Source organism: Alexandromys fortis, unplaced genomic scaffold (genome assembly GCF_014885135.2).
Source record: "Alexandromys fortis isolate MF-2015 unplaced genomic scaffold, M_Fortis_MF-2015_v1.1 scaffold_205, whole genome shotgun sequence".
NCBI lineage: Eukaryota > Metazoa > Chordata > Mammalia > Rodentia > Cricetidae > Alexandromys > Alexandromys fortis.
In genome coordinates this window covers 169,537-404,190 of record NW_026068107.1, presented here as the reverse complement: position 1 = coordinate 404,190, position 234,654 = coordinate 169,537, and the positions used below count along the sequence as shown (strand labels likewise).

Below are 234,654 nucleotides of genomic sequence, written 5' to 3'. Positions count from 1 at the left end.
GGGGGAGGAGGAGGGAAATGGGAGGCGGTGGCAGGGAGGAGGCAGAAATCTTTAATAAATAAGTAAATTAAAAATAAAAATATAAATAAATAAAAGAAATAATTGTTTTAAAAATAAAATAAAAATAAAAAATCAAACAAGCAAACAATGAAAAACATGAAACACACATATAATAATAAAATCCCACAAATATAAAAATCAAAATAGACAAGCATAAGACCAATAAGACAAAAAATGGCCAAACAAACCAAATAAAACAAAAAATACCATTGAGCTTGTTTTATGTTGCCAAACTACTTCTTGGCATGGGGGCCTGCCCTGAGTATAGTTAAAACCCCATGTGGCTTGAACTTGTGCAGGTCTTAAGCGTGCTACCAGTCTCCGTGAGTGCATATGTGCATCAGTCTGGCTGTGTCTGGAAAACATTTTTGTTCTTGGAGTTACCCAGCACCTCTAGCTCTTATAATCTTTGCCTCCTCTTCTGTGTAGATCCCTGAACCTTTTGTTTTCTCCTAGGTCTGTGACACATCTAGCCTCAGCCTCTTGGCCAGTTTAGCACTGGTGGGCATGAGTTCCGTCTCATGGAGCAGGTCTTAGATTCAGTCAGATAGTGGTTGATTACTCCCGTAACATCTGTGCCACTCTTGCTTCAGTATGTCTTTCAAGTAGGTCACTGCTATAGTAGATTTTGTGTCTTTTAAAAAAATGTGTTTTTCTACAAAATTACTCATGATTTCAACAGTATCTTTAGGAGAGTGTGAGTATTACAATTCTGAAGTTGCAAAGATATCCTGACTTGTCAGGAAGCCAGGCTCTACTTAGAGCTACAATAGGACAGCACTGGAGGGGTAGAACTGCATAGGACAGTTCAGCCCTGGAGGACAGGTGTCCTGACTTTTCAGGAAGCCAGGCTACCTAGAAGCTGGGATGCGGTGGGGGATGGTCTCCCTGCAGTGTAGATGGAGCTGCGGGCAGGCCTGCTTTTCATACTGCTCAGCTCCCACATGGCTAGCTTTACACCCGAAATAATAACACACAAATTGTTTTCGTTTAAACACTGCCTGGCCCATTAGTTTCAGCCTCTTCTTGGCTAACTCTCACATCTTCACTAACCCATTTCTAATAATCTGTGTAGCACCACGAAGTGGTGGCTTACCGGAAAAGATTCTAGTGTATGTCCATCTTGGGCTGGAACTTCATCGCGTCTGCCCTGGAGAGGAGCCGCAAGGCGTCTGAGCTCACTTCCCTTCTTCCCAGCATTCTGTTCTGTCTACTCCACCCACCTAAGGGCTGGCCTATCAAATGGGCCAAGGTAGTTTCTTTATTAACCAATTAAAGTATCTCCTCCATCACTGCAAGATATAGCAATCCTGCTCCTCTCTTGAAGAGCTGCTACAGCTGAGCTCTGCTCTGTTCCTATAAGGGAATGTTCTAGCAGAGCTATCTGCTTCTTCTCTGGCCCAAGATATTACTTCTTTTATTAACATTCTGCTAAAGGGTAAGCCCTTGCAGATATGTGGCAATCTCCATCTCCAGCAAAAAGTTGTTATTTTTTCTGATCAGCCTCGCTCATTCTCTTTTAGGGAACATCCCAGTTCTTATGTTTTGATCAGTTCTAATGTTCTGATCACCCTTGCTTAGCCCCATAAGGGGGCAGGCATCTCAGAAAGGTTTTTCAGCTCAGTTCCCTAAGGGATGTCCCAGTTAGGTATTTTCTTTTTAAAAAAATTATATATTATGTATATAATGTTCTGTCTGTGTGTATAATTGCAGGCCAGAAGAGGGCACCAGACCTCATTACAGATGGTTGTGAGCCACCATGTGGTTGCTGGGAATTGAACTCAGGACCTCTGAAAGAGCAGGCAATGCTCTTAACCTCTGACCCAAGTCTCTCCAGCCCCAAGTCAGGTATTTTCTATTTTGAGCCAGTGAATAAAGATCAAAACTCTTTTGAGAAAGATATTTATTTGGGAAGTAATGTGGGATTTCTCTTTCTATGCTGTGAATGCCATTGGTTAATAAAGAAGCTGCTTTAGGCCTATTGCAGTGCAGAATAGGGCAAGGCAGGAATTCCAAGCAGAGAGAGGAGGAGAGAGTAGGTGGAGTAAAAGAGAAGCAATGTAGCCACCGAGGAAAACAGATGCCCGACACTGGACACCCGTAGGCCACGACCACATGGCGATGGACAGATTAATAGAAATGGGTTAATTTAAGATATAAGAGTTAGCCGATATGAAGTGTGAGCTAATAGGCTAAGTAGTGTTGTAATTATACAGTTTCTGTGTGATTCTTTTGGGTCTGGGTGTCCAGGAACAAATGAGCAGTCTCCATCTACAAAGAAGGAGGAGTCCAGGAGAGTGTCTGCCTCTGTCAGAGGGGTAAAAGGAAGCCTCCTACTGAACAGGCAGAGAGGCTTACATAGGGCTTCTTAGTGGTGGAATTTTCCCAGGGAGAAGAGGAATTGGTCAGTTTTCCCTGCTAAGGGATTGGTTGGTTTAGTTGGTCAGGGGCAGAGATGGCTCTGTTCTCCGGGCCAAACTTTGTTTCTTTCACTGGTCCTTTTAGGCTTTCGACTCGAATCTTAGGGCCAGGGCATACTTCTTTCACTGGCTCTAATTCTAGGGACAAATTGTGTTTCTTTGGGACTGGTTGCAGAGTCAGGGCACGCTTCTTTGGTCCTGGGTTCAGGGCTAAAGGTGTTTCTTTCCCTGCCTCAGGTCTCAGATGCAGGGTGTGTTTCTTTCACTGGCTCTGGGTTCAGAGTCAGAGTGCTCAGAAATAGGTTGGTTTCCTGCTCCAGTTGGCCCTTTTACCCAACACTATCTAATCATGCTTTCCAAATTCAAAACATTGTGTTAAATTGGATTATTGCTTTGTAAAATACTCTTGTGATGTTTATGTTTCTGATGATTGTATAAAAATTTGAACTATATCGAAAACCTATAAGAAAAATGAGATTATAGCAACCACTCCTAAAAGTTGTATTTGACCCCCCACATGCCGTGGCACACATGTGCCTACATGCACACACACATATGCACTTATGTATGCATATACACATGTAATAATACATAAATAATAAATACACCAATAATAAATAAAAATTTATAAAAATAAAATAAAGCCACCTAAAAACCAGGTGCATATGAATAATGATTAAAAAGATTTATATATGCATAATCTATGGAAAGGAAGGTAAAAAGAACATCCTGGATATGTGAAAGTCTAACTATGTTGAGAAAGGATTGCATTGGTGTACAGATTGCTACCACCTGGCTTCTCCTGTTCCCACAACAGATACCATTGTGACAGATACAATAAAGTTCAACTGATATAAAGCAGCAAATGAACTAAAACTGTCAAGATACTATTTAGGTTAACAAGCTTGCAGGTTATATATAAAATTTAGGGAAATTTTTATAAGCAAAAACCTTATTTTAACTCCTTTACTATCAAGATAAACTGACTTTATTTTTTGATACAGATTTCACTCAGTAGGCCAGGCTTGATCTCAAACTCACAGAGATCCTCTTGCCTCTGCCTCCTGAGTGCTGAGATTAAATGCCTGTACCTCTATCACTAGAAAAATAAACTGAACTTTTGTAGGCTTTGAGAATAATACTTTAAGAAAAGTCTAGCAAGCTATGGATATTTTACATTACGTATCACATATTATAAAATATTAATCTTCATGCAAAATTTCATATAACCTACACATTTATCTAAACATTGTTTTACAGCATTTAGAACAATTATATGACAAGAAATCTAAAGTATTATTACAAGAAATAAAGTGAAATACTGTCTTACACATTAGGGAAAAATCCTATCTTTAAAAGAAAATTTGTTAGTATTTCAGTACACATGACTTCTTTTTTATAATAGATGTTTTTAATTAGCATACAAAATTGGTGTAGGAGGGCCTTTTGTTTGTGTGTTGCTTTCATTAGTTAATTAATAAAGAAACTGCCTTGGCCTGATAGGGCAGAACTTAGGAAGGTGAAGAAGACAGAACTGAATTCTGGGAGAAAGAAAGCAGAGTGAGAGAGCTGCCATGGAGCTGCCAGGTCAGACATGCTGAATCTTTCCCAGTAAGCCACGACCTCATGGTGACACACAAATTTAACAAAAATGGGTTAAATTAAGATGTAAGAATTAGCCAATATGAAGTTAGAGCTAAATGGGTCAGGCAGTGTTTAAATAAATACAGTTTCTGTGTGATTATTTTGGGTGTAAATTAGCCGGGTGGTTGAGAGGACAAGCAGCCCACTCCTCCTGATACAGAGTGGTGCCCACGTGATCAACTAAATCCACATAAAATCTGAGAGAGCGTCAAAAAGAGTACAGAGTTTAGCACAGCTTCTTGGTGTTTGCTGGCGGCTTGCCACAGCTAGGTGACTGTACAGGCAACGAGATGTCTCTGTCATTTCTAGAATTTTGGAAGTTGCTTACAATGCACTTCCTGTTTACTTAGGTAATATTATATCCTTCTGGAGTCTTTGATGGAGTTGAAAAATTGATATAGTTTTCCTTTGTTATGATAAAATATAAGAAAGATATAAATATTGTAACTGTAATTCTTGTTTGATAACTGTTTTGTTATATGTAATTTTATTATGTTAAAGCCTTCTTTTTTGTTTAAATAGAAAGGTGAAACTGTTTGGCCTAATAGGGCAGAACTTAGGTAGGTGGAGAATACAAAACTGAATTCTTGGAGAAATAAAGCAGAGTCAGACAGAGAGCTGCCATGGAGCCACCAGGTCAGACATGCTGAATCTCCCAGTCACAACCTCATGGTGATATACAGATTATTAAAAATGGGTTGGTGCCCAGGGGTGGGGGGAACTCCCAGGGATAAGATACACCTACAGGTCACTGCAATCCACTCTGAACGGGTGAATTATGCCATATGTGTAATCTACCTTAAAAAAGATGTTATTTGGTTAAAAAAAAATGGGTTAAATCAAGATGTGAAAATTAGCAAATAAGAGGTTAGAGCTAAATGGGCCAGGCAGTGTTTAAATAAATAAAGTTTCTGTGTGATTATTTCAGGTGTAAGCTAGCTGGGCCATCAAGAGGACAAGCAGCCCACTCCCCCTGTTACACAAAATGGTAATTTTCACTGTGGCATTTTTATAGATGCATATGTACTTTGTTAATACTTGTAGTCTCATTCCCTTGTATTGTTTCCCCTTTCAACTGTCCCAATTCTTCCACACAGTTATGTTAGCTTTCATGGTGTGTCTGTGTGAGGGTGAGGTGGGGAGGCTGTGTTTAAATCTAGGTTCACATGTAAAAGAAAACAAGTGAGCTTTACTTTTATTCTCCCTATTACACACTCTAGTTCCCTCTTTCCCATCTCTCTAGATTCCTAAACCGCTATGTAAATGCAAATTAAAGCTACCATGAGATTCCATCTCACACTGTTCTGTAGGGCTGCCATCCAGAAACAATAGAAAGTGCACCTAAGGATAGGGATGGGGACTTGGATCCTTGTACACTGCTAATAAGAATGTAAGTTAAGTGGCCTCTGTGGTAAACAGAATGGAGTTTCCATAAAATTCAAAACTTGAACTACTATATGTCCCAGTGATAGCACTCCTGTGAATACATCTGGAAGAATCTCAGTCAATAAGCCACAATGATGCTTACAATCCACATATATCATATATTATAAATCATTTATTATATACCATATACCATACATCACATATTTTATAGAAGAGGAATGTTCTGGTGAAGTGCAATGACTTCATGAACAGAGTTACTGAATACTGTCTGTGTTTTGAATATTTTCCCTTAAACTTCATACTTGCTGGAAGCAATCTATTTTTTAGAAGCTTCTTACCACCTTCCAAGGAAACCTTGTGCTCTCTTAAGAGAAAGTTCAACAAAACAAAATCTAACTGCAATCTCTAAGGTCAAAACTAGCACCAAAATGTCTGGGTGTTAAGAGGTTCCAGACTTCATTGTTTCATAAGAATAACTTTCTGGGGCCGCCCCGCGGAGCCGCTGAGCCACGCTGAGCGGAGCCCGCTAGCTAACCAGAGCCAGCAGCCCGGAGCCAGCCGGCGGGCGTCCGGGAGGCCGTGGCGCAGGGAGGGTCCCAAGCGCGCATGTGGGGGGCCGGCGAAGGCCCAGGGGGCGCAGATGATGATGGCCTGGTGAGACGGCAAGGGAAGGTCACCGTCAAGTACGACCGCAAGGAGCTACAGAAGCGCCTCAACCTGGAGGAGTGGATCTTAGAACTACGACTGCGAGGAGGAGGAGATCCCAGAGCTGGAGATAGATGTGGATGAACTCTTGGACATGGAAAGCGATGATACCCGGGCTGCTAGAGTGAAGGAGCTGTTAGTTGACTGTTACAAACCCACTGAGGCCTTCATCTCTGGCCTGCTGGACAAGATCCGGGGCATGCAGAAGCTGAGCACGCCCCAGAAGAAGTTAAGGGTCCTGACCCAGATGACCATGGCTCCCACAGGACAATCGTTGCCCCCAACCTCGTAGCAACAGCAATACCAGGGGACCCTGCGGCCAGGCCTGGTGCCATGAGCAGGGATCCCTGTGCCCCTGCCTAGGGGCCATTTCCCTTGCCCTCAGTTTTCCATTTTTGGGGTTTTTTATTGTTATTAAACTGATGGGACTTTTTGTGTTTTTATATTGATCCTGCGGCGCAGGCCCTTTAAAAATAAAGCTGGGATCAAATGGCCTTGGGGAAAAAAAAAGAATAACTTTCTGGTAAAGTACATGTTCTAAATGATAGCGTGGGCTTCTTGTGACGTCACTATTGAGAAGCTTAATATCCATGACTCTAGGAATTGTTAGAGGGGATTCTCAAAATAGCCAAGAGGAGACATGGAGTTCCTAGTTACTAAATGCATGTACATGGGTTATATTAGAATTATCCAGAGAACTTATTGAAAATATAGACCTCCGAGCACCACCACAGAGATCTCAAGGTCCCAGATTAGGAATTTGTAGTTTTGTTAAGTCTTCTCTGTAATTTGATATACAATTAGTTTAGGAATCACTAGATTGGATAACCTTTAACATGCATATCAAGAGTAGCAATTTATAAAATGAGTTCCAAAGAGATGGGGTAAAAATGGGTTTTCTACTTTAGTGGGACTTCAAAGGTTAGAGAACCTGTAATGAAGGGCAAGATATAGACACTGTAGTTCATTTCTCAGACTCCAAAATGTTTAAAGGAAATTGAAGTATATTAACCAATCTCACTATGTTTGTGCCTAATTTATCCTCTTAGAAAAATTACATTTTTATGAGAGTTGGATTCTTATATCCATCTTTTAGACATTAAAGTACTAGAGAATCAAAGTACTAGAGAAACAAATATACAAAGTGTTATAGAAGTGTATAATGGGTCAAAAGAAAGAAATATTCCTTTTTTTTAAAACATACAAAAGAGAAGACTATAGAGTAAGTTGGTGTGTCTGGCCATCATGCAGCTTAAACTCATGTCCAGTCTCTCATTCCACCTCCAAATTATTTTAAATAAGCATAAGATGTCAGTCATATCTCATAATCCATATGCACTTCAGCAAAGCCTTTAAAGGATGAATATTCTTTCTAAAGTATCACCACAATATCTTTATGATAAGTGAAAGAAAATTTACAGTTATTAATAACATAAAATACATAGTCCAGTGCTCAAATTTCCCTGGAAGTACCTCAAAGCTTTTAAGTTTATATTCAAATGAGTATGTTGATACTCTGGGAAAGGAAATAACTTTAGCATAGGTTGATATATCTTAGAACGCTATTATTGTTTTAATCATATTCAGAGATCATAAGAGTTGTTTAGTTTAAAGAAGTCTCTAGGATATTATTTAGGTGTATTTTGCTATTTTTTTTATTAAAGATTTTGCTAAAGATTCATTTTCCACATTTCTTATTCTCTTCCTAGTATTTTTAGGTCTAACTTTATTGAGCTATAAATCACATACCATAATGTTGACATTTTAATATAGCCTACGATTAAATGGTTTTTTTAATGCTTTCTGAATTGTGCAATTACCATAACAATGACTTTAACCATCTTCAAAAGAAATTTCATACACATTAGCATTAAACTTCAATATCCCAATCTATTCTTTAGTACTATGTAATTAATAATCTATTTCTGTTTCTGTACATTTCCTTATTGTGAGCACTTCATATGAATAATATAAGATTAAATTTTTATGACTGGCTTCTTTCACTTAATAGAATGTTTTCAAGTTCACTCATTTATAGCATTTAGCCCCAATTTATTCCTTTTTGTGACTTAATAATATTCCATTGTGGAGATAAGTTGCAGTTTTTAAAACATTCACTACCCTGGAACTGTAATTACAGTTGTAAGCTATTGTCTTGCTTCTGGGAACTGAACCCAGGTCCTCTGGAAGAGCATCAAATATTCTTTTCTACTAAGCCACCTCTTCATGGCCCTGACATGACATTTTAATTACAGCTGTCCTAAAAGGTGTGGTATGGTATCTTATCGTGAATTTAATTTGTTGTACAGCTTTTGGAAAAAAGTATACGCAGTTTATTTGCTTTTTTGTTTTATTTTCTCAAGTCAGAGTTTCTCTGTAGCTTTTGAGCCTGGAACCTGTTCTGAAACTAGCTCTTGTAGACCAGGCTGGCTTCAAACTCATGGAGATCCACCTGCTTCTGCCTCCCAAGTGCTGGGATTAAAGGTGTGTGTCATCACTGCCCAACTCACCGACTTGTTCTTATTTATTTATTTAGTTAAACCTCAGGTTCTTTTGTTTATTTATTTTGAGACATAGCCTCCCTATGTAACTCTGGCTTGCCTGAATTATGTACATGTGCCAGGCTGGCATCTGACTTATAGAGGTCCATCTGTTCCTGCCTCCCAAATGCTGGGATTAAAGACATGGGCTACCATGCTCAGCAAGTTCCATGAAGCGGAAATAGACAAGATCTCCTGACACAATTGGAACCATGGGAATGGAAAGAGAGGAGGAGGGGAGAAGGGAGGAGAACTTGAGGGAACAGGATAGTTGAGATGGAGGAAGGACAGAAATGGAGAACTAGGAAAGAGATATTTTGTTTGAGGCTAGCAAGAAATCTGTCACTAGAGAAATTTCCAGGAGTCTACAAGGATGATCCCAGCTAGACCCTAAGCAATAAAGGGGAGGGTGCCCGAAATGGCCTTGCCCTGTAGTCAGATTGATGATTATCTTAAATGTCACCATAGAACCTTCATTCAGCAACTGATGGAAACAGAGGCAGAGACCCACAGTGGAGCACTGGACTGAGCTCCCAAAGTGCAGTTGAAGAGTGGGAGGAGTGAGAATATGAGCAAAGAGGTCAAGAAAATGATGGGGACACTCACTGAAACAGTTTACCTGAGCTAACGAGAGCTCACTACTCCAGCCAAATAGAAAATGAACCAGCATAGGACCAAACTGGTCCCTCTAAATGTGGTGACAGTCGTATGACTGAAGCAGACTGCAGGGCCACTGGCAGTAGGACCAGGATTTATCCCTATTGCTTGTACTGTTTTTTTTTGGGGGGGGACCCATTCTCTTTGGATGGATACTTTGCTCAGCCTAGATATAGTGGGGAGGGCCTTGGACCTTCCCCAAAGCAATGTGCCTTACCCTCTCTGAGGATTGGATGGGGGTGGGGTAGGAGGAGGAGAGGGAGTGGGAACTGGGATTGGTATGTAAAATGAAAAAAAAAAAGATAGTTTATTTTCTTTTTAAAAATAAAAATAAGAGAAAGAAGTAAACTTTAAAAGATTTATTATTATTATTATTATTGTGTGTGTGTGTGCAGTTCTCTGTTAATGTGAGTGTGTGCACATATGTGTGTCAGGGCCAGAGGTTGAACTCAAGTATCTTTCTTGGTTGCTTTACACACTACTTTTTGAGACAGGGTCTCTCACTAAGCCTGGAGTTAACAGTTTGGCTGGGTGCACTAGTCAATGAAGTTCAGGGAGCTGCCTGTTTCTGACTTCCACTGCTGGGGTTACAGATGCACACTGCCATGGTCTATGCCCTGCATTTTACATGGGTTCTGGGAATCTGATTCTAGCCACTCGTGCTTTTGTGCCCTTTTGTGCCATCAACTTTATCACCCCAGCCCCTTGTCTTATTTTTTTCCAAAAGCATAGCAAATTTAATGTCCAAGACATATTTCCATGATGTTAATATTACTAACATTCCTTGATTCCTTGGACTCAAGTCCAAGATGCTTCTGCGTATGCGGGGAAGTCCATATGATTATCACAGTATTACTATTTCTCACATTTACAAATATGAAAATTGAAGCAGTGTTACATGATACAAAGTAGTCAGCAAGCCCAGGCCTTAAGCCTTTTGTTGGTGATGCTGTACAAATCAGTCTCTGTATTGTGGAGGTTGCTATCTCAGGGGGAGCTTTGATGAGCCTTTTGAAGCATAAAGGTTATTTTCAGTTTGAAGGAGTCACTATCTCTTATCATTGGTACCATAGCTAAGAATTCCTTGCATAGTTCAGGGTTAAGAAAATTTACTTCTTTGTTTCTTATAAGATCTATATAAATGTTTTTAAATATAGAATTTGTATTTAGGAGTCTCTGGATTAACATCAGGGCTTGCTCTCCCTTAGGCTTTCCACCGGTGTAATGTCTTTAGCAGTCATGAGATCCTGACTACAGAACTAGGTATCTAAGGCTAGAATTTTTTTTTAAAAAGCCTTTAACAATTATATGTAGGTTCAAAAGATTCTTAAAGACTGTTAGAAACTGTCAGAAAACAACATTACTGGGAAAAGAACAAAGGAGTCTAGATTATTATGCCTGAAGAAGAAACTCTACTAAGGACATATATTTAGAGCTCGTCACAAAACTATTTCATTATAGTTCAGAAAATAAACATTGTAACATCAAAATATTTACTTTTTCTTTCTTTAACAATTTCTGTGTTTGAGTGTTTTTAGTGTGTGTTTTATAATGTATATATAAAATAACACATAGTAAACACAAAGTATATATCTACAAATATTACACATATACAGATTAAATATATATGCACAAATATTTAGACCTTAATCCATTTTGTACCCCTATACCAAAATATCTGAGGCTGTGAAACTTGCGAAGATGCTTGTTTTGATCAACCATTATAGATAAATGGAATGCCACCTGTATCTTGATGAGAGGTCTCTGGATGAAGAAGCAAAAAATGACCTATCAGAGACAAGTCCGTGGTGTGCCCTTACTTTGTAGCATCTCACTACCATAATATTTAGCTCACTCCTGAGAAACCCAGTCCAGTTTGTGAGATCATCATTAATCCATTCCTGAGGGGTCCATTCTTGGAACCTAATGACATTCTACCAGGCTCTACCTCTTAAAGGTCCTACCACCCTAATACTGAGGACCAAATTTCAACACATGAACCACTGAAGGACGAACCATACTCAAACTGTAGAAGTATTTTTTTTCAGTAATTTTCTTTTTTGAAGATTAGAATCAGTAAAAATTACTTTAGAGGATGGTATGTACTTTTTTCCATCCCAAGAGTAGTGTGCTTTTGTGAGAAGTGAGATGGGTTTAAACCATGCAAGGTATTCTATTAGATCCATTTATTTTAAAATATCAGCATTTATTGATGATACATCATTCATTCATTCATATTTAATAAATAGTTTCTTAGTGTGTAATATGCATCTCACTTTAAGGGATATAGTTGTGAACTTAATCACAGTATCTGAACCCATTAGTGCAGTATAGTTTAGTGGAGGAGACAGTTGTAAGCCACGTAAGTCACATTATATGATTGTGATGTGAAATAAAAGTACAGCAAGCTACAGGAGGCTATAAGAGATGAATTGAGGCACTGTCTTCGTTATGGGCTTGTGGAGAAAGCCTTCGAAGAAAGGCTATTCTTCGAAGTGGCATTTAAGCAGAGTCTTGATGAGACTGGTTGTTGTGCCTTGTGAAGAGGTAGGGAGACAGTGGCATAGATGGATGCGTGTGAGGAGCATACGGTGGGATGGAGAGATGGTGCGTGTGGGGAACACACGGTGGGATGGAGAGATGGTGCGTGTGTGGAACACACGGTGGGATGGAGAGATGGTGCGTGTGGGGAACACACGGTGGGATGGAGAGATGGTGCGTGTGTGGAACACACGGTGGGAGACGGCAGTGCCATACCATTTCTGGACGAATGGGTGTTCAGAAGGCAGTGACGCTTAAGACATGAATATAACTGAAAAATAGATGGAAAGCAGGGTAAATTACTTGAATAGTTTTGCCTTCCTTTGGCTTTTGAGGCCGAAGAGAGGTGGGTTAATCACAAACTAGCCAAAGATATCAGAGGGCCACAGGAAATCAGGAGGGCCTATAGGGTGGCTGGGATTATTTAGAACATTGAATTCTACCCTAGTAATAGTTCCTGGAACCTCGAGTACTGCTGTCTGTGATTCTCTGGAACAGTAATTGATAACGAGGAGTAAAGGACTATGTGTTTTCTGTGGCCGAGTTACAGATGTCAGGCTTTTCTTTTGAAGCGTCATAGGAATTTCTTGAGCAATAGGTACCAACAGGGCCTACTAAAGTGTTGTTTTCGTGTGTTTTCCTGAACTATTTGAAGCAAGGTGTATGTACTAACCTCTGGGCACGAAAACAAAATAGAACACGCAGATACAAAAAGAACACCGTTTGTTAACGGTGTGTTCCTTTGGTAAGTGAGGGAAATGAGGCTATAGCTAGCTCTGCCTGAGACTTTAGGCCCTAGGCAGAAGAGATGCTAAGCCATGAGAGCAGTTATTTGATGGTCCATTGTCACCGTGGCTTCTAATCAGCTGGGAGGGGAAGAAAGATGAGGGAGATCCGGGTTGGATAACTGAGCATGAAGGAAGAGAAGGAAGAGAAGGAAGAGCAAGACAGCCAGGGAACACTCTCCACAAGAACCGACGGGAGGCGGCTACAGTGGGTCCCCAGCGTCAAGAAGGGGGCACGGGGAGGCGGCGCGGGCCCCGCCCCCTCCCCTGGCGGGCGCGGGCGCGGGCGCGAGAAGACGCTGCGCGGCGGCAGCGGCGGGAGCGAGCGGCAGCTGTCAGGCCACCGAGGTCCAAGCTGCACTTGCTGCCCCATTGAGGACGAGGCGACAGCGCGAGCTGTGACCCGGTCGCTGAGGAGCCAGGCTAGAGGCGCGCAGAACTGAACTGCCCGGCATCGGTAGCCCTGTCCTTTCTCCTTCCCATTGTGTTGGGTAAGGTGTCTGCACGGGGATAGGAAGAGGGGGCGAGGGCTGCTGGACCCGGGAGGCCAGGAGGTGGGGGGCCTGTGGGGAAGAGGGAGAAAGGGCAACTTAGGTCATCGCCGGGGCCACTGGCCCCTCAGTCAAGGGGCCTAGAAGCTGCTGAGGTTGTAGTCGGAGGTAGGGGACAGTGGAGGGGGGCGTTGCTGAGTAATCTGAAGTGGCTGCCAGAGCGGGGCAGAGAGGCGCAGGGCTCCGTGGGGAGCGGGTGTGGTTCACTGCGCATGCGCCACAGTCCACTGGCTCTAGGAGCTGGGGATGAGGTGAGAGGACCTGGGTCTGAGGTAGTTGGGACTATGCGTGACGTTTCACTTTCTAAGTTCCCAATACTGAAGCAGTGTTCCCCTTGTGGCTATGCCAGCATTCCTGGTCTCCTAAGGACGTTTTATTAGTGTCCTGAAAACCTTTACTTCCAGGCAGCCTATTAAGGAAGACGTGGCCTGGGGACAGTGCCAAGTTCCTATCAAGTATGTCTTTGGGCTTATTGGCCCAGAACTGTTATGAGGAATGAAAGATTAGACATGCATTTCCACACTGAACACTGGGCTGCATATATGATGTAAATGCCTGCATGAAGTTAGGAATAGCATTTCAGTGGTATGACAGCTATGGCATCTAGACTTTGTAGCATGGGTGTAGCTGATAACCGAACTCTGCAAAGTAAATTGAGTGCGTCACAGGGCTTCCCCACCGTAAAACAACCCCCTTTCCAGCATCAGGTTGTATGGGAAGCAATCAACCTACACCATTTAAATTAGAGGGTCTCAAAGATCAATCATTTCTTTCTTGTGTTGATTTTCACATACATTAAAAAAGCCACACCCATTTCTCTGGTGCAGTATTTCTGAATAATATTTCAGGATTCAACAGCCAACTGAATAGCCCCAATCAGCATGTCTCCACAAGATGGACTTTCCTCATAGCTCCAAGCATGTTCCCTCCCCCGTGAAGACCACTCTCAGCCATTGTCTGCCCCCCCTTCTTCCCCCACCAAGCCCTGCAGTACACACCCCTGTCAAGACTTGCTCCTAAACAGCCTGCGCTACTGATTGTGAGCATCTTTCTAACCCATGGAAAATGAGCTGGCGCTGCCGTCATCATAATAAAATGCGTTATTTTAAAAGATTCAACCTTTCCTTGTTTTATTCTCTCTGCTCCCAATCTCAAGCACCCCCAACTAAATACCGTAATCTTAAGAAGCCTGTGTGGGTGCAAACATAGCTGATTCAAAAGATCTCAACTGCACTGAAGAATAGGGAGCTAAGAATATTGGTTATATGAATTCCTGATTCATCTTGTTATCCAAGACAACATTTGAGTCAAAGCCAGCTATTTCTCTGAATGGAACCAAAATTAGAATAAATATTACGGTCCAAGGACTGGAGGTGTAGATTGGTGTTTAAGGCACAGTGCCCTAGGTTTGATTCCCAGGGATTAAAAAAAAAATAAAAAAGAAAGAAAAGAAAAATGAATATTCGGTTCAGATCTAGCATAATATGGGAACCACACTGAATTTCACCTTCACGTTAGATATATTTGTTGTTATCAGGAAGTCTTCTCTCTGCTTAATGCTTTCTCCTTTCTATGTTTGGCCAAATTTGGCTTTTCCTGGGGGAGGGGATTTGATTTAATTGATTTTTATACTGTCAAAGCTATTTTCAATTTGAATATGCACTAACATAAATCATCCTCACCTTCAAACATAATAACAGGGATGACAGCCTCCACTGAAAACAAAGTGGATATCATTATTCTCTTGTTTTTGGTAGGAATAGAGATATTGTAGAAAATATTTATTTTAAGATGTGAGTGTAGCAATGGGGAAATGGGAAGCTTCCATGAACTTTCAACAGGTGGAATTTGTTAAGTCCTGTCTAGAAAGGAATCCAGATAAATTCATAATTTGTATTTTTAAGTTACATTGTATGTGATAACTTTTGGATGTCCTACAGGATCGTGGATGGATTGTTATAAATTCCAAGGTATTAGTTCTGGGTACCTACCTAATATGTTAAATCATAAATACTTATTGCTTATTTCTATGATGTATTCTGGGACCACATACTGAAGAGGCTTCAAAAATACACACAAGCAGAGGACCTTTAAATCAGTTGTGAAGGAAAGATATTTTTTTAAGAAGTCCGTTAACAACATCAAGCAGTGTGATAATATCAACTGCAAATAATAACTTGTTTTATTGAGACATAAAAGGTGGACTATTTCGGGGGCATAATACAATCATTTTATACAAATATATAATATGTAATGATTGGAGGGTTATAATTGCTTCCATTTCCTTAAATATTAACCATTTCTGTGTGCTGGGGACGTACATATTCTGTTTTTTTTTTTTTACTATAAAGGACTAGTGGAAAATATTTTATTTTCCTTTTCAAAATTCCCAAATAATTTTTATTAAATTTGATCATTGACTATTTATACAGATATAGAATGCATTCTGATTTTTCTCACATCCAGCACACCCTTATCTCTTTTCTATACCTGTCAAGCATTCACTCCTCTCCGCAAGTCCTATTGTCCCTGAATGGACTTGAACTCTTGTAGCTGAGTATGAGCTTGAACTTCTGATCTTCCTGCATCCACTTCCTGAGTGCTATAGTTATACATATCTGTCACCATGCCTGGTTTTATATGGTGTGGAGGGTCAAACTCAGTGCATTCAAATATTCTACCAAATTGTCTAAGACCGCGATCCTGATGCCAGCCTGGGCAACAGAGCAGGATTCTAATTTTTAACATGGAAGTTAGAAGTAGAGGAGTCGGAATAGGCATTTGAAGCCAAGTCAGCAGGATATCGTGACTAAGGGCAAGAAGACCCGCCTAAACTGTGTATCTTTCTATCTTTAGCAAATAAATGGGCATTGGAAATGGGGCAGGATGTGGAGCTGTGGAGCGGCAGTTCTCAACCTGTGGGTTGTAACCCCTTTGGGGGTCAAATGATCCTTTCAAGGGGTCATATAGCATATATCAGGTATTTACATTACGATTCAAATAGTAGCAAAATTACAGTTATGAAGTAGCAACCAAACAATTGGGCATTGGAGGGGTCACCCCAACGTGAGGAACTATATTAAAAAGTTGTAGCATTAGGAAGGTTGATAATCACTGGTGTAGAATATCCCCTTGGTAATGGTACAGCACATGGTAAGTACTCAGTTCTTTCTCAAACATCAGCAGAAGGGTTATACCAGAAGATCCTGAAGACCCCTCCAACACAGAGACTCTATGCAACATGCAGATGTTCACCAGGCATTGTTACACGCTAAAGAACAAGGAGGAACTAATAGCTCCATAAAACAAAGGAATGGTATAGCAGCAAGGAGGACCTTATTTTGCCTCTTTTCCCCATACCATATAGTTTATGTACCTAGAACTATGTGTGCACATTACGAACTAGAGAATTCTCAGATTGTTGTTAATACTCATCATTATTCCTGGAGCTGGGCATTTAGTTTCCATATTCACTGTGGTTTTGGCCTATCTAAAGAATTTATCCACAGCTAGGAAAATGGGTTAGTGAGTTATAATGGCGTTAACATCTGTTTTCTAGATACTTAAGGACATTTATTTGGTATCTACCACTTATAACAGTCATATATAGTTTATGCAAATTTTTAATTCCTTATGTTGCTTTTAAAAATGAGAGTTGAAGCGTTTTGAACGGCGAAATTATATTGCAGGCCAGCATTGAAAATACAGTATGAAGTGTTACCATAGATCAGTGGTAGAAGACTTGCCTCGCCCGCTGAGGTCCTGTGGCCTTCTCCAGCTTATCAGAAGCAAAGCCAAACAAAAAGGAGAATAAAAAACTGTGCTAACAAATCTGGTTCACCATAATTTCAAGAAATATTTGTCACGTGAGCTATAGTTCCAAAGACAGAAATTTGAAAGCAGAAAAGTGTGGACAAAAATCAAGCAAACAGAAATGGTAGAAAATTTAAGATTCTATAGAGTAGATTTAGCCTAAGAAGGAGGATAAAGCTTAGCAACTTAGAAGGTGTGGCTTCCATTTTAGCTACTGATTTAGATAGTCAACAAATACCTGATTAGCTTTGCAAAACAACGTAAGATAATTAAACAACTGAGCTGTTTTTTTAAACAGCTTCTTTATTCCTCAAAAAACATACTTAACAAGCATAGGAACTATTTGTCTTTTTGGACCACTATTTTAGTTTTTGCTTCATTAATATATGCCAAATTAACTATTAATATTAAGCGAATGTGTTTGTAGTAAGGACAGCTAAATATTAAAACCTGTGTTCAAGTAAGGCATGATTGTATGATTGTGAATACCTGTAACCTCATCACTCAGGAGTATTGAGGCAGAAGAATCAGGCCATCTCAAGCTACATAGTGAGCTCCAGACCACCTTGGGCTACATAGAGAGAACTTGTCTCCAAACCAACCAACCAAAACCTTGGTTTCAAGACCGATACTATCAACTAATGAATAAAATAATTAGCTAAGAAAGTATACTATAAGTCCATAAGCATATTAATGGTTTCTTCTCTGATTATGAGAATCAATTGCAGGCTGCCTCAAGGCAGACGGGTGGGTGCACTGGTGGTTTTTGAAGTGGGACTATTGGTAGGTATAAAGGGAAGGAAAGTTGCCTCTGATTTATCTTAAACTTCTCTGCTTTCACGCTACCAAATTTTACTTCTTGGAATATCACCTATTTGCTTTTATTTACTTTTACATTGAATAGAGCATTCAGCCGAAAGACAACACAAAACAGTTTTTTTTTTTTTAAAAAAAAATAACCACACAGAGTCCAATCAGATTAGGGTAAATTGAAGTTACACATTTAGATAATGATCACATTAAACACCTGTAACAGTTTGAGCTTTTAAGTGTGTTTGTGAGGATTGCCCACAGGTTACTTGAGATTGCTATGGGATTTCTCCCTGAATTGAATATTTTTCTTCTATAGACTCATTTCCATTTCATTATATATTATTAAAAATTTACTCCCCATTCTGATTTTAGAACCCTAATAAAAGAATAAATCAACAAGAGGGACAAGGGAGAAGGCTGAAATTGTGAAAAACCCAGCTGGGTAAGTATTTCATGAGATCATGCTATGAATTTTGATACTTTACATTTTCTTCTGTTAAAGTGACTATACTTTTAAAAATAATTCCAAAATAATGTTAAGGACTATTAAGGTTTTGAATGACCTTTTAAGTGTATTGCTGTTAGAATCTCTTTTGCATGCACTTCTTTGATCAGTATTTAGGTTTCCTTCTTTTGAGGCTCTTGCATAATAAATATTACTTTACCCAATTAATATCAGCATTGTTGAGTTTCCAGCATAGACCCAATGTGACAGCACCTAACAGAATATTTTATTTTAACATGTATTCTAAGTTGCCCATGTATAAATATTTTATGTAGGTAAAAGAAAAATGCTACATGATGATTATTGACGCTTTAGATTTTATCATAATTTTTCATATATTGTTTTGTGATAATAAAAACTAAATTCAAGAATACCATAAGGTGCTCTTTGGTTAATACCTGTTACATTGATACTAGTCAACTGTCATCAACTTAAGTGTCATTGTACCATGAAGAAAAAAATATGAAATATTAGAATATCCATCTCAATGCAAGTATAATGGGAGGAAATACTTAGAGAAAGTTGATTTTTTTCTCTTTTTCATATTCTTGGGTCCAGTCTAATTGCTACCCAGGTCTTGACTGAGAGAATCAAGAATACAGCTTGTCTACCTTCCAATAACAGAAGCAAACATTAAAACCTCAAATAAGTTTTGCATTTGTATCTCGTTTAGAAGCTAACATGCTCACACATTTGAGTGGCACACCTGTCCCAGGTTCTCTCCCCTAGAACAGTGTCACACCTGAACAAATTATGGAACCATCCATGAGTTGGCTTACTCATGGCTTTCAGCCATCCCTTGCCCAGGTAAGAATCCTCAAAAAACTAGGCCAGGTTTCCCTATTTTATCAACAGAGGTTTCTTCCTTTCCCCTTTTTAAATTTAGTAGTGATCATGTAAGATCATTATCAGGGGCCTTATAAATCAGGGGAATTTTCTGTGAGCTTGATTTGTCTCAGGTTTAACTATTTTCCTTCCTACCCTTTCATGTATTTTCAGGTTCTTTTGTTTGCAGACTTCTCCCTGTTTGGTGCTGCAGCAATGAGTGGGAAATCCCTTCTCCTAAAGGTCATCCTCTTGGGTGATGGTGGAGTTGGGAAAAGCTCACTTATGAACCGTTATGTGACCAACAAGTTCGACTCCCAGGCTTTTCACACCATTGGGGTAGAGTTCTTAAATCGAGATCTGGAGGTAGATGGACGCTTTGTGACACTTCAGATCTGGGACACTGCAGGGCAGGAGCGTTTCAAGAGCCTTAGAACACCATTCTACCGGGGAGCAGATTGCTGCCTGCTGACGTTCAGTGTGGATGACCGGCAGAGTTTCGAGAACCTTGGTAACTGGCAAAAAGAATTCATTTACTATGCGGATGTAAAGGATCCGGAGCATTTCCCCTTTGTGGTTCTGGGTAACAAGGTAGACAAAGAGAATAGGCAAGTGACGACTGAGGAGGCAAAAGCCTGGTGCATGGAGAATGGAAATTATCCTTATCTAGAAACAAGTGCCAAAGATGATACCAATGTGACAGTGGCCTTTGAAGAAGCTGTTAAGCAGGTTTTAGCTGTAGAGGAACAACTGGAACATTGCATGTTAGGCCACACCGTTGATTTGAACAGTAGCTCCAAAGCAAGTTCTTCATGCTGTTAGATGTAGGGACTCTGTTCAAAAGTGTGCAGTAAGTTGGTTAGTCTGTAGCGTAAGAACTACTGTGCCCTCTGGTGGTATTCACACACACACACACACACACACACACACACGCATGTGCGTGCGTGTGAGGGTAAAAGATAAGGTTCTACTTTTGAAACAGAACCTTTCAAATTGAAATTGTAGAGCAGTTAAAAAACAAAAAAGCTTTATTGAGCCAAGTGTATTATGCGTGATTTCTGCTATTTTCCCCTTCTTGTGTGTCTCAGGACACTTCTGACTTTAGTCCTGAGAGATTTACGTGTTTTTAAATCACAGTTTAAACCTAGAACCCAGCCGCATGAAGGAGTGAAAGAGCTTAAAGTGTTCCATTAAGTAGCTAGCAGATGCCACCACCAGACTCTTGCCAAGCAATTTATGACATTTCTAACAAAGGGAAAAATAAGATTCTGAGCTGTATTACAGCAAAAATAACAATGGAAACGATGATTTCTAAGCATGAATTAGATAAAGGTGGTGATGATTAGAAATGTAGATGTATAAAAATACACACTGACATGTTCAAATCCTCATGTATGGTTTATTCTCATATGAACCTAAGCAAAATCATCCCAGTAAGCATTGCGCTAATGACACTGGTGTTTGGTTCTAATCCATGTGTTTGAGTCACAGGACACTAGCGAATGGATTACGCTTAACTATGCCAACCCCCTCTGCAAATACTTGGTTGGCCTGCTTTTCCCTCCTAAGTCTGCTGCTGCTGCATAGAGATGTTGCTTCCTTGACAGCTTATCAATTTAGTGATGCTGCTTAGTATGTGACTTTGGGTGCAGTGCTCTCTGCCTACAATTTAGACGATCTTATGATTCACCATGCTGGCTCAGGAAGGCTCCAGAAAAGATTGGAGAGTAATGGGCTTTTCTCCCAGCTTCCTTTGCTCAGTTGTGCGTTGTAGGGGAAGGATCTGATGTCTCACCTGACGGTTCAGCTGGCCAAAGTCGGACACTAAAACTGGCAACAGAGCAGAGGTTTGTAAACTTTGGGTTAGAATGAATTTCTCATTATTAGATTTCTTCAAAAGTGAAATAGACTGCCTTAATAGTGACCTCCCTCCCAGGAAAAGTAGTCCCTGGATGAGCACCTGTTAAAATACTGTAAAAAGAATTTCTGTACTGGCTACATGTTTAGTATAAGGTTCCTCCAGGTTTAAGTTCTGAACTTACAAACGATGTCAGTGCCATGTTCTGCTTGGATTTCTCTGAAAACAATAGTTAAGACTATAGAGAGGGCCATAAAAAATCCTCAAGCCATTCTGGGAGTAGCCTTTAACAACAACCACTAATAGAAATATTCCAAAGACACAATGGTCAAAGAATGGTTTGACAATTTTTGAATACCACGACTGCCAATTATATTATTATATAATTAATATATATTAATGTATTATGAGTGTGCCATTTGGTTTTTCTGGGTTGAGCTGCATAGATTTTAATCTATGCTTTAAAACATGTATGATAAAAATTGTGACCCACTGTAGAGAGGGACAGTTAGATAAGACCCCCCCCCCAAAAGAGATTCAGGCCCGGGATGAGGTGGGAGCATTCACAGGAAGACAGCCCAGAATTCTCCATTGTAGCCACACACGGAATCAGCCTTACATGTGGGACCTTATGTGCTTTAAGAACTCTGGTACTTTTTGGCCACATAGACAAGAGGAGGACAGTATTTCAACCCAGACTTACTCAGTATTTCCAATTATTGTATAGTCCTGACCCTATTGTCCAATTCATTTAGATGCCAGAAGTCAAAGCCAGAGCTGGGACCCCCACAACTCTTAAATATTGGTCCCTATCCTGCCTATGCCTATAGCCAGCCACACTGGTTTCAATGTTCTCCAGTCATTTTGCAACAATCATGTTAGGGTGAAACTCTGTATGTCAGAACTAACAAATGGTAATTGTTTTTAAGTGCATGAGACCCGGGGCCTTCTCTTTCTACTTGCACTCTGCTTACACTAGTTTCTATTTGTAGATCTCAGGCCTTCATGAAGATCTCCATCAGCTCACGAAAACTATTTGTCTCTGTAGAGTGGCATGTGGTCATTTGAGTAAAACTAAAAGTACACGGGGATTCAATTCATAGGCATCCTGTCCATTGAGGCAAGTGTTAATTTGATTGGGAAGTAAGCTGAAGCCCCTTTCTTCGTAGCCATACATACGCCTTTATTTTTTCGCTACCAAGTTACATCACAATGTCAAGCACTTAGCAGTAAGTGACAAAACAGTGGCATTTTGATGAGTAACACTCAGTGGGTACTGACATGTAGTTTGGGTAAGATTAAAAAACACCAAAACCTGACATCTGTGGTACCAGGAACTGTGCATATGTGTTTTGAAATTGACTGTGTATGTAGAATGTGCAGTGGAATATTTTCAATAGGTGTTTTTTTACTGAACACTAGACTTTGGGAATAATGTACTTGTAATTGGAAGCATACTGTTTTTCAATGGTCCATTAAAACTCCATACAAAATATTTAGTTTCTTGTCACATATTGGCTTTCAGGGGGCCTCAGGTTCCATGTCTTCAGTGGATTGGTGAATTTCAAGTGTCTTTGTACCTGCCTCAGCCATCTCTACTTTATCCTGAGGTGTTCCACAATCCTCTTGTTGCAGGTGCTGCTAAACATCTCAAAATGTGTATAAGATATTTTGTTCCAGTTGTTTAAAAAATCATCTGTGTCAAAGTGAATAAAAAGTGCATTTTGAATAACCAAAATACAATCCTTGCCGGGTTTTATTTCTCGCCTTTTCAGTATAGCAGGTATACTTGTCAGCCAAGCCCCTCTCTCAGATGCTACCTGATGTGGTCTCTGCATCATTTTTTATGTGATACTCCAAGTGGCACTCCCTATTTATCATGCCATAGTGATAGAGAAACAAACTCAAAAGACTGGAGGTTGGAGATTCCTTTTACTTTATTTTAGACCCTTCTGCCATGCATGGAGAGTTTGGGGACCAGAAGAACATGGATCTTAATCTACTTGATTTTTAACCATAATTTTAAATGTTAAACTATTATAAAATATAAACAGAATATTCACATTGTCTTTATTTTCTTGGCTGATAAGTTGCCTAGACATTAGAAGAATATGAAATTTTAGACAAAACAGGTCAGAACACAAAAGATAGTTTTTAATTCAAAAATGTTCTAGTCTCAGGACCATCACACTTTGGGCCATTAATGTTACACTAAGCATCAAATGGCTAGAACACATCTGAGTGATTTTTTTATTGCATTTATTTGTTTATATGCGTGCATGCATGCGCACACCATAGTAGGTGTGCAGAGATCAGAGGACAACTTTCTAACTCAGGTCATCAGGCTTGGTGGCAAGTGCCTTTACCAGCTGAGCCAGTGACATTGAAATGACAAATGCAAGTCTCTCTACCATACATGGTTCATCACGTTGCTTCTATCTGCTACAGATTTAGCAGTTTCATCCATTCTACAAACTTTTGGTTATTATACCTTTGCAGAGCCAAAAATATTCATTTTTTTCTTGCTCCAGAATTATTACATCATACTTAAAATTCTACAATGATATGACTTTGAGACTATGGAAAGACATAAATTTCTCAGCAGAGTTCTTGAAACATGCTTGAGGCCTTGGGCATGATCCCCATTACTGAACAAAAAGAGGGGAGGGGAATGGATCTTGTCTTCCAGAATTGATATTTTCAAAGCGGAAAACTACCTTTCTGTCTGACATTTTCCTGCCCTAATCATTGCTTATAGGGAAATCTCCTCTTGATGTCTTCAGCCATAATATGAAGTCTCATTTGGGGAACAATAGCTGAGATTTTTCCAGAAAGATGGAGGGTATACAAGATATGGTTTCTGTTCTATCCTAAAATTGAATATTAAAAACTCTTTGGGAAACTGAGGTATCTGTTTGAATAATTTTATGATGGAACTTGAGATTGGCATATTTGTTTAATATTAACTACTTAAGGGAATACTGCAACAATATTTTTTTCAGTGTCGCCGATCTAGATAGTCCTCTCATATGTTTCTTTCCTTGCTATGGAGAGACAGGATTTGACACAGAGTGATTTTTCCCATGCTTGATTTCAGGGAAGATAAACCGTGATGCACTGCCATAGTCCACACAACAAAATGCCATATGGCCAGCGGATTACACGCAACAGAATTATTATTATTATTATCATTATTCACAGTTCTGAAGGCTGGCGAGTCTAAGACCAAGATACTGGCAGATTCTGTGTCTGGCGATTTCTCATTTACAAATGGCATCCTCTCATTGTGTGGCGAGCAGAAGGGGTCTCGTTTTAATCAAAACACTGTCCTATTCATGGAGTTAATGTCCTCACAGCCGAATCACCTCGTCAAGTCCCTACTGCCTGATACTATCATCTGGCAAGTTAGGATTTCAACATGAATTAGGGGTGAGTGAGCATAAACATTAGGATCACAGCAGACATATTAATATCTGTATATTTTGGAGTAGTCACTAATGTTCCCTTCCTCCAAGCAAATATCTTTAATTACCCTAGCTTTTCACACCAATGGAGCCTTTACTGTTTAACCTATTCTTTTGGTGTGGGGTGGAGAGGTTTGAGACAGGGTTTCTCTGTGTATTTCTGGCTGTCCTGGAACTCACTCTGTTGACTGAGCTGGCCTCGAACTCACAGAAATCTGCCCGCCTCTGCATCCTGAGTGCTGGGAGTAAAGACGTGCGCCACCCTCACCTGGCTAGTCTGCTCTTTTTAAGAGAGTAAAAGGAGAATTGAAGAAGCTAGGCATGTTTTACAGACTAGAATAAACATTATTTTTAAGAGAAATATTAGGGACTGAAGAGATGACTCAGTAGTTAAAAGTGCATGCTCCTCTTGCAGAGGTTTCCAGCACCCAAGTCAGGAGGCTCACAAATCCCTTTAACTCCAGTTCCCTGGCTATTGAAAGTCTCTGGCTTCTATGGGCGTCTGCAGTCACACGCACACACCCACAAACAGAAATACATGTATACAAACAATTTTCAAAGTACATGAAACCTAGAAGCTAAAGGCTATTCAATAACATATACTGAGAAGTTTACATACACTGATCATAATGGCATATTTTAGTTAGCTGGAGTGGCAGTTGCAGTGATTTTGGGGCAAGGCTTTTTTCCTTACAGAGTGAGAGGTTCCTTAGTCTTTTCCCTGTGAGAATAAGCTTCTCCACATGTGGATATGAGAAGCTGTCATCTTTAGTCATACAGGAACGGAAGCAGTAAACTGCCCATCTTCACAAATTGTTTTGTCTGCTCGAAGGAAACACAGAGCATTTTGATTCAGCCACATAAAAATACTTTTTAAAAATAGTGTGCTTTGTGTGTGCAAATGCATATTTTTAGGTAATCTGTCAATTCCTTTCATGCCCTGTCAACCACTGAAAAATGTGTAATGAGTCTCACTCCAGCACTCCTGAATTTTAACCAGACAACCAAGCCATCTTGTTTATTTAGAATTGGTTGATAAAAAGTAATTGGAAAGCACTGGCTAACGAAAGAAATAACTTAATTGAACATTAGCTATATTGATTGAAATAAACATTTGGATCATGACTTCCTGTGTTGCACTGGTGGGGAAGTAAGAGACAGTCTCAGATCCTCTGTCGTCCATTACATTGTTCCTGGCTGCCTTAGAAACAGCACATTTGCCCTGTAATATATGGCTTAACAGCCTAGTGATACATGGACGTGTGTTGGTAGCTTTAAATCATCTCTTTCTTCGTTCCTGGGTTGAAAATGGTGCCACCAGTGTACATTTTGAACCTTGTCTTTATAAAGTGAGAAAACCAAGGAAATAGACAAGCAGGATAAATAACATTTATTTCTAATAATATTATTCTAAGATAAGCAAATTTATCTTTGTTATGTGGTCTTTTAATATATTTACATAAAGGGAAAACTAATTGTAATACACACACTGTGCAATCTTTTTCACTTAATACACGGTGAGTATTTCCGGGCATGTTTTCTTCTAGGGATTGTATTTAATGTTTTCATGCTTTCTTTTTGAAGAATGCACTGTAAGACTTGTAGTCAGAGTGTGCCCTTTTATAAGCTAAAGGGGACAAGTAGGTTATTAATAATAAGCTTTACATCTGTGCTTATTTCTTAGAGTTAACACTTCTAGATCAAAGAATATGAATATTTTATGGCTTTTAATATGTAATGACAAATTGTCCATTAGAAAGTTGTCCCAAATTACATCAACATTAGTAGAATAAGAGACTGATTTTTCTCAAACACCCACACAAATCATCTTCTCAAGCCATATTTCTGTCAATGAAAGTAAAAACTCATGTTTGCACTTGCATTTATTATCTGAGAGTAATAACTGCACAGATTAGACTGATCATTTTTATTTTTCTTAAGTAAATGAACCATTATATTTCTTAGCTTATTTGGGATGTGGGGCATCATTTTGTTTCTTTCTTATTGTGTCTTGTTTTTGCACTGGGGATGGAATCCATGTCATGCCTACTAAGCAAATGCTCTATCTCTGAGGTTCAGTTCTCATTTTTGTTTCTTATGGAATTTGAGGGAGTCATTTTTATATTGTGGGTTTAAACCCTTGATAGCATCCATATCCTTGCTTTTTTGTAATTCCTCTCCATATTTCTCACCTTTTAATTCTGTTGATGGTATATTTCAAGTGTGTTAAAATTATTGAGAAGCTTATGTTATGATAAAATAGGAAACTATGGTAGGTGGGAACTAGGGAAATTCCTATCTTATTTCTTCTTTGCTCCAGATCGTATTGAGCGTGTAAGCACTATTTTCTTTCAGAAAGGCTGTGGGTCTTAGTATTATCAACATAATAAAAAGCACAGGCAGAAGTCGAAATACTCTTGCATCTAGATACTTCACTGCAAAGTACCAAACAGCTGGTTTGAACTGGTTTAGTTTTTGCTGGAATAGACAGATTGCTCTTAACTCACACAAATACAGTCAGTGTAACTTCAGCTTTCACCCACAAGGGGACAATATAGACTTGCCAGTGTTCTGTCATGGAAATTAGAACCCAGACTGTTAGAACTAAAGAGGCACAAAGAAAGTGCCTAGCTAACCCACCCTTCCCTTAGTTCATACATAGGAAATGAAGCACCGGACTAGTCCGATAGAAAAACAAAATGCCTGTGTCCGAGACATTTCCCATTTACAGTACCATGGCTTGGTTCAAATGACTCAAACTGTAAACAGTCACAATTGGTTTTTTTTTTTTCTGATTTGTAAGAATTGTTTTATCCTTTTTGTTGAGGCGAAGCTCACAAGAAGCATTAAATACGTAAAATACACAGCTCATTTATATTTAGTATTTTCAGTGTTGTAGAGACACAGTCTCCCCAGCTCAAATCCAATCCTGACATTCAATGGGTCATTTAGCTTATGATAATTATATAACTGTTTTCAACTGAGAAAGCGCTGTCCTTCTTACCCAGTTGGTGCGAGGATTAATAAAAATGATAGGCATGAGAGACATCAATTTTCTTATCCTTGAAGATATTAATCTGAACCAGGTATGGTAATGCATGCTTGAAATCTTAGCACTTAGGAAGTTGAGGCGGACAGATAATGAATAGGACCAGGCTGATCTAAATAGTAAAACTTCTTTTAAAAAAAAATGAAAAATAATGTCTATCACCTGCTCCCCACTGATGTTAGTAAATGCATTTTCACATTCAGAATAAAAATTGAAGATACCAGATCACGGTTTTCCTCGTGGTTATTACTATGGTATATTGTATTTTAGTCTACTTAGAGGTAGAATGTTATTATAAAGAACTTCCTTCCATTTGGTCTTCTTAGCACAAGCTTGTAATCACGGATACTTGGGAGGCTGAGGCAGAAGGACTCCAAGTTCAAGGACTGCCTCTGGGTTTCAGGGGGAAGTTTTAGGCCAACTTGGTTAATTTAGTAACACTTCGTTTCAAAACAAACACTAACAAATGAACTGGTGACATAGCTCAGCGGTGGGACATACACCTAACATAGAGGAGACCCTAGATTCAGCCTCTAGGACTACAAAACAAACAAAAAAGCTCCATTAAACAGGTTCCTGTCAAAGTTGGCAAAAAAAAAATGTTTGCAGTATTTGGTGGTTCTAAAGTGCTCACTTTCAAACAAATATGTTACTTAGGGAGCTTTTGAAAAGAGATAAGTGATTTGGACCTTGAGATTTCTGTCCGGTGCTCCAATGTGGGTCTCTGTCTCTGTCTCCTTTCATCGCCTGATGAAGGTTAATATTCAGGAGGACGCCTATATGTTTTTCTTTGGGTTCTCCTTCTTATTTAGCTTCTCTTTTTTGATCCTACTGCACGTACTGGCTTTGTGGGAGCCTAGGCAGTTTGGATGCTCACCTTACTAGACCTGGATGGAGGTGGGTGGTCCTTGGACTTCCCACAGGGCAGGGAACCCTGATTGCTCTTCGGGCTGACGAGGGAGGGGGACTTGATTGGGGGAGGGGGAGGGAAATGGGAGGCGGTGGCGGGAAGAGGCAGAAATCTTTAATTAATTAATTAATTAAAAGAAAAGAGATAAGTGATCCCACGGAAAGCATGACCGTTTGTGTACCATTTTAGAGTAAAGGTTGGGACAGACTTTAAACAGGAAACTCCAGGATACTAAGAATGTATTTGGAAGGATGAAAACAGATCACTAAGGGGAGGAAGTAAAACAAGGGAGACAAAGAAAGGGAAGTTTTCAGTTCTAAGCAAAGTAGGGTTTAGGCTTCAGACAAAAATTTATTAAAGAAATCCCCGATGGGAATGACGACCAAGATCCTAGCCCACATTCCATCATACAACACTGTATGGAGAGATGGAATAAGAGAAGTGGTCATTGGCCACCAGCCATAACATTTCTGCACAAGTAGTGACTATGCAGCCATTCTTGGGTGCTGTGAACACCTAAAATTCATATTGGGCCTCATATCTGGAGGCTTGGAAGATCATTCTGGATTAAAAATGGTCATGAAGGAAGAGTCCTCATAATGGCATCGGGGCCTTGTAAATAGAGGAAGAGATACAGCGTTTCCTCTCTATCCCTACCTCGTATCTGCCGGCACAGGAAAAAGGCATTATACAGGAAGAGGCGGTTCTCGCTTGGCGTGGAGTGAGTCGGCCACTGCATTGATTGCTCTTACAACCCCCAGCCTCCAGGGGCGCTGCATGCTATGGATGAGACTGTTAGGGATCTTTGTCTTAGTAGGTATTTTACACCTTGAATGAAGTATGCAAGGTACTGTATCTACGCATGGTGCTCCTTTTTCTTGCCATACCTTTTAGTTATAGAGTGAGAACAGGCTTATTTGGTGGTCTACTTTGCTGGGATTTTTATATTTCATTATTATGAAGAGAATTAATGGTCATGGTGTTGGCCCCTGGATGTTGTAAGGGCCAAAATTGCTTTCTGAATTATTAAAGAAACAATAAGAAAGATTGTTTTTAGACCTATTCTGTAGTATGGAAAGTGAACATCCCATGTATGGTATATGTGGATAAAGTACGTATCGCAACAACCACATTTCTGTTTTCCTGAAAAGTAAAGTTTATTTTCTTTCATTTCCAATTCACATTGATTTCCTCTATATAATCTGTAGCATGAATAATTAAAAACTCAGAAGCAGATATTGGGGTTCAACCTAAAGACCAGAAAGGCAAAGCAACCAGTCACTGGCTCTTACGTCGACCTCAGTCCAAAAATGGCAATCCTGCCTCCAGGAATCTCAGAAGGAGACTGTGTCTGAGAGCTGTTTTCTCCCGTTTTATACTCCTGTCTAGGGCTGGGATTAAGGGTGTGCACCACTCCTGCCTGGTTTCTATGGCAAGATAGTGTGGCTTGCACCGCCCAGTTTCTATGGCAACTAGTGTGGCTACTGGGGTTAAAGATGTGTCTGTAAGGCTGATCAGTGGGGCTGTTTTACTCTCTGATCGTCAGACAGGTTTTATTTATTAAAATACAAACGAAATTCCACGACAATAATCTTATTGGGGTAAGACAGAAAGATGGAAAATTCAGGAAACATGTAGATAGATGGAAAGGACCCACTTGTGCTAGAATAAGATTGAAGCCTCTTGAGAGCTGAGTGTATGAAAAATTTTAAGTAAAACATAAATAAATAAACAAATATACAATATAAAAATGAAGTCAATAATCTCAGCCCAGCTAACAACATAGACGCAATGTTTCTTTTACAAAGAGATATTTCAAAAAGCGTGTTAAATAGTAAGGAAGATGGTTAAGGCATATAACGATCTTTCTCCTTTCTTAACTATAAACCTTTAATTTAAACTTTCCTTTTATCTTTTGCTTCACGTCTCATTGTGCAACCCAGACTGGTCTTGAACTCACTACCTAGTAAGAATGACCTTGAACTACTGATCCTCTTGACTCCATTTCATGAGTTCTGAGATTACATGCATGTACAACCATGTCCAATTTATGTCAAACTGGACTTTGAAACCAGAGCTGTATGTGTACAATCACTGTATCACCTGAGCCACGTTTCCAGTCCAAACTTAAAATTTTCTAGGAATCTCACAAGAAAACCCATGTACAGTAAAAAGATGTCTCTTGTGGCCCACTCTTTCATCTTATTACCCGTGGAGGCCAGAAGAGGGTGTTATATCCCCTAAAACGGGAGTGACAGGTGGTTATGAGCCATGTGGGTGCTGGGAATCAAACTCAGGTCCTCTGGAAGGGCAGGAAGTTCTCTTAATTGCTGTACTATCTCTCCAGTCCTTAATTCCATTTACAATAGCACCTAAAGAGGGAAATAGTTGAAAAGTTAACAAAAAAGAAAAAAGACTTATATGCTAAAAAGTACAAAACTTTGTTGACAGGAATTAAAGATGACCTAAACAAATGTAAAGGAAATGTATAAAGTGAAAAAGAATATTTAAAAACCAGTTTTCTGCTACAGTACTATATGTAAAATATAATTGGTGAGTCATGAGCTCAAGAAACTAAAGCAGCAAGCACAGGGCTGACACGGGTCTGCACCAAGACCTCTGCATATATGTTATAGCTATCAGCTTAGCGTTCGTATGGGACGCCTGAATGTGTGAAGGAGTGGGTCTCTGATTCTTGTGCTTTCTCTTGGGCTCTTTTCATCTGTTGGGTTGCCTTGTGCAGCCTTGAAGTGATGGTTTTTGTTTCATCTTATTTTATTTTATTTGGTTCTATTTGCTTGTTATCTCTTAGAAGCTAGTTCTTTTATAGTCAGAGACAGAAGTGGAGTGGATCCAGAGGGAAGAGGAGGTGAAGGAACTGGGAAGAGTAGAGGGAGGGAAAGCCATAATCAGTACAATTTATATGAGAAAAGAATCTGTTTCTTAACAAAAATGGAAAGTTTAAAAAATCATGGCAAAACAGATTGAAGACCCAGCTTAAAAATAAACAAACTAATGAATAAGTATGAGACATTTCTTAAAGATATACAAACGTACAATAAGCACATGGACACCTTCAAGTCCAACATTAGTCATCAGGAAAATGCAGTCAAAACCTTAAAGAGGTTACTTCACTAAAAAAATCAAATAGTAAGTGTTAATGGGAACATGGAGAAATTGGAATCTTCTTATAGAATGTGGAAGAAAAACAGCTTGATGGTTTCTCAAAACGTTAAGCATAAAATGAGCACATACCTATGCAGTTCTACTCTTGGGCATGTGTCTGTGATGGTTAGTTCTTACTGTCAACTCGCCACAGTCTAGAATCACCTGAGAAGACAGAAGAGGGTGGTTAGACCATGGGCATGTCTTGATTGATATGTTATGTAGAAAATCCCAGTCCCTGAAATGGTGCGGCCCACAATATCATGTCTGGGAGCCTAACTGTTTAAGAGTGAAGAAAGCACACCAGGCAGTGGTGGCACATGCTATCCTGGCACTCTAGTACAGGCAGGTGGATCTCTGAGTTTGAGGCCAGCCTGGTCTACAGAGCAAGTTCCAAGATAGCCAGGATATATCAAGCAAGAAAGGATGGATTATTGTCTCTCTGCTCTGAAATGTGGATGTAGCGTGACTAGCTGTTTGAGTTTCTGCCTTGACTTGCAGAAAGTGATGACATTTTCATCGTTTTGAAGTTTGGAATCACAAGTCAAACTTTTCCTCCCTGTCTTAGTTAGGGTGATGAAACATCATGACCAAAAAGTAAGTTGCGGAGGAAAAGGTTTGTTTGGTTTACACTTCCATATCATAGTCCATCATTGGAGGAAGTCAGGACAGGAGTTCAAACAGGGCAGGAACCTGGAGGCAGGAGCTGATGCAGAGGTCATAGAAAATGCCTACTCCCTGTGGCTTACTCAGCCTGCTTTCTTATAGAAGCCAGGCCCACCAGCCTGGGCCCTCATCCACAGATCACCAATTAAGAAAATGCCCTACAGGCTTGCTACAGTCAGATCTTACGGACAGATTTTTTTTCAGTTGAGGCTCCCTCCTCTGATGACTGTAGTTTGTGTGAAGTTGACATAAAGCTAGCCAGCAACCCCCCCCCCCAAGCTGGTTTGGTTAGGGTGTATTATCACAGCAAAGAAATAAAGCTAGGACAAAATCCAAGAGAACAGAAAGTACTTTCTCACAAAACCTTGTGCAGGAATGTTTATTGCATTCCTCACCACAGTGAGCAGCTGGGAAAATCACAAGTATACATCAAATGAAGAAACAAAATGGTGGCGTGTCCATACGGCAGAATATAAACTGTTTAGAAGATTCGGGGTGCATTCCTTGACAATAAACTACTGATATAAATGTGTGACATGGATAAACCTCAAAAATATGCCAAGGGAGAAGATAGTCACAAAAGATCACAATATGATGTCTTGTTATTTATATGAGCTGTTTAGAATAGACAGATCCATGGGGACAGAAGGTAGATTGGTGCTTGCCTTGGATTGAGAGGGTCGGGTGAGAAAATGAGCAGCGGCTGGTGATGGATATGGGGTTTCTTAGAGGGGGGCTGAAATGTTCTACAATTGACTGTGGGCAGTGCACATACTAATATCCGCTGAACTGGACATTTAAAAGGGGTCAATTTTGTGTGTGTGTGTGTTGTTCCCATAAACTCATTATAAACTAATCTGTCACACATTAATAGTTTGTCACATCTAACTGCAAAGAACAACTTAAGAAGTCAATTCCCAGTAAAGCAAAAGCTAAATCAGGTTTCGTTTCTGTGTAGAAACTTCTTGTATCTTAGTCCTTCTTGTCCCTGAGGAGTAACAGAAGCTCTACATTTCTGGTTAGCACAGTTGCAATTGGGAAGAGTCCTAAAGAGAAGAGTATGCCATTCCAGGGCGACTGTTTGTTAATTTTCTTTCACACACAAGGCAGTAACGTTTCTTCTTGTCTGCACAGTGGCATTTATGTTATGACATTCTTTTTTCACTGAGGACTGGGTAATCCAAGTACTAATTAGTACTTGCTGACCCTCAGCATCCCATTCTTAATTTTATTTTTTAATGATTTGTTTTTATTTTATGCATATGGGTGTTTTTTGCCTGCATGTGTCTATGCGCTATATGTGTGCAGCACCCACGGAGACCAGAACAGGGCACTGGGTCCCCTGGAACTGGACTTACATATGGCTGTTAGCCACCATGTGGGAGCTGGGAATCAAACACCTTCCTCGACAGGAGCAGCCAGTGCTCTTACCTGCTGTACCATCTCCCTAGCCCTTAGCATTCTATTCATACAAATCTCAGTTTGCCCTTGTTGGGCTTTTTCTCACTACAAACAGGAAATTTTTGTTATACTATTTATTTATTTAATTTATTCATTAGTGTGTATGTGTCTCTCAGTGTGTACGTGTTCATGTCTGCAGAGGCTCCCTTGGAGCAGGAATTACAGGTTTCTGCAGGACATCTGGCTTGTTATGTGGATGCTACAATCCAAACCCTAGTCTTCATGATTTCACAGCAAGCACTTTTAACTGCCAAGCCATCTCTGCAGACCCAGACTGTTTGTGAATGTGTCTCTCTGTGTGCACATATGCAGGTGTGCATGCACAGTTGCACACATGTACATGCAAGCCAGATGCCAACATCAGATGTCTTCCTCAGTCATTTCAACTTACTTTTTTTCAAACAAAGTCTCTTTATGAACCTGAAGTTTGCTGACTCGACTAAACTGGCTGGGAGGTGAGTTCCCGTAATTCCCCTGTCTCTGTTTTTCCAGTACTGAGATTACAGACCAGCTTGGCTCCTATCTTTCTTTTAGTGTGAGTTCTGAGGCTTGAACTTGTGTGGCAAGCATTTTACCAAAGAAGCAATCCTTCCAGCCCCATTTCATTTTAACGCCCTGTGCCCCATGGTGTTTCCTTATGTTGTGAAAAATCATTAAGAAGTTGTGTAGTAAAAAAATAATCTCTCTCTCTCTCTCTCTCTCTCTCTCTCTCTCTCTCTCTCTCTCTCTCTCTCTCTCTCTCTCTCTTGAGTTCCTATTTACCTAGTTTATGTTATAGTTGTGTTAATTTTTTCAATTTGAGGTAATATGCTTTGCTTATTTTTAAAATCAGAATGATGATGATAATAATAATACTCACCCCTGGCTTATCGTGAGGAAAATCTGCAAAGTCATAGGAATAATAGCAGTATATAGTAGAGGTCATAAAGCATTTGCTGTTATTTATGCTGGGTTGTCAGTCATATTCCAGGATTATCTGGCAAAACAGATTCAGTCACACCCAGTCATATGGATAGATGGCAGGAGCCAGGTCCAACCATAACCCAAATTTATAGACTTTCAGGCAGGTTAGCAGGGGTCATTAGGAAGCACTTAAGAGGAATAAGATATTTAGACAAGTGGTAAGACCAGTGGGTAAGGACTAGTCTGTGGTGTGGGAAGTCTTTCTGTCTATGTTTTGCTTTTACTGGTTAATGAATAAATCTGTTTCGGCAAGTGGCTTAGCAGAATAGAGCAAGGCAGAAGTTCCAAGCAGATAGAGGAGGAGAGAGTAGGCGGAGTCAGGGAGAAGGCATGCAGCCCCGCCAGAGATAGACACCAGATGGAACTTTACCCGATAAGCCACAGCCAGGTGACCATACACAGATTAATAGAGATGGGTTGATTTAGGATGTAAGAACTAGCTAGAAATACGCTTAAGCTATTGGCCAAACAGTGTTGCAAATAATATAATTTCTGAGTGATTATTTCAGGTCTAAGTGGCCGGGAAACAAGTCTGAACCATACAACACGGAGACTAGAGAAATATATATGAATGTTAGTTGGAATAAGGACAATCCTAGTACTAATTCAAGCTGGGAGAATAGGATCCCAAACATAATGGTGGAGGGGTCATGGCTATGAAAAATAATGGTAAAACTGAGTCTTGTGGACATTATACTCATGTGTAAGCTCAGAAAAGCAGAGGTAGAAAATCTGAGACAGAGCCTACAATGGATCCATACTTGTGGTAACTGCAATATGCAAATATTTAAAACTATAATATGTAAATATTTTAAAATTGAACATCATCACTTGTTTTATTTTATCTAAACTATATGACTTTGAAATAGAATTGTATTAAAATCTAATATGAATCATGTTTCCGGATATTTCCTAAAACAATTCAAATTGTCCGAGATGTTGAAAATAGCTTTGGGAATTAGCTTAACTTTTACTCTAAGCAGAATGGTATGAACAATACTAAAAGCCTTTGTCAGTCTCATAAGTAAAGATATGAGGTATCTAGTCTTTAAACTCCATTTTGCAAATTTTCAGACATGTTTCCCAGACAGAATTCCTTCCATGTTGATATAACAAAGTGAACAAAATTCCTGAAGTTCCTTATTATGGCTGGAATATCAATCACACTCATCTGGTTGACAGAAATTGATTCACCAAGCTTGAGTCCATTTATTAACTCACAGGCAACCGCATCTAAGCCCAATACTTTCAGGGGTCCTGAACTACAGAGCTTGAATCAAGGCTAAGGAAGAAGGGATCTGTAACTGTCTTCTTTTACTTCTGACCATCCTGAGCACCATCACAGAAAGGATAAGAGAAATAGAATGAAAAAGAACCTGACAAAATAGCTTGGTGAAAATTAGCCTGAACCATGCTCAGAAACAGATTGTTACTAAAGCAATGGATGTGCCCTCTCTCAATTTCCAAAGCACAACTCTGTCAGCAGGCGTGATGCGTGCATAGTGAACCCTACCATTCAAAGCACAGCCTTTTTGTTATGGAGACTGGAGAGTAGCATCCCCCGTGCTGCCCCTTGGTGAGTATGAGTGATCTGCGAAACCACAGTGCGCAAAGCCTCTGGAGTGTACGGTTACATCTGAAAATAACCCTTCCTGTAAGTCACTGATATCACGAAACAGAGAAATTGCGTAAGAGCCACTGTGGGCCCATTATAGTATGATGACACTTGTTAGTCTGGCTTAAACCAGGAAGGTATCTACGGCTCTAAGCTTTGCTCCCCAGTCCTTTGGAGGCTGGGGAAATAGAATGAAGATGAGTCTCTGGGTCCATTTGAAACTCTAAGACCATTAGTAGACTGAATAGGTAATGCATATCTGAGTGCACAGACAATATTAAAATACATATTCATTTTAAAGTGTTACTGAATGTTGATGGTTACTGAAGCTAAGTAAGGGTAACACTAGGCTTGTTGCATAATTCTCTTTTGTGAATGTTTAAAGTAAAAATTTTAAAGTGTGTTATTAAACTCAGTGAAGTTTTAAAATGTGGTCTCAACCAGTGGATTAGAATTATAAGCATTGCAGTAGTGGTGTTGGGAAGAGGTGGAATTCTTTTCTTCTGTTCGTTCGTTCCTTCGTTCGTTCCTTCGTTCGTTCCTTCGTTCGTTCCTTCGTTCGTTCCTTCGTTCCTTCCTTCCTTCCTTCCTTCCTTCCTTCCTTCCTTCCTTCCTTCCTTCCTTCCTAGTTTCTTTCCTTTCTTTCCTTAAGATAAGGTTTTGCTATGTATTCCAGGCTGGTCTGGAACTTGCTAAATAGACCAAGATTATCTTTAACTTGAGATACTCCTACTTCTGCTTTTAGAGTGCTGTAATTACATATGTGTGCTTCCATACTTGGCTAGAAAGGGATTTTTTATACTTGAAACGGTTCAAACGTTTTGATACATTGTGGTTCCTCGTGTGAAATGTGTGCACTCTACAGAAGTTGTAACAGTGATACATTATAAGTAGTATTTATATTAGTTTTAGATGATCAGAAAATTGTTTTATTTATATCAACTATAAAGACTGGTATTTTCACTCCAGTCATCAAGGTAAGATCGTTTTTAGTAAGTGAAAAGATAAATTCTTTTCAATAGACATATGTCATAAAGAGAGTATTTAAAAGCAGATATTAGGGCTGGAGAAATGTAGTTAAGAGCACTGTCTGCTCTTCCAGAGGACCCAGGTTCAATTCCCAATACCCACATGTTGCCTCAAAACTGTCTGTAACTCCAGTTCCAGAAAATCAGATGCCCTTGGTGGCCACCAGGCACACACAGCTGATGTGGGAGTCCCCTGTGTGTGCTGAGATTACCATTAATGAATAAAGAAACCGCCTTGGCCTGTTGGTGGGGCAGAACGTAGGTAGGCGGGGAGGACAGAACTAAATCCTGGGAGGAAGAAGGGAGGAGTCAGGAAGAAGCCATGTAGCCACAGGAGACAGATGCTGAGAATTTTACCCAGTAAGTCACAGTCACGTGACAATGTATAGATTAATAGAAATGGGTTAAATTAATAAAAGAGTTAGCCAATAAGAAGTTAGAGCTAATGGGCCAAGCAATGTTTTAATGAATACAATTTCTGTGTGGTTATTTTGGGGCTAAGCTAGCCGGGCGGCCAGGACAAACAAGCAGGCCCTCCTCCTACACACAGCACATATATACGTGCAGTGAAAACACTCATACACAGAAAAGAAAAATAAATAACTTTAAAGAAACAAGATACTTTGGGTCTAGAGAGATAGCTCAGCAGGTAGGAGTACTTACTGTTCTTATAAATGATTTAGGTATGGTTCCCAGCATCTGCATGGTGGCTTACATCTCTAACTCCAGTTCTGAGGAATCTGATGCCCTCTTCTGACCTCTGCTGGCACCAGGCATGCATATGGTATACAAACATACAAGCAAGCACTCACAAATACAAGTAAAAAAAAATTAATGTTTTAAACATAAAACAAAAAATGGCTATTTGAAAAGTTTTTCACTAACTTTAAGTGTGTTGCTGAAAACTGAGTTACCTATTTGCCCAACTTCTTAAAAGAGATTTTTTGTTTTTATTTTATGTGTTTATGTGTATGAATGTTTTGTCTTGCATGTATATCTGTACACTATCTGTGTGCCTGGTGCCAAGGAGGCCAGAAGAGAGAACCAGATCTCCTGGAACTGTAGTTAAGGTCTGTAGTAAGCTATCACGTGGGTGCTGGAAACTGAACCCAGGCTATCTTTAAGAATAATTGGTGCTTTCATCGCCCGATGAAAGTTAATCTCCAGGAGGATGACTATATGTCTTTCTTTGGGTTCACCTTCTTATTTAGCTTCTCTAGGATCACGAATTAAAGGCTCAATGTCCTTTATTTATGGCTAGAAACCAAATATGAGTGAGTACATCCCATGTTCCTCTTTTTGGGTCTGGCTTACCTCACTCAGGATAGTGTTTTCTATTTCCATCCATTTGCATGGAAAATTCAAGAAGTCATTGTTTTTTTACTGCTGAGTAGTACTCTAATATGTATATATTCCATCTTTCTTCATCCATTCTTCCATTGAAGGGCATCTAGGTTGTTTCCAGGTTCTCGCTATTACAAACAATGCTGCTATGAACATAGTTGAGCATATACTTTTGTTGTATGATAGGGCATCTCTTGGGTATATTCCCAAGAGTGGTATTGCTGGGTGAAAGCAGACAGAGACAGAGACCCAAATTGGAACACTGAACTGAAATCCCAAGGTCCAAATCAGGAGCAGAAGGAGAGAGAGCACGAGCAAGGAACTCAGGACCGCGAGGGGTGCACCCACATACTGAGACATTGGGGATGTTCTATTGGGAACTCAACAAGGCCAGCTGGACTGGGTCTGAAAAAGCATGGGATAAAACTGGACTCGCTGAACATAGCGGACAATGAGGACTACTGAGAACTCAAGAACAATAGCAATGGGTTTTGATCCTACTGCACGTACAGGCTTTGTAGGAGCCTAGGCAGTTTGGATGCTCACCTTACTAGACCTGGATGGAGGTGGGTGGTCCTTGGACTTTCCATAAGGCAGGGAACCCGGACTGCTCTTCGGGCTGATGAGGGAGGGGGACTTGGTTGGGGGAGGGGGGATATGGGAGGCGGTGGAGGGGAGGAGGCAGAAATCTTTAATAAATAAATAAAAATAAATAAAAAAGAATAATTGGTGCTTTTAACCACCGAGCCCTCTCTCTATCCCCTATTTGTCCTAACTTAAAAAAAAGTAATAGAGCATTTCTTTGCTAAGTGTGTGAATTTTATTTTTATTCATCTATTGATTTTTACATCCCAGCCACAGCCTTTCCCCTCCTCAACAGCTTTCACCCCATTCCTTCTCCCCGTTTCCTCTCTCCTTAATCCCCCCATTTCTGTCTCCATCCAAGAAAGAGCTGGTCTCCCCTGAGTATCAATAAAACATGGCATATCAAGTTGCAGTTAAGACTAAGCCTTCCCATTTATTAAGGCTAGACAAGGTGACCCAGTATGAGTAGTGTCCTCAAAACCTGTACAAGAGTCAGAGACAGCACTTGTTCTCACTGTTAGGATTCCCACAAGAAGACCAAGCTACACAATGGTAACAAATGTTCAAAGAGTTCCTAGCAGAGCCCCATGCAGGCTCCCTGGTTGTCAGTTCAGTTGCTGTGAGCCCCTATGAGCCCAGGTTAGTTGATTGTGTGGGCCTTCCCATGGTGTCCTTGACTCCTCTGGCTCCTACAATCCTTTCTCCTCCTCCTCTGCAGGATTCCCAAACTCTGACTAATGTTTGGCTGTGGTTTGCATGTTTCCATCAGTTGCTAGATGATGCCTCTCTGGTGACAATTTGGGCCTGGCACCAATCTAGTCTCAGGAGATAGGCAGTTCAGGCTACTTATTCGCTATTGCTAAGAGACTAAGCTGGGGTCCTCCTTGTAGACTCCTGGGAGATTCCCCTGCACCTGACCCTGAAATGTCCCCTCAGCAGTCTCCCTCATCATTCCCCCAGCAACCTGATCGCTCATGTTTCCATCCCCACCTACCCTAAGTCCACTCACAAAATGCCTTCTGTTTCCTTTCCAGAGAAATCTGCGTGTCCCCTCCCCCCCACCATGAACCCTCCTTGTCACCTAGTGTCTTTGGGTCTGTGGATGGTAGTATAGTTATCTTTTACTTTACAGTTAATATTCTCTTATGAGTGAGTGGATGCCATGTTTGTCCTACCTCACTCAGGATGACTTTTTCTAGTTCCATCCATTTGCCTTCAAATTTCCTGGTGTCCTTGTTTTGAGTAGTACTCCGTTGTGTAAATGTACCACATTGTCTTTATCCATTTCTCGGTTGAGGGGCATCTAGGTTTTTTTCAGGTTGTGGCTATTATGAATAAAGTATCTATGAGCATGGCTGAGCAGGTATCCTTGTGGTAGGAGTGAGCATCCTTTGGGTATATGCCCAAGGGTGGTATAGCTCTGGGTCTTGTGGTAGACTGATTCCCAGTTACGCGCCTAAAACTTAGCCATAACAATAGTTTAAACTTATTTGTATAAATATTTTCCTCTGGTGCTCACTTTGACAGCACATATACTAAAACTGGAATAATACAGAGAAGATTAAAATGGTCCCTGCCCAAGAATGACATGCAAATTCATAGTGTTTGACAGTTTTCTAAAAAGATTTTGCTTGAAAATGTCATAACGGTATCTAATACTTTGTATATTAATTTCTTTATTTTTTTTTTTTTTTTGGTTTTTCGAGACAGGGTTTCTCTGTGGTTTTGGAGCCTGTCCTGGAACTAGCTCTTGTAGACCAGGCTGGCCTCGAACTCACAGAGATCCGCCTGCCTCTGCCTCCCGAGTGCTGGGATTAAAGGCGTGCGCCACCACTGCCTGGCTATATTAATTTCAAAAGTTTTCTAGAAGCACAAGGAATATGGGAAGTAAACTATTACTTTTTTATTTTATGAGTCACTGATTAGATGTTAGGGAGAATGAATCACCATCGTCATCATCATCATCATCTTATTCTTATTCTTCTTATTATTATTGGTTTTTCGAGATAGGGTTTCTCAGTAGCTTTGGAGCCTGTCCTGGAACTAGTTCTCGTAGATCAGGCTGGCCTAGCTCACAGAGATCCACCTGCCTCTGCATCCTTAGTGCTGGGGTTAAAGGCGTGTACCACCATCGCCCGGTGAGAATGAAATTTAATAAATCAAAGTTCAGCAAAATATCTTTAAAATGTGCAGTAAGACTGAAAATTCAGTGACACAATTTTCTGAGAACATGCATCTATTTAGATACATGAATTTTTATAAGGTTTCATTTTCAGCTATAACACCATTCAAGATAAATGTCAGTTTAAAATGAACTCAGCCTTCTTGAATAATAAAGTATTGTTTCATAATTAATGAAGCATAATCAGTCATACTGACCTCACTAAAATACTAATAATAACATGTTTAAGAGTACATTCTATAACCACCAAAGAGAACATATTTAATAAACAATTTCACATTTATCTCACACTTTAAAATAGTATATATTAAATGTTAGTATAGCAGTATATGGATATGCTGTTACTATCGGAAAGATTAGTGAGATATTATTTCAATGCATCTTATAAGATTACACACAGAAAACCCAAAATTTTAATGTATATGTAAGTCATCCTGGTATATATATTCCTAAAATTTGGTTTCTGTTCAGCTGCTTATCCACACAGCACACTGTAAAGCAGCAAAGTCATGTTTAGTAGGGTTGCACAGTTAAAAGGATGTTTGAAGATTGCTGAGAAAAATGAGCCGACAGCAGTTCTTTGCTTCTCTCAGTAGTTTTGGAAGGAACTGAGCTACAGTCACTGCTTTTCTACTTTATAACTGCCGTGGTTTGGATGAGTAATGTCCCCCACAGGCTCCGGTACTTGCACATTTGGTTTCCAGCTGGCCGTACTGTTTGGGGAGCCGTGGGTGCCGCAGCCTTGCTTGAGAAGGTCACCAATAAGGAGCTTTGAGATTCTATGGCCTCGCTCTACTTCCAGACCACTCCTCTGCTCCATGCTTGTGGCCAAGGATCTGAGCTCTCAGCTTTCTGTTCCGCTTGCCACGCCGTCCCCATCATTACAAACTCTAAACCTCTGGAACCTGAGCCCCAAATAGCGCCCCCTTCTGGAAGTCGCCTTGGTCAGGGTGTTTTAACCCAGCCAGAGAAAAGTAACACACTGACAAATGCCTGATACAGCTGTTCTCTGTTCTACGGAGAAGTTATTAGTAGGTTGAGCTGGGATAAGAGCACCATCCCTGTATGGGAGTAGAAATAACTGAAACACACAGTCCAGCAAGAACTTGCTTCTGCCTTACTAAGGTGTGATACGCTGTGCGAGTACTTGGTCAAGGGCAGTTATTATACTTGGAACTGGTTGCCTATGGACTGGGTTATAATTATCTTTAGACAGTTACTTTGTGTTTTCTTTGACACGGAGACAAATAACCATCAAAATATTACTATGTCAGAGTATGACTAAAATTGTTTAGGCTGAGAAAAATATCAAGACTGTCAAAATCACTGCAGCTATTAAAACAAACACACATACATACACACAAATTCAGTAAACACCCGTCCTACAGCTTCCTTTGAGATTTATCATTACTCGTGTTTTCCCAGGTAAGCGAGCTGAAGAAAAAGACCATGAGGGACTTGCTCTACAGAATGATTTATGTTTTCACGCAAGAAATAGAGAACACTGAAATGACAAACTGATTTAAAAAATAATATGTAAGGTTCTCTTTCTATCAATAATTAGCAGAGCCACTTGTATCTGGCAATGTGGTCTTCCTATAAGTAGAAATTCTTTGGGTTTTTTGTTTTGTTTTGGTTTTTTCGAGACGGGGTTTCTCTGTAGCTTTGCAGCCTGTCCTGGAACTAGCTCTTGTAGACCAGGCTGACCTCGAACTCACAGAGATCCACCTGCCTTTGTTTCCTGAGTGCTGGGATTAAAGGCATGAGCCACCACCACCCGGCAATTCTTAGTTTTAAACTTTGCTATTATTGTGGTGTGTGTGTGTGTGTGTGTGTGCATGCGAGCGCACATGTGCATGCATGATGTATGTCAGAGTATGCACACTTATATGACATGGTGCACACTGGTAAGTCAGAGGGCAACTTCGTGGGGTCAGTTGTCTGTCCTCTTCCACCTAAATGTGGGAACCAGGGATCAAACTGGGATCATTTGGCTTGTACACTTAATGGTTTCACTTGCCAAGTTATTGTTCTGAACCCCTTTTAACTTTTTTGCTTTCTTTTCAATTTTTACATTACAATATTGCATTTTACATTAATAATTTATATTATTATAAAAATTAATAATTGTATTATTTCCATATTACATGTGAATATATAATTATTCACATGCTTATGTGAATAATGTGTGCATTTGGGTATATGCAGGTGGCACAGCATGCCTATGGAGGTTAGAGGACAACGTTTGTTCATTAGTTTTTTTTTATTTGTTTATTTATTATGTATACAATATTCTGTCTGTGTGTATGTCTGCAGGCCAGAAGAGGGCACCATACCTCATTTCAGATGGTTGTGAGCCACCATGTGGTTGCCGGGAATTGAACTCAGTACCTTTGGAAGAGCAGGCAATGCTCTTAACCACTAAGCCATCTCTCCAGCCCCGTCATTAGTTCTTGATAAAGGATGATACTTATGTGACATTCTCATTTTGTGTTAATGTGGACACAAGGTCATATTGCCCTTCATTTTAAAAAGTTGTTCTGCATGTGAGTTCATTCATGTATTAGGACTCAAACAAGCTGTGAATTTTCATGTATGGATTAGACTGTTTTCAATACTGCAGCCCTTAGACTACAACTTTGTGGTTTTCTTTTCTGGTGTTTTCAAGACAGTGCTTCCCATAATACATACACAGTCAATTAAGCTGAACACTTTTCATGTTGGTGAGCAAAAGAGTTCAAGGCTATTAAACAGCTTTCAATGCTCAGTATCATACCAAACCTTTTCTCTACACATGTACTGGCATTTCTACCTTATTTTATGTGACCCCTTTCTTCCTTGGCTTCTCATATTTAGCCTTGACTGAGAGAAAGAGGCAGGCTGAATAGCTCGTGTTCACATAAATACTGATCCGCACGCCCTCTGACTCCTCACACGACTAAGTGGGTGGGAGGAAGAACAGGCATTGTGCCAGTGTATGCATAAATGCTGTCACATGTAAGGCAAGAAGCAGGGTGACATAAAGCAAGTCACAAGTTGTCAAGGACTCTAAATTGAAGTTTTGTTTTTTATCAAGGTCCCAGAAAACCGAAGCCACATGAAGTCATGACCCTTAACCACTGCCCCTCCCACATCCTGAAGGCGGGAATCAGATACTCATCGCAGTCAACCAACCAGATTGATGTTTCATGCTCCCTTCCTCCGCTCTGGGAGACCCTTCTGCTATGCATGAAGGTGAGAGGGATCCTTGAGTGTAAGACCATGTCGGTATGATCCTTCTACCCACAAAGCCCCCAAACATGAACTTCCCAGGGTTTAGCAAAAAGTTGTTTTCTCAATGAATGTATAGCGAATGAAAGCATGTCTCTTTGAAAGAAAGGGGCGGCTTCCACACACAGTAAGAATGCACTCAATACTGACCCTGGTGTTGTAAGAAAATGTTTCTTGTTTTTACTGCTGTATTTTAATTTTTAGCTGATCTGAGTACAAAGAGAGCTCTTTCATTTCAGAGAATGAAGGTCTATGGTGTGTGGGAGAGCAGCTAAGAACAATGGGCTCAATTGATAAACTAGAGAGGCTCTCAGCTTCTGAGAGCCTGGAAACTCCATCTATAGCTCCATCCCAGAGGGCAGAACTAAATAAGGACAGATGGAAAACACAGCTTTCTTGGGAACTGGCTTTTGCTCCTCTGAGGCAAAAATACATTCACTCCGTAGCACCCTCAGTCGGTTCTCCCAAACGTGGTGCTGTGCCCTTGTTTCTAGTGTCTAAAAATAAATCACGTATTTTTCTATTCTTTGTCTTAAATTCATTCAACCAGACTTACTTGGAGAATATTGTGCCGAAGCAAAAATCAGGGGCTGCAATTGAACCACTTTTGAATAGAGCTCCTTAACGGACGACTCACATGTTGCCTACAGCCAAAGTCTCCTTTCTCATGCTCCTTATCGGCCACATGTACAAGACAAACCTACAGCGAATTTTCAGTTAGGTTTCTTCTGGCTGGTCATCAGAGTGCTGTCCATGTTATGGTAGGTGAGCTATAGCCTAAACTCCCCAGGGTAATGCGTACCATTAATTTGTTTGAATTCTCAACTGCCACAGCGCATTGAATTGATATTGTCCTCGTTTTATCTCCCCAGCTCTATAAACATTCAACTTCAAACCTTTCATTTAGCAGTTCCCAAGTGAAACTATGTATTACTCATGTGGGAAGCACCACAGTATCTCTATTGGAATAGCTAAACAATTTTGAGAAAAGATAAAAAATAATTTAACACTAAATACACCAGGTGCTGGGGCACCACAATGACACTGGGAAAGGAAATCTTACTGACTCCGCATAAGCAGAACACTCTGAAACCCAAGAGAAAAATAAAGCGTTAAACAAACAAGCAAAACAAAATGAACTGTTATAGAGACCTGAATTCAGTCCAGTAGGGTAGTACACGCCTTAATCCTAGCACTTAAGGCAGGCAGATCTCTATGAGTTCAAGGCCAGCCTGGTCTGCACAGAGAGTTCCAGGACAGGAACAGGTGGATCATAGTGAAACCCTGTCTCAAAGAACAATATTCAAGTTCAGACAAGCATTTATTGGGTTTCTTTGGGCAAACTGTTTGCATCCATTTCTTAGTGTCTTTAGGTGTAAAAAGAAGTAACTTACATTTTTCATAGAAGTAGTGCAAGAACAATCTACGTGGCCTGAAATATATACGAGCACCTTAGCTATAACTAAGGTCCTTGTTAGCGAGGTCAAACAGAACAATTCAAAGGACAACATGTTTGATTGAGAACATTCTTAATTTTATTTTCTTTAATTTTATAAAATACATTTTGTAAGATGAGTTTCTAAAAGTTTATTCTTTATGTTGTTAAAATCCAAATTCTCTATCAGAATTGAAGGAAACACTTGCAGTTGATTAACTCTCTTTGTACGTGTGTGTGTGTATGCATGTGAGGTTTGTAGGGAACAGCTGGTTACGTTATTAAATCAAAACAAAATAAAAGATAGAGATGATTCCACTTTCCTTGATCTTGATTGGTTTCTCACAGATCCTTTCCCCTCTCCTCACTCTTGTATACCCTAGTTATCTTACATACTGGCCCAAGAACAAGTCTTCACTGTCTTCTTATCAAGTCCTTCAACATGGCAGAAACCATTTTGGGGAATAAGGACGACAGAAGTCTGTAATGAAAGATCTATAATAACCTTTCCTTCAAGATCGGAGTTTTTTTTTTTAATTTTAATCCCAAAGTTAACAAATCCCAGATACTTGAAATCTGGTAGTTGAGGTTTCTAGTTCTTTCTGTCTGTCCTCTGCATGTCTCCAGATCTCCATGGAAGCTTACCAAATGAACGGCTGGCAGCTAGTACAATCTATTATGTGACCTATATATACCAAGAGACAATAACCTCTACGCTAAGCCTAATTCTCAAAATGCCAAGGTGACATTAGCAAGTAAAGTCATTTGTCATTTGTTAGAAAAGAAAATATTGGACAGCTTATTCAACTTGAGACTCAAATTTACCAAGCCGATTTCTACAAATGGCATGCTTGTGGAAAATCCAAATAAATTCATGGGACTAGACAGTTTGAAATATTTTTTGTGATGCTTACTGTCCAGGTTTCTTTTTTTCAAAAAGAACTGCAATCAAAACTCATTCTCCAGATCTTTCTGATCTAACTCCCAACAAGAGCTAAAGAATTGGAAAAGGTGAGACATGAATCCTTCTGACTAATCAAGATCTTCAAATCACCTGCTCTAGTGAATAGCTAAAACCCCAGGAAAAGAGCACCATGGTGAAGATATGCCAGAGGCCAGAGGACACAATTAACCGACAGAAAAATAAAAGATATTCTATCCAAAGAGTTAACTATCTTGCATCTAGCCGAGAGCCATCTTAAGCTACACCTTTAGCCTCCGCCAACTGCTGCTCTTTAGGTCACAGTCTTATTTCATGAAAGCTAGTTTCCTTCTGTTCTCAGCTCCTTGGAAACCACAGGGTTGTCATGGTAGCTATTATCAAGGAGAAGGGAGTGAGCAGAGCCTGACAGCACTGTTTCTCTTCCTAATGAGGTGTAAGGACAGACTTTGCCCCTTTGTCTACACTGTGCTTCCTGATGCCGTAAGGTTGGTTGAATTAGGGCTTACATAGTCCACTGCCATTGGGGTCAGAGCTCTCTTTCTAAGGGTGAAAGATCCTTGCTTTGACCCCTGTCTCCCAGTTGCAGGAGGCAGATTTGAGCAAGTGCTATTGCTTTGCTAGCATTCTTTCCTTTGCTTCTGTCTTCAATGGAAATAGGAAGATAAGGGTGAGTTCTTGGTTTGGGGCATCAAGGAGAATATAGCTGGCTCCTATTGATGGCAAGGAGACCAAGGACATTCCTCCTCTCTCCCTGAGAATCTTTCTTTCTGCTTTGTTTTTCTCAATGGAAATGCCCTTTGTGAAGAAGTACATCCTGGTCTTTAGGAGATGCTCCCAAACTGAACTAGAGCTTTCATTCCTCTGTGACTTGCAGCTGGAGAAGCGCCTTCTCAGGCGCTCTCCACTTCTAGCAGGAACCAGCTGTGGAGCAAAATGACTAAAAGAGGTACAGAAAAGGGAGAGTCCAGAGAGAGATTAATCACAGCAAGACTCTCCTTTCTTGTTATACTCATCAAGTAAGAAGAGGGCCAATCAGTGGCAAAGGCAGAGTTAAGACGGGAGACACAACACTGTAGGCTGTGTGGTTAGAGCCTCGCTATTAGACAAGGGAGTTTCTACAGGAGCTCAGAACTTGGTGCCTCGGCCCATGAGTTTAAGGACGGCGAAGTTGTAAGTGGCAGCAATCATGAAGGTGAGCTGTGGGGAACAGAAGAGAGAAGACGAATGAGAGCAGAAAGAGGAAGTCTCCCTACTCAAAACCTTTTGTGAACGAGGGAGAGAGTGGAAGTAAAATCACAACTAAATCAAAGGATATGGTCTGAAAAAAAAAAAGCCCCTAAAAACCATATCCTTGGCTTTTTCTACATATGTGAATAGAAGTCTTCTATTAGACACTTAATAGCCCATTCCCAGATAACCTAATCAATAAAGACATATTCCACAGCTCAGTTCTGCTAACAATTGACCTTTCCTTAAGGACCCTAGCTGGGCCTATGCTGTCACATCAGCATGTCTAGGGGACTTAGAGCATAGTGTTTGCTATCCACACACAGCTACTTTGTGCAGCAGAGCCGTCCTGTGTTTTATGCATCAACTGATTTTACAGACCAGAAGTGAAATCCTCCAGGTACTGAGGAGAATTCTGGGAGATCCTCCTTGTAGCTAACTGCTACCTCAGAGACTCGAGGTAAATCACCTTGCCCTTTAGTGCCTTAGCAATAAGCAGACTTCATTGTTACCGTAGTCGACACTACCTGCAGGATCCAGGGCACAGGACTGCAGCAAGTCATAACAATTCTAACGTGAGGATGTCCTTCCAGTTTCCCCAAGGAATTAAATCCACTAGCGACTACAGAAGATGTTTAGACTATACAGGATCCCGGGATACAGCGAATCCTTTTAGAGATGGTTCCATACTCTGCCAGTGTCTGGACAACCGGTGGTAGAAATATGGAGCCCCACACCTTGCTGTCCCTTCTCAGAGCCTCTCTCCAATTTCAAAGTTGGAAGGAGTATCTCTTCTAGCCTCAGCCTAATAGCTATCCCTGGAGCACTTATTTTCTAATATTATTTTAAAACAACTTACCAGGGAAACTAGTGTGGCTGCAGCACCCACAAATGCAGCAATAAACAGGTGGAAGGTCATTTGGAACTGCGGGAAAATGCGTGTGAGAGAATTATTTCTTATATCAGAAAATAAAAGCGTGATCCACTATAATAGTGAATGAAGTCTTCTGGACGGGTTGACATCTTGCCTGTATGTTAATTTGTGTCTCTAAGTTTTCACTTCCCTAAGTGCCAACCTCCCATTTACCTGTCTGTCAGCGCATCTCACACCTGCAGCATCCCAAAGACTCAGAAACGAGATTAATGATCCCACAGAAGTAACACATTTCCTACAGTTGTGCCCAGGATCCCACATCCGAAAGTCAGTACTTCCTTTTCAAAGATGTTGTTTTTCTGACTTCCTCCCCAGGATTTGCTCTCATTCCCTTGCCTCCGCGGCATATATCTGTTCTCGATGGAGCATTTTCTCTTCTTCAACTATACTGATTTCACCTCTCAATGGAGATTGAGGAGTTCCACACTGAACGTATTTTATAGAGCCCATGTATGTCTTTATGCATGACCCATTCTCTTAAGTTTTGAACCAAAATGAAGATTTTCATTTGGGAAATTTTACTAAAGTTATATATTTTTCTTTTAATGAGGGGAGTCTGAGAAAGTAAGATTTCTAATGCAGTTCTTGGGAAAATAGGTACTTTTACTTTTAATCAGTATGCTCACTGACTCAGGCATACTTAGCCTTTATTTTGTAGATGGGAAATCTGCTTATTCAAAGTTCAACAAGGAGATATTATAATCCTTGAAATTGATGGTCATGTGGAGAAACTTCTGTTATAGGCCAGAAATTCTGTGTTATTAGCCAATCTATTTCAAAATAACCTGAATCATTCACTTACCTCAGCTGTTTTGCAGATGGACAGAAGGTTGGAGCCACAAACCTTGCCAGGGAAAGCATTCCATGGGAGAACACCTAAGGTGCAAAGATGAACCAGAGTGAACTTCACAGGGCTAGAGGCTGTGAGGAGGCCTGCTTCTTCCCTATCCTAGCAGTAAGCCTGATATCGACAGTAAGTGTGGTCCTGTTCCCTAAAATTTCCATGAAGGCAAAGGTGGTATTGATAATGGTGAAATCTTATAGAATTGTAATGTGCTGCTTTGGGGGTTGGTAGCAGCAGTCAGAGAAAAGGAGTAAGGACACCCAAGAAACAAACGAACAAATGAACACTGCCAAAGCTTCCATATCCCCTTTCTGGGGTGGGGGAACCTCAGTTTCAGTGGAAAGAGATTAATAAACTAAGATGCATTTATTTATCATCTCAGGAGATTTCCAGAATCACCATCCTCCTCACCTGAGCACAAAACAAGTACATGCTGCTTCTATAGATGCCAGGGAATCTAAAGCTCCCCCATCCAACTCACCGTACATTCTGGCATCGGCGCAGAGAGTGCCTATACTGGCAGAAGTCTTGCTAGGGAAGGCAATAGACTGGCAGGTGGTCCAGGTGTTGAAGTAAATGTACACAGGCACAGCAGAGCAGGCAAACACCAGGAGCCACACAACAGTCAGGGCATAGGTGATGCCCACAAACTAAAACAATCGACATAGGGTAGTTACAAATCAGCACCAGCTTGCAGATCCTGAAACACAAACTGGGAGATCCTGGCGTGGCATGTGCCAACAAAGTCAGATTCCAGGAATCCCCCTCAAATGAAATTAGTGAGCAGGGCAGTTCTGCCAAGTGTCATTGGCAGTGTCTCTCAGAGAACTGGCCCAGAGTATAACGATGGGTAGGGGGAGTGGGTGGGAGTTGGAGTGAGGCGGATCCCTGGGTTAGAGGGGCTTCAAGGAATTTGGAGGGCAGAGAAGGTGTAAAGAAGTAAAAATAAAAAAGTCCTGAAAGAAAGTTGTGCCATTTTGTGCCTTAGGCTGAGCTTACAAGACATTCTTTGCCACAAGAGTTTTGTTCCCTAGTCACAGAACAATGCCAATGGGAGATTTAAATTTCAGAGCTAAAACCATTCTAAGCTAGCTGCTGGTCACAAAAGGTCATCAGCATACCACACACATATTCAGACCCCAAAAGATCTTTAACTCTTGAAAAAAAAAAAGGCATGTCTTTCTAAAACATGGCTAGCCCAAAAGTAAGTGTGAAATATCCTGATGGAGCCTAACCCTCTCTGGGACCCTCAACAGTATAGGATCCCAGAACACTGTGACTTGAAGTCAATTCTTTCATTTCTATGGTCCACCCTCCATTTCAGGTTACGTGTCTAAGTCTCAATTCCAAGTCTAGCATTTTAGATTCTTATATATCCGGTCCACTCTTGTAGTCCCTGCTAGGAACAAAATAAAGGGATACCAACAGATTGGTTAGAAATGGTCTTATTGTATAAAGCATCCTACAAAATTCATGCTTTTCAGTTTGAGATAAAATTTTCTAGGGAACCTTTGAAAGGTGAGGCTAAGCCGGCCAGGCACCACGTTCTTCCTGACCATATCGTTCGGCTGTTAGCCATCGCTTCCTCACTCAAAAGCCAGGCCTCTGGAGAGGACCAACCTTGGGTGGGGATGAGGCCACAGACTCACGCCCAATTGTCTCCCGCCCCTTGTTATTGCCACAAAATCCTGAGGATGATCACCTTGTCGGGATGTCCTAGCCATTTTCCCAAACAATGACACACCCGCTCCAAAGAATGAGCTTGATGTTGGCCTCTGGAACCCCTCCCCTTCTGGCCCCCTGTTACCGTTGCGCTCAGGCCCTTGCCGCAGATGGTGGTCTTGTAGTCGCCAAAGATCTGCCTGACTGCGCCGGTGGTGTAGAAGCCCTCAGCCAGCAGGAGGGCCCCATAAAGGAAGAAGAAAGAGGCAGTTCCATAGATGACATACTGGAAAGCATGAATCCTGCATTGGCAGACAGAAAAGCCAGACAATTGTATTCAGAGGGCACAGGTCTTCTTGTCCATTAGTAAGGTAGATGCCGAGGTAGCTGGACATTTTTGAGAGGAACCACTAGGTTTCACTTGTGTTCCTTCACCTTTCCTCGCTGAAGTAAATGAAGCCAGAGAGAAGGTAGGCAAAAGCACGCGCTTCCCTTCCCCTTTTCTATTCCTTGTTAGCCTGCATCCTAGAGAACCATGTTTGCCCCTCCTCGCCTGACCCTTCACAAGTGCTACTCCAAAGGAGAGATCAGCTAGACAATCCGGGAGATGCATGAAGAACTCTAGGAGTAGGGGCGACATCACTAAGCCTGAGTGCACGAAAACAGTGTCCGACCAAGACCTCTGCCCCATCACCGGACCTCCACCTGCCACTGTGGAGATGATTCCAGCAACACTAAAATACCGAGCAGAAATCGGACCCTGTGTGAGCAAACACAGGGGAGCGAGAGGAGGCAGACCTCTTTTCTGAACCTGACATTGTCCCCTCACTACAAGCTTCCAACATGGCGTGGAAGAATCTGTATGCAGAGGGATGGTCAGGAATTCCAGCTGGCTCTACATTGGTGCCCTCCTAGTTACTAAGATGCTGATGAGTTTGGTACCTCCAAGACAGGGTGAGGAGAAGAAAAGACATGGGTCTGGGAGTGGGAAAGTACTTACACATTAATGAGATACTCATAGTCCTGGTAGTTTTTGGAGAAATAGGTCTCAATTAGCTTCTCTGTACCAGTGAGAGCTTCATGTCCACATCCACAGAACAGTGCCACTCCAAAGAAACACAATCCAGTGGCCACCAGGGAAGCAAAGGGGGCCCCCACCAGACATCTTGCACAGCACTCTAACAAGCCTAGGGAAGAAGGAGAGGAGGAGTCAGGTATGCATAACAGGTAACTCATGCACTCACACCCACCCCTGGGCCGAGCAGCCCATGCTGCCAAGCACACAGAGTGGTTATCTGGGGAGTTCTAAAGGTGAACCTGTAGCTTTTAGCTTTTGGAATGTGAGACTGACCCAGAATCATTATTTTGTCTCATTCTTAAAAATGAACCCTTACCTTCAGAACACAGACCATATGGGCTTTTAAAGGAAATCAAATAATTCAAGTAACAATCCAGGGAGGTGAAAAGATCGACCCTTCTTTCCTTTCTTTTGGAGTCTGTTGACTTCGCTTCATCAGTCACCAACTATGGAATAAATGTGCACAGCGCTGTCCATGGGATATGAAAACAGAAAGGTACAAACTGCCAGATTGGAATCTCCACTTTACTGAAGAAAAATGAATGAAATAGGTGTAATATTTTCCACCAACAATTCCAGGAAACCAAGTAAATGGCTCCTGAGAGTAAATATATCTAGAATTTGAAAAGAAAGAGTGCCAACCATAGATGTCAGTATTTTCAGACACAATCTGAACCGCAAGAGCATTCCAGGTGGAAGGCAGAATGAAAAGCGCATGTTTCTGGATGTTCCCACACATGTGTATTTCTTAGTCTAGATAGAAGGGAGTAACCCAGAGAAGAAAGAAACTGGCACAGGACACGGAGGGGCTGGAAAGATGGCTCGATGGTTAAGAGTGCTTGGTGCTCTTCTACAGAATCCATGTCAGACAGCTCACAACTGCCTGTAACTTCAGTTTTGGAGTATTTAATGCCCTATTCTACAAAAATATATTTTAATAAAGGCTTGATTATTTTTCAATGCTTTGCCTGTTTGCTCCACCACAGCTTGTCCAGTTCCTGTACCCTCAAGATCACACTGAGATTCTCTTGGTAAGGCCACAAAGAGACTTTCTGTAATAGCCACAGAAGCTTTCTGGCATGGAACTTGGGCCACGGGAACACACAGGGCCTGGGAACACAGGTGTCTTAAGGTGGTAAGAATACCTGAGATCCCAGACCAGGTACCTCTCAGCCCTTGCCAGTGCTGCTGAGAAACAAGAAAGGGACATAAAGTAGTCACAGACTCTGGAAGTAGCTATGTTCCAAGTTCTGGTGTTATATGAAATAAAACTGACCAAGTGCCAAGCAGATGACTGACTAGACAGAGGGACGTGTGGTTCCCTCTGGCCTCTTGACCAGATCTGCAAGAAGTAGAAAATGAAAATTTAAGGTCTTTAATTGATAGTGTGTGCAGACATAGTATAAATTCAATATATGCATATGTGTATGATATATAAAATATACATACATACATATATTTAATAATGTGTGCATATACACATATATAGGTCAGTTGATTTTTATGCATCTATTCCTATATTAAGTGCACATACAATCAGAACATGTGTCTGAGAAAGTACTAGTCTGTGATAAGTATGTTGTAACTTCTTACCCCATTATAGAATGAAAATAATTTTCTAAAGTTTGAACTTTTATATTCATGTATTTCTCCACACCAAGTTCAATTATCTACAACAGGGTACCAGGGGAAATAAAAGTTCATTGCCTGATTCCCTTAATATGAGCTCAGTTTTTATTAAAAATACTTAAAAATGCTGTGATTTCCACAGCTAAGTTGAATAATGTCAACAGATGTTGAAAGATCAAATTATGTGTATCATGAAAAAGTTGGGAGGGAGGCATTTGTCTTTTTTATCAGAATCACAGAATAAGTGAGCCCTATTACCCACCATTCACTGAAAAGACAGCCTATCCTGGACTTCAAAGAGATAAGGCTCAGAAGCCCAAGCCAAAATATGTAGCTGAACTGGGTTCCTTTTGCTTTCTCCAATCTCAAGCCCTCTATGAGAGACAATCAATTTGTAGCTCTGCCGCTGTGAGGAGATGCTTAGTTTACTCAATGTGAACTTTGCAAGAGAGGATGTGCACTACTGGCTTATGATATGTGTGCACGTGCACACTTGCACAGGTGTGTACAATGCATGCGTGAGTATGCCAAAGAAAAGCAAAACAGCTGAAACCCACCACTGTCTTGGGGGAGACATTCCAGAAATTGAATCTTCTTTTTATCATTAGGTTAAGATACTACATGTATCCAGTAAGTTAAGAAAAGCACTTGGAAGTAAACAGCCCCAACATTTTCATTCTCTGCCCTCTGAACTCCTCTCCACCCTCAGACTCTTAGACTCTTCTAGTAAAGAAGGTCTCTAAAGCCTGAGGTGGGGGAGGGGAGGTCAGTGACCCTACTGTTCCCTCTCTCTCCAGCAAAGGGTCAAGCCTTGGACACAGCCCTCCATCACTTCCCTGAACAAAGAAGCCTTGTTTCCTCCTGAGATCTCAGGAGCCTCATTGGTATTCTGCAAGGCCCTGCATGTCTGGGGGTGGGAAGGGGGTCAGATCCAGTAAACAATGGCAGGACTGTTTATTTAGCCCAGGGTAAGGAGAGCTATCTACCCTGGCAAGTGGTCATCCTGTGCCCATTCACTCACCCCAGCTTTTTCACCAGGGCATGGCCTAATGGTGAGGCAGGTGTGATCAGGAACACAAGCTCTTGCCAGGCAAACAGAGAAATGTACTCAATGCTTTAGCCCATGCCCCTCTGTATCCTCTACTCTAGGATCGTTTCCCCTCTTATCATCAAGTGATGAAACAAAGAATGAGTTCTCATCCTAATCATTTGGTGGTCATCAAAATAACCAGAAAATGTCACATTCCATGTTTTTACTGGGTGAGAAAACTTTGGGAGCTACTCGAAATCACCACCTGATACTGTATCTTTTTACACCCATTTTCTCAGATAATAATGTAACACCCCCTTTCTGCTCTACTGATGTTCAAAGCAGGAAATAAGGACATAGACTTTAGCAAAGTCTCTCTCTAATGTAGAATCCAACACAAATGCCCTGAGATAGATGTACTGCTGTTAGGTTATAAAATAGTTCACAACATCAAAACAAGCATCAGATGTTAAAGTCCTCAAAATTCAGATGAAATATTTGTTCTAAGGGCATTCAAGTTCAGCGGAAGTGAAGAATCTCAGCTAATCTGCCCAAGCAAAAGTCAAAATTTGAATTCCAACAAGAAAAAACTCAGAACATATAAGAGACTGTCTTTTCATCAAAGCATTCTGAATAAAAGTCCACTGGGTTCATTTCGATTTTTCACAATCCAAGAAATGAATCTGGGAACATGTGAGCAACAGCCTAAAACCATAAGCTCTCTGTTTCAGAATACCTCAGGGTCAAGAGGGTTTTGAATGTTAAAAGGCATCCTGTCATTTCCCAGCTAAGTATAAATTGTGATGTAGTGGAGTCAGTATCAAAGAATTACATACTACAACTGCTACTCAATGAGATTTAAATGTCTCATTTTGATGACTGATCACAGAGAAAATTAATGATGCTTTCTTTTCCTTTGTGTTGGGGCGGCTTGAGGACACTAACATTAAATGCATTACTAGTAACACATATGCTTCAAGAAATAGGAAGAAACTAAGAGTCCAAGTTCCTTTTCTCAGAAAGCTTCCACTCTTGTTTGGGAGATCAAATTAATTTCTTAAATGAAAACCAAAGCTACCTATTATCTAGTGTTAAAATGAATGTAACCAAATCCTGTGGAGAAAATATAAGTAAAGACATTAGTTAATAATGGGTTATATTCATCTCCAAATCCCCCAAACAAGCAAGCATGAGCAATCTGTAATAGAACGAACGTCCCTTCTCATCAGTGTTCTTTGTCAGAGATCAACAGTACTATTGTGACTCTCAGATTAAGGCCCATCCCAGTGACTGTCCTGACTCTGATTCTTTAAGTAGGAGCCAAGTGCTCTAAAGCACTCCCTCCTTTCCCGTGCCCCGGGCACACCTCAAGGACCAGCTCCATGATGGAAATTCAGTGTGAATCTGGGAACTCATCAAAGGGAGGAGAGGAAGGGCTTTCATAGAAAGGAATGGGAGAAAGAGACCAATTGTAGCCCGCACAATTCCCAGCTTGTCTCTTGGATCCAGCTGACAAAGGGAGAGATAGAAGAACCCTGTACAATAGAGCTTAAACAACAGGCAAGCTCTTTGAGTGAGAAACTGGTCCCATCTCCCTAAGTCTCTACTCTGCACTGCAGTCTTCCCCTCCTCCCAGAATCCACCCCTTAACTTCAACCTACAAACAGAGGCTTCCTTGATCAGGGCCTATAGCCATTAACATGGCCAAGATGCTAGAACAGCTGTGACTGGTACTAGGAATAGATGGCGATCAGTGGGTAGGGTTCTAGAAGTAAAACAACAATTATTAGGAGGCGACAGAGACAAAAACTTTTGCTTTTGGTTCTAGAAGTAAAACAACAATTATTAGGAGGCGACAGAGACAAAGACTTCTGCTTCTGGTCTCATCTTGTTAGGACAAAGCCTTGCTTATGACTTTGTCTTTCCTGCATGATATTAGCATTTATACCACAGTCAAAAGCTCAATAGGCACTGGGACATGAGATTGCAAGCCTGCTTGAAAGTCAAGTCATACAGACAAACTTAAGTAAAAAAAAAAAAAAAAGAACTCCAACCTCCTTATCGGACAGGTATTATTATCACGGCTGCTTCTACTAGTGGTAACTACCACTACAACCATCAGGAACCGCATTTGGTCCACCTTACTTCGAATGTTCTTTTTCAGAAACAGACTAACACACACACACACACACACACACACACACACAGAGTCTCTACCTTGTCCAGTTGTGGGGAAATGAAGAACGATCTGTCACTAGAGACAAATGTAGCCATACTGTATGCTACTAGATCCCCCACTTTCCTTGGTTAAAGTATGAAGCTGACCTGCAGAACCTCACCCTCTTCTTTGGGATGCCATTGGCTCTTTTTCAAAGCTTTGCACAGCAAAGAGTTCTGAGGTCATTGACAGATTACTCTTAAGTATTTTGCAATGGCTAAGGAAAGACTTGCTTGCTGACCCTTTGATGTAACTTTGACATTGGGTAGGGTCTGTGAATGGGAAAAGATGAGAAAGCTCTGTTCAGTGACCATGGCGTAGGACCTTTCCTTATCAGCTTACAGCCCTGACATGAGCTTTTCTAAACCTACAGTTCCATGGGCAGAGATGGTATTTGTCTTTTTCTTTTAAGACTAAAGAACTATAACCAAGGGATGATTTTCAAAGCTATATAATCAATCTCAATCTCTCTCTCTCTCTCTCTCACACACACACACACAAACACACACACACACACATACACACAGACACACACACCAAAGGACAGGGAAAAATGCGTCACTGGTTTGGGTGGGACCTGAAGATGTTCCTACCCCCTCCCTAGGTTAAAGATGTTACTACTGAGAGCTCCGAGAGAACACTATTGTCAGGATGTGAACTAGATTTCTTGGTGTCCTGGCTGAGGACCAAGGTGAAGCCCCTCAAAGCAGGGCAATGGCTTAATCTCTGTAGCTTTTCAATAGCTCCTGGCTAGGCAGAGCCAGATAAGAAGTGGTGCGTGAAGGCTAGCTACCCTTTATCATTTCAGTCTCTAGGAGGAGTCAGTTAGCATGCCAGTCAAAATCTGTGGGCACTCTGTGGTGCCTTCATGGGATTCAGATAGTCTTCAAGTACCTAGCAGAACTCAGCCTCTCCTCTGCCTCCTCCACATTTTGTACTTCCAAGCCACTCTTGGAGGGAAGGAAGCATTGCAGTCTGGTTGCCAGGGTAACAAGCCACTGTTCTCGGATGACAGCAAGCTTGAGGAAGTGGATGTTTTGCTGCTCAGTGATAGCATTGTTATTGAGCAGAAAATATCCACTATGGCTCTTTCTCATTTCCATTGTTATTCCAAAGACTCATCTGAAGCATCTCCCTGATAAGTCTGAACAAGGTTTTAATAAGCCGCTACACTGTCTGTAAACCTTTTGCTCAGATGCCACTGAATTCAGTCCTCGTCATTTCCAATCCTAAGAAATTTTGTGGTTGAGGTAATAAGCTGCCTGTTTCTGGTGGTGATTAAGCAGAGACTTATATATGTTTAATTTATTGTCAAAGAAATAAATTCTGCATTGAGGGCTGGCTCACATAACTTTTTCTGAATGAGAGTTTCCCTATGATGTCTAGCTGGCCATTTCTAGTGATCCTCCTGCCTCCGCTTCCTAGGGTGTTATAGGTATGGCTTCACCTCAGATAAATTCCAATGTTCCTTTCAATTCCAGATTCTATGATTTGACTTGTCTACTGCAATAGTTAATTAAACAGCAGTGCACTCCACAGCCGAAGCAATAGCACGTCACTGTCTTGTCAGATATGGTTGAATAGTCAGTCACACTGCCTCAGATACTGTGTTATTGAGTGACTGTGGAGGCAATTGCTACCCCATCATGTATCCCTAGTACATGTATTGTTTACCTAAATATACATCCTTAGTGATACCTTGTGTGTGTGTGTGCGCGCGCACGCGTGCTGACCTTCCTCTGGAGGAAATCATCTGGCCCCCGTCATTTTCTTTCTTCTTGTCTTTTCTTCAAGGCTTTATCTCCCAAGGAAGTAAAATTCAACTTGCACTACCTCTCTATTTGGAGGGAACAACTTACTCAATCAGCTGCACTCACAACAGATAGGGTTGCCGGTCCAGAGCAGAAACTGACTTCTTCCCACAATTCTTCTCACCTTGCTGCATTCGGGGGGTGATCAAATGGTTCTTACGCAAACATACAGGGTGTGCACAAAGAAAGCCCAACAACCTTGGAAAGAGGAAGTACCAGCCTAGATATGCATTGTTACATAAGAGGTGGTGTCATGAGAATTTACAATGGATACAGAACTTGTCTACATCGACAGGACTGCCATAGCATTCTTACTCCATCTTCCACCCTGCAAGCAGACAAAACAGTTATTGTTGCCCCTGTCTTCCAGATGATGAGGTGGTGATTCATGGTGACATGCCCAATTTTGTGGAGTTCATTAGAGACTGAGCTATTTGGACTTCTAGTCTAGTATGCCACCCTCTTTAACTATTCTACCCACATATATGCTGCTAATAGCTCCCTCAGTGACTTGAGATGGGAAAAAACCAAGGTTAACAACAGTTCAGTCTAACTGAAAAACTACGTCTGTGGATCCTATCAATTTACTGGCTACTATGTTGCATGGTGACTACAGTGGGCAATTGAACCTCTTTTCATTCAGGATGTGTTCAAGATGCTACTTTTATCTTTCCCAAACATGAGCAAAATGTACATTATCTGCAGCATCTTGCCTAGGTAAAGACCCTTATGTTGCACACACCTTTCTCTGAATAGACACTGCTGGACACCAGAACTTCACAGCTTCCATACTTATGGAACATAGAAAAGCCCTCCGGGCTCAGCCAACAAGAGCCCTGAGACAGAAACCTTCTTGTTACAGCAGGGATTCAGGCTAAGTCCATGATACTTACTAGAAATGTTGAGCTGCATGGAAACACACACACACACACGCACATATACACATACAATCCATATCTATTCCTGATAGATATAGATTAGAAATAGACAACAGATAATCCATATCTATTCACAATGGTAAAACTATTGTGGACTGTATTTTCATTTTCTGAACCTGGAATGCCCACCATAGGCACTGCCATGCCTGAGTTCAATTTTCCCTATTCCTCCGTTCCATTGATGCCAAACAGGCTCTGAAGTTTGTATAGCAGAAGTGCGTATTTGATACATCTGAGGATTAGTCAATATTCAAGTTGCCTCCAGTGGAACCAGGGGTTCCAGATAACCCCACCATAACCAGGTCCTTAAGATCAGTGGAAAGGAGAAAGCAGAAGGGAATTGAAAGGGTAAGAAGCCACATGGTCGCATCCATCCTGCTGGGCATTCTCTCCAAGGATCTGTGGGACTTCATGTGTACTGATGGAATTTGTTGACAATAAAGCATCATGCTCAGTACAGCAGAGAAGGAATTAATACAAACAGAAAACAAGTGCCAAAACACAACTTATTTAAACCACTAGAAACCCAGAGCCCCAAAGTTGAAAATTCTCTTTTGAATTCCCGTGCCTGCATCTTCGCTACTAAAGTTTTTGAGACTCACCCATGTCTTTGGCACTCTGACTCCAATTGTAGCCTGCTGGCTAGTCTTCTCTGCGGCTGACTTTGTTCAGCTGGAAGGATTCTGGTCTCTCCAGTCTCCTTCTTCTGTCCTTTACTTTTTCTCTCTGAGTATCTTTGTCCTCTCCTCCTGCAATGAAAAGGGCTCTCTGATTGACAGCCAAGCCCCTTAAAGAGACAGGCTTGCTTTCCTCCTCCTCTCCTCCTCCCCTTCTCCTCCCCTTGTCCCCTCCTCCTTTGGGATACTCCCTTCTTTAAGGGCTCCATCTTCTCTTTCTGCCTTTTACTTCCAGTTGTTTCATATTTTTTTCTTTTTTTCTAAAGATTCTCTAGAATTTCATTTTGCTACAAAGACATCTGGAAATGTGAATTGGGGGTGGGAATTAAATGGAGGGGTCCTGCAATCCTCCAACTGATCCTTGGGTCTGTCTGATGTGCCAAACCTCAATCGAGCACACTGAAGCTGTGTGAAATAGTAGCACTGACGATGGGGTCTGGATAAAAGACCTACATGCTCCGAGACCAAATATGCCCCAAACAATCCTTACTCCTAGCTGCCCTTGACCCCAGAACCTTTCCCGTCCCTCTGTTTGTTAGCAGAAAGCATTCTTCCTCCTCCTAGAATTATAATGATTATATAGCTTGATAACAGAGACACAAAGGAGAGGGCAAGATCTGTACCAAGCAAGTTCTCAGAAAGAAAAAGGTCGGAGTGAAGTTGTAGGTGATTTCTAAGGAGAATTAACAAGACGCTATCGTAATCTGGAAATCTGCTAGTCAAAATTCTGCCCAGGAAATGTAGCGTTCTCGTGTGGAAGTGAAGACAAGGCACAGGGAGGCAAGGGGTGCAGCAATCGGGTGTGGGGGTGGAGAAAAAAAATACAGTCCTTGCCTCAGAAAAACGTCTATATAAAAAAGATCAAACAGTGAAAACAGGAGTAATATATGAAACGTCCACACTGGTAAGAGTGGTCTCTGAAGACTGTGAAGGGACCCGACTGCCAAATAGGTGATAGAAATAGAAAAACTGGGGAAAGTTTTCTCTAACTTTCTAGAAAAGGTGAGCCTTAAGTGCCGATGTGGGTTCTTTGTCAATTTTCTCTCTCAGTTCAAAAGCCTCAGACAGTCACAACCCTCTTGATCTAGAAGCAAGGGTCTTTTCCTGAGTGGCTCCAGGGCAAGTCGTGGGACTATAACAAGAGCAGAGACTATCCTCTCTATCCTCCTAAGAAATAAGGATGTCCTCCTGAACCTGGTCTTCTGTCTTGTCATAAGAGACAACAGAGGGGGAAAGCCATGCAGAACCTAAAATTTTCTGGGGAGGAAGAGATCAAATATTGTGTGTTATGAACGTCTTTTGTGGTTGTGATTTTCCGTGTTTCTGGCTGGTTACACTGGAGTCCAGAACCACACAGTATACAATACTGGCTCCAGAACAAATTTTTTGATCTTATACAAGCCCCGATGTGAAGGGATGCTTGTATATGCCTTGTATATTCCTCTTGCAGAACAGTAAAGTAGCGGCTTCCCAGGGCAGACCAGACTAAGGCCATGGCTGATTGTTGAGGGTCTCAAGGCCATGCCTTCCGAGGCATGCCGTCCAGACAAAGACTCTGCGTGCCACGGCAGTGCAGTTGTAGTAATGGCCCTGGAGGAGGGGATGATAGCACAAGTAACTGACCCTAAACTTGGGCATTCTGATGCAAGGCATAAGAAACAAAATTCTTTGTAGCCCAAATAGCCAAGGCAGATCTATGTACAGGGAAAATCGCTCAGTCTGAGTCCTCTTCTACACCTATCTATTCTCAACAGCATCTCTGGGACTGACTATATCCTCAGAAGAAAGTAATTCCCCAGTAAACTCCCAGACACCACCTTATCCACTATATTCTCCTGGGGCCTCTTTTCTTCTTTTACCATCTCTACTGTCTCACAGTTCAGTTCATCTCTTTCTCTTGTCACCCCCTCTCTACCTCCTTCCCAGGGGCAGATCTTCCTGTCTCTGCCTTGCTCTTATGCCAATAGCTAGGAAAGGCACTCAGCCAGGTGATTATGTCACACTCCTTCCCAGTGCCATAAGGTTCCCAGTTCCCTCAGATCTAGTGTGTTGTGGTGGCTCTGTCCATCTGACAGTCTGCCTGGACACTCCCTCTGCATCCTTGTTCTAAGTCCTCCATACAATCCTTAGAGGATTTCTTTCAAGTCTTAAAGAAGCTCCCAACCCCATAAACTCCATCTACCCCACCTATTCCTGCGGTTCTGCTTTTACTGGGTCTCCTAAGTAAGTGGAACAAAATGTTCTCCATTCCAGCTGGGCTTCTGCAGTGCACAAAAATTCCTCCAGAGGGCACCAGCAGCCTTCATGGTCATAGTCGGCGGCCAGCTTTGGGGACCTGTGAGGAAGAACAAAGCAGGATTGTATTAAACTAGTAAACACCGTGTTTCACACTGTTCTTGTCGTGCCCCTAGAGCCCTCCTTGATCATAGCTTGGTTTAGTTGTGTGACTGTCTTCAATTATCTATGAAATATAAAATATTTGGCTACTACCTCCATTCTCTCCTGTATTGTCACACAGTACCAGATCTTGAAGGTCAGAAAGAAGGCAACTTTTCTTTGCTCTGCTGAGCTAAGGCATTCTCCCTGAAAACTTTATAAGCACACAAGTGCCTAATCTGGTGGGACACTTCTCCGTGTCCACTGAGAATATGGAAAAGAAAACAGAGAAGGCACAGTACCAGAGAGTTCCTGGGCTCATCTGGTGCTATTGGAGAATCTAGAGCTGAGTCTTTTCTTGTCCTATCCAAGACCATGTCATTATAGGCCACATTTGGAAGGTGAGTGGCCGCTTTTAACCGTCCCCCCCCCCCCCAGTCCTGGCACAGAAAACTAGCAGAATGGCAGGCAATGTATCAAGTCCTGTGCATATGCAGATAGAACTTTCCACACCCAACTTTATGCCAATTGGCTTGGCTATACCTTTCTGGCCAAGAGAAGTGAGGGCTGAGGACCAGAGATGTCACATTCTTTGATCATGCAGAGTGTGGGGGACAGAGGGCGGGGGCAGGGGACAGGGGTAGAGGATGCTACTCTTTTTTTCTGGTAATTCAAAGAGCAATGCAAGGACAGACAGGAGTGACTGGTAAATTGTGTGGGTATTTACAAGGGAGAGATGCTAATAGCTTGGGATAGGGTAAAGAAAGCAGCTTAAAGGCCAAAATATTCAGACAAACTCAGGAAAAGAGCACCCGAAGAATGCCAAGAAGCCAGTAGCAGAGTGGAAAAAGCAGCTGTCCACATGACCCACTTAGAAGCCTGCAAACTTGGCCATCTTTACTGGAGCAGCCCCTATAAAGAAGATGCACAGAGTTATAACAGCAGCAGAATTAAAATTATTTCTGTAGTTATCAATGCTCACCGAACTCTAAGGAACATATTTTATTTTTTTCCAGTTGAGTAATGGGGGGACACAGAAGCAGCTTTCCCAGAGCCCCCTAATAGGCAAGAGACAAAACTACCTTTAGAAGATACCTCTATCCAGATTCATTGCTTGGAACTTGCTGGGACAATTGTTCTGCTCTGAAAGAATGTTTGAATACAGAGCCTCTTTCCTGAACAAGAATAGCAAGGGGGAGGATGGGCGGGCTTCTAGCTGCTATGGCCCAAGCTTCTAACCTTCATACTCCTCAAAGCAACGTACAAAGTGAATGTTCGAAATGCAGTGGTTTTTATATATCTTGTTGGATTTGAAGGAAGTGGGAGTCAGGAGGGGCCATATGACAGAAAAATTGTTGGGTGCTTGTTAGGTGTGGCTGTAACAGCAGGACTGAGTGTGTGTGTGTGTGTTGCTTCAGGGTTGATTCAGAGCCTCGGGATTCTAGGCAAACACTACCAAGTTGCATCCCCAGCTGTAGGGATGCTTTTTTGTTTGTTTGTTTGTTTGTTTTTTCGAGACAGGGTTTCTCTGTGGCTTTGGAGCCTGTCCTGGAACTAGTTCTTGTAGACCAGGCTGGCCTTGAACTCACAGAGATCTGCTGCCTCTGCCTCCCGAGTGCTGGGATTAAAGTGCAGGGATGCTTTTTAAAGAGTCTTTATTTTAGAAATCTTCATGGCCAAATGTCACAATCCCCGAGCTGTGCCCACTCCAGAAAAGTGTAGTAGCAACATTCGATGAAATAACATCAGCCCAAACTTGAAACTGTTACACCTGCATAAAAACATGCATGTTTATCTTATTATTTTTGCTACTCTGGGTATGACTAAAATATGAAGTCGGAAAAAGAAGAGTCATTACCGTTAAAATTCAGACTAAGCCAGAGACAAAAAGGAAACCATTCCCAATAGGGATGTCTATTTCTGGAAGGCTGTACCTAGCCTTGAGAAAGGGGTAGAAATCTGGAGCTGAAGAGAAGCCTTTTTATTCCATGTGCTTTATCATGGCTGTAGTTGATAATTGCGTACATTTCATGTGTACTTTATTGAAATTTTCATCTGCAAACTCCGTCAGACAACAGTCCATAGGCCATTCAGGTGTCTTCTGCTGCTTTCAGGTAGCCCTTAGCACAGTGGTACGGCTGGCCCGCCACTGTCCCACTTGACATTCACCCTGCCTACACCCTTCTGCCTGCTGGATTCTGATACACAGCTTACAAGGATGGCATGGTGAGTTGAGGTCTTCAGGAAACCCTCTTAGGGCAGGGGTTAGGAGTGGCTGCCTAGGTCTGCTTTCCGTGGGGGAAAACATGTACCCATGCTAACCAAGAAGTCCTTCACCCAGGAGGTAGCCTGCCAGAAGCACAAAGCCTTCTGCCTCCCTCCGGGTTTCACTAAAGGCTGCATCCGTCCCTCGAGGGATGGGATCTAGCAGCTGCCTAGACCTCTTCTAGCTACAACAGCCCTGGACAGTCTCTACAGAGATGAGTCAACCCCTTCCGGTACAACAAAAGCAATAAGAAAATGTTCTGGACCTTTCAGAGAGGAACGTGGTCAAAACCATCTGCAGTGCCAGCTGAAGGGTCTGAGCTGTGACGCTGCAGCTCCAAGTTGGGGTGCTACAGAGCAGACTGTCCAACCTTGAAGCTAATGAACCTTTCCCGGGAAATCAGGTCAATAGCCAGAATGAAGCAGAGGAAACCTCAGTCTTCCCTGCTGAGAACTAAATGCCTCAGGTAAGTGCATGCCATGCTGCTGGAGCTTAGGACAAGTGCCCCCCCCCCACCCGCCGCAAAGTCCTTGCTTTCCTAGCTCCCTCTATGCCCCAGCTAAGCCATGCCTGGACAGCTGCTCTGCCCAGACGCCTGGGCTGAAGTGACAGCCTAGGAGCTGGTACAGGGAAAGACAAGAACTCCTCTGTGTCTAGGTAGGATGGGGCGGGCTTTCGTTTGTGTTGCGCTCCCCCACTCTCAAACTACTGCTGCTCAGAGACGTCACTGATGCTGGGTTTCTTCTGTGAGACCAGGAGTAAGATGAGGGGCTCTGGTCCCTGGAGCTGAAGTCACCTCAGGGACACACGCCAGGTGGATGGCCAGCCCCTGAATCAGGAGGTGCTAATGCTAATACAACCTCTACCCTGGCTTAACTTTTGAGGTAGTGGGCACCCTGGCCCTCGCGGGAAAATGCTTTTGTTTCAAAAGTGTAACTGTCAAAAACTGTAGAGTCTAAGAAGCATTCCTCTTGAAGGACCCCCAAAAGGGTTCTTTAGGTGACCCTTCAACATCCTTCAGAATGTTGGAAGGATTGCAATTACTTCTACAGACTGAATCCAGTAAATTTTCAGAAGGACCTTTCAGAAAGAGTACAGTTCCAGTAGTTTCCTGCAGCCCCTCAGGCCTGCCTGAAGCTGAACCATTAGAAAGACATGAAAACCTTCACCACGATGTACTTTTACTGGGTCTACCATCTTGGCCTGTCCTAAGAAAGTCTATTTAACACACTGCTTTAGAGATCGATCCCTCTACAGTCATGAACTTACAAAGAGGCACCAGATCTAAGTTTAAAGAAACCCATCTTGGGGTTAGAAGCTGTTCAGTCTTAAATATTCATAAAAGGGACAACAGAGAGATGGCTGGGAGAGGCTTCAGGGGAGCGGCATCTTTCCCCAAAAACTGCACTTGGAGAAATTGACTTTTCTTGGTTCCCTAGTAGTCATCCCTCTGTCCACAATAACTGAGCAAAAAGAAAGGTCTTTGCATGGCAACATTCAGGATTGTAGCTAGCCATCAAGTGGCCTTTCACATGCTCAGGGATCTATACGAACAGACAGGATAGTGATTTAAAACATAGGTTAAGGGGTCGAAGGTGGAGTGCAGTGACCACTGTTAAGCATAGCAAAGATCCTGGTTCAGAACCTATCACTAGAAAAAACTCCAAACCCCAGCTTCCTTCCTTCGAAACAACCATCTATTGATGGTGAGTCAGACCTGCTAGGACCAGCTCATCAGCTCTGTGACACTAGGCAATGATTGAACTCTTAAGTCTTTGCTTTCTCATTCCTAAAAAAGATATAACAGTGGTGACCTGATATGCTTACTAACTTCAGATTTCACAGTGGATCGTCCTTCTATTGTTATTATTACAGGGTGCAGGGACCACCAGGATTCATACAAGCTAACGGACATGAAATTCTTAGTTCACTGCCTCTGCTATGGTACAAAATCAACAGTAGTAACAACCAGGTCAGAGGACTGACCCTGCAAATGCTTCCTAAACAGGCAGAGGCTGAATTTAGTGATCTCTGGCACCAACACCTTTCAGATCTAGGTCTTCTAAAGATCCCCAGAACTTGCCTTTCTTGAAAAGAGGCAATTAGCAACTGTGCTTGGTAGAAACAGTGAAATACCTCGGGACCCACTGGCCAGCTTCACCATTCACTGGTTGTTTTCTGAAGACTTCACCTCCTCTAAGCTGAACGCCATCACCAGCCACCAATTTTCCAGCAAGAAAACAGAACGCCATCACCAGCCGCCGATTTTCCAGCAAGAAAACCATTTTCCAAGATGCAGGTTTTTCACTGTGAAAACTGGGTGCACCTTGTGGGGAACCCAAGACAGGTTGGTTAGCTTCCACCAATGCCAGAGAACTACCCGAACTCTACACTTTAAGCAGCTATCTCAAGAGTTGCCAGCCAACATTATGTCCAGACAAAGCAAGGCTGCCAGATGAAATGCACAAGGCACAATTGGATTGGTATTCCAGATCAACTGAATTAGTGTTTAATATGTGTGTCCTAAATGTGGGATGGAACATGCTCACATTTTTAAAACCCATCGTTTATCCAAAAGTCCAATGTTAACTGGGTGTTCTTTGATTTGTTAATCTGGCAATTCTACATGTCAGGGCAGTCAGCTGGCAATGGCAAGCCAAGCTGGCTTCTGGGGAAAGTGCCAGAAATGCTGCTAAGGGAACCTCAAACAAAAAAAATCATTTCCTATAGACAGATGCTCTACTCTGAATTTCAGCCCCAGTTCCTTCATCTGATAGGCCTGTCTTTGGCCTCTCAGCCCTACTCTCATCTAGGAGAGCTCTTCCAGGGTAAGAGAAGTCGAGATGGGCCCAGACACAGGCCACACAATGCTTGGGACACTGGACTTTGTCATCAATCAAGCTGGGCTCCTAACCCACTCCAGCTTAGGCAATAGCACAGTAAGTGGCAATTATTGCTAATACTGATCTTCTGATGTGAGATTCCCCTCTGTATGCTGTGAATATGTTTTATTACCATTGGCTAATAAAGAAGCTGCTTTGGCCTATAGCAGGGCAGAAAACAGCCAGGCTGGAAGAGATACAGAAAGTAGGTGGAGTCAGAGAGACACCATGTAGCTGCTGAAGGAGAAGAACGCTGGAACCTCACTGGTAGACCACAGCCTCATAGTGATCCACAGATTAATAGAAATGGGTTAATTTAAGATGGAAGGGCTAGCTAGGAACATGCTTGAGCCATTGGCCAAATAGTGTTATAATTATTAATATAGTTTCTATGTGATTATTTAGGTCTGGGCAGCTGGGAAACCAATGAGCGGTCGCCATTTACAATCTTCTACCATTACTCTTTTCTCGCCCCTTCTTGGCGTGTACTTGTCATTTGCTCAGCCATTGAGTCAAGTGTAGAAAAATGGAATGGTCTACAAATGTAGGCTTTGTCAATAGAGGGCTTAGGGCCTCATCTGGAAACCCTATTAGAAACACTTAACCAGATACAGCTACCAGAGGAAAACGCCTGTGCTGGGCCCTGTGTTGGGTGAATACTGGAGCAGAAGTAAGCACAGCAGCAGCCTATCCTTTTGATTTCAAATAAAGTTGGGTTAAGTCTCCACCCTAACCTGTGTCAGGAAAGTTAAGTGTTTCCCTTAGATATTTCTCAGAAATCTTAAGGGCTCAGAATCCTATGTGGTTCAGTTTAGGACTTCTAATAAACTTCAGAATTCACAACTCATCTTCTATTCATTTTTTTTTTTTTTTTTTTTTTTTTGGTTTGGAAGATGACAGGAACCATCAGGAACATCATTCTTCCCTGATTCATGACTTTTAAAAACTCATTCATATGAAGGCCTTTGTAACTTACATAATGTATCAAGGTTTACACAAATGGAAGCATATGTTATACCAATAAGAACAATTAAAATTGATTACCAGATATTCCATTGTCACTTGAAATTTCTCTGTGAACTCCAATGTCTATGTCGAGATTTATTCCTGCTCCTCCCTCTTATCTCTCATTTCTTGGTTTTTCTCTGGCTCACCACTAATCCACGCTTGTTCTTAACGAATAGTATCTTAGCTTCATACCTACTATATTCCACACGTTTTCACCAGATTCCTCCTCCCATTGTTTTCAGACCAGGTATTTTGATTTTTCAGGGGTTGGCCTTGAACTTGAGATCTTTCTGTTTCAGTTCCCCAAGTGCTACAATCACAGACATGCACTATCATATCACAGGAAAGAAATTCCTTAAGCAAAGGCTTGATGTGAGCTGAGGAAATAATCATGTTTTTATTATATTTCCCTGGTATGAACAATCAGTATCGATCCATCAACATATAAGACAGGGTTGCTATACCTATTTCACACACGAGTAACCTGAAGCTAAGCTTCTGAAGTAACCCTGGGAGACCTAAATAAAATTCAACCCTGGTTCTTTTAAGTCTAGTGTTCTTTCCATTACCCAAAGATGTTGCTGGGGAGAAAATATTTCAGAAAGTACTAAATTATGTATTAAAGACAACTAGAGAAAAAAATATATATATACACACACATATATTTTACACACCAGAGATGGTAGGAGGAGAGCTGCTCCCTGGTAGAAGAACTCTTTGTGAGGGAAAGGAGTCTACCTGCTGTGGTCTACAGCCTCTTCCTCTGGCCAGTTCCCAGAGTTGGCACTGCAAAACTCTCTGTGAAGAGCAAAATCCCACCCCTACAAAGCTACTATGTCACAGCATTCCTGAGCTGTTTCATGGAGATGCCACTTTGTAGTTCTAGTGAGCCACTTTTGTATTGTTTGGAAACCAATTTTGTTTTGAGGTCTCCCAGCAGTCTAAAGTGGATGTTGTTCCTATATGTAATGAACAGAAGAAATCTGAGCACCAGAGATGCAATGTGATGTTTCCCATCTAGGGAGAGGCAGAAGTAAGAGGCTGGCTGGTTTCATATGCATGTGCTGTCAGTGAGCATCAGTCAAAGATGACGAAGAATACACCTGGAGTTGATAAAGCTAGGTTTGTCGTTCACTGCAGCAAAGGGACACATCCTATTCTCATCCACTGTCTGCATTTCCCCTCAAGTAGTGAGCAACAAACTAACTGTACCAAGCACAAATGTACTACTAGTGATCTTTGTCTGGAAACCATGGACAGAAATGGAGGCTGGGCAACATGCACCTGAACTATCTCTACCTTGGACCCACATCTTCCATTTCGTGACCAAAAGGTTTCATGTTGAAAGTTTAAGAAGGAAACTGAGGTAGACTGATCTTTTTATTAGAGATTTATTAGAAGCAATGGAAATGCTATAGACAGACAGAAACATGGCGTGACTCTGAGGAGAGATCAGCCCTGCACGGTGGAGTAGGAGTCTGGAAGTGGGGCATGGAGTCAACTGAAGTTTTCCTTTTCACTCTGAAATTGGCCACGGCTGGGATAATCAGTAAGTGCCCAGTTAAAGAACAACAGTAAATATCTTTCATAGCCATTATAACATAACTCTAGCTAATAATGATCACACTTGAAATTCCATATATATATATATGTGTGTGTGTGTGTGTGTGTCCAGTTAAAGAACAATAAGGGCACAGTAAATATCTTTCATAGCCATTATAACATAACTCTAGCTAATAATGATCACACTTGAAATTCCTTCTATCTGCCTCTTTGAGATGACAGTCTGCCACATGCCACATGTATTGCAAGACTGTCCACAGTGAATTGAACTGATGTCCCATTGAAGTTCTTCATGTGGCTAATATTTTCAATTAACATCATTAATATTCAAACATAGTTAAAACCTTAAGATTATAACCTATTTTGCTTACATATTTGTGTATGCATAAGTTTATACAAATAAAGATATAGTAAGTATTAATTTCCCATAAATTTTACAAGAATAAAGTATAGAAAGTAAAATTTCAACATGTGTCACTTTGACACAAAGTAATTGAATTATTTGACATCCAGATCAGTAAACTAAAAATTGATACAAAGGTAGCACTGTTTATTGCTGAATGGCTTTCCAATGTTGACTATAAATCTTTCTTATGGTATTTATGTCATGTATCTTGTCTCTTATAATAACGAGTCCTAATTTGACATCCCTCAAGTGCTTTGCGGGGACAGTGTCCCTGATAGGTCCCGTATTTGAACAGCTGGTCGGCTATTGGCGGCACTGCTGGAGAGAGGCTAGTGAACCTTGGGAAGTGGACCCTTCCTTGTTGGAGAAAGAACATCAGCAGAGGAAGATTTTGATGGTTTAGAGCCTCACCTCACTTACTGTTTGTTCTCACTGATTCCTGTATGTGGACAAAAACATTGGGTAGCTCCTGCTCCTGTCAGCATGCCATCTCTTCTCCTCCATTCTATGGATTCTAGCCTGCTTGAACCAGGAGCCAAAATCAACTCTTTCTTCTGTAAATTGCATTTGATCATGGTGTTTTATCACAGCAACAGAAAGTTGCTAATTCACCTTCCTGACTGAAGAATAATACGATCACTACAGCATTTTCCATGCCTTAGCTCTCTTTGGGTTTTCTAACGTGGCCATTGAGATGACTAAATGATTTAAAACTTTACCCTATAAAAGAAAGAGTAGAAAGATAATTAGGGTTATCTAAGCTTCTCTTTGAGTTAAGTACAACTATTAAAAGAATTCTGTCTGTCATATTTAGTTTCAAAATAATCTGACGAATTAGAAGAATTCATCAAGCAGTTATAAGTATGCAAATAGAAACAGATCTCAGCGACTGCACACCGTGCAAAACCTTACTGAGAATGTAAACACAAAGACTGTAAAATACCTGGGTGCCAAAATCTTTCTTGGGATTTTAGATCAAAACCTCTATTCCATTTCTATTTATACAGTTTCTGCATATGCGCTAAGAGTATTTATTTGATAAAAATGGTCAGAAGCCATTGCATATATCAGGCTTTCAACAGATACAGGAGAAAAGACACAGTTCCTTTTGTCTCAGAGCCATAAGAGTAACAGCAAACTGTGTAAAATCTTGAACTGGCTTAGGGCTAGCTTTCCACTCAACTACGGGTTCTCTACACTGTACAAATTCAGTGCTACTGACCCTCATCACTCCTCAGCTTGTTGCCACACTTATAAAACTCCTCAGTGCTCCGTCCACACTTTCTGCTGTGCTCTAAACATGAGTGCGTCCTCATCTTAGTCACTATGTTAGCTTGTGCAGATCCTCAGAGACACTTCAGCTTGCTTTACAGGAACAGCTTAACTTTACTAAGAATTTAAGTAACTGGGGGAGGCAGAGCACTTATGTTGCAAATACAAAGCTGTGGGTTCCATTCCTAGCACAGAAAGTACATTATTTTTGAGGGCTTACTCAATTTGTTATAGATGATGTTTTTTACTTTCAATACAGTCTATGTCTTTCCTTATGTATTCATCAGACATACTACATCCTACTTTATCCTGTAGGTTCTGAATACTTTTTAGAGACTATTAGATATTTTTAAAAACTCAGTCCTTCAGAGGACAGTGTCTTAAAAAACCTTTGCCTCTACTTGAGACAGGGTCTCACTATGAAGTCTCACAGTGAACTCTATGTAGAGCAGGTTACCTCAAGTACATGGAGGTATGCCTGTCTCTGCTTCCCAAGTGCTGGGATTAAAGACATATGTCACCACACCTGGATATCTATTTTTTTTAAAAAAAAATTACCCCAAATATCCAATTACTTGCAAAGTGAGGCACACATGGGATTCTTTTCAGAACTCCCACAAGGGAAGCCCGATTTTCTCTTCATGCCCACTATACAAGCTGTGAATCTCATGGTAGGAATAGTACAACCCACAGGAATGGTTACTTATGACCCCTAGTAAAAGTCATAAATAACATTCTACTCTGAAAGCACAGCAAACTACTCTAAATTCAGAATCTATGGTTTATATGAGCAGTCATACTGTCCTCACTTAACATCTTAACTAGTCAAGGGAATTATATGTCGTAACAAATAATTCTTGCCATTGCTAGATGCTAAGAGATAAACAAAACAGTTGAAAGTTTTGAAAACTTATGCAGGGATGAACTAACTTATTCTGTCCATTTTCAAATGCTGTTGTATACCCACTGTTTGATGAAGGGGCTCAACATCTCATCCTGCAACATAAGGAACAGAAGAGACTAAGGTCATTCTAACTACAGACTATGTTCTGGAAACAAGATCTCAGTGGTGCTGAAGCTTGTCTATCACTAATTCCAGTCCTGCAGACTGCCTATGTTTACCCTAGGCCATAAGTGAGGAACTAGGACAGAAAAGCAGCAGCCCGTAACACTAGAACTTCCCTAGCCATACCAGTTAGCCTTCGCTGTCCCCTGCTAAACAAAGTCACAGAATGTCAACATCAAATAAGGCCATTCAGTGTGTATAAAAGATCAAGACTATGGTGTAACTAGTTCTGAACACAGACAAATATGAGCAACATTTAAACCACAGACATGACTGAACTAACTGCTAACTTTGCTAATATGAACGAGTGCTCCTTTATCTTGGCTTTCATATTTCTCCTCATAGCAGAACATTACTAAGATGTCTTATTGTGGAAATGCTTGCTTCTTGAGTAGAGACGGGGGATTCCTTCAGCTCATCAGCCTTCCAGCCTAACTGAATCAATAAGCTCCAGGTTCATTGAGAAACCCTGTCTCAAAAACTAAAGTCTGGGGAGTTGGCTCAGTAGGTAAAGTGCTTCTGTGCAAACGCAAAGAACACTGTCTAGATCCTCAGCACCCAAGGAAAAGTCGGGTATGGTAAGACATGCATGCAGCCCCAGCACTAGGGAACAAATAGGTTTACTAAGCAGCCACCCTAGACAAAATGGTCAGCTGCAGGTTCAGTGAGAGAACCTGTCCCAAAGATTAAGGTGTGAAAGCAACTGAAGAAGATATCCTGACATCAGCTGCTGGCCTCCATACACACATGAGTGAGCACACCCATGCACATGCATATACCACATATATGCACATGCATGCATTGTGGAAACATAGACACACATACAGAGACATACACAAATGCACAGATAAAGTGGGTTGCAATCTGTATACCCATGCATACACATGTGCATCCATGCATACATAGACAAACATAAAGTGCACACATTCACAGGGGGATGGGAGAAGAAGGGAGGGAGGTGAAAGAGAATAGACATGCTTTGAGACTCTGCTTCCTGAAAGCACTCAACCTAGAGAAAAGTCCTGTTCCTGCCCAGAGGCCCTCCTCACCATTATATTAAGACAAACCCCAATCCTATATGACATCCTAATGCCATCTTACTAGGGTCTAACCTAATTCTCCCTTGCTGCAATGAGTAACACGTCTATTGCTTCACTTTTACTGCTTCTCAGTTTACAGATAATAAACACAAGACCCGAAATTTAAATCTCTTCAAATTATTAAGCAAATAAATAAAGAAACCCATGCAAAAACTCAGGATTTGCTCTTTGCACTAGGTTACATAGCCCTTAGAAGACTGCATAAATAGAAGTTCTATTATGTTCCTGGCAGCTCCTCAAAAGACAGTTTCACCTTCTGACAAGTTACATCACAAGCTTCTACTATACTTTCAATGAATGGCCTTGTCAGGGGCTGGAAAGATGTCTTTGTGATTAAGAGAGCATACTGCTCTTCCAGAGGACTCAAGTTCGATCCTCAGCACTTACATCAGATGGCTCCCAACTTCCTGTAACTCTACTGTAGAGAATCTGACACATTCTTCTGTCGTCTGTGGGTACCTGCTCTGTTCCCATATGCACCGCCACCTATTTTTTTTAATTAAATAAGAAAAAAAAATCTTTAAAAAAGATTGTCCTCAGCAATTTTAAAAGCTCAAATTAGCCTTGATCCTAGTAGTGGGTCATAGTAGAGAGATATATGTATATAGCCATATGCAGAAAATGTGGTACATAAACACAATGAAATTTTATTCAGCAGTGAATAAAAATGAAATTATGACATAGGAAGGAAAATGTAGGGAACTGGAGCACAGTATTTTTTTTTAAAAAGGCACCTCCTTCCAGCCCCTCCAAACGTGTGTTTAGGACATGGAAACTGAAAGGGAACTATGAGAGCGGAGAAAGAGAACTAAATGGAGGAAGAGGAAGACAAGAGGAGGCAATGGAATGAATGGAACATTAAAGCGCAAGGGGAGGAGGACCTTGTGAGAGGAAGGGACCAGCAAAGGGGTAGACAGGTAGGAAGGGCAAAGGGGGCAAGTAAGAAAAAACACAGGCCAGGCGGTGGTGGCGCAGGCCTTTAATCCCAGCACTGGGGGAGAGGGGTGCAGAGGCAGGTGGATCTCTGTGAGTTCGAGGCCAGCCTGGTCTACAGAGCTAGTTCCAGGACAGGCACCAAAGCCACAGATAAACCCTGTCTCAAAAAACCAAAAAGAAAAAAAAAAAAAAAAACCACAGTAACATTTATCAGGAAAATGTTACAATAAACCTGGTGGTTTTTGCTAATCAAAAAACTGGAAAGTGGCTTGTGTGTATACATATATGCATGTGTGTGTACATACACGCATTCATGTTCTGTGTGTTATGGTCTGTGATTCATACTGATGTGTTGCCTGATTTCTTTGGGAATTTCACCTGGCTAACAGAATTACTGTGAGCATGTCTGCACAGTACATAAACAGGAAAAGCTCTTTTCTTCAGGTCTCTTCGGGGCTGGTGCTGAGAGAGGTTAGGAGCTCTGCAGGCCGTGGTAAGGCTGCTGCTAGCTCAGCACAGGACTTTTCAGGGAGAAGGAAGGGAGGGGCCAGAGCTACCACTGCAGAAGGTCTATTTGGTGCTGATGGAGGAGAATTACAGCTAGGCTTGCAACAAGGACTGAGTGAATCCTCTGCTGTCAGGCTGCTGGTCACTTTGTGATAGACACGGGGACGGGGGGGGGGGGGGTTAGGAAGAAGTGTAAGACATGACTTCTGCTCTGTGCAGACTCCTGCCTGCCCCAGGGAAAAGACTTTCTCGTCTCTCCTCCCCCAACTGGGAAGAGTATTGAAATGCTGAAAGAAGCTCTCCTGGTAAGAGGGAGGGAAGGTGTACGGGCTGACTAGGCATGAAGCCCAGGCATGGGGTTCCTACTTAGGTGTCAGGATTCAGTGACCTAGGGTAACTGCCATGCACAAAAGTTTCCACAGTCAGGGAGGAATTCGGGGAGAGGAACAGAGTCTATTCAGCAAGCCTCAGGGACAGTAATCTGAGATGTGCGTTAGGAGAGGGAGGGCAGGCTGCCAAGAGGCTGCATTTATCTCCGTCTCCCTTATTTGGATTCTTTGGTTTGGTTTGGCTTGGTAAGCAGGTGGTCACTTACACTAGGGTAGAACTGATGCCCCCAGCCACCCATGCTTTCGGGTGTTACGAGGGAGCCATTGAGGACCGAATTAGTTCAGATACAGTCTTGAGACTCAGGTGGGAGAGTGGTTGTTGTGGACTCCCTAAGACCATACTCAGGACCTTCCCATAAAGGCACTGTGGTCGTAGGGCCAGGGGCTGGGCTAGGCCAATCGCATATGCAGAGGCTCTAATAGGAGATCCTCTCCTCTTAAGGTCATAGACTAGTACGTTCCTTGGCATGGCTCTTTTATTAAAGAATCGGAGAGCACCACAGATGATGAGAGGCATGGGATAGCTAGGATGTCCCATGTGTTCCAGAGATTTCACCCTCCGGACTTCAGTCACCAAGTTTGGAGTGGAGGGCTGACTTTGTCCATCTGGACTAGTAGTCTATTGTTTATCTCTGAGCCACCACATGCAGCTACCAATGTGGATTCTGCTCCTACCGGTGGAAAGCTCCAACCTCAACAAAGACACAATTCTTCATTGTCCTTCTCCAGTAGCCCAGCCTATGCAGTTTGCATTTATTTTTTCAATGTTTTATTTGATATTCACATATGCATATAATGTGTTTTGATCCATCCATCTCCAATTCCATTCCCTTTAATTCCTCTCCTATCCCTTCTACCACTTTTCCCTTCCAACCTCAGATGCTTTTTATTTTTTTAATAAAACTTAATACTCATTGAATTCATGTAGTGATGCCTATATGTATATGAGTCTGGGGTCATCTGCTGGAGAACAGTAACTTCAAGGTTCACATTGCCAAAGAAAGGTGACTCTCCCCTTCAGCAACCATTCATTTATCAATAGCTTCTCAGCTAGGCCTGGGGACTCATGAGACCCTCCCCCATCCATACTGGATTTGGCTGGCTTGCTCTTAAGCTAGTCTGCATATTAAAAGGAACCTAGGTAGGGCATATTGGGACAGGCCTTTAATCCCAATACTGGGGAGGCAAAGAAAGGTGGATCTCTGTAAGTTCAAGGCCAGCCTGGCCCAGTATGACCAGAGTTACACAATGAGACCCTGTTTTTAAAAAAATGAAAAAAAAAATGTCAATAAAAACCCAGTGAGAATATTCCCAAAGCATTGATAAATTTTATCAGAGCTCCTCACTGGAAGGAGAAGAATTCCCAAAGTCTGTTTCAGAGAACAGACATTTCCATAGAATGGGGAAAAGGTGAGACCCCCTTGTTAAGGAGATGGATGGCTTATCTTCAGAATCTGAGTAGAATTTTTTCCGTTCTGTCCAGCCCAAGGAAATAAAGAGTGTGTGCCTGTCTTGGTTACCTTTAACTGTTAACTTGATACAGCCTTGAGTCACACCCTAGAACATACTCTCAACTGATTTCCCAGATCATCTGACTTGTGGGCCTGGTGTGGGGGGCTGTCTTGATCGGTAATTGCTCTAGGAGGGCCCAGCCCACTGTGGGACAAAGGAGCAAGGGCTGTAAGAGAAAGCCAGCTAAGGTGGGTGTGTGAACGAGCCATCAAGTGGCAGTCCTCCAGGATTTGTGCTGTGCTTCCTTGACTCTGCATTCCCCATTAGAGGTAGGTAGTAATGTATGGAATAGCAAGAAGGCCTGCCTTCAGGTTAATGCTGGACTCCTGTTTTGATTTCCCCCAATGACAGACTGTGACTGAAAACCAAGCCAAAAAAAAAATCCTTTCCACTCCTAAGTTGCTTTTTAGTAGTGGTGTTTGTCACAGCCACAAAGTTGAAACTAGAACAGTATGGCTCCTCTGAATTCTTTCTCATCAGCTGTGAGAATTTAGAGTACACAGCAAAGAACCCCAAAGATATAAAACATAGCCAAGCAATACTATAAGAAGTCCTTGGTCGCAGAATTATGTGAAGATTAAGGCCTACCATGTTGCCCATCTCTTCCCTTTCTAGGCAGCACTGGATTGCGACTAGACTATGAAGTCACTACCAATATCTTATTCACCTATGACCAATACAATCAGGACACTATATTTTTTTCCTGTGGCTTCCCCTAGGAAAAAGCTTTTTGAAGTGTTTATCCTCCCTGAGGAATGGCAGTGTAGTACAATGAGTACCAAATATAAGTCAGACAGAATTGTATTCAAATCCCAATGCACCCAGCTGTGCAGGCAATGGACTGTGTTTGTGCTGTTCAATTTAAAAGTGAAGGTGTTAATGATCAGCCTCACTGAGCTGGTGGAAAGACTGAATGAGACTGTGTGCAGAAAGTGCCTGGCACACAGCAGCTGCTCATTGGAAGAGTAACGATGATCATTTCTAGGAAGCCTTGACATGCTAAGTGATGCCTAATAAAAATAATAGTTCTGTAGTTCCTTCCAAAATCCTGATAACAAAGTGATTAGACTTGGCATGCACTTGCCTCAATTACCGCCTTTCCAGATCCCTCCTGGGTAGTGTCTTTAAAGCAGCATCTTCCTTTACCTCATCCTTAGGAACTAGTTGATGCTCAATGTTCCATCCTCTTCTTGTTCCAGACCAATACAAAAAACCCAAGTGAAGCTACACTCTGCTGAGTACCTGCTTCCTTAGAAGGCTTGGCAGGGTTAATTGTGTCTCTTCTAGACACAGGCTGTTGGCTTCCCTGGCATGCTCTGAGCTGACTCCTATGGCTGGAATAGGCCAGGCTCTGTTGCTCCCCTTCCACTCTCAGTGTTCAGTCTCACGCTAGCATCACTGCTCCGGGGATCAGCTGTGGACGGAGTGTCAGCCAACACAATGCCACTGAGTGGAGCAGAAAGACACAACTTACATGACTACTGCAGTCAGAGAGCCCGAAGGAGACTGGTTACTGCAAAACAATTCTGGTAACAAGGGGAACACTGATCAAGGTGCGACATGACAGCTGTGTACAGTGGTTAAGAAAAAAAGCTAGAATTCATACTCATCTACCTTTTCCTAGAGAAAGCACAATGAATGTTTATTTTCTTGTCTTGTAAGAATTTTTAAAGTTTTATGTTTTAAAAGACAAGCTATTAAATTCATTCCTATCCCCCCATTCTCTCCCCCTCCAAATCCTCCTGATCCCCCTACCATTCTTCTCTCTCCTTTTAAAAACCCCACTCCGTTCACTTAGTGTTGCCAGTATGTGGATAACTGGACATCTATGGGAGCATGACATTTGTTGTGGTGACTGGGATCAACTCTAAGGTGCCTTACATATTAGGCAAATGCTGTACCACTGCACTACAGCTACAACCTGAAAAAGTTCTGTGATTGTCTAGCTTTAGTCCCCAATGCTTTCCCTTTCCTAATCTCTCTCTCTCTCTCTCTCTCTCTCTCTCTCTCTCTCTCTCTCTCTCTCTCTCTCTCTCTCACACACACACACACACACACACACACACACACAGAGCTCAGCTATTTTAAATTCTGTTTCTCGAAGTTGGCCTGGATCTCTCATCTTTTCCTCTTCCCTCTATACTGAAGTTAGCCTTGATTAGAGGCTCTGGCATTCCCTTAGGCCCCAGGCTGTGTAAACCTCCAGAGGTAACCACTTCATGTGAACTCCATTGGTAGGTGGTGTTGCAGAGCTTGCTCTTACTGGGGAAAGAGACAACCTCTCCTCAGCTCCTACAGCCACCTCCCCACCCTGCCCCCTGCTGCTACTGACTATAAGGCTTACAGACCCTTCCATAATTGAGACTATTCTGTGCTGTGTGTCCCTCAGACAATGACAGCAGTGGAACCGGCCCAGGAAGTACTTCTTAGAGATCCCCAGAGTTTCAATGCTGCTTACACTGGGTTGCAGCTAGCATCTGATCCTTAGACAGAAACCTTTAGAAGTTGTCATGGCTCTTCACCTAGGCAGGAATGTGTCTAATGAGAGCTCCTGGAGCTTGCAAGTTGGGAATATATTCTCCTGAATCTTGCCCCTAGAAGGCAGACCCAACCTATTTAAATCCACTGAAAGCTGTATAAGGAAGATATTGCTATTATCTCTCAGTTTAAAGGCAGAGATAATTGAGGCTGCATAAGGTTACACAGCCCGGAGGACATAAAACATTTTTCTTAAACACTCTACCTCTAAATCCTACATCCCTACTAGGGACATCACCGGACTAGAATGTCCTTTCCGTGCCCTGTCCCTCCTGAGTTAGTCTTAGTCTTCTTTATTCAGGATCTTTTCCCATTTCCTGGAAGCATCATCCATTTCAGAGAAAGTCCTAGAGTTTACCCTGGTAAGGTTCTGACAGTGTGCCCTTAGGGGTACAGGGAACCCCTATCAAGAACATGAGGAGGACCAGGAAATCAAAGAATGAAAAGGAGCAAAATCAAATATCTAGAGAAGGAAGCAGCTTGCGAGGTAACTGGAAAGTAGGAAGAAGCCTCACATCACCGCAGGCAGGCAGCTGCTGAGCCCACTTTGCCCACACACATCGCATGCACAAGCTGCTCTGCTGCACTCCTCCAGCACAAGAGCTACCAGAGAAGAGACTGTGTGTTAGCCAGGGAGCTTGGCACATGCGCCCTCCAGCCATGTTTCTGAAAGAGGCCAGGGTGTTGGGGGCTAGGTGACCTGCAGAACTCCTGAGGCTGAGAGGACACCTCCTGTGAGGAGATGCTGAGGAAACCATCAGGTGTTCAGCATGACTGGTTCCTTTAAGACACTGGGAGCAGAAGTTTGTAGGAAGCCTGGTGTACTCCTATTGTCCCCTAAGTCAGGCTCAATGGATAGTTCCAGAAGTCCCAGTCCTTCTTCACTCTGCTCATTCTGCTCACTCCCCATCAGTTCTCCAAGCTTTCATTCCTTGTGTGTGTGCTCACACACAGTGTGTGAGCGATCCCCCAGTTCCAGGAGAGTAAGATAACTGTCACCATGTTTCTCTTTCAGCAGAGCGCCATTTTGGGTCTGGAATCTGTGGATCATGTACTATTAAACCTCTTTGCAACTGACACTTTTTGAAGCTCCTCTCTTACTTTCATAGGCAAACGGTTTCACGTGGATTATACTTAAGGTTTGGTTTCCTCATCTGAGAAACGAAGATGACACTCTTCTATTTCCAAAAAGGTTTGGAGAAGGAGATGAGAAGGGATTCTGAAGGGCCTGGTCACAGGGTGCTACACTGTGCCAAGAGACTCACTTGTTTCACCCCCAGCTAGCAAGCTTCTCACCTGTCTGATGACTCCTTTCTTACTGCCAAATACTGAGTACTTCTTTGTACAGAGTACATCTGCCACAGAATCATGTTGCATGACATAAACATTTTACTGGGACTATACAGGACTGTTGAGTCTCTATTTTACAACCCAAGCCTTGGACTAGGTCTTTCCCATCTCCCTAAGATCACTATCGGATGACACAGAATGAAGACAATGGCACTCATTCTAATATAGGGAGTAGAGACAAATGGAATGGTACTAAATTATAAAATTGAGCGAAGGCACAGTTTTTCTCCCTGGTTAATAACAAGGAAGTGAGAGGATGAGTAATTCTTAGGATCAAGACTGATAGGCGAGGGTAATAAGAGGAACAATAGCAAATATAGGGCATGTTTAGTCTTTCCTGTTCATTCTAAACCATTTGAGGCTCGGTCATTACAAGCATACCAAAGAAAGAGGCTGATCAAAATAAGGGAAATGATCAGAAAGCCACAGAACTGGACGGTGCATTCAATGTCCCTTTCTTGACTTTATGCTGAGGCCCAGAAACCTGTGGTGACTCATCAAACAACACAGAAACAGTGAAGGGCAATGCCATCACTAAAATTCAGGCAGCTAGATCAGATCTAGGACCAGTGTTCACTTTCCTCCCTCATTCCCACCCTAAGGAATTACTATTATTCCATATTCACTAGCCAAAACTGACCCCAAGTTTGGGAAGGCAAAGGTTGTTTTTCCTACTTTATGCAGAAGAAACTGAGGCCCAGGAAGACTGTTCCATTACTAGCCATTGTGACATGGCCACAAGCATAAGTTAATGCTCCTAACGTGGCAACTCTGTGATTAAAAGCAATGTAGCTAAAGTCAGCTAGGTTTGAATGGCAGCTCCACATGAAACCCGGAGGAGGTAGCGTATTCTCTATGAGGCTTAGCTTTCTTTACTGAACCCGAGGAAAGATAATACCATTGGTGTCTTAGAGCCATGGTGAGCATCAAGCAAAACAGATATAAAGTTCCTATCATAGTTATAGAAACATTGTAGTTACTCTACACAATAGGCATTTTTTCTCTCTGCACTCTCCTATCCTTGGTGCCTCCCTCCAGGAGGAATCCAACGGGAGGAGGAGGATGAGAAGTTGATAACAAAAGCTGAGGAAGAGGAACTTTGCAACTAACAACTGGTAGGTTTCCCTTTATCATCTGGTGCTAGCCCCCTTCCCTCCTCCCTTAATGTGCCAAGGACACTGGGCAAGAGTATACAAAGTGGACAGGTACTCCCTGTGCCATTTGTGTTCCTGGGCAGGCAGCCTACAAAACATTTACAAATTTTTAAAAATCAGCAAATCCCAATTGTTTGACCTTGGAGGCAAAGAGAGACAGAAAGACAACAGATGTAGAGCCAGGAGGACTGAGGGCCCCCAGCTTGGGAGTGGGGGAGGAGCTGGAGAGAAAAGTGACGGCAAGGAGATAGGCGTACAAAAATATGAGGGCTTATCACATGATGGCGTCTGCTTTCCTGCAGAAAGACAGGTGACTGGCTTTGCGGGCAAGGACTCCCATTTCTCTTAGTACCACTAAAATCAAGGTCAATGTTCAGTCCTTGCATTGGTTCAGTGGGAATCTTAACCAGACAACTTGACTCAGAAGAAATGAAAAGAGAAGCAATTGCTCTTTCCAGAAGCTTTCCTTTTTATGTCGCTATGTACACTTACCTGCTCCTTTTCTGTCGACACTGTTTTCCTAGTTTGTACAAGACTGGCTTAGTTCTGTTGGACAGAAAGCACTATAGGCTAGGCTCCTTGACTCAAGTTCTCAGACTAAAAATGGAGACTGGAACCTGAAAAGCCAAAACTCACTTTCTAATGGGACACAGAGAGGATTTGGAGCATCCTGAAAGGTCTCTAGCTGAGGCATCTTCCTTATTTCACTTTAGGGGCCCTTCCACCAGGAAGACCAAATGGATCCAAGGACATGTCCATATACCCAGGTTCTTTAGCCCGACCGTGCCCTCCTCAAACACATGTGTTAGAAACTTAGGTGCCTAAGAAACAATGTTTGGAGGTAGTGTTCATGTGTGGATAAATACCACTATATATATATATATTGCTGGGGCAAATTCATCATTTCTTCTATATGAGGAAGGAAGTAAAAGTTATCTTTTATAGAGGAAGGAACAGCAAGGAGACATCTGGGGAGCTAAAGACTGAACCATCTGCACCACTGTAACTTGAATTTCCTAGTCTTGAAAACAGTGAGAAATTTCTGGGTTTTTGTTTTTACTTTTCCAGTCTGTGGTATCCTGTTAGAGCAGCAGAAAATATACTAAGCCACCAGGTGTTTGGTATCATGGCCCTTAGGGTTCCCTGTTCACTATCGCTTCCTGCTGTAAGAAGAAAGAAATGCAGGAGAAGAAAGGAAACACTTGTTGAGCAAATGCCTGGAGGCAGATACTGTTTTGAATACTTTTCTAGACTAAAGCTTATCTTTTCCTTCCTTCCTCCTTTCTCTCCTGCCTTTTTCCAGGACTGGGGCTGTTGCTCAGGGGCAAAGGGTTGCAATGTTACTGAAATTCTGGTAGAGTCACTATTACTATTAGCTCACTGATGGTCCATTTCATTGAATTTGATTTCTAGTTAGTTTTCAATTAAGTTTATTTCATTTATTTCTCTCTTTATCATCAGTCCTAGCCACATTGACTTTATGGTAAGTACTCTTATCTATCTGGATTACATACATAGTATTATTCTGTATATCTTTTGCTGTTCATTTCATGTAATACAATCACTGAACTAATTGTACTGTTTGCTATGGTTTGCACAGCATACCATGCTTTGTACATGTTTTATACATTTTACTCTCATCCATTCTCATGTGTGGATATTTAGGTGATGTGGGAGGTCCTTCTGTCTATGTATTGCTTTTATTGGTTAATGAGTAAAGAAACTGCTTTGGGTCTATAGCAGAGCTATAGGGGAACAGAGCTAGGTGGGGGAAAGTAAAATGAATGCTGGGAGAAGGAAGGCAGTCAGAGAGAAGCCATGTAGCCCTGCTGGAGACAGATGGAACTTTAGCCGGTAAGCCACAGCTGCATGGCAATACACAGATTAATAGAAATGGGTTAAATTAAGATGTAAGAGTTAGCCAATAAGAAGCTAGAGCTAATGGGACAAGCAGTGATTTCAATAATACAGTTTCCGTGTGATTATTTCAGGGCTAAGAGGCCGGGAACAAACAAGCAGCCTCCTCCTACATTTAGGTAGATTCCAAACTACCTCATTACAATACGTTAAGAAATATTTTCATGCAAATCACTTAGTGTAATCTGAGTGTAGTTCTTGGTGTGTACAGCTAGAAATAGATTTGGTTTGTCACAGGTTAGATAAAAACTCAAATCCTTCCTCCCAAGTTTCCAAGTTCCACTCCAAAATGGTTGTGCTTCTTTGCATAATCCTTAGGGGAATATGAGTATCCCGATCCCCCTATTTTGTTGCCAACCTTTACTACATTATTCTTTTTAACTATTTCACCAATCTGATGTGTACAAAATAACACCTTATAGCTATACTGATTTGTCTCTCCCTGATTGACTGACTGACTTTTTACCTGAACTTCCCTTTTCTGTTGTCTGTCTGTACATGTGTTGTTTTCTCTATCTGGTTTCCTTTATCTTGCCCATTTATTTCCTCGGTGGAACAAAGATCTTCACTTTTAATGGGCTACAGTCAAAACCCATCTACTTTTCCTTTATGGGTTGTGCTTTCTACACTTTAAGAAAACCTCTGAACTTTAACATAGTAAAGAAATCCCCTCCATTTTCTACTAATAATTGCACAATTCTGCCTTTCATGCGGAAGTCTTCAATATTTTGAGATGATTTTATATCGAGCAAGTAACAAGAATTTAATCTCATTTTATGTATGTAACCAATCAATTTTCCCAGTACCATACATTACATGTAGCACAAACCTTCCCTGTGACTCTCAGATCATAAGCAGAAAGTTAACATCCATTCCATGACCTCCTATGGCATGTACATCTCTCAAGAGCATTTCTGGTGGATTTTATGGTACAGGACCTGCCTCCAGGAAACAGGCCATCTATTGGGAATAATAATCACGGATGCGAGAAAAGGATTCGAGAATATATAGTTATCAATTCACAACTATGTGAGGATAAAAAAAAAGAGCTTGGAAACTGAGAATACATATTTGGAGAGACAAAAAGAAACACCATTATTCCTAGGCTGGGATGGTTAAAAGGGCTGGACTAAGGGTATGAGGATAATGCTTGAAACTTTTACTCTGCTACACGCATCCATTTCAGGTAGCATTATGCAATTAGCAGAAAGTGCAAGAGAGAGCAAACACTGAAACTCCTACATATGCCATGATCTGCCTTTGCTGGTGTGCTCAGGGTTTCCTTCCCTTCAGATTGCTCCTCCTTCAGCCCCAGGGTACCAATTAAATAGGAAGCGAGGTCAGTTTTCACTGCAGTCCAGTTCACAAAATCTTCCTGAGTCAGCTGTCTCCCTTTTTTCAGATGCATGGATGGAACTGAGGGGAATTATTTATAAAATAATAATAATAGGGATAACAATAATTATTACATAATATGCACATGGTCCTTGCAGAACCCACACCTTCTCTACAGATATGTTCTACCCAGGTCAGCAGTGGGAAAGAATATAACTAATTGGGGAAAATTGTGAGGACTGGATGCCTGAACCTGTCAAAACCAAACCAAACCCCAAATCCCTCGGGGTATGAAGACACGGGCCAAAAGTTCCAGGACTAAGCTGTCTCCCTTTCTCCATAGGTGTCCTTACCTATCTCAGGATGCTGCACCATGCCACAAAGGTATAACAACTTGTATTCCAAACCTGGCCCTCCCGGGAGTCTGCATTGTCAAACACACCCCAATTATCCGCAGCAGGGCAGCCTGTATTTAGTATAAGCTGCATTGGGACCTGCTTTTACTCCTAGTAAGCACCTACTGCTTTAGTGATTTGAGACTCTAGAGGAGTAGGCAGAAGGGTCAGCAGAAGAGAAGGAGATGTGGGTGGCGGGGAGACAAAGCAAGCAGAACTCATTAAAACCAACAAATAGGAAAGCTCAAGCTTCCAGCTTCTTAACACTCTTCACCATGGTAACCAGTATGTTGACTTCAACCCAGCCAATAGTGAAGAACAGAGGCTGACTGCTTTGCCTTGCCTGGGATGATTTCAATAGCTGGTAACTTAAGCCAGTTCTGAAAGGGGAAACCCCAGAGAACAAAGGGAAGAGCAGGGTTAGGAACTGCAGGTTTTTGCTAGACAGCACCCCTAAGGAATTCTCTTGGGAGGATGGTGAGGGTCTCCAATGCCAACTTGTGTAAAAATTCAGTACTCTTGGTAAAGGCCAACCCTGACCATTTTCTTCCCTAAGCCACCAAAAGTGATTCTACAGCCTAAGATAAAACAGAGCGTGTGGGGGGACCGGTGAGCACATGTCCAATTGCTCTTTCTTTCTCCAAGATCAAGCAGAGGAAACAGAGTAAAAGAAACTAAGAAATGAAGAAGCAGCACAGTCCTTAGGAAATTCATCTCTCTGACCCCCAACTCTCCTCACCAACTTTCCCAAAGGCACCATTGCCACAACCCTTAATGCTTCTGTCTGACCATTACAGGGCCCTGAGCCTCATGGATGGACAGGCATGTGCCATGGTAGGCAGTTTTTAAAGCAGTGATCTCAACTCTCCTAATGCTGTGTCCCTTCAATTCAGTTCCTCATGTTGTGTTGACCCCAACCATAAAATTATTTCATTTCTACTTCATAACTGTAATTTTGCTACTGTTATAAATTGTAATGGAAATACCTGACACACAGAATATCTGATATGTGATCTCCATGGTAGTCACGATCCACAGATTGAGAACCACTGCTTTAAGGAGATGTCATAGGCTGTATTATTCTCACTGCTTACCTATTTACCCCAAGAGATTGAGACTGAAGCTAGAAATGGGGTAAGAGGGAGAATCAGCGACCAACACTATGACCTAGGCTTTTACATACAAATCAGACATGAAGCTAACGCTTGGGTAGCCCCCATTAGTCCTATATTCAAGAGGTATGGTTGAATCCCTAACATTCCCAGACTCAATGATTTAACAAAGAAGGCTGGAAGTTGTGGAGGAAAAACTCAGGGATGGGGGGCTGGGATTTTTGTTCATCTGCACAGACAGTAAAAGCTTACTTACTCATTTTGTTTTCTTAATGGAACTGATGTCCTCATTTGTAAAGGACATAGCTTTCTCCTGAAAAATGCATCTCCCTTCTTCTGTGACCCACCCTGTGCGTGATAGAATCTGCATACTCTTCTCATATCCTGAGAGTACGGCGGAATCTCACAATCTGAAAAAAATAACTATCTTTTCAACCCCTGGTACCTAATATCTTACACATACTATTTTCTGAGTATGTGTGGGATTCTGCTTTTATCTCTCAAACTTGTTGAGAGTCATTAGACTCTGTGATGGCAAATGATTTTGTTCACCACCACTGTCTCCAGTACTTCTAGGCACACATTTAATATGCAGTGAATTTAAAAAATTTTTAAAGTTAAGCCTATTACACATATAAAGCCTGATCACATTAAATAGAAATAACATCTAGATACTGACTCTTTCATTTATTGAGCAATTACTATGTGTCAGGGCATATGTACACTCTAATTTAACACTCAGAAAAAAATAATGAGAGGTAGAAAGTGTTATTATTTCCATTCCATCGAGGAAAATGAGGGTCAAGGATTTTTTTTTTCAAACTCACATGACTAAAAATGGCAGAGTCTGGCACCAAACTCAGGTGCCTTAGACTCTAAAGCTTCCCTCTCCTGTTTCTCTGGTGATGAGGAAGTGCCACTAATAATAAAGTCATTAAGCTGGCACCTTGACATGTGTGTTAGCTTGGCACAGTTATTTAGCCACAACTTTTGCTCTGACCTCGAGCAAATCAGTCTGGCCAAAGGGTCTCAGGTGAGAACTTAGAGGTTTTGCACCTTTCTTCCTATAAATATCCCAAACACAAGGGCCAAATCTTAGTTTTATACACATACACACGCATGCATGCACACATGCACGCGCGCATGCGCGCGCGCACACACACACACACACACACCTTCTTTTATCAAATAGTCCAAGGGTGCGACATTGAAGTTTGGGAAGAGTACACTGATTTCCTAGGTCACTTGGTTAAGGAGTAATAGAGTCGGAGAGCTGGGGTCAAATCATTCTTTTCTGATTCTAGAAAACCAGAACCTATGTGACTAGCACCAGAAGCCCTGGAAAGCCTGCCTTTGACTCCCCACTAAGAGACTGCCGCTTTTTATCCAAACAGCTGAGGCTTCAGTGCGTTGTCCTAATGGCAAGACACTCTCCATGCCCCAACAGAATGACAATCACATCACCTTGTAGAAGAATCAGTTTATGTCTTACCCTCAACGGTGCTGTTTAAGAATGACCCCAACAGCTGCTGCACAACAGGGGAGGGGCCCATGCTCAGATACAATACGAGCAGCAATGCGCTTCTGTGCTGTTTGTTTTTCTGCCCTGCTACTTAAGCAAGAAATTGAACCTCAGGGGAGGGGCTGTCATATGAACCTTCATGGGACAGGGAGTGAAAAGACCAAAAGAGGCATTGCCATCAAGGAAGCGCTGCTTTCCAGACATGACAGAGCAGTTATACGAAGTCACAGGTATTGTGACAGCATGGACGAGACCCACACAAGCTACAGCCAGAAAGAACTGCAGCATACGAGGGGGGAGGGAGGCATGTGATCCCACCATTAGTTGAGGAGCTACTTGCATGTGATAGCTGCGGGGAGAGGGAGAGTCGGTTTTCTTTAACAAGGTGACCCCTGGTAGGTTGACACAGACCAAGACAGGCACCACTTTAAGAACAGCTGGGCAATGCAAACCAGACTCAATAGAGAAAGAAGGTAAAAACAAAGAAAAACAAAGGGAAGGCATGGGAAGGTGGTACCGGGAGGAGTTCAAAATACATTGTATAAAATTTTCCAGTCATCTTAATCAGTTGGAAAGTCCAACGAATTAAGAAAGGAGGTTAACTCCCACCCAGAGATGACAGCCCCGCTCTCTGGAGACAGACAATGGCCACTAAGAGACCACTCCTTGACAAAGCAAAAGCCACAGCTTAGTGACATTTTATACCAGCCTAAATCAGCTGAATTCCAAATCGACAGAGATTTTGACAAGGCTCTCCTAGATTTCCGCTAGTGATTCCTGCGTGCCCCTCCTCCTGCTCCTTCCCTCGGAGGCTGTCACCCCACCCCCATAAGATGCTGTGGTTCTCTGCTTCTCCCACTGTCAAGGGAATCCACTCGGAAACACTAACATTCCTGGACTTCCTTTGCTGAATTATTCATTTTTGCTACCAGATACCTCTCATTAAAAGCCCTTGGTGGGGGTGAGCAACTCCATCCGGCCCCCACAGCTAGACAGGGGGAGAGCCTAAGAGGAAGGCCGATAGCAAGGCCAGCAGCCGTCACCTTAGCACAAAAGGAAGGCTGAAAGGAACTTCTGGAAGATGCCATCCACAGAGTGACTCTGGGGTAGTCATGGTCGTGCTTGGGGCTGACATCCTTCTCCACTAATTTGGTCCGACCTGAAGGGCCCACTCTCACCATGGACTCATAGTTCTGGAGTCTTCTGAGTACTGAGCACTCACAGGTGATCTAGCACTGGGACTTACAAGACCTCAGTGCCCTGTCTAGATTGGCTATACCCTATGTGGCTGGAGACACAGGACAAGTTATCACTATTGTAGTTAGAGACACTGGGGTCCTGAGATAGAGAAGGGCTGAAGAGGGGAAGGGGACCTAACTGCGGATTCCAGCGCTAGCATTAACTGGCTGTCTGAATCCGGGACCCTGGCTGGCCTCCCCTAGCCCGAGTCCTCTCCTTACATAGCAGACAGCACACAGTCTTGGAAGGGGATTCTGATCATGAGCTCTATGGACAGGACACGAGGATCACAGTATAGTTCTGGCTCCTCTGAGTGCATGACGGTGACAACCTGTCTTCTCTGCCAAAATCCCAGTCTCCTCATCCGTAAGGAAGGACAACAGCAGCAGCCATCTCAAAGACTACTGAAGACATGAATACTGCAGTCAGTGCCGGGCCCTGGTGAATACTCGAAATGTGGGGTCCTCATCAGAGGCCGCAGCCCTTGATCCCTAGAGCTTCACCTTGCAAGGTGCTCTCAGCTGTCTCTGCAGAAGGAGCATGACATTCACTTGTGAGTTGCCTAAGGCGGCCCTTCAGAATTATATTCAGTTTTGGAAATACTGCATGGGGACCGGTGCTTCCATCTCTCACCAGACTGCAGGCAATAAATGCCGAGGGCTGTTTCGGGGGCCCATTATACTTCGCTGTTTATGTGTGTGATGCAGACTTGTCTGTGTATGTGTGTTGGGATGGGTGTGGAAGCGTGGAAGCCAGAGTGTCCTCAATTGCTCTCTGTCTTATTCTCTTGAGAAAAGGCCTCTCACTGAACCTGGAGATTTTATTTGCTATGCTGGTAGCTAGCAAGACCCAGGCATCCTCTTCTCTCTACCCCTACCTACTTGAATGTCGGGGGTTACAGAAATACACAGACAGGTTGAGGTAGATCTGAAGTCAGGTTCTCCTGCTTGTGAAGCAAGCACTCTAACTCACTGAGCTATCTGTCCAGACCTATTAATGACTTTAAGGACTGGATGTTCATAAAATTCAGATGCTGAAGCCCTTACCCCCACTCAGCATGACAATTATTTAAATCCGACGACTCTGGGGGTTAATGAGGTTCACTGAGATGATGAGTGTGGGGTTCTCCCAATGGGATTAGTGTCATGACTGGAGAAAGAGAACAGAGTTGGGAGTCTCATTCTTTCTCCTGTCTCCTTCTCCCATGTGAGGGCACAAATGGCTTGTAGCCATCCTCCCATCTGGACAAGGGAGTTTTGCTAGAGGCCTTGCAAAGAGACCCTTTAGGACTGGCCCCATGGAAACATGGCCTTTTAGCACTGTTCCACAGGCTAAGATGGGCCCCAGTGCCTCTTTGTCAACTAGGTCATGTGTGTATTGATTTAGCAATACTTAGTTGTCATGTTCACCATGCTAGATGCTGCAAATGCACAGGAGAGAAACAGGCCTGGTCTCGACCCTGTTGAGAACAAACACTCATGTATACAGTAATGTGTGGGATCACAAATTCCAACAAGGACAAAGTAGGGACCAGGAAAGAACTGAGGACATGATGTTTTAGTCTCCTTCCCACGAAAAACAAAGCAACATTCAGGCAAGTGTGAGGGAAGGTGAGTGCAGGTGGCAAGAGTAGTCGGGATCCACCCTGGGGCCAAGGTGTTTGCAGGGCTTCTGCACTGCAGGAATCAAGTTCTCTGAAGGCTGCGTTCCCCCATTTGAACCCCTATCAGATTTGGGGGAAATCATAAAAACTTGAGGAAGTACAGATGCCTGGGCTGCACTGTGACAGTGACTTTGATTAAGCAGATCACAATGGGGTCTTGAAGTTTCCATTTTTCCACATCTCAGTTGCTTTCAATATTTGATCTCAGAGAATCACTTTACACATGATGAGTAAGGCGAGGATGATCAGTTGATAGCAAAAACTAAACTAGTAGTAATTAACTAGTACTAAATCAGTACCCATGTTGCGTACCGCAGGCAAATGGTGAGTTTGTCTCATGAGCCTTCTTTAATCTTTCAGTGTCTATTTGAAACTTACGGTTTTTTTCCATAGGGGAGAGGGGGAAGTGGGGACAACCATCTTGCTTTGCCTAGTATCTGCTCAGTATTATAACAACATCGAAAATTCTGTTTCCATGGAAATCCCTTAGCCTTGAACAACCCAAGATGTTTATTGACCTAAGTTTTCCAGGGAGGTGCTTACTTTATCTTTAAATAGAGATGCTACTGCCCCTCACCAGCTGCAGCACAAGGGAGAGTGGACCCTGCATCTCACCTAGGCAGCACACTAGAGTGAGGGAACAGGTGAGCTGGCGATGAGGGTGTGAGAGCTGGCCCTGCCCACCTCCGTCTGCCATGTGTTGACATGGGTGAGGGAAAGATGCCCTCCCCCATCCACCCTTGCTACCTGTGGCAGAAGGGAGAGCTAGCTAGTCTCACGTGAGCTGCTCCTGCCCCTCACCTGGGCAAAACAGTAGAGCTGGCCCTGGTAGAGTGGGTATGGCTAAGCCTGCCCTAGGCATGAGAGGAGGAGAACTGACCCCGCTCCTTGCTACCTACTTCACTGGGTGAGCTGGCCAGGGAAGTGCTGGAAAACTTGCCCTGGTGGTGATGATAAGGGAAAGTAGGCAGGCTGATCAAGCCAGCTACCACCCAGGCCCAGAACCAGGGCTATGAAGTAGCCCACCCCAGCATCCACCTCATCTGTGATCTGCTGGAGCTTGTGAAGGGGACAGACCTCAGATCCAAAGCTACAGGATCTCCACGACACAGCACAACAACAGGATATCCAAGAGGAGCCCCAGTGAGAGCTCATTATCAGTGGTGTAGCAGAGACCAGAGGCCTCGAACCAGCCCCATGACTCATTGCAATGAACACCTGCAAGTAAAGATGAATGTGACTCACTGGGCCACACTCCAGCTTCCCTGCTGAGACTATTTGCTTGTTTGTTTGTTTCTTTTCTTTTAAAATTTCTTTTGTTTTATTTTGAGGGGAGGTTGTAAGGGTAGAAGGCAGATATGAAGGGATGGGAAGATGAAGGGGATCAGGATGCATGAGGTAAAATCCACCAAAAAAAAAAGCAGTAAAAAGTTTTTTTTTTTTTTTAAAAGGGAGACGTTACAAAATTTTCTCAGTCTCTCCTGACATGAAGTGCTCTTGGCCTGCTAAACGTACCTTTCCACTCATCTGAAAAGAGGTACCCACAGGCTTCTGTTACAAATTTTTCTCAGTCTCAACAGACATGAAGTGCTCTTGGCCTGCTAAACGTGCCTTTCCACTCATCTGAAAAGAGGTACCCACAGGCTTCTGCCTCCCATCTTTCTAGTATGCAGTTTCTCTATTGTCTTCCTACACTTGCAACTTAGCAAAAAGGAGCTAGACAACAGCCAGTACGTCTCACAGTGTAACAAAAGCACTGGAGATGGGAATACCAATGCTTCAATAAGGGCTACGCCCTGGTGTGAGAAACTAAAGCAGAAAGGAACCATCTGCTGACAGAACCACAAGGTAATACAAAAGAAGACATATAGCATCACCATGGTAACCAACCTCCAAAGGCCCCAGCACCTGCTCCTTTCTATATGAGATTTCCCTAAACAAGAATATTTCCTACTTCCTTCTTTTCCTCTTCAATAAAGATGTTAATTTTATTTTCCCTCATTTGTGCTTAATGTTCCAGGAGCAATTTAGTGTCTCTTTAGTTCTACCCCTTCACTATCTTTTGCAATCCTTTTCTCCCTGTCTCCCCATTTTTCCCTTCCCTACTATGTCTCCTTTGCCTTTTTCCCTCTGATCTCCCAATTTCCAGTCCTCTGTACCCTTAGCAATATTTCTATCTCTCTTCTTTCAGATTCATACCCTCATTCAGGATGTTTTGTCAGCCATAGCACCAATGGCCTACTAAGTATTGGCTGTTGCTCTAACTGAGCTCTAAATGGTATTTCTTGTAAGGATCACATTCTCTGTTCTGATATATTCCCACCACTGAGCTAGAAACACAGTATAGCAAAACCATCTCAGACCACAGAGCAAAAGAAAGGAAAGAAGGGCCCCAGGGTTGAAAGTCATAACCATCATTTATGGACTGCTGTGTATCTGACCATGCTCTAGTGCTCAATGTCTCTCAGTCCACCTAATATTCACAACAGCCCTGCTGGAGCTGATTTGCTCAGTTAACAAACGGGTAGAGAATGGGGTGTGGTGATGCGTACATGCAATCCCAGCACTTGGGAGGCCAGGCCATGAGGGTCAGGAGCCCAAGGCAGTCTGGGATACATAGAGTTCCAGGGCAGCATGGACTACATAGCAAGATCCTGTCTAAAAACAAAGCAAAACAAACAAGACAAAAACTAGGAATACAGAAACTTAGGAGAGTTAAAATTATTGTAAAAAGACACATAATAAAGAGCAAAAGAAAGATTTGAACCCAAATAGGCTACCCAAAGACTGCCACATTGTCTACTTTCTGAAGAGAACTAAGGAACATAGTGTTCTGACTTATTTAATGAGAGTAATGGGGGTCAAAGAAAATGCATTAATTGGCACTATTCGAAGTATGTGTTGGCCAATAAAAAGAGTATTGTAAAAAAAAAAAAAAGAATACCCCTCCCAAAAACCACAAATACTGCGGCCAATGCCACCACTACCACCAGCAGCAGCAGCAGCACAAAATAACAGGTCTTTTGCTGAAGTGCATAGAAGTAGAGTGGAAAAGGTGTGGAGGAACCCTAGCTGTGTGCCTCTTCTTTCTTCAGGCAGTGCCTGCAAACACTCATTCCCATTCACCCAACATACTTACAGTTATTGTGCCCTATAAGCCAGGTTTTGGTGGTCGTAGACTTCCACATATACTTGACAAGTTGGTAGGGGCAAAAGTCCTATCTAGAAGATCTAGATGGTCAGTGGCCATTTCTGAGCTTGTTTCTAGGAATAAGGATATTTAGGAGTCAAACAAAATGATTGCTGACTACAAAAGTACCATATAAAGTGTCTAGCACACAGCGGTCAACTTTGTATGGCCAGAATCCCTTCTATACAGAAAAGTTCCTGATGCTACATTCTGCCAGAGACAGAATGGATCTGCTGGTACCGGGCCATCTACCAACTGTTAGGATGGGTTTTGTTTGTTTTGCTTTGTGCATTTAGAGACAAGGTTTCATGTAGCCCAGGCTGGCCTCAAACTTGTTATATAGCTAAGCTGGCTTAGAACTCCTGATCCACCTGATTCTACCCCCCAAATGGTAGGATTACGGGCCTGTACCACCATGCCCAGTAAGGCTGGGCTTTCTTAAAGCGAGGAACTCAACAGTTCCCCACATCATATACCTACTTCTTGTCTCTTAGAGAAGGAAACACGTCACTACAGGTTGCTTACTTCTTAGGGATAAAGAAGAGCCTCTCTGCCCACTATGGGTGGAGTATGGCACCTCATTATGAAACTATGTTGAGAAGCTTTCCTTGGGTCACCCTGAGCCTTTCACCTCAGTGAGTCTACTGGTCCTACCTGTGGCCTTCACAAAGAAGGACTTGCATTTGAGCTTAAAGATCTGGCCCCATCTTACTTGATTTTTATATAAGATTTTAAAGAGTATAGGAAAGTCTAGCTTTTCTTCTTTTGCCACATGAAAAAAAATCCTCTTCTGTCAAATATTAGTTTTTCTCCCCATTCGTCACTAAAAAATGTTTCAACCATTAAATAGAAGTTAGAAGGCATGTCTCTATCACCTAAGAGGTCAGTCAATTTTACTGACATTTCTGATCACTGTTAGTATGAGGCAAGCTACTAGGCAGGACTGAAGGGGACTAGCACTGTGGGGAGGAGATGTCAAAAAGAAGAGAAATAAGCCCCTTTGAAAAACAAGTTATTCTCTTCATGGTTTATCTTGTGGAAGAAAGGATATCTTCACTGGGATTGAGACAACTTCATCACTAACCACAGCAAAGTTTGGTAAGGAAGCAAACACTGGTTCTGGCTATTGCTCCGTAATACTTTAAGCAAACGTTAAGAATCCAGTTTAGTCTCACTTGACCTTGAAGAGTTAGTGAAGCCTGGCTGTCTTTACCTCCTGAGGTCACGGCAACTTGTTTGATTTTTGGGAAAAAGGCCTATTCTACAACCACATTCCAGGAGGAACACAGGCTGGAAGGTGTAGTTCCTTTGTACAAAAGCCTCCAGGGTAGCTCTAGACTCCTTCAAAACTTGAATGCTGTTTCTTTTCCACTTCCTATCACCTCCTGAGACCACAGGAGATGTATGGTGGAATCAAACATTCTATATTTTCTACTACCTGATTTTCTTAATGAAAAGATTATCTTTAGCCCTCGCTGGGCATCAGAAGAATTCAGTCCATCTCTGAAAGAGCTTGCTGGTCCAGAGCAGTGGAGAGACAGAGCACAGAACTAAACATTAGATAGCTAAATATTTCCTGGTCACAAGCTACAGAATAGCTTTATATATTATCTTCTATTGTCTATCTTGATTTTTTTTGCCAATTTGTAAATATTATATAGCTATGTATGGGGAAATCAAAGTGGGGTATGTATTAGATAATTGTTCTGTACCCCACCAACTTGGCACAATGACTTCCTTACCTCTAACAATTTAAGCCCATTTGAATGCCTGAAACTTCTCATAATAACTTTGCTTCCTTTTTCGTCTCTACAGGATAAGGTAATCAATCCACTCAGGACAGTGTCACAGGGAGCATCTTTTGGAGTCATTAGAGGCTACAGTAGACTAAATTCTATAGCATGACTCATGAATGAAGAATCCCTAGACAGCAAACATTTCAGCATTGATTAAAAGCTTCTCTGGGAGACTGGATCCTGGCATTCTGGTGGTGGTGGAGTATTTTTTTGTTGTGGGGTTTGTTTTGTTTGTGCACATGTTTATTATCTGTTTTGCTTTGTTAACAGAGTCTTGCTCCCCTGCTGAAACTGGCCTCATCCTCTCTATGTATCCCAGGTTGACCTCAGCCATACTATCTTCCTGCTTTCTTGCTGCCGCTGTCTCCCAAGTGCTAAGAACGCAGGCATGCATGCCAATCCGAGGCTTAGCACTTCCGCTTTCTACTCTGACTGCTATTTCATCTTGAATGGATTCACAGCAAGCACTTTGTTGGCATCAGAGCCATTAAAACAGAAAATGAAAAAAAAAAAGAGCAAGGAAAATTCTCTCCTTCTAGCACACCCGCCTAGGCTGAACTCCCCTGCTCTCACTCCTGGTTTCCTAATGGGTGCTTCTCCGCAGGGCTAAAATGCTCATCCCTGCTCAGTGTGCTTTCGAAACAGTTGTCTTCTATTCCCTTTTACTATTTCATAGATAGACCTGGCAAAATACATGGAGAACACATGGTCCCCCAAGTCCCTTTGCTTACAGTGAAATGGCTGAGCAGATTTCCTGCCTCTGTGCTACTGCTTGCCTGAAAATCTTAAGACCTCAGCATCCTATTTGTCTCTCCTGAAACTGGACAATAATTGAAGGCAGTTGTACTGGGTGTGCAGTCGTGGAAGAGCACCTGCCTTTGACTCAGCAGTGGGCACACGGCTGTGGAAAGTGAGGGGATTAGAGAACACGTGGGATGTAATACATGGTAGAAAGGCAATGTGAAGGTTACAGAAGGAAACCGACAATGGGGAGAAAAGAGAAGTCAGAGTTTTCAAAGCAACACCCAGTGTCGAAGGATGCTGCTGCTGACACTGCAGGAGTAGGTGGCAGCAAACGCTGATGTGTGACCTGCTGAGGTTTGGAGCAGCCTGTTATCTGATTAGCATCTTTGGTAAGTACTTGATATTGATTAGAATTTTTTATTTGGGGCCATATGCAGTCAAACATCACAAAAATGAGTAATCATCCCTGGTACAAAAATAAGTGGTTCCATTTGCCCCTTACCTAGGGATTCCAATTATCCTGGCTAACAGGGCTTCATTAGCACAGTATATGTAGAAACCACAGCAGGAAATCAAAAAGTTTACTTATCAAAATCCAAATTCTTCAGCTATAGTCAGTCGCTCTTACATGATAATGGCTAGCAGCAGGAATATCACCTTCAGGCTATCTGCATGTACACATATGTGCATGCACAGATGTCAAGCCCTATGGGAGTTCAAGGTTAGGCTAATCCAATGTTCATTCAGTCAAATTTCTAACTCTTGGCATTCAACTTTGTAGATAGCTCTATATAGTCACCAAGCAAAGTTGTTGTTGCTTCAGTGTCTGGTGTCTTAACTAAAACAGTGGGCATTTAATTAAATCAAAATGAAAAGGGAAAGGAAGGTAGAAAAACTAAAATAAAGATGGAAAAGAACAGGAAAGGAAGGCAACCACAATCCTAAAGGATTAGAAACTACTTAGAGAGGTCCCACGGTGAACAGTGCTGCTAATCTCACCTAACTGTCCCAGTGAGGAGAATGTGTTTATGGCTGGATGACTAGGGGATAAGCACTTGGGCAGGGAGTCTGGGGAGTGATGAGGCACGTCATCACGAGCAGGTAGATCCTGCAATAGATGGAAATAAAGCTCACTACGGCCTGCTGAAAAGATGCTTGTTTTCTAGGCCCTGCAATATGGAATCTGCTCAGACGCTATGAGAGGCACTCAGGTCTGTACCTGATAATCCACGCAGGAGCCCTCTTGGAAAGGAATTATATTACTAACCCACTAAAATGCATGGTACAGAAGAGGACAGACATCACTATCATGTCTCTGGCATCTAGAACATCCGCCATATGATTATCCCTCAATACACCCTTGTGAAACACATGCCACATGCATGAGCTAGTAGAAACGAAATCCATTTGCTACAATAAATACTTTCCTTAATTCTGTTGCTTTTGCTATGTAAGGGCTTCTCACTTTCCACAGCCACAGATTATCAACAACGTCCAAACAAGTGAATAAGAGATATTCACGAGCATGGCCACAAACAAAAGAAGACTTAGCTTCGAGGGGAGTCATGACAGTCAACTCTGAACAAGAATGTGGAGGAGTTGTAAAAGCCAAGAGTTGAGGAGAATCAAAGCAAACTCTGTGGGAAACCTTAATGAAACTTGTGCACAGCCAGTCAATTGCCCTCAAGTGAATACTGGAGTGGATGATGATTCTGAGAATGTAGTGGGGGAGAGACAGTGCACACCTCTATGCACACCTCTGTGCACGTCAATACATATTCTCTAGCTAAAGCATGAGCACACTGTTCTAGTCTGGCCACTGAGTAAAGAAGCCAGCAACAAAGACAGGGTTGCCCAATGATGTTGTTCTGGTGCTGAGATCTGGCCTGTCCTTGAAGATGGAAAGGATCTCCATTAACCTCGGCCTCTCAGAAGCTTATAATCCCACATTAGTCCTGCAAAGGCCATGCCTGAAATGTTTCATGAAAAGCAGGTCAAATCTTTGAAGCATCAAACTTGAACCAATCACTCTCTAAAGCTTGGATGAACACATGCAACATGTACAATTTTGTTCTCCCTTGCCCCACCTGAATCTAGCACTGTGAGAATCCCAGCATCTTTGATGCTGTACTTTGCCATAGTCTTAGGGGGCTGGAGAGATGGCTCAGTGGTTAAAAGCATTGCCTGCTCTTCCAAGGTCCTGAGTTCAATTCCCAGCAACCACATGGTGGCTCAGAACCATCTGTAATGAGGTCTGGTGCCTGCAGTCATACACTCAGACAGAATATTATATACGTAATAAATAAATAAATATTTTAAAAAAAGTGTATACCACGTTGCCATAGTCTTCCAATATGTGGAGGGCTAAATGGCCTCCTGACTCTGCTGCCAAAGCTCCCAAGCACCAAGTGGAACTCCTCCTTTCACGTAAACTATCACATTCCGGAAAGTTAAAAATGATTCTGAAAAGAAAATTTCACATACAGAAAAATAATGTAGCCATGTTCCTTGGAGATCTAACAGAAACACTCCGATGGGCAGTATCAGGACCACAACATCCACAGTTATTGGGATAGGTCCAGGAAGTTATGCCAAACCATTCTCCATTTTTGCCTTCCCAAATGAAGCCCAGAAGGCACAGAATTTATAAATAATACCCATTCTAATAATGAAATGCTGCTGCTTGCATGAAGTTTCTGGAAGTCTGCTGGTCACCAGGGTACAGCTACAATTTTCACTGGATAGGACTGAAACTGGTGGTTCCCCTTTGTGGAACTAAACATTTGTGAAAATGTGTTTATTGCACTTTTAGCACTTATAAAACTACACTTCAAGAAGTGATTTTTTTCAAGACAAAATGTGAAAAACACATTGCTTATTGTAACTTCTATACCACCTCAGCAATGCACAAAAGCCAGTTTTCATGCGAAAGTAGCTTCCAGTCACCAAACTGGAAAAGATAGAGTGCTCTTTGGAATGTGGAGATTGGTATGCATCATAGTGTGGTAGTGAAAAGGCAAAACAGCTACAGGTCAAGGCTGGACACAACTTTATACCCTTCCCCCACCATCATTTCAGAGAAACCGCTTCCCTTTTAATACAGTAAATTTCAAAATTAACATCTCAGCTGACTCTTGCCAATGCCAAGCAGCAGCAGCTTCCTTCTTTATTCAGAGTCTGCCCCTGGGCACCCTCGGAAGGTTGGACCTCTTCATCAGACCAGCCAGACATTTGCTCATTGCTGCAGCCTCTCATGAGAAAGACCCTGTCCTCCCAGGAAGCTGACCCTGCCACGCTTTTAGCTTGCAGGGATCCCACGAGGCACAGAGGAGGTGAGACCTGCAACAATGGATCAGTCCCCAGGGGACTAAGCCTTCCATTAGCCAAGAATTCCAGATGACTGACTGTGAGGCCAGGGGCCCAAGGGGCAAGGGAATAAAACCTGCTTCCTCATTTCTCCTTCTCACCATTGCCTCACGCTGGTCCTTTCTCTGGATGTTGAACTTACCATTCTAACTTGACAGAGAATGATTCATAGGTGGTAAACTTGAGGATCTGGGTGCCAAGGGTGCATCTTTTAAAATGTGTTCCCTAATTGCCTCTCCTGTGCCGTGGACTTGGCAGATAATGCGTCTCTGCTCTCGGGGAGCTCTTGACAGAGTGGGGGAGAGAGAAGGAAATCAGCGAGTGTGGTATGCTGAGGAGATGGAGGGAGAGGGACCCTAGAGAATGCGCAAAGGGTCTCCTAACTCAAACCTAGGGGCAATGACGGTGGTTCCATATGTCTTGCTTGACAAAGCAACAAGAACACCTAAGTGCAGATGGGTAAGACTACAGGGAAGAATACTTGGTAGGCAACCAGTGAAAATATGCCCCCAACTGAGAAGACAGAACAGTGTTAGACAAATCAGTGAAGTGAAAACTATGACTAGATAATTTTATAGGGTCTTGTCTCGCAACCTGAGAGCAGTGGGGGTACTGTTGAGGCAAGGGAAGAGACAGGCTCAGGGTTGTCAGAGGCTGGGGAAGTTACACAAAGGAGGACCAGTGCAACCTTGTTCTCAGCTTCCCAGCCGGCTGCTCTGCCCTGAAAGGTTCCAGGTTTTGTTCCTGCCTAAAAGTGGGTTATGTGACGCTTAAGAGAAACAAGGAGGAAGGGTGAGCAGGTGAAAGGGTGGCTAAAGATGCTACCAGGGTGATTAGTATTTTGCTTTTACCTACCATATAAGCACTGAAGCATATAACATTCTCAGTCCCAATTCCAAAAGCTCGGCTCACTCATCAATATTTCAGCATTTATTCTTGAAAATTCTCTTCTTTGGCTTTCATCTGTAATTTGAAAAATCCTCCTCCTTAATAATAACACAGCAAAAAAAGGGAGCTGTTGCACGCTCTATACACGAATGCCTTGTTATTAATCCCCCTATATAGGAATAGGACCCTCTGGCAAGAGCATCCAATCTTCCCAAATCTCCTTCTGGAGAGGCTGGAAAGGCTACGGCCAGGCAGATGACAAATTGATCAGTATAAAGTAGCACTGATCTCTTCCCCAGCATGCACCTAAACTCTGCAGAGCTGGGAGGAGAGTTTCCACTAACGAAAAGCAAGTCTTTGGATTTTCACTGCTATAATGTAAGAAGAGAGTGTGAGAGACTTAAGATACAAGGGAGCTAGAGAAAGAAAACAACGAAAGAGAAGGGGAAGGAGGAGTAGACTGACATAGGAGGTGAGATACAGAGAAGGAAGAGAGGAAAACTAAGATGGAACAAAAGGTGGATGATGGAAAAGTTCAGGGAGAGGAAGAGAAGGGAGGGGAGCAGGGAGGGAACGGCACTAGAAGTCCCTGCTTTTCTTTAGACACTGCATGGGGAAAACCGGACAAACAGGCAGACAGGAGAAAATGGAGCTCCTTATGTATCTGGATGGCAAGGGCAAATGTGCAGAAAGCCAGGGAAGAAGCTAGGTCACACTCTCTCTTCCTCCACCCAGGGGTGTGGAGCTCCTAGACTTGTCGTTCCCACCTCAGATTTCTCTAAAGCTTACAAAGTCAATGCCCCAGCCAGGCTGTCCTTTACCTCCACCCAGGACAGTTGTCCTTCCCACAAGCAGGCCTAGAGATAGATACTGAGGAGGAAGGATTTTGAGAGCTCAAACAGGTGCCAGGCTCCACAAAGATTACCTGAGGGAGGGAAACCAAGCAGGAGAGAGAATACATAGGTACCAGGCTGAAGGGGAAGAAGAAAGAGAGAGAGGGGCAGGCTGTGGGCTGCCATGCTCTGTGCCTCCATCCAGAGGGTAGAGAGAAGCAGCCCCTGTAGTTAACCCCTCTACACCTGTTTGACCTGAAGCTGACATTTTTAGGATACCCTGGTGCTCCCCCGTGACCCCTGTGGGGTATTTTTCCCCTTAGAAAAAGCATTGAGACTTTACTCTAGTGCCCTGTCTTGGCTCCAGGCTGAAGAGAAAGCTGTTGGGCATAGGGGTAACAAGGCGCCTATGTGTGCATTCCTCCTGGAGAGTTGGAGGCTGGACCTGACACCTCAGACTCTCCCCAAGCGGCAGCTCAGCATCCCAAGCTCCTCCCCAGTATTCAGACAAGCTGGGAACCCCACTCCAGCTGCTGGCGACTGTGCCTTTAAATTGCTGCTTTCGGAGGGTGCATCTAGGGGGATGTGGGAGGGAGGGAAACATCTTTCTACTCGTCTCCTCCCTCCCTCCCTCCCCTCCAAGACTCTCCAGGGTTTGCAGGGTGATTGCTACCCAAAGAGAATCTTTTCTGGCTCCCTGACCGGCAGGCTGAGGCCCTCCTCAGTCCAAGACAAGTGCAAGCCGGAGCTGGAGCTGGTAGGGTTTTTCGTGTCAGGTTCAGTTCCAGGGGACTAGTTCTAGACCCTGACTGCTAAGGACAGGGTAGAAAAGAGGCAGGAAAGGAAAGAGGGCTCAACTCCTAACCCAGCCACACAGGCTCCTTATTCTAGCCCAAGCTGGAGAGGGGCTCTATACTGTTGCCTTTCCCACAGGAATACTTGCTCTCACCTTGGCAGCCAGGCTGAGAAAGGACTCCAAGGTCCCTGCAGAATGGCAACTCTTGTTCCTGCAACCCTCTTCCTTCTTCTCTGGACCCTGCCAGGGAAGGTCCTCCTCAGGTGAGCTCAGTGGGGGTGAGAAGGAGGTGCATGCAAACACTAACTGGGGGCTGGTGCTAACAGACGGGGTAGCTGGCACACTTTCTTCTAAGTTTGAAAAAAAAAAGTCAGGAGGGCATGAGGGGAGGACACCCCCTCCTTAGTCAGGACCCAGGAGCTGTCCAGTACAGATGTAGGGCCCCAGTGCGGGTGGAGCGTCTTCTGTGTGAATGAATGAATTGCATGAGCATGGGTAGGGGCTAGGTAGCTGAGTCCTAAACTCTAAAATGGAGGTCGCTTGTCCTGTATCTGAACCCTATCATCTCCCTGCCAGCTGGATCCCTAAAATGACAGGAACATTTGTCAGATGCCTGCCAATGAGGCTGCAGGTGGCACAGGTTTGCGACAGGATCCCTGCAGGCTGGAGCTGGGCTACCTGAACCTTAGCTTTCTGAGCTCTCCCTGCCCTTGTATACATGGCTGCTCACTGTCCTTTTAGAGGAACCAGGTAGCAGTCATTCCCTGGGTTTGCAAGCAAGGAATTCTTGGGGCTCCTTGTAAACGTCCCCTGAGCATTTGCCCCTGCCCATTATCACAAGAGCTAGTCGAGGCTGACAGGGTACACTGGGTAGAAATGATGCCTATGGCTTGGCTGAACTGCTCTTCAAAGGAATAGCTCACAAAGTGGAAAGAGTGTCCGAGCAGTGTCTTCTGCCCCTTCACCCAAGGGGTGGCCTGGGGCATTTCGCTTTCTGCACCATTGCTTGTGGACACAGTCAATGGCAGGCAGGAAGGGGTGTAAAGGGAGCCAGTATGTGTGGAAGTGAAAGCAGCTCAGAGTGGAATGGCAGCTCCGAGGAGCTGAAAGGATACAGACATGACAGACAGAAAAGGGGTCATGGAGTTGACCCTAGTCGAGGGCAGGTTGCCTCAAGATCCACGAACAAGCGGTAGAAGCAGCATGTGTACTCAGAAACTGGAGGTCATTGGAGGAAGAGGGGCTCTAAAGAGTCCTAAGTTCAAGCCATTTACTGTATGGATGGAAGCTGATAGAGAAGGGCAGTGACCTGCTCAAGGTTGCTCAGCCACGCAGGAGCTGAGTCAAAGTTCTCTCCTTACACCAACCAAGGGCCTTGTATGAGTTCTTGACCTGTCTATCTCCTGCCAGTGTTTGCGAACTTTCAGGAGTGAAAAAGTGGATAGAGTGGTTTCACAAAGTAACTCTTGGTCTTGTTTCCTTAAATAAGGTGATCTCAGGAGATGGGGGACCAAAACAGGTTTGGAACGAAAGACAGAAGATTCATAGCCTATCCTAGAGTTCTAGGACAGGGCCTAGTGGAAGTGACCTGAGTGAGGATGAGGACAGTAGAGAGGTCTGGCTGCTCTATAGGCAGGGCCATATGCCCTCCCAGCAGGCAGGTGGCAGATGGCCAACAGAAGCAACAACAGCAGCAGCAGCAGAGCGCACCTGGCTAGTGTGGACATCCTGTGGTGAAGGCGCCGACTTCTGCCTGCCCAGCATTACTACCGACCTCCTTGGATTTCCCCAGCCTGCTTAAGCCACCTGCTCTGGCTGCTCCTGCCAGGGGCCAGGGTGGCCTCTGTCTCCAGGGCAAGGGATTCTTGCCTGCTTTGGGGATTCAAGGCAGAAGTCTAGGAAGTCATGGTAGGACGGGTCTTGACTGTTCCTCACTCTGGTTCTTTGATAGATCATTCTGGGCTACTTGCCTTGTAATAGTTCTATGACCGACACATTGAGGCTTGAAGTTACTGGCTCTGGCTCTGAATTTTGGCTTTACAATTCACTAGCTGTAGGCTCCTGGAGAAGTCACTTCACCTTCCCCTTATTGGTCCCCTATCTCCCGATCTATGTACAGTCAGACTTTCATATCCATCAGTTCCAAATCTTAAGATTCAAGTATCACAGATACAAAATATATAATAGTACCTCTGCTGGTCTGATTTGGATTTTCCTTGTCTGTATTCTCTAAACAACTATGTGTATAACATTCACGGTGCATCAGGTGTAAGAACCCAGAAATGATTTACTAGTATACAGGAAGATATTCACAGGTTATATCCAAAGACTATACCGTTTTAACATCTGAAAATTTGATTACCTACAAAGGGGTTCTAGAACCAATGTCCCTTAGATATAGAGAGCCAGTTGTAAGAGATAATCAGGGAGGACTGGTATGAATTAACCTAGATAAGGCTTATGAGGCATTTAATATGGTGCCTTGGACCCTTTAATGAGTCTATCAATCACTGACTAGAACACAGACTTATTGGGGAAAGGGAGCCACTGGCTTAAATGAGACTAGGACACAGAAAGGCAGCTGTCACCCTGATGCTCAGTCCCACAGTGCAGCACCCGTGGCAGCTGTGGGGATGGCAGTAAGATGCATCAATAAAGTACCTGCTCTAGCCAGGAGTCTGGCCTGAGTTCAGTCATGACATCTACCCCTGCTCGGCTTTTGCTGAGTCCCTGGTCCTTAGTCTATGTGTTGGCTAGTACACAAGTAAACGGTTATATGGAAGGGCTTTTCTGCTCCTAGAAGAAAACTTGTGTTTATGTGTGTATAAGTGTTTGCACATGTGTGGGCACAAATATGTGTGGGTATACATGCATGTGTGCATACATGTGTAGAGGCCTGAGGCTGACGTCATATGTTTTCTTCGATCATTCTTTATCTTATATATTGAGGCAGGGTCATTTGCTGAACCCATATCTAGCCAGTTTCAGCTTGTCTACCTATCCAGCTTGCCACAGGAGAGCTAGACTCCCCAGGGAAAGGATTCCAAGGGTGCTTCCATGCCCACCAGATCGTTTCCTGGGTGTTGGGGGTCTCTGTGCTGTTCCCTGTGCCTGTGCAACAAGCACTGTATCCATCGATCTAGCTCCTTGGCTCTCTTAGGAGGAAAACTGACCAAAGAAAGAGGCTAGATTCTATCATAGTGACATTTTCCCCCAAAGCAAGCTGTGAGGTAGAGAAAGATGGGAATTTACCTCAATATGATCACTCTGTTTGGAAACTCTCCCATGGTGACAGATTACTGTTTATTTATCATATTCACCTGCCTGTAGTAGCCACGACCCTATACTTAAACATAGCTTCTTGCTAGGCAAAAAAGAAGAAAATGGCACAAACCAAGCCTCCCCCAACCCCCAACAGAAGCTGGGTCCCAAGTCCTGCAAATCTCACAGCAAGCCCAAGCAACTGACACCAGCTCTCAGGGAAGCTGTTTGTCCTAAAGCCCCTCCAATCCTTGGCTAGGCTACATTAGCAACACATCGGTGAGATGCTATTCTTTGACTGCGTTCAAAGCTCCTTCAGGAAAAGATCACTAATAGGTTCTTAGTCCAGTGTTTGAGTCCTAACTACGTCACTCAGAAGTTCTGAGACTTTGGGCAAGTAACTACCTTTCAAGCCTGTTTTCTCACCTGTAAATTGGAAATAACAGGCCTAATGCCATGTTATTGAGAATTAAGTGCGAAAACATACCATCTGTGGGAAAGCATTTCCCAGGACTATTGCTGGGCAGCCACGTTAGCTCATAACTGGTTGTCTACTCATTCAGTACACCAGAGACCCATTCTCTTCTGTTCCTGACTGAGGGGCAGATTCACCAAAGGGGGGTGGAGATGGGAAAGCAAATTCTGTGATAAATGTAGGAAACAACTATCCTCAAACTTCTTTTCTTCTCCTGTTCCCCAGTGTGGCTTTGGCAAAAGAGGATGTCAAATCTGGGCCCAAAGGGTCCCAGCTCATGTCCCCTTCTGATTTCTTGGATAAGCTGATGGGACGAACATCTGGATATGATGCCAGGATTAGGCCCAATTTCAAAGGTAAGAAACATCCATCTACTAAAATCTCCTCCATGCTTACTACTTCGGGTGGCACACTGCTTAGCTAGTACTTGGTGGTCAGCCTTAAGGAAGAAGACTGGAAGTCTGAGGCTAGATCTCAGAGCTCAGAAAGAGCCTCTGCTCCCTATTGCCTCTGGGTCCAGGTAGCTGTCAGTCTTTTCCCAGCAGTGAGCTCATCTGCAGCTCGGAGTGGGAGTTTTGGAACCTGGGCTCAGCTTTCTGGAATGCCCTGCCAATGGGCTGTGCTTTGCTACCCTTAGGCCCACCTGTGAATGTGACCTGCAACATCTTCATCAACAGTTTTGGCTCCGTCACTGAAACCACCATGGTAAGGGGTCTTCCCATTCCCCAATTCCATTCCCATGTGAATGGGAGAAGCTCACCAGATAGCAGGCATTTCCTTTCTATTGCCCTCTTCCTGCTTTGTGATCACAGCTTAAGCCACAGGAGATTGGAATTGATGACTGAGAGGTTACTCTTAGTTGCCCCTAACTAAAGGCAAACTCGTCAAAGAACAGTTCATCAAATATGTGAAGTAACCCAATGCAGAGTGCAGGCTTTTGAATCAGGAAAACCTGAGTTCAAATTCTAATTCTGCCACCGACATGTTAAGCAAGTTGACTTCAATCTTTCCTGGTCTTTGTTATCCATATGCAAAGTGCAGATCATGAAACCATTCTCTATGCAAGAAAAATGAGAGGCTTAACTAAGACGATGCTTATAAGGAAAGCACTTAGAGCCGAGGAAGTGGCTGGGTGATACAGTATTTGCCTAGCATGCTCACAAACCTGGGTTCAATCTCCAGTCCTAAAAAAAAAAAAAAAAGCACTTAGCTGAGAGTCTGGTATATAATAGACATTTAAATGAATGGATTTTCCTTCCCATCTTTGCCATACTTGGCCAAAGTGGGCTTTTTCCACTGGAAAATATCTACTCGCCCCAAGCTGCATCTCCAGCATTTCCTCCTCATGACCCTTCTGCTCATGCTGGTCTTACTGGACCACCGCCTCTGATAGGCCCTCCTTGCCACCCTTCCAGGACTACCGGGTAAATGTCTTCTTACGGCAACAGTGGAATGACCCACGTCTGGCCTACCGAGAATATCCTGATGACTCTCTGGACTTAGACCCCTCCATGCTGGACTCTATCTGGAAGCCAGACCTCTTCTTTGCCAATGAGAAAGGGGCCAACTTCCATGAGGTGACCACAGACAACAAGTTACTACGCATCTTCAAGAATGGGAATGTGCTCTACAGCATCAGGTGCACCTAGTATATAGCAAGGGGACTTTGTAGTAAGCAGCAGCAGCCAGATGGAGATACAAGAGTAGGAAGATGGTTCGTGCTATACAATGTGCCAGCCCAGTAAACTGACATACTTTTTCTGTCCCACCAGACTGACCCTCATTTTGTCCTGCCCAATGGACCTCAAGAACTTCCCAATGGACATCCAGACCTGCACAATGCAGCTGGAAAGCTGTAAGTGTCTCTAGTGAACAGCAAGACAAGGCCTAGAGTAACAGCTAGTCAATATCCTCCAATGATATTTCAGACAGGAAGGGGCTTACTCAAGCACACGTCATCAATTCTTGTCATGAATGAGACTAGAAGCCAAGGTTCCTTGCCACCTAGCCCAGTGTGGTTTCTATGTTCCCACATTACTTTCTGGGCTGACTATTCCATAGAGCTGGGCAACATAATGTCTCCCAGCCTTCTGAAGAAACGTGCTTCAAATGGCCATGGGCACTCTCTGAAGGGTGCTTCCCCTGTTCCCATTTCCTCCTGCAGTCCCTGAAGTAGCTTTACCTTGACCCTCCCAGGATTAAGACACTGAAGATGCCCATATATGCCAGCTTGGGGCAAGATAGAGATACACTAGGAGCTCTGATTCTCCATGAACACAGAAAGTGATTACGAAGAATGAGGCGGCAGCTTCAGGCACACAGGACAGTGTGTAGAGTGGCCAAGTCAGCCACGGTCCTCTATGCAAAGGTGTCAACCTATATGGGCAGGCAAATGTGCAGAAAGCCAAAAGATGGCAAGGATAGGTCATCATTTACTTTCACTCTTCATCTGTCACCTGGGTGAGATAAACCTGAGATCAGGAGACATCGCTCAGAGAAGAAAACATGTTGCACTGTTTGTAGCACATGGGAATAGTGATGGAAAGAAAGTACCCCATGGTCCACCGTCTAGAATTCATACGCCATCTTTCCAGGCAGGTTCCCATCATCCCTCACAATTTTAAAACCTGGTGGAGGAGCCTTTATTAGCCTCATTTGGCAGAAGAGTAGATGTTGTGGGAATTTGGTCTGAGATGACCCATCTGAAGCCACAGAGCTACAGCACGCCTCTCTAGATATGGTAACCCTCAGTCGGCCCTTACATGTGAGAACACAGTCATGTCTGTGACAGGAGTCTTCATGTGCTGCCAGTAATCTGTGAGCAATTTGGCATGCTCAGCTATTAAGTCTCAGTTTTTTCCAATTCAAGTCCCTGGCTAGGAGTCTGTGACCACATTCTCCCATGCATGACTGGAGGGACAGAAATAGCTCTCTCTTCCCTGAGGTGAAGCGGCAGAAGCCCTGGCTCCGAGGCTCAGCTCAGGACATGTGCTTGGTACACATGCTTACTCCTCTGGGTTTAAGAAGTGCCAGGAGGTTCCCAGCTGGGGTCCCTGACATCTTTCCAAACTTCTTGGCCTATATCCTAAGTCTAACAGAGTAATTTCTCTCTAGGTATTTACCAAGCTTGAGACGTACATAGTAGGGTAATCTAGGATCTTTCTGACTTGCTCATTTAGTTCAAGCCCGTGAGACAATTGAGGAAATGCCCTCTTCAGAAACATTCCCTTTTCCAAGATTAGAGTGCCATTTCTAAACCCCAAACCTTGTTTCCCAACTATGCACCCTTGCTAACTAACTCCACCTCTGTCCTCACCTAAAACATGCACTCTGAAGTTCTTTGATACCTTTGCCACTTGCAGTTGGCTACACGATGAATGACCTCGTATTTGAGTGGCTAGAAGATGCTCCTGCTGTCCAAGTGGCTGACGGGTTGACTCTTCCCCAATTTATCTTGCGGGACGAGAAGGATCTAGGTTATTGTACCAAGCACTACAACACAGGTAAGACTCAGGCAGGTGTTTATTGTCTATAAGGCACTAGAAGGTCTCAAAATGAGAGACAAGGGAACAAGGCAACCAGGTCCCACTAGAGGCTCAATAGAATAGAAGAGATATGATGCTACACGCTTCTTATACCTTATTTCACTGCGGCAGAGGCCGTCAGCGTCACTTTCATAAAGAGAACACAGAAAGGCTAGAGAGATGGCTCAGCAGGTCAACTGACAACCTGAGTTTCATCCCCAGAACCCACATTGTGGAAAGAGAGAACTGACTCCTACAAGCTGTCCTCTGACCGCCACACACACACTGAGACATGCTCATACTTGCACATATGCATGTAGAAAAAATGAATAACTGTAAAATAAATTTTAAAAAGAAGGATATGAAGGGGGTAGAGTTTGAATCAGTTGTCACACAATTACAAGATGTCAAATTTAAAATTCAAATCCAGATCCAATCCCAAACCCCATGCTTGTATCTCTCTCATATGCTGCAGAGTGAAGAGGCTGTGACAATGAGCAGCCAAAGGGTCTCATTTTTCTTAGGGCCAATTTCCTGTGGAAGCTGGGAAGTCTACATTTAGGAGGTGTCAAGAGCTGTGCACAAATAGAGAGGAGCCAGGCCAGAGGGAGCAGGCAGCTGACCAGGCACACTTTCTGCAGTCACATCCACTGCCTGGCTCTCCTCAGCTAACTTCTTTTCCTGAATGTGGAACATGGGAAATGGAGAGGAACTGTTTTTGTTTTTGTTTTTGTTTTTTTTTCTGACTGGACAGCTCAATCCTTTGGTTTTCTTAAGAGTTGCTGGCTCTTCATATCCTTTAGCAACTTAGCTGTGTGGGAGCGGGGGAGGAACAGGTCCTTGAATTCAGAAACTACAGCTAGAAACTGGTAGAAACTTGGGTGGGAGAATGGCAGTTTGTATGTAGGGGAATTGTTTTCAAGCTTCTGTACTCAATATATTCGCCTGGGAGTCTTTTAAAAACACTGATTCTTATGCGCTAACTCTGAGATTCTGATCACATATACTAGAGGAAATGTCTAGAAATTTGCATGTTAACAAGTATCATGAGGCCTGTAATACAGATAGTTCAGGAAACACTATATTTTGAGAAATGTTAGTCTAAAGCTAATTTTTCCCTACTTATTTAATACAAGAATTCTACCCTTAGAATGTATTTTAGGAAAACATTACAAAATATCTCACTGGCTTTAGTCACTAAGGTTTCTCTGCCACTTTTAGTGCTAACAAAAACGTGGAATTACTCTAAATATCCACCCATAGGGTAGAAGTAAATTAAACAGTGTGCCTACTTGGTAAAACAGTATGCCGTCATGGTAAAACAGTATGCCGTCATGGTAGAATAGTATGCGTCATACTTTCACAGTTCTTAGATCTTCATGGGAAAGCACAAACTACAAAAGGGATACGATATAATGCTGCGTAAAAAACATGGCTATACTGTGATAAAAATAAAGCAAAAATATGTATTTAAAAACTCTGAAAGGAAATACTACTACTAAATATTTCTAAAGCAGATGTATAAAGCAAGAACTTTTCAGTAATATAAACCTGAGTTTAGAGTCTAGCTTCTTTAAATACTGTTGGGTACCCTTGAGAAATTGAGTTTAATCTCTTTATGCTTTAGTACCCTTATCTGTAATATGAGAGATAACCATTTTACCCACCCCCAAAAAGTGCTACAGGATTTAAAGTATTAAACTCCAGTCACTTAGTAGTGATTTGATAAATATGAGCTTAAGAATGTTATTCTGTCTCTTATTCTTTTATATTAAACAAATGTTAATCTTATAATTAAAACCCACACTATTATTACAATAGAAAATGAAGGAAAGCACAGGAAGAGAATATGAATATATAATAAAGGCATGTCACAGGAAGAAGCCCACGGTGAGCTCAGGAATGAGTAGGAGGTCATAGAATCATAGAGCATGCCAAAGCCCGAAGCAGTAGCAGTTCAAATCACTGGTCTTGAGTAATCAGATAGGAGTTAAGCCTTAGTCAGAATAACATCAAAGCACAGAGTTGGTTCTCCATGTTCACATGTTCTATGACTAAGGGTCCATCCAACCTCAGAACACAAGCATTAATAATAAATTTCATCTGTGCTGAACAGATATGGACTTTTCCTTATCATTAGTACCTAAAAATCCAGTATAACAATCACTGACATAGAACTTACATTGTGTTATATCGTAAGTAATTTAGAGCTGAAAAGACGGCTCAGAGGATGAGCTGAGTTCAGTTCCCACCAGTTCCACATGGTGGAAGGAGAGAACTGACTAATAAAGGTTGTCCTCCAACTTCAACATATATGATGCACACACACACACATACACACACACATGTTTAAAATGAATAATACAGATCTAATTTAGAATATATAGAAGGGTATGTATCATTTAAATACAAATGTGATGTCACTTGCTATAAGGGATTTGGGTAGCTACAGATTTTAGTATCTGTGGGGGGTGTCTTGAAAGCCATCTCCCAGTGAATATGGAGATGGCTGTACAAATCTGCTTTTCCTCTTGTGTTATCCCAAGTCTCTAGTTTTGAGAAAAGCTGCTAATGAATGTTTCTTAGCTTCAGAGTCGTGGGAAGCAGGCTAAATTAAAGAGGGCTGGCATGCAAAAAGGAAGAACACTGAGATATGTGCCTAGAACCAATGCATTTTTTATGGTGAAACAGCATAGTGCTTCCTTATCCTCTATGGGAACCTGCTTTCCAGTATCCAGAGCTGATCTCTGTTGCAAATCCTTTCCCACTGTATACTAGCTTGCTCTTCTCACTTGCTTAAGACACAGGGAGTGTTTATTCCAGCTGTTGCTAGAGATTCCGGGATATGAGCAAGTACAAGGAAGGATGGTGAGATATAAATGACGTCCAAACTAGTTCCTTCATAACGATGATTTAATGGTAGAAACAGCTTTTGTGCTCAGCACCTCGACTACAGTATTTCATTTAACTTTTCTAACAGCCCAATAATGGAGTTGATATTGCTAATTACTCTGCTTTCCAGGCAAGGAAACTAGCTCAAAAAGCTTGGGTGGAACTTGGCATGGTGGTACAGCAGAGAATTCCAAATTTGATGTTGCCCTGGGCTACATAAAAAGACCTTGTCTCAAAAACAAAAGGCGTAACAATCAAAAGGCTTGGGTGAATTATTCAAGATCACATAGCTATTAAGCAAAAACCCGAGATTCAACCCCAGAGAGTCTGAGTCTGGAGCCCTCTTATTCTTCATCCTCTTTCTGGAATTGTTACTTGAAAGATCTTATGCTCTATGCTAAAATTCCGGGAGCGAGAAGGCAATCTTTATGGCTGATTTGAGAGCCTTCATAGTACAGTATCTGGCATTACCTGGGGCCATTTTGAAAGTATCATTTATTGGCCAGCTGAGGATCCCAGAGGTTGGTTCAGCAGAGCTGCCCTATTCCTGACCCACACTCCCTCAGGCTAAGCTGCAGTCTGGGGACTCAGAGCCTAATACTTCATTTCTTTCTTATAGGAAAATTCACCTGCATAGAAGTGAAGTTTCACCTGGAGCGGCAGATGGGCTACTATCTGATTCAGATGTACATTCCCAGCCTACTCATTGTCATCCTGTCCTGGGTCTCCTTCTGGATCAACATGGATGCTGCCCCTGCCCGTGTAGGCCTCGGCATCACCACTGTCCTCACCATGACAACCCAGAGCTCTGGATCGAGGGCCTCTTTGCCCAAGGTGAAGAGATATGTAAGAGAGCCTGCTTGACACCAAGCCCCGATTTCCCATGCATCGCATGCTCCGCACTGAGCTACTCCCTTTCTACCCTGGATTTAAGGTTATAACTGGGGATAAGCAATAGCTGGCATCCAACATCTCTTCTTCTCCATGACGTACTATTAATAACAACGTTAACAGTGTGAATGTTGCTGGCTTGGGAATGAGCAGAGTCAGTGCCTTACTTAATTTTCTTTGGGAAATACTAGCATGCTCCATATCAAAAGACCCTTCTCACATAGAAAGTTCCATTCTCACAGAGTACAGGTGAGAATGAAGATCAGAGAGGTTATATGACTTCCTCAAGGTCAATTCTGACCAGAAACAACCAAAGAAATAGCTGCGTTTTGAACCAAATTCTGTCCTCTTTCTTTAATAAGTAAGGTACTATTACAAAGTGTTCTAAATATAGTGTTTATTTTGGGGGTAGGAGAATATTTTGAGGTTGCAAATATAATAGCAATTAAAGACAGTAGACTCTGATCATCTGGGGCCTGTTAATGTTTTGACTATGCAGAAAAATTTGTGCTGATAGGACTAAGAAGAGTTCTCCCTGCAATGTGTATTCATGTAGGGAAGTTAAAGGTCACCTCAAAGTCCTTATGGTCAGCAAGGCTCAGAGCAAATCAGGAAGTGAAGTCATTTGTTTCATTCAAAAAATAGTTGTTGAGCACATACTAAGGACCAGGTCATGGAAGAATAATAACTCTTGCCTTAAATATATTCCCTCTTATTCCGATTTGTTGGGAATCTGGCCCTGAGAAATGCTATCTCTCATTGGTTGCCCCAAATACAACTTCTTTATCAGAGACTTAAGCAATGTGTAATATGGATATTGATGGCATGTTTATGAAATTGCTGTAGGGCATTTAAATGGAGAAGAACAGAGTCAGGCAGATACATTTAGGTTTCAATCCCAGCCTCATTACTTACTAATAGTATGACCTTGGGTAAAGTATCTCTCAGTTGCCTTGCCTATAATATGAAAGTAAGAATTCTACCTCCTCCATGGGGTTATTATGAAAAATAAAGTATGTATTAACATACAAGGACAGTGTTTGGCACATAATAATTGCTTAACAAATGCTAATTGCTTTATTAATTATTAATTGTCAGTGTTAAAAAAGAATGAGTATTGGATCTAGGAATAAAGCAGATGATATTTCTTCTACTGATTTTCCATTTGCTAGTAAACCTTTGATTTACTCCAAAGCCCCCTACAGAGATAAACAGGGATCAAGTTCAGATTAGGACCAAGCACCTGAGAAGTTGTCAGAAATCCTTTCCTGTATGTGTTTCCTAAATGGACTGGGGTATTAATGAGGCTCTTAGAAGCAGCCTATCTGTATTTTAATAAATAAAGCTTGCCTGAAGATCAGAGAGTAAAACAGCCAGCCACTGGCTCTTACCTCTACCTCAGTCTGAAATGGCGATCCTGCCTCCAGAAATCTCAGAATGAGACTGTGTCTGTGAGCTGTCTCCTCCAGCCTTATATTCCTCTCTAGGGTTGGGATTAAAGACATGCACTACCCAGTTTCTATGGCAAACTAGTGTGGCCACTGAGATTAAAGGTGTGTGTTATCACTGCCTGGTCTGTAAAGTTGACCAGTGGGGCTGTTTTACTCTCTGATCTTCAGGCAAGTTTTATTTATTAAAACACAAATGAAAAAACACTATATTCATCTCTAGAGGAGAGCCATTGGGCCAGCCTGGGCTATGATACTTATTATAATAGCCTTATATGGGGATCACTGCATTAAGAGCCCTGCCCCAATTTTTTATCTCTGTCAAATAAGAAGATTCTTTGTAACCCAGGAAGATACCGCAATTTATGCCTTCTTTTGAAAATTTCCTTTCTGGTTCCCCCTTGCAAGTGAGCACTATCCATCCGTTCCAAGGTGGCAGAGCTTCCTCATGCAGAGAAATAATTTTGCTAAGAGGTTATTTGTTTACAACCGTGACTAGTACTTGTCATATTTTCGTGACTTCTGAATAGCCTCATTAGCCAGTAGGCAAAATATTCAGGCATGGACCCTAAACTGACTAGTCTTGCTAACCAGATCCATGGGCCCTAAAATGACTAGTCTTGCTCACCAGATCCATGGACCCTAAAATGACTAGTCTTGCTCACCAGATCCATGGACCCTAAAATGACTAGTCTTGCTCACCAGATCCATGGACCCTGAGTCTGTGCAACATTAGACAAAGGAGGTGCCAGAGGCATCTGATAGCAACAACACTCCCACCCAAAAACATAACTGTACTATCTAGGATGAGAGCAAAAGAGATTTCTTTGAAAGGAAACTCAGCTGGGGTAGTCTTTCTCCATAGTCTCCAGAAACCATCCCTTCATTGCTTTGTGCAACACCCTAAAGGCACTGATTTCCATCTCTTTGCCAGGCTTTGATTTCCACAGCAGCAAGAGGAAAAGCTAAATGAAATAAATGATATAAAATTGCACTAGGGAGCCTTTAGCTCATGAGACAAAGAAAGGAAAGAAGGAAAGAGGCAGCAAGCAGGAGCCGGCAAAGACAATCATATCGCTACATCTTCTATCCATTCATTCAAAAACTACTTCTTGTGTGCCAAGCACTCAGGTATTGGGGATAGAACACTGAACACTGTAAAAATAGTTCCTGACATGGAAAAGCTCAGGCTAGTGAAAGAAATGCTTAGGTATGTGATGGATGCTAAAGAGGTCTAGGTAAGCCAGTCCATATAGGAGGAAAATAAACACTAGGATAATCATGGAAGGCCTCGCAAAAATAGGGCATCTTATGTGGAAGCTAAAGAATAAGCCAAATTTCTGCCAAATCTCAGAGAGGAGAGGAGACTGGCTTCTTTAAAAACACTGAAATATTTCACTGTTGCAGGATCATAGGTTCTAAGGGGCACACTGAGGCTGAAGAGGTAGGCAGAGATCAAAGACAGTAAGTGTAACACATCTAGATCACAAGGGTTATAGAGAACCTCCAAAGGGTCTTGGGGGGTTATGATACGATCACAGGGATTTTTTAAAAATGTATTAATGACACAATTATTATTAATAAGCCATAAACACATAAGGTGTACCTTTTATTAACAGGCTAAAGCCCTTCATGACTGTCCCTTATAACTGCCTCATTACTGATCTTCATAGAAGGTCTTTAAAAACCCTGAGATCCCAGTGGGCCTGGGCGGATAGACAGTTAAATGAGATGCTGTCTTCACAGGTGGCAGAACGAAGACAGCACCAAGGAATTCTTAATCAGAGTTAGCCAGTAACACAATACTACTCGCTCTTTCTGTGGAACTGTCCAGAAATGAAAGCAGGGTTTACCAACTTTAACACCTCAGTTGGAGCAGATAGTTCTGGTGTGTGTATGCTTTAGAGGGAGGAATGGTATGCACTTCAGAATGCTTAACAGTACCCATGATGCACCAGTAGCTAGCATCACTCTAAAATCATGTTGCCAATTTTTTTGGTAAACATTGCTAAACGCTCTTGTGGGTGGAGCAGTTTTTCCAGTTAAGAATCACTAAGATGGGAGGTTAGGGATATAGCTTACTGGTAAAGCACTATGCATATATGAAGTCATGGGGTCAATCTCCACTATCACAGAAAGCTAACAAGTAGAAAACCTACCCAATGGAACCTTTCCTTCCACAGGATCTGCAGCACCCTCAGTGCCATGTAGTACAGAAGCTGATAGAAAGAAGTTACTCTTCAGGAATCCTGCTCCTGATAGGAAGCTATATGGAGAGAGCTCAAAATTACACAGGGAATGCCCTTGGTTAAGGAAGTGAAAGGATCTTAATATACTAAAGTTCTGTCCCTCCTCTTAGAACCACCTAGCTGTAACATGTTCCTGGAGAGGTTGGTGGTCAACTACTCTTAAAAGCTGCCTAGGGCAGGTACTAGAGGAGCACAGCTGGAACCAGATGGGTGGATGCCATTATTAAAGGTCATGACAAAGGCTAGGTGGCACTCCTTCAGGATTCTGCCATTCTGTCCAAGGTGAGAGATGGAGGCTTAGCAGGGAGGCCTGAAAAGGCAGCAGCAAACTTCACAGGGTCAACAGAGAATGGGAATGAAGGAGCTCCTATCTGCCAGTGAACCTGTACCTAGGTAACTGTCAAGGTCATTGATTTGAAAGCTCAGAATTGCCCAGTCCTAATACCGCCTTTCTAACTAAGTGATCTCTGCTAGAAGAGCATTTCTCTCTGAGTATTAAATGTCCACAAAGCTCACATGGGAATTGTGAACTCTCACTAATTATCAATGCGGCTATGAGAAACTCAGGGGACACCAGAGAGCCAACAAACATGATTTTTGATGATTGCTACTTACTGCAAGGGAAGAATCAGAAGGCAAAAGAGGGATGCAAGAAGAATAAATATAGGAAGAGTAGGGAGGAAAGGCTCATAGACACAAAGGGTGGAGGCTGCTGAGAAAGGATGAGCCCAGGCTCACTGACATGGCCTTCAGATAGGCATCCATATCATGACAGACTTATTTAAATCACAGAAGTTTCAGGATAAAACTGAACAATAACAAGCAATTGATATGGACTGGAAATCCACTGAATAGTCTATGGAAGGACTCCAGAAGGATAACTGCTCTATTGATGGATATTTCAGGTATCCTATGTGAAGGCAATTGACATCTGGATGGCTGTATGCCTACTCTTTGTATTCGCTGCTCTGCTTGAGTATGCTGCCGTCAATTTTGTCTCTCGTCAGCACAAGGAATTTATGAGACTTCGTAGAAGGCAGAGACGGCAACGCATGGTGAGTACCAACAGGGGGGGTTCTACTTCCTTTCTCCTTTGAACTCCTTCCTCCTTATTAACCCTCCCAAAAACCAAGTCCCAATCTAGAGCTCTAGTACTGGGCAACCAGGAATCCCAGATTCTAGTTCCAGGCTGGTGACAGTAAAATTAAATACTTGTTTGTTTTATCTATCCAAAGGGACATTAACCCCTATAAGGTAGTGGAGGGATTAAGAGTATGGCATATAGTAAGCACTTAAAATATGTTAGCCAAGGTTATGCATAATGGTGCATGCCCTTAATCCCAGCACTTGGGAGGCGGAGGCAAGAGGATCTCTGTGAGTTTGGGATCAGCCTGATCTACAGAGAGAGTTCCAGGGCAGCCAGGACTACATACAAATCCTGTCTCAAAAAATAAATAAACAAAAGCATATTTGCCAGTATTAGATCCTTATTGACTTAGCACAAATGCTACTGCTTTCAGAAGTAACTGTAGGGTAAAAAGGGCCAGCCAAAAAACACACCCTGACCCTGAAACCAGAGCCAGTGAAAGAAACACACCCTGGCCCTGAATCCAGAGCCAAAGGGTTAAAAAGGGTCAGAAAAACACACACACACACACTTTGGTCCTGAAATGGGAGCCAAAGAAACACACTCTGTCCCTGACCAACTCAGCACAAAAACCAACCAATCCCTGAACATGAAATCCAGCCAATATCTGAGATTGTCCAAACTCAGGGATTGAAATCTGACCAATTCCCACCCTGAAAATTTTCACCCTGGAAAAACTTCACCCCTATGAAGCCCTATATAAGCCCTGTGCCTGTTGAGTTTGCTGTTGCTCTTTTCCCACCCTGGCAGAGGCAGCCACCCTCCTGGATTCTTCCCTCCCAATAAATCTCTTGAATGAGGTTTGGGTGAGGTCTTCTTTCACCAGAATGGAGTGGCTGGAGCAGAGCAAAGTTGAGCAGAACTGTAACAACTTTGCTGGGGAAACCTTCCCTTGCCAGAGTAGAGTTGTTACATTGAGAAAACCTTTTCCTGGGGCAGGACTATAAGCTGCTACGCTTAAGGTGACTCTGTGGTACTCCTGGGCTCCCAAATGCCAGGATCCCTTTCCATCTGAGCTGCAATACTCAGTTTCTGGTTGTAACAATAATAGTTGTTTCTGGTTTTCCTTACATCAAGAAGGAAGGTACTCTAAGTTGTCCTACTGGCAAGAACTCAGAGTCAGACACTAGTACCTTTCAAGAGGAGTACTGTAAGATGGTCCCTATATTTGAATTGTAATTGAAACATCACTACTTGCCTCTTCTGACTGGTGGGATGTGTGCTGATCTTCAACAGGCACTTCGGAGTTGTTAGGCTTGAGTGGTGTCCTTCCTCACTCCTATTTGTTAGCCCCATTCCTTCCATAGCAGAGTGATCACCAAGAGGGGGAGATAGAAGAGGAAGTTGTCATGACAACAGAAGCAGTTTTCCCTCAATTGCCCAGACAATAGGCACTAGGTAAGTTGTCATGACAACAGAAATGTCTGAGCTACCCAGAGGAAAAAAAAGCAAGTTCCAATTACAGCAAAATGGAAAGCCTTGCTCCTGGTTGCTTAATCTTTAGAAGCACAATGTCTCAAGCTTTGACTCCTTGTTTTCTGCCTAATCCAGAGGCTTCAAAACCAAAAAGCCAAGCACATGAGTACTTTTGGAGGACAAAAACCAAATTAACCAAACCTACTGTTAAAAATCTTGACTCTAGGGGGCAGCAGATGTAGCTCAGGGGCAAAGTGCTTGCCTAGCATATACATAAATCATGAATTTGATCCACAGTGTCACACAGACACATACACACACAAATTCTGACTCTAGCCTATCTGAGACATACTAATACTTTGTTCTTCCTAATACCCAACTCCCACCTCGGTTGCTCCTAGAGCACCCCTCCCATATGACTTCTAATGATCACATAAACTGCATGATTTCACATTTCTTTCTGGGGAAAACGGCTCCTGTCTCATGTATATTTTTCTGAATACCAATTCTTTGCTCTTTAGTTTATTCACGGTTTCTAAATAGTGAGCCCTCTAGTGGATGGATCTACAACTGCATTTTTGAATACATTCGTCCAGAGACTGGCCCTTAAGACTTCTTGCCTCATTAACTCAGGTAGACTGCTTCAGTGGGTGACTCCATCATGGTCTTGATCTCTTTGCTCATATTCTCACTCCTTCCACTCTTCAACTGAACCTTGGGAGCTCAGTCCAGTGCTCTACTGTGGGTCTCTGCCTCTGTTTCCATCAGTTGCTGGATGAAGGTTCTATGGCGATATTTAAGATATTCATCAGTTTGAGCACAGGGCAAGGCCAGTTTGGGCACCATCTCCTCTACTGCTTAGGGTCTTAGCTGAGGTCATCCTTGTGGATCTCTGGGAATTTCTCTAGAGCCAGGATTTTTGCTAACCCCATAATGGTTCCCTCAACTCCTCCTTTCACCCCTCTTCTTCCTTTTTCCCCTCCCTTCTCCCCCCTTCTCCCTCCACTGTTATGTTCCCCATTTTGCCAGGTGATCTTGTCTATTTTGACTTTTCAGGTGGATCTATATATGTTTTTCTTTGGGTTTACCTTGTTACTTAGCTTCTCTAAGATCATGAACTATAGGCTCACTATCCTTTGTTTACAGCTAGTATCCACTTATGAGTACATACCATCTTTATCTTTTTGGGTCTGGGTTACCTCACTCAGGATGGTATTTTCTATTCCATCCATTTGCATGCAAAATTCAAGATGTCATTGTTTCTTACTGCCGAGTAATACTCTTATAACACCAGCTGGCCTAGGAAGGAACAAGCATGGGATGAAACCAGTCCCTCTGAATGTGGTTGACAGCTGCATGGCTGGGGCAGACTGAGGGACCACTGGAAGTGGCACCAGGATTTGCCTCTGCTGCTTGTGCTGGCTTTTTGGGAGCCTGTTCTCTTTGAATCGACACCTTTCTCAGCCTAGATATAGCAGGGAGGGCCTTAGACCTTCCCCAGGGTCACGGTGTGCCTTGTCCTCTCTGGGGAATGGATGGAAGGTGGGTGGGTTGGGGTGGAGCGAATGCGAAGAGGGGAGGGAGTGGGAATTTGGATTGGGTATTATGATGAAAAAAGTTTTGTTTTTTTTTTTAAAAAGACTTCTTGCCTCACAGTGGGGACAGGAAAACATGTACAGAGTTAGCAGAGGGAAAGAAAACAGATTATCCCTTTTCTAAAATAATATCTTTATTATTTTAGACTATCTTGACCTCTTCTTTGTGTGAAACTTGTCTGCAGGTACCAAAATCATTCATAGGAGTTTTTGATGCATTTTAACATTGCCTTCCTAGGAATGAACAGCAGGTCATCGAATAGTCTAGAGTCCCCTTTCTACCTAACATGCCTGTGTTGACGTCCCAGTAACAAAGATTGCTAGTTACCACAGAGCTACTCAGCTTGACTTCAGTCCCACCTCCTATCCTGTGCTCATTCAACCAGCTACTGCCCAGATTTTGTCTGCTCGTGTTTATATGCAGGTTGGCATGTGCTTATAATAGAGTGCGCCACTGTACAGTTATTACAAAGTTACTTAGTAGTTGCTTGATGCCTAAACAGGACACTGTGACTTGCCTAAAAGTGGGCTGTGGCTTATTATTAATGTGAATAAAGCCTGAAACCCAAATCTGTGCCATCAATAATACCCCTCTCTTGAGCTTCCTAAAGCTAATGTGACCCCAGTGTGCTAAACAGGAATCTTGGATGCCCTAAACTGGCTAAAGAAGTTGACAGAGAGCTCATGTTTGTCTAGACCTTCTTTTGGGGCCTTGATGTACCAGTAAAAAAAAAACTAGAAACCTTCAGCCTGGGAAAACCCAATGGAAGAGGAGAGAAATATTATAATTCTCAGGAGCCCAGAGTCAAGGTCACGATAGGGTTCTTCAGGAGCCAGTCAACTGTCCGTCTAGCTCTAGGGCTAGTCATTGTCTTTCTAACCTCTCCTCAACCACTTGTCTCCCCTACATAGTGGTCTTCTCCCGCACTGCTGCCAAAAATAGTGGGTGTTTTGCACATGTTTCTGCTTTGTCTTCCCAGATGGTCTAAATGATTCAGAGGAAAGGGTGGATTCTCACCATCCCTGCAGGGTTAGCCCCTGGCTCTGAACACAGCAGCCAAAGGCAAAGGCTGTCAAACTGCACAGACAAAACTTCTTGATGTTATTAACACAATAACTTGAGAACTAGAAAAATTACAAAATAGCAGCAAATCCTCTCGGGGACTTACTTTCGGAAGCTTGTTCACCTCTCCATCCGCTATTGAGTACACCACCCCATCTCCAATTTCTTGTCCTGCTTGTTCCCCTGACATTTATCACTCCTTCCCATCTTCATACCCCTTCTCCACTGGGCATTTATTTCCCAGGCTGGCTAGGGTCTAGCTTCCTTCTCTAGCCTCTCAGCACTCTGCTCCTAGATATGCAGAAAAATTCAATTCTATTTCAATAACCATGGAAATCGCAAAGTAATATTGAATGGCACACTGACACTCCCCAACACATACTTACCACTCAGAATCTGTCATAAATATCTAATATCCAAACCCAGGCCCCTTTATCCTTGGATTTTAGGCTATTCATCTTTCCTGGACCATAAAAGGTACATACTAAAATTAAAAAGAGCCAAGAGCAGCTTACTTTACTAGATATATTTTTCCCTTCTCTATGAAATTACATTTTTAAGCCTGGGAAATGTTTCCAAATAATTTCCCTCAGATTTACTGGATAAAAGGAGAAAAGTTGGATTTATAAAAACAGAACTAGCAGGTCGATCTAACTTTCTCCATTAGAGGTTTTTCTCTCAATACCTATATTCTATAGTTGTATCTTCTAGTTGGGTTAGTGAAGAGGGGGGTACAAGGTCCTGAACTCGATCACTAGGAAGATTCTTTTAAAAAAACTTTACTTACCGCTCTCACTTTTCAATTCCTTCTGAGATACTTACTCTGTTTGCCTCTGGTTCTTTATCTTTATAATGGACCCAGCAAAGCTCTCCTGTAGACAGAGTGTGAAAATTAATTGCAGAATGCATGTGAGATGAATCAAGATCTTTGATAGCAGAGGCTAAAATGGCAAGTGAGCAAAGCCTTCAGGCCGCCAAACTGTCACCATTCCAAGTTGAAGAGCAGGACAGTGAACTCACTCTGACATACATACATACAACATATATACACACATACAACTGTCCCTGAAGACCCTGATAAATCAAGAGTAGGACAGCAAAGTTCTCTGATGCGCAGCTTTAATTTTTTCCTATGTTCAAAGTGCTCCTCCCTTTGGAGAAGCCAAAGGCTATGGAGCCATTGTACAGTGGGGCAAATAGTAATTGCATTTCCTGTCAAGTACTTCATAACTGAGTGAGAATCCTTTCTGAGCAGACTCTTTAGTATGGGACCCTGACAAGATATGGGCATCACAAAACAAAAGGTTACTCCATTCCTTATGTCCTGAAGCATGTGATTCATTAGCCCAATTGTCCATTCAACAGATATCTACTGAGTGTCTATTAGGTTCCAAGCATGGCACCTGTCACTGGGAATACAGTAGTGAACAAGTCTATATATGAGTTAACAGATAGCAGAGGAAGGGATAGGGTTTCTTTGTGAATTTCTGGCCTGAGTTTGTGTGCCACTGAAGCCCAGTAGCAGACTTGCCCTCCTAACAGTTCACTTTTGGGTGATGTAATAGTTAGGAGTTACTATGACCAGCCATACCAATATCTCATCTACAAAACAACTTTTCAGTTGGGTTCTGTAGCCGCAGAGTCCTTGTTATAAAGATCCCTCAATGTCCCTTGAACTGTGCAAAATTTTTAGCAAATATATATACACACATGTGGCAAGCCCACACAATATACATGTATCTTGTGCTTATAATTTATAGAACTACATCAGATAACTAGGGTGACTTACTCTTCCTGTTCTACCTTGAACTTCTCCAGTGTTAGTGATGAGAGACTACTAGTCTCTGGGGCTTCCTCAGTTCTGGGCAAACTTGAGTTGGTAGGTGTAAACAGCCTAAGAAAGGAGATTTCATTTCAAGCAATCTCTTAGCTGAAGCTTTTCCTGCAGAGAATTCAATACTTTCATTTATGTAATCATCTATTTGAAGGACATATTTCTCATATGGGTATTTCTTCCCTCTTCTCTCCCAGACCCCATCTATTTCTTTTATCTCTTTCTGTCCCTACTTTCTGCTTCCCAGCTGTGGCACAGCTACTCAATGTTGTAAGTCAGGGGTTGTATTAATAGACTTTCTGCTGTCTACAACATACTGCTCACTACTTGTATAAAACACACCTCCTCTCTGTTAATGTGTCTATCAAAAGACATGCATTCTACAGAAATGTAATGCATATTGGGTAATAAGTGTTATTATAGATTTACTGATTCCCTTTTCAGATCAGCTAATTTGTTTTTTATTTTTATTTATTTTTTTAAGATCAGCTAATTTGTAAAGAATCATACAGCTCTTTGAAGAGTGAGCAACTGTAACCTACTTTGTCTAGCTCATTTGGTCACTTAGAACTTTTAGAATTCTTAGCTTTAAGTCAAAATCACTTTTAAAAGTACTATATACCAAATAATCTAATTCTAAAGCTTTTTAAATTCATTGAAGTCAATTCCATCAAGTCAAAATATCTCAGCATCACTGTGACTGTTGTTCTGTTTCCCTGTCAGAAATAATCTGACATTGAGATGCTGACACTTGGTGGTTTTAGACGACTCCAAATGATGTTACACATTTTCAAAAGGCAACTAGGTACATGTCTCTAAATGAAATCATAGCACTTATGTACAACATATAGCTGCTTAGCATATAATTTTGTGGTCAACAAAAAGCATGTAGTGGGCCAGTTTAGTGAGCCATTTGTCTGTATGACATTGGATATGAGGCATTTATGGGTGGTCTGGCTTTTACTCTGGCTTCAAATACCACCTTTTATCTCTTGCAATTATAGGAAGAAGACATCATACGAGAAAGCCGCTTCTATTTTCGTGGCTATGGCCTCGGACACTGCCTACAAGCAAGGGATGGAGGTCCAATGGAAGGTTCCAGAATTTATAGTCCCCAACCTGCAGCCCCTCTTCAAAAGGAGGGAGAAACCATGAGGAAACTCTATGTGGACCGAGCCAAGAGAATCGACACCATCTCCAGGGCTGTCTTTCCCTTTACTTTTCTTATCTTCAATATCTTCTATTGGGTTGTCTATAAAGTTCTAAGGTCGGAAGACATCCACCAGGCACTGTGAACAGGGTGGGGGCTATAGTATACAGCTGCTGGCTTCCTGCTTTCACCCGGGTGGGCTTTTCCCTTCCATCAAACTCTATCGGGAGCTTCAACAGTTTCTTCTTGACTTCCCCCTCATAACTTCAACCACCAGTTCCCAAGTTATACTAGAACTGCCTAGTGTCAACGGTGGCTATACTACAAACACGGCTTATCTACTCAATCCAGATTTCCTGCTTACTCTGCATTTCTCATTGTTTGTCCATGTGCCTGATGCCAGAGTGACTGTCTGTCATTGCTGGAGATCCTCTGTGAAGAATATTTAGACTACTGGACTCTGGGTTTGCTCATCTTTATCTTTCCTACTCCCATCCAGAGCCTGCCCTTTATTTGGCACTTCTCTCCCTCCCACTGCAAGCTCAAATATGGAGTCCTTTTAGTCCATAAGTACTGCTCTGAATGACCTAGTCAGAGGCCCTTACTGAGAGAGAGACAAAAGCACGTGTTCCCACCACTTAACAAGGATGTGGCACTCACCGGCTGCTCTGGGCTAGGGGACTGGTCCAGCAGAAAGGTTCACTTCTAGAAAAGCTACCATTTTTAGAACTGGGGCAAAAACCTAGGACTCTCAGAAAGTTTACCCTTCCAGATCTAACTAAACTTCCTTGTCCCAGAAGTATTTTCTCTAGTCCTTAATTAGGGTAGCCACAGACTTTGTTATGCTGCTGGGTAGGAAAAAGGTGTGTGTGGGGGGCTTATTCTTTAAGAAATGCATTTGATGATCTAGACGAGGGAGATGAAAGGTACTAAAACCTAGGAAGAGTGGAGTTCAGAAGCAAAATTTAGAGAGACGCTTACGTTTGTTTCTTCTTTTTCTCTGAAGTCTCTTAATTTCCAGGAATCTCTAACTGCACCTCCTCTTGGCAAGCGAATAATGGCACCATAAAACCTTGTTCTGAATCGCATAGGCTACAATGTTCCTGAGGAGAAACCAGGCATGCAGAGGGTGTCCCTATCTAGGAATCTAGAGAACTCAACCTACCTCGGGTTGTAGTTGTACAACTTAGAGAGCCATAGTTTGGGTTGTTTCTTTACCCTTTTTGTGCTTCCCTTTCTTCTTCATAGGATTCAGATAAGGCTATAAGAAAGGTAGGATAGAGTGGGTTGGTGTGTCGCTCTGTGTCATAGGGATGCACTGGTCTATTACCATGTGTTCGCTGAAGTGATCTGTGAAGAACACAGAAATGAGATGAGAAAAATACAGATATGATGATAGCAGTTGGAACACACAGACAAATAACCTCTTAAAATACTGTGTCCTTTTCTCTGGGTCCAGAATAATAATTAACTATGTAATATGAGTTCTCTTCCCTCCCTTCCAACTCCCCTCCTTCTTTCTCCCATTTCTCCCTCTCGTCTATCTCAGCTCTTCATTGTTTTTCCATTCCACATACATTCCTAATTCAAGTCAATTAAGTCCAATGGTCAATGTAAATTCTATAGTACACAGATAAGACCAGCCTTCTTTCTCCATTTTCATACTGAATTTATCTTATTCATTGAGATACCCTTTGATCGCCCTTGATTTGGGAGACAGTACTTTGGAATGGCCAAGGCAGCTGGCCTAGCTTTCTTTCTTTTTCCTTTTCCTTTCCCTTTCCTTTCCTTTCCTTTCCTTTCCTTTCCTTTCCTTTTTCTTTCTTTCTTTCTTTCTTTCTTTCTTTCTTTCTTTCTTTCTTTCTTTCTTCTTTCTCTCTTTTTTTGAGACAAGGTCTTTCTATATATCTTAAGATATCCTGGTACTTATTTGCAGCCCAGGCTAGCCTTGAACTCATATTCCTCCTGTCTCAGCCTTCATGGTGTTAGGATTAACAGTGTGTATTACCATATTCAGATCTAGAAATTACTTTTACCGGACACATTAGCACTCACATACAAAGAATCAAATTTAAGAATTCATTTATAGGAGGAGATTAAATTGAAAAGGGAAAAGAGAGCCCCTGTGTTCCTATTTCTGCCCAGGTAGTGCCAATCAATGAGAGGCCACAAGCAATACCCCTTTGAAAGGAGCAGAGAGTATCTCTTTGATACTGTCCCTGAAGGGGCTGGGGTGTCAGGCTGCTGCAGCCCGGAGGCGGGGACAGTGGGGGTGGACTATGGAGATGAGCCTACTGCACAGAGCTCTACTTGTTACAGATCTTGTCCAGATGGGCCAACTACACAAATCTGCCCTGTTGGAAGTCTCAAGAACAATGCCCTGGAGACAGCTACAGTACTGAGCAATAAAGGCTGTCCAACTGGGACTCAAATCAGGGCATCAGCTGGTGCTGGGTGCCGAAGAAGCCAAAGTACCAACCAACATAATAGACCAAAGGAATTACAAAGCCACTCAGAGTCAATGCCAGGTGGAAGGTATTATCCTTCTCACTAGAGGCCCTGCAGAGGAAGTATTTGCATAATGCCAAAATCGAATCCAGTGCAAATGGATTTCATTTTTTTTTATTCTTCCCACATATGTACAGGTCTTACTGAGGGAGTTTGACATTTAGCAATCTGTTCAATCACAAAATTGCTAAATTTTGGGTCCTTCTTACCAATGAATTGATAAAAGGTGACAGAAGAGTCTCACTTGGAGGTCATGCCCACTTAGCAGCTTTCTTGCAGTACTTACCACCACCCCCCCCCCAGACCATTACTAATTTATGTCTGAATCACATCTGATGTGTTTTTTTTTTGTTTGGTTGGTTTGTTTTGTTTTGTTTTGTTTCTCGAGACAGGGTTTCTCTGTGGCTTTGGAGCCTGTCCAGGAACTAGCTCTGTAGACCAGGCTGGTCTCGAACTCATAGATATCCGCCTGCCTCTGCCTCCCCGCATGCTGGGATTAAAGGCGTGCGCCACCACCGCCCGGCTCACATCTGATGTGATTCTGAGATTTAAACAGCATTTTTAAACAGGGGTGGGAGCTTCCTTTGATGATAAAGTGTTTGGGATATTTTCATTAATTCTTTGTTAATATTTAATGTTGGATAAGCTTTTCATAACTATATTTTAAGAAGAAAGGCTTTATTTATTCAGTTGTTAAGGCTACTGGTACCTCCACCTCCCTTCCAGCTTGTCCTGCCTTGTAGAATTCCCTTTAATCCCTTTAAAAGGACTAGTAGGTCCTTTTGCTCTCTCCACATTCATAGGCCAAGCAAAAAGGAGCTTTCTAAGCGGAAGAAATGTACTGAATAAAATACCCCCCCTTATCTTTACCATAAGCATTTTCCACCTATCAAAAAAGAGCAGGCACCCTTCTGTTTAAAGTGTTAGACTGATTCAAATTTACTTTTTCTTTGTGCTGAGTTGTGAAATGCCTCCCTCAACTTTATCCAGAATATATTACTTTCTTCGAAATTTTTTATCCCACCACTCAATGGTCTGTATCAGTGTTGGTATTATTAGTCTTATCTCATTATTCTAGCTACCAAAATCTCAAAAACTGGACTTGACTACTTTGGGATTCATTTTGTTAGGCTGCACTGTTAAGGAACACTTACCAATCTAGTTCAGGAGCCCCCCAGGGACTAGAAAGCAAGGTTCCACTCATCAGTTCAGTGGTGGAGGGCAAGAGATGCATTTTATATAACTTGGTAGCCTGCATAGCTCTTAGTGCCTAGTAATACACAATATATGCAATTAGAATAAAAGCCTATCTTTCCACTTGCTATATCATATGTTTCTGTTCATTCCCTTTCCATTAATTTATCGAGCACAGAAAAAGAGATCTGGAAGAAAGCCTACAAAATCAGAATTCATATAGATATGTACACAATGCAATCTCCAGGTATAACAGAAACAAAATTAAGAAGACACTAAAACCTTGGAGGTTCATTACTGAAAAAAAAAGAATTATAATGTTCTTATTAAACATTAATACTATACCATATATTAAGACTTGGATCAAGCTATAATTAAAGTCCCAATCACTAGATAAACACTGTCAGTGACACGTGAGTAGAGTAGTGGGAATTTAGACAGCGCTACCATCTGCTTCCGCCTGTTGTACATGTTGTTTCTGTTTAGGAGACAGTCATCTCGGAAGGGAAAGCAATTAAGATGTTCCTCCCAGTCTCACATTCTGCTCTCCCACAGTCTCCAGCTCAAATGTTTATAGTCTACAAATGCAGGCTGATGGCTTATTAGTCAGATCAGCTTGTTAGTGGGCCTTAAGCTGAGGGAGAAACGGCCTCTGGGCCAATTCTCCCTCACAAACGATCTTCCCTGTGGAAAGCAAAGAAAGTCTGCTGACATGAAGCCACCTGAAGAAGCCACATGAGAACTCAACTATCACTACTACTGAGTAGCTCTTTTCTGTCCCCTGTTGTCACTGTAAAGCTTTATACAAATGCCCTGCTGTGCTATGCTTTGTGGTGTGTTACTTTAAGAAAAAAATGATCTCACTATTCATTTCCTAGAATAACGGGAAATTCTTGCCATCACCTGAATCCGGGAACCATTCTTGTCTTACAGAATGGATCTGGAAAAAACACAAGCAAAGTCCCTATTTTACTAGCTTCCTTTCATGACAGTTTGATATCGAAGACAGTGCGGTACTTTAGTGCCAGACAGAGCCTAGATCTGAACGACAATTCCCTCAGCCTCGGTTTCTTCTACAATGCTTGAAGAAATCCACAACACAGTAACTACATAACCTTGACCAAATGACTCAACTATTCTGTACTTTGGTCGTCACATCTGTTAGTGGAAGATAACAGTAACTACCTCGGAGTGTCACTGTGGGAATTCGACAATGCAAGTATTTAACTCAGAATGTAGCACATGGTAAATTGCTCAATAAAAATTAGCTATTGCCTAAAAGTCTCTCTTCCTCACCTGTCAAGTTCCTAATACTTGGACCTGTTTAGGACTTCACATTTCCAAATTAAGTATGGGCTTTTCCCTAAAGCCGCACTCGCAAGAAAAGCCAGGATAAAATCACTTCTCTTATATTATCAGTCTTTTCGGTGGCACTAGACACTTACTAAGATACAGCATGCTTTAAAAAACTGTCCATGGGAAATTGCTGAATATCTCTGAGCCTTAGTCAGTTTCTTTATGCTTTGTTTGGTTTCAGGCACGTACAACCTGCAGCCAATAGTCTGTCTATGTTACAGGACAGGTATAAATTTCTACAACACATTTGTAGACCACAATACCATGCTGCCAATGTCAAACAACAGAGAAATGGGGGAATGAAAATGAATTTCTCTCAAAATGAAGAATAGAAACTACTATCCGCTGGGCAGTGGTGGCACACGCCTTTAATCCCAACACTCGGGGAGGCAGAGGCAGGCGGATCTCTGTGAGTTCAAGGCCAGCCTGGACTACAAGAGCTAGTTCCAGGACAGGAACCAAAAGCTACGGAGAAACCCTTTCTCAAAACAAAACAAAACAAAAAAAAACAAAGGGGGGAAAAACTACTATCCATCTGCCTTTGGATTTCTCTGTAAGTATTATTCTAGTGCCCTTCTTCCAGTTACCATCAAGTTCCTTCAAATGAATGCCTTCACTATGATTCCCACACCCCACCTCACCAATTACTCCTTATTATGCTGTAATCTCTTGCTTGCTTCTTCCTCCTACCCAGTCTGCAAATGCTCTCTGTATTCCTTATACTGCCTTCAGAATTGCTATATTAAGTCAAAGCTTTTCTAATCTGTCATGCTTCACTCTCTCACATTTGTCACAGCTGCCACATCTGCTTTGCCACATCTCTTCTGCCATGGCTTTCAGTCTCCAGTTCCATCTCTTGCTTCTCTGACCATTTGTTAGTTGTGTGTATGTGAGTGTGTATATGTGTGTGTGTGTGTGTGTGTGTAGAGCATATACATGACTATGCAGGTAACGCACCTATATGCACACATGTGAAGGCCAGAGAGGATGTCAAGTGTCTTCCTCTACCACTCTCTTCCTTACTTCCTTGGCCCCAGGTTTCTCACTAAACTGAGAGCTCACTGTTTTGACTAGACAGGCTGCCCAGCAGCTCCCAAGATCTGCCCGTCTCAGCCCCACAAATGCTGGGCTTACAGGCATTTATAGCCAGACATTATTGAATTTGTTCCGTTCTCTTTTGTTTTGCTTTTCGAGACAGGGTTTCTCTGTGTAGCACTGGCTGTCCTGGAACTCCCTCTTTGACTATGCTGCCAAAACTCACAGAGACCCGTCTGCCTCGGCCTCTCAGGTCCTGGGATTAAAGTTATGTGCCACCACCACACTGTCCATTCTGGGATTTTTAACATGGCTGTTGGAGGTATTTAACTCAGCTCCTCCTATTACACAGTTAGTGGTATTCCGTATTGAGCCATCTCCCCAGTCCCTTGAGTTCTTATTCTTCAGACATTCTATTCATTGCCAAGTTCACAGATCTTCACTGTACACTAAAGCTTCAATGTTTGTAGCCATTTTCATGGCTAGGACAACCAATATGCTTAATGGTTCTTAATTACTAACTCCATTCCACAAATATCCCAAATTCAACATTCCCAGAACTGAACAACTTATAATGTTCTTCCAACTTTGCTATCCTTTCCCAGTCCTCTCAATCCTGACAAGGGGGACTTGAATAATCCTAACAAGGAAGGAAGGAGGCTATCTACTCAGTCACCAAAGCCAGACATCTTAGAGTCAAAGATCTTTAACAACTCCTTCCATAGCCCGCAAACACATCAATCACCAACTCCTACTGAATACTCTACTTTTAAAATAGCCCCCTTTCCCCTATCTTCCCTGACTGCATTTTCTTCAAGCACTGAGTCGAGTCCATGGTTGTCCTACCTTCCACAGTGTTGTCAATTTCTCACACATCTGAGTTCTCAAGCCATGAGTAGCTTCCTCCACACCTCAGGAAAAAGCCCATGTTCCTCAGATGGCCTACCCTGGATTTTTCCTTCTGGGCCCCACCAGCGTGTCTACTCATTTACTACTCCTGTCTCTAAACTACGTTCTCCATTTAATCATGGTGATCTAGCTACAGAATCATGAATCCCGCCACAGATACCAAACAGAGCCTGTTTCACACGCCATGCTTTTGTGCATCCTTATCCCCTAGTGTTGAAGTACTTGCCTTGACTTCTGCCACCTCAGGGATTTTTTTCATTCTGTCAAAACTTACCCAGAAATCATGTTTTCTGTGAAGTATTCTCAAGCCCAATATTCAGACAGATTTAGACTCACCAATAATGTTCTGTATTAGCTCTATATATATAAGATTATATATGCTGTTTTGCCTGTGTCTCTCACACAGAAATTTGAGTTTGAAGCTAGAAATCAAAATGTATGTATCACTATCTGACCCATACCAAATCTATTCATAAAAGGAATTAGTGTTTGCTATATAATATTTTATGTAATGGACACTGTAGCTCTTAAATTTTTTTCAACCACTGAATTGCAATGCTAGTTCTTTCCAAATATATTTTCCTTGAAAAGGGTCATATTCTTGAAAAGACTGTCATGCATTCTTGCATGCTTTGTTTGGGTGGGGGAGTTGCCAACATTTCAGTAGCATTTCACCATGAAGATAAACGTTTGAGGTATCCAGGCAAGAAGTGAGGGTAGGGAACAAAAAAAAATTGAAGTAACATACTCTAGTCTCGCAACAGAAGCAAAACACTCTTTCTCAGTGCATTGCCTTATCAGCGGGGCAAGAGATTTTCACATCTTCAACAGACTCCAAGGTCTTAAGGGAAGAAAAAGCAGGCACCCTCCCACATCTGCACACGCACACACTGATGCATGAATTCAATCAGAGTAACCCTACTTTTAGCTCATAGAATTGCTTTACTACAGCATTTTGTTTGGTGGAGATGAGGAGATAGTTTACTGCTTTTACTGGTGCTTTGAAATTTGTGACAAATCAAAACTGTATTGCCTATAACTTTCAGATATAAGCCATTTAATGTCAAAGGGTGCTCCAGTTATACATTTGGCTGATATATGAAAGCCTTGCTTGGGGGCATATTAACTGGCTTGTTAATCCCATGACACAAACAAGCTGAGGGAAGAAAGAGTGATATTGGCTCACACTTCAATGGCTTCCGACCACGGTCTCCTGACCCCATGTGCCTGGAGGTAAGAGTGAGAGCACCTACCCACTTCATGGCTGACCAGAATGGGAGCTTTTCACTGGATGGTGCACGGAAAGCAGAGCTCTAGAGGGAACTCTTGATGCTGGTTTTCTTCTCTTGCCCCTTTTAGGCAGTCTGAGACCCTGCCTCAGGGGATAACCCACATTAAGAGTAGATCTTCCCTCCAGTTACTCCTCCCTGGGAATTCCTTCACAGAAGTTCCCTTAGTAATTTCCTAGGTGATCCTAAATCCAGCCAAGTTGACAACAAAGATTAATCATCACAGGAGCAAACAGACAAAATGGAAAAAAATAGCTGTGACCAAAACTCTAATAATTAGGTATCTTTCTTACTGTAATTCCCTTTTCAAGTGATCAACTTATAGAAGTCTAAAAAGATGTACTAATGGACTTCCCTTTACACTTGCGAACCATGTCCACTGGCTGATCTCTGTCATATCAGTCCTCAGTTTCTCACAATTTTGTTGTTGTTGTTCTTTCGAGACAGAGTTTCTCTGTGTAGCCCTGACTGTCCTGGAACTTTTTCTGTAGACCAGGCTGGCCTCGAACTCAGAGATCCATCTGCCTCCGCCTCCTGAGTGCTGGGATTACATGTATGTACCACCACTGTCTGTCCAGTTTTTCACAATTCCTGCACCACTTCAGATAGGAGATTCACTGTCAGATATACGACTTGAACCACCAAGAAGAGCAAGACTGTTTCAGACGCTGCTCACAGCAATACATCGGTTATATCTTGAGTGCATTTAATGCTCATCTCATTCTCAGAGTAACAAATATTTGACTCTTAGAAAACTATCTCATAGGCTTTCCCATAAGACACCCGTCAAGAAACCCCATGTCTTATAATCCTAGCACCTGACACAACAGAAGGGTCTTCTCTCATCATTGAATCTCATCTCTTTAGCAAACATAAGGTTATTGAGGGCTGGACTGAAAGCTCAGGCCCTTGTCTTAACTTCCCTTTGTTCCCTAACAAAGTGTTACTTATTAGCTATACACATTCATTTGGGGGACTGCCTTGGCTTAGTCTGTAACAGATTCATGCTAATGGTAATTTGTGGGAATGGGTTGTAACCACTTAGTCCTCAGCCCCTGCTTTCCTTATCTTTTGCCACAGTTCTGTTCGAAGCCAGCCTGGTTCACAAGCAAGTTGGGATAGGCTCCAGAACTACGCAGAGAAACCCTGCCTCAAAAAACAAAAATAAAAACCAAATAGCCACAGTTCCTGAGAGCACAAATTTTGGGCTGATCTAGGGCAATATTCCGGGAATCATGCTTAGCTCTGCTTGTAGAAATTCTGAGTTTCCTTCAGCAGAGGTTCTTCATGAGTTTAGGGATCCATTCGATTTCTATTTCATTTAGCTTTCCCTGTGATAGGAACCTAATCTGTTGTATCACTTCATCTGTTCCTAGGCCACTTGATGGGCCTGAGATTCAGGACCAACTGTCCTGACCCGGCAGAGACCTAAGAGAGAAAAGCAATTAATCACAGGTGTGCTTTCACATCGACCTGTGAAACCCACAAACTTTCTTTAAAATATCCTGGTGGTAGAAAAAAGGAAAAGGAGTCAAGTAAAAGAAAAGGGGGTCAAAACTAACAAATATGTCTTCAAAAATGTCAGTCTGATGTTATTCTTCAACTGAGTAATACTAGTTTAGCTACAATATTATTGTTTCTTTTTATTCATCTTTGGGGTGAAGGAAATTAAAAGGAGGGCCTGAACTTTCAGGCAAGCCCTCAATAGCCTTATGCCTGATAAAGAGACAAGAGTGAATGATTAGAGAAGACCCTCCTATTGTGTCACGTGATGAATTATAAGTCATTGTGGCCTGTCGTTGACAGTGATAGGTGTGTATTGCCCCACTGACATTCCCATTCGCTGGCCTTCCAACCACTTGGGACCCGAATCAAAGATGGAAACAAGCCAATCCCCTGGCATTAAGACCGACCCCAATGTGAGGATGTCTAAGTGGCCTCAGAAGCTATCTTAAAGCTATTCTTACTTTAGACCCACTCAGAGTATAGGGGAGATCCTCTAGCATATTATTAAACCCAGGCAATTTTCCTGTAAGTTTCTCTACTGTGCTTTATTTAAGAGATGAAACTTGTTGGACCATTGGCCTTAATAAGACCACTTTGAAAAGAATAAAGAATGGCTACCACCTGAATGCCCTTCTCGGCATTCTCTACTATGCTGTTTTAGATCTACAGGAGAGAAGGAAAGTTTGGCATAAACTGGCACAAGCATCCAATCTCTGGATCCCCAGGTACACAGAAGGTCTACTTAGGAGACTGACTACTTTGCAGGCCCTAGTATTATAAAGTCTCCCTCACTGAGCTCAGGTAAGGTGAATTCCTTCACCAGGAATTTCAAGCTAACAGCGAGTGACCAGTGTGAGGTATTCATGCAGTTAGAAGCTCTTCATGTGCCGCTATCAGTAGCAGCCTTGGGACAATGAAGGTGGGCAATAACAGCAACCGAGTGAGCAAGTGCACCTGTCCAGACATGAGTGTCTGTTTGTTTAGGCAGACTGATATCAAAATCTTAGGTTTGTGGAGGTGAGTGAGGGTCATGGGAGTAAGAGAGAGGTAGAAAACATGAAACCACAAGACAATGGGAAAGCAAGAATCAAGGGTAGGCTAAGGTTTGCATTCTCTATGCTATTTTTACAGAGGTCAGTGGTCCTTCAGGGGCTAGAAATGTAGACTAGTGCTTGCCTAACATATATAAGAATTTCATTTCTAGTACCAAAACCAAAGGGTGAGTTTATTTTTCTTGGGGGGCGGGGCTGAGACAGGGTTTCTCTGTGTAGCCCTGGTTGTCCTGGAACTCACTTTGTAGACCAGACTGCCATCAAACTCACAAGGATCTGGCTGCCTCCGCCTCCTGAGCACTGGGATTAAAAGTGAAAAAGGTGATTTTAAAATAATTTTTTCCTCTTATAGTTGAAAACTTCTAAAGATTTCTCTCATGCACAGGAATGTAATCAACCTTTAGGCTGGCTTTCACCTACCAATATTGTGTCATTTCCTTTGGATTCCTTCACAAACGTGCATGGAGCATTTTCCATCACATCCAGGTACTATACTAGGTGCATAGACTACAGTGAAGAAAAACGCCCCGGCCCTCAGACATCCTACAGCATGGCAGGAGAGGGAAAATTCAACTAAGTTGTTAGGAAGTAGAAAAATGGAGAAAATATGTAGGTGTTATGGACAAACCATCTGTGGTGGAAGCTGGGAAAGATGTTCTAGAAGTCTTTCCTAGGACACTGACTTGTGACCTCAAGAGAAAGGAACAGAAACATCCAAAGAAACAAAGATGTCAGGAGTACAATGGGGTTTTGCCGCCGCCGCTGCTGCTGCTGCTGCTGTTTGTTTGTTTGTTTGTTTGGAGACAGGGTTTTTCTACTAGCCCTGGCTGTCCTAGAACTCACTATGTAGACCACTATGGACTGGGAATCACAGAGATCTGCCTGCCTCTGCCACCAGAGCTGAGCAGGAACAAGACAGTTTAAGGGCACGTGAAAGAACAGATTTCAATTTTGCAAAAAGGAGGAGGAAAAACAGTCAAATCTTCCTATTTGCATAATATAAAGAAATATAATTAGTTCATCAAGTGAAAATGGTGCTATCTTGGAAAGGCAAAACCAGCGGGGACTCTACGAACATAGAATAAGGGACTTAACTTGCTCCTAGAGATGAGGCAGGAAGATGGGGAGGAAGTGACACTAAAGGGAGACTTGAATACTGGATCAGACATGATGAGGAGTGCAAGGAGGTAAGAAATAAACAGAGTCTGTAGCACTCTAATCGACTGTTTCAACCAAAACCAGTCTCAACTTTACTAATAATGTTGTTCTACTGAAATACCAGATGGCTTTTCTTCATAGCCAAACCATGTCTAACTTACTGCAGTGCTCTCAAATCCCACCTTCTGTGACCACAGCCAGACAGGTTGCTCAGCTACTTCTATTCCAAGTTAGTCGCTTAGTATTTTAAAAGGTCTATTATTTGCTGAACATAGCATTATGTTTCTGTAATCTCAGCACTGTGGAGAGAGGAAGCAGGTCACTGAAAATTTCAAGGCCATCCTTGGCTACGTAGAAAGTTCAAAGGTAGCGTGGGCTACATGAGACCCTGTCTCGAAACAAACTAACAAATAAATAAATAGTCTATCTGGTATTGTTAAGACTCAATGTCACACATGTCCCTAAACTCCTTATAAGACCCCTGAATGTGTAAGCTATCATCGATTCCTTTAGCATCACCCAGAACAGCTAGCGTGGTGATGACCATATGTGCTTGCAACTGAAGGAGTGGGAGATACACTGGAGTCTCTGAAGCCCCTCTGTCATTCACTATTACCTGGGATAGTTATACAAGGAAGGGGGTCTGGAGATATTTCTCTACTACTTTCATCCGAAGACCTAAGGTCTGAAATACACAAATCCCTCCCAATGGTCTCTGCTCCCTTGCATTCCGCCCCTTCCCCCTCTCTACCTTCTATTGTTTCTTCTGTCTCCTGGTTGTCAGCCAGGATGAGAAAATGGTCTAGCTGTCCTCAGAGACTTACGCCAGCCTGGACTGCTCTGCAGTGCCATGAAGGGCCAGGACTTTTGTTTACAGCTGGGAGCCTGGGGAGGCGGTGAGCACAGCTGACAGCCCCACTCTGGAGCAAACATCAATTTTCCTCTGTCCTCTTAGCCAGCTTTCACAGACCAGCTTTATTGAAAGCTGGCTATAGCCTCCTGGGTCCCACTGACGTCCCACCAAGAACGCTAGGCTGGGAGCAGCTGGGTATACCTCAGCTTTGTACCTTTTAGGAGCTGCTCCTACTCTCTTCTCTGTTCTGTTACCAATCATTTTACCTCAATCTCAGGGCCTTGAAGGAACATGTCCTCCGAGGGCCCCCACACCCTAAGCCCTATCTACTCTGTCACAGTAGTGTATAAACAGTCTCATTTGCTTCCCCATATGGTAAAACACTGCCACAAATAGATCAAAAGCACTGTTTCAATGTATAGTTTGTCGAACCTGTCATTCTAAGCAGGGCGGAAAGACACCTTTTCTTTAAATGCTTACATTTTCACTCACATGTGCATGATCATATATTTTGCTTTCAGATGGTCTCCCTGCTCCTCAAAACCAGAAATAAGGTAGGAAAGGCAACTTCCCCAAAGAGATAAGACGAACTCTGCCACATATTCCACCATCTTGTCTCCTGTTTCCATAGCAGCGCTGCCTTCTGCAGCACTCATCGAGGCTCTCTCTTGCCTCTAGCTTCCATTCCTGTGTTCTTCTGCCTTCTGGCTAATAGTTTCACCAGTGAGTGGATGGTTCATTCTGTGGCTTTCAACCTCTCTCTGGTCCTAATTGCCTGAGGGATTGGAAGTGGCCACTTATGTAGCTCATTACAGCAAGGCTTCCTATGGTGTCTGGTGGTCGGGACTGTACATTCAGGAGACCTTATCAAGTTGTAGTAAAGAGGTTTTGTTTTAGTTTTTCATTGGATTCTTTCCCTAAATTTGATATGATCCATCTCTACTAAAAAGTATAAATTATACTCAATGTCTTGGCTAAAGAGAAACCCATGTTTGTACTCTAACCCATGACTGATGAAGTATTTTTCAATTTTTTCTTCTTTAAAGAATTATTAAGGAAACATTCAGCACTACACAAAAGTAGGGAAATAGTGCAAGCAACCCTACATCTACCATTAAACAGTTCAGACATGTACTTTTAAATATGGCAGTTAATAGTTTCAAAAGTCATAAATTTTATCACTTCTAGTCAAATGTAGACTCTGAGGAAATTAAAAACATAAACTTAGCTAGAGAAAAATGATTCAAAGCAACCACTTGATGCAAAGTTCAAACTACAGACAGAAGCAATCATGGGCGAAAAGCAGTCTTTATCTTTCTGAGTTAATGTATACCATGGGTGGCTTAAAGTGATCCTTCCAAGTAAAGAGTGCTACTGACAGAACCATGAATTTTGGCACGCTCCAAGCTAAACGATTAACTCAGAAGGAGAAAAACAAGGGATCATGTGCAACTCTGGCATCTCAAGGTCATCTAAGGTCATCGCTGACTAGGTTCAATTCTCAATGGTTTGGTCATTTGAAATAAGCTTTTTTACGTCAAATGGAGCCAGCCATGAGGTGGTAGTTTAATTACAGAAGAGAAAACAGATATCACTAAAAGGACAATTTTCCCCCCACACTATTTCCATTTGCTCTGTCATGGACTAACAAACTAGACTGATTCAGAGAAATTCGCAGGAATGGCCTTTTGAAATTCCTATGAAACGAGGTGATATAAATAGAAAGACATCTTTATCGTAGAAATGCAATTTTTGCTTTGCCTTGAAATATTAGGATTTGGTTTTAACTTGTATATTAAACAATCATTGTTTTAGGAAATATTAAATAAGATAATCAGAACCAATTTTTAAACACTTTAAGACTTATTTAATTGTATTGCATGGGTGTTTTGTCTGCATATAAGTAAGTACATCACATGTGTGCCTGGTGTTCACAGGGGTTAAAAAAAAGTGTCATGCCCCCTGGAATTGGAGTTATAGATGGTTCTGAGCCACCAGATGAGTGCTGGGAACTGAACCCTAGTCTTCTCTAAGAGCAGTGAGTGCTCTTAAATGTTGAGCCATTTCTCCAGCTTCTCCTTGATATTTTTAAAGTTTGGTTCTGAGTTAGGGCTGGTGCACCCATATATTGGCTTACAACTGTATGTACTACCAGTCCCAAGGGATCCAATGCCCTCTTCTGGCCTCCAGAGGTACCAGGCACATATACAGTGCACACACATGCATGTAGATGAAGCGTACATACAAAAAATAAAATTATATATGATATCAAATAAAGCTTAGGATAGAGCAATTTTGTTTACTACGTATGAGACATGGGAGGCCACTGGGGATAGAAAAAAGAACAGTCTGACCATAATGGATCACTACTTTTTGAACCAAGGATGGTTTTGTTATTCACAAGGTACTACAAGCAAGGACTACATACAACAGCAGGCAGGTTACATGCTTAATGGTACTCAACTAAGAGGACAAAATTCCCGGCTGGAATGTCTTTTTCAACTAACTACCTTGGTGAGGTTGCAGCGGTCAGGAAGAGCAAGGAAAGAGGCACTTTCTCGCCGTTCCACTGGAGTGCCCGTATCTCTGCAATTTGCCTGCCCTTCGGTGGCCTATACTTCTGATTACCACAAAGGCATTATATGAGCTAACGTTGATCTTGCAAATTAATACAGGGTTCACGGAGCCAATGAATATACTGTGAGGGCTGAGACCTTAAATACTTTCTGTCTGGCCTTGGGCCTAGGAACCAAATAAAATTAAGCTATCTTTCTCTTCGAGTTGAAATCATGCAAAGACAATGGTGCAGCTGTAAGTTCTAAAGAAAGGTTCCCATTTTCTGAGAACCGACTCTAGGTGAGGAATCTACTTGAGGCTCTATCCCACTAAAATGTTAAGGGTGCAGGGGAATGGTCACATTGAGGGGGTAACACAGACTAACACGAAAAAGCCTGGGCTTTGAAGCCAGGAACAAGTCTGGTCTTGCTCTGCAATTTACTGGTTGAGCAACTTTAGGTGACTGTTTAACTTCTCCAGGCTTCCGTGAGGATTTGCTAAGATAACAGCTGGAAAGAGCTGAGTCCTGTGCTACCTGGAATACAGAAAACATTGTTTCTAGGCCATTTTTTTTGCTACAACTCTGATTCTAAAACTAGTTCACATTATTCATGGTCTTGCTCTTGCAACCCTACCCAGGAAAGCACAAGGACAGACGTACGAGAAAACTGCAACAGCAGCCACAAATACAGGGTCTAGCGCCAGGATATCCCTTGTTAAAGTACCTCAGCTACCTTACTTCCCTCTCCTGACCCTGTCAACACGATGGAACACCCCAGTTCTAATCCTGAGAAGAGCAGGGGAAAAAATCACCGTTGGAGGACAGCTGTCAAGAGGCATGTACTATAGATACTAGGCCCTTTTCCATCCCTTCCGTCATCTACACCAGCACTGTGCGGCAGAGCATGCTGTGACAGTGGAAATGGTCTACATTCCATTTTACACGACAGCTAGTAACACTATGTAGCCACCTCTGGAATACAGTCAGAGCAACCAACTGAACCGATCATTTTTGTGGTCTAATGAATTGTGACTTTAATAGTCACATATGCTACTTGGATACTGTATTATACAAGGTGGCTCTAAGATCACGAAATCAAAATGTTTGTTTCCATTAATAGGTGGTATGACACTAAAACTTATAAAATCTAGAACTTGTTTATTTTAAATCACTTAAATTTGACTAACTTTGAAGTCTGAAACACTTCTGGTCTTGAATACACTGTTATTCTACAAAGCACCCCAGTGTGGTGTGTCATAATACTTGGTCAGCCTCACTCAATGTCAGATTCCTTCAACTGGTTCTAAAAAGTGCTTGGATGAGCCAAAATCCTACCATTGGAGGGCTGAGAGGAGGGGGCCCAGAGAGTGCGTATCTGGGGTCAGATCAAACCTGGCCAAAACATAAGAGAGATACTTCTCTACATTTTCTCTTGGGTCAAAAAGTATCAATGTCTCACAAATAAGAAAGAAGGAAAATCACTTAAATAGAAACTAAACCAGAGAACTAGAAAGCTTAACTGAATATTAGAATTACAAATGCAGGAATTATTCAGATTTTATCACCTGTAAATTATATGATGAATGAAAGCAACTGGACCCCAGAACTCACTCTTATCACTATAAAAAGATGTTAAGTTTCACCTAAGTTATAAGCTTACTATTGGGACTTCTGTGTATAGGGAAATACAGAGGGTGACCCACTGTATTGGGTTTTCAAATTTCTGTTTTACTCACCACCCTCAGGCCTTTATTATATATATAGAATATTATGACGCACGCTAAAACGGGTAACTACAGAACAGAAAGAACATTGAGAAATAAGAATAGCAAGGAGACTACTCCTAGACTTTTGTGTTATATTATAGAAGGGAGAGGAGGAAAGACATGAAAATCATCAAGCTATTCATTTCCACATACTTAGTTTGCTTTTCTACTATCTTCTTAATGGTTCAGTCAACATAGTCAAAGCAGAGAACAATCTGTAATGCAAAGATTGCTTCAGACTCTGAAAGATAAACACTTATGGTGACACTTCTACATTCCTTAATCTGCAAAACAAGACTGATACTATGCAGGGTATGTCCAAACAGAGGTCTTTTTGATTCTGCTTTGCATTCTATGGCGCCCTCTCGTGGTGTACAGATGTAAGGAATGCATTTTTGCCCTACAAAGCCGTGGTTCTTAAATTTTAGAGAGCCTTGGATTCAGTGGAACAATTTGTAGTGGCATGGATTTTCATACTCCATCCAGAGAATCTTTGGTTTATGAGATTTGAGGTTGAGCCTACGAGTCTAATTTTCTGACCACTTACCAGGTGATACTGATGCTTCCAGTCGGCCTGGGAAATATAGCTGCAGGCTGCTGTAAAAACCTTTCACCATTGTGGCTGAAGAGAGGGCTCAGCAAGGAGGTCCACTCGCTGTTCTTCCGGAAGACCCGAGTTAGGTTCCCGTCACGCATGCCAGGTGTCTCAGAACAGTCTGCAATTCCAGCTCCAGGGGATCCAAAGCCTCTGACCTCTGAACTCATGTCACATACCCATATGTAGATATATACACCTACACATAATTAAAAACAATGAAATTAAAATCCTAAAAAAAAGCCTTCACCAACATGTGCACTAAAACATATCATTGATAAGTGAAGCTGATATTTGCTGGTTGAAAATGGTATACAATTTTGTTAAGAAAAAAGCATTTACTTCAACATCTAAAATACAGAAAATATTTAAAAATTGAGGGTCTGGCTGGGGAGATGTCTCAGGGGGTAAAGTGTGTCTGTTGCTCAAGCAAGAGGACCTCAGTTCAATTCCCTAGCACCTACGTAAAAGCTAACATGGGGCACATATCTGGAAGCCCAGTGTTTTAAGGGGACTACTGGTAGAGTCAGGCAGATCCCAGGAGTTCACCGACAAAGCCCATGTAGAACAGCCTAAGTTCACTGAGAGACCCTGCCTCTTAAAATATAAGGTGGACAGAAACAGAGGAAGAGACCTAAAATGAAGATTACCTTTAGCCCCAACATGCATATGCTCAAACACTCCTACACACATGTGCATACACACAGAAAGCAAAAGAAAAAAAGAACAAAAAAAAAAACCCACAGGGCTACCTCATCAGTTGCCCTGAAACATAGAGCAATTAAGTGTGAAATATGTTTCACTATCTACTATTTGATTTTTAAAGACAGAATCAAGTTATGCAAAATGCAATGAGCATAGGAAAAAAAAACGCCTTTTAGACACACAAAAAGAGCTTCGTCAGGAAGTCCACTACACCCAAGGCTATACCTGATAACCAGAACCCAGTGACATCACTTTCAAGATAACCAGACACAAGACTAGAATCCTCTGACGCCCTCTGAGCAGTCTATAAAAAGAGACCACGAGCACTGTTCTTCCTCTGTGCACCTGGAGACAGCACCTTGATCTAGCCTTTGGCTGGAGCGTCTCCCCGGGATCCTGTCCCTCTAATCAGAGACTTCTGTTAGAGACTGGACCTGATCTTCAAAGATACACGGCACAGGTGAGCAACCTTGGGGAGAAAGGCTTAAGAGTATAATTAGGAACTTAAGAGTGTGAACTTTGTGTGATGGCCCTCCTCATAAGAAAATAGAACTTTCTTAAGCCGACTAAGCATACCTACCTTATTGTCAGCAACACGGAGACATCGCATTAAATTAGGGAGCAAACACGCGTATCTGTTAAAAATTTCAAGAGGAAAGGACAATAATTTTCAATACGGAGGTCTAACTTTATCTCTGGGTTATCTTTACAGACTGACTATAGTCGTCTGCAATTACCACTGGGAGGAACAGTCAGTATTTGAAAATGAAGTGGGCAAAAACCCAAAAAGGATATTCTTTCATTAGGCATTTTTTTTAATATAGAGACAGGATCTCAACATATAATCTAAACTGGTTTTCAACTTGGGGTCCTTCTACCTCCTGAGGGTTGTTAACAGATGCACCACCAGAGCCCACGGAGGACTTTAGCACCAGTGTTTAGGCTCCTATCAACTCTGAGTTAAAAAAAAATACAAGGGAGAAAGAAAATCTGGAAGAACAGATGACTTTTTTCTTTGTAAGGAAAGGAAATAACAAAAATATCTGGATATATAATTCTTTGCCTAGTGTTGTTACTTTAGAAAACTTGACTTCATTCTTCTTTGGGGATTTATGATATATGTAAAACAACCAGAGGTTACTGAATTCATCAAATAAGAAGTGGGTGGGGCAAAAAGAAATAAATCTCACCATCCCTGGGAACCAAACAGCAAATCCTTTGCTGGATTTGGTGACATCTAGTGGCAGATTCAAGAGATATAAACCTCACCCAGTGAACTTTCTGGAAAACTGACCAAAAGCCTATTTGCCTGAGGATCGCGCTGCTTGGGGACTAGGACAAAAGGTAGGTGAAGCTACCTTTTGGAGGTATCTCTATCAGAGGGGAATTTAATTCCATATGTTCGCGTTGCAAATTATTTCTGCCGATTATGCAGTAAAATGCGTGAGCTGCAAAGGGGAGGTCTCGGTGATGGCGAGAAGGGGAGTATACTTGAAAATTTTAAAGACGCGCCGTTTTAAGTAGCTAATATAGTGTTGTATCTTAACCAGAGGGGTTCATTTTGGTGAACTAAAACGTGGGAATAAAGGGCATCTATATGGTCTAAAATTAAATCAGACTGGGTGGAATGACGCATGCTTTTAATCCCAGGTACTCGAGAGGAAAAAAAAAAAAGAGACTGGTGGGGCTCTACGAGTTCCAGACCAGCCAAGACCCTTAGTGAACCGGGTCTCAAAGAAAAAAAAAGGGGGGGAGGGGAGTAAATAACTTAAATGAAATCGCAGGCCTTTTCTAACAAAAGCCCTTATGTTACTAGTACTTAGTCTTAATTATCTTCCTTTCCATTAATGCAGTTTGCCAATATAAAAAAGCAGAAATCCACCAATATAAAGCATCTCACCTACAACACACAATCGGGCCCCTCCCGCCACCGCAGGGAGTGCACGCCTGCGCACACCCACCACCTCCGGCGCCACGAGGGCTGGTAGGCGCCCACACCCACAGTCCACGGCCACGCGAGCGTGCCCGTGCACCTACACCCAGGTTCTCACGCCATCCGCCTGTGGCACTCACCACCCTCACACACACACACACACACACACACACACACACACACACACACATCAAAACCTTCATTATTCCTTTTTTTCCTCCTGTTCCGAGAGTTGCGCAACAGGCTCGGGGGCGTGGCCCTCGCTTTGACCTCGCTCTTCCCACTCGCGGGAACCTTAGCTCATTTCCGCCTATCCTATTTCCGCAAGCCACGTAGACACTTCCTTTCCCAGTGGTGCGGGGGCGGGGGAGGGGAACGGACACACAAACCCATAATGCCTCCCTGCAGGAGAAAAGGAGAGAGCGAGGGAAAGGAGGTGGGGGAAAAAAAAACCCACGGTCAGGGGAACTCTGGGTCGTGAAAACAGGCCACGTGAACACGCTGCCCTATAGACTTCTGACCCAACGGCTGCTGCGCATTTGGAGGGCGGGCTAAGAGCCTAAAAGGGCGACTGTCATTGGCTGGAATCGGCACTGAAGAAGGACGGTAATTGGTTTGATTTCGGCCCGAACCATGAAGAAGCAGGTTGCTAGCACCCGCCTTTACTGCGGCGGAGCGTCACTGCTGACGTGGGAGTGGCGGGCCAATCATTTGGTTATGGAACATTCTAAACCGGAGACAAGACGACTGTGATTGGCTGAAAGGCTAAGCCCGCCCCCCAAGGTGACGTGTCTGCCTATGGATATCAGTTGCCAGAGAAACCTGGCTTTACTATGGCGGTTGGAGCAGCAGCGGTGAACACACGTCGGCTGCTGGAAAGAACTGGATTCTCGCTTCAGGTTTCGGGGTGGGGGTGGGGAGGAAGGGTCGATGATTTCCTCTTTTCTCCGCGTCTTTGGACAGGATTAGCTAGTGGCTTCACATTCAGGCAAAGCTGGATTCGTATTCCTGCTCGCCAACGCCCAACTCGGGCAAGGCTCCTTTCTGTGTCTCGGTTTCCATGTTTGTGAAACGGCGATAATAGTACCCATCTCAGCCGTGCACTCAAATGTGCACAGCAAAATAGTGCATGTTCGGCATTAATTGTGAAGCCTGTCTCTCGAAAGATATTAGCAGTTGTTATTAAAGATAGATATTTGCTACGCCGAAGAAAATTATAAATTACGCAGATTCGCTATCTTTTTCGGCGCATCCTTTTTTTAAGAAGAAATTATTTTATGGATAAAATTTGCTAGCCGAGAATCGCTTCAGAATAGCTGGGGATTGGAATTTTCCCACATTAAACCAAAAAAAAAAAAAGAGAGAGAGAGAGCGCGAGCAAGCGGGAGAGAAAGGAGGGAGGGGAAGGAGAATGAGAACAAGCTAGGTATGAAGCACATGCGATGAGTAGGCCTTGTTTGAAACCTGATCGAGCACGCCAATTGTAAAATTTTCTTTAAGACTCATCGGGAATTTTTAATTGCGGAATTAATATTCTTTAATGAAATCGGGTGTCGGATTTTTTTAGACGTTTCTGGTAGCAGTGTGGTTATGTTTTCAGATTGCTTTATTTTGTGGAAATCTATGTATATTTGTATATATTTGCGTAAAGATTAAATAATGTCTGAAAATGGCTTGAGAATACGTGGATGACTAGGATTTGCTTCAGAATAATTTCAGCGGTGGAGAGAGATGGGAGGGGTATAACTGGAACCTTCGATTAATAATCGTTTTTAAGCTGAGGGGTGGGCAGATGGGGTTTCCTGTATTTGTCTTTTCCCCCTGGTATATATTTGAAATTTTTCATAATTCTTAAGTCATTTTTTCGGTAGCTTAAAAAAATGGGGGGGGCAGTGGGTGGGGTTACAGATGAAACAAGATGGCCTTCTGTTGGTAATTGTTGAAGCTGGATGATGGATTCGCATCCATTTGCAATGGTGTTCCGTTACAGTTTTATTTATTTCACATTATCCTTAAGAGAAATTATTAATTTTTTTTCAAAAATTGATAAAGAAACAATAAAGTACATTTGAAAATATAACCACAGGAGAATAAAAATTGTGCATTTATCAGCTTTGATGTTCTTTGTGTGAGATAAAATTGCAGTGACGGATGGAAAAGAAAATCACCGTCTCACATCTTTTCTGTTCTTTTCCATCTCTTTGTTTGACCTTCTAGGTCATCATCAAAAAAGCTAAGTTTGCTACACAATAAGGATCAGGAGATCTGACCCTGGTTGCAGAACCATTCCTGTTTGCAGAATACAGGGTAAGTGCTTTCCTTCTGGCCTCAGTTCACAGACAAGATCATATCACATAACCTTCCTAAATGGCTAGGAATATTTTGAAGATTAATAAGCTCCCATCTGAGAAAGTGCTCTAAATTCTGAAAGGGTGAGGATACACTTACTGTGTAATTGTGAACAAGAAACTTCCTTTGTTCCAGAATGTCCTCTTACAAGTATTTGATGGAATAATACTTCTGGCTTTAGTAGTCATGAAATATTTTATACACGCACACAAGAACACATTTTTGTGAAATCATGAATATAATTTTCATGGAATTTTTTTAATTAATATTTTTGTTTCTCTCATTTTCCAGAAGCAGCAATTTACTCCTAGAGCTGAATTCTGAAATTAAGACTTCTGGCTTTATCTGATCAAAGTTTTAAGTACAATTACTTTTGAGGAAATTTTCCAGAACTATAATTTTAGATACCATATCCATCAGCTAATCATTTTCCTCTTTTGTTCAGACTGCAAATGATCTGTTGGGTTGGGAATGAGTACTTCCCTAGCATACATGAAGTTCCACGTTTGATTCCCCAGCTGTGCACAAGCCAACTGTGGGAGCACATGCCCGCAATCAAATATTTGGGGGGTGGAGGCAGGAATTTCAGAGGCTCAGAGTTACCCTCAGCTTTATAGTGGGTTTGAGTCTAGCCTGGAGCACTTGAGATGAGGCCCTTTCTCCAAAAAAAAATGGTTTTAAGCATAAGAAATGTTTTGTGATCCAAATGAGATTTATATATGCCTGATTTTACACAGAGACCAAGAGATGGGAAAAAATGGTGTAAACAATGTGGTCCCCATATGTACAGTTAACTAAAGGTTTCTGCCAGTGAATTGTCGGGATTGATAACTGCATTTGGAGTCGGATTGCATGAAGCAGTGAAAGGAAGGGGTGTGTCCCAGTCTATTCACAGCGACATCTTTAAAGGAGTTATATAATTCTCTTCATTTTTCTCCTTCGTAAAAGCTAGCTTTCCGCGGAGAGCGTTTCGCTGGTAGAAGAGAGCAATTTAGAGAATGATTGGGGGCTGAAAGTGGATCAATAGGGACTGACAAAGCAAGGGCCAGAGAGCTCGGAAGTAGGGAAACCTGGCAGAGGAAAAGGCTCTTGACTTGGGCCTTTGGGAACCATCTGAGTAGTGTGCCTATGAAGCGCACAGTGTGCAGTGGTAATGAAATGAAAATACATGTAAAATCCACGGATGAGCACATCACAAAATCATGAATAATGTGTATGGCTCAGGGTTTTGGGGTGTGTGTGTGTGTTTTTCTCACTAACCCTTCTCTCTACAGTCAATTACTTATCAGCTTTCTTCATTTCCTTCTAGATTACCTAATTACAATCTAAAGTATACAGATGTACACAAGAATATTTTATGGTTTTTATTAAGTACAGACTATGGTTTCAATATAGATACTGTTAATTACCTATGTTTGTTTAACAAATAGTCGTTGAGTGTCTTTTTTCCATATTTCTTTCACAGTGACATTCCTTTATCTGACATGATATTCCACATTACAAATGTATCACCTTTCCTCAAATCACTGTAAGGTTATCCCCAGTATTTTGCTGCTAAAATAATAACACATAAACTACCTTTTATATCCATTTACAGATAATATTCTAGAGCAACATTTATGCCCTTAAACCATAATAATTGAACCATTATACTGTTATAAGCACAACCAGAATTATCACTGATAGGGCCTACAAATGGGTGTGGCAGCTTGGGCCTGTAATTTCAGTGGCTGGAAAGCAAAAGCAGGAGGTTTGATGCAAATTTCAGGCTAGCCTGGGCTTGGGAAGAGAGCCCCTTAAAAGTCAAGTCACTTAAACTTATGAATACCTGTATTTATAGAATAGCATTTCTCATTGAGGAAAAAATGGGCTCATCAGTAATGAACATTGAGAAAATATTTCTGTGAATTTGGGAGAACCTAAAAACATACAAAGAGATAATAGAGGAACTAATTTACAAAATTGGTTTAACATCATTTCCCCTGAGCATAACAAAGCCAAAGGTTGCAAAGGAAAAGCCAGCCGGGATCTTAACAAAAAAACTGGTGGTATGATCAATGTGAAACAAGAAGCACCCTAGAAGAAAAGGAAATAAAAATGCCCATGTGAGAAAAAGAGGTCTGACCAGTGAAATAAGAAAAGATGGCTTGAGATCATGCATTTCAAATGAAGATACAAAAAGCAAATAATGTTCGCAGCTTGGGATCTAGTTGCCTTAGCAGTTGAGTGCTTGCCTAAGATGTGGGAGGCCCTGAATTAAAGGTGTTAAGGCTCGGGAATATAACTCAGCAGTAGAAGACTTGCCTTACATGCAGGGCAAAAATAAAAAGATTTTCTAGTGTTTACCAGAGGATGTAGTGTGTAACTGGTCATTTTTACTCAGTTAGGTTTATAAATTCATACAGTTTTTAAGGGAAAACAATTTAGCACCAGGTAAAACACCTTAAATATGTTGCACCTTGGTCCACTAAATAAAGCAGCTTGGAGTGTTGGAAGAAATATAAGAAAAAATGTCTGAACATAGCCTAAGGTGCATATTATAACCTTAACATGGGGACATGATTTTCTTTTTTTTTTTTCATGATTTTCTTTAAAAGATTTTTTTAGAGGATGAGATCCAAGATTAGATAACATGTGCTTACCTCTACTTCAATACACAAATAGGGGCAGACAAAATAATATATTGTTTGGATTATTCTAGAGCTAGTATGCAGGGATTTAGTGGGGGAGTGGTGTACTGGTCTAAGACCTGTGTGCTACTGCAAAAGATCCAAGATTAACTGTTAGAACTTTCAATTTTATTTAAATGAGGGAGAGGAAGCCTGGAGTAAAAGGTAGGTAAGCTAATTGAACAACATTTAGTAGCAATGTTTGAGGGGCAGGGAAGAGACATACAAAGTTCATGGGGTGGTGGTAAATTTGTGGGAAAGGTACAGAGCATAGAAAATAGAACTGGATGTAGAACTTTAATCCCAGCCCTGGAGTGTAGAGTCTGGCATGTATCCTGCCTTTATTTACTCTGGCCATATAAGCTTGGCCTGAACGTTGTATGAATTTTCCTATAGAAATGTCAAGCATTTAGCGTATGAATATGTATGGATAATAATCAATAGCAATCTAATAAGTTCAGCTGTCATTCTCAAGTTCATTGGTAAAGAAGTGCTGATCGCTGTGGCTTCCAAAATGGTTCCTGGGTGTTTTATAATTTTTTTTAGTTTTTTTTTTTTTTTTTTAAGTTTGGTTAAATAGCCCCAGGATGAGCTTTCTGGATTTCACTTTCTCCAAGATTCTTTCTCTCCTACTCACAAATCTACATTTTAAAGAAGAAAAGAAAAACCTAGCAGCATCATTTTGTGAGGATGAGAGTTTACAAGAAAATAGCATTTCTAGCTACCATCACCACCAAACTATTACAGGGCATATTTTTTAATCTCTTAGCATAATGATTTTCATTCCCATACTGTTAGCTTCCGTATTCACCAATTTCGCTGCTTAAAGGGCTGGTATCACCTTTCACTGTCTGCATGGAGCTTCCTTCGTGTCTTTTGAATTAAACGGTATTTCCTTGAACTGCCTAATATTCTAAGCACCTGTAGCTTTCATTTCTAAGCCAGGCTTTAAGTCTGAATTTTCCCCCACGGGAATTCCACGATACCTACCCACATGATTGGCTAAATCTGGCTTTAATTCGTGGTTGCCATGAATATGTAACAGCTATGTTTTACACATTTACACATCTGTTTAAAACAAATGGGAGCGCATTGGTCATAAGAATTGGGCTTAGTTCTTCCTGTGCTACCTGTCCATTTTAGGGTCCCTTTCTGTGCTTCTTACCTATTTAACCAATGGAGTTTTAAGTGTCAGTATATAAACCTTTATTCAGTAGTATGTATGTGTAATTCATATTACTGTCTGCCTGTTGAATATGTAAATGTGTACAGCCACTTGAGTGAAATCTTTGTATCCACATTCACATGTGGAAATGTTTGTGTGAGGTGCTGTGCTAAGCTGTTCAGCCATAACATGACATGCTTATAGCCACCTGTAACAGACCAGGAATCGTTTGTCATGTATCATTTGTTTGAGTTTCCAACTCCATTTGGCAGATCAAAAAATCTTAATATTTTCCTTCATATGTATAAGACACATTTGTAATTTTTTTTCTTGAATGTTTTCACAAAAGTTCATCTTCATTGCGGATACCTACTTTCCTTTTTAGGTTGTATTCTCACTTCATCCTTCCAGACCATCCTAGGAGATCTCTAAGATTCCATCTGGGAAATTACTAGGAGTCCTTGGAAGGGAAAGAAGGAAGATTGTGTAAGTCCAGGGGATTGTTTAATGAGTCATGCTATAAGAGTAGCAGGAGATTTATTTTTTAGCTCATTTTCACTGAATATTCTTTCTCTTGAAACCTAACTTTGGCTTCCAAAATCACATTCTTCCTCTCCAATGAAGATCTCACCATTTTATTTTATCTGTGGTCTCTTTCTTGATAATTTCTTTTTAATACCTAATACCTTCCTTAGGTTTTCCAGAATTCTATGTGAAATTCCTCTGTTCTCAATGAAATGGTTTACTGGTTCATGGTATATGCTACCAGCTGTACAACAGCTACTTAAATCTCCTTCTTTGCCTCTTACCTGAGTGTGAACATTCTCTGTTCAAGTGCACACCCCCAATATAAAAAGTCCCAAACCAAGCATCTTTCTCCTCTGAGCACTTGTGCATACATCTCATCTGATGATGATACAAATAAGGTTATCCATCCTCAAAACCCGAAAGTTGTGGCTCACACCTACCCCAGGTTCTCCTCTTCCATCAAGCAGTTACTGAACTGTTTTCTTTGTTTAACGATCACTGGGCTAATCTTGTTTTCTGATGGTGTCAAACTAACCCTTAAAAATCTGTGCTTTTAATTAGCGACCCAGGCGTAGTGCTACAGAAGCCAGTTTGACTCTAACCTTCAATTATTGTATTCCTCTGTGTGAGGTGTGTGTCGTTTCTCTTTGCCGTTACACTACTTAAGGCATACCTAGACTTGTACACACAAACTTTTACTGTTAATTCATTTTACCTGCAACCCATTAAGCCATTTTTCCTTATACTTTGAAATTCTTAGTCTTGTTCCAGTCTTGAATTTCAACTCCACTTCCTTCTATGGTTTTGTCACAATATCTTTTTCTAAAATTAATCCCTGTCTTTTAAATAGCTTCAAGAAACGATTTTGTGGGCATGTCTCATGAGTTGTTGAGTGAGGCAAGGGTTGTGGGTGGTAGTAAGGATTAGAGAAAGGAGAAGATAGAAATGCACTTATAAATGGTCCAGAAATAGGACCTGGAATCCATAGCCAACAGATTTGGGCATGTGTTGTGTTCTGATGGGCCTCAAAGTCACCTAGTAAACAACCAAATAAAATACTTTATATATTACAGTGGTTGGAATAAAAACAGGGTTGAATGAGTTCCAGAAAGCAGGCTTCTCAAACTCGTGGACAACAATCTGCTGAAGAAGACAACTTTAAGAAGCCAACTCGAGGCAACATGCAGAGAAGCAAGATGAGGGGAGCTGCCTCCGGAAAGAAGTCTGCTGGTTCCCAGCCAAAGAATCTTGAACCAGCCCTCCCAGGAAGATGGGGTGGTCGCTCTGCTGAGAACCCCCCTTCTGGTTCGGTGCGGAAGACACGCAAGAACAAGCAGAAGGCTCCTGGTAATGGCGATGGCGGCAGCACCAGCGAAATGCCCCAGCCCCCACGTAAGAAAAGGGCACGGGCTGACCCCACTGTGGAGAGTGAGGAGGCATTTAAGAATAGAATGGAGGTGAAAGTGAAGATTCCTGAAGAATTAAAACCATGGCTGGTGGAGGACTGGGACTTGGTTACTAGGCAGAAGCAGTTGTTCCAGCTCCCTGCTAAAAAGAATGTGGATGCCATTCTTGAGGAGTATGCCAATTGTAAGAGATCGCAGGGAAATGTTGATAATAAGGAGTATGTAGTGAATGAGGTGGTGGGAGGGATAAAGGAGTACTTCAATGTGATGCTGGGCACTCAGCTGCTCTACAAGTTTGAGAGGCCCCAGTATGCTGAGATTCTTCTGGCTCACCCCGATGCGCCAATGTCGCAGATCTATGGGGCACCACACCTACTGAGATTATTTGTGAGAATTGGGGCAATGTTGGCTTATACGCCCCTTGATGAGAAAAGCCTTGCGTTACTGTTGGGCTATTTGCATGATTTCCTTAAGTATCTGGCAAAGAATTCTGCCTCTCTGTTTACTGCCAGTGATTACAAAGTGGCTTCTGCTGAGTATCATCGCAAAGCCCTGTGAATCTACTGACCGCTTACTATTGTCTGGTATCTGTAAACACTTCTGTTTAGTCCTTTCATTGTATAATTGATGTTCCTTAAAACTGTCAGTGTAAAACAGGGCTTATGTTTCAGTTTGTTTCCTGTTCTGTTGTAAGCAGAAAATAAAAGGAGTGCTCGGCTCCTTTCCTCATTTCAGAGTTGCTACCAGTGTATGCTGTAATTAGACAAAGAAGAAATTCAGTAGAACATTTTATTGCCTAGTTGACAACATTGCTTGAATGCTGGTGGTCCTATCCCTTTGACACTACACAGTTTTCTAATATGTGTTAATGCTACGTGATAAGATGCCCTGGTTCCTAGTGCCAAAGGTTCAACTTAATGTATATACCCGCAAACCCATGCATTTGTGCTTCTTTTTTTTTTTTTTTTGTGCTTGATGTAACAGCCCATCCTCTGCAATCCATCTTTGTTGTTCCTTAGGCATTCATTCTATCTTTGCTCAAATTGTTGAAGGATGGTGATTTGTTTTCTGGTTTTTGTATTTGAGTCTAATGCACGTTCTAACATGATAGAGGCAATGCATTATTGTGTAGCCACAGTTTTCTGAAAAGTCGATATTTTAGGAATTGTATTTCAGATCTTAAATAAACTTGTTTCTAAATTTCAAAGCAAAATCTTTTCTGGTGTGCCTTTTGTATTACTGAGTCTAACAAATGCAGGCTCATTAAATCTTTAGATGGCACAGAAGAATTTGTCTCCCAGAAGAAAAGTCCCTTTTTTGGACTGGAGAGATGGCTCAGCCTGTTTGGTTCCCAGCAGTTCATGACCACCTGTAGCACCAGCCCCAGGGGATCTGGTACCTTCTGGCCATCTCAGGTAATTGCATGGACATAGCCCACACATACACATAATTAAAAGAGAAAATCTTTTCAAAATGCTTGCTGTAGGAGATAGGGTTATGTTTTGTCAGTTCACTCCCCCTCCTCAGTGTGGCTTCTCTGGGCTAGATTGCTTTTCTAAGTCTTAGGAGAAGTTCCTGGTCATGTTTTTTCCCCATATGGCTGTTTTTACACTTTTAGCGGGAAAAGTAATAACAGGATTTTTGTTGAAATTTGGAAAATGTGATTTAAGGGCAAATTGGAAGATTCCTGAATCCTATGAGATCAGGCGGAGTCCTGGAGCTTTTTTCCCATTGGCAGAGAGGCAGAGTCATGGCGTATATTGTTCAGTTTGGACAAGCATAACAATGCTATAGACTGGTGGACAGAAATTTCTTAGTTCTGTACCACAAAGGATCATGATGCTGACAGCTGGCTCTTAAGTAGTGTCCACGACCATCTCTGTGTCTTCATACTTATTTCCAAATTTCTTACAAGGTACCAGTCATTGGATTAGGGCCTGGTGTGGTAACATCACTTAATTATTTCTGTAAAGACTTTTCAAGTGTAACTACATTTTGAATTGTAATAGGCAAAGGGGGGGATGGGGTGTGGGGCAAAGGTTACTGGAATGGTATACAGCTGTGGGGGAAGGGACCATCTGACAGCAGTTGTGATGTACATCTGAAGCCTCAGGTACACGAGCAAAGAGAAATGGATGAAGGTGGTGAGGTACAATAGGGCTGTCTAGCATACACGAAATAACCATAATTACTACTTTACCATATGCCCATAGAATTATGAATGCATATTTTAATAAAGGTGAAATCAGAATATACATATAATCTAAATGTTTTTGTCCCTGAGATTGATGAAAAAAGGACTCATATTTTGTGGCTTTAAAGGTGAGATCAGAATATACATATAATTTAAGTGTTTTTGTCCCTGACTCCTATTTTGTGGCTTTGGGAGGTGCTTTTCTCTTTCCATTTTTAAAAAGCTACTTTTAAGATTTTTGGAACTATAATATTTCCATTTTCTTCCCTTTGATCCTTTCCATATACCCTGCCTTGCTTGCTGTCAAACTCATGGTCTCTTTTTTCATTGTTTTAAAATGAGTGGAAAGAATATGTCAAGTGGGAAAATTCTGAAAAGTAAGGAGAGGCCTAAAGAGTCAGCTCAGCAGTAAGAGCACTTGTTGCCCTTGCAGAGGACATGGGCTTGATCCCAGCACCTATATGGTAGCACACAGCCATGTATAACTTCAGTTCTGAGGATCATACATGCATGCAAAACACACAGAAAACAAATATTTTAAAAAGTTTTTGCATAGCAAAATTTGGTATAAAGTGGCACTTAATTAAAAAAGTATTTTAGCCACCAAAATAGAGGAACAGAATATTTTAAGTGTCTGAATGAATATATGTATTTCATGTGTTGGGACATATGAATCAGTGAAAGAATCAAACATTTTGAGAAAATATTTCTGGGAGTGGTTTGGGGAGGGAGTTCTTTGCATTATATTTTACTATATAAAGTACATTCTAAATGGATTAATGGTTCACATTTTATCAATGAAACCAAAGGATGCTGCCCTAAAGTAGAGGTTTGTATCATCTTGACTCAGATATGCCCTTTCTGAATATAAGATTATTGGCGAAATGTCCATCAAGAATGGGTAGATTTAAGTACATAAATATTTAAATAGCTTCATGGTGAAGCTACATGGAGGAAGTTGTGAGACACGTAAATAGCCTGGTCATAATATCAATAGCATGTTCATATATGCACAGCATATATGAAGGCCACATAGTTGGTATCCTTAATTATTTTCTACGAGTAATAGTGGACTAGAAAAGTAAAGCTTAAAAATACAGGGTAATTTTTAAAAAGTAGCTTTTCTTTATCCTAGACATAAATTGTTTTGAAACAGCATCTCTCTATGTTGCCCTGGCTGATCTGAAACTTGCCATGTAGACCAGGATGGCCTTTGTACTGACTAGTTTTTTGTCAACTAAATAAGCTAAAGTCATTTGAGAGATGGGACCCTCAGTTGAGAACATGCCTTTATAAATAGATTGGCTATGGACAAGCCTGTAGAGCATTTTCTTAGTGATCGACAGAGAAGGGCCCAGTACATTGTGGAACTGATGGTCCTGGGTTCTATAAGAAAGAAGCCTAAGCAAGCCAGTAAGCAGCACTCCTCCATGGCCTCTGCATCAGCCCCTGCCTCCAGATTACTGCCCTGCTTGAGTTCCTGTCCTCACTTCCTTTAAATGATGGGCTTCAATGTGGAAGTGTAAGCCAAACAAACCTTTTCCTCTCCAACTTGATTTTGGCCATGTTTTTTCACAGCAATAGTAATCCTAACTAGAACAGAGATCTGCCTGTCTGCCTTCCAAATTTTAGGATTAAAGGCATTCCTCACCATATGCAGCCTTAGATAGGAATTTCTAAAATAATATATCCTTTTTTAAAAAAGATTTTTGAGACAGGGTTTTTCTGTGTAGCTTTGGAGCCTGTCCTGGAACTCCCTCTGTAGACCAGACTGGCCTTGAACTCACAGAGATCTACTTGCTTCTGCCTCCTGAGTGCTGGGATTAAAGGTGTGCGCCACCATTACCCCACAAAATAAAAAAATCCTTCCTACCATCACCATCAGCCTTTTTGTAATGGGCAGTTACTTGCCTGAATGCGCTTTTAGGCACTCCATCAGTATATTTGTCAGACAGTAGTAGAAGCCAGCTCCAGTATGGCCATTGTGCAATGACTAAACATACTATATGTTAACTAGTCCTCCCAAAATTCCAGTTGTTTTTGGTTAAGGGACAAAGGAAGAGTAGCAGCAGGACCTGCATAAACAATAAAGGGGTTTTGTTGATAATTCTATGCACCTTATTGATTACCTAATTACTATCACTTTTTAATCCTCATGCATGGGACATGTAAATTGCTCAGTGAATAGAATCTTTGTATCTTGAGGAAGAGCTCTGGTCAGTTGTCCTCATCAACTTAGACCATGAAACCCAATATGGACAAGTTCAACAGAACCACCATCTATGGGTTGCCCATGCATGCTTCAGCATCGCCAGGGCATAATTTCATTTATTCTTTGTATCTTAGTAAGTACCTCATTTAGATAGGTGAATTCTTTAGATCAGATGGCTGAAGGTATTCAAATTCTGAATTAGTGATTGACAAGTTTGGAGACCCTTTGTCTTCACATCCTCTTTGCAATCTACGGTTACACCATCCAGATGAGCTCTTTTTTTTTTGTTTGTTTGGTTTGGTTTGGTTTTTCGAGACAGGGTTTCTCTGTAGCTTTGGAGCCTGTCCTGGAACTAGCTCTTGTAGACCAGGCTGGCCTCGAACTCACAGAGATCCACCTGCCTCTGCCTCCCAAGTGCTGGGATTAAAGGCGTGCGCCACCACTGCCCAGCGAGCTTTTTTTTTTTTTAAGGTAAATCTTTTAAAACTTTTTTAATAGGGTTTATGATAGCCACTTTATTTTGTTAACCAGATGAGTTCTTTTTTTTTTTTTTTTTTTGATTTTCGAGACAGGGTTTCTCCGTAGCTTTTGGTTCCTGTCCTGGAACTAGCTCTTGTAGTCCAGGCTGGCCTCGAACCAGATGAGTTCTTAAGAAGGACTTTAATCCAGTTCAGGAAGCACTGTATAAATGATACTCATGAAACATCCCAAAGAATGAACAGAATTTGTTAGGAAAACTTCAAACGAGTGGCCTACCAGAGTAGTGTTTAGCTCACATGCCTAAGTATGTAAGAGATATTACATTTTTAAATTGCTTTTAGGGACTAGAGAGATGGCTCAGCAGTATAAGTTCATACCACTCTTACAGAGGACCTGTGTTCAGTTCCCACACCCAAGCCAGGAGAATTACACCCACCAACTATAACTCTGGATCCAGGGAATCTGACACCCTCATCCGGCCTCCATAGGCACCTGTCCCCAGTATATGTGCATACCAACATACAGATATACATTCATACACATATTTAGAAATAAAATGAATCAGCCATATGTAGTGGTACACGCCTTTAATCCCAGCGCTCAGGAGACAGACACGGGAGGATCTCTGTGAGTTTGAGGCCAGCTGCTTATATAGCAAATACCAGGCCAGCCAGGGCTATTTTTGGCACAGAATAATATTCAGAAATGATTATTCTCTGTCCTTTCTCCCTTACCAAAGGTAAAGTGTATCTATCATCAAGAGCTAAAGTTCCCAGCCTAAGAGAAAGTTCCCAATTCTCCAGACTAAGGCTTTGTAAAGATACCACAAAGAATTGAAGAAAACTAGGTGTGATAGTGTATGCATGCAATCCCAGCACTTACACAGCTAGAGGCTCAAGCCTGGCCTACATAAAATGATTCTGTCTCAAAAACTTGGAGTGTTAATGAAGACTTATAGAAAAACACTTATAATAGATGTACAACAACAGAAAAGGGAGAGTTCCTTTGTCTTCCTTATTTTTGTCATTTAAATTAATTTCCAAGGTAAACATATAATAATATATATGCAGTATATATTCCAAAATATAATGTAAAAAATATGTACAAGGAAGAATATAATAGGCTTGGGAGATATTTTACTCTAGTTCATGCTAAAAAATATAGATAGCTAAATAATTTTGGAAAACTCTTTTTAATTATTATTAAAAATTAAAAACAGATGTACAAGTAACAAAGCTTCTTTTAGACCTTATAAAAGGACACCCCGAGTTGTAACCTGATCTTAGCCATTGTCAATTTTGACAATGTATCTTTTGCTAATCTATACTGTTTCCTTTGAGTAAAGTTATCTTTCTACTTTGGAAAAAAAATTTTCTACATAGAGAAACCCTGTCTTGAAAAACCAACCACCCCAAAAAAAATTCTTTCAGTTTTCAAAGAATACTCAGTAGGCAAGAAAGAAAGGGATGGAAAGATGCATAGAAAACATGGCAAATAGCAAACACAAAGAACTGTGAAGGCAGAAATAGATGTATAATATGCCAATAATCCATATGAATCAAACCCTCTTATTGAAAGAAAACCCCAGGCTGGCTTATTTTACATGACATAGAGTTCAGGGTTGTTTTTAAGGTGTAATTAGAAGTACCTGGAAGAGTTTAAAATAAAACAAGGGGAAGAGGATGAAGTGTATTTCAGTGACAAGATGCTTACTTAGTTCAATATCCAGCACCAAAAAATACGACGGATAAATATACAGCAGGCAAACAATAAGCAGAAGGAAGTTGGAACAACAAAGTCATATGTAGCAAGCTTTCTTGTCGGACTATCTTCGGATGGTCAGCCCCCAAATAACGACTCGAAGACTTGTTAATTATGAACCCTTAGCCTTAGCTTAGACTTGTTCCTAACTAGCTCATATAACCTAAATAAACCCATATTTTTTTATTAATCTACATTCTACCATGTGGTGTTAACCTCGTCCATCTTGCACCTCCTTTTTCCTCTCCATGTCTCCTGGCGTCTCTTGCACGCCTAGATTCCTGCCCCTCTTCCTTTCTCCTGTCTAGCTATTGGCTGTTCAGCTTTTTATTAAACTAATCATAAGAATACATCTTCACACAGTGTACAAACGTCCCACAATAATCATAGTTAAATCACTAATAGTATTCATTCATAGAAACATGGAATGTGACAGACACTGTGCCAAACAAATGCACATATATTGACAAAAATACTGGGAAGAAGATACGAAAATGCAGCTTTAAGTTTGTGTAATATGATACATTTAAACTTTTTTTCCCCTCAGGTTTATGATTTTTTTTCTGTCCTCTAAATAGCTGTACAATTTACTTTTAATCACAAATTGAGCCTTAAGTGATTAGAATATCCAATACTAAATAATAAAGGGCCTCCTGAGCTTGATTTAGGATTAAGCCTTCTCTGTTCAGCTCACACCAACTTTCCATGACCCTCCCCACTGGTAGGGAATGTGCCAAGTTTCTTCTCGTGGCCCATCCTCCTCCCCCAGCTGACTGATTTTGACTGTAAGCGGGTCCACCATTGGAGTGAAGAGGAAGTAAGCAGGACAAGGGCTTCGGCTTCTTGACATGTAGCATAGCAAACCTATTTCACAGCTATTGGGTCTAGCCGCTACTTCAAGCACACTCTCATTACAGGCTACTGGACCGAAATTTGCACAGCAGTGAAACATTCTATTGTTCCCCCAGTCCCCCATGCATTCCATACAGTTTCTCTGCTCATGAGACTCATGGCACAGCCAAACATTTCTCTGGAAAGTTTCAATACCAAGCGGTTTGCTCTCCTTCCTGACCCATCTCTGGCACACAGGACAACTCATGTATCTTTTTCTTCTTGATGAACTGGAAACTCAGAAAGATCCCAGTACAGTCATCTCCCTGTATTCCATTAGCACAGCTCCATTCTTTAAGCGCTAAGTTTCCTCATGCCACAAGCATAATATTCCATTGTGCTTCTCAGTTTCAACTGCAAGAGGTCTAGCTGAACCTTTTGGGTGAAGGGAAGAGCAATACAACTCTGCATCCTTGAAAGCCTCGCTAAGAGAAATCCTGTTCAGAATGGGTTAGGAATATATCCCAATGGAGTACTTGCCTAACATTTACAAGGCCCTGGGGCTTCAGCCCCAACATCCAGCATTACACCACCCCAAAGAAGAAAAAAGAAAAACTCTTCAAAAAAATAAATAAAACTTCCCTCTTCATAGCTCTGCTCTTGACCTTTGAAACCTCCTTATTGGTTCTAGAGCTGCTGGCTTGTTGTTTGAAATATGGATTTAACTACATAGCTGTCACATCTTAATACTTACGAGTAAACTTCTGATTTGACGTATTGTCCTGCGGATTTAAACCGGCGATGCCCTTAGTCCTGGAACGTTACCATCCAATGTCTAAGAGACATTTAAAAGGCAGTGGGGGGGGGCAGGGGTGGAGAGATGGCTCAGCAGTTAAGAGCAGTAGCTGTTCTTCCAGAGGACCTGGCTTCATGTCCTCTGGCATGCATGAGGGTGTTATGGCAGCACCCTCATGGCAGCTCACAAGCATCTGGAACTCCAGTCCCAGGGGATCCAACACCCTCACAGACATAACATGCAGGCAAAACACCAATGCACATGAAAAGGGTCAAAAGACCGAGTAGGGTGGAAAGCACGGGCTTGAGAACTATGACAAAAGTGCCAAAAATCCAGGCTCTACAATTTACTAGATTAAGGACTTAATCTATGTAGTCAACCTCTGAATTCTGTTTCTTCTTCATTTGGCAGGATCATTGCTATCTTATATGATTCTTTTTTACGAGAATCAGAGATAAAACCAACATAGAGCACCAAACACTGCATGTAACCATTGCTGGACACTCAAGCACGTGTTTCCTACATAATCTGCCTCTTCCCTTCCTTTAAGTGGTTCTCAACCTTCCTGATACTGTTACCCTTTAATACAGTTCCTCATGTTGTGGTGACCCCCCCACTATATAATTATTTCTGTTGCTACTTCATAACTCTAATTTTGCTACTGTTATGACTCATAGTGTAAATATTTGTGTTTTCCAGTGGTCTTAGGCAACCACTGTGAAAGGGTCATTCAACCCTCAGGTTGAAAACCACTGCTTGTCTTAGTAAGATACGACAAGAAATGGAAAACGCAGATATGATCTTCCAGGCCATTACTGAATCCCAGAAAGAATTACGTAGTGGATTATGTATAAGAAATAACATTTTCATTTGGAGAGTCAAAAATAGAAGACAGAAATCATTGTTTTTATTTCATGTGTTTTTCTGAACCTTAATTTAAATTCTAAATTTAAAAACACATTGAAGTAAATATACTTTGAGCTCCATAGATTAAGAACAAGATTTCCAGCTCTAAACTCAACAAAAGTTTTAAGGCCTAGTGAGAGCTTTGCTCCACCTCCGACCTCATCTTTTGAAGATGGAAAATAGAAGATACAGCACACCACGTGCTGGCATTAAGTGATCTACATAAACTTACAACAACCCTAAGGTGCAGTTATGTAACCATGATCATTTCAAAATGCAACAAAACAGTATAGTTCAGTGGTCGAACATACGTTTTTGTTTTGTTTTGGTTTGGTTTTTCGAGACAGGGTTTCCCTGTAGCTTTGGAGCTTGTCCTGGAACTTCCTTTGTAGACCAGGCTGGCCTCGAACTCACAGAGATCTGCCTGCCTCTGCCTCCCGAGTGCTGGGATTAAGGCGTGCGCCACCACCGCCCAGCTTCGAGAATATGTTTAGCTTGGATGAGGCTCTGAGTTCAATCATCACCACCAAAAAATGGCAGCTTAGGGGCCAAAGACACACAGCTCAGAGTAGTAGAAGACTTCAATCCAGTTCTCAGTTATTTTGAGTACTTTTAACCTCTGTACTCTCCTGCCTCTGAAAAGCTGTACGACTACGTGAAACAGTGAGACATTAGACTATCTGTGAAGGAGAGCATGGGTCCTCCTAGAAGCGTTATGCCAAGATCTGAGTCGACAGACACCAAAGAAAAGCTGGGGAGGGGCTTTGCATGGCTAAAAGGAGGGAGACGAGGAGAGCTACCGTGTTACATATCTCATACTTGTGGAACACAGAAGGAAGAATGTAGGCAAGAGGAGCTTCAGACAACAGTGTATTAATGAGAACCACCAACAGCCTAATGAAAATGTAAGCAAATATGAAAGACCCCCACATCAAGCTGTAAAGACTTAGTTTTCATAATCTAGTAGGCTCAGTCATGGTATTTGCAATAGTCTCGGGATTCACAGCCTTGTGAGTAATCTGTGTAAGGGTCATTACAGGGACAGTTTCCTTGTAGTTATCCACATACCTCCCGCTGAGCAAGGCCTCACTATGTTGCTAAGGCCATGAGTCTTATCTGTTCTCTGCTACATCATCATCGTAGAAGCTGCCTCTCAAGTTACTGTCTCCTGAGAGCAGGATGATTTAGTTAGCATAGAGCTGTGTTTTCTTTCTTTCTTTCTTTCTTTCTTTCTTTCTTTCTTTCTTTCTTTCTTTCTTCCTTTCTTTCTTTCTTTCTTTCTTTCTTTCTTTCTTTCTTTCTTCTTCTCTCTCTCTCTCTCTCTCTCTCTTTCTTTCTTCTCTCTCTCTCTCTCTCTNTTCTCTCTCTCTCTCTCTCTCTCTCTCTCTCTCTCTCTTTCTTTCTTCTCTCTCTCTCTCTCTCTCTCTCTCTTTCTTTCTTTCTTTCTTTCTTTCTTCCTTTCTCTTTCTTTCTTGTCCCCCCCCCTTCTTTCCTTCTAGATTCCTGAGACCTCAGTGATGTTTTCTGTCAAAAACTTAGTCAGGCAAATCAGTCCTTGGACATGTGACTGAGATACTAGCCTTTTTTGTGGGAAAGGAAATGAAGCGTGGCCTGGAACCAAGTTTTTCAAACCCCAGTTCAGAGTCTGACTGCCTTGGTGTTCAAGTCAAGTGCCCCATGCAGTGCACGGGGACATTTAAACAAGAGGCAGCAGCCTTTTCCTACTATGTTAGAGGCCCACACAGGTCTTTGCAAGTCCCCTTTGGTGGGGTCTCCCATACTTCTGAGCCTGCGATGACTCAGACTAAAGATGGTCTGCACCAGGCAGCCACAGAGCTAAGTCATCACAGAATCACAGAAACAGGCCAGGGCACATCCCAAGCCCATCTCAAGTCAGAACAAGGTGGATAGGTGAGGGATGGGCAAGGTCTTGTCTGCTGGCTAAGCTCATTTTTGTCAGTTATTCTAGAGGCTACTTCACTGGACTCTGGGGAAAAAGATCAGCTACTTCTGCTTCAACCCCAAGTGCTATAGTCAGGCCCAATGAGACACCAAATGGACCCAAAGACAGTCCCCGACCACCGTGTCTACTGAGGGAGCTCTGGAGTGTTCCTCCTCTCCTGTAAAACAAGGACTGAAAAAAGGAAGGACAATGAGGAGCAGGGCAGCATACTCTAGCCAGCAGAGAAGACAGTTGGTCTCCTCCAAGTAAATCTATCTGGAACAGCCCTGTCATCAACCCTAGAGGACCTGATGCCTCCTGAAGGCTGGAGCACAAAGAGCAGAAGCATCCCACCGAGGATTGGGAAGCTCTTCCTGTAAGATTGCCCCCTTTGAACCCTAAGGGGGTGGATTTACCCTTTCTTATAATAAACCTGGCACTTGTGCCCGAAACCTTACCTCACTCTAGAAGAAATTCCAGCCCCTCCAGCATGCAGCAGGCTGCCATAGCCTTAAAGAGAGAGACCTGAAGACATGAACAGTTCCCAAAATAGCGTCGGGGTGGAGGGAAGGAGAAGGGAGTATGCATGAATAAAGGGCATATTTTTACTTACTTTATAGAAACATAACTTTTCGATTTTTTGCCTGTTCCTTTTTAATGCATTAGAAAAGTGTTTTCCCTTGAATTCTTATCAATATTTTGTAAGAAAAATTTCTCACTTTATAGTTTACCTCTCCTACACAGGAAACTATATTTCAAGCCATCTAGACCTCGGTGGTAGGTGAAGGCACTTTTTCAGTTTCTGCTAATAGGCTGTGAGTAGTAACGGGCTCTCTTTAGACTACTGTGTGGTGAGTCGGAGACTTTCAGGATGGTCTCCACTGCCACAATGATCAGTAATAATCCAGATTGTGAATCTTGATTTTTCCCAAGTCCCTAATAAACCATGAGGAGTGGAGCAGGCCTCTTTGACCCCTAACCTTTATTAATAGAACTTGGGCATGTTGAGGCACTATGATTTTTTGGTTTGTTTTTGTTTTTCTTACCAAAAGGAATGAGGAGATGGGGGGGGGGCAATTGTAGGAAATGCAGTCTAGGAAAGCATCAGCTTCCTCAACCCCCACCAGGGAGCTACAGGCACCAACCACTCTCGTACCCACCTACAGGGATTCAGCTGCTTCCCTCTTTCCCCATTTATGCTCGACATGCCCACAACCTCTATAAAAGGAAGCTGACACCCATGCAGGATTCAGATCACTTCCCCAACAATCCTTGTGCCCACCATTTTCTGAATCGAAACGGCCAGAGCCCTTAGCTGGTGTGTCAGCACGGCAGTACGTGGCCAGCTGCAGCATCCATTTCCCACGTCTTTTCCATTCCAGAATTTTGCAAGTGGTTCCTACTTTCACCCTGATTTGCTGCAAGCACTTTCTCCTCTTTACCTGGGCCGGAGGCTATCCTGCTCTGTGCCCAAACCTGAGTTCAGTCCTGTTACTAGCTACCTCTCCCCAAAGCCATTCTTTAATTTTCACTATACATTTCTAGTTTGAAATGCAGCTGTGCAGTCCTGGACTTGCTGTGATCTTTAGCCTAGCCTCTGCCTTAAGCTAGCGCCAGCTCATTAAAACCACTTAAAATCCAGAGCAGACACTGCTTTTTTTTTTTTTTTTTTTTTTTTTTTTTTGCCTAGTAACACATTTGTCTGCTACTAAGGCAACAGGGAGACGACACTCAGGTGGAAAAGAAGACTGGGACTGATTCCATGGTAACTTAAATGCATGCCAGCGCTTTCTTTGTTCAGTGAAGTCTGTATTATCAGTAAGCTTAGGTTTTCAATTAACCCAACAGCACTCCATCAGGAGCCCTGGAGCCTTTCCCTACCTTTCATTCGTTAATCCTTTCTGTTCCCGCTGGAGACACTAAAAGTATACTACCTTCCTAGAATTTCTACTCCTTTTTTTTATTTCTTATTCCCCAAGACTTTCCACCTCCCGACCCCCAAGACCCGAAAATCTCCCACTTCCCTTGCAGTCCTATACAGATACTGCAAAGACAGGGCCCAGGGAATGAGGTCGCAAGGGAAAGAGAGAGAGATTTCTGCTATTTCTCTTCACTATGTGTCCACGCTGTCCCTTCTCACTAATTAATTCTTCCTGCTGCTATTGTCAGCCTGCATCCTGTTTGTCATTAGAAAATAGAAGAAGATCTGTTTTCATTTGAGAAACAAGAGGTGGATGAAAGAGTTCATGTGGGTAAGCAAATAACTCCGCCACCTGTTTCTGCTGCTCAATGATAATACAAATATAGATCCTCTTAAGCCCCCACTATTTTGGAAGTTTGAAATGTACAGAGCAGCTGGAGCTCCCCTAAGGGCTCCTTGTGTGTGTGAGAGGCTTTTCCATGAAGTCAGCTACTTGAACCACATGATGCCGCAGTACAGAAGCAAGTTGAGCTTTCAGAGTTTAAAAGCTTGTTAGTGCTGATGAAAGAATCGGCTCTAAACTCAAACCAACAGAAGAGATAGTATATTTTAGAGCCAAATAGGAGTGGCTATGAGGAACACAGACTCAGGGGGCTCCAAGATACCATGTTCCAAAGTGGTAACAGTTCCATGAAGCCATATAATAATAGAACAATGAAAGCCGTAAATCAAGAGACTTCAGACACTTTGGTGGGCACATCACATTGGCAAGCTACAGAAAAGCAGAGAAATCTCAGCTATAGGCCCCAGATACTATCTGTTTGCAGGCATAGCCTTTGACTTGGTGGAAACCAGGGGTCTGTTTGTACATTCCAGAGGATTTACCTAGTGATCACAAAGATGTTAGCTCATATACAAAGGAGGGCAATAAATGACTCCTAAAGGGGCTAAAGATAGTTCAAGAAAATTTGGCCCTGGGCTTGCAGCGTTCCAGAGGTTTCACATCACTGAAGTTGTAACCAGTCAGTCAACTTATTCTAGTCTGCTTTTCTGTTATTTTCATAAACCATTCTGAACAAAAGTAACTTGTGGAAGAAAAGGTTTATTTGGCCTAGGTGCCCCAATTACAATCCATCAGCAAGAGAAGCCAAAACAGGAACTCAAGGCAGGAAACTGAGGCAGGAATCTGGACCAGAAAACATGGCGGAGTGCTGCTGAGTGCCTTGCTTCTTCTCTTGCCCTGGACTAGCTTCCTCACACAGTCCAAGGCTACCTGCTTAGGAATGGTGCCACCCACCGTGGGCTGGGCCCTCCAGTGTCAGACATCAGTAAAATAATTCTCTACAGACATGCCCACATGTCTGCTTCATGTAGGCATAGGGGTTAGCCCACACCCGCCTTTTTCATTACTCTGTAAAAATGAATTCTTACCAGGCCAATAGGAATTTGAAGAAAGTGGTGGCAGTGTAGACTGGAATTGCTAGAACAAGTTTTTTTCTAAGCCCATAAAAATGACTAAATGTATTCCCCTTCCCTGATTTCATCCCCTTATTCGCAAAGCTTTTAAGAATCTGGGCTGGATCATAAATTCTAGGTTTTGTCATGGATTTTCCTCTGCGTTAGCCAACAGAGTCCACCCAATCAGTGTAACAAAACCATACTTTATGCATTTCTTTCTGGACCTTTACCTCTAGAATAAGTAACTTCCCTAAGTCTGGCGTTCTCAAGATCAGAATCATATAAATGACTTTCTTTGGGGGATATTTCTGAAACATTAAAATAGACCACATAGCCCAAGAGCCATTAGTAACCAGTTCAGTGATAACACGGCCATATTTCTGAAGGAATCCAATAGTTTAGTTCAGGCCTGCGAAAGAGATTTTTGCAGAACATTGTGGACCCACTTCTTGTATCTGGTTTCGTCACTTCAAGGTTACACACAGATCTTCAGCTGGAGCACCTTTGATCTCTTCCCCCATTCAGTCATGAATCCTTAGCTAATTCCTTCCTAGTCACTCCAAAATAAATGTCCCAAGACATTTCTTATGCCAGACTGAGCATAGGTGAAAAGAATTATCCTCCACTGATGTAGACTATGGCCAACCTTGTTATAAAAAGCCCCTAAGCTGGTATGCATGGAAAATTCCCTTGCAGAGCAAACACAGATAAGGAATGCTGTTTCAAGTTCAGTCAGAGAAAGAAGGTTTAGACCAAGAGCCTGTACACTAGGCCTAAGTGAAATGGCTTAATAAACAGCAGATGGATCTCCTTGTGGGCTATATCAAAGTTGTTTTTGAGACCTTAAAGGACAGAGAGTTTAAAAAGCAGTAACCCTAAGACAAGGCCTGGATTTAATCTCTAACACAGGGGGGAAAATTTGATTTTATCTACAATTCTCCCATTCCTCTGATCTGGCCAGCATATTACTTATGTGGACTATTGAGATGACGAGGCCACACCTTCTATTAGTTGCAATGCATATTTGTTGCCTTAGTATCAATCAATCCAATGCTAATTTGAACCAGTTACAAACTGCCATTTGTGCACAGTCCTGGATTTAGACTAGACTCTGAAAAATTGTAAATATATTTGTACATGCTATAAGAACATAATTCCATTTTATTTTGAGAGAAGATGCTGCCAAGCACATCTTGTTCTAAGGACTATATACTGCTTCTAATCACACTTAGCACTGAGAAAACAGAAACAGAATTAAATGGCTAGGTTCATTTAGAAAGTCACATAAAGAGTTAACATTGTAACACACGGCTGTGGACAATGAGCGATTCCTTTTAGGCTATGACTAGTTTGTGTGATTCAGGAAGACACTTCTCCCCACACTTCACCTTCTATACTGTGTTCTGGAATATGGCACTGAGGTATTCTGCTAAAACCGAACCTATGTAAATGAGTCCCAGCCACAATCCCCACAGTCAGGGGAAGCTGAACAAGCCTTTTTCTGGAAGCAGAAACTGAAGGTTTCAGAAGACAGACAGGGCGTCCATGCAGAGAAAGGAGAAGCTGTTAACCCTGGATAACTGCTGCCATGGCAACAGTCACCAGGCCCCTGCTTTCTCTGGTGGAATCTGATGGAGTCCAGGGAGAATTTCTAGTCCGCGGCTTCCTGCTCCAATAGCAGGAACAGAGCCTGCCTTCCCTCTAATTGCCTCTATTTTCACACAGCAGGACTTGTCTGCCTGGGTTCCCTCAGCCCAGGGCGCTCTGTTGCTGCCTCCTCTGTATTCTTTCCCCAAAGCACATGATGGCAGTTCTTGCTATCAGAAAGCATCTGTTCACTGCAGTGGGCCCTGCCCAGCCTTTAGCTCTCCTGTTCTACTGTCTCAGCCTCAGCCTTGCAATGACATGAACCTTCTCTTTTTTTCCTTCTTGTATTATCTTAACTGGGGCCTAGAAACACACACACACACACACACACACACACACACACACACACACACCTGGATATTTCCAGAAAAGCAAAGATGGCCTCTGAAGAAGGGCTGGATAGCAACTCGAGCTTTTGGAAACAATGGGGACAGAGAATATGGTCCCATCTCGTCTAAAAGGAGCCAGTTACACTCTGGGGCCTGGAATTCATTCAGTGGAGATTCTGAATGCATACATTGGCTCCTTGAACTCCTCTTCTTGCCTCTGTCTATTCTCTCTTGTTCCCTAAAATGAGGCTGTAGTAGAAGCATAAATGAGGTGACTCCTAGGTTTAGAAAGATGTGTTGCTGCACTCCCGACACACTGAAAAGAGGCCCCTTTTGGTAATGCAACCGTCTAATGAGCTAACTCGACCTTTGCAGATTGTCCTTGTAAACTTACTCTTTATTTTCTTTACCTTTGCCCAACATTTTAAATTATGGAGAAAATATGCCCTTAAGTGATTAAAATATTAGTTTCTAGGGTCAAGGATTCCAGAAAAAAAAGGGACAAGAGAAGTATTGGTCATAAGACTTCATAATCTGTAATCTTCCTTCAGATTTATGGGACCCAGACCATCTGGTGACCTTCAGATAATATCAGGATGTGCCTCAGAAAATGGACCACTGCCTGATTAATGCGTGTCCTGGCACTGATTCATCAATGACCAAATTCCACTGCCATAAAAGTTCTGAAATATGGTTCTGGTGAGATGGCTCGGCAGTTAAGAGCATTTGCTGAAGAGGGACCCAGGTTTGATTCCCACTACCCATATAGCACTTCAAAACCTTCTGTAACCACAGTTCCAGGGATTCTAATGTCCTTCTCTGGCCTCTGCAGTCACTGCATGTATGTGGTACACACCTACACATATAAGAAATACTCATACATATGAAATAACAACCAGCAATTTAAAGTTTTTACATAAGATCTTCACTTGAATTTGTTAGCATGGGTGTTCCTTAAGATGATCATGCAGCCAGGTCTGATCACTTAGCTCATTACACTAAAGTCTATTCTGTACCACCACCATGCCTTTCCAATAACTCTATGGCCTCTATGATTTAGTGAGGTGACTCAGCTATTGTGAGATAACAAAAGCACCATTTGATTTGTTTGAAAATGTCCCCCAGGCAGGTTTCTACCACCTTTCCTGGAATCCAGATAGTCTCAAAGGAAAGTATTTGCTCCAGGGTGGCTTTCATTGCTGTGCTCTAGTGCATTATACAGCTAATTTGTATACCAGGAACTCACTAAGGACCCAGAATAACCAACCGCAGCCTGAGATGTGGGTAGCTGAGGTTGGAGTGGAGGAGATAGCATCAGACTATCTGATTCAAGGAGATTATATTTAATGACTATTTGCTCTGCGCTATGTCCTGGGTGTGCTAGGGAGCAAGAGACAGGATTCTTTGAGAAGCGCACTGATTTACAGAGAAAGTAGATGCCTAAAATAATTTCGACACATAACAACAACAATAAGAATGAAAGTTTAAGGTGCTTGGTGCGTTAGAAGTGCCAGTTAAGAACACTTAACAACTTGGTTTGGTGACTGTTAGGGATATCCTCTGGGACTGACTGAATGGGATTTTGCTGAACAGAAGGGGTGAGGACCTTCTAGGCAGATGTAGGGGCTTGAACAAAGACATATTATACAGGGAGAAATAAATAAAAAATACAAGGAAGTATAATCAGGACTGGCTATTGTGTGGTGGTGAATAACACCTGAGTGCTCAAAGTACTCAGCCTTAAACAGAACATTCCTAACACCCCATCTAGTAGTCAGTGATCATCTAAGAAGAGAGGTCAGAAAGAACATAAAAGCTGGAAGATAATGGTGCTAGAGAGATGGCTCAGAAGTTAAGAGAAGTTGCTTTTCTTTGAGAGGACCTGAATTTAGTTCTCTGCACCCATGTTGTCAGGTGACTCACAGCTGACGGTAAATTCCACTTCAGAGAATCCAAATCCTCCTCTGCCCTCTGTGGGCACCAGCACACACATAGGAGAGAGAGAGAGAGAGAGAGAGAGAGAGAGAGAGAGAGAGAGAGAGCAGAGAGACAGATATGGATGGAGAGACAGAGACACAGAGCAAGACAGAGATGAAGATAATAAAATAAACCTTCCAGCTTGGTCTACAGAGTAAGTTCCAGGACAGCCAGGGCTACACAGAAAAACTCTGTTTCAAAAATGAGAAGAATGTTTGTGAAAACTTCTGGGCAGGGCAGAGCCAATTTCAGGTATGACTTCACAACCTCTTGTGCTTATATGCTCTAGGTCTACATAGTAGTAGGTCTATCAACAGTTGCTCATAGACCAGGGAATGCCCTCCTTTTCCTGATAAATTCTTGGCTACTGATGGATTCTGGTGAAAGGAAGTCATTGTCTTCACTCAATGATGAGCTCATGAGGCCCCAGTGGATAGTTCCATGCCAAAGGTAACACGGATGATCCTGGATAAACTCCATGGTTCTCAAAAATGAAAAAGGAATGTTTGGAACAAAAAACAAAAGGTGGAAGAAAGAAGGATGATTAATAGAGGTAGAAGTGAGACTAGAGAAGGTGGAGAGTTTAGTAATCAGAATGTATTTTTATGTCTGTTTGAAATTGTCAGAGAGCAAATTTAATACAAATTTTAAAAATGAATGACCACTGTAATAAACTACAATATGTTCCGAGTATGCAACATACACATCATTTATATCTGCACTAGGTTCATATGCAATGTGCAGATTTTCAGGACATATTATTGGGTTAAAATATTTCTTTTTGAATTTCCTTTTTATTCATTCCTTGTGTCTTCCACACCATAACTCTCAATCCCATTCATTTCCTTGTACCTTTGCCTCTGCCCTCTGCCCTTTGCAACCTCCCCACCCCTAAAAATAAAATAAAATTTAAGAGAAATAAAAAAGAAAAATCTTGTCATGAAAGCTGTAGTGTGACACAGTGAGTCACACAGTATATCCTTTTGTCCATATATCTTTAGGCAAAGAATCATTCATTGGTCTGCTTCAAGGACTCTGGTTTTTGCTACACTGTCAATGCCGAGCCCTCACTGGAGCTCTTCTTGGATATCCTGTTGCTACTCAGTGTTGGGTCTCCAGGATCAGCACCTTCACATACTCTGGCAGATCGTAGCTAGGGTGCATGTTGGCATGGGCCAACTCATAACTCTAGTTCTGGGTCTGGGTAGTTGCAGGGTTGGTGAGCCTGCTAGTTCTACCCTGTCTTCACCTCTAAGATGTGTTCTCCAGCATTGCCCTGGCTAGTTCAAGCCTAGCAGTGATGAGGGAATGGCAGGGCCATTTTTCGTGCTTTCCCTCGGGGTCAGCTCATCCACACCTACACCTTCAGGGCCAGCTCTATTGGGTTATCCAGGCAAGGTACGGGGACCAATCTCCCAAGTGCTGCAACTGGTGAATGGCAGGGACAGCTCTCCCACCTGCCACAGTCCCTGAGGGGCATCTCTCCCCTCCCACACCATCATATGGCAGATGAGGGGCGGGACCAGATCTCTCAAGCTCACCTCTCCACTGCCCCCTGCCCCCCCCACGCGCTACACACACACACACACACACACACACACACACACACACACGCTAAGGTCATCTCTACTGTGCTGTCCATAAAAATATTTCAATGGATGAAATACAGGATGTGGCATTTTTAATGCAGTGTCAGTTAGATCCTATTAATATACATTTATATGTATGCATGTATATACACATATACAATACTATCTATGAATGTGTTTTGTATATGGAAAATAGTATACATGTGTGCTTATTTGTCTATAGGATTTTCATTGCTTCTCATGTGGATTAACTTATTTGACCATTTTCCAATAGATAAACTGAGGTGTTTGTTTTGTAAATATATAACATATTTTCAATATTTTATTCCAGTTTTACATGTATCAATACAATTTTTTAATATTTGTTATTCACATTTTTGAGACAAGACCTCACTGTGTAGCTCTGGTTGACGCAGAACTCACTATGTAGAGCAGAGCAGTCTTGAACTTATGGAGATCTGCCTGCCTACTGTTTTCCATATACTCTTGAAGACAGGAATGTACCAGTTTGTATTTTTGTTGGGAGACTTTGTTTTTGATTTATTTTTCACATAGAGTCTCACTCTATAGCTCATACTGGCCTAGAACTCACTGTGTAGCCTAGTCTGGCCCCCATCTTGAGGCAACCCTTTTCCTCAACTTCCCAAGAGTTGGGATTTCAGGCTTCATTTACTATCACATGGGCATTAACATCTATCTTCCTCTTTACTTTACACCTGTTAACTGAATAAATAAGGCAATTATGCAAGAAGCCCCTGAGAGAAAACACACTCTAAGCTCTAAGGTTGATAAGGCGATTGAGATTACAGTTAACCTTGGGTATGTGGAAAGGGAGTTTCTACTCTAATCACACAGCGTCTTACAAATCTGACTTCCTATCCCAGGTCTCTGTGACCTCATGCTTGACTACAGGAAGGAACAAGAGACTTTAAGAGAAAAAAAAATCATGGAATGAGCCATTTTGCCTAGCATCTTAAACAAAAATTATGCATTCTTTTACTGTATCAAAGCCTTAACAGCCTTGTGATTATATACACTTGGGTGTGTTTAATAGTAAAGCTGGAGGAAAGAATATTCTCCATAGATACAAAGGAGGCACACTACAGTTGTGGCTCACTAGGGATTACAAACCAGGTATTCCACCGTGAGGATATTTGCAGAATATGGTCCAGTGGAAACATCAGGATCTAGCAGCAAGGGCAGCTGGGCCTGGTAGGTGTGGCAATGCATATGAGCACAGCAGAGCATGGACAGACTACGGCACTCACTTGGAATCTCACAGGAATCTTGGGTGAGCACAAGAGAGATTTCTTTAGTTCTTATTCTCCTGTGCTCCAAAGGATTCTCTAGAGATTGGAAGGACTTACAAAAAAAAAAAAAAAAAAAAAAAAAAAAAAAAAAGAGTTCAAAGGATCTTTTCCTCTTAGTTTCACAGCAGCTCCGGAAGGTTTTTTTTTTAACTAGTATTTAACTTGGAAAATGTTTTTCCTACTGATAGTAAAGAGCTCATTTATATTTCTGCCTAAGAGATTCAGAAGAGGGGCTAGGGAGATGGCTCAGTGGTTAAGAGCATGTGTTGCTCTTCCAGAGGACTTGGGTTCAAATCCCAGCACCCACATGGTGGCTCACAACCATCTGAAACTCCAGTTCCAGAGGATCGGATATCTTCTTCTGATCTCCACAGGCACTACGCATACACCTGGTGTAGGCAAAACACCCAGACACATAAAATAAAATAAAAAACCTTAGAAAAAGATTCAAAAGAAACATAGTATTAACTTTTAAGTTCCAATAAATATTTATTAAGGATCACATTGTCTTTATAAGCTGACTAGCAAGTTTTGTTTTTTTAGAATTGCTTCACATTTTCACTACATTGTTTGTTAAGCAACAAATAAAATGTATTCATCATGAAAAGTGAGACTTTAGATAAAGCAAAATTTAAAAAATATAAAAATCACCTATTATCCTTTACCACACAGATAACCAATGTCAGTTAGCCTTTAAGTATATAGTTTTAAGCTTTTCTTTGCATATTAATATATAAATGTGTTTTCCTTTTACAAAAATGGGATGCTATGTATATAACTTTTGCTTTTATCACCTCACATATATGTTTCTCTTTCCATGCAAATGGATCGGACTCGGATTTTAGAACGTTAAAGAAAAAAACAATAAAAGGAATCCTGTGCCAGTTACAAGTCAAACACCTGAAATAAAACTGCACAAAAAATTCAACTAAGAAAGAAAAAGGCATGTAAGAAGATAAGTTCAGGGAGCAATACTCTTATCAAGCAAAACAAAGAAAGGTGGAACACATTAAATAGGATAAGGGCGGTTCCGTTTTGCCTTCCAATGCATTATCATCAGTTTATTTCGTACTCGCTTCATCTCTTCCAACTCATCCGCTGCCTGTATCATTTCTTCATTGCTTAAATTTCTGCCATGGATGACTCCTCTGAACCGAGGGCGGAAACGGGCCTGCCTTTCTTTGAAACTTCCCTCCTCTAGCTTGTGTTCGCCCAACCCACAGGGAGGTTGCTCCATGGCTGGACGGCCCTCGAACAGGTCCTTGGGCGAGAGGCACTCCTGCCGAGGACGCTCTTCTGACAGCAGCACCTCTGGCAGCAGCTCAGGCAGAAGCTCTTCAGGAAAGAAGTCCTCATCTGAGGACTCCTCCTCGGAGGACAGATCCTCTGAGGACTGCTCCTCCTCGGAGAACTGATTTTCAGGAGACTGCTCCACCGGAGGCTGCTCTTCCTCGGTCTTTAGAGTGCTCTGTGCGAGTTCTTCATTTTCTTTGCCCGAGTTTTCCATGCTGAGAATTTTCTTCTTCAAGCAGCTGTTCTTAAGACAAGAAAAAGCAGACCAGAGTCACAATACTTGGTGGGCTGCATAAACACCCTGGTTCCGAGTTTCAATCCCTGCCTTTGCCCGATTGAGGTGGTTTTAAACCTTAGCTTACTCCCAGACTCTTGGGCTCTCCCGCCCGCGGCTGCGGAGCAGCCCCTCCTTCCCGAAAGACCACCATTTTTCCCGGCAGGCCTTGCCACAAGGCCTCTCCTGCAGTGACAGGGGCGGAGCGGTGAGGTCCGCGAACTGTTCCCCTCCGAGTTCGGTCTCAGACCGCCCCCCCCCCCATCCTGTCCCACTGCCCAACCTTACCCCGACCTCCGGCCCGTGTGGCCCCTTTTGAGGAGCCTGCGTGAGACCCGAAAATCTGCAAATAGACGCCAGACAGAGTAGGGGGCGGGGATAGGGGGAGAAGCGGACCCGGTGACGCACACCCCTTTTTGTGGGGGATCAGCTAACCCAGAGACAGATCCCTTGGGGTTCACCTTCCTCAGACCTCACATAGAACATCATCCTTTGTACCCCACCCCACTCCCAAGACCACCATTTTCTGCACCGAAATTGTGGGCGGGGGCGGGGCTGGAGCATAGTGGAAGCTCGGATTCTGCCACGCAGGTACGATCCCGCTGGCTACAAGTCACCTCTGACAATCACCAAATCTAGAGGATCCAGGGAACTTACTTACTTCTGCTTTCCTTCTCGACCAAAGGGTAATAGAAAGACGGTGTCTGGACAGGCAAAAATGACTGGGACGAGAGAGACTTGGGCAGACATAGGCTCCTGGTCACGTGAGGGGCGCGCGTCACTCCCAGGCTGAGATCCCTAGTAACCACTTTGGCGACCATTTGGCACCATTTGCCAGAATCTTTTGACCTCAGACACAACGGACATTTTCACTCACACCCCCCCCCCCTTTATTTGCCTTTTCTTGGTTGCTAGAGAGGACTGGCATCTGGTTCCCCAGGGTTACCTCTTTCCCACTGCATCCCAACGCTACGTCTCAGTCTGACTTTCCACTCAGCAACTGAGACTTCAGGTGTCCCCTTTCCTTTAGACCCTGCACTAAAATGTCACTGTTTCACCCCCATAAACCAAGTTAACGTGGTCAGTATCGGCAACATGACAGATGCCTGTAATCCCAGCACTCGGGGTACAGAGACAATAGAATTGCCTCAAATGAGTTCTGTCTCCATAGCCAGTTCCAGGCCACTCTGAACTACACAGCAAAATTCTGGCAGCAAAACAAAACAAAACTTTTCAAGGGCACAGGACAGATGGCTGAGCACGTGAGAGTACTTGTCCTTGCAGAGGAACTGTGTGTGATTCCTAGCGCCCACGCAGTAGCTCACAACCCCCCCCCCCATAACTGTTTCTAGGTATCCTACCCCCAACGACAGCAGGCACACACATAGTGCACAGACACACATCCAGTAAAACTCACAATAAGGTAAATGAATCTGAAAAAATACCCCTCAAATACTGATTTTTGTGCTTAACCCACATCCCCATTAAATCACCTTTCTAATATCCTGTTATTTCCATGATAGTTAATCTTTCATTTTTCTTTCCAACTCTTTTCTTTGTTTTTGAGCCCGTCAACTGTCATAAATAGAAAGTCTAGGATAAATTAGTCAGCATCCGATTCTACACCTCTTAAGTGTATAAAGTATGTAAATCTAATGACTGTACTTTGATTGATATACATCAAAACACGCATGAGTCCATCTACATCTACAATAGTCAAGAGAACTTTTTTGTTCTGTGAAGTGGGAGAGCACTTAGTGCACAATGTGTTATTATTCTCCCCTCCGTATAAATCACCATCATTTCATAGTTACTATTCATAGTGGAAGAATTAGATTTCACAGAAACCCTAAACTCTTAATAATGAACTTTTGGTCTTGTGGTTGAAAAGGCTGACATTAATTTGTTAAACCAACAAATATTTGGGTCTTGAGGTAGCTGAACCCCAAAAGATAGATGCAATAGATAAGACATTGTGTATTAAACTATGTAATAATTCAGCTGACCACATAATAGCAGGATTAAAATCATGTATACATAGTTTGCTGTCGTCACAAATGGTACATGTTTTGGCTTGTACCTTTTTATGATCTTTAACATGAGCCTCCTTCTCACCTATCTAAAAAGCATGAATGCCACTTCCTTATGCAGATTTTTCTTCCAGAGAGGGAACTCTTTTTTTTTTTCTGTTTTATACTTCCAGGGTAACTAGGCATCAGATCTGTGAGAGTTCTGAAATCGACTTTTTTTCTAAACCTAAGCAGTTTTGAGATCTTTCTGAACATAAATTCATATTTGAAATATCAGATTTGTGAGGATTTTGAAATTTATTCTTTGTCAAACATTGGCTATTTACTATGTTTCTGAACAGAAATTCACATGTGAAATATCCAGTTTTATTAACTTTTTATTGCTCTACTGTGGACTTAGTTTGTATTGAAATACAAGTTAATTTACTTGTATAGTTTATCCAAAATTTTTGGATTTTCCATTTTTTTTTCTGTGCTGTGTATCTTTAAAATCAAGTTCACCTGTGCTTCCTTTAGTCTACCATGAAGGGTTTATTTTTCATTTGTGTGGTTTCTTTTTTAGAGAATTCCAAATTCATTAATGTTTTCATTCCTGTCATTATTCTCTTTACATCCTGTAAACAATGTACAGTGGCTAAGACATTCCATTTAGTTTTTGACATTCAAAGTTTATACAGAAACTGATTATTTACACATGTCTTCAATTGAAATCTCACTCCCTATTGCTTACATACATTGGCACTTGCTCTGTCCTGTGGGATGTTACAAAAATGCATAAAGTAACAAATACCTGTTAGCCTTGGTAACATGTAAACTGCTAGAATTTTGTTTGGTTATTTCCCTTTCCCATCTGTGAGATACAGTGATGCTGTGGGATAATGTCTTGTTCACTGTAAAGATTTGTCACTCATATTGGTTTAATGAAATGCTGATTGGACAGTAACCAGGCAGGAAGTACAGGCAGGGTGACCAGACTAGGAGAATTCTGAGAAGAAGAAAGGTGGAGATGCAGTCACCAGCCAGATGCAGAGGAAGCAAAATGAGAATGCTGCACTGAGAAAAGGTACTAAGCCAGATGGCTGAATTTAAGTCCTAAGAGCTAGTTAATAATGAGCCTGAGCTAATAGGCCAAATGGTTTATATATATATGCCTCTGTGTGTTTCTTTGAGATTGAATGGTTGCGGGACCAGGTGGGGCAGAAACTTCCATCTGCATAGTGAGTAATCTTTAGTAGACTTTTCAGTGACTTAACTACTTTATGTAAAAAAAATTGTATAAAATAATAGTACCTACCCTGTAGGATCAATAAGAGGAGTAAACAAGTCAATGAGATAGTATATAGTGATTAGCATATGGAAAGTGTTCTGTAAGTTAACTCTAATGTAGTAGGTGTAGTTAAGGTAGCATGGCATAGTATTATCAATACTATAAGTCTTCTTTTACTTTAAGTATTGTTAACCAGTTGTGGTGGTGCATCTCTTTAATCTCAGCACTCGGGAGGTACATGTAGAGGCAGACACAGAGGCAGTCATCCCTCTTTGAGTTTGAGACCAGTCTAGTCTACATAGAGGATTCTGAGTCAGCTGGATCTACAATAAGGAGACATAGTCCAAAAGAGAAGGGGAGAAGTGGTGGTGGGCAAGAACTTACCATAAATATTTTAACCAAATGAAATGCTGAATAAACTCCCTTGGTTCACTTGCTTTAAAAGTCACTGTATTTCTCCTGCTTTTGTGTTCTCAGGGTTGGCTCTCCCACTTTTACATCTTCAGGGCCAGCTCTACTGTGTTATCCAGGCGAGGTGTAGTGGTCAGTCTCTCAAGTGCTGCAGCTGGTGAGGGACAGGGACAGCTCTTCTTTTATGACCTCAGGGCCAATTTCCCAACTGCCACAGGCAGCGAGGGATGGGGAGATGGAAGATTACTCTCACTTGCCCGTGCTACCATATGGCAGATGAGGGATGGGACCAGATCTCTCAGGCTCACATTCTTAGGGTTGTTCCCCTGCACCCCTGTCAAAAAGGTCAGGTCTACTGTGCTGCCGAGAAAAGGTACAGGGCACACTTTCTGGAGTGCTGCAGCTGGAGAGAGGGGGGATCAGCTCCCTTATCTGCTGTAGGTGGTAGGGGCAAGGGACAAGAGATCTAGCAGGCTGGCCAACCCTATAGCTACCCAGGCTCAGAACGAGGGTTATGAGATGATCCACCCCAACATCCACCCCATCTATGATCTGCTGGAGCATATGAAGGGGCCGGTCCTGGAGACCCAAAGCTGCAGGATCTCCATGACACAGGGCAACAACAGGGCATCCAAGAGGAGCCCCAGTGAGCAACCAGTATTTAAGGTATAGCCAAAACCAGAGACCTTGGACCAGAGAAATGACTCTTTGCAATGAACATCTGCAAGTAAAAATGTATGGACAGAAGGATAAACTGTGTCACACTACAGTTTATGTCTCTTCCACGATGAGATTTCTCTCTCTTTATTTCTCTCAAATTTTATTTTATTTTTTTTTGGGGGGGAGGAGGTTGCAAGGGCAGAAGGCAGATATGAAGGGATGGGGAGATGAATGGAATCAAGATGCCTGATGTGAAAGACACAAAGACAAAATAAAGAGAAAATTTAAAAAAAAAAGAAAAGGAAATTCTTCCAATGTCTGATGATTTCTGGACTCCCATTAGAGAAAAATAGCGGTTCATTTAACGCCTTTGAAAATAAAGTCACTACATTTGAAGGTCACACTGCCAAATAATATGAGTCTCCCACTAGCATTGCTGTAGATAATAATCTGATGTGTGCATTTTGCTTAAGTTACTTTTCAGGGACATGAAGTCCACTTTCGCTGAAAGTACTCATTCTTCATTTGAGGCTACAGATAGTGACAAAAACAAGGCTTTAGAAAAGCATGTCACTTCTGTGTTCACGCTATTTTTGCTAGCTTAACTTTTGGGTGTGATTTCTGTTCAACTCAGCATATAGTCATGTTAGCTGCACAAGAAATGCACGGAAACTTCTCCTTCTGAGGCCGAAAATGACAAGACAAAGGCAACCAAAAATATTTCCAAGGTTCACAGAAGCATCACAATTCCATGCTTCTGTGTGTACCAACATCTAGGTTTCACAATACTCCATTTCAGACCACTGGAGGAGTGCCTTAATCTACAGTCATTTATTTCTCCTTTCCTGAGGATGAAAAAGAGCTTGAAACCTGGACTGAGTTGAAATGTTTTTCCCCTGGGAGGTCCTAGTCTTTTCTCATTTTGTTGGTATTACAAATAAATCATTTTTTCTTGGCCTAACAACTTGTTCTCATTTCTTTGATTCCCTTTTCAGCCATGAGTAAATGGACTTGGATTGAGTAACAGTACTACTTGGCTTATTCTCAAAGTGATACTTTATGTAATATTTACACAAATATAGTCCCTCTGAGGCCTCATTTTTAGGGTTAACTTCCCCCAATTAATTATTTCAGCTATTTCTGAATTGGCATTTATGTTGAAGGGTACTCCCTACAGGTTCCTGAGTTGCTGAGCTTGTTGAAAAATTCTAGCAGGGACACTCAGCTATTCATGGACTCCTGACTAAAGAACAGTTGCTTCCTCCATTAGGGACGGTTGCTCTCTTCCACCAAATATTCTGCCTCAGGAAGGAGTTTTCACGGAGTGGTGAGGGAGTAAGGAGACACCTACCTAAGCCAGCCAGATCAACTGAATCAATCCAGGTGATTGACGAGGTGACAGATTTTTACATCCTCCTGAATTTGTAACTGTCCAAAAGTATTGCATATTCTGCTTAATGTGGAGCACAGTGGTTTCTTCCACCCTCTTCATTCTTTTCATTCTAGTAGAGACACTAGACGGCTGTAGATGTCTAGTTTATAGTACAGTTTTCTTTGATTAAAAATAGATTTTTTTATATAATATATTCTGATTATGGTTTTCCCTCCCCCCTGCTGTTGTATGGAGGCTGTTTGCTTGTTCCCAGCTGCTCAGCCTCGGAATAATCACACAGAAATCATATTATTTGTAATACTGCTTGGCCAATAGATTAAGCATTTTTCTGGCTAACTCATATCTTAAATTAACCCATCCCCATTAACCTGTGTATCGCCACAAAGCTGTGGCTTACTGGGTAAAGTTCCAGCATTTGTCTTCTGTGGGGCTACATGGTTTCTCCTGACTCTGCCTTCTTTTTCCCAGCATTCAGTTTAGTTTTCCCTGCCTAGTAAAGTTCTACCTTGCTATAGGCCAAAGCAGTTTCTTTATTAACCAATGATATTCATAGCATATAGAGGGGAATCCCACATCACCCTGCTCTTCCAAGTTCTTTCCCACCTCCTCTCATATCTAGATCAACACCCTGTCCTTTCCTTTTGAAAAAGAAACAGACAACTAAGGAATAGTAACAAAATAAGATATTAAAATAAAAGCAAACAAATTGGAATAAGACAAAACAACCAAAGGAAAAGGAGCCAAAGAATAAGCATACAAAGTGCATGTGTACACAGAAACACACAGGATTACATACATAGGGATACCATAAATACACAAAACTAGAAACCGTGATATATATACAAAAGGACTTATAAGGATGATGATAACAACAACAATAAATAAAATACCCTGACAACATTATGAGACAAAACCTTCAAAGATGGTATTGAGTTTGCTTTGTGTTAGCCATCTACTTCTGGGGATGGGGTCTTCCCTTAAGAGTGATTTGTTTCCCCAGTGAGACTCCAGAATGCCTGCTACAAAATATTCATTTAAGGTCTGCCAACAGTACCAAACAATAAGATGAACTTAGCAAGTTCAGGAGAAATCTCAGTTAAAAAAAATTGATTCTGTGCAAAAAAAAAAAAAAAAAAAAAAAAACTTTTCCTTTTTGTGTGAGGCATTCAAGAGGTCCCCCTGTAATTTGGTTCCCTTCCTCCTATTTTTAAGCACAGCTTCTCAGGGTGGGAATGCATACTTTCCTTTTCTGCAGATTGAAGATTGGAAGGAAAATTTAGTTCTTTCCAATGGAGTCTTACTAGGTATATAAACTACACTTAAGGACAGGGTCCATGCCATATGTTGAATGACCAACACAAAATTAACTCAATGGACCAGGTGGTGGTACATTAAATCCCAGCAGAGGCAGAGGCAGAGGCAGGTGGATCTCCAAGTGGCAGATCTATGGGTTCCAGGAGAGCCTAATCTAATCCAGGACAGCTAGGACTGCTCAGAGAAACCCTGTTTCACAAAAACAACAACAAAAAAAAAACAAAAAAACAAAAACCAAAAAGCTCAACAACTACAACAATAACAACAACAACAACAAAAAACTAAAAAAAAGCTAATTCAATAGCATTTTTGAAGATTTTTTTTGGTTTCATGTTGCTTTATTTGGACATTTAATAAAATAAATCCTGCTGGTATTTTGCTTGTAGACTATGGTTACCAATATAGTGATTTTATGGTTTTGTGGGGGAGTCTTTTTTAAAATTCTGGCTTGTTTTTTGTTTATTATCTGATAAGAAAGAGAAAGGAAGCCTGGAGTTGGTTGGGTAGGAAGGTGGGGAGGATCTGGGAAGAGTTGTAGGATGAAAAATGAAGATAGAATTGTCTTTGAAAGTTTCTGAAGTTGTATAAAATTTATTCTTGGTTAGAACATGGTAAGTTGGAGGGTAAGATAGAGGAATTTTGAGGAAATAAAAGCAGGATTTATTTCTGAACATTTGGGGTCTGAGTGTGGAAGTGAAAAGATCCGACTTAATACTTGTAACTTATAACCTGTGATGAAGATATTGCTGGGTCCTACTTTCAAAGGAAGGTGTAAATCTACAGAACGTACCTTAGGGCCCAGCAGTGACACATTTGCCTAGCGTGCATAAGGTACTGGGTTCAATTCTCACTATACAAAAAAGGAAAACATTTTAACGGTAAGTTCTAGAAAGGTACAAATTGTTCTCATAAAAATATTGGTGACAATAAATATGCAAGGTGGAATATAACTGCTCTTAATGTTCTCTCTGATGAACTGATTACATTAAATGTGAAATTGACTATGCCTTCTTTCTTTCATATTATTGAACTTTAACCATATTTCCAGGATCATGATCTGTGATTAAACACCAGAAAATGGAAACGCTTTGATGGATCAAGAGATGAAGAATGGCTTTCTTCTAACAATAATTTTAGGAAGATTTTTCTCAGGGCCATATCAGTGGTATTAAAGATATTTCTATTCTCCACTGCTCTGGAGATTGTGACTCTTTGGTTCTTTTAATGTTTGTTTCTCTTACTATTAAAATCTAAAAGCATTGGTAATCCTGCCTCAAATTGATTGATATCACTATGACGCCTTGTGTAGACATACACTAGCATTATTGTAGTAGCGTATACACCTTTCACCATGCTTAATATTAAAATTTGTAAAGTTTACAGTGTTAAAATGTTTTGCAAATGCATACCAATGATACAGACTAAACGATGTCTATACATAGATTTGTATAATAGAATCCAGATATACTAGTATCAAAGTAGGTGAAGCAGATAACTTCTTCCTTTCAAATGTAATTCAGCACAATAAAACACTGCAACCAGAATTTTTATAATGTGATTTGACAACTAGAGTGTTTATTTAAAAAAATCATTTAGTGCTAAACAAGCAGTTAAGATATAAGTGACTTGTTACTTATGTGGTTTAGACTATGAATTTATTCCATCATTGCGTAGTCATCATTCAGTATCTATATGTTTAAAAAATGTATTCATGGTGGTTGTGATACATTAGATGATATACGAGGGCAAATGCTTTTAAATGCCAAAAGAGTATTGCTGCCTTAAATTAAAGGTCTTTTTATTTGATCATGTTTTTCTTTCCCTTGACACTTCTATTTAATATTTTTCCCCTTTCAAGGAAAAAAAATGTTCTTTCTTGATTTTTTCCATAGCTTACCCAATATTGTCTCTCTGTTATAGAAATCTACCATCATACATTGTGATTTCCCATTGTGTGTCACAGGCATATAGCATTTCAAGTCTAGGTAACTTCAAAAGAAGGAAGCATACTACTTTAATACACTACATATTTCTAATAACTAGCCCTATTTCAAATAAATTAGCCCAGATTTTACCTGTGTAGTTTTCAGAATCTTCAGTCCAGGTAGTATTTATTTCTCTGTAAAAACCTCAAAGTTTAATTCATTTTTTTGTGTGTTCAGACATGTTGGCAACCGGTTTTAGAAACAAATTCCTAAAATTATTAGATCTTTTTACAGAATAGTTCTTGTCTGCACATGTGTTATGTTTGAAAACGAGCTAATGTACAAGATGGGCAATCAGAAACTTTTGTTTTATTTTTTATCTGACAATGAACTAATTGAAATTTTTATTTTAGTCAAGTTATGTTTTGAAATTTAGCCCCTTCATAAATATTAAAATAGAAACCATTTAATTTTAAATTGTCAAAATATCCAGAATAGAGGGAAAATATTAAAATGAAGTTATGGGTACTAAATGTTAATTAGAATGTTTCTTTTATATGATATATTTGCCACACAGTTGAAAATGGAGTAAAAACCAGAGTGATTTATGAATTGTTTACCTTTTGTGCTATATTCCAAATGACCAGATAATAGTAAGACAGCGTGACCACTGAACGAAAAATGGGTTAAAACAGAAATTAAGAAAGAAATTAGAAACTTTTTAGAACTGAATGTAAATGAAAACAGAACACATACAAACTTAAGGAATACAATGAAACAATGAAAGCTGCTCTAAGAAGCAAGTTCATAGACTAAATGTGTACATAAAAGAGGAGAGATATTAGTAATTCAACAGCACACCTGAAAGCTCAGGAACAAAAAGAAGCAATAACATGCAAGAGGAGTAGATGGCAAGAACGCAGACTGAAATCAATAAAATAGAAATGAACACACAAAAATAAAAAAGATCAATGAGATGAGCTATTTCGTTGAGAAAAATCAATAAGATTGACAAAACCTTAGCAAAATTAACTAAATGGTGGAGAGCAAAGATCCAAATTAACAAAATTAGGGATTAAAAAGGGGACATAACAATAGACACCAAGGAAATCCAGAGAATCGTAAGAATATAGCTTAAAAACCTAGACTACAGAAAATTGGAAAATTTAAAAGAAAGGTATAGTTTTCTGAATGTATGTGATCTAGCAAAGTTAAATCAACATCAGATAAGCAATTTAAACAGTCCTATAATCCCTAGCGAATTAGAAGCCAACAATAAAAGTCTCCCAACCCAAAAAATCCAGGGCCAGAATGTTTTAGTGCAGAATTCTACCAGACTTTCAAAGAAGAGGATGTCAACATTCCTTAAATTGTTTTACAAAACAGGAACAAGAGGAACAATGCTCAAATGCTCAATTATTTTTACAAAGTCACAGTTACTCTGATACCTAAACGACATAAAGACCCAACAAAGAGAAAGAAGTACAGACCAATTTCCCTTATGTACATTGATACAAAAGTTCTCTATAAAATGCTTGGAAACTGAATCTGAGAATACATCAAAAAGACCAGCCACCATGATAAAGTAGGTCTCATCACAGACAGGCAAGGTTGTCTCAACATCCTTAAACTGATAAATATAACCCACCATATAAACAGACTGAAAAACAAGACCACACGATCATCTTGTTACAGAAAGGCCTTTGACAAAATCTAACCCTTCATGATAAAAGTCCCATAAAGATTAGGGATACAATGGATGTAGCTCAACATAATAAAGGAAATTTGTAGCAAGCCCATAGCCAACATTAACCCATATGGAGATAAACTCAAAGCAATTCTACTTAAATCAGAAACAAGACAAAGTTGTTCACTGTCTCCATACATATTCAATACAGTACTTGAAGTCTTAGCTAGAACAATAAGACAACTAAAGGAGATCAAAGGGATGCGAATAGGAAGAAAAGAAGTGAAAGTATCTTTATTGTAGATGATATGATTGTATGCATCAACAACTTAAAAAAAAATTCACCAGAAAACTCCTAGGGCTGATAAACACTTTCAGCAAAGTAGCAGGATACAAAATTAATACACAAAAATCAGTAGTCTTCTTATATACAAATGACAAATAGACCGAGAAAGAAATCAGGAAAACACCTTTCACAGTAACCTCAAATAATGTAAAATATATTGGAGTTATTCTAACCAAGCAAATGAAAGACTTGTTGTAGGATAAAATGTGCAGCCAAAGAAACCCAACTCTGACTCTGCATCCAGAGTTAGTGAAGAAACACACACAGGATCTAAAACCAGAGCCAACTCTGCCCCTGACCAACAGAAACACAAAACCAACTAATCCCTGAGCAGGAAATCAACCAATCCCTGACCTTGAACTCAGGGCTGAGCTATCCTATTGAGGCTCCAGTCTTCAGAACAGTCCTATTGCGACTCTACCCCTCCAGAGCTGTCCTACTGTGGCTCTAGGTATACCCTGGCTTCCCCATAAGTCAGGACAGCTTTGCAGCTCCAGAGCTGTAACACTCACACTCACTTATACTTGTATGATAAAAATTTTAAGACTTTGAAGAAAGAAACTGAAGAAGATATAACTACCAAAGGAGAAAGGTAAACACCAATACAGTTACAAACTCTTCGATCTACAGTGATGACCAACCTGCAAGATGTGCTAGTGCAATAGTGGCACAAAGCTTATACGGAAACCAACCAATATCTGAGATGATATTAGGAACACTATAAGATGGAACCCATCCCCATGGCTTTGGTGGCCAAGAACCGGAGACCAGATAGGCCATCAATCTAGGGGAAAACAAAATACTATTGTTCTGCTAAACGATCATAGCAATAAAATGAATCATAACAACATTCTGCTATAGTCATAGATCAATGCCTTGTCAGCCATCATTGGAGAGGTTGCCTCCTGCATTAGATGGGAACAAACACAGAGACCCACAGATTGACAATGTGCACAGAGAAAGGGATAAATGGAGAGGAGAGGAGAGGAGAGGAGAGGAGAGGAGAGGAGAGGAGAGGAGAGGAGAGGAGAGGAGAGGAGAGAGAGATCTTGGAACATTCAGTCCTAAAATGGAAATCTCTAATCAGATCCTCAGGGCTCATGGAATTCTGCAGGAGAGGATGCAGAAAGATTGAAACAGAGGAGATGGAGAACACCAAAGAAACAAAACCTAAACACCACAGGACTGGCTCACATATGAACTCACAGAAATTGTGGTGGCATGCACAGGGCCTGCACAGTTCTGTGACAGATGAGGTCCCAGTACTGAGAGGAAGAGTGGACACAAGCTCCTGTCCCTAATTCAGAAGCTATCTTTGATTGATAACCACTTGCAAATAAAAAAATTAGTTTTCTTCAACAGAATCTCACGGGGGATAAAACCACATTTAAAGGCAGACCCATTCCCAGCAGTAGATGACCAACACAAAACAAACTCAATTACATTCTTAAAGAGATTATTTGTGATGGTTTTTTTGTCTCATACTGTAAAGTCAGGACATTTTTTAAAATCTTACAGGCCCTTTGTGTGTATATAAACATAATGGCTTCTGGATATGTGTTTGTGTGGGTTTTCTGTGCGTGTGAACTGAGTATATGCGCCTTTATGTGTTTCTTATGCTTTTTCTTTTCTTTGCTTGTTTTGTCCTATTCTGATTTGTTTACTTTGTTTTTATCTTATTCCATTTTTTATTACTCTTTAGATTCTTGCTTCTTTTTTTCTAATAGGAGTCAGAAAGGGTGTGGATCAAGATGGGAGGGGAGGTGGGGAGGATATTGGAAAAGTTGGGGGAGAGACAACCATAATTATAATATATTGACTGAAACAAATCTATTTTCAGTAATAGAAAAAGAATGCATCTATTATGAATGGGTGCTAACTAATAATGCAAGTGCAGTAATGGAGCAAATAGGGTACTAATAATGCAGTCATATGTTTATGTCTGGATTTAAAAATTTAAAGCAGTCATTTACTATTTTGCTTTACCTTGAAAAGCATAAACTTATTTCAGTTATATACATCAGTAAGGTCTTATTTAGGCCAAGAAATAGTTCAGTAAATTGTGTTTTGATGTGGGAGAATGCAATATTGTTCACAACTTCTATAAATTTGAAATAAAATTTAATATTATCCCCCCAAATGGGTTATTAAACCTGAGTATGGGGGTTTGGGGGAGCTGGTCCAGCAGATAAAATGCTTGCTATTGCTATAGTTCTACACATACACGGGAGAGTACACTTGTACAGACATGTGTACAACACACACACACACACACACACACACACACGCACGCACACAGTGGACAGAGGCTGGGAGCATATCTGAACGGTCGAGCACATACCTAACATCGGTGAAGGGTTAGATACATAGCACTGAAACAAAACAATGCAAAACACAACACCTAGGCATTGCGCAGGAATAGTCTTGCATGTAAATACTTTTAAAAACTGCTCCTGAATGTTTCCAGCCATGTTTACACACAGCCGAGGCAGGATAAAAAGCCTTTTTCTGGAAGCAGAAACTGAAGGTTTCAGAAGACAGACAGGGCGTCCATGCAGAGAAAGGAGAAGCTGTTAACCCTGGATAACTGCTGCCATGGCAACAGTCACCAGGCCCCTGCTTTCTCTGGTGGAATCTGATGGAGTCCAGGGAGAATTTCTAGTCCGCGGCTTCCTGCTCCAATAGCAGGAACAGAGCCTGCCTTCCCTCTAATTGCCTCTATTTTCACACAGCAGGACTTGTCTGCCTGGGTTCCCTCAGCCCAGGGCGCTCTGTTGCTGCCTCCTCTGTATTCTTTCCCCAAAGCACATGATGGCAGTTCTTGCTATCAGGCAAGCATCTGTTCACTGCAGTGGGCCCTGCCCAGCCTTTAGCTCTCCTGTTCTCTTTCTGTTATGTAAAAAGGCCAGCCAAAGAAACACACCTTGATCCCGAAACCAGAACCAAAGAAACACACATTGGCCCTGAAATAGAGTCAGTGAAAGAAATACATCCTGGTCCTGCAAACAGTCAGAAAGTTAATAGGGCCAGTGAGAGAAACAGACTCTGGCCCTGAAACTAGAGCCAAAGAAATGCACTCTGCCCTTGACCAACTCAGCACAAAACCCAACCAATCCCTGAGCACCAAATCTAGTCAGTCTCTGAGTTTGTCTAAATTCAGGGATTGAAATCCGAATAATTTCCACCCTGAAAATCTTCACTCTGGAGAACACACCCCTAAGAAGCCCTATAGAAGCCCTGTGCCTGGTCATTTGGTTGCTGCCTTTTCCACCCTGGAAGAGGCAACCATGGTCTTGGATTCTTCCCTCCCAACAAATCTCCAGAATGAGGTTTGGGTGAGACCTTCTTTCGCCTGAGTAGAGATGGAACCTTGGCGGAGCAGAGCAGGACCGTAACACTTTCATTGGGAAACCTTCCCCTAATGGAGCAGAGTTGTTACACCCCTGGGGACCTGAGCAAAACTGTAGCAACTTCGCTTAGAAACCCCTCCCCCTGCTGGAGCAGAGCTGTTGCTTTGGGGAAACCTTTCCCTGGAGCAGGGCTGTAAGCTGCTATGTTTACGATGACTTTGTGATATTCCTTGGCTCAGGACTGCCAGGATCCCTTTTCATTCAAGCTGCAATGCTTACACCTTTGTATCTCAGCATTCCTGATCCCCTGACCCAGGCGTTAGGGGAGTGTCAAAATGGGAATGCATTGACGTGAGCCTTTCCTTCTGGTCTCATCTTAACCAGAGCCTATATGTACACACACACACACACACACACACACACACACACACACACACACACACACAAGGTAAGTGCCCTGCATGTTTCCAGAGAAAGAAAGGATTGTAAAGAACGGGGGGGGGGGGGGTGGTGGTGGGATAGACACCTTGAGCTTTTGAAAACATGGCAACAGAGAAGGTGGTCTACACATGGGCCGAAGGAAGCCAGCAGCAGGCTTGGGGCTGGGCAGAATTCATGGTATTATTCACTAATAATGGAAGTTCTGGAGATCTATCTAGGATCCTCCAAACCCTCTCTTTGCTTCTATTTATGCTGTCCTCCCTGGAAGTCAGGTCAGCCTGTAGTAAAAGTAGTTCCAGACTGCTGTTACTTCACATTCCACCACACTAAACCAGGCTTCCCAGGAATAAAGTTTGGCCTACTGGAGACATTCCCAGACTGAAGCAGTTGAAGCACTATGTGGAATCCAGATAAATCGGGAATACAGCGCTTAAGCTGTTCTATCCTGGGCAGGACAACAGCTAGTCTTCAACTTGGGGATTCCTAACCCCCACCCCCCAAAATATCCCTAACCATTATTGGAGATGGCATGAGAAGGACTGGACACACAATTTGTATCAATTTGAACTGACAGTGGAAGGCCTTTTGTTTAGAAAAGAGCGAGAACTATTAAATGTAACACGACATAAAGTTTGTGCTGTGGTGTTTCTCTTTTGCCATGGCCTTTTCTTTCCTTTTAAAATAGACTTGGTTTTTGAGAATTGTTACAGATATGCAGAAAAATTGAAAAGAGAGTACAGAGAGTTCCCACCCATTGCAAACCACATTTCTCTCATTATTAATGCCTTGCTATTTTAACGAGTTTGTTCCAATGTCCTTTGTTTCATGAATATTCTTTTTCTGTTGTAAGTTTCCCTTTTATAACAATGTCTTACTCTTAGTTGGTCAGTTTAGGTTTTTCTTTGCTTTTGATGACCTTCACCATGGTACTGGTCTGATGTCTTGTAGACTGCTCCAGTACAGAAGATGTTCCGTTTTTCCCATGGTGAAACTAGATTTATGGGCTTTGAGAAATAGGTTACAGAGGAACAATGTTGACAACGTATAAAGGCTATATATTATTAGTATGATTTATAAACCTTTTTGAGGCAGAGTTTTAATATGTATCTCTGGTTGGCCTGGAACTTACTATATAGACTGTCTGGTCCCAAGGAAACTCCCTTTCCCCAGATTTTGGTGGTTGCACAGAAGCCATCTTTCCTCAGGGACTTGTGAAGCTGGTTCCCTTCTACCAGAAGAAGCCATTTCCCTTATCACTGATGGAAGAGACAAGTGACTCTCTGTGGTGCCTATTAGCACACCACATCTCATGCTGGCCATAGGTTCCTGCAGTATCACAAGTACCTGTCGCGCATTTCAGAGTCCATGCTGGCATCCTAACTTTTCTCAGCTCTTCTAGACTGTTCCCCTACCCTAAGCTTCTCCAGCTCGTGGCCTTGCCTCCCCCTCACTCATTTTCCATATAACCTTCCTACTACAGCTAAGCCCACCTTTTTGCCCACTCTGTCTTTGTTTTCCTCTCAGGTCTCCCTCACTCCCTTCCATCTCCCCTCAACATGCTCCCCCATCTATTTGCTCTGCTGTTGTTTCTTTTATGGTCAGGTCCAGTCTGCTGGCCATATTCAGTCTACTACTGTAGGCATAGTTAAGGAAGTCCATGAGAGCCTAGCACAAAGGAGAACAAATATTTATTTGTGGAAAAACTCACAACAAGGGTAGAGAGCTGCAGTTCTCTGCTCGGTGGGTGCTGGAAGCTGCAAACAGAACTCTGGACCACCTCCCAAGAGAGCAGACATGCTTTCTGTCTACGCTTATCAGTCCACACATGTTGCTGGGTCCTAATGTTTCCCTTGGGGGAAGGAGTGAAAAGGCACAACGTCAAAGAACACTAGGAATCAGGCAGAAGGCTTATAGCAGATTTGTGTATTTAACAACAGGGAAAAACTTATATACCTTCCCAGCACCCAGACTGGGTAATAGTTGACAGTTGACATCTTATGCTTGTCTCTTATTGACTAGGCTTGATCAGGACCTCTGACGACACCTGCTGCTAGGCACTTAGAAAATACCACTTGGTGGCTCCTTATTGGCTAGGCACAGACAGGACCTTTGACAGTTCCAAGCAGACTCCAGGTTGACTCTTTTTAGCCTGGTAGGTCTTCCTACATACCCATCCTTTTTTATTTATTACTTAGGGTGCTCAGTGGGAGCCAGAGTTCTTTGCTCAGGCCTTATTGACCCCACCTCAGGAGGGCTCAGCAACTGGACTGTGTTTGTCTTAGGTTGGCCTGCTGAACAAGCTCTTAGTCTTGACTACTAGCCCTTGAGGAGCATTCATTCCTGGAGAGCAGAGCCAGGGCTGTGGGGTACTAAGCAGTAGCCTTTTGAATAACAAATAACCAGGCATGCATAGCCTCCTGTGGAGGACTGCAAGAAGGATGCCTAGGAGCCATTAACACCTGAAGAGTCGCCGTAGTTGCTGTTTGCTGATGTTGGACTGCTGCAGGAGACATTTAAGGAGAAAAGGGGTAAACAATACCACTCCATCAATTAATGCATATGTGAACATCCAGGAGGAATCCGGCAGCCTTTTTATATTATGCCAAACTTTTTTTTAAATGATGAGTCAAGGCCATAACCTCTGCCCTTAATAAATCAATTTGTTAGGAGGGCAATGAGAGCAAGGAAGGCAAATATATACATTACCCTTCCTGGGTTATTCCCTCCTTGGTGGAAGCAGGCTGATCCATGGCTGGACATACGTCTCTTACTGGGCACCACACTGGTGTTGTGGCAGTCTGAGGAAAAAACAAGCATAGCCTCTCCCATAGGTTAGCAGGGTGGCTGGTGGCTGCCAATGGAAGGAGATAGGATCTCTCCTTATCACCAGGGGCAGGGGTGTGTTCCTTGGAAGGGATTCCCAGTGCTTGTAAGCTGGGCTGAGTCCCTTGTCATCAAAACTGAGAAAGTTCTTATGAAAAAGGACCTTTGTTAAGGCCAGATGAAGATCTCTCCTAGCCTCTAGTGAGATAGTCCTGGCCAACACAGCTACTTAAGAGCTCTGTTGGTCCTCTCTACAATGGCTGGTCCCTGCGGGTTGTCGGGTATGCCAGTGGTATGGGAAATCTTTCAGGACCCCAGAAAGTCATTGAATTTAGTCTAGCTCATAAGTAATGGTTGAAAGGAAGTGGCTGATAAATATAAAGAAGTAGGCATGATATAATTAGGACTTAGGGCCATTTGTTTTTACTTTTTAAAGATTTGAAATTATGTTTTAACTTATACATATGTGTGTGCATGCATGTATGCATGTGTGTATGTACCTCTTGTGTGTGTGTGTACTATACACACAGGTGTCTGAGATGGCCAAAAGGCATACCAACTGAAGCTGGAGTTATAGGCAGTTGTGAGCCCACCCGGCATCAGTGTTGGAACCAGTTCAGGTCCTCTGCAAAAAGCATTATGTGTTTGTAATGGCTAAGCCATCTCTCCAGTCTTGGTCATTTGTCTTTAGAATGTAATTCTGTGTTGGAAGTAAGTTACAAATGGAGCTGAAAGAATGGCCTCATTCGATGATCAGAATCCAGTCCTGACCCCATGTATTTATGCACATTACTTGCTTACATTTTACATGAATCTTGCAGAGCTTTCATAAATGAGAGGACCATTTCAATCATATGCGTGAGACATCAGGAATAATATATTCAAAAATGGCAAACTGGAATGGTAGATACAATATTTGCAGTTCTATACATAAAGCTTACCATCACTTTGTTGAATTAGACACCTGAGGAACTTGTCGCTGAAATGAACTTGAATATGGCAGATCAACTGAGAAGAAATGACACTTAATACTATCGAATCTCCTGATTCATGAGAATGGTATGCCAATCCATTCATTTAGGTGTTTCCTAGCTAATCTTGATCTACTATAGTTTCCCAGTGCAAATGTTCATACATTTCATAAAATCTAACCCTAACTACTATATATTCTTATGCAATTGCAAATGACATTTAATTCTTTCAACCTTAAGCTGTTTATTTCTAGGATACAATGTGTACTTGATTTTTGTGACCCTTTATCTTGACATCATGCTAAGTTCACTTAATAGTTTTAAAATCTTTCATTGATTCTTGGACTGTTCTATGTATACACTCACGATTTTCTGAAAATATATATAATTTTACTTCTTTTCCCTATCCACATACATACTGGTTTTTCTTTGCCTGATTATTAACGAGGATTCCTAGTACATTGTTGAATAGCAGCGGTAAGAGCATTATTCTTGAATGATGCCTGACCGTAGTCAGAAAGCGCCAGTTTTACTATTAAGTACCACGACAGCTGTAGTTTTCATAGATGTGTTACTTTGACTTAAGAAGCTCCCTCTCTAGCCATAGTTTCCTGACATATGTTTTTAAAACTTTTCCTGGTGAGGATCAAACACAGGTCCTCATGTAAACAATTGATCTACTATTGAGCTATAGTGCAGGTGTTTTGAGACATTTGAACCCAAAATGAGTGTTGAATTTTATAAAATGTATCCGTTATCTTTTGAGAAGGTTACATTTTCTATTTTTCTTCTGTTAATGTTTAGCTATATTGACTTTTAAATATTAAATCCTTTTTACAGTATTATACTCAAATTCAGCTGGTTAGGATAAATTGATGCATTTTTAAGGTACTGCAGGATATAATTACCTAAATTTTCATTAAGACATTTGCATATGAACCAAGTAAGGTTGTAATCCCAGCAATAAGAAAGGAGGTTGGTGAATTTGCAGACAACCTGGGCTGCCTAGTAAGACACTATTTTAAACCAAAGCAAACAAACAAAAAACAGCAGCAAAAAGAATTCTTCCATCTTTACTTATGAAGTTGGTGGTTTTCTTGTAGAACTTTTATATTTGTATCAAGAGAATTCTCATTCCATTATAAACTAAGGCAGCTTCTCCCTCTTCTTTACGAAATGATTGTTTAAAATTTGTATTATTTCATACTTAAATGTTTGCTATAATTTACCAGCGAGGATATTTGGACTTAGAATTTCCTTGGGGCTTCTTCTGGACGGGGAGATTAGTGATAGACAGTCTATGTAGGAGTTGTCCTGAAACTCGCTACATTCACCGGGATGACGTTGAACTCACAGATATCTGCTTATTTCTGCCTCCTTAGTGCTGAGATTAAAGATGTACACTATCATGCCCCAGCTTGGAAGGTTTTAAAATCATTTCATTTTAAAGATATAGAAGTGATGGCAGGGGCTGGTTTATACCAATGAGTGAGAATTAACGGCCATCATCTCTTACTAAATTCTTTTTCAGTGATGCCACATTGGTAGCTTGGAATTGTCTGTAGTTTGCACAGTGGGAATCAGATACTGTATGACTCAGGGGTTTTATGTTTTTTATTTAGACCTGGTAGATAACAACACTCTTTAGTTTTTCTTTTCTTTTTTTTTTTTATTTTTTTGTTTGTTTGTTTGTGAGCTTGACAGTTTGTGTCTTTCAATAAATTTTATAATGTTATCAACTTTTTTATTATTTTGTTTTGAGGCAGAGTCTTATATCATCTAAACTGGCTTCAGACTCACTATGTAGTCAAGGATGTTCTAAAATTACTACTAGTCCTTTGCTTCACCTCTCAAGTGTGGGAATTATAGGTTTGTGGCACAATGGTTGGCCTTTTTCATCAAGTTTATCAGTACAAATCATTTGTTATATATCTACACTATCTTTTCTATGTCACATAGTAGAGGATCACAAAGAATTTACCATTTTCATTCTTTTTATTTTTTCTTAAATGTGTTTGCTGATAGGGATCATAGCTGCTAGGTAAACACATTAACAATAGGTTATACTCCCGGCCCGATCTATTTTTTTTTTTTGTAAAAACCTCCTTTTTCATAGTGTCTATTAATTGGCATCAGTTTTCATTATGACATTTCCATATGTACATAAATGTACTATGGCATATTCACCTGCTTATTACTCTTTCTTATCCTTATTCTGTCTCTCCCTCTCTGCGCTGCTTTCTCTTCTATATTCCTAATAGTCCTGGTTTTATTTTCATGTTTTTCTATTCAGCTGGGAGACAGAATTTATTCATCTAATCCAGACTGATTTCAAATTCATGACTTGTTTCTGTCTCCTGAGCACTGAGATTAATGTGGCTGTACAACCACATCTATAGACAAAAACATTCTTACTTTTTAAAATAGTTTTATTAAAACTATTAATGTAACACATTGTTCATTAACGGAAGATATATAGTTCATGTTGTATATTCACAGATATCTGTAATTATCATCAATGCCAATTTAAAAAAATTTCCATCAACTCAAGAAATCTAATACCTTTCAGCCATGGCTTTACATCCACTATATTCTTCAACTATAACCAACCACTAACTTGCTTTGCAATTTGATGGAGTTGCCTATTGTTTCCATTTCATATGAATATAATCATATTATTTATGGTCTTTTGTGAATGGCTTCTTTCACTTAGCACAATATTTGCAAGACTTATTTGTGTTGTAGCCTATAAAATACTTCATATTTATGGCAGGTAATATTCCATTATGTGGATACATCATATTTTGATTGCCCAGTCATCAGTTAACATGTGGATTATTTTCAGGTTTCAATTGTTATGAATATTGGTGTACTAAACTTTCATGTAAAGTTTTTAGGTGAATATAATTTATTTCAAATATACACAAATATAAAATTAGAAGTAAAATTGCTGGACCATTGATAAGGTTGTATTTAACATTTGGTGGAATTACCATTTTACATTCTTACCAGAAGTATGAATGTTTTTATTTCTTTTAATCCTTATCAACACTATTATTTGAGCTGATAATTTTAAATATATGGAAATACTTGATTTTTTATATTAATATTATACATTACCGATCACTGAGTATATATGGTAGTTTTAATATCTTTTGTAGTGAATTCCTTATGATTTTCTGTATAAAAGCATACCATCTGTGAATAAGGAATGCTTTGTCTGAATGTTTATGTCCCATCAAAATTCATATATTGGAGCTTACCATTTGATAAAAGTAAAAGCAATGTTCTGGGAGTTAATTATGCTTGAGAAAAGTACATTATTTATTATTAATATTATTAATTATTTTAGCATTAGAAATAAAATATGGAAGCCTTGCAAATGCTAAGCACATGCACTGGCAGCTCCTAAGAAAGAGCAATGGAAAAGAACAGTCATGTTAGAAAGGCTTGAAAGGTCTTGTTTGTCCCTTCTACCATGAGAGCGCAGTTAGTAGGCATTACAAACCACAGACTGAACTATCACCAGATACAGAATCTGCCAGCACTTTTGCTTTTCTTTCCCCAGCCTCAGGAACTGTGAGAAAAACAAGCTGTTCATAAAGTGCCCACTATACAGTATTTGAGTCTGAACAAACATGGGGTTATTTTACTTTTCTTTTTCCAAAACAGGTGCTTTCATGGCTGTCATTGGGGTTGATCAAAGGGGTTGATCTCTCCCAGGGGCAACGGGGCAGAAGTTAGGCTTTTCAAAAATCTATCAAAGCCTCGCTAATGTTGATGACAGCCTTTGCTGTAACTGTCCCTTTTAATGGTTATCTTTCTTGAAATAAGCTAAAACGTTGGGTCCTAGGACGGTTTGACTCCTTAATTGTAATCGCGAGGCCCTCCCATGGTGCCTGACTCCTTCAAGTGGAGGAATGTTAGCTTACAATCCCCTCTTGAGCAGCTGGCTGGACTGGCCCCATGGAAGCTTAGCTGCTTTGAATGCTTCACAGATATTTTAAGAAAGCTATACTGTAACCGCAGCTGTTTGCTCAACTCAGGTTCCAGAAGGCATTCGTCTGATAACAACTCCTTTAAATAGCTAGTACAAGATTTTTTTTTTTTTTTATTTTGCCATCACAAATCACAATGAACTCTCACAGCCGTTTTGACTTGGGTCTGATGAGGAACACCTCACCTAATACCCCAGCAGAATGCCCGTAACTGTTGTAAACAGTCTTTGTATGAAGGACTTTGCTCGAAGCAATTCCAGCAATCCTTTCTTTTCATGAAAGCCGGTGCCATGATCAGTGCAAACACCCTTGCTGCAGCCTGGCACCACCACTTCTGACTATATAAGCAGACTGTTGGCGCACTTCGTAAGCCAGCTGGGAGACAACCACCCAAGTTGCAGCGCTATACCCAATAAGGGCTTCTTCTGTAGTCTTTTGATCCTTGGGAGCATACCAGGCAGTGCTGGTAACATGAAGAGCAAGCACATTCTGGAAGCAGCGGCAGAGTCGCAGTAGCTGTGAAAGTCGTGGGGGAAGAGGGCTGATGAAGAGTTCCACTGAGTGAGCAGAAGTGGGATTGGAGGGAGCCGAGATGAGGGAGGCCGTGAAGAATTGAAGATAAGATGGCATGGGCTTCTCTTGTCGGCAGAATTCTAGGGTGCTACCAAGTCTTAAATACCAAGGCTCCTGAAAGCCTAGGTCTAAGAGATGTAGCATTAGTCTCTATAGTAGCTGAAGGTTCCAGCGCCCAAGACTGTTAAGGAGCTGTGTCTCTATGAGATTCTGCACTTGACTGTATGTTTGATAAATGTGTTACTTCGACCTGTAACCACTTAAGTAACTCTAACTAAAGATAACATAGCTTTAGGTTCTCTCAATGGGAAAAGGTTGCTACTTATTAATTAGTTTCTTTTGCATGCTTAGCTAGAAGTCCCAGGCAATAAAAAATACATGACTAGGCAACTTGGTTGCTGTGGCTCACCACTACTACTACTAGAATCTGAGGCCTGAAATGAAGCTACAGGGTTGCTAATACTTAAAACCTACACACTGAACCTTCTACCTGAGTACTTAGAACCATAAACTCCTTGCTTCTGAAGCCCAGAGCAAAAAGGTCATTAGCTCTAAGGCCTAGAAGGCTATGCCTACAAGACTGCTAATCCAACCTGTAAGAGTTGGACTTCAAAGGCCCAGGCTTGCCAGTGTAGACTAGACTTTTCTCCCTTACCCACTGTTTCTATCCTGACAAAGTAGAAGAAGCATAGCCATTTAACTAGTAACAGAACTAAGAGTCATTTTTTATAGTTTTTGGTTGTGAGCGGGTTCCAGGACAGGCACCAAAAACTACAGTGAAACCCTGTCTCGAAAATCAAAAAAAAAAAAAAAAAAAAAAAAAAGAGTCATATTTTAGCCACTGTAGTGTTGAAGCTTCGCATGTTTTTCTTGAGTATTTTTTGTTACCAATATTTTGAATAGCATAATCTCCACGAATTTATTTTCACTCATATTTGACTCAGAATAAACCATTTTATTTTTTCCTTTAAAGAGAGGTGCTAGTCTATGTTGACAATATTTATAATCTATACCTTTCAGTTTTTGTTCAGTTTGTCATCTGGTACCTGCTTTTTTCATACTAACTTTTTCCATTTACTAACAAATTTCATAACTTATTGGAGTTGATGCTTTTTTCAGGCAGAGTTTTGTTATGTAGCCCAGACTGGCCTCAAACACTCAATTCTCCTGCCTCAGCTTCAGAGTATTGGGATTACAAGCCTGTGACACAATCCCTAACTGGCAAATAAGACATGTTAATATTTCACATCCATTGTGTCTCTCCTTCCACATGTATGTCTTATTGTTATTTCTATATGACTAACTGGATTAATTCAGCCAAAACCTGTGCCCATACACACTGTAAAACCAGATATATAATCCCCCAGAAAGCAAAGCGTTGACTCAACTCATAGCTATACTGAGATAAGGGTAGTTTTGCAGAGATCTGTTTGACCATCTCTTTCCTTGACCAAGTTCAAGTATTAAACTGTACTAATTGCCTGCTAATTGTTTTATTGTTTCCTACAATACCCTGGAGCATAAAGTGCTCAGATTTGTTCTGATCTCAGGAGATAGCCACCTAACCTTGTCTTTTGGTTGTCTCTGAGAAACTAAAAGGCATATGGTTTAGTCTGAATCGCCGGTGACTATCAGGGTTCTCCTAATTGTTTTTCCACATAACCGGAGCTATGCTGACATCCAATATGCCATGTCACACCAACTGATTCTCCAACACAAACCAGATGACTGCTGAAATCACTCTGCCCTGCTTTAAATCAAGCGCCCTCTTGGCATTGCGGCATAACAGAAGCCCTTACAGAAAGGGTCTTCTTACCTGAGCATGGTGGGCTCGCCTTTAATCCCAGCACATAGGAGGCAGAGCACATGGATCTCTGTTTGTGGCCAATTTAGCCTACAGAGTGAGTTCTAGGGTTCTAAAGCTATGTATAGAGACCCTGTCTCAAAATAAATAAATAGACTCTGTCTCAAAAGAAATGAATAAAGGGCCAACAGGCAGAGAGCTCCAAGTTGCCCCTGGTGCTTCAGCTTAACTCAGTTCCCTTGTTGATGAAGACTATTTAACTCTCATCAACTGGTCTTCTGTTCACTTATGCAGATCTGCCATTCATTCATCTGCCAGTTCCTTCAACTGAACCCTCCTGGATCTTCCCCGCTGCTTTTGCAATGGAGTGAACTCCGAAGCATTGCTCTCAAACCTGTGATACCCACAGTGGCCTGCTTCTCCACCTTTTCCCCTGCGTCTGGTTTGGGTTCCTTATCAAGACAGACTATACATTTCTACCAGCCTTCTTTCAGACTACTCTGAAAATCTCTGGCCTCCCTAACCCCTTGTAGTCAATTTGTAACAAAACCCTGGTATCAAAAAGTTGCTTGTTAGTAAGGACAGACCCTACAAGTTAAAAGCTTTATCTCAGAAGACTTACCTCGCTCTTCATAGACACACTGCAAATGAGGTTCTCAGGCTACTCCCCTTTCTTCCTGGGTTACTACCAGTTTGAATGGTCCCCTGACCTCTACTTCAAGAAAATTTTTTCAAGTAACTCAGAACTCATTAAAGCACAAGGTGGGGAGAGGGAGGAAGGGAAAAAGAGAGGAGTAGGGAGAGAGAGAAAATGAGGGAAATACAGGATGGAAGAGGAGGCCATGGGGAGGGGGGCAGAAATATCAAACACGAGATGTGTTTGAAAAAGTCATATGTAAACATACTATTTTCTGTTTCATATATTCGACATAGAAGTGTTTAACTGAAGTCATGCTACATAGGAGAAAGGAGATAATGCTCCTCTCAGAAGCCACAGGTTGCCAAAAAAAAAAAAAAAAAAAAAAAAAAAAGCCCAGTGCCTGGTGTGGTATATCTCCTCTCTCAAGTTGTTGGTAGGGGCGTCTCCAATACACTTTCCCTAAAATATACAAGGTAGTTTGCCCTTGCTCTTGGTTGCCATTAAAACTTGATGGTAAGATCTATTACTGATGACAGTTACAGGATATGGAGAAATAAAATCGGTACTGAAGAGGAAGCTTCCTCTCTGTTGGCTAGCTTTTCATACAGTGAACGCTGCTGTGCGAGCTACTGTGGGAGTGGGGTCATCAAGTCTCACTCAGCTGTGAACCCAGTGAGTTACAATCATTAAAGAATTTCAGTTGCCATTATCTGTTCATTAAAAAAATAGATTCTACAATAACCAAATGAAAGACATTGACATTCAGGGTAGACAGTGTGTTAGTGTTCAGGCACCTGTACTGGCTTTCCCTTTGGGGTCCTGACAGGATACATCCTCAGCTGCAGCCACTAAGAGCCCTTGTGCATACTCACTACTTTCCTCTATAAAAGGTGGGCCTTGCCTGCCTCCTGTCTCTTTCTCTCTCTCCTTTTTTTCTCCCTTTCTCTTCCACCACTCTTGTCCCTAGGAACTGGTCTCTTCCCCCCTCTCTGACCCCTTCTCTGTCCCTTTCAAAGCCCTTTCTCTCCCCTCTTCCAATAAGCCTCTTATGTGAGCCCTGTTATATGGCCTGATTCTTTCATTCCATTTTTAAATTATAGCACAAGGTACTAAAGTGGAGCACAGAAGTTCTGTGCCAAAGGTACTACATACCTTGTCCTATATGTGATTTCACGTGTAATGGACAAATCTATGACTGTGCAATGCTCTCCTTTTTTTTTTTATCACTGTGCATTTTATTTCTATGTGTATTATAAACCATACACTGTAATCTTATTATTTTGCCATATGTAATTATTTCTGTTTAGCAGCATCCTTGAGATATAACTTGTGTACCATCTAATCCATCCACATTAATTTCATAATTATATAGTTATGGTACATTCATAATAAAGTAGTCCAGGGATTTCTTCTCTACTGAACATGGTGGTGCATACCTTTGATCCCAGGACTCAAGACGCAGAGTAAGATAGATCTTTGAGTGTTTCAGGCCAGCCACAGCTTCATAGTAAAAACCTGTCTCAAATAACAAAAAATACAAAATAAAAATTAAAATATTGGGCATCTCCATTCGCTATTTTGCATATTGTTAGAGAACAACAAATAAATGGTAGAAGAAGCTCTATTCTGATACCTCCTTATATGCATAAGTATAGACTTCCAAAGAGGAAGAAAACAAAAAACAATAAACCTTCTATTTGCTTTTCTGAGTTCTCACAAATAAACTCCCATCATAGTAAAAGAACTTAAATTCGGTCAGTATACCTAGACAGAACTTCATTATTTTCCAGTGACTTCTATTTGGTGCCAAAGGTCATTTACAAGTAACTGTCTAATAAGTAGGCAAGGCGGACTTTATCCTAGGTAACTTTATCTTCCCTAAACCCATCAAAGTTTCTTAAAAATTATTTATTGATCACCTGACAGTCCCTGTTTCTCCCCTCACACGTAGAGTTTTCTAAATAGGTTTTTGAAAATAGCATATACATTGCTAAGTAATTTTGAGCTAGTGTGCAATCAATCACATTGCTATAATTTCCTCTATGCTGTTGCTTTTTCCATTTTGTACATTAGTAACTTTATATGCTGCTTCTCCTAGTTAAAATCTCTTTGTCAGTTTAGTTCAATAAACTTGAAAGGATAGAGAGGAATTTTTCCTTCTTTCTACAACTCAGATGGGCAACCATAACCATTATCCAATTTTGGTGCATTTTCATCATCTCTAAAAGAAACCCCAACCCGATTATCTTCCATTTCTATACTTCTAGCTCCAAGCAATCACTAACATTTTCTGTCTCTATGGACTTGGTGATCACTATTTGTTATGAACTGAACAATATGTGGTATTTTGTAGTTGTCCACTTTCACTAAGTATGATGGTTTTAAAGTTTGTCAACATAGAAGCATATATTTGTTTCGTCAAACAAATATATTATTTGTCTATTTATGAGTTGATGAACATCTCCCCTATTTTTGGCTATCAGTAATGATGTTTTTTATGAACATTTCTTTATACTTTTATATGTTTGTATATTTTCGATTCTTTATACCTAGGAGTATAATTGTTTGGCAGTGTGATAACTCCATGCTTAACATTATGACAAGCTGTCAATATATTTTCCAAAGTGAATACAACATTTTAAATTTGTGACAGCAAGATATGAGGGATGCAGTTTTTCTCCATCCTTGTCAAAGTTTATTTTCCATCGCTTTCATTTTAGTTACGTTCTTTTGTATGATATTGTGCTATGTTTATGGTTCTGATTTGAATTTCCATAACTGCTAATAGTATTGAACTTCTTTTTGTGTGCTTATATTGCCAATAAGGACAAAGTACTGCCCTTTATAGAAAGGGATCCTTTATAACGATAAAATTATGATGATTGGATTGAATAAGCAGGAGTTAATAACTATTCTGGACATGTTGGGAAGCATGCACATATCAGAGGACAAGAAATAAAGCCAAACAAATTTCAAGGAACCTTCTACTTCAATAAAATTTCTAGGAGTCCAGGCTTTTTTCCTTCAAATAAATTCAGATTTTCCCAAGATGCAGCTTCTGATGGAAGGGATTTTGCCCTCAGGACACCTTTTGATGAGCATTTACTTGGAAAACAAGTATGTTCGCATCCTTTGTCCATTGGGAGAGAACTATCCACATTTCCATAAGAATGGGACATATATTGAGATATCTCTTCTAAATTGAAAGGTAAGTTGTACCTGGTCCCTTCCATGACCAAAAAAGAAGAATGATACTTAGTGGGCTGTATTAGTTACTTTTCCTGTCGCTGTGACAAAACAATACAATAAAAGCAATTCAAGGGAGAAATTGTTTATTTTGGCTCACAGTTTGAGGGCTCGGTCCATTGTGGTGAAGAAGTCACAGAAGCAGGAGCCTGAGGAGGCTCATCCCACTGTGTTTGCAGTCGGCATATGTAAAGAGTGATGAAAGTTAGTACTCAGCTCCCTTTCTCCCTTGTAAATGATAGATGATCCCGGCCTATGCGATTGTGCTGCTCACATTCAGGGTGCTTCTCCTAACCCTGATTTACCAATCCAGATGATCATTATCAGACATACTTAGAGGGTGTAGAATCTAAGAAGTTCCTCACAGGCATGCTTAGAGGCTTGGGTTCTAGCTTATTCTAGATTCTGGTCAGCTAACAATATTACTCAACACATGGGCCTATTTGGTTCCCAAAGCAACAAACACATTCCACACTTGGATGTGCTACCCTACGCTGCTGTTATTCTTATGCTGCCCAGAAAGCTGTTAGTTTTGAGTGAGGGCTGGAACAGGAGAACACTCTTCAACAGGTCCAGGCTGCTGAGCAGAATGTTCTGCAACTTGGGTCATATGACACAGTAAACCTAATGTTATTTGAGATGTCATTGACAGATATGGAGCCTATTTGGAACCTTTGGCGGGTTCCCATAGGTGAATGACAGAGGAGGCCACTGTGATTTTGGAACAAGGCCTTGCTGCCATCTACAGATAACGGTTCTCCCTTTGAGAAGCATCTCTTGGGCTGGTATTGGACCTAAGTGTAGACTAAAAGTTTGGCAATGCATAATCAACTTATCATGTGAACTGTGCTGCCCATAATGTGCTGGATATTTTCTCACCCACCAAGCTATAAGGCTGGACAAGTACAACAGTAATCTATCATTAAATGGAAGTGGTATATATGTGAACAGGCCCAAGTACCTCCTGAAGGCACAAACAAATTGCATAAAGATGTTGTCAAAACACTTTTTTTGAGCTCATGATTCTTATTTTTGTAGTAATGCTTTCTGTCCCGAAGCATATACTTATGACTTCATGGGGTGTGCTCTATGATTAGTCGACTGAAAAAGAGAAAAAAACTTAGGCCTTGTTTATATATAGTTCTGCATAATATGCCCGGAAATAAACAGGTATGACATTAAAATCCATTTCTGGGAAAATCCTGAAAGATCCTGGTGAAGGAAAATCTTCACAATGGGCAGAATTTCAGATCATTCACTTGGTTATGCATTTTTTTCTTGGAAGGAGAAATAAATGGTCAAATGTGTGATTGATATTGATTTACAAGGTTTAACTGGATGGTAGTATGATATAGAATAATTGTAAAGTTGCTGAGAATGACATTTGGGGAAGAAGTATGAGGACAGAGCTCTCCAAAAGATGTGATGAAACTCATGTTCTTTATAAATGTTCACCAAAAAGTGTACTAAGGGCAAAAGCTACATCTTGTGAAGATCTAAATTCATTGAAGGAAGACAGCCTAAACTAAGAAACTTCCTGTTCTTCAGAGGCAATTGTTTAGGGAACTGCTTTTGTGGGGTCAGCATACTGAAGACACCAAAACTGCAATGCAAGGGGACCAGGGTAGACCTCAAGTTGTCATTAGAAGTTGGTAACATCGTCCATATGGTACTGGCGTCACAGGCATGACAGATACAGGTGTCATAGGATCCTGCTCCACCATTTCAGAGAACAAGTGAGACCAAAGGATGGATGGCAGAGTCTGAGTCCTTATAGTGAGGGCTTTGAGTCATCACTGTCTGACACAGTGAGGGGGAAATCTAAATTGGACTAAAAATCCAGGACTGGAGATGTAATCATGGGCTATGCAATAAACTGCAGATGTGGAGAGGAACATGCCCAAGAGAGAGGCTTTACTTAAACCCTTTGGACTGGAGCTTTCAGATATGGTATTTTCCCTAATGGCTTATGAACTTGATTTGCTTTGATAATTCTTTGATATGCTTCAATTTTATATTTTTTATAAATATAAAAATTATATTTTTATTTATTTATTATTTATTCTGTACCATTATACATCAGTATGTAGCTGTGTGGTTTTTTTATTTTATTTATTTTTATTTATTTATTAAAGATTTCTGTCTCTTCCCCACCGCCGCCTTCCCATTTCCTCTCCCTCCCCCAATCAAGTCCTCCTCCCTTGTCAGCACAAAGAGCAATCAGGGTTCCCTGCCTGTGGGAAGTCCAAGGACCACTCACCTCCATCCAGGTCTAGTAAGGTGAGCATCCAAACTGCCTAGGCTCCCATAAAGCCAATACGTGCAGTAGGATCCAAAACCCATTGCCATTGTTCTTGAGGTCTCAGTAGTCCTCATTGTCTGCTATGTTCAGCAAGACCGGTTTTAACCCAGGCTTTTTCAGACCCAGGCCAGCTGGCCTTGGTGAGTTCCCAATAGAGCATCCCCATTGTCTCAGTGTGTGGGTGCACCCCTCGCAATCCTGAGTTCCTTGCTCGTGCTCTCTCTCCTTCTGCTCCTGATTTGGACCTTGAGATTTCAGTCCGGTGCTCCAATGTGGTTCTCTGTCTCAGTCTCCTTTCATCGCCTGATGAAGGTTAATATTCAGGAGGATGCCTATATGTTTTTCTTTGGGTTCACCTTCTTATTTAGCTTCTCTAACAACCCGAATTATAGGCTCAATGTCCTTTATTTATGGCTAGAAACCAAATATGAGTGAGTACATCCCATGTTCCTCTTTTTGGGTCTGGCTTACCTCACTCAGGATAGTGTTTTCTATTTCCATCCATTTGCCTGCAAACTTCAAGAAGTCCTTGTTTTTTACTGCTGAGTAGTACTCTAATATGTATATATTCCATACTTTCTTCATCCATTCTTCAATTGAAGGGCATCTAGGTTGTTTCCAGGTTCTGGCTATTACAAACAATGCTGCTATGAACATAGTAGAGCATATACTTTTGTTGTATGATAAGGCCTCTCTTGGGTATATTCCCAAGAGTGGTATTGCTGGGTCCATGGGTAGGTTGATCCCGAATTTCCTGAGAAACCTCCACACTGCTTTCCAGAGTGGTTGCACAAGTTTGCATTCCCACCAGCAATGGATGAGTGTACCCCTTTCTCCACAACCTCTCCAGCAAAGGCTATCATTGGTGTTTTTGATTTTAGCCATTCTGACAGGTGTAAGATGGTATCTTAAAGTTGTCTTGATTTGCATTTCCCTGATCGCTAAGGAAGTTGAGCATGACCTTAGGTGTCTTTTGGCCATTTGAACTTCTTCTGTTGAGAGATCTCTGTTCAGCTCAGTGCCCCATTTTATAATTGGGTTGATTAGCCTTTTACAGTCTAGTTTCTTGAGTTCTTTATATATTTTGGAGATCAGACCTTTGTCAGTTGCGGGGTTGGTGAAGATCTTCTCCCAGTCAGTGGGTTGCCTTTCTGTCTTAGCAACAGTGTCCTTTGCTTTACAGAAGCTTCTCAGTCTCAGGAGGTCCCATTTATTCAATGAGGCCCTTACTGTCTGTGCTGCTGGGGTTATACGTAGGAAGTGGTCTCCTGTGCCCACGTGTTGTAGAGTACTTCCCACTTTCTCTTCAATCAGGTTCAGTGTGTTTGGACTGATATTGAGGTCTTTCACCCACTTGGACTTGAGTTTTGTGCATGGTGATAGATATGGGTCTATTTTCATTCTTCTACAGATTGACATCCAGTTTTGCCAGCACAATTTGTTGAAGATGCTCTCTTTTTTCCATTGTATACTTTTAGCTCCTTTATCGAAAATCAGGTGTTCATATGTTTGTGGGTTAAAGTCAGGGTCTTCTATTCGATTCCATTGGTCGACTTCTCTGTTTTTATGCCAATACCAAGCTGTTTTCAATACTGTAGCTCTGTAATAGAGTTTGAAGTCAGGGATGGTAATGCCTCCAGACGTTCCTTTATTGTATAAGATTGTTTTGGCTATCCTGGGTTTTTTGTTTTTCCATATAAAGTTGATTATTGTCTTCTCCAGATCTGTGAAGAATTTTGATGGGATTTTGATGGGGATTGCATTGAATCTATAGATTGCTTTTGGTAGAATTGCCATTTTTACTATGTTGATCCTCCCAATCCAAGAGCAAGGGAGATCCTTCCATTTTCTGGTGTCCTCTTCTATTTCTTTCTTCAAAGACTTGAAGTTCTTGTCAAATAGATCTTTCACTTCCTTGGTCAGGGTTACCCCAAGATATTTTATGCTCTTTGTGGCTATCGTGAAAGGTGATGCTTCTGTGATTTCCCTCTCTGTTTCCTTATCCTTAGTGTATAGGAAGGCAACTGATTTTTTGGAGTTGATCTTGTATCCAGCCACGCTACTAAAGGTGTTTATCAGCTGTAGGAGTTCTTTGGTAGAATTTTTGGGGTCGCTTATGTATACTATCATGTCATCTGCAAATAACGAAAGCTTAACTTCTTCCTTTCCAATACGAATCCCCTTGATCCCCTTATGTTGTCTTATTGCTATTGCTAGAACTTCAAGCACTATATTGAAGAGGTATGGAGAGAGTGGACATCCTTGTCTTGTTCCTGATTTTAGTGGGATGGCTTTGAGTTTTTCTCCATTTAATTTAATGTTAGCTGTCGGTTTGCTGTAGATAGCTTTTATTATATTTAGGTATGACCCTTGTATCCCTATTCTCTCCAAGACCTTTATCATAAAGGGGTGTTGAATTTTGTCGAATGCTTTTTCCGCATCTAATGAAATGATCATATGGTTTTTTTCTTTCAGTCTATTTATATGGTGGATTACATTGATAGATTTGCGTATGTTGAACCAGCCCTGCATCTCTGGGATGAAGCCTACTTGATCATAATGGATAATTTTTCTGATGTGTTCTTGAATTCGGTTTGCCAGTATTTTATTGAGAATTTTTGCGTCGATATTCATGAGTGAGATAGGCCTGTAATTCTCTTTCTTGGTTGGGTCTTTGTGTGGTTTTGGTATCAGGGTAACTGTAGCTTCATAAAAGGAATTTGGCAATGACTTTTCTGTTTCTATATTGTGAAATACGTTAAGGAGTATAGGTATTAGCTCTTCTTGGAAGTTCTGGTAGAATTCTGCGTTGAACCCATCTGGTCCTGGGCTTTTTTTGGAAGGGAGATTTTTGATAACAGTTTCTAGTTCTTCGCGACTAACAGGTCTATTTAGATCATTCACCTGGTCTTGGTTTAGCTTTGGTATATGGTACTTATCTAAAAAAATGTCCATTTCTTTTGCATTTTCCAGTTTTGTGGCATACAGGCTTTTATAGTAAGATCTAATGATTCTCTGGATTTCCTCTGTGTCTGTGGTTATGTCCCCCCTTTCATTTCTGATTTTATTTATTTGCGTGTTCTCTCTCTGTTGTTTAGTTAGTTTGGATAGGGGTTTGTCGATCTTGTTGATTTTCTCCAAGAACCAACTTTTTGTTTCATTGATTCTTTGGACTGTTTTCTGTGTTTCTATTTTGTTGATTTCAGCCCTCAGTTTGATTATTTCCAGTCTTCTACTCCTCCTGGGCACGTCTGCTTTTTTTTTCTAAAGCTTTCAGGTGTGCTGTTAAGTCCCCAATATATGCTTTCTCCATTTTCTTTAAGTGTGCACTTAGTGCTATGAACTTTCCTCTTATCACTGCTTTCATCATGTCCCATAGGTTTGAGTATGTTGTCTCTTTATTTTCATTAAATTCAAGGAAGACTTTAATTTCTTTTTTTTTTTAAATTTCTTTCTTAATTTCTTCCTTGACTCAGGTGTGGTTCAGTAGTTGATTGTTCAGTTTCCATGAGTTTGTCAGATTTCTGGGGGTAGCATTGTTGTTGCTTTCTAACTTTAATCCGTGGTGGTCTGATAAGACACAGGTGGACACTGATATTCTTTTGTATCTGTGGAAGTTTCCTTTTTTTCCGAGTATATGGTCAATTTTTGAGAAGGTTCCATGACATGCAGAGAAGAAGGTATATTCTTTCCTATTTGGGTGGAGTGTTCTATAGATGTCTGTTAAGTCCATTTGCTTCATTACCTCCAAAAATTATCTTAATTCTCTATTAGGTTTCTTTCTGATTGACCTGTCCATTGGAGAGAGAGGTGTGTTGAAGTCTCCTACTACTAGTGTGTGTGGTTTAATGTCTGCCTTGAGTTCTAGTAATATTTTTTTTATATAAGTGGGTGCTTTTATATTAGGGGCATAGATATTCAGAATTGAGATGTCATCCTGATGAATTGTTCCTGTTATGAGTATAAAGTGTCCATCTCTATCTCTTCTGATTGATTTTAGTTTGAAGTCAGTTTCGTTGGAAATTAGTATGGCCATACCTGCTTTTTTCTTAGGACCATTTGCTTTTAAGACCTTTTCCCAACCTTTTACTCTGAGTAGATGCCTGTCTTTGTGGTTGAGATATGTTTTGTGCAAACAGCAAATTTTGGATCCTGTTTTCGTATCCAATCTCTTAGCCTGTGCCTTTTTATAGGTGAATTGAGACCATTAATATTAAGTGATATTAATGACCAGTGGTTGCTTACTCCGGTTATTCTTATTGTTTTTGGTAGTAGAGTTTGTGTGTGTGTCCCTTCTTTGAATTGTGCTGGTGAAGGTTCGCTAGATGCCTGAGTTGTTGTAGGCAGTGTTGGCAATGTTGGATTCCTTGGGTTGCGATTTTCCTTCTATTATTTCTGTAGGGCTGGATTTGTGGCTACATATTGTTTAAATTTGTTCTTATCCTGGAATGTCTTGTTTTCTCCATTAATAGCGAACACTAGCTTGGCTGGGTATAGAAGTTTGGGTTTGCATCCATGGTCTATTAGTTTTTGAAGTACCTCTATCCAGGACCTTCTGGCTTTCATGGCTTCCATAGAGAAGTCAGGTGTAAGTCTGATCGGTTTACCTTTACAAGTAAGTTGGCCTTTTCCTTTGCAGCTCTTAATATTCTTTCTTTAACCTGTATATTTTGTGTTTTGATTATTATATGGTGAGGGGATGTTTTTCTTTGATCCAGTCTGTTTGGTGTTCTGTATGCTTCTTGAATTTTCAAAGGGATATCTTTCTTTATGTTGGGAAAGTTTTCTTCCATAATTTTGTTAAAAATATTTTCTGGGCCTTTGAGCTGTGATTCTTCTCCTTCTTCTATTCCTATTATTCTCAGGTTTGGTCTTTTTATTGTGTCCCATATTTCTTGAATGTTTTGTGATGAGAATTTGTTGGCTTTGCTGTTTTCTTTGATCAGTGCGTTTATTTTCTCTATGGTGTCCTCAGAATCTGAAATTCTTTCTTCTATCTCTTGTATTCTATTGAGTATGCTTGTTTCTGTAGGCTCTGCTCGTTGACAGAGATTTTCCATATCCAGCTGGTGCTCAGTTTGTGTTTTCTTCCTTGCTTCCATTTCAGTTTTCAATTCTTGAACTGTTTCCATTACCTGTTTGATCGTTTTTTCTTGGTTTCCCAGGGTCTCATGTACGTATTTACTTAATTCTTCAAACTTTTGGTTATACTTCTCATCCATTTCTATAGGGGTGTTTTTTACATGTTGTTTAAGCGACTCTATTGCTTTCATAAAGTCAATTTTTTCCACTCCTTCTGTGTTAGGGTGTTCAAGTCCTTCTGTTGTAAGATCATTGGGTTCTGGTGTTTTCATGTTGTTTTTCAGATTATTGGGTGAAGTTCTGCCTTGGCGCCTGCCCATCTCCTCCTATGGATGCTATCTAATCAGTCTTTTAAATCCGGATCATGTTTCCCTGTTGGCCAGAGGCTTCTCTTACAAATTGCCCTCGCTCTGTTTCCTGGCTCCTGCAGGGGGCCAAGATCCCTCTCACCTCTCAGAAGGGTCTTCAGGAACAGGATCAAGCTCCCCGTTTGCCAGGGACCTCGCCAACCAAAGGCCTACCTCTTTGATTTAATTGTAGTGGGACGATCTGTCTCGGTGTTGTGCGCTGGTCCCTGCAGCCTGAGTCCTCTGCTGCAGCGCCAATCCCCGCCCCTGTCCCAGCCGCAGCCTGCAGCCTGCAGCCTGCGTTGCCCGCCTGCGTTGGTCGTCTCGGGGAATCACATTTCTTACGTGTAAAGCCAGAATGACGTAGAGATCACCGTCACAGACAACAACCCTCTGTGCAATCAGGAAGGGAGCAAAGCAGAGCCGGAAGCCAGAGAGCCTGTGTGGTTTTTTAAATTTTATAGAAACTCACAGTAAAGAGATTGTCCTGAGTCTAAAATGTGGATTTTGGACTTTCTAACTGTTGTTAAAGACTACATGGACTTTTGAAGTTAGATATATGCTACATTATAACATGAACATAAGAAGTATAATTTTGTGATATAAAGATAATAAGTCTTTAGGTTTCAAGCTGACAAGAGGTTGGTTTAATTACCAATAATGAAATTTTCAGCTTGATAAGACTTAGAAACACCAAAAGATGCGTCTTTGGGAACACCTATGGAAGAGTATTTAGATTAGATTAATTGAGATGGAAGGTCTGCTCACATGGGTGGCACCATCCCCTGGACTAAAATCCTTGACTGTATAAAAAGGTGAAAATGAGCCGAGCATAGACATACATTGTTATCTGCTCCTTACCCTAGGATTTCCCTGTCAGAATGGACTGCACTCTGGAAGTGGGAGCCTCCAAAGCCCCTGTCTCCTTCAATTATTTTGTCAGGAAAATTTATCACTGCAACAGGCAAAGCAACTAAAACTCTACATAACTAGAATTTTTGAGAGCAAGCCCAGGAGTCCTAACAGGCTAGGTGTGCTGAACTGCTTTGTTATAATAATTAAACAGACAAGAAAGGGTTAAAATATGTAGCATGAAGTTTCTGACCTGCCCAGTCCCACAGCTGTTCAGTCCCCAAAAGGCTTATGGTTTTTTTTGTTTGTTTGTTTTTTTTTTTTGTTTTTTTTTTTTTGTTTTTTTTTTCGAGACAGGGTTTCTCTGTGGCTTTGGAGCCTGTCCTGGCACTAGCTCTGTAGACCAGGCTGGTCTCGAACTCACAGAGATCCGCCTGCCTCTGCCTCCCAAGTGCTGGGATTAAAGGCTTATGTATTTTTTTTTTTTTGAGACAGGGTTTCTCTGTAGCTTTGGAGCCTGTCCTGGCACTAGCTCTGTAGACCAGGCTGGTCTCGAACTCACAGAGATCTGCTTGCCTCTGCCTCCCCAGTGCTGGGATTAAAGGTGTGTGCCACCGTTGCCCAGTGAGGCTTATATATTTTTAAATTCATTTTATTGAGCTATACATTTTTCTCTGCTCCCTTTCTTTCCTTTCAACCCTCTCCTTCAACCCTCTCCCATGGTCCCCATGCTCCCAATTTACCCAGGAGATGTTGTCTTTTTCTACTTCCCATGTAGATTAGATCCATGTGTAAATAGGCTTATATTAATTATAAACTGTTTGGTCTATTAGGTTTATTATTAACTAGCTCTTACAACTTAAATTAACCCATAGTTCTTATCTATATTTAGCTGTGTGGCTTGGTACCTTTTCTCAGTAAGGTCTTCTCGTCTTGTTTCCTCTGCATCTGTGTGGTGACTGCATCTCTGTCTTTCCTCTTCCCAGAATTCTCTTAGTCTGGTCACCCTGCCTGTACTTCCTGCCTGGCTACTGGTCAATCAGTGTTTTAATAAGCTAATATGAGTGACAAATCTTTACAGTGTACAAGTGCGTTGTCCCACAGCAAAAGTAAGAAAGTAGATTTAGGACTGATAAAAAGACTCTAGTAACTTCAAGGTCACTTTCAAAGTACTGACATGATATTTAGGATTTAAACAGAGAAGGAGATGGAAAAAGAGCTATGTAGACTTCAATAATCTTGTTCAATGTGTGGTACAGTTGATCATGGTCTCCATTCTGGACTAATAATCATATTAATATCTCCATTAAAGGACTAATAATCATATTAATCCTGGCATTGCTTGGGGAAACCAATCATGCCATATACAAAGATTATTTGGGGCTGTGGCCTCCCCAACATGTATGAATGTCTTCATATGAGGTTGGTCTGTCCTCCAGTGTTTTCTCATCCTGGAATCTAAAGTGATTTCAGGGGTAAAACAATGACATCTTTGCCCCTTTAGTCTTAAATGGGAGTGAGACAGAATTAGGTAGAAAGACATTCTTGAAGATTGTGTTTATGCAGTCAAGCAGATGCTTGAACCAATGTAAAGAAGACAGATACAAAGTGAAGACAGAGATGTCAGACATTCTATTTGGAGTCATTTTCTGGGTCCAAGTAATGAGTCAATGTTTTTGTTGTTGTTTGCAAAAGCAGTCTCTTGGTGCCTGTAATACCTATACGTTATTTGTGTATCTTTGGGAGTAAAATATCTACTTACACATCTGCACATTTTCTTCTTATTGTTACTGTTCTATTACTGTGAAAAGACACCATGACCAAGGCACCTTTTTAAAAAAAATGTAACTGGGGCTTCATTACAGTTTTAGAGGGTTGGTATTATCATCCTGGCAGGAAGCATGACAGCATGCAGGAAAGCATGGTACTGGAAAAGTAGCTGGGAGCCAACATCTGATTTGTAGGCAGAAGACAGGTATTGATGTGGATTTTTGAAACCGCAAAGCCCACTCCCAGTGACACACTTACTCCATCAACTGGGGAGCAAGCATTCAAACAGATGAGCCTGTTGGGGCCATTCTCATTCAAAACACCACACTCCCCAATACACATACTTTTTAAAACTTGGTGGTAACCCTGATTGCTCTTTGGGCTGACGGGAGGTGGACTTGATGGGGGAGGGGGAGGGAAATGGGAGGCGGTGGCAGGGAGGAGGCAGAAATCTTAAAGAAATAAATAAATAATAAAAAATAAAAAAAACCAACTTGGTGGTGCTTGGATTGAACCCAGGCCTTTGCATATATTAAGCAGGGACTCCTTGACTGAGCTACATACATAGAAATTCCCTCTCCATCTTTAAAGTTGAGTTATTTGTATTTTTATGATTCATCAGAGTTCTTCATGTGTTCTGGAAATTGGTTTTAAATTTGGCAATATTCTATTCCATATTGCAGCTTGTCTTCTCACTTTTTGAAAATTTCGTTTTGAAGCAGTCTTGTTATGAAGCTCGGGCTGTCCTCAGATCTGCTGTTTTCCTGTCCCAGTTTTTGAGTGCTGAAATTACAGGCATGTGCAACCACACCCAGATTATTTTCACTCTCCTGTTTCATTTTGATGAGGTAGAGTATATCATGTTTTATCATATATCTTTTATTTGTCATGGCAAAGGAAATTTGTATGAATTAGTGTCATATATATATTTATACCTATGTCAAGGTTTTAGCTGTCACCTTTGTATTTCACATTCATGCTGAGTTCTCTCTCTCTCTCTCTCTCTCTCTCTCTCTCTCTCTCTCTCTTTTGGATTTTCGAGACAGGGTTTCTCTGTAGCTTTTGGTTGCTGTCCTGGAACTAGCTCTTGCAGACCAGGCTGGCCTCGAACTCACAGAGATCCGCCTGCCTCTGCCTTCAGAGTGCTGGGATTAAAGGCGTGCGCCACCACCGCCCGGCTGAGTTCTCTTTGATGGATGATGTGATTTAGTGAGTAATGTCTTTCTATGGTTTTCTAAAACCTATAGAAGAGATAAAACCTGTCTACCTCATGCGTCCAACACTGTATTTGAAAACTGATTAATGACTATCTTTTGTTCTGTAACTATAAAAACTCATCTAGCCATGTCCACATTGAAACATGTTATTCAGGCCTAACTGAATCTGTGTTCTGAGGACATGGTAATTCATATTTGCCTTGGAATAAACTCCCTTGTTCCTTTTGAGTTAAGAGGTTTTTTTTTTTTTTTCCCAACAGTTTTAGAACCTGAACATGTGACTCCAAGGACAATCTACTTGCACTGTAGAAGTTACCTGAATTGGTGTCAAGTACCAGCATGGTCCCTTTGTGCCCCACTGTCCATATTGTCTGATTGGGTGTATATTGATGAGTTCTTTCAGGACCTGACACTCCATTTAATTTGGCTGATATTTTATTGGTTTATTCTGAGTTTGTTGTTGAATATTTGAATATTATTTCACTTGTGTCAGAGCATTCGGTTAGGACAATGGTTTATTTTTGTTTTCATGGCATTTGTCTCCTAGTATTCAGACATGTTCCTCTGGTCAGTTTTTAATATATAATACTGTGTTTTTCCTGGTCCCCTTATGCAGATTACAGCCTTGCCTATTTAGTTTAGAAAATCTATAAGCACCTGATAAACAAGGGCATTAAAGAGGCATTTGTTCCTCTCAGCCCAACAGAATGAATATCTCAGGGGGAATCTCCTAGGACATGAAGCAATCTTGTAGGTAAACCCAAGCAATTTACTCCACTCCTAGATCAGAAGGAACCTCGTTATTTCAACCAGGAAAACACACACGAGGCATTGTTGCTCAGTGTCTTCAATCCCCTCAAGTTCCCATATGCACGAAGTGGGAAGAATCAACATTGGGAGGATTGGGATTTTCCTGATCTAAAACATTGTTTGATAATTACAGTAGTTCAATTTTCAAGTCTTTGGAAAAATGTGAATATCTAACACAAAATAAGATGGCTTTGTGTTTCTCTAATTAGGGAACATTGAATATTCTCATTTTTCCCCATGCTAAACTAAAAGTTCTAGACAGTAGAAAAAGATGTATGTGTGTATATATGTATGTATACATATATGTATGTATATATAATATAAGCAACTTATTTAGATAGAATTTGATATTATCTAAAAAGATGGTGAAATTGTTAATTTATATAAAAATTAAAATATTTTGAAAATCTCAAAAGATGTGTTAAAGAATAATTAAATTAAAAAATCTTATAAGCTGTGTCAGAACTCAAGATGGAGTCTGAAGAATTGAATTTTCCAACTCCCTATTGTCTCTTAGCCTTCTCTGATCTTTCTCTTTCATTATCAACCTCCCTTCTATTCTCTTCTCTATTTATTCCCAAGCAGAATGAAATTCTGTATCAAATGTAAAGATAATGCTATGGCTTTTGACAGGGAGGAGAGGTCCTGATACTATCTATGCTCTCTGGACTGGGCTGAAAACTGTGATTGTGCGGTTTCTGGAGTCATATCAGGGCACACAGGAATTTGCTAAGGAATATCAGATGACTGTAATGAGTTACAAGCCAGAATTCCTGAATGTTTGTTTGTGAATTTGAAATTTTCTTTTCTACGAATGCCCCACTCTCTACAGCTTAGCTTTTAAAAAATAAGGAAGGTTTGCTTCCCTGGATATCCTACATAATAAGCTTCTTCTTATATTTTGTTTTTATTTACATGTAAAAGATGTAGTTTTCTAACCTTATTTCTCTTAAGAGGAGTTTTACCTTTGAAAATGCAGATTTAGGATTAACAATTATTTAGTACTATGGAGGGAAAATGATCAATAACCAGACTTTTTAAAACTGTAAAACGTTAATCTACATAAAAGCTACAAAATTCTTCATTGTTTTAATTTTTGTATATGACTACCTGTACATATCATCTACATATGTGTTTATTATATGAATTGCTGATGTGATACAAAACTGCCTGTAACTAACTGCATGTCCACACAATTGAAATCACTATATCAGTGCAATTTCCTTTTAGTTCATAATGTAAGAGGTTAGGCTTGGCCACCAGACCAATATACCAAGTAAAGGGATGAATACTGGCGAGGGGAAACTAGAGGAGATTTGATCATTGTGACACCACTAAGGGAACAGATAGAGAGGTCCAGTAACCCCAAGTGTGTCTTCAGAGTAATAACATGAGCTTTGAAGTTAAAGAAAAGAAATGTCACAGGGCACAGTGATTTCCATAATTAAACAATCCAAGTGAAAATATAGTCTCCTTAATTGTTCTTAGAGTTTCTTTCGGAGATGATTATTTTGTTGTTCTTGAAATACAATGTGACTACAGGTTTAGGAGAACTGAATTCCCTTTTTTTTGCGGCTTTGAAAGGTGAAAGAAGTTAAACAGACACCTCAATGGTCAGCGTGCCCAAGCAGAGGACTAAGCAAGAAACCCCAAAGACAGGAAGCAAAGACAAGTGAAGGCAGAGACACAAGACTCTTATCCTACTTTTGCTTGTCTTTCAGTTGTGTAGTGGCATTTCATTTATATTTTAATAAATAATGCTTGCCCAGGGATCAAAAAAGTATAACAGCCCTACTGGTCAGTCTCCCAGACCAGGCAGCAATAAAACACACCTTTAATCCCAGTAGCAACACTAGCTTGCCATAGAAACCAGGTGGTAGTGGTGCATGTTCTTAATCCCAAAACTAGAGAGGATTATAAAATGGGAGGAGACAGCTCTCAGTCTCATTCTGAGGTTTCCTGGAGGCAGGATTGCCATTTTCGGACTGTGCTTGAGGTAAGAGATAGTAGCTGGCTGTTTTGCTTTTCTGTTCTTCAGAGTGAACCCTAATATCTGTCTCTGAGTTTTTATTAGTTGTGCTTCAAGGCTGGAAGGAGAAGTTGATGTTTTTGTAGTGAGGTAGATCTCTAAGTCCCTGTTATAAAATGATTTAAATCCTAGACAAATGGTTAATTTAAATTAATTAACGAGAGAAAAGAGACATATCTCTAAGACCATTAAACATATTTTGTCTGTGTTTCATATATAGTTTTTCTTTTTACTAAAACATGGTCACTTTGTCAAGAAAAAATTTTTTTTCTAAACGTCACAAAAATAAGACAGAAAGGAACCATTAGGGGTACAAAATAAACAAAGTTATTGATATTAAACACATTTTTGGGTAAAGACGGTTAAAGGAAAAAGGAAATGCTTTTAGATGAGAAAGGGTTCCCCATGGTAGAATAAAATTTTGTGTTAAAATGGAAAAGAAATTGGGAGTGTAAGAATGTGTGTCAGGATCGAGCTCATCACAGACACTGACAGGCACCCTACCCAGACATCGTCCTGGAAAGGGAGTTTGTACCAAAAAGGGGCCACGTCCGCTTCCCCACCCCCTCCTCTGGATTCAACCTAGGGATAAGTCTGCCTGCAGGCTTTTGCTGTGAGCCTTCCCACTTTCAGAGAATAAGAACAGACTTCTACATCTGTCGCTTGGGCTCTGAGTCTCTTTAGAGACCCATCCTCCATGCTGTCTGTCTCATGAATATTCACAGGAGCACCATTCATAGGAGCTAACTGTGAAAAGAATATAGATATACATAAAATGATTAATGGATTTATCAAATGTATCCATTGTAATGAATGCACAAATGTAATGTTCTTAGTGAAAAAGGAATGAAAGACCATACATGTTACTAGCACAGACGAACCTTTAAAATATTATGAGTAAAATAAGCTAATTACAAAAACTCCACATGCTTATGATTTCGTCAACAACAATATTCAAGTCCACAGAGACAGACGGTAAATTAGTGGTTGCCATTAGCTGGCGGTGAGGGTTATCAGGAGTGGAGGATGGGGATGCTAGTGACTGTGAATGGGTAGAGTTTCTTTTTTTGGGCGCTGATGATGTTCTAAAATAAGCTGTTGGGGGAACAACTTTGTGAAAGTGTTACACACTAGTGAACTATGCACTTCCTCTGCAGTGCTGAGGGATTTAACCTCCTTTCGTAGGCAAGTTTTAAAGAATATAGATAAAACTTGTATTTAAATGTGCAATAAATTATTTCTATTTAAGAATAAAATATTGCCTTTCCATGGTGGGAAAGTTGAACTGTGTCAAAGCAAAAATCACTGCTCATATCTTAAAGGGAATAAGAGGTAGTTTATTTTGGAGCCATTAAAAGTAACTGTGGAATGGCAGATTTAGGTTATCAGAAACTCCATGTTCCAACGTGGAAGCAGTTTCATGAAGTTTTCTAGATTAACAGAACAAAGAAAGTCATAAATCAAGGCAAGTTAAAAATACAGTAGTGAGTACATCAGAGAGGTAGTTACAGCAAAATGGGGGAAGCATTTCTTTGTTTTTTTCTCCTTTGCACTTTTTTTTATTGATTTTTATTGAACTCTACATTTTTCTCTGCTCCCCTCCGTGCCTCTCCCCTCTCTTTCAACCCTCTTCCATGGTCCCCATGCTCCCAGTTTACTCAGGAGATCTTGTCTTTTTTCAGCTTGGGGGAAACATTTCTACAGGCCCAAGATGCTATCTGATGACAGTCTTAGCTTTTGGGTTGTTGGAAGTTAGTGGTCTGTCAATATATTTCAAAATACTTTTTATTTTTTTTTTTAGTTAGAGGATATTATTTCTGATAAGGAATGAATCTTGAGCGGTGGTGGAGGCTAAAGCTAGCCCAAGATAAGGTATTTAGGCTCTGGAGTTGCAGCATTCCAACCTGTCCATATCACTGCACTTCTAATCAGCCAATCAGTCTCTGCAGACACAGCTTCTTTCCAGGAGGTCTCAGTCACAACTGTAATCAGTCTTCCCTTTGGAAATGGTACCGTATTTGGGACCCATCATTGACCCCAGCGTTTGGCATAATCCAGACTCAGCTATAACAGTAGTCTGATCAGGCTGGCAAAGGATGTTAATATTTTTGATCTTGTTTTAATACTATTCCTGTCTCCATGGACACTTTATGCTTGGGCCTATTGAGCAAAGGCTCACACTGAAGGCTAAGAAGAGGATCTGAATAATACCTGCAGAAGGAAATAATTTCTTCCTGCCAACTACTGAGTTTCTTCTAGAGTGGATGTGCCTAGTGGCTTTCATTAACTGAGTACAGACCTGGATTGTCTAGATGGGAATGTGCCCCATGTGTACATTTCAATCTCAAGACCCACTGAAGCCGGGTGGTGGTGGCACATGTCTTTAATCCCAGCACTCAGGAGGCAGAGGCAGGCAGATCTCTGTGAGTTTGAGGGTAGCCTGGTGTACAAGAGTTAGTTCCAGAACTGGCTCCAAAGCTACAGAGAAACCCTGTCTCAAAACAACAACAACAACAAAAACAAAAAACATCCAAATGAGTAAAACCTGACAAAACTTTAGTCAGGATATCCACCACGAGAGAGCCCCGTGGCTGTTTCTTTGCTGCCATTCCTGCTTTCTCTGAGCTGCTGCCTTAGAGCAGAGGCAATGAATCTGGTCTCCTCAACACTGCCTCTCCAGAAAAGCTTTCACTGATAAATACTGCTTTCTGGAAAGCTGCTTAGCACAGGGCTCTCTCCTGAAATGTGAACTCGAAAACTTGGCTAAGGTTATAGACACAAGTCCTTACTTGAAAAAGTAATAGAGGTATTCTTTAAAAGATTACAGCCCATGGTTTGACTTTTTGGGACCCTAGTCTATTTGGATGCACAGCTAGCTCCCTAGGCCTTGATGTAGGGGGGGGAGGGCCTTGGACTTCCCACTGGGCAGGGTTCCCTGCCCTCTCTCAAGCAGGGTGGGAGAGGGAGGAGGGGATGTGGGGGAGCGGCAGGGGATTGGGAGGAGGGAAGGAAGTGTAAATAGTTGAATGGAAAAAGAAAAAAAAGATTACATCCCAAGGCTGGCTCAGCTATTTTGTGAGTAGAGCACAAAAAATAACTTCCAATTTATATCATAATGTTTAGTAACATGTAACTAAAAAGACACAAGGCATTATTACATGGTATTCTATGAAGGAAAACACACCACTGCAGGTTAAGTATTCCTTGCCAGAAATGCCTGGGCCCAGAAAGGCTTTAGCCTGCAGAGGGCTTTGTTCATTTGCCTTGTGTTTGGAACCCTTGCCTAGGGTTCCTTTTGAGAATCCCTAATCTGAAATCCAAGTTACCTAAAAATGTACAGCTGTAAGGTTTTATGCATACCCTTTTAGAGGTCAGATGGGAGTTAGACAGAGCCCTCTAGGGAAAGAAGGGAACCATAAGAGCCTTAGGCACCATATGTACAGCATTAAAGATGGGCTATTTAGAGGGAATAAATATATTTAGGGCACCATGGTACGGCAAGGTTGATAGAGTAGTATTCAAAGATCCACACCTCATGCCAGCTGCCTGGAGTTGCTCCTGGGGAACAGGTGGCAGCTATTCTCAGCCCTACTCTCGGGTGACAAGGTTCAGGGGTCCTGCTATTCCACACACCCATACTTAGCACGCCGTCTAATGTACTGTGCCATCCTATGAGGCACGTACCATCCCCATTTCATAGACGACAAGACTGATTCTTACAGAAAAGGATTCATGATAAATGCTAAGTTCATTCCTTTAGCCCCAAGGTCCAGAGGTAATACGAGCTTTGCTTCTTTTACCTTCATTCTAGGTGTGTTAAATGTATTCATTGCCATTCCAAACTTGTTTAATATTTCACTTGCTTGCTTTTACTTTTTAAAAAATATTATTATGGCAATCATAATCCATATTCTTTAACATAAAAAGAGCAATAGGATATGACAGGGCCCAGGAAAGGGGACCACAATTTAACTGATCTGGTTATAACCAGGAAAGTTTGGAAGTGGGAAATCAGCAGGGGAAGGTCAGGAAGTCTCCAACCACCTGATGGTTGAGTGCACGTGGGATCTATTCAGGTTTGTCCTGTAGTGATAAACATTGTTAGCATTTTAATGTACATTTTCATAGTTTTCTTTGTACTCAGAAGCATTCTGCAAACATATTTACTTTTTATATAAACAGGCTGATACCATATATATAGTTCTGGAAACACTTTATTGTTATTTTACAATGTACATGCACATGGGTGGAAATCCTGTACTAAAAGACAGAAAGCACTGTAGTTGGGTCAAAAGGCTGCTGGTAAGGACATTGATACCTAAAGCAGAGTTTCGGCTGAAGGTTGAAGCACAGAGCCTGGCGAGGATCTACCAGGGAAAGCAGAGCCAGCTGTGGTCTTTTTTATCTGAGCAATCAGAATCAAAGGCCAAAGGCATTAAAGGTACTGGATGTCATGTAGGCCCCTCTGGCCCCTGCCTCCTCCGCCCCTCACTCCCCTGACTCCCCGTTGGCCCCGGGGGACTAGAGCATCCTGCGCAGCATCTCTTGGCAACCAGGGAAAACCTCCCATTCTCTGCCTCTTCCTCAGCTCTTCCTGCGCCCTCGCCACATCTGCACACTCTCTCATCATCTCCTCACTGCTGACATGCCTGTCCTGGAAGTCCTCCTGGGAGTTCTTGGGAGAATCCTCTGTGCTCCTATCTGTTTTTCGCTTGGCTTTCCGTGGCACGTAATCTTCAGCAGGGCGCTTTTCTGCGGCCCGCGCCTCGCTGGCTGGCTTTGCCTGGGACTCATGCTTGCCCTCCCCTTGGCGCTTTCCCTCCCCTTCAGACTTCCCCTGCTTTTCTGACTTCCCCTCATCCTGTGGTTGTCCCTGCTCCTCTGGCTTTGCCTCCTCTAGCTTGCCCTCGCGTGCTGGCTTTGCTTTCTTGTCGGGCGTCTCTTCCGCATCCGACTTTTCTTCATCGTCAGACTCTACTTCAACTTCTGGCTTTCCCTCCTTTTCCAGCTTCCCTTCGTTTTCATCGCGGAGTTTTTCCATGTCAAGATTTCCCTCCTTTTCCTGTCCTGAGAGTAAAGGTGGGGAAACAGGAAGAAAGGAGAGATGTGTGAGAGAGACGGAGATATCGGCAGAATACAGGCTCATTAACATCTGTCTTTGCATCTGGCCCTTTCGTGGGGTCCCCATGTCCTAGCCCTTCAATGGTTTCTGCCTGCACCCCTCCTCCACCCTTGAGACAGTCATGCCATGACAGGTCCTGCCACCTTCTCCGTGTTCCTTCAGTGCCAGCTCTGTGCGTGTTACATGGGACAGCTTGGGAGGGCACTGGCAGTGGGGTCCCAAATCGTGCCCATGTTTCCATTATCCACTGACCTGCAGGGATCCTGGGCAGGTCGATCCTCCTTTTCAGATGTCACGATGCGCTGGGAACAACAGAGGGGCAGACCTGCAGACACAGCACAGGGACAGGGGTTCTGTGGTCAGTAGATGCACAGAGATTGGGAACCTGTCCTGCAGCCCAGACTCATCGCATCACCCAACCTTTTCCTCCGTCACACCCCCCCGCCCCCGCATATCCCAGCCGCCATTTCTTCTCAGGCCTTGGGCACCAAATCGGGATGCTCTCCCAACTCCGTTTTACTCTGCGCCCCCCCCCCCGGCTTCTGGAGGCAGCCTGCCCCACCCCCATCCTCCCTTTGGTCCGGGTCAGTTTGTCTTCCTAACCTGGAGTGTGAGTGGATCATTTCAGAGCACATCCGCGTCTCACCGTCGCACTGCGGGCCCCCTCATCCCCCTCCCGCTCTAAAACAGCTCAGGATGGGGTGAGGGAAGAAAGCTGGCTGCGGGGTCTTCCTTGCTCTCTGTTCCCGCCCCGCCCGCATGTCCCCTCCTCACCAATCTATCCGATTCCTTACCCCTCCCCTCCCGCTGCTGCTGGTTCCTGCTGCCACCCCCACCAGCCCCTGTCAGGCTTTGCTGGCAGAGCCAGCCATTCTGTACTGACCTGAGGAAACCCTGGACAGGCCTGGGCGCCTTCTCCGGCTTGCAGAAACCCACTCGCAGCTGGTCTGCTGCTTAGGGCAGCTCAGGGAGCTGGTTCTGCGCTGGTGCCAGGACCAGACCGCAGGGCAGGCAAGCGGACGCGGGGGCTGGTGCCCACGTCTGCGCCTGGCCGGTCACGTGAACACCGCGTCACCCAAGCTCGCCCCCCCAACATGCCTGACCCATCTCACCCTCCACCTCCCTAGGGGACTGAGATGAGGATTGTAGGAGGTGTGTATGTCAAAGCCAAGAGGTGCCTGGGAGGTTACGGGATGTTTTACCTGGTGCATCTTTGATATACATGCATCTCTCTCATATACGCAGGTTACAGGTGGGACAGCCTATCAGAAATGCTATTTGACTTTGTCTATGGTATTCAGCTCTTGAGCCACAATAGCCTGCTTTCAAACCAAGTTAGGGTACAGTAGCACGCACCTGTAATCCTAGCACTCACAAAATTGAAACGAGTTCAAGGCAAGCCTTGGCTACAGTAAGTTCAATGGCAGTCCAACCTACCACCAAGACTCTAAAGTAATCCACCCAGCCAGCCTGAATATAGTGGCTTGTGGAGGTGCGTGCTGGGAAAATGAGCTGCGACCTTAAGTGTTCCCTAAGGTTCTGTTTTAGGCGTCTTCTAATTGACATGCTCTCAGTTTCTGTCTGAGCTCATTCATTTGCCTCAAAATACTGACGATTCTCAAGCACACACCTCCAGGTTGTTTCTCCCCAAGTATCAGACCCCTGTTTTGCTTTCTCTTCAGTAATAACAGGAGGCTGTTCACCTATACCCCTGGAAACATAGCATGCTATTTTTAATTTCACGGACACAATGGTTGCTTGATGAAATTTCATGCTGTTCCATTTCATCTCATCTCCAGCATATTCTCGCAGTATAAATTCTCTATTTAATAGCCAGCCAGTTATCATCTCAATTATCAAATCCGCTGTTGTGGTACCACAGTGCCAGTGTTCAAGTAATCATTGACTTGCATAATTGTGGTCCCAAAACATAGAGTTTGTAACGATCACAATTCACTTCTGTTAAATAAAAGCCATAACAGTGTTTATTTAAATGAACAATGAGCTTACTAACGTACTAACTAAAGAAAACTTTCCTATGCCTCGGTTTCTAAGACCATTTGACTGTGGGGGTGTGCTGAGTATGTGCGAGATTCCGAGTCTGATCTTTAACACCAAAAATAAAATAATAAAAATTCATCTTTTATTCATGAAATTGTGAGGAAACGAAGCAAGGTTCATGGTAGTTTTAGCGTTGCATCTCAAACTAACAACCCCAATGGCCACAGAGCCTGGCAAGGGAGTTAGTAACTTATAAGAAAAGACATTACATTATAGTGCTTGGACTAATCCAGTTTCAGATATCTGTTGTAGGTCTCAAATCTAATCTTCTGCGTATAAAGGGGAGCTGATGTGTTATTTACCAGAAAAGACTGCTCAGACATGGGTTTAAGCCAATAGAAAGTTTTTATTAGGTGGCCGGAGACTATACTATGTGTTTAGGATCCCAGTGTAGTTCTGAGCCTTTTTCAAGGTGAGCCTTTAAGCACACAAAAGTTATACATTCAGGATGGATTACTTCATTTAACAAGAATACTTAACAAGAAACAGAACTACAGAAGTCAAACCACTTGTTTGGCTAGAGTTACTCCGATATATTTTATGTTATTTGTGGCTATTGTGAAGGGTGATATTTCTCTGACTTTTTTCTCAGCCCATTTATCATCTGTGTACAAGAGGGCTACTGATTTTTTGAGTTTACCTTGTATCCTGGTACATTGCTGAAAGTGTTTATGAGTTGTAGAAGTTCCTTGGTAGAATTTTTGGGGTCGCTTATGTAAACTATCATATCATCTGCAAATAGTAAGAGTTTGACTTCTTCATTTCCAATTTGTATCCCCTTGATCTCCTTTTGTTGTCTGATTGATCTAGCTAGGACCTCAAGAACTATATTGAATAGATATGGAGAGAATGGAAAATCATGTCTTGTTCCTGATTTCAGTGGAATCGCTGGGAGTTTTTCTCCATTTAGTTTGTTGTTGGCTGTTGACTTGCTGTACATTGCCTTTATTATGTTTAGGTATGTTTCTTGTATCCCTGCTCTCTCTAAGACCTTTATCATGAAGGGATGTTGCATTTTGTGCAAAGCATTTCAAAATGAGATGATCGTGTGGTTTTTATTTTTCAGTTTGTTTATATGGTGGATTGCGTTGACACATTTTTGTATGTTCAACCATCCCTGCATCTCTAGGATGAAGCCACCTTGATCATGGTAGATGGTGTTTCTGATGTGTTCTTGGATTTGATTTGCCAGTATTTTATTTAGTATTTTTGCATCAATGTTCATGAGTGAGAATGGTCTGTAATTCTTTTTCTTAGTAATGTCTTTATGTGGTTTGGGTATCAGGGTAAGCTTCTGTAAAGCAAAGGACAGTCAACAAGACAAACCGGCAGTCTACAGAATGGGGAAAGATCTTCACCAACCCCACATCAGACAGAGGACTAATCTCCAAAATATATAAAGAACTCAAGAAATTTGTTATCAAAGAACAAATAATACAATAAAAATCTGAGTACAGACATAAACAGAGAACTCTCAACAGAGGGATCTAAAATGGCTGAAAGACACTTAAGGAAAATGCTCAACATCCTTAGCCATCAGAGAAATGCAAAGCAAACAACTCTGATTCCATCTTGCACCTGTAAGAATGGCCAAGATCAAAAACACTGATGACAACTTATGCTGGAGAGGTTGTGGGGTAAAGGGAACACTTCTGCATTGCTAATGGGAATGCAAGCTGGTACAGCACCTTTGGATAATACTATGGCAATTTCTCAGAAAATTAGGAAACAACCTTTCTCAAGACCCAGCAATACCACTTTTGGGTATATACCCAAAGGATGCTCAATCATTCCTCAAGGACATGTGCTCCACTATGTTCATAGCAGCATTGTTTGTCATAGCCAGAACCTGGAAATAACCTAAACGTCCCTCAACTGAAGAATAGATAAGAAAAATGTGGTACATTTTCACAATGGAGTACTACACAACAGAAAAAAATGACATCTTGAAATTTGCAGGCAAATGGATGGATCTAGAAAACATTTTTATTGAGTGAGGCAACCCAGACACAGAAAGACAATTATTATATGCACTGACTTATAAGTGGCTTTTAAACATGAAGCAAAGAAAACCAGCCAGTTTTGTCTTGAGAGAAAATTTAAACTTGGACATTGGCAGCCTACAAATAAATGGGCTTCAAAGCAAAGGTGCTATAAAAATAAACCAAAATGGATTCCAGACAGCAGGGATAAAATACAGAAAATGGTTCTCAGGTAACAAAATTATCTTAGATTGGAAGAATAGAGATAGAAGGATAAACAAAAATTAAAAGGATAACTATCTCTAGGGATTTAAAGCAATCTTCTTACAGTAATTTTTTCAGCTTGATAGACTCTAGGATGATCTGTGACAGAGCCACAGTAAGTCCTTCTCCCTTCTCTTGCTTTTGTCAGTTTAATTCATCAGAACAGCAGGAAAAGAAGCTAAGATTAGCCATTATGAATTATAAACCAAAATGCATAAAATTATTTATTGATGTTAATATGAAACATAACAGAAACCATATAGAAAGAATCTTCTTAAGGACTGGAGAGATGGCTCAACTGTTAAAAGCTCTTACTGTCTTTTCAGAAGACCCAGGTTCGATTTCCAGCATCCACATGGCAGCTCACAACTGTTTGCAAATCCAGTTCCAGGAGATCCAACTCCCTTACCCAGACGTGCATAAAGGCAAAACACCCATGCACATAAAATAAATAAACTATTTTTAAAAAAGAAAGGGCTTTCTTTTATTTATTAAAATATATTTGTAGAACTTGTTTGTGAAATATCCAGGACCAAAAGCTTTGCTTTCGAAATTGGGAATAAAACAAGAGTCATGGTTTCATTTCTCTGGCACTGATAAAAATATGCTGAGAAGAAGCAACCTACTTGAGAAAGGATTTATTGGTTTACAATTCCAGGCTACTGTCCATCACTGAGGGAAGTCAAGGCAGCAGGAATCAGAAGCAATTAGTCACATCTACAGTAGAGAACACAGAAAGAATAACCACTCATTTCCTTTTTTCTACTCAGCTCATTTTCTCTACTCTTTATTAACACAATCAAGACAGTCCCCATACAGACATGCACATAGACCAACTCCATGTAGACAACTTCTTATCGAGACTCTTTTCCTAGGAGGTTCTAGATTGGGTCAACTTGACAAAACTAGCCATCACAGCCAGGAATACTCAGGTCTTTGCAAAATTTCACCACAGGTCTTAGCCACTAGGAGGAAAGCAGAAGATGGAGAGATAAAGGAAAAGATAAGGAAAGGTAAAGAGGGACGGTTCTAAAAGGAAGAAAGCAAACTGCCTGGCATTAAATAATAGTGTTATGTAATTTAGGAAATCTAAGAGTTTATGTATAACTTTTTTTCTTTTTTTAAATTTTCTTTCTTTTTATTTATTTATTTTATGTATAAATTTTATAACAATGAGTAATTTTAGCTGATTTGGACATCACAATTGGAAAATTATATTTCAATTTTTTTAAAAAAATAATCCTTATTGATATGAACTTTATCCTTTTGTGACAAGGTTTTTCTTTATAGCCAGGGCTAGCTTCAAACTTGTGATCTTTCTGCCCTTATCCTCAGAAATGTGAAGACAATAGGTATGAGCCATGGTGCCTGGTTGGAATTCTTTCTTTTAAAATGTGCGATTCAATAGTGATTAGTGTACCTGCAAACGTGTGCACCCATCCCCACTATTTCATTTTAGAAAATACCTTTCTCATTCCTCCCAAAACAAATGCTGCCCGTCCCACCACCTGAATAGTGAAAACACTATTCTCCCCTCTCTCAGGCCCTGGAAACTACTAATATGGTATTTTAAGAAGTAGAAAGTATCACAAATATAAGGCCAGCCTCTACTACATATCAAAGCCTGGTCTACACAACAAGAACAACAAACGCTGAATTTGAGGCCAAACGGATGCCTCAATAAATGTGCAAAGTTGAAAATTTTAGATACGTTATATGTTATTACAGCATACATATGTCAATAATTAATAGTAAGGAAAAACTGGAAAACCTAAACTTTTTGAAAATTTTTTGCCGTTTTCTTGCGTCATTCTTTTACTTCATCTTAGAGGAGCCAGGCTGTACCAAGAGCATGCTTCTTGTGCCAATATAGCTGACAGAGGAAACTGTGATAGGAAAGTAAAGAGTCCAGCACTGCACAGTGAGTAACTCCATTTGAAAGAATAAATTGGGCCGGGCGGTGGTGGCGCACGCCTTTAATCCCAGCACTTAAGAGGCAGAGGCAGGCGGATCTCTGTGAGTTCGAGGCCAGCCTGGTCTACAAGAGCTAGTTCCAGGACAGGCTCCAAAACCACAGAGAAACCCTGTCTCGGAAAACAAAACAAAACAAAACAAAAAAGAAAGAAAGAAAGAATAAATTGGTTCCAATATTCTTTTTAAAAGCCGATGGCAAGTGGAAGGGATGGGATTGGAACTCACAATGACTCAATAGTTCATGATCTTCAATGCTCTCTTACCCCTTTTTCGTGTCTGAATCTCTATCCTGTGCACTGTACATGCAGTAGTGGTAAGCAGAGATTAGGGCAATTATTTTCGGTTTTTATTTTGAAGACAAAAAGGGAGTGTTGGTTATGAAATTCTTTTCTGTGGCCTCCAAGCTATTTTCTGGTAAACTTGACTATACAATTCAAGAAGGCTTTGTTGCCCGTATCTTTTTCTTTGCACTAAAAGAAAAAAAAAAAGTACTTTCTAGGGGAATGATTTTCATCAGAGGCTTGTATAAGAATTGTGATGGAACGGCAATTACCCAACTCCACCATTCTCTAAACTCTCTATGTTACGTAAACAGTGTAAATGCTTTTGAAGTCCAGAGGTAGAAGATGTAGGTCCACTAAAAGATTTAGCTGGAAGATTACTGAAGTTTCCCCTTCTCCCACATCTTACTATACACTATGAAGGCTCTCAGTATAGCAATAAATCACCATGGCAACAGCAGAAGAACACCCAGAGTCTCTGTGATGAGTGCTTAGGGAAGCCTAAAATCAGGATAGTAAGCAAGAATACTGAAACAACTGAACACTACAAGCAGCAGTAATCAGTCAAAACTCAACTATTACTCAGTGTAAATATACTAGAGACTTTTGTGCCTCATTTATTGCTATCTGGTACAGCATATCTGTCTTTTTTTTCTTTTTTTTAATTTTTATTTATTTGTTTATTTATTAAAGATTTCTGTCTCTTCTCCACCGCCGCCTCCCCTTTCCCTCCCCCTCCCCAAATCAAATCCCCCTCCCTCATCAGCCCAAAGAGCAGTCAGGGTTCCCTGCCCTGTGGGAAGTCCAAGGGCCACCCACCTCCATCCAGGTCTAGTAAGGTGAGCATCCACGAAACTGCCTAGGCTCCCACGAAACCAATAGGTACAGTAGGATCAAAAACCCATTGCCATTGTTCTTGAGGTCTCAGTAGT

At 41.6% G+C, this 234,654-nt stretch overlaps 6 protein-coding genes, 1 non-coding gene and 1 pseudogene across 38 annotated transcripts; 5 read left to right on the top strand and 3 right to left on the bottom strand.

The window, feature by feature from the left end:
* The first annotated feature begins 6,101 nt into the window (after positions 1-6,101).
* On the top strand, positions 6,102-6,648 carry LOC126489727 (protein phosphatase 1 regulatory subunit 14B-like; annotated as a pseudogene).
* An 11,635-nt stretch (positions 6,649-18,283) lies between these two features.
* On the top strand, positions 18,284-22,744 carry Rab9b (RAB9B, member RAS oncogene family). Its single transcript, XM_050124192.1, has 2 exons — positions 18,284-18,357; positions 19,420-22,744. Exon 2 carries the CDS (start codon positions 19,462-19,464, stop codon positions 20,065-20,067), a length of 606 nt encoding a protein of 201 aa, XP_049980149.1. The 5' UTR covers positions 18,284-18,357; positions 19,420-19,461; the 3' UTR covers positions 20,068-22,744.
* Positions 22,745-40,864: 18,120 nt separating this feature from the next.
* LOC126489741 (U6 spliceosomal RNA) lies at positions 40,865-40,971 on the top strand. Its single transcript, XR_007589010.1, has one exon. It is a non-coding gene; the product is annotated as a U6 spliceosomal RNA (small nuclear RNA).
* A 5,346-nt stretch (positions 40,972-46,317) lies between these two features.
* On the bottom strand, positions 46,318-148,334 carry Plp1 (proteolipid protein 1). Of its 21 annotated transcripts, none has more exons than XM_050124157.1 (18): positions 147,681-148,334; positions 146,361-146,415; positions 145,028-145,274; positions 128,516-128,647; positions 128,279-128,400; positions 126,103-126,207; positions 125,136-125,185; positions 95,879-96,003; positions 75,558-75,656; positions 68,010-68,199; positions 63,419-63,566; positions 61,157-61,303; positions 52,851-53,037; positions 51,996-52,152; positions 50,670-50,838; positions 50,147-50,220; positions 49,270-49,335; positions 46,318-48,380 (listed from the first exon to the last, which is right to left on the bottom strand). In XM_050124157.1, exons 12-18 carry the CDS (start codon positions 61,158-61,160, stop codon positions 48,309-48,311), a joined length of 729 nt encoding a protein of 242 aa, XP_049980114.1. In that variant the 5' UTR covers positions 61,161-61,303; positions 63,419-63,566; positions 68,010-68,199; positions 75,558-75,656; positions 95,879-96,003; positions 125,136-125,185; positions 126,103-126,207; positions 128,279-128,400; positions 128,516-128,647; positions 145,028-145,274; positions 146,361-146,415; positions 147,681-148,334; the 3' UTR covers positions 46,318-48,308. The 21 variants fall into 21 exon arrangements, with proteins under 21 accessions (XP_049980114.1, XP_049980115.1, XP_049980108.1 ...); XM_050124158.1 differs by having other exon boundaries at positions 147,911-148,334; XM_050124151.1 differs by lacking the exons at positions 146,361-146,415; positions 147,681-148,334 and adding exons at positions 130,960-131,075; positions 146,139-146,261.
* LOC126489706 (glycine receptor subunit alpha-4) lies at positions 104,548-128,271 on the top strand. 3 transcript variants are annotated; one of them, XM_050124136.1, is made up of 9 exons: positions 104,548-104,615; positions 108,314-108,444; positions 108,726-108,793; positions 109,504-109,727; positions 109,861-109,943; positions 111,451-111,591; positions 115,124-115,338; positions 119,998-120,147; positions 127,152-128,271. In XM_050124136.1, exons 1-9 carry the CDS (start codon positions 104,548-104,550, stop codon positions 127,440-127,442), a joined length of 1,371 nt encoding a protein of 456 aa, XP_049980093.1. In that variant the 3' UTR covers positions 127,443-128,271. The 3 variants fall into 3 exon arrangements, with proteins under 3 accessions (XP_049980093.1, XP_049980095.1, XP_049980094.1); XM_050124138.1 differs by lacking the exon at positions 104,548-104,615 and having other exon boundaries at positions 108,366-108,444; positions 119,998-120,142; positions 127,156-128,271; XM_050124137.1 differs by lacking the exon at positions 104,548-104,615 and having other exon boundaries at positions 108,366-108,444; positions 119,998-120,166; positions 127,171-128,271.
* On the top strand, positions 146,098-157,056 carry Morf4l2 (mortality factor 4 like 2). Of its 3 annotated transcripts, none has more exons than XM_050124139.1 (4): positions 146,098-146,240; positions 149,931-150,020; positions 154,282-154,382; positions 155,498-157,056. In XM_050124139.1, the coding sequence occupies exon 4, from the start codon at positions 155,522-155,524 to the stop codon at positions 156,386-156,388; it is 867 nt and encodes a 288-aa protein (XP_049980096.1). In that variant the 5' UTR covers positions 146,098-146,240; positions 149,931-150,020; positions 154,282-154,382; positions 155,498-155,521; the 3' UTR covers positions 156,389-157,056. The 3 variants fall into 3 exon arrangements, with proteins under 3 accessions (XP_049980096.1, XP_049980098.1, XP_049980097.1); XM_050124141.1 differs by lacking the exon at positions 146,098-146,240 and adding an exon at positions 146,983-147,124; XM_050124140.1 differs by lacking the exon at positions 146,098-146,240 and adding an exon at positions 148,484-148,612.
* A 20,591-nt stretch (positions 157,057-177,647) lies between these two features.
* On the bottom strand, positions 177,648-179,546 carry Tceal1 (transcription elongation factor A like 1). Of its 5 annotated transcripts, none has more exons than XM_050124166.1 (2): positions 179,412-179,546; positions 177,648-178,720 (listed from the first exon to the last, which is right to left on the bottom strand). In XM_050124166.1, the coding sequence occupies exon 2, from the start codon at positions 178,688-178,690 to the stop codon at positions 178,193-178,195; it is 498 nt and encodes a 165-aa protein (XP_049980123.1). In that variant the 5' UTR covers positions 178,691-178,720; positions 179,412-179,546; the 3' UTR covers positions 177,648-178,192. The 5 variants fall into 5 exon arrangements, with proteins under 5 accessions (XP_049980123.1, XP_049980125.1, XP_049980124.1 ...); XM_050124168.1 differs by having other exon boundaries at positions 179,408-179,492; XM_050124167.1 differs by having other exon boundaries at positions 177,648-178,715; positions 179,412-179,492.
* A 46,716-nt stretch (positions 179,547-226,262) lies between these two features.
* LOC126489713 (transcription elongation factor A protein-like 3) lies at positions 226,263-228,192 on the bottom strand. Of its 4 annotated transcripts, none has more exons than XM_050124174.1 (3): positions 228,044-228,192; positions 227,413-227,485; positions 226,263-227,100 (listed from the first exon to the last, which is right to left on the bottom strand). In XM_050124174.1, exon 3 carries the CDS (start codon positions 227,077-227,079, stop codon positions 226,474-226,476), a length of 606 nt encoding a protein of 201 aa, XP_049980131.1. In that variant the 5' UTR covers positions 227,080-227,100; positions 227,413-227,485; positions 228,044-228,192; the 3' UTR covers positions 226,263-226,473. The 4 variants fall into 4 exon arrangements, with proteins under 4 accessions (XP_049980131.1, XP_049980132.1, XP_049980129.1 ...); XM_050124175.1 differs by lacking the exon at positions 228,044-228,192 and adding an exon at positions 227,764-227,874; XM_050124172.1 differs by having other exon boundaries at positions 226,264-227,105.
* Between the last annotated feature and the right edge of the window lie 6,462 nt (positions 228,193-234,654).

What these genes read in the sequence shown, in the direction of transcription:
- Rab9b (XM_050124192.1), top strand. Translation starts at nt 19,462, where the DNA reads ATGAGTGGGAAATCCCTTCTCCTAAAGGTCATCCTCTTGGGTGATGGT.
- Plp1 (XM_050124157.1), bottom strand. An exon ending in GCAAGGGCCTGAGCGCAACG is followed by an intron (nt 50,839 to 51,995) that starts GTAACAGGGGGC and finishes CGATTGTTTTAG; the next exon opens with TTTGTGGGCATCACCTATGC. An exon ending in CCATCTGCAAAACAGCTGAG is followed by an intron (nt 49,336 to 50,146) that starts GTAAGTGAATGA and finishes ATTTTCCCGCAG; the next exon opens with TTCCAAATGACCTTCCACCT.
- LOC126489706 (XM_050124136.1), top strand. Translation starts at nt 104,548, where the DNA reads ATGGCAACTCTTGTTCCTGCAACCCTCTTCCTTCTTCTCTGGACCCTG. An exon ending in CCGTCACTGAAACCACCATG is followed by an intron (nt 108,794 to 109,503) that starts GTAAGGGGTCTT and finishes CCACCCTTCCAG; the next exon opens with GACTACCGGGTAAATGTCTT. An exon ending in GGCAGAGACGGCAACGCATG is followed by an intron (nt 120,148 to 127,151) that starts GTGAGTACCAAC and finishes TTGCAATTATAG; the next exon opens with GAAGAAGACATCATACGAGA.
- Morf4l2 (XM_050124139.1), top strand. Translation starts at nt 155,522, where the DNA reads ATGAGTTCCAGAAAGCAGGCTTCTCAAACTCGTGGACAACAATCTGCT.
- Tceal1 (XM_050124166.1), bottom strand. Translation starts at nt 178,690, where the DNA reads ATGGAAAACTCGGGCAAAGAAAATGAAGAACTCGCACAGAGCACTCTA.
- LOC126489713 (XM_050124174.1), bottom strand. Translation starts at nt 227,079, where the DNA reads ATGGAAAAACTCCGCGATGAAAACGAAGGGAAGCTGGAAAAGGAGGGA.